We start from the raw sequence: 206,269 nt of genomic DNA, 5'->3' as shown, positions 1-206,269 counted from the left end.
TTTTTCACATTCATCTGCTGAAGGGGAGGGTTTCTCTTCACTAACCTTAAATCTCAGTTTAACATGTGGACATATGAGTAGGATTTTGGGACATCACAAGTGCCAGTTGCGGAGCCAGTCGTGGTCTAATATATAACTTATAAAAGTGTGATTTGGAAACTTGAAGCCTCTAGGTCACAAACACTGAGAATGGACTTTACAGTGACGTAGGAAACAACTCGTGTCCAGTAGCTAAACTTTTGAAATGAACAATATTTGCACATTCATAAAGTCTGAGTTGTACTGAGGGGCAGTACATGTCATTTTAAGAATGTTGAACTAGCCAGTGGAGCGTTTTTGTGGCAAAAACATGTTAGACACAATTTATTTTTTCCAACTGAATATCTTTTTTATATGTCCTAAAACACGTCTGAGGGGGGCCATTAATTACATTTGGAAAAAAAGTGAAATATTGAACGAGGGACCATGTGTATGTTCAGCTTTACTGATGCATGTATTTGTTTTCAGTGGCCAGCAGATCAGACTGGGCAGGTGGAAATGTGTGTAACTGTGTGAATGTGATCAGGGCGTTTCTGTAAAAGAATGGTTGTCGGTCAGTGAAACTACCAGGAATAAATAAAGTTTGAAAAAAAAACAAAAACATTGTTGCCCTGAGGTAATGAAAAATGATGTCGCATGGGGTGATCCATTTTTCATTGATACGTTATCAGAAGACCTAAATCTTCCAAAGAATAGGGTGAAGTATACAGCTTATCAGTGCTCATGTTACTGATAAACTTAAAAGGGACAGACAGAAAGAAGCACATGCACACACCGTTCGGGTAGAATGTTTATTAGAATTTGCAATTAGCGATGTCACATTCACCTACATGGCGCAAAGGAAGTCATAATTATGCTAATATGCAAATATGCACGCCTTTACTGAAATGAGCTCATCTCATCAGGGGATGATATATCCAAGGAAATTCAGTGATACTCCTCCACGTGGCTGAACAGAGTGGGATGAACAGAGGCCTGTGGCTCTGATGGCGGTAAATAAAATAGAAAATCAGCAACAGAGTTTATATCAAATATTTAGATACAAATGGAAAAGAAATTACAAAAAAGTCAGAAGAGCACTGGATATAAGATAGTGAAAGAAAAAGTAAAAGAAACAAAAAAATAGCTTTGTAATGCACTGCACCCGTAATAGTTGTGTGTGTCTTTTTTATTCACATGGAGCTACAGTACAAGGTTGGCAGAAAAAGGTGCATGGCTTTTGTATTCAAATGAATCACTTTTTTCATCTGAAACGGTACAGGAAGATGATCAGTTGTGGATGCACTTTGGCATTGCATTTATCTTACTAGTCCTTATGAATCAATGAATAAAACAATCAAATGTGGTTAACAGGTCAGTTTGAGAGTAAGACTCAAAACTTGGCAACATTGAGATTTTGTCAGAGGGAAACAAAGAAAAGGAAACATACAAAAAGTAAAGAAATTAAGGAAAAGAAAGCGGTGATAACATTGTATCCCTGTACCAAAGTGGTGTTGTGATCATTAACCGCATGTCATGCTCCATTAGTGAAGTCCTTTACTAGGGGACTGAGCTTCCCACTTGTTTAAGCATTAAGATGTTGGCCATTTTGTGGTCTGGCCTGAACCTAATGTGCAGGAAGGGAGAAGGTGAGCTCAGCAAAAGGCAGTAGTCATAGTTGAGGTGAATACGATAATGTCGATGGCGAGGATCCACGGTTGATAATGGTAAAAGAGGGGAGGTCATGCAGCTTGGGCCAGATGCGAGGATTGTTGGAAAGGCCCTCAGGGGAAGAACTCTCCATCACACTGTGACCCCAGGCATGCCAGTGCTTTAGGTAGGACACAAAACTAGAGAGGAAAAACCGTGGAGAATAATGTGACTGAATAACTGAATTTACTAGACAGTATTCCAGTCAGAGAACATAACCTAGACTGTTGTGATTGTGTTTGTTTAATCCTCATCTTCCCCTGTTCTGTATAGTAATCTCTACATGTCAACAGAAGAACTGTGCCTTGTTCAGTTAACTAAAAGAACTTAAACCTGTTTGGTTGTTGAACCACTGACTTTTTCTTCACCAGTCACTTTTTAGAAGTAATAAAACTTGTTGTGTTGTTGTGTTTACCTTTCAATATGTAGTCAGTTAGCAGTGTTGGCACCTTCTCACTGTCCTCCTTCATGGCATAAAGAACTGGGTGGAAGAAATGCAACATGTGTCATCTCTGGATAGACACTTTTTCCTAGCCAGTAATAATTATTTGATCTGGACTGGACACTTACTTTTTGTGAGCATCTGCAGGTCCTCAACAGAAGGAGGGGTGCCTTTCTTCTCATACGGAATAACTGTGTTTAGATACTGGAAATAAAGTCAAGTTCAGAAGGTTTAAGAGAAAACTAGGATATTTAACAGTGAAGTTAACATGCAATGGTCTGGTGTTTTTTGTGTGGTAACTAATTATTCTAAAGCAGCTTTTCTATCATTGGTGATCACGCAGCACTGACACAAAGGACTGAAAGCGATATTTCAGCATTTTGGGAAATAGTATGAATCAAACAAACAAGCTATAACACTTAATATACACAGCTGACAGGTGTGTGGATTTTTTGGTTTTTGTGGATTTTATTTTCATATGGACAGAGCCAGGCTAGCTGTTTCCCCCTGTTTCCAGTTTATAAACTAAGCTAAGCTCATCAGCTGCTTGCTTTAACTACATATGTACTGTAGCGTACAGACATGAGAGTGGTATTGATCTTCTCATCTAACTCTCAGCAAGAAAGCGAATAAGCATGTTTCCCAAAAAGGTGAAACAGTTCCTTTAAAATCAATGGTCTGTCTATTCATTGCAAACATTAAGCCATTATCACTGAGTAGGAAATAAAGTCAATAAAGTCTGCGATCAAATGTAAACACAAGGGTAACCCCACCATCAAAATTCAAAACACAGTCCTGGAACCCACCACCACTCCCAAACCTATTGACAGATCTGTTCCATTAATACACAGACTAATTTCTAAATCTAAATTATTAAGGTTTTTCTGATGCTGTAAAGAATCAGAAAACCATTTACTTGGATTCATCCGGTAATACCTGCAAAACTGGAGTAAAACAGACCTACATTTTCAACTATGATCAGTTCAGAAACTCAAAATGCTCAAACCTGTCATTTACTGTATATATGCATCTGCCTGTGAGATATATGGAAAAAAAACAGTTTTCTTGCAGTGTATCATAGCATATCGCTTACACTATCAACAGAGATCAAATTACATACAGTGGGCCGAACATTCCTGTGTATGACCTCAACTGTGCTTTGGACTGGGGCAGTGGCGTGAACATAAGCAGTGCAACCGCTGCAACCGCACTGGGGCCCATGGCCTGATAGGGCCTGTGCATGAGCCGCCTCAGCACGGCTGGTATGGGCCCCTTCGCGCTGCAAATAAGCTAAGCCACGGCTGTAAGGCACATGAAAAGCACCATGAGTAATGACCTCGCCATAATCAATGATTACTACCTTAGCACTGTCTATACCTTCAGTAACTCATGTCTGGCATGGTTGCTATTACATTTCTAAGTAAGTGTCCCTAGGAAACTGCAACCACATTTCCTGACGTCTAAATCTTGAATGTATAGATATTGTGGCTATATATTATGAAGAAGTGAACCATGTAAGTTATTCAATTAAGTAATTTGTGGACGCTGTTTTTTGTTATTTACTGCTGTTTAATATCTAGTGTCATCTCGTGACAGTTATGTTTGTATTTGACCAGCAAACACTTTCCACAAAGTGCAACAAGCAGCGCAGTGCCAAAAACACCTTTCAGACACGAGAGCGGATTTCAGAAGAGAGAGGAGAAAAAGGAGCTGGAGCTACGCAACTTGCCGTGAGCAGGGCCTGTTAAAAAATCTGGCACCTGTGCTGATGCCACTGGGCTGAGGGTTCATTCAACAATGCAAGGTCTGCTCTTTCTACTGTGTCAAAATATATTTGTACATTTAGATCACATCTGTTTTGAAAGTACATTATTTTGACCTTTGACCTTACCTGTTTCTCATTCCCTGTGCTTCCAAACGTTTGTCTGATGCCTGTCTGCAGGATGCTGGACAGTCCCTCCATGCTGAAACGCTGCAGGTCACAACACATACCCACACACACACACACACACACACACACACACACACACACACACACACACACACACACACACACACACACACACACACACACACACACACACACACACACACCATTATTATAACTTATTGATCATCTAACAAAGTAGTTCCTTGATTAAAATGATAGACTGTTTGAAATCTGATGAAGAGTCATTTATTTAGTTCAAATACGATACAGACATTTCAGCATCTCACACAAACATTTTAGTCACTGTGAGATACATTTAGTCTTATTGTTACATTGCTTCTGCATATTAATGTCATCTGTACATTCACATTACTTTAGTAATGCAGCCTCAAGTAGACATCAACACTGCTGCTGTGATTTACATGGAGGGAAAATCCATTAGGTAGTTTCTCTGTCACTAGACTGGGTTGTTACTGTATGAAGACAATGGGTCACCTCCACTTAAGGATCTTTCCTGGAAGATACGTGAGAGGCTAATGGACCTGAGATCCGTTATGCTAACAGTCTGAAGGAGGGAAGAGGGAGAGCTGTCACTGGAAGGATTACATGTGGACGTGCACATTCATGAGCTAACTTAATGGAGGTGGACATATACATTTTGACACTGGTGAGATCACAAGGTTGTGAAACTCTTGTATGAAAGGGCCTAAGTTTATGGCACACACATGCACGCACACACACACACACACACACACACACACACACAGATACACAAACACACACACAAACACACACACACACACACATGCACATACACACGTACAAACACACACACACACACACACACACACACACACACACACACACACACACACACACACACACACACACACACACACACACACACACACACACTCATGTTATGTAAATAATTAAAAACGTGTTTAAAGCATACAAGGCCATCCTTTCCTCAGTCCCTCTCACCTTGACAGGCATGCTCCCTGTCTTCTCTGTGCGTCCCGTTGAGCCTGTATTCCCTCCGCTCACAGATTGCGTCCCTCCCCCCTGCAGGCTCAGGGCCTTGTCCCGGCGTCTGCGTTTGCTGCAGTCTCGCTGCTCCTTCTGCCTGTTCTGCACCTCCATCAGGGCTGTGATGAACGTGTTCTTCACCTCTTTCTCGAACTCCAGCTCATCGCGCCGAGCCAGCTGGCTGACTAGCTCCTCCGAATACTCGCGGATGGCGGCCTCCACCCGGTGCAGCAGTTCAACTAGTGCTGAGCTGGGCATCAGGCTCAGGCCTGCAAAAGTATTGCAAAATAATTTTTTCTTACCCATAGGTTTAGACGGAATGCTAAACACATACACTGTACTAATACATGAAAAATCAATAGAGCTTATACGTATTTAGTGTGGGTTCTTTAGCTTGAGCAAAAGAGCAAAAGTGAGAATCAGTCAGACTCAAGCAGGACTCGATCAACAAACTCAAAAACTGTGTCCAGAATCAGACTTTAATGTAACACTGTCTGGTTTCTGTGACACTGTGTGTGGCAATATCATTAATTTACAAACAAAGATCAAGAAAGATATTAAGCAAAAAAACTGGCTCCTTTTGACTGTCTCACATTATCAGTGGTTCCCGCCTCTTTGTTGCTTGTGACCATTACAGAAAGTGTTGTCTTTGAATGTTCATAAATTATGGACAGTACAATTATAGAATCATCGTCAGGCATTTTCACAAATCATTTTTGTTTCATCTGAATAATTTGAATCATCAAAAATTCGAGAAAGGCCTGGTTGTAACTGTGCATATTATTTTTTTTATCAGGGAACCACTGAAGATGATAATGTACTGAGTGAAAATTTGAAGCCAGATATGCATTAGAATGAAAACCATAGATGATGGTATACACATTAACATTGGACAAATCAATGTATATAAACAGCAATGCTCAGCCATGTTAGCTCCCATCCCTGCAGCGGCCAGGGCAAATGAATGCTCAGAAGAACCACATGGATCTCCAATCTGTTCAGCCAACGGGTGCCTTATGGCAGAGAACACTGTGTCATCTTGAACTCTCACCTATGGACCTGCCAAAACGAAATGAGTAATCTAACCATGTGGATTACTAAATCAAGACCTGACGTGTGTGTGTGTGTGTGTGTGTGTGTGTGTGTGTGTGTGTGTGTGTGTGTGTGTGTGTGTGTGTGTGTGTGTGTGTGTGTGTGTGTGTGTGTGTATCTTTGGTGGGGGTGGGGCATACTGGTGGCTCAGTTGGCTTAAATGAACATGGCTACTGATGCATATCTGTCCCACTTCTCCAAGTAAACAACTTGTTGCATAAGATGCATATTTATGCTGATGTGCATGTTTGTAATTGACCAGGGTGTCCATGCACTCATCCTAACTAGCCTTCATGTTAGTTCCTCTATAAAGAGGGAAGATGACATTTTTTTAATGTCCAGCTTACGGTAAGGTCTTATTTGAGGATGGTCTCACCTTTGGTATTTGGTATTTTTTTGGTGTTTAGTGACATGCTTAATTGTGACTTAAAGGGTACTGCCATTGGAAGGACTGACCATCCTACTGACAAATCAAGGATTTTCTTTTGCCAGAAAAGATTCACTTTTACATAAGAAAGTCTACAAGGAACAGTATAATGACAAGAATGTTGCCTGTTCACATCCCAGACCAGAAAATCCTAAACAGTAGAAGTGAAAAAATTACTCTTAACAGCTGCTGCCCAAGTCTCAGTCGGGAATTATGCATTAATTTAAAAAAAAAACAAAAAAAAAAACAAGAAAACAAACAGTAACATGGGCTATTTCCCAGTTTTACCTTCATAGGAGCAGTTGTTGTTGGAGGCCTGTGACAGCTGCCTGATCTCCTCCAACAGGGAGGGGCTGGTTCGGGAGGAGCAGTGGCTGCTCTCCTCCTCATCTTCCTCCTCAGTTTCACCAGGATCCGGAGAGTTCTCCATCATCTCAACTATCTCCTCAATGACCTTCAAGAGAGAAAGAAAGAGAGAGAGAAAGAGAGAGAGAGAGAAAGAGAGTTAAATGGAAGGATATTGCGAGACAGGTAGATGGACAGGAAATTGATCGGGAGATGGGTAAGAACACACACATCCATAACCATCCATTTGACAGTAGAGTGTAGCTGGTAAAATGCCAAAAGCCTCCTCTATAAGTGTACATATCATACTTAAATCCATTATTTGGGTCTACACAGGCTGCAGTAGTGGAGTTGGCAGGCATTTGGTTAAACTATTATACCTGCAGTCCAACACTGCACATTGTCATAAACGACATGAATAGTTTTGTTGGACATGATATAGGCAACAAGTCCTCCAAACCTACCAGCAAAATACATCATTGGTCCTCTAGAACGACACATAGAAATGGTTTCTGATCTGATGCGTCTATCAGCAGGACAGCATCATTTGACTGTGCCTTCCGAAACTGTTACAAATCACAGTTGGAAAAATAAATCAGTTTTATGATCTGACAATGTTATGGTTAACATTTGGTTAGGTTTAGGCACAAAAAACACTTGGTTAGTTTTAGGGAAAGATCGTGGTGAGGGTTAGTTAGTTAGTGAGGGAAGTAAATACTTTGTTAAGGTAATGGAAACATTGTAGTTTGGGTTCAAAGTAGAGTGCTACTTTGTTGAAGTAAGGACCTTTGTTGTCATGGTTACGATAGTGAACACACGGTTAAGGTTAGGGAATGATTATTGTCATGGCTAAAAGAAACCAACTCACAGTAGGAAAAAACAAATGAACCCAATTAAAGTCAGATTCTTCATTCACCCATCCACCCCTATCCTCTCCCTCTGCGGACTTTGTGGGTCCATAATAATGTCACTTGACTTTCCCTTCCACAGACAGACTATAGTCATTATTCCTTTGGCCACTAGAGGGCTTTGTCACTTGAACATAAACATATGAAGTTTTGAGGCATTTGCTGAAACAACAGATACAGTCATTCTTCTTGGGAGGACAGTCTCAATAAAGAGCCTCTCCTAAACCAGCTTGTATGCAACAAAGACTGCAAAAATACAGTAGTTTGGAACAGGCAAATGAATCCACATTGTTAGTCCATGTAAAGATTACCTGAGTGTAAGACTATGAACTATGAAAAGGAAATGGCCACCAACAATGCAGAGATTGTCTGTAGGGGCTCCACAGGGGTCAATTCTTGGTCCTTTACTGTTTTCAATTTACTGTACAGATATACTCATAAAACCTGTCTTGAGGACAAAAAGTCTTGGATGCCTTGTAACTTACAGTAAAAACTGAAGTGATGGCGATCTTAAAGCAAACGGGCAATCTGAGCGTATTTCCCCATTCTGGCCTCCCTGCACTAGTTGCCAGTGTCATTTGGAGTTGATTTTAAAATTTCACTGTTTGTCTTGAAGACACTGCAAGGCTCTGACCCTTACTATATTATTGACGTTTTCATTCCCTGCTGACTAACAAACATTGAAGAAATTGAATGCAAAGGACAGATTTATACACTTCACAAATGCCTATAATATTATTAAATATTATGGTAAATCTACCAAACAAAATGATTGTGAACAAAAATGTATAAATGTGTGTACAGTGACAGGCCTCATGTTACTGCTTTTATTTTTCTCATTATCAAAAACAGGACACAGACAAACTGCTGTTTGATCTTAAATACACACACACACACACACACACATACAAACACACACACCTGATCAGCTGTGATGAGAGGCTCTTCATTCAGGCATTTGGTGTTGTCATTCTTCTCGTTCATCTCTTCCTCCTCTTTCTCATGGATCTGCAGAATGTGGGAAGAAATATGAGAAGCAAACAACAAAGAAATGGCTACTACAGTATCTTACTAAGAAAATGAGGCTAACAAGAGTCAAAAACTGCCTCTCTGCTTTGGAATAATAAAGTAAATCCATGATAATTTTCAGATCAGTGTCCCACATCAGTGTCTGGAAAGGAGAGAGGTCAGTCTGGGATTGCATTTATTTGGAAGTCTCATGCTTGAATATTTGAAAGATTTTACATTATTTAGTGTCACTTTCTCTCCATGTTTAAGATTAGGCTTAAAACGTTCCTGTTTGATAAAGCTTATACTGTAGTTAGGGCTGGCTGAGGTGAGCCCTGAACTAAGCACTTCTTCTCTCTTCTCTCTCTCTCTCTCTCCCCATGCATTTATATCAAACTACTGCATGTCATTAACTTTGTATCTTCTCTCTCCCGTAGTTTGTGCTTTTCCTCTCTGTCCTCTCTCTCCTATCCTCATTCTGCAGGTATCTCTGACTCTGGAGCTGCAGCATCCGGATCTGCCACCACTACTGAACACTTATTCTATTATTCTATTATTATTATTATTATTATTATTATTATTATTATTATTATTATCATTATGCTCATAGTGGGAGCTGTAGCATTTCTCTCTAGAATATTGTAATACTCTGTAAAGTTCCTTGAGATAATGTATGATATGTTTTGGTGCTATATAAACAAAACTGAGTTGAAATCAATCCTACTGAATTCGCTGAATCCTTGACTTTTCCTCTAGTGCCACCATGAGGTTGACTTTTGTGATTTTGTGTCAATTGTGTCTTTAAATGTCTATAATTCCTCTCAGGATGTATTAAAATCACTTTGATGATCCTCTGACATTATTCTAGCACCTTCATCAGGTCAAAAGTTCAGTTTCTCCAGTACTTTGCTTTCTGACCAAATACCTGCAAAACTAATGTCTGAAGGTGGTGCAGAATGTGGCTGCTAGACTTTTACGTACAAGGAGACTTGAACACATCAATCCGAGTTTAGCTGCATTTCAATGTCTGCCAGTCAAATTAAGAATTGATTTGAAGATCTTATTGTTAACTTTTCATGGCCTGCCATCTCATAACCTGAGGTCCAATGACATAGCTCTTCTGGTTGTTCTGAAGTCTAGGTTGGTGACCAAGGGTGATTGCACCTTTGCTATCAAAGCCTGAAGACTTTGGAACGGCCTGCCTGTGGACCAGGTTAGCTAGCTCAATCACAACTTTTAAATCTCTCTTAAAAATTCGTTTTTATAAAAAGGCTTTTTTAATGTCTTAAGGCTGCAGCTTGGTGCACTTGTATGTATGTTTTTTGTGCAGTTCAGTCCTTTTATGCTTATTGTTTCTTTTGTTTTCTCTTTTTGCGTTGTGTATTTTCATTATGTTGTTTTAAATGTTTTTAAATTCACTGTAATTTGTGATTTATTTTACTTTACTAAAAGCTCATTGTAACCTTGTTAAGAAAGGAACTGTACAAATTAATTTTGTTATCATTATAATTATTATTACCATCAGCCTGAGCTCTACTGTGTTTAGTGCTAATTTGTAAATGTTAGCATACTAATTTGCTAAACTAAGATGATGAACATGGCTAACTTTAAACATCAGCATGTTATTTTTATCACTGTGAGCATGTTAGAATGGTGATGTTAGCATTTAACTCATAGGATCTTTATGCCAAATTACAGCCTCAAAGAGCTGCTAGCATGGCTGTAGATTCCTAGTCTTATCATATCAATGTCCAAAGGGCTTGTCTCTGCTGCTAATCACCGATACAGAACGATAGTGAGACAGTTCATGAAAGATTTGCCGTTTACTATTTGCTGCAAAATCCACAGCTCACAGCAAGCAGACATATTTGTGGTTCTGGCATCTTTGAAATAAATAGAAGAACCTTGGTAGAAGAGGCAGTTAAGGGCAATGTGGCAGATGAAAAATTGTGTGCACAATATTGCTTCTTTTGACTTTGAAATATTTACTTTTATATTCGGTAAAAATTCCAACAACTAGAATTAAACTGGAGTTAAAATATGAGTACCAAATATGAGTACTTCAGTGCATTCTGACAACAACCCTCACCCTCTGGGGTGAAAATGTCTGCTCTCGCCTTGACCAGCCCAAACGTGGCACAGACTGCTAAGTGCCTGCTGTCCAGTTGTATGTGGCAGCCAATTAAGGGAGGGGAGAGGGAGACCTCTGCTGAATGGCAGACCAGTCAAGGTTAGTCAAGCATGTCTTGAAGTGTCAGCATGGAATAAGCCTCAGAAAGAATGAACCAATTAGCTACTCAGTTGGCCACCTCAACAGGAAAAACAATGACACATTGTTTTGGTCCTTTTATTTACAGATATCTAAAACTCCACCATAACTGGTGGAACAGACATTAGTGAACATTTATTCAAACATTTGTAGCCTGTGGAATAACAAATAAGTAATAAAATGCCTCCCTATCTGCAAAAAAAGGAAAAAATATTGAAGAAGTGACTGGGAGAATTTCTGGGGTTGTGAGCCTGCTTTCTGGGTCAGAGCTGGTATTAGTTTTAATAAAACCATGCTCATTTCAGCATAAAATTGGTAAATAAACATTACAGTAGATCTCAGAATCCGTTGTCCCTTCAGGGTTAATGCTTTTGAGGCACAGTTTCATGCCAACTAAATCATACCAAATTGTAGTGAATGTAGATTCAACATTCATATGGTTTTTATAGAAATGGTACTAAACGAGTGAGGACACAATAACTGAATGCAGACAAAATATAAGATAAGCGAGTTGGAACAAGGAATAAACAGGAATAGGGAAATACATCTCAATAAGAGAGACATTTACGTGTATGTTACCTTTTGTTAGATAGAGAAAATCATGTTTACCATACATGTAGCTGAAGATTAAAGGAAACCAATTAAATTCACTTTTCCAAAATCAGACTGGAAGTTTACTTATTGTTAATTGATTTGTATTACAGGCCTAACAGTATATTCCCAGATATAAACCGCATGGAAAGATGTGGATGACATTTACCTCCTGGTCAGAAAGATTGCCGTTGAGTCCCTCTGAGTCAGGGCCGTCCCAGGTGGAGATGTAGTTGTCAGTTAGAGCATCCCACACACTGTAAAATTACACACAAACATATACATGCACAAGTGAGGCAACTTTCAGGTACCACAAACAAATGGGGGAAAAAAAGGAAAAAACCCCCCACTATTTTTGGCCTTAACTTTAAAGGCTGTCAACTATTTTAAGCTGATGTATCCACACATGATGTAGTTAGACGGTTATATAACAGCATTAGACTAGAGATTGGTGGGTTGTTTTATCTCTCTACTTATAAAGGCGGTCTACTCAGCCGAGTTTTCAGCTGCCTGCAACTCAGTCAATATTTCAATGTGACAAGTCAAAGACGGTGGTGAACATGCAGAGCTGGAGGCTGCAGAGGAACAATGCACAATAGAAAAAAAGCACAGCTTACTACTCGTTAAAAGGTATCCTTAGCAGATTTAGATAAAGCTTCTCACATCATTGTGCCAGTGGTCTCTGACTGCAACCGGAGCAAGTGTCTGTCTGAGCAGGAATGACATAAAACTGGAAGAGAAGTCTCCTTTGTCTCAGGGCCTTTGTGTTTTTTCCTCCTCCACTCAGAGGTTGGTTCAGGCCTGCTGCCCTGCTCCCAGTGGCACTGCCCACACCCTGTCAAACAGTGGATACCATTGAGCTCATAGCTTACCTCACCAGTCATGTCTGCATGCCATGGATGCAAGAACCATCACATAAGCAGTGTCAAAGTTTCAATACACTTAACCCTCAGATGAAAACTACACAGTAAAAAAAAGTAGTCATTCACCAAAATGACTAAAATGGACTTTCTAAAAAATGAACTACATGAAATATTTCCCCTCTTTTATGTGTGAGGTAACAGAGGTAATAATGATTTTTTTTTTCCCCCCTTGGTAGACTAGATGACTACATCTTGTAAACAGACGATTTTTTGGCCACCATGTTCTCAGAGGAGGTTGCCTATGCCACTGTCATTTGCACATTGAAAAAAGTTGGCAGATAATACTAATATTATTGAGAGGTACAGTAGCTGGTCTAAATTGATTGGACTTAAATTCAGAATGCTGCTGAGTTTGAATTTGTATACATTTAGCAACATTTAACCAACTTCGCATTAGTCAAGAATGTATCGAAAAATTATTGTATGTAATAAACAGTACAGCTGATAATACAAAATAGCTGTATTAAACTTCTATCATTACATCTTTAAGGGCCTGCATAGCTGTGTGTTTTCACTTATTCTAGCTAATTAGACCTCTGATCAGGTTAAAGACAGCCAGAGCTGTGCTGGGCATAATGTGAGGCCAGCTTAGAGGTGCTGGAAGGTGGATTTTCTTACCTTTGGGTAGAGTCTAGGCTAGCTGTTTCCCCTTGTTTCCAGTCTTTATGCTAAGCTAACTGGCGGCTGGCTGTATATGTAGCTTCAAATGTAAAAGACAGGCAACAGTCCTCTCATAACTCAATAACTGTTGCCAAAAAATAAGTGTATTTCTGAAAATTTAAAAACTTTTTCTCAAATGAAACTGAAATATGACATAAAACTAAAACACCCAAAAAAAAGGTGTGGACGTCTGGCCAGTAGGGCCTGGGACTCCATGTTACAAAGCTGCCCTGCTGTGTTTGTTGGCCTGCAGCCACCGAGGAGAAATCATTCTGTTTAATATTCTAGCTCTCCATCAGCTTGTCGACTCACTCATATCTGGGTTTCTAATCATGCAACTGCAGGGATTAGGCCAAAATGTGTGACAGACTGTTTTCCACCAAACAGCAGATTTAGTGTTGAGAGTGTTCTGTCGGTCTGTGTCTTTCTTGTTTTAAATGAGTCACTTTGAGTCAGACTCAATCCTTCTCTGAAAAGAGATATTTTCCTTTTTCCCATAACAAAAAATAAGGTCCTCAGTATTATGAACATCAGTACTGCCTTATTTCCATTAATAGCCGCTTCTATTCTGTGTCTGAGTGGCGCTGAGGTAAATTCAAATTTTGTGAATGAGACTCGCTTCATTTGAAATTACAGCATGGATTGTTGACGCAAGAAATGTTATGAAAAAGGAGGAACAATGAGACATTGTTAATGGGACAAAGCCTCCAGAGGAGATTGGAACAGTTGGTATGTTTGACTGGAATATATCTGTACTGGTTTTCTATATCTGTACCGATTTGTGTGCCACAACAAATCAGTGTAAGGCATTAGGTTTATGTCTTGGTCATAACATGCAGATTAGTGTAATACTGTCAAACTCTATCCTCCCACAATCCTGTGTCCGCTGCTCAATGATCAGTCAAAGCATGAATACAGACTCATTTTTACCAGTAATTTAATAAAGTCTGAAAAATCATGCAATTCCTTTCCAAAAGCTCTCCTCTTACACCTACAGTCAGGCTATTTTTAGCCTGATTCATATCCACACAGTGTGAGGACGTCTGTGTTTCCACCTCAGAGCCTGCGAGCAAAAGGAGGAGAATCTGGCAGTCAGCTGGTGGAGAGGCAGAGACAGAGACAGAGTCACAGAATCAAAGCTAACTGAGGCATACAACACTGTGCATTGAATAATTCAGTATCCAGCTGGACTGTTGGAGCTGGGGAAGAGTGGGGTCATGCAGATGACTGACTGGTTGTTTGGGATGCTGCGGTCTGTGCATGGAAATATTTTGGCTTTTGTCATGTGTGTGTCACACTGGGCTGCTGAGCCACTGTTTTGGCCTTAAGTGTGTGTTGTAAATGGCAAGAATGGCAGCATAATGAGTATGCTAATGTGTGATTAGCATAAAGGGTTGGAGGAATAGGTTCTATTTTATGTTTGCTGAGCTTATGGCTGTAGTATTTCATTATATCAATATATTTGTGTTCCTTTTCATCAGTTTATTATTATTTTGATTGCCTAGTAGAATGCATCATTAAGCCTGAATGCTAAAAAATTTGGCATTTTGCTAAAGAGTCCAAATAGTCAAAGAGAGATCTGTCCATCCATTAGCTATACTGCTTATCCTTTTTGGGGGTCGTGGGGGGGCTACAGCCAATCCCAGTTGAAAATTGGGCAACAGATGGGGTACACCCTGGACTGGTCGCCAGTCTATCACAGGGCTGACACTTAGAGACTACTGACATTCACGCTCACATACACAATTACGGCCAATTTAGAGTCGCGAGTTAACCTAACCAGCATGTCTTTGGACTGTTGGAGGAAGCTGGAGTACCTGGAGGAAACCACCGCAGGCCCGAAGAAAACATTCAAACTCCACACAGATGTGAGGTGACTAACCACTGTTCCAGCATGCCACCCCAAATAGAAATACAGTAAACAAAAATTATTAGTACAGTTTCATGTAGTCTATAAATCAATGGAGCTGAAAAATATAAAATTCTTTCAGATAATTTCTGTTAATTAACAATGCAGTAACATACAAAACTGCTTATTGTTATCTCTAACTTTGCAGCTTTCCTTGCATTTTTATTAATTTTTTAATTTATTTCTCTCTTTATCTCTTTATTTGATTTTTTTTCTTGTTGGCTATTGTTGTTGTATCTTTCTATTTTACTAATACTAACATCCCTCCACCTCCTCCCTCACCTTCCTTGGATTAATGGTGGCCTGGAAGTTGTGGAGAAGCACTGATGTCCACAGAAATCACTTCAATTCGGCCTCATTTTAACACATCTGCAAATCTCTAAAACAGGCTCTCTCTCCTTGAGTGTGCCTCTGACAGGACCTGCGATGGGCCAGCACCCTCCTGAGGGCCCGGGGGCAGCCAAAAGCTAATTTAACATCAGAGGCTAAATGTAAACATGAAGATGATATTGGTAATAAAAGAATTTATCAAAAGTAACTGGCCCAACCAATTCGAGCTGTTTCGTTAAGACCATGGGCCTGTTTGGTCCTCTCTTTTTCTCTGTCCAGTACACACACTATACTAACCCAGACACGAGTGTAACGACCACTCATTCACACATCTGTGCAAGTGCACAAAAAAGAACATTCAGTGTCACCCTTACCTACAATCTGTAATCAGGTACCACAAAAAGACATTTTGTAAGAACACTGGAATTGTTGATAGATATGTTAAAAGCAAGTTTTAGTTGTTGTTGTCTGTCTTTTGTCTATGATGTAATTGTATGTTCATTTTGTTTCTTGCCTGCTCTGTACATCTGTTTGTCTTGTCTCCATTAAAATCTCTAGTACTAAAAATAAATAAATAGAAATCCCAAAACACTGATGCAAATGCTTTCTGATGGATTTTAAGTGCTGTAAGTACCACTTCATAATAATTCAGCCCCTTAGAAGGCTGAACTATCCATGTCAGATCCATTACGACCTCAGTTTTGCACATTGCAGGCTTGAAAATACATATTGATAGATGGCTGAAAGCCCCAGAAAACTGGACCTTGTGGTAACAATTTAGTGTGACACAGTATTAATAGTGGTCACTCACTCTTCATCCTGCAGCTGCTCCTCATCCTCCTTGTTGTGTGACTGGTTGCGTATGGGTGCGAGGCCCTCCGTCTTGGTGTTGTAATTGTGGAAGCAGACGTTGAGCTTCTCGTCAAACTCGTTGACCAGGTCCTCCATCGACTTGAAGCTCATCATCTCAGAGAAGTTCTCCAGCTCAGAGAAGTCCTCCCGGGTGATGGAGGCCAGTGGAATGGTGGAGGTGGTGCTGACGGGGGCGGTGGAGTAAGAGGAGTGATCCAGGGCTTGATGGTCCAGCTCATCCATTCGACAGGGCCGGAGATCCTCAAACTCCTCATCCAAACACACGAGAGGGGCTTCCATGGTGTGCCCTGTCAGGTTAATGTCCGAGCCCTGCATAAAAAAGAGTGGTGGTGAAGTTTTAATGCATCCAGTTTGCTATATCAGCATGGCTTATAAAACTGATGCTTTAAGTTTCATAAGCATTCTCTCAATTAGACAAGGCCTTTTGCAGCAAATGTGTTTAAAGGAAAGACCAGATCAGTCAAAGCACAAAAGTCTCTCATGATTTTTATCTGTCCCCATCTGCTACATATACTAGTATCCCAAAAGGATTTATCTGGCGTCTCCTAAATCATGCCTGCCTCACCTCATGTGGAATGGCACCATATTGTCTAGACAAAGAGGAGATGGAGGTAGATGTGCCAGAAGGGGACCATGTCCCAAAGGGAGCCCAACCAGTTGGCTTTACTAGTAAACCACAGTTAATTAAGTACCTCTACTGGGATTTAAATGAGGAGTTTTCCAAGATTCTGGGACATGAAAGTATAGGAAGATTTGTCAAAGTACATCATGTGTTAAAGTAAGGCTATTTTATAGTGCTTTTCCAGGGTTTCGTTAGGGGTTTTGATGCTAAATATCTGTGTAGAAATATGTATTTAACATCACTAAATGGTGTCATAAATTGTGTGATAATTATAATGTTGCTCTGAGAACAATTTCTTCTGATTTAGAGACATAGACTCAACTTTCAATGTCAATGCAAGCATGTATATAAATTTTAAACATGGATACATTTTGCAACACAATCATACCCATTTCACCACCTTTGTGGTTCTGAGACCGACTTCAGAATATGACTTCAAAATATCTTTGGAAAGGTAAAAAATCTTAGATTTAATATAGCACCTTACAAAGAGACTGGGAATCAAGAGGCAATGGGAGTTCCCTTGCTGTATTTCGGGTCTTTTATTTTTATTTTATTACGTCCCTTGTGTATTTATATTAGCCTGTCAAATAAGGCAGCCTGGCACACCATTTAGGAGAATACATTGTACATACAGTTTACAGATAGATTTATGTACTTGAAACACTTCCCCAGTGCTCATGAGGGCCAAACTGAAAAACGAAATCTAATTTCATAAAACAGTAGAAAGTAAAGGGTGTTGTCCTGCAAAAAGAAACATCATTCATTCTTGTGCTGGACCTAATGCTGCAGTCAGACTTTTAAGAGAAGTTGTGCCACGGTCAGGCTGTCTGACGCAGTGTAATTACAGTAGTGAGGCCTAAATTTCATCCTTTGTGCTTTGCTGGACCGTGCCCTGGCATAAGTGGGTGAGTACAGAGGAGTCCATTTAAAAACAAGCTTGTGCAAGCCTCTTCCTCCTCACCACACCACTCAGCAAAGTGCTGCTTCGTCTATAGCTGGATAGTGTTTTTCACAATCTCATCCTTTCTCTTCTCCATGTGTGTCCCTCTGGTGTGTTTTTCATTGATTGGGCTTTTTAACTGCTTTCATTGTTGGCTTAACATACACAGTAATTCTAATTTGGTAGCAGAAAAATGAATTTCCTCCTGCCTCATTCAATTTCTTAATAGCACTTTCCAGTCAAGCTCTAGCCTTTCTATTTACCGCCAGGTCCGTTTTGCAAAAACGGACGTGGAAAATGCTGGAACATTTTATTCTAACAGAAGTGAGATATGAAATCACAGCCTCCACATTAGAGCTGACAGCAGTAAGGATGGTGTGGTGGCGTTTGAGATGTAAAGGTGTATGTATTGAATGTCTGCATAGTGTGTGTTTGGGATGCGTGCCAGGCTTTTTTGTATGTGACCTTCGCAGAGAGTGGTGGTGGTTTTAGGTGCATATCACCTCTCCACAAGGATACAAGTATGAAAGAGAGAGCCAGTAACATCAGTCATTCAATGCAAAGGAGCCAAACCTCTGTGGGGAGGGATGACCACAACTGTCAGATCGAACAACAAATTGAACAGCGACTTCATTGTAGATTTTTATAGCACATTTTTCTAGCTTTTCTCGGACACAATCACGCTTGTCACGTGTGCAAACTGTCAGCTTCTTGGTTTATTCAATATTTTGGATAAGGACAATGTCTTCTATTATGGCCTTTGGCTGACTCAGAGTCACATTGCAGGTATTTATTCATATTTATATCAAAAATACCTGTTCACTCATTCAGTTTTTGTCCCACATAAATATAAGTGAAGTACATTTAACTCAAATCAATATTCAGTCAGCCATGGCAGAAATAGAATTCATTCAATCAGCAAGTCCATGTCATCAGCTCATCAGAAGAAGAAAAAAGAGGAGAGTGGGGGAGGGAGAGAAGAGCAGTGAGGAGAGAGGAAGGAGAGATGGAGGAAACCATGGTTACAAGGCAAGGATGGAAGGAAGATGATGCACAGCTAGGACCTTAGAGAGGTCAGGAATGAGCGCAGGCATGGAAGAATGAACAGCAGGATGATAGGTACAGTAAGAAGACAAATTACCTTCCTGTTTGTTATGGCTTGGTGTGCAGACAGGACCTTCTTAGTCAAGGAGAATCAGTGCCTAAGCCTTCCTTCGCAGCGACCGATGAACAGCAGCAGTTCAGCAGCATTCATTCCAGGGTGAAAGAGAGAAAAAAAAAGATCAGGGAAGTAAAGATGGCAGCGTGGTCTGAGCTTTGGTCTGTATCCCTTCCCTCACCCGTTAGCCCACAGCCACCCTTATCTGTCCTCCCACAGCCCGTTGTTTTCCAATCAATAGGCATCCAGCCCAGCTCACACAGAGCCTGCGCACTGCCAGGACTCTGACGATAACAGCTCACCCCTCCCTCCCTTCGTCCTTTCTTCCCTCACTACCCTCTCTTTCTCCCTTTGTCCCTGCCTCATTCCTCCCTCCCTCCCTGCCTCACTGCACACATTAATTCCCCAATATTCATGAGGAGAGAATGAGGAGGAGGAGGAGCAGGAGGTTTGGGGGAAGGAGATGGTTCTGTGGCAAGGTAGCACATTGTATATCTGCGTACATCTTACTATGTCACCAGCTTTTCCCCTATTGTCTGCATAATCATTCTGCCTTACACCTGAATGAAGTAAGACGATAATTTATTATTTTGCACCTGTATATTTTCACACACACACAGAAAGAGAAAATTCTTTGTGTGTAATAGTCACATATATCTGGTGAGGGAGAACCTTCTCACACAAACTCATCTAAGATTCCGTGCGATACACTGTACAATCTCTCTTGCAAAAAAAATTGAAAGAAATTTTTACATCACACTGATAAAGTAAAAGGATATACATCAAGCTAAAAATGCAAGATTGAAAGGAGTGCAGCATACAACACGAAACTGAGTAATATAAGACAGGAATCTAATACCAAAAATATATTGTTTTGGACCCGCTAATATTCTAATATCCAAGACATTTCTCAATCTCGGTTTGAACAGAGGACCAGAATAAGTGCCAAGTTGTTTTGGCGCATTACAAAATCTAAATTTTTACTATGTATTTAATGACTTATTGTACGTGCAAATTATAATCTTATATTGTGATTTATCTGATGTAGTGATTTATATAGTATTAAACAGAGTTTAACAGCAAGTCTGGTCATCTCTGTGAACACCAACATCCCCTTCAAATCTATGTTCAATGTTCATTTTAGGCTTTAACATTCATTAGCCGTTGATTATAAGAAGTATGTAGATCTTCAGAACCTTACCAAAGGTCGAGGCATTCATAATAATATTATTAAGAATATCCAACTTTCTGCCACTATTGTTATGCAGAGGTGAGCTCAAGTAACTCCTGATTGGTAGTGTTAAAAATGTGTTCATGGAATATGAAACTCTTTCTGTGAATGCTAAAAAGATCTAATGTATGACCTGCTGTAGACACATTTCATGAATTTTGTCATAATAACATCCTTCCAGCTCCTGAATAACATATCTGTACAAGTATATTCAAAATCAGGATTTTTAGCATTAGGCACTAAGAGTCAATGTCGATTTGAGAAATGTAATGAAAATATAAATTACAGTCAACATTGAAAACTATAAACCACATCAAAATTAGGAAAGTCTTTGTGATCTTTAAAAAGAATTAGAAATGAATTCAAGTGTTAACATCAGACAATATTTGAAAATAAAATAATAAATAATAATAAATTTATCATGAATTTGACACTGACTAAAATCTGCATAATCTCTAGTTTCATTCTGTGCTCGGGGGTTAGACCTCCTATCTAAAAGCCTCCGCTGTGCCAGCTTGAAACCATGCACTCACGTAACAGTCCGCACGTTATAATTACACCCAGAGTGCACTCAAACTGGGAAATATTATAATATGGCTATCTTTCAGGCCTGGATCATCCACTTCTCAGATATGAGCAGATTTGACAGATTTAGTTTTTTACAGCCTGATGTTTTGGTTTGAGAGAACTGTGAAAATCAGCAGTGAGAGAGGACTTCACGTTGCACAGTTATTTAAACATATATCAAACAGTGATAGCATGATGTACTTTGGACCATTTCCTGCAGCCCAACAACTCTACTAATAAAGATGCTATATTTCATGTACACCCCAAACTGGTGATTAGCATATAACTGTAAATTATCAATGAAAAAAATGTTTTTGTCTTCCAAAATAGGTACCATCATTTTAGAAATTGGCAGGAAGATACAACCAGGCAAAGGCAGACCGCTGTAGACTGAAGACGCCAGTACACAGGAGGCTGCGCCTACCTGCTTAGTCGAACATACTGAACATACTGTACTTACTACACCTGCATATGTAACTAAAACTGAGCACACACACAAGCATACACTATGTGTCACACAATATGCAGTACATGCCTTAGATGACAGAAATGTCATCATCAGTGTGAAACACATCGTGGAAGCATCATGGCCAACCAACAAACACCGACTTCACTGGTCTCTGTGAGCAGCTGCCTCTTCCCCACACAACAAGAGAAAGAAAAGAAGAGAGACAGAAGAAAGGAGATCTGGCCTGTCAGAGGCCTCCCTTTACAACAGCACCATAGCTCACACAGCCCGGCATTGCATAGATGCTGGTTGTCATGGTTATTCTGTAACTGAACTGGCAAAGGAATTACTCCACAAGCAACAGGGGGAATAAGAAGGAGAGAACTCTCTCTTTCCAGCCCTTTTCAACTACTGTATACACACTGGAGTCGGCTGCTAACGTATTGGCTTTATTTGAGGAGGTGTGATGTTTCAGCTCAATAAGAGCAAGGTATACACAGGCACTGTAAATACGTAGAGGGTTTTTGATTTGTTATTTGTAGCAGCATGTTTGATATGGAAATATCCATATTGTACTTTTATAGAAAGAAAGTAGCTGCACATTCCTCCAGTGACAATTTTGATATTAGTGTGGTGAATAATAATCACGCAGTCTAACCAGTATGCACATCCATAATTTGGATGGAAACAGATCAAGTGTGTGTTCAGGAGTTATTCCACTCAAACACTTCTTTATCTGATTTCACTGATTTGCACACCTTCAACCTGCTAACAAGCTTAAACAAGCTGTTGCCGTGTTGGCCAAAACAATGGCTCAGTAGATGGGATCCTGTTTACCATGCATTAAGCCTTCAAAAAGTTGTTGCCCTGCATATAAATCCCACATTTGTAAAGATTAGAAGAGAACACCAGCTATGGCTTTACCATGCCGTGCGCCCCAGCTGAGAGAAATAAAATCCCTTCTTCTGTTCTGAAGCAATAGTGTTACAGAAGTGACAGTGGCCTAGGTTTATGTGTGTTTGCCTACTTGACAAAGGGAGACAAAAAGAGAGGAACTAAACTTCTACAGATTAAAGAACATTCACACTTATAGCAGCATCCTTCATCTGGTGATCTCCTGGGATTCCTTTAATATGGGTTTACCATGCTGAAAATACTACTACAGTGGATTTGAAAAGAAGCCATCAAGATGTGATTGAAGTGTAAACTTCAGCTTTATCTTAAGGGGTTCAAAAAAATTGTATTATGGAATTACAGCCATTTTTATAATAATTAGAAATTGGACAATTGACAATTACTGTGCTTCATGGCCAGCTGTGGCCTGTTCCCGCATTATTTCATGACAAATGAATCCGATAAAAAGGTCTTGAGTTGATTCCAAGTGTTGAATTTGCATTTGGTAGCTGTTCAGGGGAACTCTCAATATGCGGCCCAAAGAGATGTCGATGCAAAAGAAGGAGGCCATCATTAGTCTGAGAAAACAAAAACAAACCCATCAGACAGATGGCAGAAACTTTAGGAGTGGCCAAATAAACAATTTGGTACATTTTTAAAAACAATAAATTCACTGGTGAGCTCAGCAACACCAAAAGGCCTGGAAGACCACAGAAGACAAATAAAGTGGATGATCACAGAATTCTTTCCTTGGGGAGGAAAAACCCCTCGCAACATCTAGCCAGATCCAAAACACTCTTGAGAAGGAAGGTGTATCATTGTCAGGGTCTACAATCTAGAGATGCCTTCATGGATGTAAATACAGAGGGTTTACCACCAAGATGCAAACGACTGGTAGCACTCAAGAACAGAAAGGCCAGATTAGCCTTTGCCAGAAAACATCTAAAAAAAAACCTGCCCAGTTCTGTAAGAAGATTCTTTGAACAGATTAAACCAAGATTAACTTGTGCCAAAATGATGGTAAGAGAAGAGTATGGAGAAGGAAAGAACGGCTCATGAACCAAAGCCACCACATCATCAGTCAAACATGGTGGAGGCAGTGTTATGGCATGGGCTTGTATGGCTGCCAGGGGAACTGGGTCACTGGTGCTTATTGATGATGCGCCTGTTGATAGAAGTAGCAGGATGAATTCTGAAGTGTAAAGGGCTATACTTTCTGCTCAGCATCAGCCAAATGCTGCAACAATGATATGACGATGCTTCACAGTACAGATGGATAATGACCCAAAACATACTGCAAAAGCAACACAAGAGCTTCTCAAGGCAAAGAAATGGAATATTCTTCAATGACCAAGTCAGTCACCTGACCTCAACCCAACTGCGCATTCTTTTCACTTACTGAAGACAAAACTGAGGGCAGAAAGACCCACAAACAAGCAGCCACTGATAGCGGCTGCAGTAAAGGCCCGACAAAGCATCTGAAAGGAGGACACTCAGCATTTGGTGATGTTCATGGGTTCCAGACTTCAGGCAATCATTGACTGCAAAGGATTTTCATCCAAATATTAAAAACAATCCTTTGTTTGTTCAATTACTTTTGAGCCTCTGAAAATGAGAGACTATGTATAAAAATGGCTGTAATTCCTAAACGGTTACTTCAATATTTTTCTCAAACCCTTTGAATTAAAGCTGAATGTCTACACTTCAATCACGTTTCAATGGCTTCATTTCAAATCCATTTTGTTGGTGTACAGAGGCAAATTACAAAAATTGTGTTACTGTCCAAATACTTATGTACCTAACTGTATAATGCATTGCTATACAATTAAAGAATATTTCTTATATATGCTTTAACATATATACAAAATAAAAATGTAAATATAAACACACAAATTTCCATCCATGTATTTCAAAGGTATACTAGTAGATGAGAAGTATTTTTGTCTTGTCTATTCAGTTTGTGTTCTGCTGACATCTAGTGGTAATTACAGGGATATAATGTCTATAAACTGCTAAACAGGCAAATTCGGTTATTAAAATTTTTCCGAATAGTATCTCTTTTTATAACCAAATGGTAATATGATCTTATTATCAGAAGTGTCACAGAAAATGAAGCAATAACCAGTGACCCCTGGGTGCTCTTACTATGGACCTGACTGAATTTACATTAATGATGGCTCAACAATAGAGGGCATCAATGCAGTGTGATAATGACTGTACGTCTTAATCCTTTTAAGACAATTTGATTCTAATACTAATTTTTCTAACTTCTTTCAAAGCATCCTGCAGATAGACTCAGTATTTCCATAATGATCATATTAAAGTCCTTAACTAAGTCAGAGAGCTAATCACTTCCCTTTAATGCCATCTATAGATCTGGGTTTCGCGACATTAGTTCAAAAAAAAATTATTAATTAAGAAAATGTTCATTTGTGTGCTATTTAATGGATTTTTTTCATGTTAACAGGTGACATTTCAGTATGATCTTTTGCTGACAATGGATGACATGAGCTGAATTCTGATCCATGAGAAATTAAAGGAAAAACCAACATAAAGTGTCTTAGTACGGTGCTGGGTCGACATGAGCTGCCAGAGCAGCTTCAGTGCACTTTGGCATAGATTATACAAGTCTCAGGCTCCCTACTGGAAGGATGGAAAACCATTCTTCCAAAAGATATTCACTCTTTTTGATGATGGTGGTGCAGAGCGCCGTCCAACACAAAATCTCCCATAGGTTTTCAACTGGGTTGAGATCTGGTGACTGTGAAGGCCACAGCATGTGATTCACATCATTTTGACACTCATACTCATCAAACCATTCAGTGACCCCTTGTGGCCTATGGATGGGGGCATTGTCATCCTGTTTCTCCACTCGTTCTTCAGGTATTTTTATTAATTCATCATGATGATGTCTGTACATCAATATCTTAAATCTCAAGCAATGCACTTGTTTAAAAAAAGGAAATGGAATCTGCTCAAAGTGCTTTACACGTCAATAAAAACATAATGCTCACCAATCAAATGTTTAAAGTAGAGATGTTTGAAGGGACAACAGCAAGCCCCATCAGATGACCCTAGAGTCCTGCCTTTATAGTATGGCGCCATAAATTAATATATGTAAGCTTCAGCCTTTGTACTGTTTTCCTAAGAGAGTGATGAGTCAAATACAGTGATCTAACAATGGTAGAGCCCAGGAGGAATCTGCAGCAGTCTCTTTAAAAGTGAAGATTTTTGAGCTGAGACTACTTAGTAGTCTGTTGAATGGTCAAATGAAGAACCAACAAAACCCTGACAGAGTTGCATTTCTGTGCTATGAGAAAAGACAAGGTGTATGTGCTTCGCTTGGTGACTCCTTGCATTTGAAAAATATTTGTTTTGATATTGAAAGTCCTATGGACTTTGCTGGGAAGGAACCTGTCCATATTTTTATGTTACCTTATACCATTAAGTATTTGTACAGCACAATGCGCTCAATTATTTTTTGCTATATGAAAGCAACTGCATTTGCTTGAGGTTCTTGAAGACGTTTCACCTCTTATCCGAAAGGCTTCTTCAATGACTATTTAGCACTTAGAAATACCATGACATGGATAGCTGAGAATCTTCACAGACGTGCTGACTTATGTTCTTCTTACTGTTTAAAAAAGTCCCTTCCAATCCGACAATGCCTTTTTTTTAGCCTCAAGGAATAAGATGGCTTTTTGAACTGTATTTTACATAAAATTTGGCTGGATAAGCCTCCCTACCCCCCATTTAGAGCCTATCATATGCTTGAGAGGGCTATTTATACTCTCTGTTTTTAGTGTTGAAGAAGCAGTGTGTCAAATGTTGGCATCTGTACCTAATAAAAAGTGAAAGAAAAAGGTGTCCAGTAACCCTCTGTTATTTACCACATATGAATTGTGATCTAGAGTAACAGGATTCTACTCAGGATGAGACAAAGGCATGAATAACTGATTACTAAACACATGTGAGACAACAGACTTTAATATTGTATACTTTTTAGGATGGAAAGAAGAAGAACATGATAGGGACTCAAGGTGTTGCTCAAGTTTTTTGTTTTTTTTCAAATCTATTTTGTAAATCTTTTTCAGAAAGGCCTTGGTTACTTCATAGAAAAGCATAGTGTTATATGGTAATATATATTTTTCATTTCAAATGATTTAAAAAGGTGCTAAACAGATGAATACAAAATATTCTTTAATAATGACCATTATCTTCTCACAGGGTTGTCGATCCTGAAGCCTCCTCCAATGAATTGAGGTTTGCTGCTCAGCTGAGGCAGTGGTTCCAACTGCTCCACTTTGGTCTTGGTCCTCTGCTCACTGAGGAGACAGACAGAGCCTCTTCATAATATAAATTGTTACTACTACCCAGTGTTATTGCAGAGACAAAATGTAAACAAACCATTACATTGACTTTCACCTGTGGAGCTTTTTCTGACTGAGGTACTTCTTCTTGATGTTTGCAAGTTCATTGGCCAATCTTTGATTCTCACTTTTGTACTCATTCATCTTTGAGTCAAGCATTCTCAGCTCTGCTATCAACACCTGTAAAATCAGAGAAAAAAACATGTACTTTAACAAATGTAAGTATGTATAGTTTAATAGTTTATAGTTGAATTTGTTGAAGTCAGTTGACTTTGAAAAACATGTATTTTGTATTATTTGCATGTATTTAGGCAACTTGTGCCACATGATTAAAATCCTTGCACTGACATTTCATGAAAATTCTTCATCCGATCAGGAGCATATTATGGCTTACATTCTAATGAAAGCCTTCACTGGTTAAGACTTTTATAGAATGATTTTGAATTACTGTACATTTACTCTGTGAGAAAGAATCTGCCAATTTGATAAGATTTAATGGACACAGAGGATTGTGAGGGACAGAAACAGACATACAGTGGCAAGAAAAAGAAAGTGAACCCTTTGGAATTACCTCCTTTGAAGTATAAATTTGTCTTAAAACATGATCTTCACCTAAGTTACTATTATGAACAAGCACAATCATCATCATTCAAACATTCACAGTGTAGGTTAGAAAAAGTATGTGAACCCCTCGGCTAATGACATCAACAAAACATAACTGGAGTGATGAGTTATGAAACCTGGAGTCCAATCAATGAAACATTTAAAATACATTTAGGTTTGCTACTCACAGGAAGCATCTGCTGATGTGACCCATGCCTCACATAAGAGAGATCACAGTGGACGTAGGATCAAGAATTGTTGATTTGTATAAAGCTGGAAAGAGTAAAAAAAGAAATTTCTATCTCCACAGTTAGACAAAGGGTCTAACAATTTAGATAGATGATTTAGATTAGATTGAGACAAATTAGTGCTGTGACGACTCCCCCTAGAAGCTGGTACCAAACTAAGATGATTCCAAACACAAAACAATAAATGTTCAATAAGGTAAAAAAAAAAGCCAAGAGTAACAGTTAAAGGCTTCAAGGAATCATTGTAGTTGGTTAACACCCCTGTTCATGAGTCTACCATGCGCAAATAATGGAGCATTGTGTCCGTAGTAGGAAAGCACAGAGGAAGCCGCTGCTCTCCAAAAAAAACATCACTGTACACCTGAGGTTTGCCAAAGAGCACCTTGACACTCCACAAGGCTACTAAGAAAATGTTTTGTGGACTGATGAACTAAAGTTGAAATGATTGGGAAGAATACGCAGCACTACCTATGGCATAAAAAAGGCATTGCATACCAACATGAAAACATCATCCCATCCCATCCTCATGATCTGGGGCTCCTTTGCTGCCTCTGGGCCTGGACAGCTCGCCATCATTGAGGGGAAATTGAATTCTCATGTTTTTCCAGGTATCTTATGGGATAATGTCAGGGTGGCTGTCCACAATGTGAAGCTCAGTAGAAGTTGGGTGATGCAGAAGGACAATGAACCTTAAAACTGAAGTAAATCTACCACAGAAAGACTTCATTCAAAGAAAATCCACCTTTTGGAGTGGCCCGGTAGGAACCCAGACCTTAACCCAATAGAGATGCTGTAGAATGACCTCAGAGAGGCATTCACATATTCTGTGTCTGTGAGGGGTCGAACCTCATTTGCTGCTAAATGAGGTTCGACCTGTTATTAAATCCAGAGGTTCACTTACTTTTAAACCAGTACTTTGAAGGTTTAACGGGTGTGTTCAATAAAGACACAAAAGATAATAATTGTTTGTTTTTTAGCTTAACTTTTAGCTTTTTGGTTATTAGCTTATCAACATTGTGTTGTCTCCACTGGTGATTTACATAAAGATCAGATCATATTTTATGATCAATTGATGCAGAAAACCAGGTCATTCCAAAGGGTTCACATAGTTTTTGTGCCACTGTAGGTGACTTGGGAAAACCAGAATCTGATGGACTCAAATACAAAAATGAGAAAACATGCAGTAGAAATAAGAAACAAGAATTAAAAATATGAAACAAGAAAACAAAAAATTAAGACAGAGATACTTGGACTGTGAGATGAAAGTTACTAAACACCTTGAGCTTTTTCGTTCTCTCTCTGATGGTCCACCGGCACTGCTGGAGCTGCTCAGCTGCCTCTGGACCAGGCTGACAGGCCAGAATGTGCTTCAGCTCCACATACAGCTTCTCCTTTTCCTTGGTGGGGAAACAGGAAGAAAGAAAATGTTATAGATAAGAGAGAGGGTTGTAGCGAACAAGAGAGAGAGAATGACTGTGTGAGCTTTCACGCTGCATATCTATTCTGATTATTATAGTGAGGAAGGAAAAAGTACCACACCATATACTTTGCATGTCCCTGTGTCTCCATTCTATACTAGCTTTGTTATCTGCTTCTGCCAACCTAAAGCCACTATATGTTTGTGGAAAAATCAAACAATCCTTAGTAATAGTGGTCACAGTCTACATGCTGATATGAGCCCATTCATTTTCAGTATCCTGGGGTCAGATCCATGCTGTCTGCTACAGTCAATCATAAAATAAATCAACTCTATTTGTATAACACCTTTCATAAAGATTATTGCAATTCAAAATGCTTTATGTGTGAACAGTAAAACAACTAATGAATAGGAAAAATAGAAATAAAATTTAAGTAATGGCCATAAAACATTATAATCAAAAGATAAGAAGCTAAAGAGGTAGGTTTTTAAGTTTGTTTAAAGGTGCTATATGTAAGTATTTTAATTTAAACATTCAAAAATTAACTAAGATTATCAACAGAATGTGAAGAAATTACAGTTTTGACGTTATGTCAAAGACGTCTATATATTGTGTTGCAGAGATATCTACTGGAGTTAGCATGCTAACCAGTGAGCCCCGGTCTGTCCCATCTTGTAATACCACTTTGTACCTCAAGAGTGAATCACTGTAGCGTCTAGTCTGCCCTGAGTCCAAAATGAGAGAATGAATAAGTACTGCTGCCCAGAGGGTGAATTCTAACTTCTTGTCAGTCCTGTTGAACCCTGAACAGTAAACGCAACGATCGCTGAAGCTCTTGACAAGGGACCATGGTTACCACCACCACCGGCACCCGGCAAGAAACAACGTTCGGCAGCAAATAAAAGAAGTGATGAATTAGAAGCAAAACAAGAGTTAACATTGCCGTTGCTTTCCATGGCTGGAAACAGCTCTTGGCGAGTAAAGGAATAAAGTTTTATGCTGAACTCACAACGCTTCTTCTAGACGGGTAAGTAGACAGCTGTTAATGCTAACATTGACTATATAGCGATACTAAAAACTTACATATAGCACTGTTAAAGATATCAACACTTTGAAATGCTCTCGGATCCTCAGGGAGGCTTGTTGTCTTTCCTAATACTACCACCATATAGTGCCAAAGTAAGACATTTTCAAATCCTAGACACAGTGGTTTTAAAAAGCATGTATCCTCCTAATAAGTATTGTGTGTGTGTCCAAAGCCTGATTACCTTATTCCTCTGAGATATATTATTAACCACAAACTATTAAAAACACATCAGTTCAGCACACTGTACTGGGTGACATGTGACATGTTCTTTCATTACATGAACACACACACTAGTTGTTTTGACTCAATTCCACATATACCTTCCTGCTGCCCAAAATACTCATGAAAACCCTAAATGTATTTTAATCTGCCGCTGAAAAGAATCGCAAACAAATGCAATATGTCCTGTTTGAGAAATGTTTGTAAAAAACTACAGTGCCCAGCTTTTTTAGGAAATTAATGCACTTTTTTTATTTTTATTTTATTTTATTCATGACCTTTAATATATACTTTCACAGACAAATGCATTGTTGTTTTCGGTCTTTTCATGAGATTTTTGTGACAGTAATAAAATTAAATATCAAAGGCTTTATCATTTAAGCCCTAAAGACAACGTTGATAAAAAAAAAAAACTGATGAAGATAATCTCTTATTATTATTCCCTTATTGTTCTACAAGACACATTGAGGGTCTGCCTTTTAACTTGGCTGCCATTGTCTCTCAGTTTGAGCATCTGAGCAGTTGCACTATAACGCACTGGCAACAATCACTTTACCTCTTGAATACAGTGACAGAAAATTGGATACATATAGTAGTTTACACACCAGCTCCTTTTTGGAGAAGTCAAATCGCTACTTCATCAGGTTAAGACTAATTAATCCAAAGAGGCGTGTACAGAGAGTGTCTGTGCTTGTGTGTACACATTGATGAGGGAGTGTTAAGTGTTTACCTGTAGTAGGAATTCATGTTCCTCAAGCTTTTGGGTCTTAGCAATAAGTCGCTTCTGTAAGGACTGAATCTTCTGGATGAGTTCATATTTGCCAGGGTCACTGCCCTGCAAGGGAGAATCATTTACAAGACTTTAATGGCCTGAGCATTTCCTCTTTGAATATGAGGTTTACTCTACTCAAAAATTTTGAGTGGTCTTTTACGTAAACCAGATTTTAAAAAATGTTCACATTACTGCGAGGCAAAGAGCAACAAACGTAACAAGCTAAGGGCGTTATGGCTTTAAGCTAACCCACACAGACACTAAACAAATCCTTCACCTCCAGTCGTCGCCATCGGTGAATATTTATGGGCTTCAGCTGTTCCTCAAGGACACTGTTTCTCATCCTTTCTCTGAGCAGCTCCCTCTGTAGGTGGAACAGTTCTCGCCTGCAACGACACAGCTCAGTGGTATTTCACACAGCGTTTATATACAGCTACATACAGTACAATAAGTACCTGTAATTTCAGGAAACAACCACCACAAGACATTTTTAGTCATAGGAAATATGAATAACAGATCATAATGCAAAATGATAAGCCTTTTTGAAATATAAGTTCAAATGTAAGGTAATGAATGAAGTAGATAGAGTTTGACTCCAATCTTTAAGGTTATGCAGGAAAGCTTTACCACAGAAAATTCTTTTTAGTTTTAATAGAAAAGAGTTCACTATGGTTTTGGAAGCTAGAGATTGAAAGGAGGTTATTCCTAGCTCTTAGTTGGATCTCTCTCCAACTTGCTCCATCTTTCTTTGAATTGTGCACTTCGATTCTAAATATCACGCTTTGTAGTTCACCTAATTCATTCTCTATCCTGCGCTCTTTGCTCAGTGCCTGTGTCCTGCCTCTCCCTGTCTATTCCAAATTCTTCTCTTTTCTCTCTATTCTGCTCAGCCCCTTTTCTCTTTTTTACCTCAGGTCCTCAGTGTTTGGTACAGTCTTGTCCAGGATGCTCTTCTTGCGCCGTAGTCTCTTGATCTCCAGTTTAAGCAGACGGATGTCTTCCATCCGCTGGTCATAGTGGAAGTCACCCTTGCTCAGGATTGACTGCTGGATCCTGATCTTCTCATACAGCAGGGCACGCTCATCGTTGCGGCGTAGCAGCTGTTTCCCCAGGTTGTCCCTCTCTCTGATCACCTTGAGTGAAGTTTCACCAACAAACAATCAGACACTAGTCTCTGTTCTTGATTTTTCTCTACCTCTTCTTGTGTACCTCCTTTTCCTTCTGTACCTGCTCCAGTTGTTTCTTCTGTTGGATCTGCTCAGCATCAGCATCAGCTATAATATTCTGCAGTTTCTGCTGTTCTGCTTTTTGACTGTCAACACGCTGCTTTGTTTCCTCCAGCTGCAGCTTAATCAACTGTAGCTCCCCCTGTAGCAGGACACAAAGATGGGATGGGTACACACGTGCATACAAATTAGGCGTAACAGGTATTGGCAATATACGAGGAAGGTAGACATAAAAAAAAATTAAAGCCCACTCTGAATTGTAATCTTTTAGGGTTTTACCACTAGCCCAGGTTGGTTTATTTTATCTAAGTTATAAGACATGCAATGCATTTGTCACAAAGTTAGTGAAGCTTCATTAGCAGTACAGGTAAAGTACAAGATTTACATGAACATTTATTCATTTTGCAAAGGCTTTCCTACAAGAGTGAATTTACTAAAAGGGCTAAATATTAAATATCTAAATGAGGATGAGACGCTCAGAACCACAACCCACTAAGAACCACTGAGGCAGAATGCAATACCTTGAGGGACTCGTTATCCTTCTCTAAGCGCTTGTGCACCTGCTGATCTTTGGCAAGGGCCAGCTCCTTCCCAGTGATCTCATCTCTCAGCCGGGTGACCTGGTTGTTCATAGTCTTCATCTTCCTCTTGATCTCTGCAATCTCTTCCTGAAGCAGAGGGGGACACACTTTTCAAACTAGCAAATAATGAATATAAACACAAGAAACTACTGAAATGAATGAAAAAACATAAACTTAATCCAAACCTTTAATGCAATATATCATTTTCAGGACATCAAAGAATCTAACGGCCATAACTTTTCAATTTCCCAGTAACTGACAGTTTGTAGCTGAATTACTATCTGGCTGACTGACTCTTTAACTGGCTGATTAGTTTACAAATTTGAAGATCAGCTGTGGCTAACAGGAACACATTACTCTTACCTGAGCCTCAATGAGGTTTTTACTGTAGAGGTTCCTTTCAGACACAACAGACTCTAGCAAGTTCTCTTGCTGTTTGAGCTTGCATTCTGCCTCTGTGACCTTCTTCCTCCAATCAAATATCTCCATCTCTCTTACTTCAATGTCATTCATTTTTTGTTGCACCTGCGGAAGGGAGGAAAGTTTCACTAAAACAGGCTAAAATACATTAATCTAGCTCTTAAGCTAGCTCTTCTGTATAACCTACCTTCTGCATAAGGCTGCTGGTCTCATTGATGTAGCGGTCACGTTCCTTTTCCAGCTGTTGGATGATCTTGCGCTGCTTCTGGGCCTCCTGGCAGTATCCACTGATCTCATGTTCCAATGTCTTTTTGTCCTGGTCAAGCAGCTTTACAAGGTTCTGCTGTTTCTCTGTTGACTGTGCAGCTTTGATCATGTTCTATTGATGGGGAAACAAGCATAAGCACAAGTTGTGGAACATAAGTAAATACTAAGCAAGTAAGTAAATAAATGCTAATTCTGGTTTTGAATGTGTATTGAAAAGCATTAACACAAAGTCTAGTTTGTTGAGAGGCATGAACTGTAGTTTACATCATATTCATTTTACACTACTGTTTAACAGACAAGAGATAAATTAGAGCTGAAGAGGACTAAAAGACAAGATAAATACCCTGTGGGCCAAGGTGTAGTGCATACCTTACTTAAGATGTCTCTCTCTCGGATCAGCTCGTCTATGGCTTTCTTGTCAGCTTCAACTTGCTTTTGGGAAGATTCAAGATCTGCGGGGAGAAAGATGGAGACATTTTGTATTGATGGTCAAAGCCAGTTGTGTTGGATATTTTTATATGAACTAGTTCTCTTCCATGAGTTTGCCACTATGGCATTTAAGTCATTTAGCAGATCGAAAGTCTTTAGTGAAGTCTGAATAACATATTAGACTCAAGAAAAGAAGCTTAATTTTTATATCACAATACACACATATACATACAAACACAATATAGAATGTCATAAAGTACACTTTGTACAAGGATTGTAAAGGAGAGACAAGAAAATGCCAAGAAATATCTGCGAGTAGAATGGCAGTGAGAGAAACCATAAATATGAGAGAAATAAAATGGTAAAAGAGAGAGCTAAAATGAGAGATGGACAGAACGAAAAAGGCAATCTGAAAAATACATAACAGTGTCAATGTACACAGCGTGTCTGGGATTAGAAATGGCCATTTCTTGTTCTCCTCTCAGTTACCACATAAAGCTGTTGCTGATAGTTGAGCTGATAGCTCCAGGACTCTACCCATTACCTCTATGACCTCTGTTTATGTAATAGTGCATTTTTAGCTCCCAACTTCCACTCTGATGATAGTATTTAGAGAACTGGATGTTAGTGATATATGCACAGTCTATTTGCACAGTTTCCACTGAGAAAGACTGATACTTTTTCCAGACTGATTCTCTGGATTTTTATTACAGGCTAAATGCTGACTAATGATAGTAATAATAAACAACTATGATAATATTATGAAAATACAAATAAAAGTTTTTCTGTTATATATAAATATATATATATATATATATATACAGACACTATATATCTATAGATGTATATTGTGTTTAAATGTGTCTGCATGCATACACATGCGTATTTAGGATTGTCTGTAAATGAATCTTGTTGCTTGAAGCATGTTTGCCATGGTTGGAGAGGGAGGTAGGAGAAATGATCTGCATCTCTATTTACTGCATGTTATACAGTCCGCCAAGCTTATGTGGTATATTCAAGTTAACAGATAGGCCTTCATTATTCAAGACTGTCTTAAAACTCTGCTCACATGCTTATACTGTGTCTACATTTAGTTATTGTTGATCGAGTTATTGGTCGCTGTATTCTTCCCCTTGTACATACTGGCTGTGAAGAGATCCCTTCTTTCAGCAATTTCAGCGTGAGTAACAATCTACAGTCATTGGTCTGGTTGAAGATGTCTTCCTAAATTGAGGCTTCATATTGGCTTCAGCTGAACTTTGGAACTCACTTTTGCACAGAAAGAGAAGCCTTCCCTTCCCAGTGTGTTGGAGACACAGCTAGTATGAAGAGTAGGAATGATAACAGCTAATAACTATAATATGTGACATGTGACTTGCATCACATGTCAGTCATTTAAGTGTGAGACTGGTGAACTCACCGGGACCAAGACAGGGCAGCAGTGAAGGAGAAACAGATTGGGAACCAAGAAGGTCATCATTTATGTCAGTCTTAAAGTGCACCTGCATATCTATGATACATAAGGCAAGCTCTGTTACCTTTCTCCAGACCAGCTATCTGAGCTTTCAGTGTCTCCCTCTGCACATCCACATCAGCTTTCTGATCCTCCATCTGGTGGAACTTCTTCTGGATGGCTTCTCTCATCTTTGTTTGTTTGGCAATCTCCTGACGCATCTGAGTCACCTCCTCTTCTCTCATCTGACAGGTGGGGTTGTATGAAGCATTACACAGAAGTAAAGGGGAGGTGAAAGAGTTTTGAAAAAGGAGAGTGGATAACATATGCTACTGTGCACCCAGGGTAATAATTCAAGTTTGTTCTGTCTCTCTGACCACAGCCCTCAGATAACTGATTGAAAGCACTCAAGACAAAACTAATATCCCAGTTTTTGCTTACTTTGTTTTCTTGGAGTAGGATACAGTTCAAAACTCAGTAGACCTGTTTCTGACTAGCTCATTACATTTTGGAGCAGTGCCCCCTTCTGGTTCAATGGGACAGATAGCCATCACCTATTGTCAGGTATCATCCACTACTGTAGATTTGAGGAAAATGTCAAATCTTATTCCTTCTTGCCTTAAAAAAATAAAAATAATTATTAATAGAATATTTTTTCCAAATAAGTTACTAACCACACTGACCTGCCTACCTAACGATGAGTAGAAAAACAGCTCTGAAGGAACAATTGCACTCTCACATCTCCATGTTGTGTGATTTAGTAATCAGGGTTTCAGGTACTATATCTCTCATCAAGAGTGTGAACTCACTATCAGTTCTTTTACTTTACCACTCTCTACATCTCATTCACATTCAATATCTTTCATGCACAGGCAAACACAAACACTGCTAAGCGTACACAAACAATCATGTATATAGTAATCATGTATATACTGTATATTGGCTATCTTGAGAGGCAGAAGTGTGTCTCTGTTGCTCAGGTGTGAATGTGTGTGTTAGTGGACAAATGTGTACCTTGAGCTCATTTGCGTTCTGCTGATTTTCCAAGGACAGATGTTCTTTGACTGATAAGAGCTGCTCACACTCCTCTTGCAACTTGGTGTTCTTCACCTGCATCTGCTCCAGCTCTTTGGTGGATCGCTCATTCAGGATCTGTCATAGTCAGGGGAAGGATTGAGGTGTAGAAAGAAACTGTTTATTTTATACCGCATAACAGCCACCATATGTTACTAACCACACAATTACATTTACATTGGTTTTGTTATGTTATGGTTAATCATCCTAAATAAAAAAATGATGCACTGACATGACTTATATCAGGTGTACTAAGGCTGTTGGAGGCTTGTGGTGGCCTAACTCCTTACTATGATAAATTTAAGTTTGCTTTATGGTTCATTTGTCACTCTTCTGTATATTACTTCATTTGAATATACAGTAAGGATTTATACAAGGAGTACACAAAATACTGGACAGAACTTACAATATATGCAATTCAGTCCATATCTAATCCAATTTTTTTGCCCACCTCAGGGGTAGGGGCATACAAAATCTATATACGTATACATAAATACATATGTACAAATAAACCCTTTACGAATTTTGGTTAAAGAAAACAATTAAAAACAATAGTAAAAAATTGCATAATTGTCTATATTTTAACTAAGATGATAAGTATTATAGTAGGTGGTTTCCCAAACAGTAAACCATAAAGAGTATGCATCCCACTCCATTGTTCACCTTTAGCTCTTTCAGCTGCTGCTCCTGTCTCTGCTGCTCCTCTTTGGCCCTTTGGCCATGCAGATTCAGAGCTTTGATGTCCCCCATCTTTGCCTCCATGTCGATGTGCAGCTGCTTCACCTCCTTGTCCAGCTTTTCCTTCAGCCTCATCTCCCGGGAAATCTCATTCTGTTGTACCTGGAGCTCCTGCTGCAGCTAGGTTTAGACACACCGAGAAGCAGCAAGTTGGCATCAGAGCTGTATTTAATATCATTTTATTTGTGGGGATCTCACCTTCTTCAGCAAAGCAGCAAGTATTTCTCCTAGGGTTCATTGTTGGAACCCAACATCTGGAGCTACGTAATTTTGTTAGCATTAGTGCTGCCTGAAAGAACTAAGACCCCATTGTACTCAAATGAAAATATCCTTTAAATCATATACAGTATAAGTAAAGATTTACCTTCCCAGTTTGGTAAAAAGGCTAGTGGAACCCTTAATCAGCTAATGTAGTGTCTATGCTGAAGTGCATATAACAACAAATAATTGTTGTAGGCACAATGCCTCATGTAAATACATACATTAGGCCATCTGCAGACTCAATGATGTGGTATAATATTGCAAAGCAGTGCTTTCTAAGTATATGCTAAAATCAGATTTCATTCTACTTTTCTAAATGAACACTTTTTTTTTTTACAAAATCTGGTATAGCAGAGTTTTAAGTCATAAACACTGCTTGTGTTTCTACCAATGATTTAAACATGTGAGATCTCAGTCATTTTTCTGTATGAGAATTTGCCCCATACTTACCTGAGAAATATTCTCTAAGGCACTCTGTCTTTGGGCCTCTATCTCCTGCTGGGTTGTAGTGGCCTTGTTTAGTTTTTCTCTCAGAACCTCGACAGTTGCCAGCAGCTGATTCCGCTCCTTTGTCAACTCCTCGTTCATTTTCAGTAGATCACTGAAAAAACAGATTACAGTTGGTTCCATTCACTTTACCCACAGGATCCACACAATAAATTATTAAGAGTGTGAGAAGGAGGACACACAGCTCACCTCTGCTCTTTGTCCATAGAGAAGCTGGTTTGTTGTTCAGCAATTTTCATTAGGTTGGCAACTTCTTCTTTTAAATTCCTGATGGTCTCATTGTCCCTCTTCTCTTTATCATGAGCAGCATCAACCATTTTCCAAGCTTTATCCAGCTCCTACAGTGTAGGCAAAGGAACATTTTAGCAAAATCTTGTGCAAATAACACAATCTGAGGGGTCCAGAAGGGAAAAAAATTATAAAACATCACTTGTATGAATTAATAAAACACTTTCTATAGCAAACACTACATACTCCATCAACTGGCTTTTCTGGACCTTCAATTTTACACAATCCACATGTAACATAACCTCCATGTGTGAAATTATGCAGAATTTGAGCCATAAACAAACAAATGATAAATAAGACATTCTACAATGTACTGTAGCCTCTCATGTTCTGGCAGTGTACCCTCTTAAGTGAAGCTATTGTTGTCTCATCGTCTTGGGACAGTTTCAGGGCAGCTGCGACTTTAGTTGAGGTGGACACAATCTCTGCATTCAGCTCCTTGCATTTGGACATTAGCCTCTTCTCATTCTCTCGGGACTTCTTCAGAGCATGGATGAGCTTCTCGTACTCCACCCGGATCTTGTCCATGCTCTTGTCCCCAACCAGCTCACTGAGCACCATTTGGAACTCCTCGAAAGACCCGACAGAGTCTTCTCCTACTTGTCCCGTCTCCTGGAAGTACAGCAGAGCCACAGACTGCGACTGAAAATGTGCATTTGACCCTTTAACCTACCGTGGGTTGAAGTTCATACAGATAGCAGAGGAATGAAATTAACATTAGCAAGCATGCTAATTAATAGTTAATTTCCTTTAAGCTTATTTTGCTGACAATAACGTTATAATAAATGTATGATGCTCAATTAACATAACGTTAAGTCGCCATGTAAACCTTTTGAGACCAAGTCTGAGGAAGAGCGCTTACCTCCATTATCTAAATTGAAAAGTCAATATATAATTCGTTAGTCCTCCCAGGTAGCGTAGCCCTGGTGTATTTCCAATCGACCTGTTGATGTCGGTTGCTTGGCAACCGTTGATCTCGCGAGAGAAGGGGCAAGTTGGAGCTCGCCACAGAACAATACACTGTACGGCGTAAATACACTGCCGCAAAGTAAAGCAACAATGTAGGCTACACTCGGCTGTTACTGAGGGGAACACAATCTGACAAATTCCTTCCACCAAGGATAAATGATAATTTAATGAATACTCTCCGAACTGTATTCTAAGTATCAAATCTAATGATAGCACGAGGATTCACAAACAGTGTCCGTGTGTGCATGCAGAAATGGGCAAAAGGCCCACTATGTGATTGAAGTCGATTATATTTCAGATGAGTCTAAGAATAAAAAATTAACACAATACCATCATAAAAGACAAGTGTTGTACATGCTATATGCAAGTTTGGCTCTTAACCCTATGGTCTTATCACACTCACCTGAAGGAAGTGAGACGTTTAATGGGTTTTTAAAAACATGTTCCATGCACTGTCCCCACTTGGCAGGATTTCAATATGCACCATTAATAGGCAGGGAAGACTCTGAAAGTATTCAACCAACTTGAATAAGCACACATCTTCATGTTACAAAGTTTATAATTGCAGACCTCCGATACACCTTTACAACTCACACTTTTTTCATTGCAAGTAAACCACTGGTGTAATTAATATTAATTAATGATGCCTCTGGTTTAATAGGAGTGCCAGTAAGCATGCACAATGATGGAGCGCTGGAACTTGAAAGCCTAATTAATGTTACTGGTTACACCTGTCTGACCAGCCAAATGTTGTTTTTGTTGTCTTAGAGGATAAAATATACGTATAACAAAAACCCAGTTACACCTTACAGTTACCAGTAACACACAGTTGGCCTGTCACTGAAATGAAGACAAGTGTGCCAGTTCACAGCTATAACAGTAATAAGCTCATGTGACATAGAATGTCATTATAAAGTGACTTACCCTCTCTCTCTTCACTTAGGCTCCTGACTTTGCAGACTAGTGTTCAGCCACATCATGCAATACTTTATAATAACATACCGTAGGAGTGTGAGGACTCTTCTGTTCCAAATGTTACGATGCTTCAGCTCAACCTGAAACACTGCATCATGTACGGCACTAATCGTACCTTTACTTCAAACAGATTTGAACTTAAATGATGTGCTAACTGATGCCCAAAGGTAACCCACTCCACCGAGAAATACAGAGAGATGAGATTCAGCTACAGGCCGCTAATGCTGGATTACATCAATTGCTCAAGGACAGGAAAGATACTTGTGGACATAATGGCCTAAAGAGAGATATTTGCTGTTTATTCCACTCCCTGTTGTCGAAGGACATTTCTGTCTTCTCTGCATGCAGTGCCATCATTAACATGGTTTAAGGAGATGCTAATCCAAAGAGCCACAGTTGCCCCAGCAGATACTGCAGTAGGATTATTTTAGTAGATATGGAGAGGCTACCACGATTTTTTTGTAGGAGGTTCCAATTCCCTAGTTTTGTTTTTTTGTATGGACTCTGTGAAAGCCTATTGTACTGTACAACATATATAGAATACATACCATAAAAACATCAGGTTAATTTAATTATACATGATTATATGGCTGAATGTATGGCTTTCCTCTTACCACTGGCACAATACCACTCCAAACAAAATAAAAACAAGAGTGGAGGGCCCTGCTACAGGCTCTGAGAGGCTGTTTGTCACAGTAACATTATTTCTACGAGGCAACACAGTCTGCTAATTTATTTTATATGTACAGAAATGAGATTAAAGAAGAACAATAGCTGCCAGGAAAATAGCTCTACACCTATTTTGCACCAAAGGATGAGAACCATTTTGCTCAAAAACATGAAAAGCCATCTTAGAAAATTTAAACATTTTAATAAATAAAAACTGATGTAATATACACCATTATGAATATACAACTACAACAAGCATACCAAGACATTTGAAATACAAAAAACTGACAGTTCAATTTACTTGCTTTAAAAGCTTCAATTTATAGGAAGAGTGGGGGTGAGCAGGGATTACAATAGCCATACATTCTTGTTTGAGATTGTGCCAACAAATATAAAAAGCATCATGAGTACTGACTTCTCAGAGATGGTCAACATAAAAAAACTTAAGAGTTACATATCTGGACTAAAGATTTCCATGAAGAGACATTTTGAGGTACTGAGTTGTCTACGCCTGTAACTAACAGTGAACACACGTTTGTTGTTTTGGTCATAATAAAAAAAAAACATTAAAAATTAAATCTGTAACTCAAACCAGTTTTACATATCTCAGGAAGACCGAACAATTAAGAGGAGAGAGTGAGTTCACTTTGTTCTTCTTCCACTTGTATTGCATTTTGTGATTTTAAGAAAAGAGATAACCAGCTTCATGTAGCTCGTACATAGTTTTCATGTATAGAGGCTCAAAAAAGTTGAGTTGAGTGTTTGCAGCAAACATTTTTTACTAGTTTAAGACAGCATCTTTACGAGACAACATCTAGATGCTTTTTCTGGTCTTCAAACATAGTCACACTACAGGTCCCTTATAAACAACAACCTCCATGGGTTTTGGAGTAGCTTGGTTGTAGTAGAACCAGAAACAGTCCTATTGACTCGAAGATGAGTGGAAGTCTTCATTTCATTCCCTACAATACAAGGATAACTGCAGGTGGAGTATGTATGTTTACTTGACCTGATAGAAAGACTATAGAAGGATTTAAATGTCTGAGATGAATACCGTATCAAAGGTCATGGTGATTATATCTGATCACTCAGCACCAAACACAATGTGTGCATACTATTTGCAACCGCCAATACATTAGACTTTGAAGCACTTTGAACTTCAACCAAAATTAGCAAGAAAATTGTAAACTCAATCCCAGGAAAATCATTATGATGCGTATTCAAATTAATGTACTATCAAGTTTCCTTGCTTTAAAATTTGCCGCTCAAAATGTAAGTCTTATCTGATCTGTGTATTCCCTGAAACAACAGCAGTCAAAGAAAACCGTCTGAAACACATGACTGAACCAGGTCAAATGATGACCCACTGGCCAAACAGCAAACTACAGTACAGTACAGGATTGTGTAGCTACATTTTGTCTGAAGCAAGGAAATAACTAACTTAAAAAAAAAGCACCACAGATGTTATTAAATAGCACCAGTTGTTAGAATGTATATGATGTGTTTTTGGCAATGTACAGCACTGAATTAAATATCACCAATGTCAGGAGTAACTTTTAGCAGCTGCTGCAATGCTCAACCTCCACTTTTAAGCAAAAGGCAAGAGAACGTTGATCACATTAACTTGCACGTGCTTCTGTTTATAACCGAAAACATACCAAAACTAAACATTTGGATCCCCTTACGTGAGATCAAAGCAGCATCATGAAGCACTGTGTCTGTTACATACATACTGTAAATATACGCTGTCAAACAATTCTATCTGCACAGTTTGTAAATTAGTTGAATATACATTTATATTTCTGTGCTCTGCTATGATACAGATTGCAAGGGAGCACCATAGTAGGGAAAAAGATTCTCACCATTCTTTCATGCAAAAACATATTTAAAAAGAGGAATGTGTGACTGCAGAAGCGATCCTGGTGATTGACCAGAACAAGTCAAATAATAAACTAGCGAGGAGCTAAATCCCTGTCCCCTACAGGACGAAAATGATCAGTGTGATAAGATGATGGCCCACATATAATTCAAAAATTACATTTGCTATTCTCACCAAATGGACATCGCTATAAAAACTAGTTTGCTGTATTCTTCTCTGAGAGTTTGTATGTAAAAGACAGTGAGATATACAGTACAGTAACAGCAATTTTGGTGCACCATTCTCTTGTTTTGTACACAGCTGAAAACCTCAGACAGATGTTATATTTCTCTACTTTGTGTAAGATTCTGCATTGCTACAGTATAAAGCAACAAATGGATAAAAAAATAATAGAATATAGACTTATGCATTCTTTAAAACAAGTACTGTTCAAATATAGATACTCATATAATCATTTTAGTTCTATATATATATGTTTGTGTGTGTGTGTGTGTGTGTGTGTGTGTGTGTTTGCGTATTTTTTTCTCTATATTTATTAAATTCTTAAACTAATTTCTAGCATGTTGAAGATTTCCATTACTCACATACAGTATACACATTGGTCTGTAACGCCATGTTATAATGTGTCACTGAAGCAGACCCTATGCTACTCAGTTCCCACTCAATCTTCAATATAGATGATGTGCATCATATTTTCTTCAACAAAAAATATTTATGAAAAGGTATGCTTATTTAATATATTATTTACACAGTGTAACTAAACTTTTTTTTCAAATCTCAAATCTGTAATGCCTTTTTGTACACTCAAGTTTGGACAAAAGTTGGTAATATCTCAATACTTTTCTCCATGTTTCTGTAACGATAGTATATCGATGGCAAGTATCATTAAGACTGATTTCAGATGAGCTTGGCTAGGTCTCAGGTTTAGTTTAGATTAAGGTCTCTGCCTGAATGTATCCTTCTGCTGTGGTCCTTTCGTTAAAGATAATATTTCTGCAATTAGCTCTTGTTTTTGTTTGTTGTGTAGCTTTTCTAAAGTACAGCCCATAGTTCCTTTTAGGTGTATCTATTATAATACCACCTCTTCTTTTAAAGGATGTTCTTGGCAATGAATTTAAAGTCTGACAGGTTTTAGTATTGTGTAATATATCCATGGGCTTCTACTCATTGTAAAGAAAGCTGATGTGCAACATCTCACTGGCCTCTGAGCTATTATTTCATTGGAAAGACAGAGTAGTGATTTGTATGCATTGCACTGCACTAAGTCACCTTATCACATTGCAGTTCGTGGCCAAAATGTCAGGATACTATTGTGAGTAGTACCATGAGTGACCATAAGTCAAAATACTAATATGTCTATTTATTTACAGGAATCTCACTGATCTCAACAATATGATTAAACTCTATACCTCAATATGTGTAAGTTGCTCATTCTGGCTCAAATTTGCCAAAAAAAAAAAAAAAAGTTGTTGTTTTTTTTTCTATTTTTTGAGGAAACAGACCAAAAATCATATGGCAGTTTTACTGTAAGTGTCAGACATTGTGAGCTCAGAGTGCAGAGAGATGCATTTCAAGAGCAACTCAATATGGTCCATTAAGTAAAGAAAAAGAAGCGTTTTACTTGTGTGGCATGTGCTAGCACCAGAGATTCTCCACTCTTAGCAGATGGGATAAAAGCCTGTTCAACGTGTCAAAAATGTTCGACGAAAATCTTCGACGATAAAATATGTACAGCCAGAGTAGAATGACACCAAAGCCAAACTCTAGTTCTTCTCAGCTCAAGAGCCAAGTGTGATACAGTACTGAGATTTTCTATACAATTTGTCTTTTAATAAGTGATAAAAATGTGTGATGCTTTCTCTTCAGACACCACAAACACAGCTAGTTATACGCTATTTCAGGGTCTTGTACAGTAACATTACCTGCAAATCATCACTGTTATCTCAAAATGTGTAGTACTACTGGGGGCTCATATGACAAAGTTACAGTATACTGTATATGCAAATCATATGCAGAGTTACCCTCGTCAAGTTATATAATCCATCATAATTCTGAGCTGGGGTCTTTCACAAAGAATCCATCATTTTCTGAGGTTACATCTATGTAATGGACTTAACACAAGTCAGACTGCAATTTGACAAATAGAGCATCAAAACCGACTTGTTTCTTTTTATTCCAGACAACTGTTCTGTAATGTTCACCCTAACATGTACTATAAAAATATCAATTGATAGACATCACAGACAAATCTACCAGCAAATCATCTCGAGACAACTCTGGGTGTTGTGACAGTTTCAAGTCCACTGAACGTATCTCATCACATGGCATGTGCTTTTATTGCATCTCAACACTAATGTAGCAGAATTGCCTTTAGTGTCAAACAATTTAAAAATTTGAACCTATAAGTCTTGTTGTAATTCAGGCAGAATAAGTGTACAGCAGTGTTAGTTGTTCAGAGCAACATTAGGATTGCATCTTCAAGTACAGTGGGTGGTTTTTCTGAATTGGATGTCCATTTTTTTTTCTCTAATGCACCTCTGGAAAATTAGTGTTTTATAGTCAGTTAAATATCCTCCAACCTACTTTGACCTTTCAGGTAAGCAAAGCTTTTTCATTGGCTTTTGCTTCAAAGTCTGGGACTGAACAGAACATTGCTGTCAAGCTTTTCTTGCACATAACAGCTGTAGAATGTTTGCTCTGTTAGTGGTGATTCCCCATTTTTGTCAATAGCATTCAAATGTTCATACCATGCAAATAATATCTTTCACTATACACTATGTACATGGACGCATTTTTCTGTGGCACATTAAGAGGTATACAGTACTTCTTTGTTGAGGCAGATCTGACCTCACCCTCAGCCTTGTTAAGGTGTCTAACCCATCCAGCTCACACTTTCCTCACTTCACATAAGTCTCATTAAAGCCCTTGTGATGAAATAACTGCACAGCCACACAAAGCTACAACTCCCCACCACCGCTGGTTTGAAGAGCTTTCTTGTGACTTTGAATTTTCAGCGTAATCTCTAGGTTGGTGTACAGAAGTTTTCATGTAATTCTCTCTACATTCAGCCAAGTGTACATCGTTCGTACATTTCAGTGCTTTAGTTCAGTTAGTTTATCATGTAGGTTGTGGTTTTTCCCAACGCATTTTGGAAGTGATGTAGAGGCTCACCCTGTTTATTTCCACTGACTTTGACCTCCACTGTGCTCTGAAGGAGACTTCACTCTCAAAGCTGAACTTATATATATATATATATATATATATATAGATATATGTATACTGGCTTTGTGAAAACAGTCACATTAGCATCTACATAAAAAAGTATTTCCATACTGAAATAAAAAAGGGAATATATTTTATATTAATTTCTGTAACTGCATGCATATTATTGACCAATTTTAATAAAATATGCAATTTCTTATTTTACATTTTACAATATATAGACTTATTATATCTACAAATTTCAATAAAGAATCTTCTATATAATTTAGGTATTTTTCCACATCTGTCAGCTCTAGGTTCTTTTAAATGTGGGATAATTACAACATGAAACAGTATGTTCAGTGTTAAACTGGCAAAAGTGCATCAGTTATGATTTTGCAGATACAATATATGTAAATTGATTGTAAAATGAATTCCTCAACAAAAACATTATAATAGGTATGCATATTGGGACAATGTGTTGGTACAGTATGTACATTAGAAGCTATCATTTTTAAACAATAATTTTTGTTTTAAATTCTTGATTTAAACTATTTAAAGGAAGTTCCAGGACTGAAATGCCTGTTCTACTGCTCTAATATTGATTCCATTCCATATCCTTATATCATTGGTAGAAAATAGTGATTGTTTTGAAAGAATGTGTTAGAAATGCTCTGCCAGTATCGAGAAATGTTGGATTCCCAAATTTACCGAACAGCAATGCCTTGCTAATTTCTTAACAGTGTAAATATAGTCATTAAAGTCCTTGTCTTTTCATACACAGTGAAATATGCAATGAATTCGGTCCCCTCTATCATGCAGGCCTAGAAAGTAAATTGCCAAAGTCTTTCAACAAAACAAACCCAGTGCCATCATTCATTCAGTTAATTCCTTCCAGAGCTCTGCTAAAAGGACCCACAGCAACACAAACATCAGAAGCTCTGCAGTGAAACATTCAATAAACCAAAATACCATCTGAAAGGAAACTATGGCACTCTTCCTCTTATATCTAATATTAATACCTTCCTAAGACGGCATAAAAACAATGATATTCAACAGCAACAAGACACAATTATACATTTGACTTCTAGAACATTTTGCATCAGAGTGCCTGCAGTTGTTTTTTAAACATCGCTGTTGGTATGCCATAATAAAGGCTTTATAGAAGAAGAGGTCCTGGTTTCTCTTTCAGCATGATTTTTAATCCAACCACCACTCCAACAATTGCCTTCTAAGCACAGATTCTTGTAAACAGGCAGCAGCACAGCCTCTTCTCATTGCTTTATATAAAAGATCGTGATTGTGAAAATGGAAGTGGCATTTGTGATCATTTATGGAGGAATCACTCATCAGTATAGCATTACTTCATGGTTTGCTTAGCACCTTAGGCTGCAAGAACAGCCTCAGTTGGACACCACTGCTAAAGCACCTATGATGAGATGGCTTCTTCAATGATATGTTTTAGTCCTTACATCAGTTAGTGCCTGACAAAGAATGTAAAAACAATGTTGGTGTTACATGGTAGTTCCTCCCTTTCTCTTGCAACTAGGCAACTATTTTGTGCGCAGCCCTTCAAACACCATGGGGATGACAGAGGTGGGCAGTAGCTCTCATTACTAAAATGCTGCAGTTGGTCAGGTAGTGGATTTTTTCAGTTATGATCAGTGATCTGGGTGTTCTACTTGCATTTTCATGCCACTTCATTTTCACTGAAATTATTCATGCTGACTTTGTTATCTTTGGAAGCAGAGACTGTGGCTTCACTTTAGTTACAGATGTTAATATTAGTTTTTATAAATTGTATTTTAAAGTTATTTCCACAATAAGTGCATTATGTTGACACAGACTCAATACTTAACTGTTAGCCGCCAAATGTTCCAACCTTTCCATCATAAATAAAGGCACTAACTTCTTTACTAAAATTGCTGTTTGTTTTTTTAGGACAGCAACCCTAATGCATCTGTATGATGCATTAGGGTTGCTGTCGTAGGGTTGCTATTCTGAAAATGGTCACGAGTCAGGACACTTTAAAAAAAAATCTTTGTAAGTATAAATTGCGCTCAGGGGACTTAGGATTCTCTATTTTATAAATAGATGTAAATGGAAAAAAATGTACGTCTCCTCTTCACTCCTGCACTTTAAAACTCAAAATACGAGAGGAGAGGTCAGTTGTCCGAGCAGAAACCTTTGCAACCATAATACTGTCCCTTTTGTAAGCATTCATTGCGGAAATATCTTCAAGCAACCAAATTTAGTCACTAACAAATGTGACTAATTTTAGAAGACTATGTTGGAGTTGCAGCTGTGTCAGAATCTGCTCAAAATCATAATAAAAATTGCACAAATAAATCAATAAATACATAAAAATTGCACATCACCACTGAACATACCTATGAGCAATACAACTCCAAACACACTCCAGCAGAGCATGGACACTGCTTTCTCGTCGTATCAGGAGCCCAAGATATGTTACTGCAACATCTACTAGTGAATACACTCTGACAAATTGAGCACCTTTTGAGCAGAACTGAAAAAAAAGAAAATAAAAGAAACAGCAACAAAAGCTTGAACTTCTACAATACACACTCATCCATATGACTAAGCTACAGCATGTGAAATGTGTGATATAGCCAAGTTTCTGATGTTTTGGCACTTCCATTACTTATCCGATAGAAAATTAGTTTTTAGCCCATTAGTATCCACGTCTGTGTCAGTTACACGATCAAATTTAATCATCTTCTTTTGGAATCTTTCAAAAATAAAGTGATCAGCAAGTAAACAAAACTGCTTTTACCAGAAGGAGAAAACTTTTGGCTCACTTTGTAATGCCTTCAGTGCCACGTACTGTTTTCTTAAAGACAGAATGTACTCTCAGTATTTCCATTTTAAATGACAAGCACGAAAAGAAACAAAATGCAAAAGGCCATGAATAGAAAATGGCCAAAAGAGGCATGTACTTAGATTAATGCTCACAAACACACAAATAAAACATTTAAATAGAAATAAAAATTAGACACAAGTGAAGCAGGCATCCAACCAGAAGCTCCATTAAGGCCAAACCATTGTTTTTTATACCCTCTAATATGTACGAAAATCATATACTATGGCACAAAATCCTGTCATTCAGTATGTATGGTTTGTTCTTAACTTTAACTGGATTATTTTTGGCATGACTAAAGTTCTTTCTGAAGAGGATTTGGAGCCCTCTAAATAACCTAAAGTAGAAGAACTAGAGAAGGAGATGTAAAGGAACAGACACATATCTATTGAAATGGACAACATTTTGCTCCAGTGCAAACCGTTCTGAGATATGAGAAGCTAGAGACAGAGCTGAAGAGTGGTTAATTGGAGCAAATAACTTTATACTGTATCAAATGGTTTTCTCCATGTTTCTCAGTAATGTCATCTAACTACCACTCTTCATTGTGCATGTTAATGTTTTGTTATATGAGTGCGTGAAATGCAAATGTAAGCCCCTGGTGAAACCCTTTGTGATTCACTGCTGAACGACATCTATTCAATAGGAAATTACATCTAGTGAGAATCAATAGAATTCCTTCTGTAGGCCAAGTAAAGCAGTTCCGGGATATATTTCTGTTTTTTAGACACTCCTCAAACAACATGCCCTTGTCCTGATCATTTACCACAGACCAGATAAGATGAGTAATGGTGAATTTCTTTACTTTTGTGATGAAATGATTCTTCTGCAAGATAAATAAACTAAATTAATATGTAAATCTAACATACTAGAAGAAGCACATACATGAATGGGAATGTAGAAAATGTTTTTATAAGAAAAGCAAATAAAGACTAAAGAGATGAAAAAAGCTAGTTTGTTTTGCTGGCTGATCCTGATGGTTGTGTGGTCTTGTGTCCTGTGCTCTGAGGTATACTTGGTAGGAAGTGAGAACAACCATATTTGTGAGGCGAGTTTCTCGGCAGATAAGAGACGTTGCTGGCGGAGAGGATCCGGTGCGAGGTGCTGTAAACAGAGACCTGCAGGGTTTTTTGAGGGGATTCGCTCAGTGCAAGAAATATGACCCAAGCCTGGAGAAATATGTCAAATTAAAAACGGTAACACTGGAGATTTAAATAAAAATGGGAACATCGGGATTTGGTAATCAAGTATTGCCTCTTTTTGAATTAATCCTTTGCACTGGAGTAAAACTTTGGAAAACTGTGGCAGCTATCATTTTGATTTGAATCGCTAGTAGTCTTAACACATTTTAAAAAGGGAATACTACTTGATTTAAGCATAAACGGAACATTCTTGTGCCTTTGGGCATGCCAATCAGTAAATATAATCCAAACTTTTTCAGAGGGAAAGCCTTTGAACCAGGACTTCAATCTGTGACGTCTTTAAAGTTTGTCACTGTTGCTGTTTCAATGACAATAAGTTGAAACCAGTATTTTCGTCAGAATCATCTCTTCTGTAAAAACAATGAGTTTGGTTCCTGAAAAGAATTCTTGTGGGTTCTGGATCTGATTTCTGATTCTTCCAAGTACATTTGGAGTCATCGTAGATTAGCTCATGAACATTGGAGAATGCTTACTATGCAGACTGAATTGACCAAGGGCGTAGAATATACCAAATCTGAATGCTGAAATTTAGTGCTATTCCCCTTTATAGATAATAAACTGCAAACATCTTTAACTGATAACGTTGGGTTTTTTTCAAACTGGGATGTAGCTATTGTTAGCTAGTGTTATTTTAGAATGGGGGTGTATTGCATGGTTGTGACCTTGTCCTCACGGACTTTCAGAGGAGAGTGGAATGGTCTAGGTCTATGTTGTCCATGCTAGCCAAAATAGCCTTCTGGTCCTCCCGAGTTGGGCGGCGGTACAGCAGAGCAGAAAAGCGAGTATATGGGTCATGGAGGATGGGCCGTTTCCTCTTCTTGCGGAGGTAGAGAGCTTCTTCGGGTTCGAGTACCTGAGAGGTGTAGGCCTGCTGGGTCTGAGAGGTGGAGACACCTGGAGGAGGGGAAATGAACGGCAGGTCACTGCCACCAGAACTCATGGAGGCAATGTTTATAGGCAATTCTACACAATAATCCCACTGACATCACTATAGTATTCCCTTTACCGTCCTACCACTATCTAATTATAGAATTTCATGTGAAATCATGTGTCTGCTCTACCTCATCATGGAGTCCACATCAATATCTATGAGGAAAAAATGTAATTGATACAGTACAGTGTTTACAGTACATTGTTTTACATTGTGAAGTAATGCTGTTACTTCTGGATGAGGCTACGGGAGTCCAGTGTACAATTTATGTTTTATGTACCTAGAAGTTCAGAGTGTCTTTAAGCAGTTTTTTTTCTAATGGTAAACTACTCATTTTGGAAAAAGACTTATTTCCTTTCTTGCAGAAAATTAGATGAGAAAACTGATACAACTTTCATGTTTGTACATTATATACAGTATGAAACTAGAGCCAGCAGGCGGTTAGTTTAGCTTAGCATAAAGACTGGAAGCTGTGCGCTGATTAGCATCATCTATATAAATAGCGGTCGATGTATGTCAGACTGTTGTAGGTTATAGTGAATAATTTTCTCCCAGCTCTGTTAGCCCTTTGCAATGTACATGGTAATTTAAAACTGATCAGATATTTGCTAAAATCTAATTGCAAGGTGATCAGAAGTAGCGGATGTCAATTTGGACAATGCAATACATCCCCACATCCGGTGTAGACAGAAAGTTAAAAGATAAAATTACAAAACTGGAGCACTACCTTGTTAACAAGCATAAAGGCAATAAACCTATCATATGAAAAGTGAAGTGTATTCGAATGTTGATGCAATGGCTTAGCTTAAAAAAAAGTGAACAAACTACATAATCAGTGAGTAAAAATCTTTTAACTGAACGAGACCAAACGATTCAAACCAGTAAAGTGATTTTTATAATTTACACCACTGGTGCATGCCTATCCATGGGTTCCCTTTGGCAGATCCTGTGCACTATAGTACAGGTTTTTTTTTTTTGCTTTTGTTTGGACATCTCAATGTCAATGTAGAACCAAAACAAGTTTAAAGAAAAGTGCACAGTGGTTATGTGTGAGTTAGTTTTAAGTCTTTATCTATCATTCTTAACCTTTCATCTCTGAAAAATTGGCCACTATAGCAACAAAATAATTTAACATTCACTACTTTGCCAAGTCAAGGTAAAGTCATGATCAGTTTTGCTGTTTACATTTTAAATGCTTCTGATTTATTAATCATGCAATTATCTTGTGATAGTTTAGGCAAAAGAAAAATGTTATTAAAAAATAAGAACACATAAATCCGGATTTTGAGGGATTAGAAGCAGCAACGTTTCTTGTGACTTTAAACTTAATGTGGCAGAGCTGAAACTTTTGGGTCTTAAAAATCATAAAAGTCAATATATGCATTTTGTAACCATGAAATTAATTACCTAAAATGTGATGTGACATTTGCTTGCTCAATTTAATGGAGCACTCCATAAATTTTACACATTAAGTTCCGTTTATCTGTTATCTGTTTAACAGAGTTGCATTATGGTCAATGTAGGATGCAGTGCTTTTGGAGCTTGAACAATACTAGTGAAGGACAGCCTGGGCACTGCTGCTTTGATTTTGACCATTGTTTTCTTAATCTGTCTCTCATGAGCCCCCCAGCTTTGTAAAGGTCCAATGCTAAATCACAGCAGTACTCCTTTAAATCGTCTTTTTAGAAATGTAAACTAATTTTTACAATATGATGTGCAAAATCAGCGATGACCCCATTCGTTTACTTGAGTCAACACTGGAGAGAACAAGGGAGTTTTGCTTCACAAAACTTTGTGAAATTACAATACGTAATGTAATGTGTTACAATATTTTAGTTTGGAAACTGCTTTGTCCACCTCTGGTAAATGACTGTGAAAGAAAATGTAGTTCTAACCCTTCTGCCAAATGTTTTGTACAAATTCATTTCACAGCTTTTGAGATATCTGGCTTACAGGTACACAGACAGACAGCTATGTCACTCTGTTAGTGGGAGTATTGATAATGTCACAAATAAATCTGATGCATCAATTGTAGTTAACAAAAAATGTAAGAATAAAACTTTAAGAAGCAAAGAAAAAAACATTTTTTTTTCATGTCATCATGATGTAGAAATTTTTTAAAAATATCACTGCTTAATAAGTGAGAACGGGGAGAACATGGTTCACACCTGCTTTCTTTCTGCTCTTGGAGTTATTGTTGTTCATTGTCATCTTCTTGGCCTTTTTAATACGTTGGTATCTCAGTGCATCAATCCTCTCAGACCCTGAAAGGGCACTCGGCGCACCTCGACGTTTTCTGGATAAAGAAGAGAGAGAAGGGAAAACGGGTAACTCCAGGTCAAAAATAGTGAGAGGACTGTTTCTGCACTACGGAGTGCAACAGAACCAGAGACCCGCACAATCTCAAAACAGCACGTGCTCGTGCTAAGCCAGAGGTGCAGCACATTGCCAAAGGATCAATGTGAGACACCTAAAGAGCTGTAGTCTGAAATTCAGCAAAAGTTAATTTTTTTTTCAAAGGTTTGAGGAACAATGTGATTAGTTCTACTACTGCCATAACCTTGTACATCATCTGGATTTACTAACATTTATGTTTAGATAATGATGATTATGTTATGTTCTACAGAATATGTTCATAAATCCAGATGGTATATTACATTGCACACCTTGAAATTTCATTGCCCGTCAGAGATAACTAAGATATTTTTGCTCAGATTGATCCAAACAATCGTTATCCAAGAAAATAAAGTATTACACAATCTCTGAAACCATCTATTTCCTTAATGGTGTAGATTAGGACAGTGAGTAGTTTTTGAGAAGATACAACATCAAAAAAAAATTGCACTGTTGGTTTCAGAGGAAAATTCTGCAAAATTGAACAATATTTTCAACAAAATGTAGTAAGACTTTTCAATTGTTGTCGTGTTTGCAGATTGGATATTTATTCTAAAAATGAATCTGTCCCACTCTGAAAATAACAGATGCAAATGTTTCCTTGGTGTGGCGTGAATATTTCTCAGCTGCTCATGATTGCATCTACAGACCTCCCTCCTATTCATGGAGGCAATTATGTCTTGGCAGCCCACCGATTTCTGCCACAAACAGACACTTGGTTCTCTCAAGGCACAGAAAACAATTAGCATTACAGAGAGGCCATCTTCCCACCGTGGCTGCAGAGAGAAACCGAAGTTCATTAGTAGAGGGGAAGAATCACAGCTGAGCAACAAAGCATCATCAATATGTATTCATAGACATGGATACTGTCTACAATGGGCTTCACCATGCTGACAGGGGGAGAGATGGCGGGAGGGGAAAATGACTACTCGGGAACAGTCACATAATGAAAAATAAGCCAAAGAAAAGCGAAGCACTAGGACAACAAATGTAACAAGAATTTATCCATATAATTGTTTCTTTTTTTGAAACGGAAGAGCAATATTTAGCGATGGCATGCATGGCAGTTTGCACATGGAACACGACTTTAAAGGGGAATACATTCAAAAGCACTTCATTGGGCATTTCACTCAAACATAAGGGGGTTCTCAACCCCCACCACAATCCCCACCCCCACCTCCACCCCTACCCCGTGTGCCCCCGCCTCTGCAAACCCTAGGCAAAATTTTGTTCCTTACGATAAAAAGAAGTGCATAAGCTTTTTGTGGCAGGACACTTGCTTCAAATGGCAGTAAGAACTGTTCTGCAGTCCAAACTTGCAAGTGCAATTGTATAATTACAGTAGATGGTTTGAGTCATGCTACAAATGCTTTATACAGGAGATTAAGGCCATGTGTCCACCAGGAATCTTTTAAGTTATTCGGCCAAAGAGATGTTTGCAGGAAGCGCTGGACATGGCTCCTGCTATTGCTTTGTGGCTATTTAAAACCTGCGAGGAATCTGGTGCATTTCTGTTAAAAGCTGGATTTTTTTTTTTTTTTTTTTTACTGTGCTGAGACCTTTATACTTGCTAAACTTTCATCATTGCCAGGAACATGCATAAGTATTTCAGCTGAACTGTTACTGCAAAAAAAGAGCTGTGAATGACAGCTCCCAGTGGACAAACAGCTTGAGGTAACATAATAACGCCAATCTTATAAAATATTTCTTGGAGAATAGGGTCCAAAATATTTTAAGTTGGTGTCATACATCATAAGCATCTGTAAAATATAAATGGCAGAATGTGTCACGCTTGAGGAGAATGCTAAGAGTGCTTTTACAAAGTGATCATCTGAGAGTAAAAATGTCTATGTGGAAGGAAGTTCACATAGACAACCGTTTCATAAATACACTGTATGCCACACCTTGTGATAATCTATATAGTACAAAAAGACACAAGAGAATTAAGTGATCATCATCATCATCCTTAGAGAAGCCTATTTGCTTTTTATGATGAAAAATTAACATCACCCGGATGTATGACTACAGTTCTATGACTACATGTGTGGCCATCTAATGGACTTCACTATTGGTTATTTTTTGATAAAGAAAGTAGAAGGATTTTTTGCTGGCTCTGGCCATGGGTCAAAGAGCAGGTGAGGCTGGTCTTCCAAACCCGTACTAATCACATCTTCAGACTGAGTGGGAGGAGGAGGCCAAGAGTCTCTGGAGTAGCTGGATATCAGTTTAACATCTTGCAAGATGTTGGGTCCAAATAATGAGTGGGAAGAATGGCATGTTGAGGAGTGCTCACCACTCATCCTCCTGTAGCATCAGAAGCATCACCCAAAAGTGCCTGGTTCCGACCTACTGTATGCAGCCCACATTCTCTCATGGTTGACCAGAGGCACCCTGATTAATACTGTCCCCTTATTGTGGGCCTAACTGTGAGCCTTGACAAACTCTTTGGCAATTTCTTCAGTCTTTGTTGGTTGACAGGCAAGGGAGCTTGCCGAGAAGGCTAGGCTAGTGCTGAACCCCGAGAAGGCATTAACATATGTATATGGAATTGGTTGGGGTTGAGTAGCAATAGATTCCACCCTGGGGATGATGGACGAATAGGAGAGATAGCTTACTCACTCCACTTGTATTCTTGACATGTGCGATTCCTTAGTCTGACTGTCGGGCCTTGACCAGTGAGTCACCTTGGGCTTGACTTGCATGTGAAGTTGGTGGTAAAGTCATCCACTAGCATTTCAAAAGCGGAGGAGGAAGAGGGATGACTATTCAACAGCGGCTAATGGAGCAGATAGCTGAGTGAGTAGTGGTGGGTCAAAGAAGGTGAGTGGGTCTTCCTCAAACCATTGTGAGCTGGTGTGGTGGGAGGAGGCAGAGTTAGTGAACTGCAGCAGAAACAAGTGGACTGGGGATCTTGAGCAAAAATGAGAGTGGAGAAGATGGAACAGGTCTTGTCCATGATGATATCTTGAATGTGACAGTCATTTTTGCTGAAAAGTGCTTTGCATTGATTCAAGGTGAAATGAGGGAGATAAACACAAATGGCATACTACTACCTAACTGTGTGACGGGTTCATTGAGCTGCCTCAAGGTGCTGACGCACAGCCTCATTAGGGTAAATCAATAGAGAAGTCCTTAGAGGGCTGAACTCATACAAAATACCATCAACCTATAGTGCATTGTCAAAAAAATGATGGGAGGCTTTTGTAGGGGCTTTCTTCTGCATTGACAATCATTTAACTTCTCGCTGATATCAAACCCATGGCATATAGGACAAAACTGAAGTGTGGTTTTATCTCTAGACAAAAGGTGTTGGTGTGTAGAAACATGTCTGATTCTCATAACCATTTAGCTGGAGAATAGTCCAGATGTGAACTTTGGCTTTTGCAGCACTATCCTGAAATGAATTAAATACCAATGGATGACCTTTGCTAACTTAATTTTCAGAGCGCTGATCCAAGTAACCAAAAAAATACTTGAATAAATAAATATTTGAAGTGGTTTGAGGCTGATGAGATAGATTTACCTTTTGGTGCGGTATTAAAAAGTTGCATGTGAATGTGGTCAGTTAGCAAACCACTCAAGCATGAAATCATGTTGGTGATACATCTCTTACCTAATCTATTAGCTAATAGATGGCATATGCATATCAGTCAGAATGCATAATGTTCTAAAGACTGCAGAACTTAAAATGCATAGCCACTTTGGCAAAAAGGCAAAAGGAAAGAACTGAAATTAACTACACATGTTGACTGAAAGGAGGAACAAATCAAACAAAGACTCAAAGTCTTGTATTCCCCTTTAAAGGACGAGGTGATCAAAAAAGTCCCACCTGCTAACCCCCCCCTTTCAGACATGGATCCAACCCTTACCTATTGCGGTGTAGAGGACCTGGTCACAACAACGCTGCCCAGATAGCTGAGATCAATCAAAAACAAAGCAGGTAAGACTCCAGGAGCCATCAAGAACCACCATACTGCCTCTAATTTGTAATGATGGAAACATTGCAGTACATGAGAAGCGGACAGGCCCTGTGACACACTTTGCCCAACAAACTTTCCTTGGTAGTCGGACCTGGGGGAGTCCTTGGGGCAATTAAAGGGTTTGGGGAGAGGAGGGTTACTGAAGGGGAAGGGGAAGTAGGGCAGGCAAAAATCTGAAGATAAGGGAGAATTGGTCATGCAGTCAGGTTACTAAGGCCGAGGATGGGCCGCAGGGCCTGCCAAGATGAACTCTTCTTAAAGCATCCGTCTGCATGAAAAAGGCATCTTCAAAGGCTTGGAGCTAGACATAACAATGGGTGTTTGTTTTGTCCGGGGAATCAATTGGATGAATATTATGGGATTCCTCCTGTTAGGTGAAAGCAGGGTAACGCATGATACAGATGGAAAAAAAGGGACCTTGTGGTGTTGTCTGCAGATTCCCAGGCTTTTAGGGGCTTGTGCAAAACAAATTACATACTGCACAATCAATAGTATTTCTCATCTGGATTGACTGCAGCCCCAAAAGGTCGGAAATGTAATCTGTGAAGCAAATGCATTTTCTTGTCCAGTCAACAAATAATTTGTTTCATTATTTATACTTTTTGGTCTTTTCACTGGAAAAAGTTGGTTTTTTTTTTAAATGATAATTTTGGAACAATGCTTCACAGATGCAGTGGGTGAATACCTCTAACTTGATGTTTGACATGAAAAGCAGCATTGACCAAACTCAAACTGAATTGAAATCCTCAAGTTTATCAAATGAATTATCACAACACAATGGGTTTCCTTCAACCATAAAGTTCTCAATTTTCATATAAAAGTGTTAACAAATGAAAAAAGCATAAACTAAACTATCAAACTAATTTGCCACAGAGATGATTTAAAAAACTGATGGATATTAGACAGCACTCCAGTAACCAAAATGTCAGAGCAAATTCACACATCAAAGCATTATGGGTTGGTGCAGATGACTCAAATGGTATCCCTATCTGCATGCCTATTGCACCTACCCTGAAGCTGACAACTGGGGTGGAGAGGGTTCAGATGGAAGGATCTCCTCCTCAGTCCTCCTCTGAGATGGCATCTGCCCAAATATGTTGCTGCTTTCCATGGGGGGTGATGGGGACTGGGAAGCTGGGTAGCTGGTTGCAGAGGTGGCAAAGGCCATGTGGGAACGGTAGCTGGGACTTGTCCTCCTGCTATCCTGGCCTTGGGCAGGTGAGGAGGAAGGGGAAGATCTCCTTGAGAAGCTGGCTGTGGAAGGAGGGAGGAGGGTAATCTCAGACATCTCTGGGGGTATGGGAGGTTGGACAAAGCTGGGACGTGGCCTGGGACGTACTACAATCTCTGGGGAGCCATTGTGAGAGCTAAGGGGGCTCTGGGTAAGGGGTGACAGTCGAGAGGGCTGGAGAACCACCTGATGCATGCCAGAATCCATCCTACGAGCCTGTCTGGGACTGAAACGAGGGGTGGTTTCAAACCATCGTGTGTCCAGGCTACTGAATGTGCTAGGGACAATAGGGGCCATTGGATCGGTGTAAGGCAAAACCGGCACACCAATACTGTGGCTTGTGTGTCTTAGCTGCCCTAAATGTGCCTCTTGCATAGCTAAATGCTTGGCTGGGGAGCCATGAGGCTTGGCCTTGCTGGGAGACTTGCTTTTGTGGCTCTTTGGGGCCTCCAGTGGCAGGACAGCTGGGTAAGTGGGCATTGGCAGGGAGGAGGGCTGGAAAGCACTAAGGGGAAGAACATGAGGTGGAGGAGGGTAGGGGGAGTCGTGGCGGAGATGCAAAGGGTGATGTGGTGGAAAAATGAATTGGGGCCCCTCCAAACTTGCAAAGGTGAAATCCAGTCCCTGCCAAATCTCCGGTGAACGAGAGGAAGGGGTGAGTGTCAGAGGAAGTGGGAAACCAGAGACAGCATATTGTGGGAAATCACTCTCCCCCATTTCTTCAGGAATCATGGGGTGACCAAAAGGACCTTCAGCAAGATATGGAGGGGAGGACATGACAGAGCTGAGAGGGCTGGTATCAGGCATGTAAAAAGGCGGCGGGGGATCATGATCCCCAGGGGGGCCTAGATAGCCATAGAAAGCCCTGTGGTGGAGAGAGCCTCGGATCTGCCCTGTGGCCTGGAGCCGACTGCTCTCCATGATGGTCATACCTTCGAAGGGCCTGTGGAAACGAGGGCTGTAGGCTGGAGGTTGAAGATAGGATTCCTGACTGGAGATGGGGGAAAACTGGTGAGGCCGAAGGGGGGCCATAACTGGTGGCAGAGGCCTGGGATCATCATTCTCTTCATCTGACTGCCGGAATTCAGGATAGAGGTCTGATTCTTCCACAAAGGGGAAGCCCTCAATTCGCCGGGGCTTAACAGACATTTCTGCATCAGTGGGATCAATGACAAAGCGTCCATCTGGGCCTCGGCTGATGAGTTCAATGGGTGTTGTTGCTTCAGCTTCATGCTTGGAGATACTGTACTTCTTGCTTGTTATTGCTCTTTTGGTCTTCTTGTATAAAGACAATTCCTCCTTCTTCCCTGGACTTGGGGGTGGTTTCTTCCCACGCTGGTCATGACTATCTTCAGATGATTCTGACAGGGATGCCTTTGAACGAACGCTCTCTGGGCTCACCTTTCCTGAAGATGACCTAAGAAAAACAATATATAAGAAGTGAATAGTCAGAAAATTAAAAAAAATCAAGTGCTCTGCCAAGCAAAGCATCACTGATCCTCCTCCTGCACGCAAGGAGGGAATATCACACACTAAATGACACTATATTGAACAGTGTGAATCTCAAACATATATTAAAATTCATGCATAATTCCATTTGATTTGACATTAAACAAATCAATATTTTTCTATAACACTTAATATTCATTACTAAATTTCTTTAACAAATAATTTGACAGTGAACAAACAACACACCAATTGTTATGTGACTGTGATTCAGTTGCTATATCCTCAGTGGTGCTCTGAAATACATGACATCACATTTTTCTAACTGAGCCCTGGCCATTTCAAAGCAGTGAGAGGAGCACAGAAAAAAATCATCTCAGTGAGATACCTAAAACTATTTCAACTAGAAAGCAAATAGTGGGTCAATGTAGAACACCCCCAAATTGAAGTAAAAAGTGAGCAATACTCTTTCTTTTTTCTTTTTTAACAAAGCCTATAAAATGGACATCTCTGTGTGTGGCACACGTTTCAGTAAATATCTAAAAATGTCTACTCTGTGCTGTGTTAGAATAGACAAGCTCAGACACTGTGTTACATGGGACGAAAGCCTCTGTTAGTTCAATGGGCACTATTTTATGCTCTAGGTGAATATGTTGTGATGGTGAGGATGTAAATGTAAATGTCTGGAGTAGGACTTGGAGTCGGGCTTGGGATAAGCAAAGCTTGCTAAACCATGTCAGGGCTTAAAAGTAATTGTCCATGACAACGTCAAAAGATGAACAGAGTTTTGTACTAGATTTGAGCAACACTGTAGAAATAGGGTTGAGGTAGGTGGCATCGACAGCAATGTAATGCTCTGGTATAGCAGACGTGTAACTGGCAGGTGGAGAAGAAGAGCCTCTGATCAAAGACATATACAGATAAGTAAGAGTATTACCAATCATTACTTGAAGTGGTACATACTGTTTTATCAAAACCTCTCAAAACCATCTCAAAAGTCCGTCTAATCATGAAAGCTATTTGAAATGATCCACCTTGGGCAACTACCTTTTCCCTGTAGGCAGCTTTGGGTTTGAGAGTTCTGGGTGGTGTCTATCCCTTATTTTAACTGAAGCATCCTACCCAGAATTGTCGCTATCAAAGACTTTACAAGTTCAGGAGTTATATAACTTATATTTGATAAATACGATCAGTACATAACACACTTTAACACTTTAACATACATGGTATGAAGCTCAGTACCGATTTGTATTTGATATTCTTGTTAAACAAAACAAGTGTTTTACAGTTTTTCTTGATCACTTATACATTATAACTGGGCATATTAACTCAACATCCCAAACCATGATGCCATCTACCAAAAACGTTGATACGTTAAAAAAAATACATCAATTAACAACATACACTGGGAAGAAAAACTATGTGAACCCTTTGGAATTACGTAGTTTTCTGTGTTAATTGTTCGTGGAATGCGATCTTCGTCATAGTCACAAGTATAGACAAAGATATCATCACGTGATCATACACGGGAGGACTATGACAGAAGCTGGACAGCTAGTGCAAACCAACCTTAGCTGTTACACGGTGGCAACCAAAGGAAAAACTGGTAATTTGCCTTGTTGCTACTGTGATACTTTTTAGTGCATATAGACCGAATCTCCACTAAGTTCTAAATGTACTTTTTTACTGTACCATAGTAATGGATGACCATAGGTCAGTAAGGGTCAAATTTCTTTCTGCAGAACTGAGAGGCAGCCATGTATTGGAGGTAGGCGGAGAGTTCTCACAGCTGAGCAGGAGACTGCCCTGGTGAATATGGTGACTGCCAATAATGCCATCTGTTTGAAAGAAATTCAACCCAAATAATTGAAGACCAGGTAGACTTCCAAGGAACTGACAACATCAGCATTTCCACCATTGACCCGATTGCTCAGATGAACCGCATTAGGACAAACCAGCTGTACCATGTGCCTTTTGAGGGGAATTCAAACAGAATTAAGGAGCAATGATTCCAATATGTGCAGGTAATTGCTGTACTGTACATACGTTTTGAAAGTATGTAAAGTATGGCCGATCTCTCCAGCATATCAGTACACTGTATTTTACTGTAATTTGTTACAGTAACTGCAGTACACACATCTTTCATTCCAGGACAGTAGTATACCAAAGTGTTTTCTATTTACTTTTGTAGAGAGTCTTAGAGCTGGACGACACAGCTGACCCACATGAGTACATCTTTTTTCGACAAGGCAATGTTCAAGCTAAAAAAAAGGCACAAAATGGAGTGTAACATCATTGGTCACCATGCCATCATACATGTTCATCATGTTCCTGGCCAGAGGGGAAATGTTACCGTAATACAACATGAAACAACTCCTTCCATTTCTAGATCAGCTGTACTATAATGTACTATAATATTCTTCAATAGGGGGCCAAGCCAGTGCAACCAGAGCAAGCCCTATATGTTGTCATTTAGGATAACATGAGTTTCCATCGGGCTGCTCTGGTTCGCGCCTGATTCATTGACCACTCCAGGATCACTGTTGTCAGAAATGTTCCCCATTTCTGAATCTAATGGAGGAATGTTTCTCAGCATGGCGGTGGAAAGTGTATGACCGCAACCCCTATGCACAGCAAAACCTCCTTTAGGCAATGGTGGACACATGTGGTCATGCGTCTGTGGAGTCTATCCAGGGTTTGATAACGCATACAAGGGGTTTTTTCCCACACTGGCTAGCGACAGCAAACATAATGTGTGATGATGATGAGATATTATGGCCTGACCCAGACTGGTGACAAGATGATGAGAACGCTGATGATGATGCTGATGCTGAGTAACCTGTACATCTGCTGCATTTGGTGTTCCTGAAAGGGTTATCTGGATAGTGAGGGCTGTGATTTTTCCAAATAATAAGTTCCAAATAAAACCTATTATAAACATTTTGGTAGAAGTGAATTAATCCTTCCATTGTGTAACAAACAGTGATGTAGTTTTTGTTTTCTGACAGTTTGTTTGTGTTGTCTGAGGGCAAAGTTTGAATTGGGACCCGGAAGTTAGATTTCTGTATCGTTGGGTGTGAGTTTTTAAAATTGTGTGAGAAGATGTGAGAAAATAGAGAGTTGTTCCAGGAATTGTGTCCAAGCAATTGAGAAAACCAATTTTACAGCACAATTTTACAGTATATTTTTAAAATGTATGTATCTGTTGTGTCTTTATATTGTGTTCATCAAATAAACTGGTTGTTCTGGGGGAAAGTGCCATCCAGGTTTTTATGGTAGTGTTTTTAACTGATCTCACCAGTGTGTAATGGCTATTTTGTGGTGTATGTGTATTTGATGGCTTTTGTGTGATTTCAGAAGGCAAAGTTTGGTTTATATGTAAGGTTACATGGTTTTGAGTGGAGTGGAGTGGAGTTTGTGAAGATGAGTGTGCAGTTATGCATTTGTGTTAAGAGTTTTTAAAAATACAGCATGATATCAAGAAATGTGTCTTGGCAATCAAAAACAAACTGTAATATGAAGGAGGAAATGAAACCACGATTTGCTTTGAAGCCACAATCACTTTATTTCGTGGTAAGATGAAACATATAGCCAATCCTCAATGGAATCATTAAGGCTTGTGCTGGTAATGACTAAGTTATGAATAGTGTCTATGAGGCAGCTGCCAATGAAAACCACTTTTACATATGACATATATTCAGATTGTTTCCAGGGTGCAGTGCCTTTTCGATGTGTTTTCTTTGAAAAGTCAGATCTGCTTTATGAGGCCACAAAGACTGCTCATACAACATGATTAATTTAATCATTCATTGTTTGTTATTTTTGTAGATTTGACCATCATTCCTACTGGTTACAATAAGATTTTAATCAATCTGTTTAGACAACAGGCTAAAACTGGACTTGTTTTAAAGCTTTCCGATTGGTTTTATTTCATTTAAAACATTTAAAATATGTGGCAAAAGCTGTTTCTGATCAAGCTATTGTGTTGACATTTCTCTAAAAAATGGGGACTACAACCATAAGGAATAGTGGCCAAAATGATAAAATACAGAATTTATAATTCAGAACCTGCCCATTATGTTCTTAGCACACACACAGTAAAAAATACAGCTGATACTCTTCAAACTGGCTGTATCATTTCACAACACAAATTAAGGCATCGCAGCAATTATTGCCTCATTAAATGGTCACTGAATGAAGATTCAGTGATCACTACTGATGCCATAAAAATAGAGGTCTTTTAAATATACTCTATCATTATACAGTTATATAAAATTCTGATTTTTCACAATGTTTTCCATAAGCTTACACATTTTGTCATAAGGAGCCTTAGGCACTGATGCTGCTTTTGATACAAGCTAAAACTGCAGAACAGTTAAAACACTTGGTTTTCAATCAATGTAACAAGGTAGATTAACAGAGTAAGGAACAAGAGTAGCTGTGACAGCTTCTGGGATGGGAAAGGAATAGTGGTGAAGTCTATCAGCTCAGGAGTGCCAAAAAAAGTGTTCCAGGTCACTTGGAGGTGGAATAGTGATTTAAAGGAGTTAGTTGGGACGCAGTCACATACAGCTCAAACCACAAAAATAGTCACAAAGCATAAGCAGAGTGCTGTGCAGAAAACAAGGATTATGTTAAAGTTATACGTATTTGCTTTATTGCCGACAGTTAGATGAGAAGGTTGAGATCACTGTCATATGTGTATGGTAAACATAAGGCTATGGCCAGCAGCCAGTTGAATTACTGTAATGAACTGGAAACGAGGGACAACAGCTAGCCTAGCTCCATCCATCTGTGACAAAATACGCCAACCAGCACCTCTACACATTACTAACACGAAAGCTGAAGTGTAATGACAATGACTCACCATTTTACAGGCACTAGTAGGGAGATTTTGTTAATTTTGAATACAGCCAGGCTAGCTTCTTTCCCCCTATTTCCAGTCTATGTGCTAAGCTAAGCTAACTGGCTACTGGCTGTAGATTCCATCTTCTCATTTAACGCTCTGTCAGAAAGAAATTAAGTACATTTCCCAGAATGTTTAACTATTCTTTTAACAAATAACGTAAAGTACTTTCATTGAACGCACATCTCAAGAATGATTTCATTGTTCTGGAAACATGCGTCTCAAGATTTAGATATTAACTTCAGACAAAATCAGCAATATATGCCTTCATCTAAAATAGCAAGAATGTTTCTCGTGGGGAGTACGATGTTATTCACATTCATATTCATAAAACTTGTTTCATCATCCGCCTTGGACTCATTGATGTTTCAATTGATTAATCATCATTACCAATACAGTGAATTATCATTATACTGTATAAAGCTGATCAACTCAGATCTCAGTATCTGAAATCTTTTTTATTTAAATGAATAGTTCAAATTTTTTGGAAATACACTTATTCTCTTTCTAGCCAAGAGTTGGATGAGAAGACTCACACAAATCTTACTCTATCTCTGTACACTAAATATGAAGCTAGGGCCAAGGGACAGTTAGCTATGTTTAGCATTAATACTGGAAGCAGGGTGAAACAGCTAGCCTGGCTCACTCAAAAGGCTATACGCTCACTAATTAATTTATTATATCTCATTTGTTTAATCCACACAAAAACTTGAAGTGCAAAAACAATTTGTAGTTCTATGGGTAGTTATGTGCCAGACTGTGCTATACCAGACGAGACCCAGGATACCTGTTTCCCTCTGCTTCCAGCATTATGCTTAGCTAAGCTAACTGTCCGCTTACCTAATTTCACATTTAGTTTTACAGACATGTGAGTATTATCAATTCTGATTTAACTAAATTGAATGAGAATAAGCGTATTTCCCAAAAGGTTAAACTATGAAATGAAAGCGAACATTATATGACCCATTATCTACATGTGTCCTGTGTGTCCTACCTGTGTCTTTTAATCTTGTTTCACATGGCAAGATGGATTATTTATTTAAAAATTCCCTAATCTTCTGATGACGAAGATCCTTCATCTTTCATGTATGAAAGACCATGTACCAGTATTGTTGTCACCTGGTGGGGACATTTGGCCAGAAGCATGCAGCCAGGTCAGGAGTCTGAGGGGCTGGGACTGAACCCAAGTGCAAAGGGGTCTATACAGTGTGCAAGAACGGGGGGACAATAGTTGGCACACTCACTGAGGACTGGAAGGTTGGGGCCTGTACCTGCTTGCGTCCAGCCCCTCCCAGTAGGGCTCAATGCTGGGAATGAAGCTAAGTGGACTCCTGTAGAAGTGGGGAGATCAGACAATAAGAAGTGGGGAGAATATGCAGGTAAACAGGAAGCCTGTTAATGAGAGGTATGTTTATTTAAAAAGCAAAAGAAAATGAGAGAAAATTGCTTGATATTATTGTTAACAGGGCTGAAAAAGACAAAAATGGGATGAAATTGTAGTGACTCAGAAGATCTGAGAGAGAGAAGTATCAGAAGAGAGAAAGAGCCTGGAGACAAGAGAGGCTATCATGGAGCAACAAGACATAGGTAAAGGGCAAGAGAGAGGAAAGAAATATCAGTTAAGATGTGACCACTGCACTTTCAGATACTTCCCTATTTATTGACTCTAAGGGTATATGGCCAAAATCCCACACACTCAGACCCAGAACACTAGTCATATGATGCAGCTCAGATTCCTTGTCTTGTTTTCTTGGTTTGTCTTGTGTATTTTGTTTTTGACTTTTTGTTTTGTTTAGTTTTTTTTTAAATTTCCACCCACTTAAGATAGGGAGATGTAAGAGGGTCGCATTTCGTGAAATGAGACGTCCTTCCCAGTCATGTGCCATCTGAGGTGACATCACTTGCTGATGACAGCCACACAGCTGTTGCAGCGCTCTGTAGCACCTCGGTAGCCTTGAATTTTGAAATATTAGCCTATGCATGTCACACAATCAATACTTTAGCAAGCGTCCACACATGCACAGCAAACCTGTATTTGGACTTTACAGATCAGCCAAACCAGGTTGATATCTTAAGTGTTTAGTTCAAACCCCTATGTGTAGAAATTTTAAGTGATAATAGCATCTTTTAAATTATTCTGCTTTTGTATTTTTATAAAAATTAGATAATCCAGATGAAACCTGATACTGTTTGTGTTTCATTCAGCCCACTAATCACTATTTCCACAGATCATGTAGTAAGCAGCCAGATTTACTGTCCTGTAGACAGTTTTTGTTTTTGTTTTTTAAATACTACCACTGCAAGTTGCCAAAGTCAGAAATTGTAAACATGTGAGCTTTAATCAATAGATAAAGGTTTTTTTTGGGTTTCTTTGCCAGTCAGACCTACTCTTCAAATATAAAGCCCTTTATTTTCTAGCTCTCAAAAAATGCCATAAAAAGACCAAAACCAAAAAGATCAATAAACCATGTCTGTCTCTCAGTTGTTACAAATCCCCTGCCCTGTGTGTGGCTCTCAGCCGCAAGCCAATTGGTTCCTACTGAATGAAACATTTTATATCCTCGTTTTTTTAAAAAGGCTACATAATTTCCTCAACTAGTCCATTTGTTAAGGACTATTTTCAGCCATGGATTTCAGCTAACGGTTCAGCTAATTGATGTGTTTTTAATAGTTTTTGGACAACAATGGAGCTCTATGGCTCAGAGGAAGATATATCATACTTTGATACACACAGACGATATTTACATTCATTGTTGGTTTTGGTCTTTACATGGGATTTGTTGACAAGAAACTAGACTTATCCTTTAATTACAGTGGCTTCAAAAAATACTCAGATTCTTTCCCGTGTTGCACACTTTGTGTCGTAGATTTTATTTTAAATGGATAAAATTGCCATTTTTGCCCATTAATCTACACTCAGTAACCCATAATGACACAGTTTTTAGAAATGTTTGCAAATATACAAAAAAAAAATTGAACAAAAAACTGAAATCTCTCATTTACAAAAATATTCAGACCCTCAATTCAGTACTTTGTAGAAGCCCCTTTGGCAGCAATTACCAGCTTTGCACACCTGGATTTGGGCAGTTTATCCCATTCTTCTTGGCAGATCCTCTCAAGCTCATCAAGATTGGATGAGAATCATCTGTGAACTGCCATCTTCAGGTCTTTCCAAAGATATTCTATATTGAAGTATATTTAAGTTTAGAGATTAGGTTTTACATTTAAGTCTCTTTCTTGGCTGTATGTACAGTAACTACAGTCTCAGGCTGGCCGGCCAACTCTCCACCAGGAAGAGTCCTGCTGGTTCCGAACTTCTTCCATTTCATAATTATTGAGTCCACTGTGCTCCTGGGAACACTCAAGAAACGTATTTATACCCTTACCCGGATCTGTACCTCACCACAGTTTTATCACAGAGGTCTACAGAGAGCTCCTTGGAGTTCATGGCTTGATTTTTATCCTCACATGCTGTGTGAGTTGTGGATCCTTACATACAAAGGTATGTGCCTTTCTAAACTATGTCCAAACTATTCAAGCCACAGGTGGACTCCACTCAAGTTCCAGACACATCTCAAGGATGACTAAAGTAAAGATGTACCTGACTTGGAGTGCCAAAGCAGAGGGCCTGAAAACCTTTGTAAATGAGAGATTTCAGTTTTTGATTTTTTTATATTTTCAAAAAATTCCAAAAATGTGTCTCCACTTTTTCATGTGTTATTGTGTGTAGACTGACGGGCAAAAATGGCAATTCTATGCCTCAAAAATGAAAGCTATAACACATTAAGTTTCCAAAAAGTGAAGGGGTTTGAATACTTTATGGATCTGCAGTAGTTTAACAAGTTGATGAATCAGAAAACAAATAAAGAAAATGAAATTAATGTTGTTGTTATTTGTCCATGCCAGCAGTTGATAAAACTGCATTCTTTGTAGTACCGTCATTACAAAACAGCATTCCAGTATGCATTCATTTAAAAATAATCAGTAGAGGTGTGTCTCCTGAAAAACTTCCACCTAGGATAATCATATTTTTTTTTACTCAGAACAGTCCTCTCTCATGGCAAACATATTGACTTGTGTAATACAGGTGCAACATAATGATGGATACATTCTATTTAGATGCATCAGTGCCAAGGCTCTAGTCTGTTCATGCTAGCTCACCAGCATGGCTTACTTGAGCCATGATTAATGTTATTAGTTCCATCTGTCCTCTTCCTGCTATAACATGTATAAATGTCAGCTGTGAAAAGGGTCTATTAAGGGACCTAGAATGTCCTTTATGATGGCAAACTCGATCAATTTCAGGGTCACATAAGGACAGAACAATGAAAATAATGGGGTGGAACTTTTGTCATCGGCAGACCTACTGTCATTAAATTCACAGTGTTGTCCAGTAACATCTGATTGATACAGTAAATACTGTATATGACTGGAATCACAAATAAAAAATCCAACTTCAGACAAATGTCTCAATTCCTCTGTTACACAAAGCTATCTAATTTTTATTATTATTTTTCGTAATCTTAAACAGGAGCAATTTCCACTATATTCTAGTTAGATCACTGTTTTAAAACGGAAATAATCGTGAGTGAGCCAAGGTAATGTTTCAAGCTGCTAAGCTCTGTTTACTAATGCACACACGTTTGTATGTTCTGGAAGTGTTTCACATTTAAAGAATATTTTACAGTGAAAATTTCCAGTTTCGACTCGATTTTTAAATAGGAGATGTCCATTATCTTGTTTTCCTGTAAGCAAGTGTCATTTAATGTAAAATTGGAAGCACAGCTCCTAGCTCTGAGAAACTCTTGTTGCAAGGTGGCCAAACTTATAGGCAAAATGTAATTTATTTGCTACTGTCTAGCTTGCATTAGAGCAATCTAAGAGAATTTTGTGAGGTTCTAAGAGGTACATTTGGAATGAAATGAGCAACATGAGGTGAAATAACTCAAAAGTGATTTCTGTTTTTATACCCCTTTCTTAGAATTAGTGATAGTATAAATGATAATTCTGAAGTGAGGCCACAGGGCATCCAAGAGCAAGAAATGAGCAATATGTTCTAGTTATTCTTAGTTCAGTGACGACTATTTGTCATACATACTAAATGAATATCATATCAAAACTGAACAGATTGCTTTTCCATTGGACGCGAGTCTTCTCTTATCAACGAGGGGGACAACCAGTTCATAGGTCCACTTAAATTCAACATGTTTTCTTCATGATTCCAGCATTCACCTTCATAAACTAGCTGTTAAATACACTTCTCTAACTTATGGTGAGCAGCTTGTAATTGAGAATGTCAAAATCCATAGAAGCAACTTCTCCAAGCTGCTTGGAACAACATTACATATGCATATGCATCTGTATATATATGTATATATATATATACATATGTATACATACACACACACACACACACACACACACACACACACACACACACACACACACACACTCACACAAACACATACACACGCACACATATATATATATCTATATATATATAGATAATCATTTTTATACATAGACCCTTGTTTTCAGAGGCTCAAAAGTAATTGGACAGTCGATAATTATCAGTTTCATGGCCAACTGTGGCCTGTTCCCTTGTTATTTAATGACAAATGAAACGGATAAAAATTCTAGAGTTGATTCCAAGTGTTGAATTTCTATTTGGTAGCTGTTCATGGGAAATCTCAATTTGCAGCCCAAAGAGGTGTCCATGCAAATGAAGGAGGCCATTACTAGGCTGAAAAATAATAATAATGCAAACTCATCAGACAGATCAGACTTTAGGAGTGGAAAAATCAACAAATTGATAAATTCTTAAAAAGAAGAAATGCACTGGTGAGCTCAGCACCACCAAAAGGCCTGAAAGACCACGGAAGACAACTCCACTGGATGATCACAGAATTCTTTCCTTGGAGAAGAAAAAACCTTCACAACATCTCGTCAGGTCGAGAACACTCTTGAGGAGGAAGGTGTATCATTGTCAAAGTCAAGAGACGCCTTCATGGATGTAAATACAGAGGGTTTACAAGGTGCAAACCACTGGTAGCACTCAAGAACAGAAAGGCCAGATTAGCCTTTGCCAGAAAACATCTAAAAAAACATGTCCAGTTCTGGAAAAAGATTCTCTGGACAGATGAAACCAAGATGAACTTGTACCAGAATGATGGGAAGAGAAGAGTATGGAGAGGGAAAAGAACAGTTCATGAACCAAAGCCACCACAACATCTGTCAAACATGGTGGAGGCAGTGTTATGTAATGGGCATGTATGGCTGCCAGTGGAACTGGGTCACTGGTGTTTATTGATGATGTGCCTGTTGATAGAAGTAGCAGGATGAACTCTGAAGTGTAAAGGGCTATACTGTCTGCTCAGATTCAGCCAAATGCTGCAACACTGAAGACAAAACTGAGGGCAGAAAGACCCGGAAACAAGCAGCAACTTAACGCGGCTGCAGTAAAGGCCTGGCAAAGCATCTCAAGGGAGGAAACTCAGTATTTGGTGATGTCCATGGGTTCCAGACTTCAGGCAATCATTAACTGCAAAGTATCTCATCAAGGTATTAAAAATAATCCATGTATTTATAAATATATTGGTTTTATCCAATTACTATTGCTCAAAAAGTTACTTTTGAGGCAAAACTATGAAAATTCCATCACTGTCCAAATACTTGTGGACCTAACTATATAGATATATGTATACATATATATATATATAAATGTAGAGACACAAGAAACATTCAGGAATGACAGCACATCCAAAAGTAATGTCAAATTATCATTTAGGTATCAGGAAGATACATTAATCTCTGTTAAAAAATTTTATTGCTATATACTTTAGGAATATATAATCAGTTAATGTTATTACATACATTTTGCTTTATGTTAGCAGTAATGGTCATAAATAATGTGAATCATGTTACTGTTCAGATTCTATGGTTCAGAAGTACTGTATACAATAATCTTACTATTTGATTTGCTTTTCTGAATGCAATTCTATATGGATGACTGAAAAATTATGATTATTTATGAAGGTCTGATAGCTGACCAGTGAGAAAAATAAATCCTAGCTGGTGTGCTCTTTGATTATGGTTTTGTTTAGAGTACTGTGCATTGTTGCCTTGGGAAAAAGTAACAGTGAACTTTGTTATGTGTTATAAGCAGTGGGGGTTACTTACGGAGTTTCCATGCTTTTTCTGCAGTGGGTTATGGAGAGAGGGGGGTCTAGGAGATGAAAAAGGAAAAAAACAGACCATTATTGCCATTAAAGCAAATGTTTAGTCATCAGTATACATTAAAGTTTGAAGTATGTATGCATGATAATCACTGCAAAGTTGTCTATCATTCATTCCAGAGCTATGCATCTAAATAAAGGTGTTCGTTATACATGCTACATCCTCTGTCCTGGCATTCGGAGAGATTGCAACCACTAAAGTAAGAGGCAGTGTAAATGCATGTCAAGTCAATAAAAGGAAGCTAATTAAATTTCATTTTCAAGCAGACCTTAAAATCCCTGCACCTCATTATTTACAATAAGGGAAATCTTTTTGGTATTCATGGTAAACAACACTGATCCAAGACATTTACATGAAAGGTTCATAAGAACTTGATTTCGCAAAGACAACAGTGTTGCTGCCTAGGACAGGACTTAAAACCCAGCGATAGAATAACAGTAAAATGCAAAAGTCACTTTAACAAAAACTATAAAATTGAATGACTTTGACAGTGCTGCCTGAGGTGTCATAAACCACTTTTATGTTATATTCTGTAGTCAAACAACACACAGTTAGGTCCGAAGTTAAGAGGAAATGGCTCACATAAAACAGCATGTTTGGAGTTCAAGTACATGAATGAAGTACAAGCGTGGTAAATGTGTCACAGTTAAATTTTTCCATTAATGTATTCAAAACTAATATAGTGATAAAACACCCAACGAATGGTAAGACACCATGAAATACCTGAAGTACCAAATACAACAACATTGAAGAAAATTCCCTGAAAATGTGTTTCGCGATTGTGGAGACTGGACTCTCCCCTCACCTCTTTTCCTCTTGAGCTTCCGCCGGCGTTGTTTGTTGACAAAGCAGGCAGCCATTGTACTGAACAGGACAGCTGCTGCCAGGAAACAGATGGTGGCCACAATGCCAGCCACCACAGGCCGTGCCAGTCCACGGTCCTCCACCATCTCTGGAGGAGGGAAGAAGTGTGTGATTTGAGGAGGGAACAGTCAGGGACGTAAAAAGGCAGTTGCTGTAAATGTGTAACAGCAAAATACTGATGTGGTTATGGAGATAAAAGGGTGTAAAAAAGGGGGAAATAACGGTTTGCAATCGGACATATGTAGGCACAGAGGTGGCTTACCCAGAGGTGAGGGAAATTAATGATTATGCAGCAATAAAGAACATTTGTTAAATGACGCAAACAGTAAACAAACAAATGTAAAACTTCAGTTTGCCCACTAGACTTCTGCTATGGCACTCTTTAAGATTAATGCTAATGTCAACATTCATTTTCTGGCTCTGAAATGGGGGGTGATATTTACTATGTGATGTGGGTCCACTGAAAAAGAGCAGACTGTCCCCTGCAAGAAAACACTGTACTCTGATCAGCAGCTTTTTAATGATGTGAGTTCACAAACTGAATCAGGATTTTCTGATGTTTTCTTGGGAGTATGCATGTATACCCCTTTGCTATTTCCTCACTTGGCTTATGCTGCTTGCCACACTCCCTAACCAAAAAGAGAAGCCCAATCCAATCATTTGTATGTTCCTGCAGAAGACCCTTTGGGCCTATGAAAGCAAAAATTCCTGCCATATCCAATGAGATTCAAATATGCAAGAGCTGACCTTTACTACTGCAAATGTCTTTGAAACTGGCATTTCTACAGGGTATATGCCATGGTCACTTAGTAGAATGTAAACTTTTTTCTAAAAGTATGTGCATTCAAAACTTACTGTGCAGAAAAAAAAGCAGAGGCAAATCATGTTCTACTCCCAACAAAAGCTCTGCTGAGATTATGGAAATTAAGCTACATGTGCACTATACTGAATGGTTGCAAGTCTCCACATCACATTGGTGTAAACTGTATACCAACTTTCCACGATTTCCCTCCTAAGTAACTGTGAAGTCACACAATCATCTTGTACTACACATATTGAACTGAGATTTGAGGTTAGCACAGAGAAATATTCTTCCTTCAGCAGATAAATGTGAAAACAGCTTCCAGTGTCAAACTCTGCATATACAGTACATCATTCTGCACGGTGAAGCTCAAATATTACAGTCAACACATTTTTGACTTTAAGGGAAAACACTACTATTTAAGAAAACCACTATAGTAGGAAACCTATAGTAGAAAATCAGCTGTAACCTCAAACCATCACTCCTGCCTGACCCAGTGACAAACATAGGGGTGCTCGTAGATATGCCCTGTGGTAGCAGCAACAATGTATAATTACAGTTATTGTTTAATCACCATCTGAGCCATAACGCAGTGCTCTTATAATGACTGATGAATATCCTCTGTCTAAACATTATTTCAAACAACACCGGAGGACAAGAGCAGATAAAATGGTTGTCCCCCTCAGTAGAGCGAAATCTTGTACAGTCTGAAGGTGACGTGAAGTGTCAGTTATAAAGCTGAAGCAGCGGGCACCTCAGACAGGAAGAAAACCTGGATGTTCATATTCATATTTAGATACTCTGTCAAGGTCGTATATAAAAAACAGCCATGAAAACTTGTTTCTGTTTATTACTAATTATTAACAGAAATACTTGGTTTTCCTTTTTTTGGTTGCTTTAGTGCTGTGTCAGCACTAACTCTAAGGAGAGAGGAGGGAGAAACTCTTCATAGAAGACAATGGGTGGGAATTGTAAATTAATTAGTCTCTTACACTGCTCTCCTTAATTTTGGACCATAGTTTGTCAGCTTGGGCATGACTTTGAATTAGAATTCCAACCTATACTCCAAGTAAGTTTTTTTTCCATTGGTGAACATTCATAACATACGCTAACACTGTTTGCAGAACTGTCATAGATTGTCAGAGTAAACACAGCACTGGGCTATATTCTAATGCTGCATTTATTTCTGATGCTCTGTTCAACATGGCTGCAATCTTCAGCTTGTTACAGTCAGGGATGCAACACAGCCAGAATTTATGCATCCGGAACAGTTGTGCATTAACAAGATCATCATTATGATAATGAAAGCAGAGCCAGTGTACTAGCTCTGCTGTGCAGCTACTTTAACTCCTGCTATAGAGTTGTTTTAGCGGCCTACATGCTAATGAATCACTCAGCGAGGACTGGGGGGTACAATATGTCAACATTTGTTATGAACTAGTTAGAGTGGTTTATGTGCTGCAGGGGAGCATGATACAGCAAAATGCAAAGTGTTGTACCTCCAACAACTACTGGTATCTGAAGTAACTACTGATCAGCCAAAAAACCCCGTTATCATCTCTGAAAGGACAGGGTGTATCAAAATCAAGTGTTTAGCACGATATTCACTGACAAAATGCAAAGAGAAAGCAGGCAAACTAATACCACTTAACAGAGAAATGAGCAGGAGTATTTGATCAGCACATTTCACAGCTCTCCAGCTCTACCAGCAGGCGGCAGCAGAGTACTTCCAGAGATCTAGAGGTTCCTGAGCAAATCTCCTCTATAAATGCTGTTACCAACAGCTGCTCTTACCAAAGGATGCGTACTCAAAGATCTCTGCAAGGGGAGAAACATCACATTTTGAGGTGTTTAATTTCAGACTCTAAACAGACTTAAAGTATTGTGACCAAAAAAGACTGGTTTTAATGAAATTAATCTTTTTTAGCGCAGAGCAGCCCAATGCAATCTTTGGGAGACAGGCAGAATGATGATGTCATACTTTTCATGACGCTTCAAAGGAGTGTGCATGTAAAGCAAGCTTAAATTTAATAGTGCTGAGTTTGCAAAATGTAAAGTTGGAGGCTGCGTGTGCAATACATCTACAGCCCCTCCTCAGCTCAGAAGTGTTAGCCTGATGATAGCCTGAGGTTATAGATGCAGGTTACAGCCAGAGGTTGCCAGGTTGAATCCCAGCATTGACATGAAACGCTCCTCTGAATTCAAGGCAAAAAGCACGGTTTCAACCAGAAGATCTGTCCTGTATTTATATCGAAAAATGTAGCGTTTATACATTAGATATTTGTACTTTTTGTTAATCATGACCACAAGTGAAATTATTGTACTGCATACAATTTTCAGCATGTGATGTAATGGCTTACCTGTGCTAGTCACTCCTACTACATTACTGGGCTCGCTGATCATGTCATCCATGACAGCCATGACGCGGAACTCATACCACGCCTCCTGGTCGCAAGAGAACAGAGATATCAACATTCAGAAGGTAAACCATCAGGATCGCATGTCTGGTGTCAGAAAGGTTGGATCAGGCTGTAGGATTCTCCAGTGATCAGCCAGCTAAGCCTCCAAGGCTTTGGAAATAAACATAAACTAAATGGCAGTCTGACAGTTGCCATTTAGTTTTAGTACCACAATGTATTAGATATGAAAGGCTTAACAGCTCAAAAAGGAAGCAAAATATGGATCACTCCTACATGAAAGGCACAGTGGAATCAGTTGCTATTTTAAAGTGACTCATCAATAGCCGTAATATGGGCATTTTAAAATTAAAAATAAAAAAAAACCCTGATTATGTCATAGTGATGTCATCAGAGTTATCTTGGATTAGAAATCCTGCGTTACCAACTAGGGTGTACAGTTTGAAAGACCTGGGCATTTACCAGACAGTAAGGTCTTACAGAAGATTCTAACAATTTCCATTATGGGAAATTTAGGATCCAATATTTTCCAGAGTTTTCCCCAGACTAGGGACAGAGAGTCAAGATATCTTAATCCCTGCTGCTTCAATTTGGACCATTGTTTTTCATTTTTTATCAGTCTCTTGTAAATCTCAGAACTCTGAGAGTTATGGAGTTGTAGCGCTAAATTGCAGGAGTTCCCCCTTTAATGAAAATTCCACTAATTTTACACATCGGCATCTGTCTGAAAAAGTTGTGTTAAGCCTTTTGTATCTCACACAAACCAAAGGCTTAACAGCTGTGTGAAATGTAATAAATGTCCTCAACTGATGTCACTTGAATCAGCATCACCTAGGCCTGGAAACTGCAACTTTGAAAAAAATCTGGGGGTGTGTAGTTAAAAAGAAGTGAGCTTACCAGACCTCTATAGACCACCCCTCATCTCCGCTAGAGGCGCCTGGCTGCATTTGCCGCTACTAGCATAACCCACTCGCATCTGAACTGTCAGCGATTGGGGATTGCAATGCGCATTGCATGAGTAAGAAGAATGTGTGGGATAAAAAAGATGACTCTGGTTCTGCTGCATTGATCTTGATCTTTTTTTAAAACTGCAAAATGACTATTACAATGTTATAGAAGAGCAATGATAGATTAGCAGAGTACTCTTTTAAAGGAAAAGGGATAGAACAGTTTACTGATGTAAAATAAAATAATGTTATTTATTTATTCAAGCAGCAGAAGGATTTAAATTTTAATAAATGGAAGCAAGTAAGCTTAATGAATATCATGTCCTCATATCAATAGGTTGTGTGATGATGAGAACAATATGTATAAGAGGGAACAAGAAATAGTCTTTTAACAAGACTTGGTCAAAAGCTAGACTTTATCTATTTGTTTCTCACCTATTCCCTGTGCTCACATATAGAGTCATTTAATACAGCAGAATTTCCAATAAAGCTGTTCTCATTTATATGCTTCTCTGTTTCTGTTATGAGACAACGGAACAAATAATAGTGACTGAAACTCAGCCCATTAAGACTCCATATTAAGCAGCAGTCACTTCCAACCCATTTCGAAGCTGCTGCTCTGCACTGGTGAAATCCTGATGTTATAACCGTGACGATGTCTGACAGAATCACCATAAACATAAGTTAGAGAGAATGTCTGTGCTGTGATATAAGACATATTTGCTTGTAAAGTGATCACTTGGCAGAAAGTTATAAAGCTGATTCACGTCCATGTCAGCTGCCGTCCGGTGAATTACATGAAACCAGAGAGAGATGTGCCTGCGGAGGAAAAGCCTGACATTGTGCTCGCAGGGCAATACTGGTGACTCTCTTCTACAGAAAGTAGCAAAGGTTTTCAAAAAATTTGCTGGATTTGTCGCTAGGTGCTTTTTACTAAAAAAGTGGCTAAAGGGTGTGAAAGGTCAGTAAATCTAGTGACAAAGGCGCTAAGATGGGAACACTGCCTGTAAACAACCTCCTGATGAAGCAATAGATCCTGTTCGCACCTATTCATTTTGAAAGCGCAACGGCCAATGGGGAAACTCCACCACTCGGCGGCCAACCAGTGGAGTAACTTTACAGTCAGTCAGTCAGAGAAAAGTTATAAAAGCTAGGTATAGCATATATGTGGTGTGAAAGCTGGAGAGAAGTGTGTGTGGGTGTTTGCTGTGCAATGGAAGGAGAGATAAAAGCATCTGCATGCAGCTGAAATCGGTGGTTAGATTAAAGCTCAAACATGTCATGGCAGGCAAATTAGTCGACATGAGCAAGATGTGAAATGCTGAAAAAGAAGCATTGTGTCAGAACTCATACATCAGTAAATATATATTGATTTTCCTTTGCTGTAGTGAAAATAGCTCTAGGAAATGTATTGTCCTCTAAAAGGCACACTGTATTCATAATTTATATTGAGACAGTGGATCTAATTTCATGTTTCAGCTGGGGGTCCAGTACATGCGCCTTGCAGGCCTGCAGAGGTAAAAGCTTATGTGTGTTATGCACGGTAGATATGAAATAAAATAAATAGTAAAAACAAGAAGAGTTTTATTGCTACACAGTAAAACTCACAGAGATGGTCAGAAAGTGAGCCTATTCAGCGTTTGAACGCCTGCACTGTTACTATGACAACCAAGGTGGAAATGGCAGTACTTTACTAAACATGTGCAGAATCTGATATGGGTACCTGTAATTTGGAGCATTAACAGCCAAATTTGGAAAACAAATCAACTGCCTGCAGTGTGAACATAGCCTCAATGTTTGGCCTGTTTTGGCCTGTTCATTAAACAAATCAAATAAAATTAAGTATTGCAGCATGGTGGTGCAGTGTTCAGCACTGTCGCATCACAGCAAGTGGGTTCTTGGTTTGACCCCTGGTTCAACTGGGGCCATTCTCTGTGAAGTTTGCATGTTCTCCTTGTGCCTGCCCGGGTTTCCTCTGGACACTCTAATTGCACATGGGTGTGAATGTGAGCGTGAATGGTTGTTTGTCTCTGTATGTCGGCCCTGTGATAGACTGGCGACCTGTCCAGGGTGTACCCCACCTCTTGCCTCCCGCCTCCTCAACTGGGATTGGACCCTCAAAGATGAACACTATAGCTAATAAATGGATGATTTAGTTGTCATGTTCATGTGCAGTCTGATAAAAAACAGATGTTAGATCTGCTAAGTAGTGACATAACTGATGTCAGTCATTACGTATTGTTATTAAATTAAAACTGAAAGGCATAGTAAACCAGATTTACTGCCTTACTGTAATGTTTCTGTTCTTACACCTTCTGTAGCATACAATGGGAAACTGTACTACAGAAATCAAAACACATTGGAAAGAGCAAACAGGAAGAAACTAAATTCAGTCACATTAACAACACCAAATGATTTCTGAAGACTCAGTCTGATAACAACTAGATAAGCAGACAAGATGGAATACTTACTTTGAATTGAATACTTTTTGCATTGATTGCATGAATATCTTTAAGTGCTAGAGAAAACTACGCTTGACCTTTTGGCAGTCACCTTTCATCTGCATGTACTTTCTGGTATTATTTCTGGTATTATAGGAAAATTCTGGTATTATGCATCCTGGCTTTTATTCCATAGTTGTGTTCAGTTTGACAATAATTCTGCAGTCACCACCTCTGTTGCAAAATCTGATTTTTGGCAAAACAAGGTATAGCCAGGCAAGCAGCACGAGCCTCATAAAGCTTTCCAAATTTACGTAAATTTAACATGGATCATTTCAAACACTTGTCTTTGAGTCCAAATTAAAGTAAGCAGAGAGGTTAGGCCCCTGAATTAGCTATTGTAGTAAACTGCAAACGGGTCTACTTCAAGGCCAACCAGCTGCCTGTTCATCTACACACGCTGCTTTGTTTATACGTGTCATGATGTGGGTTGTTGTCGAGTTAACATGTGTAGATGGAGGGAAAATACGAAGAAACAAGAGAAGGATTGTTTACTTAATTGTCCTCTAAGGAGACTTTGCACATAGATGGACTTCGACTTTTTATTTCAAACAGAGTACACAGACGAGGAGCTTAGTCAAATAAAAGAGCAAAGACAAAGGATGGAGACAGAATGGCAGCAGAGGGCCATCCCTCGAGACACCGCACCTCAGCAAACTGGTCTTCCTGCCGTCACTGGACTCCACAGTTGACTGAGAAGAAAAACCTTCCTGTATAGGGGGGACTTGTTGACAGATGTGAAAATCTAGACTTGTCCACAGATGAAAGGGATTCTGTCTGTGTTACAGCAGAATTTACTCAAAATCATCCAGATAGGACGCTTTCATAATATCTGTTTACCTAATTTGAAGTAGAATCATTGAATATATGAAAGGATAAGTGATACATGTTTGTTACTACTGCAGTTGAATAGACAGACCTGGCTAACCAAACAGCAAGCTTGGCTAGCCAGGTCTGTCTATTCAACTGCAGTAGTATATCACTTCACATTAAGCTTCAACAGCTAATTCAGGGCTCTACTTTCTGTGTTTAGACTCAGAAACAAGCATTTGAAGAGATTTATGTAAATATAAGTTTATTTGGAAAACCTAAGGACGCTTGTGCTGCATGTCCCATGCATGCATGCTGGGATGTTGGAGTTGTGCTTCCCAAATCTCTATGGTGAAGGTGATGAGTGCACAGATCCAGAGTCAGAATGGACAAAACTACAAGATTAAGACCTACGCTGGAGAAAACAATGGGATTTTCCTTTCATCATGTATATTAGTCTTTTTCAGCTTGCCTTTAATCAAATATGAATAACCTCAAATACCCTCACACTGCTGATATATGCTGATGATGGGATTGGATGGGATGGCGACTCTTCTGATAAATAATGTACTGTAACACCTAGACAAACAAAAAATGTGATTTATTCTTGAAAACTCTCCACAGTAACAGTCACACTACAATAAGGGACCGCAGAATGATAGAAATACCTGGTACTCTAACGCATTTAAAATTGACATAAGGTAATAGTTAGCGATAGCTACTGGGAGCTAATTGCCTAATGCTGTATACAGAATTTCTAACATTAAGATTTCTGTCTATGTTTTCAGTGGAGTATAACTTATTTTCTCCAAATTGAAAGGTGTGTTTAACCCACCACTATGTCCCAGATCTCTGTAGCTTCTCTGGGCTGGAACTGGCAGATTTTGTGTTATACCGTGTGTCTACAGTCCCCGTCTTGTCTTTTACCTGGATCAAGTCTCGGGCAAGCATCTCCGTCTCCCCAGCAGGAATGCTGTCATCCAAGACCTCCCATCGTTCCCCCAGGCGAAACTCCATGATATAATGCTGGATAGGTGCTGTGTGATTGGCAGGTGGGATCCAGGTGAGCAGGACTCCCTGCTGCGTGCGATTAGCTGTGAGGCACCGTGGTGGGGTAAGCAGCACCAATGGTTCAGGGGTACTTACAGGAAATACTGAAAGAGCACATTAGGGTTGAGAAGACGTGTGAGTTACATATTTAGTGAGTAGCCCACCAGCATGATGAAAGTGAATCAGCGCTCCTTTCCACTTTGACACTGACATGGACAAGTATCTTCAATGAGACTGTGACTAGATGTGATTAAGCTTTTATACCAAATGCATCTCTAACATGCATAAAAATCCCACTTCCTGTCACTATATCTCTAAATACTTTACCTTTAAGACCATTTTATAAACATTTCATCTTGCTAGCTCGTATCCCAGTTTCGACTATCCTGACAGTCAAATTCCGGCTATCTAATCTGGTCATCTTCCTGGTTGGATATGTACACTAAACTTTATTCCCACTTTTATAATTGCCTATATACGTAACGCACTCTGCATTCTCTGACCAAATATTAGCAACTATTCCTTTTTTTTTTTTTCAAATAAGATTAAGCCTGAAAAGATGTGTCGGGAAATCTGATTTGCAAATGAAAGGTGGAAGACTGTGTTAAAAGGCTTTTTAAAGGAGAAAAAGAAAACAAAGAGTGAATGGTTTGTCTCCTTCGTTTCTGCTCCTTGGCTAACACTGAAGGTGATGCAGCGTCAACAGTTATCCCAATTTTCAGCATGTCACTTATCTTTAAGTAATAGTCTGTGACAACTTCATTTACACTTAATAAAGGTCCCTTTCTTCTCTGCTGTAAGGAATGATATAATGCATAATGATTTAACCAAAGCCAAGTAAAAGCTTTTACAAGATAGCTCTTACATTGCTTATCTGTGATACTTTATAATAGGCTGAACAATAAACTGTTGTGTCTTGACAAACTCTAGCAAGTGAACTACTGAGCTAGCGACTGTTGATTTCATGCCCTATAATGAAAGTGGTAAACGTTTGAAAAAGAGTTGGGAGCAGTGTGTTTTTGTAATACATAAAATAGAGTTTGTTGTACATAAATGACCTAGAGGATGGCCTCACATTTTTTTCAGCAGTTAAATGTCCAACAACCATAGCTGGCCAATAATGAAGCTATAATCAATAAATATAATGCCACTTTTGAATCTCATGATTATGTCATAACATTATTGAGTAATGTCATGTATACTGCTAATGTAATATCTAAATAAACGGGAGCTAAACTTGTCAATTCGTCTTTATAGAACAGTGGTCAAGTTTACATAGAATGTGTCTTTTCTCACTGCCTGGATTTAACAAAAGGAGTCATATTTTATCTGATTTTATCACTGCAGAGTCAAGGTTTGTGATCATGTTTGGTACAGCCATGTCTTGTTTGAAGTAGAAGATAGATACAGGTCTGTCACTTTAAATAGAGAACAATTTCAAACACAATATTGGTCAGAAAAAAACTACTTCAGCCTGACAATTTAAGAATGTTTAGTAATCCATTCAGTCATTAATCACTGACTCTGTTACATAGTGACTAGTAGGAGGGTTAACAATGTGTTAGAACGTTCACTGAACCAGAATCATTCACGGCCTCCTCTCTGAATACGCCTCAGCTATGGAGTATGTTTTGCATTTCTGTTTCTGCTTTGATATTTTCTGACTAAACACCTGTAGACATGAAGGTAATATGAAAATGAAAAATTATGAAACATCTGCATGATCCTCTACAGCCGAGGTGCAGCTGAATTCTTTAGTCTGTGAAACATCACACCACCAGCAGTCACACAGAGGGTGTTGTATGGATTATTTCAGAACTGAGGGCATGAACTGTGAACTTGTTAGACTTTCTAAATGTACTGCTCTGCCACGGTAGCACTAATCCCATCTGGAACGTCAAGATCAACAAAAGAAGAGGAAATTTTTAATGAACTGGTCTATTATTTAAATTATTGATATGAAAAATGCTATAATTCAAATTAGAATTAAGAGAACTTGACACGGTTCACTATCTTTCTAAAACTGAACATGGTGATTCAAGAAATTTAATTTAACACAAAAAACACTGATATGAAAAAGATGCTGGCAGAAGCAAAAATGATTCTTATGTGGTTTTTTTGTTCCAAGTAACAGCCTTTCTGGTCATCCTAGTTGTGGGCCTGCCAAAGCCATTTTATTAATGGATCCCTTTCTCCTGGTAGAGCAGTACTGAGTATACTTACCTAGTGTGTTCACAGTGACAACCTCGCTGAAGGGGCCTGTGCCAAGCTTGTTTTGGGCCAAGACGCTGAACTGGTATATTGTCTCTGGCTCCAAACCAGGCACCAGCATCCAGTCGTGGCCTCCAGGCACAGGTATGGAAAGCCAGTCATGTGGACCTAAATGCTCCCTCTTCAGCCTGTACAGGGGTCAGGATGAGAAGTGAGCAGACAGAGAGGAAAGATTTAGATAAATACATTAAGATGCAGAAAGGAAGATAACAGGAGTGCCTTGCTTTCTTTGTTTTAGATTCAGGTAAAAGCTGACTTCATGTTGATGATATAAAAAAAGTTTAAGTCTGTACAAAGGTAGAATCTAGATTTCAGTCTCAGTATCATTTTCCTCACACAGTTTAGCACACTCTGCAACAGCTGCCGTTCCATCACTGATCTGACATTACATCGCGATGAAATTAATATTTCTTTCATGTATTTTGACTGCTCACTACACGACTCTCACTTGATGGTAATAAGCCCATGCTGCGCACAGCTTCGCAATGTGCTTTTTGCCCATGCCATACATTCAGCATCAACTGCACCTGACCACCAAATAAAGCAGAAAACACATGCAACAGCTGCAACAATCCTACTGTAAATGCAAAGAGTAGTACTGAAATTTAGTTGTTTCTTTATGCTCAGATATTATTTATGATGCAGCAATTTGAGATAACCTCATCATTTAATTTTAAAGTAATGTGAACGGGGATATTAGAAGCATTTGGATACCTCATGCCACGGAATTAAAGAGGTGGTGGCCTCCAATGAAATTAGCTATACAAATACAATTTACGTATGTTTGACAGTTGAATGGCTCTGCATTAAGACAATTTAGCCCGTGTGTACAGTTTAAAAGTCCTGTAAAATATTTGGCAGGCATAGTATTTTTTAGTCTTTTATATAATAATATCCAACAGGGTCAGTCTGTTTCTGTGGTGGTAGGAAGGTTTAGACAGCATTTGGCCAGCAAGAACAAAATACCGAAGCTGAAATGCACTTTTAGATAACAGCAGGACTGTAGAGGGACGGCCCACCTGAGGAATGTCACTGAGATAGATGCAAACCCAAAGCTGCTCTGCTCGCATCACTCGCAGACATTTGCCATCAGTATGAATATCGTTAATTAAAGCTTGCTCTCTGCTTTTTTTTATATTTGTTCTGCTCTGTGGTTCCCTCACTGGTTCAATAAAGCGTGATGGTTACAATAAGCAGAGTCGGGCTTATTGTGCTTTACCTTGATCCTGTGGATTAGTTCAGGACATACTAGTATATACTGTACCTTTACATTAAATTATGACAGAAGTCTTCACCTCCCACCTGCAGTACTGTTAGAGTTATACAGCGTTAAGACCATGTTTCTGGTAAATCCTGTCGCCATCTGTGCTACAAAACAATACACACAAGTAAGACTTCCCTTGAAATCGGAGATGGCAACACACAAAATAAAATGTAACACAGAGCTCAGCAGGTTAGTTTCTTGTTGACTGTCTCATTTGTTTATAATGACTATACTAACAGCTTATACAAAACTGACGTGCAATGACTGTAAATTTGCTTGAAAATTATTGTTCAAAACTGTGTGTGGAGTGATACAACCTACTACACTACTTTAACAGTGTTTACTTTGTATATGAACAGCAGGGCAAAATGTTATAGCTCCTTTTCTTTTTTATTTATTTATTTATTTATTAACATTTTTTATTGTGTACGTTATCATGAGCATGTGTACTGCTTGTCAGGGATCCTAAGGAAGAGACTAGAAGGCTGAACTGGGATTAAACTCAACTGTAGTCTACACTGTATTCCTCTAGCAGGAACCAGTTGAGCCGCCATTACAATGACAAGCCTGCTAAAAATGCTCTATTTGATTGAATACTGGTGAAATACACAGATAGAGATGGGGAAGATGCTCTTTCTGAAAAAAGAAAGAATGCATCCAACCCTTGAATTCAAGAACGGTCAGAAAAACACATTAGTGGAAGCAGTTACCACTATCAAAATGACATGTACCTAACATTGTCTGCTTCATGCCTGATTATGAGCTTATTTTCTGCATCTTCAACTGAGTCAAAACTCTTGTAGAGGAGTTTGTTAGTGTAAAATCAAAGAAAACATCCCCACAGAAAATGCATACAAGTTGGCAGCAATATAAAGGGCCACAAACCTTTAATGAGCACTTGGCTACATACCGTCACAGCATCTTTCAAACTTGTTTAACTGTTTGAATTATGGGTGTGATAGTAGGAATGTTTTCACTGCCCTGTTCTTGATCTTGTGTCATAAGAAACTCTGCTTAAATCCACCAAACTTTTCTATTTTTTTGACATCTAGTTGCTTCACACACACAGCCAAAATGCATTTGGGTTATGTTGGCGAGTGAAAAATCACCTCCGTGTGATTAAAATTATACTGTGCTGGTCACGGATAAACCTCAAGTAATCAAATAAATGAAACATTTCAACCCAGGCCTTTTCCCCAGTCAAGCATCAGCAAAGCAGAAGCAGCAGCAGCAGCAGCAGGACAGAGAACTTTGGGTCATGTTCAGTTTAGTTGCAACTGTTGCTCCAGGAATTCCAAGATTAGAGATGAACAATCACTCACGCTGGATCGCCATGTATTTCCATCTCTACATTTTCACAACTGTTCTGAACACAACCCTGGAAAAGACATTTTCAGAAATAACAGAGAAAGTACTGGAAGAAGAAAAAGCAGGAAGCAAAGCATGCTGAGATGACTCACACATGGCCATACCAGACTGAGAATGTCTGTTGGAAACCTCCGTCATAGCCTGCCTCCCAGGACAGATTGGCCCAGGTGGAGGACGCCACCACATGGACACTGGTGGGGGCGTGGGGGCTTGTGCCTGCAGGGAGGGAAAGCAGTGAGAAAGGTGTTGTTAAAAGGCCACATTAGTCACTGAGTGGCCCTGCTGTGATACATTACATTCATTTTATTTGTTAAAGAAATTTACTGAGCTGGACCCAGTAACGTGTTTTACAGCAACCCAATGCAACGTTTAACTAAAAATAAGGAGGATATATATTTGCATGATGTAATCGTAAAAAATGTAGTCCAAAGTTTTTTTTTTAGTTTTTTTTTTTAGGATTTACCTGCCATGTTAATAATGTAAGTAAAAGGGCTAAGAATATTTTTTACCAGCAAAAATTGGATATGGATTTTTATAGAAAAAAAACCCTACTCATTTCCAGTTCCATTGTTTAGGAACTGTACTTGAGCCACTGCAACAGGAAACCAATTAGAAGCCAGTACAATACAATCATTCAATTGCTCTAATTTGAGTGGTTCACATCCAGAGAGGAAGTGCAGTGGTCAGCATGGACAAAGATTGAAAACAGGGCAGACAAGGCCAATGACTGCATTTACCGGAGGCATTCCAATATTTAAGCAATTAAAAATTTCATAACTCATTCATGCTAAATTGTTTTCCTTTAGGACAGCTTGTAGTGTGTAGTTATTGTGTTTGCTTTGCAGGATGCAAGAGTAATAAAGATGGTAGTAGAGTTATCTACCAACACTGCTAACCCTGTCCTTTATCTGTTCCAAAAAGATTTCCTTTGGGAAAAGCTACTTTCGGTCCGAAAGTATCCACCACAAAGCAGTTTCATGCTTCATGTAATTTCATAGATTTATTCTCTTTTGGGAAAGAGAATAAATCATGAAATCACCGCAGTTCCAGCAGAGTGTCTAATACATGTTCAGGTCACAAGTGGTGTCGCATCCAAAGCGACATATTTTTATCAAAATCACTCATAGCTCTCTTTCTGGAGAGCCTCTCCAAACCGGGGGGCGATTCACAAACAAGCGAGAGGCTTAAGAAGGAAGAGTTGGACCGGGGCACTGTTCCATTATTTTCTCTGTAACCCCACCTACTGATTCAGAGTGTCCTTGAATGAGTTCTTAGTTGAAGTAGTGGGGTCAAGGAGTTGTAGTGGGACAGGGTGAGTGTCTTACAGACTCTCCACTGTCTCCATAATTCGCTTCAGAAGAGGTTCACCATGAGACAAGAGTCCTACTCAAAGGCAACTCATTTGTTTCCTGCTGGCTCTGATTCCAAACCAGCATCTGACCTTCCTCTTCTTCCTGTGCCCTGATCGCCAAGTGTGTCTTGTGTTTCACAGATGACCTACCTTTGCATTTACAAGCTCCCTCAGAACCACCCCTGCTGGTTCTGTCATATAATCATCATGCAGTGTGCATCATTCACACACACCACACCATATTTTACACATTATGAACTATTGTTTGCCTTGTGTTCATGACTCAGCACTGGGCAAAGTCTGTATGTAGTCACAGTCAACTTGGATATTCAATATCCTTTACAAGTCTAAGGTCATTACTTTGTGGCTCTTCTTTGTGTTGAAAGTATATGTGCATAGTTACATGTATAATATTATTATCAATCCTCTTATCCCACCATACAGCAGGTATCAGCATCTACTGTCCTACAATCTGTCAGATTCGTCTGTAATTGACTGTTCACTCACTGAATAGTTATTGTCCAATCACAGCTTAGCAATTGTAACTAGGCAAAACAGACTCGTCAGCCTCTGAATTTCTCCACATGTTGAAGTGGTGGACATTGGGCTGTAGTAAGAGAGATACTCCACCTACCAAGAGTTGTGGAGGGTGGCGCCTTTTTTTAGCTTTTGCAAAACGAAAAGCACAATAGCAAAAGTGTATGGAATGGATTGAATAGTGTGTTTATCTGCTATAACGTTAGCTGCAAATGTCTGGCTAGCTAGTTTAGTGCCTACACTGGTAAACGAGCATTATAACCAAGACTAAGGAGCATTTCATACTTCACAATAGCACAGCGGAGATGGTGTTACACCACAACACATTGGTTATTTCTCCTTCTAAAGACTTTTTCTTTTGCAATGTTAAAAGTGATACATATTATTTTAAAGAACAACAATAAAGCATGAATTTAATCTTGATTGTCCAAGTATGTAAGCTAAGGCTTATGTTAGAATGAAATATGAGTCTGATCTTACATTTTTCCTCACCATACTTAATTTATATAACACCGGGACTAACTAGCTCTACACTGCAATACAGGAAAGAAGATGCTGACCTGTTAGGTTGATCCTCAGTCTTTTAGCACATAATCATGTGCTACTGATTTACCCATCAAGTGCATTAAGATGCTTTTACAGGGTTCTCGTTTAAAATGAGTCAATATTAAAAAGTAACTCAGAGACGCCGTTTTTTTAAAAATTCATGAAATGAATGTTGAGGCAATTAGCTAGGTAGCTATAGCTGATGAAATCAGCCGGTAACAACTGTAATTTCAGCAGACAAATTGACTGTTGCGAGCGAGAAATGAAAAGCCTACTTTTGTTTACCTCTGTCTGAAATCAAGGACCGATTGTTTAAACTGCCCCGGTTAAAGTATGTGCTGTGCGAGAGTGGAAGGTTAGACAGCCGTGGCAACAGCAACCAGGGGGCATGTAGATTAGTCAATGGCCAATTACTGCACTTGCTAAATAAATAGAATCTCATGTAATGTAAAGCATGTATTTATGTTATTTTCTATATGTATGTGTGTGCATTCATGAACATGTTGGGTACCTATGACTTGGATGTGCGTGCTGGCAGTGATGCTCGTGGCAACGTTGGTGGCGACACACTCCCACTCCCCGTGGTCCTCCTTAGTGAGTGACTTGAACTGTAAGCTGCCTCGGGGCAGAACATTGTGCTTGCTTTTACTGGGCTTCCCTACCTGCAGTCCACCCAGGCATGAAAAAACAGAGTCAGCCAATGAAAGAGAGACAGAGAGAGGTGTGCAATATGTTGGCACATGCAATGAAAAATTCACAACTTTAAAGAAACGCAAAGGGCCACACATACAAAGAGTTTACTAGCCACTAAAAAATAACAGTCTCCAATCTCAAATTTACTACGACAGTATCGCTTTCAATCTAACTCATTTCATAAATGGGAGACACAAACAATAGCTTGTCACATAGTAGTCAATGAACAAGGTAAAACATGCCTCATAATCAAGCAAAAATCTAGTATCTTCTCTTAATGGCATATTTTATAGACATCCTTAAAATGTGATTAAATACAGAAGTTTGAGTAATTAAAATCTGAGCACCCAGTACAGGCACATGTTTCAGAAATTAATGTTTTTTAATGGAAGACACTGAATGTAACATAACGTAACAATATGAGGCACTGATTAGTAAACGACTGTATTGAGAAAATTCACTGGCCAAATTATACACAGCAGAGCAGGAGTTTAGAATGTTGCGTGTGGAGGGTGTCTTACCTTCCTCCATGTGATGTTGGGAAAGGGGTCTCCCTCCGCCTCACAGGGGATGACCAGTTCTCTCCCAGCCTCCTGCCTGTACTCCCCTCCAGGAACCACTGAGAATTTGGGAGGGTCCTACCCAGAGTGAAACAGCCACAATCGGGTTAGGGTTAGTTAAGTAAAAACTGATGAGCTGCATAATTGAACTTGCACTTTCTCCTGGATGCATCAAAGTTGTATTGCTAATTTGGGATCATTTAAATGCACAATGACTATCCACATACCTTTAGCACCAGGGGAGCGGGAGGGGACCATCCCATGGAACCCAGGACATTGTAAGGCATGCAGGTATAGGTGCCGAGAGAGTCCTCTGTCACCTCTGCCACACGGATGCTCCCATCCTCCATCTGGCTCCAACCAGGGTACTGTGGATGGAAAGGTCATTGACAGTGTGTAAGGACGTGTACTGCTTTGTTACAGGCCAATAATAACAAATTGCTATAGTCAATAACTCAGGGGAACTCACATCTGGAAATTAATAAAAAGAAGTCCAGGAGTTTTCACTCAATAAGAGAGAGATAAACACAGAAATGAAGGGATGAACCAAAGAAATGCCCCACTCGTTTCCAGTCGGAGGTGGGGTAAAGTGAGCAGAACCAATGCTGCAGCACTGCACCAGCTCACCTTATCTATCCGGAGAGGGAGGCCATCTTTCTTCCACTTTACCAGAGTTACAGGGGGGTTGGCATCTACAGGACAGCGGATGAAGCCAGGCAGACCAATGGCCACGTAGATGACAGATGGCATGTTTACTACACGGGCAGGATCTGGTGAAATACAGAGAGAAAACCAAGTGGTAAAACATGTCACTGCAGCTTGGGAAGTCTGCCGCCTGGTGATTGCAATAGCTGTGTAGAGAAGATTGGCAAATCACACTTTATGGGAAAGGAAATGATAAATGAATTTATGTGGAGCACAGCTGGTCTCAGAGCAGCATTTTTGTGTGTTTATAGAAACACAAACAAACTCCCAGCTCATCAGGTTTATTCATCGACTGAAATTAAATGAGCAGCATAGTGTAAATGATGACACATACTCTATTTGGTTATAAATCAAAGTCTTGAACAATGTAAAATTTTGAACTGATGATGGTGCTACAGGAAAGGATACAGGATCACCAACGTTATTACATAGCGTCATATTTAACAAACAGCTACGAGAGTGGCGCCGATCCTCTCTTTTCATTCTCAAACAGTGAATTTTCCAAAATGTTCCCAAACCTATTCCCATAATATATTTCCACAATTCCATAGGGAACTTGTCATAAATATGTCTGTATATCCTGTTGATAAAATGTTAATATTTTATTCAAATGTAACTACTGTCATCTTTAGTTATAGAGAGTGTGAAAATGCACATTACATCATACCTGAACCTACTCACCTCATCCAATCAGATCAGCTCTGATTTTTTTGAGTTTTATTAGTATATTTGCTCCACATTACTGGCTATCCTTTCACATTTTTCCGTCTGTATCTTAAGTCTTAAATAATTGGGATTTGATATGGTCGAGCTAGACCCTTTGGGCAAATACAGGCACCAAAGAGAAAGCCCATCTATCCATCTGATAGAGGAAAGAGGCTAAGAGGAGGAAAAGGAGGAGAAGTTAAAACTTCTCCTTCTTAAATTCTGAGCAGGGGCGAGAACAGCGTGTTGCCTAAATCAGGTCAAGGAGGAGAGCTTCAAAGCAGGCACTGAGTGATAAGGAGGAGAAATGGTGTGAGTGAGAGGAGGAGGGGTGAGTGCTATCAGTGGAGCGATGGAGGAAGGAAGAGTGAGGCTGAGCATAAGCGTGGGAAAGAGGACAGGTGAGAGAGAGAGAAATGTGACTGGATGACGTAAGGTAGAGAGGAGCTTGTGGAAGACCGTGGAGGATGAGTTGATGTGACCGTGAATGCAATAAAACAGACAAAAGGTCATTCATTTGGCGAGAATGAGTGAATGACTGAGTGACATGCAGATGTAAGATGGAAGGACTGAAACACGGAGAGAGATCGATTGACCGCACTGTTGCCAGAACAGCTACTACAACTGCTGTCCGGAGGACAGCTAACCACCGGCCTGGCAGCGCTTCTGCCGCAAAGAGCCCAGAGGAGCACTGCCACCAGCACCACAGACAAGAGTACCAGCCAAGTTTCTAAATATAGCCCTCAGACAGCGCTATCGCTCACGACACGCTGGTTCCCACTGCAAGATGCTTTAGGGAAGTTATTCACTGGCAAGCACTTCAGGGAGAAAGACAGAGAGAGGAGAGAGAGAAAAAGAGAGTGTGGGAGAGAGATTTAAGCAGGATGAGAGAAGTGACAAAAAGGGCATGAAAGAAATGGAGAAGAGCAGATGTTGAGGACTGAGAAAAAGGGATAAAAAGAGGAAAAGGGAACAAAAGGAAAAGATGAAAATAGGAGGAAAGAATAGGGCAGAAAGACAGAGAGAGCCCTCTGCAGTCTGACAGAGAAAAGTCTCTGGTCTTACGGCAATGATGTAATCCCTTCACTCTCATTTCTCCCTCCCTCTCACTTCTGGTGTTGCCTGCCTCACACACACACACGCACGCACACACACACACACACACACACAATCTAATGTACAGCCATCGAAGAGGCAGGAGAGCGAGGGAATGCAAAACGTCTGTTGCCTTGACTACTGCCAGTTGCCGGCGACCGGTTGACGAGGCTCGATTCTCAAAGCTGGTCCTGCTTCTGCCTATCTGCTCCAAACAACAACCAGATGCCTTTCTGAACTAACAAATTCAACAAGCCTCATGTTTCTACAGCCGGGAGTGACTGATGGAGTGAACAAGTGTTTAATGAGAGGAAAGAGTAAGGAGGGAGCAACCCATGATGAAGACAGAGGGAGAGACAGAGATGTGTTGGTGTGCATATGAATATATACACATGAATGAGTATATATGGGAAATGAAGATAGGGAGAGGGAGAGTCCGAAAGCAAACGTGAAAAAAAGAGAAGTGAGAAAGCAAATATGTTTGGGTGGGTTTAGGTGTTTGGCTGAGAGGCAGAACAGAGTTAGCCTGGAGACTGGTAGAGAGACTGAATCAGTTCCGCAAAGCAGAGGATGCACCAAGCACATTTTCATCCCAAATAAGACTGGACATGCAGTGCCACAGCAGTGTCAGATTTAACAGGAAACCATGCTGCTGCTGACCAAATGCACAGAAACTCCCATTTATGGTTAAGCCTTTGGTTAGAACTGGGGTCCCTTCTTAACAATGTGTAGAGATAAAGACTGGTCACTACTACTGGTTACTACTCCAACAAAGCTGGAGCAATTTGTCAAGATAGTCATGTTTGATCTCCTTTCATTGCAAGAGCTTATACACCAATACAACCTGATAAGAAGCCTTAAATGCTACAGGATGTCCTACTTTCTTGAATAGAAGCATCTTGATTATGCAGCCGAGCTATTATTGGACCTGTCTATGCTTATTTTGAAGTCTAACAACTTTGTGTTTGTAGGAACAAGCATGGCAGCCAAGCTGCACCAAATCTTCTTGATGTTTTTACAGGGCAGTTGGAACTGCATATTGAAAATCATGTCAGCACCCTTTTTTTAAACATGACTGTGAGCAGGTAGATTATATTGTTATTTGTTTTAAAGCCCCTGAAAACTTTAAATGTTCAGTGTTTCTCTACATCAGTCAATATTCATGACTAAATAAGCAACAATCAAAGTTAAAGTTGAAAAAACCCATCCATGTGTATGACTTATTAAGAGTAGAACTGTCATCACAATTTAATTGAAATGTTGCTCAATTCTGATTGATACGTGGGAATGCCTGACATCCCTTTTCCCTCCCAATTCAAGAAGTGAGACTAGCAGAAAAGTTTTTGTTCATTTTAGACCACACTGTTCACAGTGAGAATCTCATTGAGAAAATAGGTTAACAGGGCCCTAAAAGAATGTGGGATGAGCTATTTCAAAAAGTAGAAATAACACACAATAACCTACGACTTTCTTGACTGGAACATAGCACAACTGAAATATAATTTCTTGACCTGTTGATTAAAATGTAACCCCACAGGGTTCTTGACACAGCTGCAGTGTTTTTTATAATCCACACACACAGGAAAGATTAATTTACAGTAAGTCCACATGCTCTGCCCAGTTTCTTTCCTGTTGAACCCCAAGCATGATTAGATTAAGGTATAAATGATAGCAGAGGTCAGGTGGCCTTGGCTTTGACAAATAAAAGGGCATAAAGAGGAACACTTACAATGTACCGGAACAGCATTTAAAGTTTAGCACTCACATTGCACTGTTAGGTAGGCAGAGGCAGTCGGTGGTCGGCCCAGGCTGTTGCTAGGAGCACAAGTGTATTTCCCAGCATCCTCTGGCTTGACTTGGGCGATGATGAGGGAACCGTCGATGAGAATACTGACTCTGCGCTTTAGGTCACTGTGATAATGAAGACAAGAGCAACGTCAATATTAGGATCGGTACACCAGGTGTGTTTGATCTGACATCATGTCACTGGGAAGAAATCAGTGTGTAGAAAAGAAGACTGAAATTAAGCGACCGTCTAGCTGTGTTTCAAAATAAGATTCAAACAGTGTGTGAAACATTTTGCAGCAGCTATCTTTCAGGCTGAAGCTTCAGTTTTGAGTAACAAGTCTTTCTTAAGATGAACCTTTTTCTTTGAAAATATTTCAACACATTCTTTCAGTCATCTACTAGCGAATATTTACGATAAGTGTACATGTATGCTTTCACTGCTGTATGATGCAACACCGTAGCCAGTGCCACATTTTCTTGCTCTTTTTCGCTCACATCCCAGTGGATATGTAGCTCTGAATTTTATATAAGTTAGTGATGTTAGGCACAAAGCTTGATTCATGATTCAGAGCAGAACAGTTGGTTGCAGAGTCTGCAGGCTTGAAAGGTCGCTGAAAATCACAAGAGAATATATTCCCCTGCTTATTAGTTACTGCCATATAGCACAAAATCATAGAATATGGCAGTGTGTGCTTGACAGATTTATCGATACCAATACCAATGATAAGATTGCCTGGTGCAGAGATTTCAGCCTGTTAAAAACTCTGTAACCCATCCAGCTTGTAGACTCTGTGCTAGCATAGTAGAAATGGGATCACAGAGATCCTGGTTTATGTTTGACTTAGCGTTACGCACAGTGACTGCAGATTTTTCAGCAGCACATTCATCCTACAAAAATCCTATTTTTCCCATCTCAAAGCTGTGCCACTGTTATGAGATGTGGGGTGTGAAGGCCTCTGGAGAACTAAACAAAAGTCACCGTCATGTTTCTGGAACTAGCTTCAAGGGCAACATTTAAATATCCATTTAAATATGGTTATAAACTGTCACTTTACTTTTTGACTGCCATTTTTACTGATTCTGACTAATGATATCAAATACACTTATTTAAGCACTGTACTTAAGCACATTTTTGAGGTACTTTTACTTTACTTGAGTATTCCCATTTGTTGCTACAATGCCTTATACTTTCACTCCTCTACATTTCAAAGACAAAAATTGGATTTATACTCCACTACAATAATTTGACAGCTGGAGTTACTGGGCAGGCTACTTTGTAGATTGTGGTTTTTCAGAAAAACATATGATGAACTTATTAAATATAATACTATACATTGTTAAAGATTAAACCAGTAGTTCTTTGTAGCCAAAGCATTTTCATTTTTCTGCAACTACCTCCAGAGCCACAGAAGACATTATACAACTCTTTTCACAGGCTGAATAGTACTGCTTGTAGTAAAATAAAATAGCATTTGGATGTATGTGTGCAAACAGTGGATAGCCCCTTTAAAATCTAACATAACAGATTTAAACAAAAGGGCACACTGTGCACACTGATATTCAACACTGTAAATCTCCCGTTTTGCAGAGCACGTATGTAGTCTAGCTCTCTCTATAGTTTCAGGGGAGATTTAACTGCTCAACAATACACAACGGCATTTCTATCCTTTGCATACTTCAGACATTTGTTTTTATTGGAGAGAGGGAGCTGGAATGAGTTTTAAAGCCAGCCCTGAGATTTGGGTTCTGCTGACTGGTGACTGGCAACAAATACTTTGCATTCCTTCACTTCGCTTCCTCTACTGCCCATTCCAGATCAGACTGTGTGCTATGAAAAATGACATCATCCATGATGAGGATAATACATTTGGTGACCACTGTATCTGTGTCACTTTCAAAGGAGACTTTTTGCAAAGCAGTATTTCTGCTGAATGAACATACTGCAGAATATGAGGGCCTCAAGAGCTGGAGAATCTAAGCAGAGCGCATTTGCAAGATTGATCATGATCGCTGCTTCTCAACCAAACTAACAAGAAGATTGTGAAAAAAGATTTTGTAAAGAATCGTCCATTAAAATGACAAAAACCATACATTTCAGAGCTGTTAATGCCACTCTGAATGAAACATAAGGAGAAAAAAGATTTACGGGATTTTTTTGGCAGAGGCAATCTTCTATCAAATTACACCATTTAGTCCTCAGACACTACAATCATTCACAAAATGAAAACTGCCACTGTTCACCAAGTTAAATCAAAGACTTTTTAGGACCTTTTTAAGAATGAATGAGATTCAACAGCTTTTTCATGGTCAAACGGATCAAACAATGTTGGAAAACAAGTAGGGACAATAAGGCCTACAATTAAGAACATGAATTTACTGACATTTATGTCATTTTTTCTGTACTTTCTAGCAGTATGTACTTCCCTATTCTGAGCAGATCTGATCTTCCTAACTTTTGCAGCTAGCAGTAGCGACAGTGTTTGCTGCAGGTCTTATGGTGCTGAATGAAACCTCACAATCGATTACACAGCCTAATGCAGAATAATTCACTGTCACAAAAACCCTGCCTATAGTTTATAGGTATAATGCCTCCAGAAAAATAAATTTAAGATTTTTTAATAACCTGTGAGGCCTACTTGAGGAGACTAATTTGAATGCTTTTTCAGACTTTTCAAGACCTGCAGGAGCAACTGGGTCTGCATCACCAACCCCGTCTGGAAACACTGAGACAAAAAGGTTTAGCTTGGAAACCTTTATTTGTATAACCCATTCTCTTAAAAATAGCAGTGACTGATATACAAACTGATGAGCATTAAGAATGAATTGCTCAGCTGCCTTCCAGAGAACATGAGCTCTACAGTTTCAGTGGGCAACTTGGTCAGGAAACTTGAATGCGTTTATTTAATCCTTAGCTTTACTTACGGTGCCACTCTCTACTGATCTTTTCCATCTAGCTTTATTAAATCTCTTCCATTGCTTTTCGGCTATCCTGCTTTTATGTTTTCTTTTTCCTGTGGTTGACGTATAACTGTTTTTTCTCCTGATCTTGGCAAATGTATTCGCATATATATCTGCCGCCCATCATGTTAAAGTAAGAACTTCTGTGATTTTCGATAACCTGAGCGGGTGTGTTGAGAGCTCCAACTCACCATACTCTGTGACATATTAGATTCTGTGACCTGTAGCAGTTCAACAAGTTCTCCTTCGGCGAACGTTAAGTAGATTGTGCATGCAGCAAAATCTGCCATTTATTTACAGTAGTTGTTGACGGATAAAGGAGAATTAATATTATTTCTTTTTACTTCTGCAATTTTATCGTAGCCCCTCAGAGAAGAGCAAAAGGTTAATGAATGTGACTAAATATGTGGTGAAAGCCCGACACCCTTTCAGCACATCAGAATCTCTGTGGTTTAGGTACAATACTCAGTGAATAAAAACAGTACTTATTTTTTTTACTAAGACATGTTTTCATTCTCCATCAAACAAACTACCTAAAAAGATTCAATAAGAATTTTAAAAGGATTCACATTTGATAAGCACGTTTAGAACCAGATTTAGAGTTGATATAATGCTATCGAACCCCATCCCTAGTGTTGATGATATAGCAGGCCTGAGAGGTGACTAAGTTGCCTCCAGATGTTTTTCTGCCTGTCTATTCAGACTTAGGGATGAAACTTTCCAATATCTGAATGTCTGCTCTCAGTAAATATATCCTTTTTTTCATTAAAAAAAAAATCCATGTGATCTTTTTAGGTACAACACCAGTACTATGTCCTAAATAACTTTGAGGACAAGCAGGGAAATGTGTTTTCCTGTTTAGCCTTATTCCCAGGTTACCTCTTTGTATAGCAAAAATGAAACTAATAAAAGCTGTGAAACAAACTAACACATCAGGAAACAAGTCCAACGGGAAATAAATTCCGTACTCAAATGTTCATTTTAAGGGTGTTATTTTAAACTTTTAAACTATATATCAGTTCTAGAAAATAAAATATCAATTTTACCTTCATGTCCTTATTTTACCTTTTTCAAACCATAGACTTCCCATTTCTGAATGGACCTTATACTGTGAAGACTATTTGTTATTTTCAACTAATATAATTATATGATAATTTGGCTGGCTTGAAATGGCAATACCTGTAAAAAGGAGAAAAGCTACACTTTTTTAAGCATATGCAGTATAGCTGGGGTCATCTCTGTGCTACTCTATCTTCCTCAGGAATAGTGTACTGAAGCAGACATTGATTAAATGTGATGTATTGTGAATGTGCACCATAAACCTCGGTCAACTTCAAGTTCTGGTGGCTGTAGGACACTTTATGGTTAAGCAGAATGGACAAGTGCATTGTCTCTGTCTGAACAGCTTCCAAGCATCAACAGCGGAAATATCATGACTTGTGGCAACAGAGGCAGACGTGCCTACTGACTAACGTTTCTGGAGATCCGTCGTACAAGAGGAGCGATATGCTTTCCATTATTACGATATTTACTTGAAATCCCATGGATCTTCAACCATGGAGATGTCTGCCTGTGAAAACTCATCATACTGAACAGGCTCAGCATCATCAAGCTCTGTCTACTGTCTACTTAACAGAATTTTCTAAAAAGATATAAACACGTGCTTGCGAATGCATGTACAGACACAAACACAGGCTGCATACATATGTATATACATTACACAGTCTAATGTTAAGCCCGTTTCCGGCAGGAAATACTTAATATCAAGCAGTGAAAAGCATGTTTTTTTTTTTCTCACTCAGATATAGATGACTTTAACAGCTCGACTCTGACACGGCAGGACTGTTACAGAAAGAGCTACATGCTTGGGTGATATCTGGAACCTGGGGCACCAGATCAAGCAGTACCACTGGTGGAAACCAATAATGACATGCAGGAAGAAGGCCGTTTTCAGTTTTTCTGAGGGAGTGGTGGTTTGATTATTACTGTATTACTGTACAACGTTTTTTTTTTAACCTCTTTTAATCCGCACTGTGAAGGTAAAACTGACTGTTATAGACTGATCTGATTTGGAAAGAATCTCCCTAACAACCTAAAATATGTTCATTTATAGTGTTTCAAAGTTTTATTGTCTTAAAGCTATGGTGACATTTATCACAGTGATCTTTATTAGGCAAACAAGATGTGGATTTAATCTCACTCTGTCCTCATCTAACCTTGTGATGCTGCAGCTTTTTGTGATAGTATTCAGTTCAGAATTGTGTCATGTGTAATGTTTTACAGAAATATTACAAGTTGAACCTGTTAGATTGCTGTTGAGACTTTTACGTTAAAGTGACTTGGCATCTAATCAGACATTACACCAACATATTAAACTGCCAGAACATTTTCTGAAGGGGGGGAATGTCTGAAAGGGCCTTTACTGTATAGTGTCTTGGGTGGCCTCTCATAACTGCTGGAAAGCTTAACATTCAATGTAGACTTCACAGGACCATAATCAAGGAACATGACCTAGGACAAACATGCTAACTTTGATTTAAACAATTACATGATTATCCAGCAAACACAAGTTTGCTGAGTTTCACCTCTCAGGCTAAATACAGTTTGCCCTACCTTGTTAGTAGGATTGGTTAGGGCTGAAAGAGAAAGAGAGAAAGTTTGAGCTATACTTCTATTTACAGTTAATATTTTTGTTAGGTACCTTGATAGAGTCTTTTGATGTGTTTACAATGCAGATACTAAAATTTTGAAGTGGTTAAGCCATTTTGATAGATGCTTTTTTTTGGTTACATAAAAGTTATGTAATTTCTGTCTAGTGCGTACCCACCACAAAACAGCAAGACAACACAGGACTCTTGACAGTGGCTTGTGAACGGTAGGAACAGACAGGGGACGTGATATGGCAGACAATAATGAACCCGATCATAACTTTACTTCTTGAAGAAGACGTTTTCCTCCTTCCAGTACCAAGTGTAGGTCAGGTTGCGAGGGTAGGCCTCCGCCTGGCAGGTGAAAAAGGCATCCTGCGAGATGTTCACTGTAATGTTCTCCGGTGGTGATACAATGAACGGAGGGCCTGGTGGAGAAAAACACAGAAATGGGATTAAATGCATGATGCCAAATGTATTTTTTGTCAAAGAGGGATTTAGAAAAATTCAAATCAAATATAATATTTCACTTCATGGGAAATCCATTTTTGCTAAGATGGAACCTGAAATTTTAAAAAATAAAACATTTATGAATAGGGCTGTCACTTTTTATTTGAAACTTCTATTTAAACATGGATAAAAAAGTATATTTATATGGATGTCATAGTGCTCGACTGGCAAGAGTTTCAATATAAACAGTGACTAAAGAGACATCTGCATTTAGATCAATGGGAAAGACGTAAGAATATAGGGTCGGAAACTGTTCGACAGCGCACATTTGATGACATTAGTCATGCATTAGTGCGATATGTAAGGAAAGACAGATGAGCAACTCTTCGTCAGGTGACTGAGAAAGTCAAAGTAGGACATGATCAGACTCTGGCAGCAACAGTCTGTCAACAGTTCCACAGAGAGGGATATTATAGCAGGGTTGCAGGGCGTAAACCCTCATTACAAAGATGACTGCACATTTGAGAGTTCAATGGTGTGAAAACCATAGACACTGGTCTACAGAGATGTGGAAAAAAGAGATATGGTCAGATGTCATCCTTCAACCTATTCTCAACAACTGGACAAGTGCATGTTTGGTGTACACCAAGAGAACGGTACAGGCCTGAATACTTGACCCCTACAGTGAGGGGATCCTGTGGTTCTGTTACGCTGTGGGGGGCATTTTGCTGGCATGCTTTGTGTCCACTTGTCCCCTTAGAGGGAAGGGTCACTGCAAATCAATAAAAAACTGTTCTGAGTGATAGCATTTATCCTATGATGAAACATTTCTATCCTGATGGGAGTTGTCTCCTCCAGGGTGACAATGCCTCAGCTCTATGGTACAAGGGGTCGCTGAATGGTTTGATGAGTATGAGAATGATGTGAATCATATGCTGTGGCCTTAACAGTCGCCAGATCTCAACCCAACTGAATACCTATGGGAGATTTTGGATCGACGTGTTAGACAGCGCTCTCCACCACCATCATCAAAACATCAAATGCTAAAATGCTCTCTACAAATATCTGATAATTTTGTAAAAAGCTAAATTTACTTGAGTGCTGAGACAAAAAGCAGATGGGATGGTAAGGATTATATGCCTAAACTGCATGAGCTAGTGTGGCTAACAGGCTAAAAACAGTATTCCACAAATTGACAATGGAAAACCCCCTGATTTTGTATGTCAGGGTTTAATCTGAGTCAACTTTGCCCAAAAGGAACTAGACAGGATCAACTGGCAACCAACAGCAGTAGATCTCGACCCATTCCTCACAGAAATTGATGGGCAGCAAAATCTCGTCTAAACACAACCACAATGGATAGGAAATGTTTTAAGTCTTTGAACAAATTATATGTTAGTCTGAATTCATTTGAAATTGATTTTCTGAGAAACGCTGACGGCAGCACTGTTCAAGTAAACTGTATATTCAGCTCAGTCTGTTTTCTTTTCCCGTTTGCAAGTTGAAAAAAATTCACTTGCAATGTGAACAGGGAAAAGAAGAAACATAATCAGTGCATGCATTCTCTAAGGGGTCACCCTTGCAAAGGCTAGGAATCGAAATACCAATACTGTATAAGTAATAGGTAATGGAGACTGAGCTTGGATTTTTTGACTGTGTTTATTGACAGCATGATTGTGGCTCAGGAGGTAGTGTGAGTTGTCCACTAATTATAGGATTGGTGGTTTGATCCCCAGATCCTCCTGTTATAAAAGCATTTCTGTCCGCCTTAGGGCAGTTTGTTTTTAAACCAGCACTATTTGAAAACACAAAACATATACAGAACAAATATTGATCCTTTCACTGTCTATAGAACGAAACTAATTTTTGAAGTTTGTTTGAAGTTATACTAACCTGAAACCTAAATGACCATATTGTTCACAAGGGGAAAATGGTTCAGTGTGACATCCCACAGATACAGTATCTCCTCTGTCAGTGGGAGACCCAATTAGTTAGTATACTGAACAAGGGTTGTGTACTATTTATGTCCATGTACACATACTGTTTAGACACAGGGCTTAACACTGGTGCAGCCACTCTAAATTCTTTTGCAGAATCGTCACAGATCTTAAAGTCATCACATACTTATTTTGCACTCAGTAAAGGATTATGGGAATTTATTGAGTGATCCTTGCTGTGCCAGATGGATAATCTTCCTTGCACGCATGGATATATTTATACCATGATCCTTGATTTTCAGTCATTTCCTACCTCTGGCCATAATCATATCTATAACAATGTGAGTTTGGTCTGGAAGCTAAACACAGCCTTTTCTACCTTAATCTGCTTTCAGCTACTTACCACACACTAGATGCTAGAATTATTTGAGAGCACCACTCAACACATAAGTGTGAGAATCTGCAGGTATACCACCCAAAATAGGACATACTACACATAAGTAGCACCTACAGTATAAAGGCTGGGCATTTGTGCATGGAAGACCTCATATAAACGTGTCTGGTCCTGCATGACAAGATAAAGACTTTCTAATGCATGGACTTAATTCTTTTAAAATGTATATCAAATTTTCTACAAAGCAGGAAAAGTGGTATAATTAAAAAGCTCCAATGAGAAGACTGCAACAAGCAAATCTCAGTGAGACTCTGCTGGAAAGGGAGCACGTATCAACAGACCTGAATGCCAAAGACATCTTTCTCTGAGCTCCGCAACTGACTGGAAAAGTACAAAGAGGTTGCTGAGGATTAAAATAGAATGAAAAGACTCAAAAGCTTGTACGCAGGACCTGGAAAGGGTCATATAAGACAAGCTGCGCCACTAGACCCTAAATGCCCATGCTGAGAAGAGAACTGGTGATGAAAAGAGTGATCAAATGAGAACATGGCTGAGGTGGCCACTAAGTTCAAGGCTGAGCAGATAGTGGTTAAACCTAGCTGATCCAGGAGCAGCAGAAGGTGCATTTAGTTGAGAGAAGCTAAGACCTAAACATGAAAGAGGGGGAAAGAACTGATGTTCAGGAACTGCTGAGCTGTATTTTTTCTGTTCATTGGGTTAAATCAAGTTAAAAAAAAAAAAAAAACTAAACTCGGTACTGTGTTCAGTCTATGACAAATTGGGCCCCATGCTAGAACTTGATGAACTTGGTGAATGAGTAGATATGCACTTATGAGAACTGATTTTTAGCATAATCAGTCCTCTTTAAATAGTCTGGTTACATGTTCTGCTCATTTGTGGGTATCTTTCATTCACAAAAATGTCAGCCAAAAGTAACAAGACTTTATGCTGCTACATGTCCATCATTAAGATAGTGGGGGTCTAGGGGATGTAAGGGTCATGGGCGATTATACAGTGTGTGATTTCAAACTGTGGGGTGCAAGGGAGGGCATTTCCCTGAACAGGGACCTAAATAAAGACCCTGAGGCAGCTGCTGGAGTGACAACACTTTCCAGCACTACTGAACTCTTTCAGGTGCCATGCCACAGTAAGCCAATAAAATTTAAATTTAAAAAAATTAAGAAGAAAAGAAAATTGTTGAAACTCTCTGTAAATTGCCAAGCCATGATGATGATACAGTATGGTGAGCATTTATTTTGCATTGCGTTTACATTTTTATTTTAGTGTTGATACCATATTTGAACTTGAGAAATTAACTCAGATTGAGGTATAATCATTCTTAAGTCCAACAAGTTCTCCCTGTGAAGGAAGGCAGACTTTCTCTTCATGACCTGAACAACTGGTCTGGACCACTCATAGAAAACTTATTTATACTTAGAATATTCAAAGTACAAGAAGACTGGTAAACACCAAGTTTTCATAAATCATTTGTATGTGCCACTTAATAACACATCTGTTCATATGAGTTGATTCTGCATGAGTCCCAATGGCCGTTTTAGTGTACATGCCAACACCAAATACCATCTAACGATTTTGAAAAGTAAAACTTCATTCTGCAGAGCTCTAGCAGCACAGAGGTTAAGGCTCCGACCATAAACCACAACATCCCCAGTTCAAGATCTGCTGGGGACCTTTGTGGAACGTCATTCCCTGTCTCTCTCTCCCTTCATTTTCTGTTATCTGTCTGCTGTTGATTTTATAATAAAGGCATGACATGAATCTTTAAAAAAAAAAAAGTTAGGTATCCTTCATCAAACATAATTACAATATTTTTTTGTTTCAAGAAAAAAAAATCATTGGCAGATTTATTCTGATTTTCGGTCATAGCATTACATATCACTGTCAGGAATTTCAGGCCAACAATTAATTCACCTCTGTAGTAGTTAAAAATTCCAGCAATATGAGTTATCTCTTGATGAAAGTTTGGTCTGAGTACTTTGAATCAGTGATTGAACTTGATATTCAATCAAGTACAAATTTGTGGTACTTCTACTTTAATTGAGTATTTCCATTTTATGATACTTCATACTTCTACTCCACTACATTTCGGAGAGAAACAGTACCTTTACTCCACTACAGCTACCTGACAACTGTAGTCACTAGCTAGTTTACAAATTAAGATATTTGCAAACAAAACATATGCTTAGCTTGTAAAAATGCCCAATATTTCATGGTTCCAGCTTCTGAAATGTGAGGATTTGTCACATCAAACTTACTTACGCTGCTTACGCTTTTGCATCCTATTTTGGTACAAATTTTTCACATTAGTATAATCTATAACCAAAGAAAGTTCTCTTGGAGGTTTTATCCCTAATGTACAGTATAGTTCCAACTGAGGACACAAACAGCAGTGCCTCGTCCAATTAGGATGACTGCAAGTAACTGTAGAAACAGAACATTAACCTGTCATTAACTTAGCCTTTCTTCTTGGCATTCCTGACATCTGAACCCTCTCAGCACCAATCTTTGAATAATACCCAGACTGTCATAATCGACCCTGCATTAACATCCAGCTTTGGGACAGCAGTTACAAGAGGCCGGTACTTAATAACCTTTGAATTTAACACTTTCTCCTGGCAATGGAGGTACACAGACACACACACACGCAGACACACGCAGACACACACACACACACACACACACACACACACACACACGCACAGACACACACACACCGTGCATTCAGCTTCATTTTTTCCACAAACAGATCAACTTAAAATAACATATACTCATACACAGAAACACACACTCAGATACACACATAAAGCTGCGCTGAGCAAGTGTTGCAACTATAAACTGTTAGTCCCATATGTTAGTCCTGATATGTAGCCCATGGTCTGATCCTTTAATAGGCAGAGCATATCCATCTGCCAGCCCCTTTACAGGACAACCAAGAACAGGCTTGTGTTGATGACTGTGTTGTCGGTGTTTGAGTGGGTGTGTGTAAGTGTCTGTGTGTTTTTGTGTGTGTGCCAACCCGCCCTATTTGGGACCAGCTGAGTGCTGGGGATTTGTTGGCACTGTAGTTGCTTAGCCGATCTGCTGCTCAGGGGCTTTCCAGGAGGGCCTCTATTAATCCATCTCACCCATAAATTATACAGGATGGGTCAAGCAACCACTCTGGCTCAGTCCTGGCTTTGTATTCAGTTGCAAAAAGAAATACGTTTGTGATCTCTGCAAACATATTCGCTTTTCTATGATGAATGAAAGCAACTGACAAGTAACAGCTACACCAGAGAAACTTCTTTTATCCATTAAAGAAAACTGGCAAAAGTCATATTAATGCTTAGGGATAAGTTAGGGAAATCATTCACACCAAACTAGTAGGCAGTTGTGTATTAGTCTATAATTTTCGTTTTGCAAAGCTACACACACATGCAATAGTTCTGATTTTTTTCTATCACATTCAAAGAAGTTTTAGTAGAATTTTCAAATGTCCTGCTGAATCAAAATAAACCAAAGAAGGCATGGCACTTATCATCCTAAGTGATCATCAATCCAGCCAGCTATAGCTAGGATAAGTAAGAAAACTGTCTCTACTGCGGCTGTGCAGTGACTGCTTATAGGCCATTTTCTTAAAACCCATATTTCCTTACAATGTAATGATTTGGTTATAGTCTTGATTAAATAGTAGATCCAGTGACTAGCGGATTCTTTGGCAGAGTATTAAATTAATGATAATTACAATTAATTCCGAAAGGGACGCTGATATCTGTACCAGAGTTTGTGGCGATCCATCCAGTGGTTGTCAAGACATTTCACTCCAGTCCTTAAATGTCAACGTCATGGTGGCACTAGATGAAAGGTTGTCTCGGTACCATGAATGTGAATTCATCTGGTAGACACTGAGATATTTTACAGGTTAAATGTAAACATTAATCTGCTGTTGCATCGCTCAGCGGACCCTGTGGTCACTCATCTCAGTCAAGACTCTCCTCTGTTCTGGCTCCACAATGGTGGAATGAGCTCCCCACTGAAATCAGGACAGCAGAGTCACTGCCCATCTTTTGCCGCAGGCTAAATCCCCACCTTTTCAGACTATATTTCAATAACCCTTGCTTGCATATACAGTAATTATGTCTCATTACAAAACAAAAATTGTCATGTGTTAAAAAGGGATACAATCACAATTTTTGGATGATATCTAGCTCTTGCCCCTACGTGGTTTGAGTGCACTCTCTGTAAATCGCGTTTGGCAAAAAGCCTCTGCCAAACAAATGTAATGTAAATGTAATGCAAGCTGCTGGCTCTAGATGAAAATGTAAGAGGGTCACCAAAGTCAGTAGTATTCAGCCTCTGGGGACCATTAATGTCTGTACAAAAATTGAATGATCAAACACAGTAGTCATTCAGTGTAAATATCTGGCTGTCAGGTAGCTTTAAGTAGGATAGTTGAGTCTTGATTAGTACTTTTTCTGGTATCAAAGTTATTCTAGATACACAACTGGCATTTATAGAGAACCTAAGTGAAACCAGATCATGTGGGTTCTGTCCCAGAAGTAAGAAAACCTCATTCAAAATCCCACTGACATCTGTGACTATGCTAATAACAATCCAAAAATAGAGCCTTGGAACTGAATCTTTCTGAGCAATATGTCACGTGGCCTGCTTTATATGTTTAGATAAGGACATTAGTTTTTCAAAAACTAATTTCGATCTTATATTATTGTTTATTTAATGCTCCAGTTTATTAGCTACCTTTACTGACCACCATTTTCCATAATCCCTAGACTTTCATGAGCTAAATGTCATGGCTTGACAGAATAGGTGAGTCCACCAGCAAGTCGAGTTGAAGTTGAACTCATCATATTTTTTTCTGCTTTGCGGTTGTGCTTTCTGCTTTGCCATTGTGTTTTGTGATTTCTTGTTGTGTTTTGTTATTATCCTTTGTGTATTGTGAGTTGTCAATGTGATTTCCTATATGCCATTGTGTTTTTTGATGTGTTGTTGTGTTTTCCCATTTGTCATTGTGATTTGCACTTCACTGCCAATATAGTAGCAGCTACTTCAGACGTGTCAGTATTAACAGCAGGACAGAGAGGACTGAACACTCTAGATTGTTTATAGACAGCCAAGATTACAACTAGAAAGTTGAAAAAACGACTTTAGAGGACAAGGTTGGTGAGTTTTATGGATATATACAAAACCAAGTTACAATGACATAAGTCCCAACACTGCTGTAAATATAGTTTTCATGGGAGCTGTAGTTTTTTCTGCACCCATAAAGTAACAACAGGAGTTTGGCATTATATAATGAACTATATAGTGAATTATATAGTGAACCTGCCTTTGCTACTTTGTTGACTTTCGACGATAATGATAGGAATCAATCAGGTGAAAACTCAGTGAAAACTCAGTGAAAATGTTTCAGTTAGAGATTGAGCCTTAACTCCCTCAGTTTAGATGAGGTCATGACCACTCAGCTGTGTTCATCTGGGGCAGCAATCTTTAAATTACATGACCTGGAATACCATGTTTGCTGCTTTATCATTTATCCTCTTCGGTGAGGCATATCAAATCTAATGTTGCTGCACGGACACACATTTGATACTGTGTTTACTTTCAATTTGTGAAAAAAACTACTGACTTTGAGCACTGATGTGTGCAAGGTCTGGCACATCGTAGACAATAAATTAGCATAATCTAGTCCCACTTCCAAACATGCTGCTGCATCATACACTGTTTACATTCTATTCAACCTGTTATGTTCAAATGGATGCGATGGCAAGCTTGAGGGATCAGCCGGCTGATACTAGTGGCTGTTTTGCACCAGCAGGGACAACATACATTTAGTTTTAACACATTTTCAATTATGAGAAACCTTTACTGTTTCACATAATACTATTTAGTATATTTTTAGCCAGAATAGCAGCATGGCCCAAGGGCTGGCAATTTTGGTATGTCTGTCGGGTGGTTTACCACTTTGATCCAGACTTAAATATCTTTAGCAATTATTGGATGGATTACCATGAAACTTAACATTAACAGACATTCATGCTCCCCAGAGGATGGAGCCTTTGTGATCCCATGACTTTTCCTCTAGCGCCACTACGAGGATTACTTTTGTATTTTGGAGCAAAATGTCTCAAAAACTACTGGGTGGATGGACTGGCACAAAGTTTGGTAGAGGCATTCATGTTTCCCTCAGGATGAATTTTAATAACTTGGGTGATCCCCTAACGTTTCATTTACCACCATCATTAGGTAAACCTTTTAATTTGATTCCAGTCAACCTCAACAGTGTTTTGTGTTTTGTGCTAAATAGCAAATGTTACCATGTGAACACACCAAACTAGGTGCTTGCTAAATATCAACATGTTAACACTCATTGTGATCAGATTACCACGCTGATGTTAGCATTTAGCTCGAAGCACCGATGTGCAGTGTTACCAGCTGTTCTCAATGGAAAGTAGCTGAAGCCAGCTCACGAAATCGCTAGATGTTGCTAGATTACCACACATGCTAATCTGCATTTCAGCGACTTCAGTATTTACAGATAAAGTGTACAAGATTTTAAAAGATGAGGTCAAACTAAACTTTATCATAAGCTATTTTTTAAGCTACTGCCATCTAGAATTTATTCATCTAAATTGTCCTCTAATTTCAAAACCTTTTTATATAGTCTGTTGTATAGACTGTGGAACTCGAGTGTCATGAATAGAAGATCCAGACATTGGAAAAAAACTCACTTTTGTAAACCCTACGTACTTTTGGATAAAAAAAACTTAAATAACCAAATTAAATCACAAGTTCTGACATTTCCATATACTAAGACAAATCACCACTATAGCCATTGGAATTAGATTTTGAAACTTTCCCTTTGATTATTTTGTGAGCATAGAAATAACTACAGCTCCCATGAAAAAAACTACAAGCAATGCAGCCCAGGTACTTGCATCATCATAACTTGGTTTTGTTCATATCCAGAAAACTCACCAACTTCCCTTCATTTTTTAATTTTTCTAGTTATAATCTCTGCTGTCTTAACTCTTCTACAGCAGGTTTATGGGAAATTGTGTTTGTTAGACTGCTAAAATGTTGCATAAACAATGATATTAGATAATTTTTCAAATACTAATGTTGTTATCTAGACATATGAAGCCATCCACATTACACTCAGCTGAGAAAGGCTCTGTTCTAAGGCTGTTTTTCAGAAAAGTCTCTATATTTGTTGCCAAAGGAGTCTTAAAAGTCAGCAAAATCTACCAAAAAAGTGCTGCTGCTGTGCCTAAGTACAGCCTCACAGCCACTAGAGTGAATTGTAGAGTCTTAGTCTTGTAACATTTCTATTTTTACATGCATTAAACATCCATCCATCCATCAATTTTCTGCCACTTATCCAAAGTAGGGTCGTGGTGGCAGCAGGTTAAGCAAGCCAGCCCAGAAATCCCTCTCCCCAAGAACGTCTTCCAACTATCCCTTGGGGATCCAGAGGCATTCCCAGGCCAGATGAGATATATAATCTCTCTAGCGTGTTCTGGGTCTACCCCAGGGTCTCCTACCGCCCGGAGGCATCCTAATCAGATGCCCGAACCACCTCAATTGACTCCTTTTCGACGAGAAGGAGCAGCGGCTCTACTCCGAGCTAGATCGACTGCTAAATCGAAAGCTTTGCCCTCCCTTTGTCGCTGAACTTGTGGCCTTCCCCCGGAAACAAACCGAACGAAAAGAAAAACAGTGACAACTCTTAGCGGTGGCTCACTCGGGTCGTGCATCGATGAAGAACGCAGCTAGCTGCGAGAACTAACGTGAAATGCAGGACACATTGATCATCGACACTTCGAACGCACCTTGCAGCCCCGGGTTCCTCCCGGGGCTACGCCTGTCTGAGGGTTGCTTTGCCATCAACCGGAAACGTTCCGCATTTCCGCGGCTGGGGCAGTCGCAGGCAGCCTTCCCGCCGCCTTCGTCCCCCTAAGTGCAGACTTCTTAATAAATATTAGCATTTATTCCCTGAACTGAGTCTGGAAGGTAAACTTAAGTGTTTTCCAGATCTGCCTGAGAAGGCAAGTTGTAGGGAAACAAGTCCCCCAACCACTGTTCAAAGGAAGACTGTTAGTGGTAAAAGAGGCTAGATTTTTACTAGACCCTGGCTTATTAAACATGGTTTAGATTTGATTACTTTTATCAAAAGGCATTGTACCGGACCATTGTGTTGAAGAGGTAGCTGAGCCGAAAGGCAAAGCAAAAACCCGACCATGAAGATCACATGCAGTACCGGTGAAAAGGAACAACCTTGGCGGAGGCCAACACCCACCGAAAACGTGTTCAACTTCCTGCCAAGAACTCTCACTCCGGTTATATAGGGACCGAATAGCACCCCCCACATGATCCCCTGAGGATCATGTCGTAGGCCTTCTCCTAGTTCCACAAAGCAACATGTAGACTGGATGGGCAAACTCCCATGACCCCTCAAGTAGCCTTACAAGGGTAAAGAGATGGTCCACTATTCCACAGCCAGGAAGGAATCTGCATTGCTCCTCCTGAATCTGAGGTTCCGAAGACTTTTGATGTAGCTAGACTAGCAGTTTCCCCGTGCTTCCAGTCTTTCGACTATTCTAACCTAAAACATGGAACTATCTTTATATTAGCCACAAAAATAGCTACAGTACTTTTTAAGGACTTTTAAAACCACCATCACGTCTTATTTTTACATTTTTAATTCTACATTAATTAAACAAGAAACAAGTTGTACATATTGTATCGTTATAGTAAACATTAAACCTGCTAAACATCACTGTGTTAGCATTATGATTGTCAGCCATTGTCATGATTTTTTTTGTTCCTATAATTTTTTGTACTTGGTTAAGTACAAAAAAGGAAAAAAATGGTATGGGGGTTCACATAGTTTCTGTTGCTGTAGATCAATTAGATCAATATAATGTAGATCACCTTTTATGTGTTTGCTGGTAGCTGGTAGCCTGCCTTGTATTTTATTGATTTGTTTGAAACAACATTTCCAGTGGTAAATAGCACATGAAGAAATTTGCACCCTTCTTCTTGATTATAGATACAATTGCTCTGTTTTCTCTCTCTTTACTGGTTCTCTTCCAAACCACTCTCTATCTTATAACAATCCTCCTCTTGCTCTTTCCTTAGTTGCTGCTCTTTCCAATAGTACTTGCAGTAGTTTAATTATGCTGCACGTGTATAGGTAATACATCCAACTGAATGCAAACTTACAGTAAGCACTACCGACAGTAAAAATGGAAATATGTTTTACTCTACAAGTGACTTTAGTGGCCTAAATGCACATACCCTATTATTGTCATTTAAATTTGCTTCACATCAATAATAACAGACTGGTATTAGTGCCACCTTAAAAACAAATTCAGCATTGTCTGCCCCCAAAATCATATTTTGCATATTACAGTGTATTTAATGTTTGGTGTGCTGTGTATTTGTCCTGTGATTCTGCACCTCTGGGAGAGGAACAGAAGTCTTCAGCAAAGTTGTCCTGGACTCTCCTCCTGGCTCATTAAACTGTCTGCTGCCTTTCAAAGGGGATGAGAGGACCTGACGTGATTGGCCATTATTGAAGCCTGTCCCTTCCTCCCACATACGCACAACAATGTATTCATCCTGCTTCATCTATCAAAGGTGATGCAGTACATTGTGGGATTTTTAGCTATAGATGGGTTAAACCTATTGTGCAGCAGCACCTATCAGTCCTATGTTATTCAGTGCTGAATTCTGCACCCTTGTGAAAGAGAAAACAGCTGTGAGATAGTCTTCTATGTACTGTAGATGTTCACCTCAGTTTATAACATAAGAAACAGTTATACCAGGTCAAGTTATTCAACCAGATCATTCTTGCAGAGAATATAAATTGCTCTTTCATAAGAAGCTGATACCAAAAAACAACATTGTGACAAACTGTCAACACAAAAAAATCTAAAAACTACATGGAACAAAGAAAGAACAAAAGCAGCGGATCATAGCCTGATAAAGGGAAAGTCACATAAAAGAAATACCAAAATAAAAATTTCCTAAATAGACACATTGCATTATTCACCTAAAATATGAATTCATCTCACAGCGCACTATTCCTTTGTATCACATTAATACTCATTGGAATGTTACAGGTTGCTGTATTTTATTGCAACCTGTGTGTAGATGTATTATGACAACCACTGTTTGCTGTGTGCATCAAGTGAATAGCAGGCAAACTTCTAAAATATGGCAAAAAATAAAACTGAGTTAAATCTCTTTCCAACAGGTGGGCAAATAAAACTTTCCTAAGTGCAGAGTGGAGCTACAACTAAAAACCTGACAGAATACATTTAAAACTCTAACAACTATAGGCCAAGTTGGTGCTCATTGTCAGTTAATGTCAGCTATATTTCATGCTGTCTAGAATGTGCTGGCGGAAAGCTCAACTTGAATAGAAATTGAAAACCTCTCACACACTGTCACACTTTCTGCTGCATTATTTATTCATTTAGAGTTTCAGTCTGTTAGACCTCCATCCAGGATCTGGGGAAGTATCACAACACTCCCACATACATATATACACAGAGGTTGCCCCAGTTATCAAACGACCACAGAAATCAAACCGGTGACTGAAGTGACTTGAAGCGACACACACAACATCACATTCAATTCAATCTCAAGTTGTTATCATCTATTCAACATCACATCAAAATCCATTTTGCACCAGATCATCCAAGGTTCAAAAGTAGGAAATAGCTAAATAAGGGCACTAGTGCCAGTTCATTATAAATCTTACAATATCATCAGGCATTTACCATAAAAACAGCCATATAATTTAGAAGACATGGAAATATTCAAACATTAGATAAACATCACCAAAAAAATAGTTTAAAGAGGACCCCTTACTCTTAACATCGCACATGCATTTACTTAGTTAGAAAGAAGAAACCACAGGGTCAGATTTTGTACCAAATTTTCATGAGGACTGACTTTACACAATTACTCAGAGGAGAATAGTTATATATGTGACAGAAACATTGCTCTCTTGCTTTTGATTTCATATCAACTGCTTTCTCCACATAATCTTGCCAACCTTGCCTACCTACCTTGTACTAGCAACCTTGTCGTGTGAATGGCCTCTCCCTGGGGACTGAAGGCTCGACATGTGTAGGCCCCACGATCCTCCCGGGTGATGGATAGCACCGTCAAACTCCCATCAGACACCTGAATACACACATACAAATTTCATATTTGAAGCCTACCTCTACTTAGGTTTAAGGTGGACTTTTGGAGGAATGGTGGTCCTCGAACCAAAGAAGGGTGTTTTGATGTCTTGAATAAATAAAAATTTTGTGGCAGATACAAAACAGAAAAAAAATTGTAAACCAGTGAAGTGAAGTACAGTCACAATTATCTTGTCTGTTATGCATTTTTTTGTTCTTCAGGTTCTGTGCTTAAGCACATTCAACTTGAAATAAAATCATAGATACTACTGCGTCAAGTCTCAGCTTTAATTTTAACAGGTTTACATCAAATATAGAAAGAACTGTATGGGAAATATAGCCCTTTAAATACATAGTGCCCAAACTGCAAGGGTTCAGAAGTAATTGGACATTTGACTTCTAAATGTTCCTTAGGTAGCTGTGTGTTGTTTCAACGTTATTTCATGCACAGAGAGCTCACACATGACTCTGAGTTGAATGAGAGTTGAGAGTTGTCATTTAGATTGAGGTGGAGTTGTTTGTCAATATGCGGAGTGAAGAGGTGACAATGTAAGTGAAGAAGATAATAATGAGGCTAAAAAAAGCAAAAATCTATCAGAGATATCAAAGGTAGATGGTTTACCAAAATCAGAAGTTGAGTATATTCTGAAATACCCCTTTATGACTGCACAGCAAGTCAAAAACACTCTCTAGGATGTACACTGACACGTTTCGTCATCAAAGATCAAGAGGAGAATTCATGACCATAACCTCAGAGGATTCACCACAAGATGCAAACCCCTGGTAAACCTCAAAAACAGAAAGGCCAGGCTGCAGTTCATAAAAATGATGAACGTCTCAGCTCATGACCCAAAGCCACCGCTGCATCTGTCAAACATGGCAGTGGTTCTGTTACGGCTTGGGCCTTTATGGCTTCCAATAGAACTGGCACACTGTCATTTACTGATAATTTTAATGCTGACGGAAGTAACAGGATGAAAACACAGGTATACAGGACCATCCCGTGCTCAGATTCAGTTAAATGCATTAGAACTCATTGGATGACATTTCATCAATCAGCAGGACAATAATCCTAAAAATATGGCCAAAGCAAGTACAGAGCCTTTCAGAGTGAAGGAATACCCTTGACTGGCCTAGTCAGTCACCTGATGTCAGTCTGACTGGGCAGCATTCCACCTGCTCAAGACCAGACTAAAGACAGAGAGACCCCACAGCAAGCTGAAGAGCTGAAGGAGGCTGCAGTGAAGCTCTGGGAGAGCATCACCAGGGAAGATACAAAGTGTCTTCTGATGTCTATGGGTCCAAGACCTCAGGAAGTCTTTGACTCCAAAGGACTTTCCACTGAGTATTAAATATGATTATTGGACTTCATGTGTATCTGTCCAATTACTTTTGAACACCTAAAATTTGAGCACTATGTATTTAAAGAACTTTATTTCCCACACAGATCTCTCTTTATTGAAGTATTACTGCTCGAATTAAAGCTGAGACTTGGCACTTTGACCTTTTGTATCCATGATTTTATTTCAAATTGAATGTGTAGCTTTCCAAGTTCTTGCAGTCTGGACAGTTAATTTACAATTATTGTAATAATAATTATTAGATTTTCATAACTGTCTCAAACAATACTTACAAATATGCAGTGAAACTGTTTTTCCATCCTAACATTCTTACAGTTGAATTTTCTACTAAAAAGACTGCAACTGTCAAAGATATCTCCTTAACAGGTCTAACTCAGACTGCTGAAGCCTCATACTAGCTTTTGCTGAACTTTGGAAAGCATTTTAGCACAAAACCGAGACTGTGGATTTGGTCCACCATCACTTACATTAAAAGTGCATTAAGAAAGGATCTCTTAATGTCCAGTATATTGGCTTCCCTTCCCATAAGATTTCTAGATCAAATTAATAGGTGTCCTGTATGTGAAAGGTACTGTGCACAAAGACAAACTGACAGATAGTTATTATTCTTTCCAGCTGCAGCAGACAGCTGTTTACAGGGAAAATACTGCAAAAACCCACTGTACATTTAACTACTCATAACCAAACACCAGACAGATAAAGTTAGAGACTAGTTGGTGAACACAGTGGAGCATTTAGCAGCCAGATATTTTTCTCAAGAGTTAGTGGAGACCAAAGACAGAGCTTAAAGAGAGTGAATATTGAGCTTTCATTCATCGTGGCACTCAGGTGGCCAGAAACACGATTCCAACTGAATGATCTTGTGGCTCCATTTTTAATGGATGTTTAAAGAAGCAATTGTTTTCTTCAAGTTGGCCTCTTCATGGAGCCCAGTTGAATTGTGGCATTGTGCAAGGATCACAAGAACAAGCGGTGCACTGGAGTGAGATTTGCAGATCATTGTAAATTTACCAAGAGCTGCACTGCTACTGCAAGCCTGTGAGAGAACCACGGCAGACAGTCAAAAACCTGTCCATTTCAGCTTGGTTTGGGAGGCAATGGTAGACGAGGGGGTGAAAGACTAAACCTTCTAGCCATATGTGCAAGAAAGAATCGTGACCTCGTGCAGAATCTTGAGCCTGAATTCTGCATACGGGTTACTGCTGTGCTGGCTCTTATTTGTAACATTTGTTTAGATAACTAAGTCAACTTTACCAAATCTAAAGATAACCGATGTATGTGTCATTGTGGGCTTGGCACACAGAAACGTTATCAGGGGCGTCCCCCAGTGCTTTTGCTGCAGCTCCAGCCAAAACACCTTCCACTGACCCACTCCTGGTGCCTGCACAGGAGTAAAGAGGGTGATAAAGGACCAGTACCCTTGTCATCCAGCCGCCAAATGTAAAATAAAACAGCGGATAAGTGTCTGAGCAAAAGTTATGTAAAAGTTACCTGATGCTATACTGAATTTCTGTTTTATTATATGATTCAAAGTGAATTACTTTTTAATCATTATACACATTTTTAGTAACCCTGTGCAATCTTTTTTGTAACAGTAACATTTTAGTATACTATGGTCTATTTCAATATAATTTGTATATAAATGATTCCCCTTTTATTCATAAAGAAAATGTGTAATCCTTGTGTTTTGTTAGCCTCACCTATCTTTTGTTGTCTTTTTAAAAGACCACCTCATGTCATGAACAAACAAATACAGATACTGTATGCCATCAGTCCATATTGTCTGAAGGCTGTAAATACCAACACATTAGTATTTAAACACATGACAGTAAGAGCATAAAAGGGATGGAGCTACGGTGAGTTTCTGATGTAGAGACATTGCCTCCATTGGTGTGCATCAGCGGCAAAGACATCCCACCAGACATTGCTGCAGAGCGATTCACACCGGCTGCAGGGCCTCACACTTGGCTGTCACAAAACTGTTCCAAAACACCAATCAGCCACATCAACAAAACCATTTACCGGTTCTAGTGTTGTGGCGGATCATTATATATTCCACTATGTAACAGCAGCGCCACATATCTGATTCAAACATTATACTGGGAAGCTAGTTTTCTTCCAATTGCGTCTGTATATTAATTTTATTTTTTTGTCCATACAGGATCAAAACTTTGTGCTGTGCTCCTTTATTACTTCATCCCAAAAATAAATAAATAAATAAGAAAGACGCTGACCACAGTGAAGTTCATTGTAGCTAGGCAGTTTCAGTTCTCTCCATGGGCGTGCATCTGCCACACAGACGTTACACCAGTCATCACAGGGCACTGGCAATTGCAGCTAACTCAACCACCACGACTGCAGGGCCTCTCTTTCGGCTGCAGTTGTAACAATATTCCAGCAGCTGCCTCCTCGTCCATACACTGTGTTTTCTGATTCCACAGTTCAATATTCAGCCTCATAAGACTAGTTGCTTTTTGTTTTTTCAACTTACCTTTTGCCTGCTCCCTTTTTGCCTTGTCCATCTGGAGTTCTTGCCTTTCGCTTTGTGACCTCTACCTGCCTGCTGCCTTCGCCCCTCGCCATTCCCCCTTCCCAACTATGTTGCCTGTATTACCTTTCTAATAAAGGTGAACTGTTTGAACTTTTACACAGTGTCTCTGAGTCGTATGTTTGAGTCTGGCTTTTCTGAGTCGTGACAAATGGTGGGGTCAAGTTGCCTCAGATACTGGTGAGCAGATGATACCCTATCCAGGAAGTGTAGTTTGAAGGCATATCAGACTCCAGAACAATGTACCAGGGTTTACATTAGCAACTCAAGCAAATTATTACAGTGACATTCAAGTTTTCCTCTGTCTTGACAATCATAAAGTAAACAGTAAAAGTAAGCCATTCATTTAAATCTACGGAGAATTTGTGCTTGCACATTGCGCGATGCAGTGCCTTGCTGGATGACCTTGCATTGTGTTGAAAAGTTAACCTAATTAGCTGAGGTATTCCTTCTGAAGACTACATAGGTGTATTTTTGCTTTATTTCAATTATGTGCTATAATTATTATTATTATTATCTTTATTATCATCATAGCGTACCTTATACTTGACATTGCTGACCATGAGATTGCCTTCCCGCAGCCAGCTGACTGAGGGCTTGGGGTTGCCGAAGGCCGTGCAGGTCAAAGTGATGCTTCCCCCCTCCTTGGCCTCCACATACTGAGGTGGTGTATCTGTGAATGTGGGGGGGGCTAAGAGTCAGAGGATAGGGAGAAATTTGGAGAGAAAAAGAACAAATAAGGATTTGTTAATATTTCAAAAGGATCAAGCACAGTTAGAACAAGGAACAAAGTCAATAAGCTTTTTCTGTAGACTTCTTGTTTTGACCCAATATAAACTGTTGACAGTGACAAATTCAAATTTCATCTGACAATCACAACTACTAACACAATGCAGTTCTGATTACACAGATTCCTTTGACGTACACATATTTAATAATAAGGTTTGACCAGTCACTGCAGATACCAGATTACCTAATATTCACTGAGTGCCAGGGGAAGATCTAACATGGCATGTTAGATCTTCCAATGCCTTGCGACCCCAGTTTTGGACAATTATAATTGAAAAAAATATATATGAAAAGTTGTGGCTGGTTGGAAATTTACAAGAGTTAAACTTCGATGTCTAGGTGCAAATGAATGCATGGAAGAGATGGCGCTCCCTGCCCCTTCCCTAACAGGAGCTGTTCTCTACTTTGCGTGCTTTCAACAGCAGTCAGTGGACCATAAGTTGAAGGAATGAGGTAATACTTACTGTTCATCTATGATTTCCCTCCCATCCTCACAACTTCTCACTTTCTGAGGATGGTAGGGAGATGCAGGATAGACAGAATGTCAAAAACAGATTTTATCCCCATAAAATAAGATACACAGAGCCTTGCCACAGTGTGGTGCCAGGAGCTGCCAGAGTACAAGAGGTTGGTAACAGACCGATTTCACCCAGCTGCTGCTATCTGTCCCTGCAGCGGAGAGCAGCTCCCACTGGTTTCTCCCGGCCCCAGCAGCTTTCTGTGCAGTCTTTGCAGCTTTCCGTGCAGTTGTTGCTGCTTTCTGTGCAGTTGTTGTGTCGTCGTGTGTGGCCGACACAACCATTGCTGATGGCTTTTTTTCCTGCTAAATGTGTGTAGGGTTGCCAACATCCACTAGTTAAAATTCAATTCAGCCACAGATGGATAATGACGGGGGGGTTTTTTTAAGTGTGTTTTGTTTAGTAATAGTAATTCATGTTTGATTTTGCGAGAATGGATTAAACCTGACAAAACCCAAATTGCCTGCAGCTACCAACATCTCTGAAACTAACAAACATGTCCAAATTTCAGATCAGTCATGCAAGTGTAACATAAAAAGCAAAAGCCATTTCAAAACGCACTGAAATCACTCCCTCCAAGCCCCAAACAAAAAGCTCCATTAGTCAGCAATTCAGTGACAGTTCATTCAAAGCTCAGTACCTGAGAGTGGGAACTTTCGCCACATCTTCAAATTGAAGCTCAGAGAAAAGGACTTTTGCCTTTTAATCAGCATTACGGGATAATTGGATGTATTACTGGATCATTGGCAACACTAAATGTGTGACACACTTGGTGAGTATGTTTTTTCATGCAAGTCTCTACCTAGGGGCTAATTTAAGCCTTTAAAGAAAGCTTGCTTTGACATAATTACCACCCACAAACCAATACACACACACACACACACACACACACACACACACACACACATATATACACACACACACACACACACACACACACACACACACACACACACACACACAAACACACATATTTATATGCACAAATATAGAACACATTAATTTAGATTAATTTTAAAAACTAGAAGGGCACTCAGAGAGCACCAGGGCCAATGTCAAACAACTTACACCAGACTTCAGAGAAAAAAAATTCTTATTCATAGTAAATGATCCGGATCTGACCCAAAATATAATGGGTTCTTCCCTGGCCCATGCCCCATCCCTCCACCAAATTCAGTGCAAATCAGTTCAGTACTTTCTGCTGAATCCTGCTGACCAATCCACCAACAAACAAATAGACACTGGTGAAAGGTGGAGGTAATAACACGTTAAAAAATGTAAATCAAAGCATATAATTTAATGATCAGTTATGGCCAGATTTTAGGCAAAGTGATGGACTTATGTTCTACGAAACAAGCCTGTAGATTGATTTAAACTAGATCAAAACCTGGTATATGGCTGGACCGCCCTTTATCCGTTTCCTTGTCTCCTACTCTCTGTGCTCACATACACAGTAACTTATTACAGCTGAATTCCCAATAAAGTTGCTCTCATTTACATGTTTTTCTGTTTCTGTTATCAAACAATGGAACAAGGATGAATTATTGACTGAAATACAGCACATTAAGACTACATGGTAACCAACATAATCACGATAGACACAAGTTAAAGTGAACGGCTGTGCTGTGATTTCAGCTATATTTACTTGTAAAATGATCACTCAGGGAGAAAGGAAAGCCCAACCTTATGCTCACGGGACAATACCGGCGACTCTCTACCATGAAAAGTAGCAAAGGTTTCACCAAAAAGTCGCAACATTTGTCGCTAGGTGCTTTTGTGAAGTAAAGTCGCTAAATAGATCTAGAGACAAAAGCGCTAATTTGGCAACAGTACCTGTAAACACCCCCCTGATGATGCAATAGAAACTGCACTTATTCATTATGAAAGAACACAGCCGATGGGGAAACTCCAGCACTCGCCCGGCTGACCAATGGTGTAACGTCAGCACTCAGTCACATGGCATTTGGCTGACCCGTGGTGTAACTTCATCACTCACTCACTCTCTCTCTCTCTCAGTCAGGCAGTCAGTACGTCACTCAGTCAGTCAGCGACATTCGCTTTTGTAGCGCTGGCCCCATTGTTGCAATCCAACCAACAAGACATGTATTTAATAAAAAAATGTCTGAAGAGCTTGAAGTAAAACAACTGATTGATTTCTAATGCCACCTTTAGATATTTCTGTTCCATGCTTTAGTCATGTGCCAATGTAATGTTTTTGAATTAAAATATCTTTATTGCGGCGCTTTTCCAAGCAAACATTGACATGTGATTTTTTCCATTTGAATCAGCATATATATAATCCGCCACCCCTTAAAATGTCCATGCCACCTTTTTGCCACCCCATGATATTTCTTTCAATCAGCCCCTGCTGATTCCATATACAATATACCCTCAATATATTTTTCTCAAAATATGATAATTATAGTATATTGGCTATAAAAATTAAACCAATACTTAACTAGTTCAGGTATTTTTTCTGTGTTGTTCCGTGTATGATGACCCTGGTACCCACAGGTGTGCAGGTATGACCCACAGCAAAAAGGAAGAGAACAAAATGGGAGGAAACTGCTTATTACACTATGAGGTAAGCAAACACAAACAGAGACCAGTCCATGACAGCTACATGACTGCTGCTGTAACTCTCACTGAAACACTGTACATTTCAACAACACTTACAGTCACTAAGAAGTAAAGACACTATTATGTTTAGAAAAATATAGCTATATTCTAACAGGTCAGCTGTATTAATTAAGAAAAATTCTTTGGTCATAATTGGGCAAATTATTGAATTATATACCTGCTTTGCTGCCTCAGTCTAGTTGTAAGTGCAATGCTTTTTTGCACTCTACTGTTTATTTTTAAGCATTGATTAGTGACTGCCACTGCAACAACTCTGCACAGTGAGAGAGCATTACTCAGTACTTTCAAAGCCCTGGGCAAGATTCCACAAAAGACAACAAAACTGCAATGGCAGCTTAGTGTAGCTGCATTAACATACATAACAATATGCGGTAACGAAATATTTATTTATATTATATCACATACTGGTGTATTGTGGTTGCCAGGAAACTGTGAAGGAAAATGAGACTGTGAGAGAGCTGACTTATCAACTGTCCTAAGTTTGGTACCCGATTAACATGCACGGCAGTGTGGGAAAAAACTTTCTTCCTTGAAGTTCATCACATTTCCATTAATAGGTTTTCACTGCATTTTCATGTACTGTCTCCCAAATACATACAGTATTCTTAGCACAGTATCTTTTTCTCAAAAGGGGACAAGAGAGTGGTGATGTGTGTTTGCAGAGAGCGTTCATAAAATTCATCAGGTTTTAAATTGTAATGGTAGCAACTGACCTGACTGACTGTCTTATTATAGAGATTATGATCTTTCAGTATTCCATTATTTATAGAATCATTTTTTGAACAGATGTGTATTATATTCTTATAGGCCATGGTATTTAATATCATAATAATATCATATAATGGGGCTCTGGGATATCACCCTTTAAAAGCTATTTCTATCAACAAAAAGCTGAAAACACTTCTTTCTTGCCATTTTCACCAAACTTCTAAGTCAACAATCATGGCCTGTTTTCTGATCATAGAGAAGTCTGCACTGTTCTGATGATAAACCCCAAAATGTCAAATCTTCACCCTTCACATGTAATAATGAAGTGGAGAAATGAATTTCACTGAGGAGAGCAATTTAGAGAAGTGGATTGAGACTACGCTGTACTGTCAACTGAAGTGTATCCAGCAAACCAAGAAATACAGATAAATAAATAAAGCCAGTGAAACATCTAAATTATTTCATGAAGTATTAAAGTACTATTTCTAGGAGAAGACATTTAAATCTTTAAAGGTATGTTCTTACTCAGTAGAATAAAATCTTCTCATTCCTCCTTTAAGGGACCAGCCAAGTGTACATAATACCGAGAGACTGGCCAATCAAACAAGTTACCAAGAGAATACTCAGTACTGCATGTGCATAAACCTTTACCCGGCTTTGCCTTTGCTATGTGGTTGGTTGAAAACATCTCACAATTTTAGATGTGTAAAAATACAGAAAGTAAAAGTGCTTGTCACAACAGGAGGAAGAGCTGAAGAACAAACATGAATGGATTTTACTGCTGATGCTGTAAGTGCACGAAGACCGACACAACACGATCAAGCATTTATATGCTTAACAGACACTTGCAATCTTGAAAGACTGTTTGCAATCTTAAACCCCTATGTACAGGCACATCTGTCCCTATCTCCCAAAGAGAAAGACAGGTTTGACATTTTCTGCAGCAAAAGCATTGTTTAAATAAAGAGGAGAACTTGTTGTTGTCCTTTTTCAAAGACGTGACTTCCTTGAAGTTGGAGTTGCAAAGTTGTTTATGTGATTCTCAAGTTATGATCCGACCTCAAATTAAATATATATGGTAAAGGCTGATTAATTAATATGCCTTAATATCTGATCACTAATCCATCTGAACAAAATAAATTGCAAAAAATGTTTTTTACCTTGCCTTTCAGGGCTATTACACTTTTATCGAGTATGAAGATAGAGAGTTATGTGCCAGGCATGCTGCATTTTGTAAAACCATTTTCAAAATCCGCTTTAGGTCAGTGGCTGTCTGGATTATGGGGAGGGATGATCATACAAGACAATTGGCACATCTTCCTACCAAAACCTGCTTAAACTGTGTTTTCTAACTTCCCCACCCCCATTTAACCCCAAGCAACTAAGGTTCTATCCACACACATGCCGATATTGTCAGTGATTCAATACAGATTTTGTTCAGTCATAATTCCTGTTTTGATATTCTCAGTCTAATCACTTTAGGACTGAAGCTGATCTGCTTACATGTGTAATCCTGTAGCCTCTCAATTGCTAACATGTCATTCCATCTGCAGCCATAAGCCAGGCCATAGTGCTAATTCTACACCACACGCTTTGCCACACCACAGAGACTGTAACAATTAAAGTGCTCCAACCATGCAGCTTCTTGCATTTATCTCTATTAATTCATTTAATATTTAGAGTGAAAGTAAGAAAACAGCGAATGTGTTGTAATTCCCTGCTTCCCAGCTGCGTGCCAGTCAAAATGGCATTGTGTCTAAAAAAAAACCCCGGGTTCTTTATGTCTATTATTCTCTTACCAGCTGACTTCCTGCTCCACTGGTCAGAAGCAATGACCATGATCATCTTATGACATGGCAGAAGAAGAGTATTAGGCCACTCTAAGCTGTTCTCTTTTGATTACTTTTCATTCTGTGCTACACTACCTAAAGTGCATCTTATTTCTGGATTATCTGCAGTTGCTGAAGGATTGGGGATTTGAAAGTCTGACATCTAAAGATATGCAACATTGCATATGAAAATATCAATATCTTTGTTATTACTATTTAAAATGTTATTGGACTGTAGAAAGGAGATATGACATTGATATGTTATAATATATATTACCACATGAGAATACAGTAGATACAGTATTTTCTGGGATTATTTTTATCGTAATATTATGATATAGTTTAAACTGTGTTTTTTCCTTGTTTTCAGTGGTGATGGTTTTTCATATTTAAATCCATTAACTACAACCAGCATATACTCAACAATATTTCAGACTATTGTCCACAGCACACTAGAAGTTTCGATACTGAAACTTGCTCACCTTGACCTTTTGCTAAAATTACATTATTTTCATGTGAAATGCAGTTGTGAGCAGGTACTATTTTTTATAGTTCTCCTCTGTGCTTTTCCCAAGAAGGGATAGAAAGCTTGAAAGAGCTGGCACTGCACTCACAAGCTCTGTTGGTGGTTCATTAAATTTAATTAAAAAAAACAAAGAATAAGCCAAAACAGATGTTGTGAAAGCTATAGTGTAAATTTAAAGGGATGGGTTTTTGATTGTGCTTGGCTCCACAGGCCGCTATGTGGGGACAGCTCAAGGCTCACAGTGTCAAAGCCCCAAATAGTAAAACAACAGTAAGCGTGCCCAGAGTTTTTGGCAACAAAAGTTTGAGACCAAACAGGTCTGGCTGCCCGTTGCCCCACTACAATTTGATTGCCTATTTGCCAAGTAAAGTCATCGTCGTAGAACTTAATATTTTGGAAATCAGTATAGTTGGCAGAACGTAGTATATCTTTGAAAGGGGAGAGCAAGTGTGGTCAGCATGAGCAAAGTTGATTATCCTCTGCAGCATAAATTTGAAAGTCTAACTTTTGGAAAAAAAAAAATATTGAGACTTAACTCCTTGGTGCCCACCGGCTGCTTTAAACTAAACCACTGGTAAAAAATAATCACAGATTTAAAGTGAAGTGGTTCAGCAGGAAAAAATGGCTAACTGCTAACTTGTCAAAGAGGTTGCTTTTTCGCTTCCTGCGTGTGTTATCCAGGGGGGACGGTACCTGGTCAAGAACGGCCTTTCAGGAGCTCAAGCATCTTCCAAAGAGCATTACCACACATGAAAGCAGCAGGAGTCATCCAGACAATGTAGTAAAATTTGACAGAGCTACTAAACTTAGCTAGCCCCACTGACAGCACATAAAAACATGGAAGGGAGCAGCATAACCAGCAAGCTATGCACGTAACCACAGTGACTGTGTGTCGGGCTCTGAGCGCTTCAGAAATGCGGATGACCTACAACTCAGTACTGCTCCTGAACGCCTCCTATGTAGACACACAAGGAAAACTGGAGCTGCAGCTGCTGCTCTGCTAAGCTGCTCATGCTTTGCTCTCAGTTTAATAATGCCAGACACAAGATGTGACCCACGTGGTTTGTTTAATCATATACTGTGCATTTCTACTGACTTGGGTTTCCTTGATAAGAAACTGTGAGGGGACAGTAGTTTTGGTTGGGTCTTTACAGGCTTACTGTCATGATTTGTCTCTGGGCTCTCTTGTTCCCTCCAGTACAGTCATCTGTCGTACTCCATTCGCCCACCAGATGTCCCCGGACTTTCTTCCTGTCTCCATATCCACCTGCTCACGTGTTTTCTATTTGCAGTCTCACTCACACACCCGTTCCCAGTTTCCTTATCACCCCAGCAAGTATATAAACCTGCCATCACCACCAGAGCTTGTCGGATCGTCTGTTTATGTCTCTCTGTGTTTGCCCATTTGCCTGCTGCCTGTGTGTAGTAACCTGTTGTCTATACCTGCCTGCCTACCTGCCAGCTAAACACTGAGAGCAAAACAGAGCTTTCACTCTGGTCTCCAGCACAAACACACCTGTTCAGTTTAGTGCAGAGGTTTCAAAATTTTGAGTGGGGGCGCAGAGAGTTGAAGGGGGGTGTGGATGGAGAGACATGAGGCAAAACATGAGGCTTAAACAAGTTAGTTAGTTATTGTAGTTTGACCCACAGGTTTGGCCCATTTCTGAATAAAATTCCATGTGCTTAGAAGTCATGGTACCACTTACTGATGAGCCACAATTCATAAAGGGTTTATAAACTTTATTACTGGTTAATAAACCGTTTACTAACGCTTTAGAGATCCATTAAAAGCCAATATTAAGAACAACTTTTGGGTTGCCAGGTTGCAGAAAATCCTCCTCCAGCATGACATTTTTTGTCTTCAAAGCTAGCTCTGTAATTCATTACGAATACCTCTCCAGTGGACTGTTTGACCACCTGTGTTCTGGAAAACAGCTGCAAGACATTTGGACCAAAATTAATTTAAAAACTGCTTATTAACATTTACAACTGCAGACTTTATTATTATTATAACAATTCATGATGATAACATGTCATTTGACTAGCTGTTGATCTGCGTGCAAAACTTATATATAATACAATTGCACAAATGTAGAGAGAACAATACATAAAATGTAACATGTTGGTGGTTAGAGCTATTCTTACTTCAAAGTCTTATTTAAATCAAATAGCAGTAATAAATAGGCTAATGCACTGTTTCTGGAGCATCTGTTTCACTACGCTGATACAGCATCATACAGTACCTCTCCCTGTCACCAAAGTCAGCACCAGCCATTAAAATCAGGCCACACAAATACCAAACCAAAAAGTGCAGGTGTTCCATAATATCTTAGTCTAACTGGGTTCATTGTACTCTAAAAGTCCAAAATAATGCTACAGGTCAAATGTTCTTATAGTTGGGAAAAGTTGGGGAAATAGGTTTATAAGCTTTTTAGATTTTAAGAGGATGATGTTTTTCTAATGCAGTATTTTATCTTATTGGTTTGGACACTCCATACAGTTAATCCTGTGTGGGATAAGCATTGGCCAGTGGTCATGTGTAAATCTGTTTTTAGACCATGTTGGGGAGGGGGCATGTGACATTTTTATCCCCTTTTCCTCAAAGACCTCAAAGACCTGTGCTGAGGTAAAGCGGGTGTGTATGTGTGTGTGTCTACATGTCTTTCTATGGTTGTGTGGACCAACTTTGATTTGAAACCATTGTTGTGAGGACATTTTGGCCAGTCCTCATATCTTCAAAGGGCTGTTTGAGGGTTAAGACTTAGGTTTAGGGTTCAGGTTAGAATTAGGTTTAGGTTAGGGTTAGGGTAAGCATTGGGGTCAGGCATTTATTTGTGATTTGCATCCCCACAACCAATGCAAGACAAGTATGTTGTGTGTGTGTGTGTGTGTGTGTGTGTGTGTGTGTGTGTGTGTGTGTGTGTGTGTGTGTGTGTGTGTGTGTGTGTGTGTCTGTGTGTGTGTCTGTGTGTGTGTGTCTGTGTGTGTGTTTGCAAGTGCCAAACTGCTCATAAGAGAGGGGAAAAAAGATGAGGGAAGGGTAAGGGAGAGATAGAGAGGCAGAGGTAAAAGGGGGAAGAATGGGAAACAAAGCTACCAAGAGAGAAGAAAAAAAAAGAGTGGGGCTGTTGTGCAGCACGCAAGCACTGCAGAGTTCTGCTGCTGAATACAGGGATGGCAAGCGGGAGGGTGTGTTGAAGCTATTTTAGGGGGATCAGCTGAAGACTAACCCTGGGAGATATTAACCTTGCTTCTTTGGCATCACCTCATAATAGACTGAAGCCTGTACTGTGAGGGAGAATGGGGTAACAGTGGGACTCTAAATCATCTTAGGGGGAAAAAAGTGGACAGTAATGTCCCAAGAAGCTAGAAACTGGGATACTTCCCACTGGACTGTATGAAGTGATCCTCTCCATCTATCCATACATGTATATCCATTTTCTAAACTCTTGTATTTCTTTCACCTAAAATTTCACAATTCATCAAGCAAATGGCTTGCACAATATTTACATCACTCTAACAAACACATCCTGTCTTCCTGCTCTCCACTCAGACTCTGTCTGGAAGCAGTTTCAGGGTGATATAAGTTCACAGGAATGAAACAGGGGTGTCAGTTTGTAGAGGAAAAGCATGAGTGCGATATAGCATTCTCTCCCACAGTCTATATGCATCTTGCCCGGCATCTATATGCATCACTTACGTCTTTAGTTCTTCAGTGCCAACAAGGCTGACAGCTAAAATGCTCCGAGTAACCACTGAAAACCACTGATGTTTGACAATGATAAGAAGAGGTGGATTGCAAAATGGGGACTATAAATAAAGGACTGCACTGTTGAAGCTTCATCCAGCATGAGTATGTAACAGGGCCCTGAACCTTAAAGATTCTGTGACTGTAATTCCTTAAAGTATCAGCCTCACTAATGCCCAGATGATGAGAGCTGAGCTACTTTAAGTTTCATTGACATGATGGGAGACACAGCTGTAACACTGAAGGATCCACACCAATGTTGTATGGTACTTACTGGTTCACTGTGATTACAAAATATGTACAGCCTGCCAGTACTTTATTATTCACCATATTGACAGAAACTTGGATGTGTGGATGTGAAGCTTGGGTGATTCATCTACTGTAGATGAAGAAGAAAAAAAAGTAAGCAAAAAGATTTATTTTTTTTCAAAATTTCAATTTTTCAATTTCAGCTGTATTTCACACAGGCTTCTGTGATGGGAAAATGTTTATTTCTCATTTGATTATGTTCCATTTTTCCTTTAGTGTGTGTTTCCCCTTCCTGTGTAAACGGTTGAGCCATGTCCTGTCAACTGAGGCCAAGGTTCTGTCTTTTGAGCTAAGGTTGTTTGAATGAACTGTATGAACTGATTCTAACAAACAGATGCAGGCCTGAACTTGCTGATTATTGAAATGTTTGTCTAACTTATGCATTGCCTACGTGACCACAACTGTGTATAAAGACAGAATTCTCCTATTGACAGCGTCCAGTCTCTGAAACCTCTGTGGTGGAGAAAGACTGCACCCTATTTGGCCAAATAGTACTGAAGAGCTCGTCTCTGTCTTTGTTTGATGATCATTGCTGATTATTGCTGGTTGTTCATTTTAATTCATTTAATATTCTGTAATAAATTCTTAGAATCGCAGTTGACTCATTGCTGTCTTTACTTCCTCACCATAGAGGAGATTTTTGCCTCTACAGCTTCACCACCTAATGAAGCTTGGCCTTGAAGGCTTGACCACTCATCTTCTGAATTCTATGATCAGAAAATCTGCATGTACATGCTCAGTCAACCACAGAGGAGCTGGCCCTGTATTCATCAAAACACTAAAAGCAAAATCTTGGAGTTAAATGAAAGACACAATTAAAATGATTAATTTTAGCTCTTACTCAGAAACTTCCTTGGAAAGAATACAAGGTATTCCATTTTTTTAGGGCTTAAAATTACTTTTTTTTACAGAAAGTTACAAAGGTCTTTTCTTTTAAGACTAAATCCTAGATGACTTCTACAGACACTGATGGGCCCTGTTATTCTGTCCATACATATGTCCATGTTCCTCCAGCATGATTCTCTTACAGACACGCATCCAACTTATAACAGTACATCTTCCATGGTGCAGAACACACCACTGCTGCCATCAAAGACTGGACATCCTGCCTGGACTGCTTCTTCCTGCCCGACGAGCAGAGGTGGGAGTTTTTTCCTGTGGAGCTGTATCTGTATGTCTCAACAATCAGTAAAGCAGCAGGGACTCCCCAGAGCCCTGGTCCCCTTTCACGTTTATTTCTCCAAGCAAGCCTCATTGGCTTCACCAACCTCACCTTCCCTGACAGTGAATCACGTGATTGCTCAGCTCAGTGGCTGTCAAGCCGGGTGCTCCCGTGCCACCTCCTGCCCCATCTCCTCAAAAAGCCTGACTGTTGAGTGATCACCAACCAGCTCCCACCATCTACTTGTGTACATGCAAAAAATCAGTGTACCACTCAGTAAAGCTGAGTCTTCCCCTGTCTTCACTCGGCAATTCCACAATTCATACCATCTTCTAGCCACTATTTTTGAACCAAACTCGCTCTCACTTTTACTGTTAAGAGTTTTTACTCATATTGACCCCATCACTGGCACATCACTGACCTCAGTTCACCTCATCACTGACCTCAGTTCACCTCAACATTTTTGTAGAACCAGCAACTCAGTCAGTTATGATAAACTGATAAAAGCGCTGCGGCTCATGTTTAACGTGGCAACAAGGCAGTAAAGCACAGTGGAGGAGTGATGGACATGAAGACAGAAACAGAAAAGAGGAAGCCTGAGGCTTTTAAACAATCCTGGTAGAGAGAGGAGAGGTAAGCCGAAGTCAAACAGAACAAGGGCAACTCTGATGAAACTGATCTAAAATGCCGTGACCATGAGGAGGAGGTGGGGTCTGTGGTGTGTCTGTTACCACAGCAACAACCGTCATCATATACTGTCTGATTAAGTGACTTGATAAATGCTTGAGCTACTGTACCAAGTGATGGCAAGATTTATTTGTTTCTGTGAAAGAGTCCTGTGAGTGTTTACACTTCTGTGGGGTACTTATTTTATAATCAGGTGTTTGTATAGTGCTCTTCTCCAGAGCCACTATCAGTGACATAGCATGTAAGGGCTTCAGTGTTTTCCTCAGGGACAACTTTGTCCTTTGTCCGAAGGTACTTTGGACTTCTTACTATGAGGACTGAACCTTTGTCTATTAACCTTTTACTGGACAGTATCTCTGCCCAGCTCTCCACTGTATGAAAACTTGACCCTCAAGCCCAAAAAAAAAGAATTTAGAGTTATATTCGAATGCTATGATAACTGCTGATTTTTGGTCATTTTAGCAAAGCAATCCCAATCCCATTGCTGGTTCCAGCTTTTCAAAGGTGAGGCTTTGCAGCTTTTTTCTGTTTAATATCACTGTAATATTAACATATTTGGGTTTTGGAAAGGCATTATCTTCGATATTTTTTGACATTTTATAGCAGGAAAACTTTTAAGCATTTTTTGGCCAATTTAAGCCTTTATTGTTGACAATAGAGATATGACAGGAACTTAGGGAGAAAAAGGTGTAACAAAGGAGTCGACCAAGGGACGTTGTGATTTATTGTCGGCTACTTAACCTTTAAACTACAAGTGGACCCCTTATAGCAGTTAATTAGGATACTGGAGAAATAATTAACAGATTAATCGGTAATAGCAGTATTTGTTGGTTGCAGCCCAAACTGTGAAAGTAGTGTAGCAGTACTACTAAGGAGTGGAAGAAATAAAGCCAGTGCAGCTGCACTAGGACTCATGGGTCTGTGAGGGCACACTCATCTCTCAGAATTCTGCATTATCCCTTCAAATAAGTTAACTCATGTCTATTATAACTACTATTACACTTCTAATCCAGGTGTGAATAATACTGTATGTGAGTATTCTTCTTCCTGTTCAGTTAATGTCTATAACTGAATTGATTAAATTAAAACTCTGTAATAGTCTGATCTGAACCTTCATCACACACTGAGACACATCTTTACAACAAACAAAAACATCTAATGCTTTACAGCTTCAAACTTTTTCTACACTATTACAGTAGTTTTTATAAGTTTATATAATTTTATGTTCTTGTGAATAGGAAGTGGTATTGTGAAAGCCTGACCTTTAAAATCCCAGTTATCTGTAATACTGTTTGTGCACATGCAAGTGTTTTTGTTTACACTGGATGTTTGCGCATCTCAAGGTGAACAGGGCCCTTAATAAATCTTTACTAGTCACTGCTACTAATAGTAATAATACTAATAATCATCATTATCATCCTCACGCCTATAGAATCAGACACTAAAATATTGCATAATACATTTGATAAATCAAGTGTATCATTTCAAAGCCTTGATACTCTATGACTTGTACTAAAAGTCAACATACCAGTGTAAGAAGATATCAGTCCACACATGTACAACACATATATCTGTTATTCCACCACTGTCTTTCTATTTTATAAGTCTGATATTTATATTGAACAGTTTGAATAATATAGGATGATGGTCCTTACCATTGACGGTTAGATGAACCCAGGTACCGTTGTGGAAGGTGTCATACTGCTGTCCCAGCAACAGCACCTTACACTCATACCAGCCCTGGTCGTCTGAACGCACATTCTCTATCCGCAGGGAGGACTTTCCATGCAGACTGGCCCGGCCTGGCCGAGAGACATTGAGATGTGGTATCAGCAGGAAGGGACAAAGAGGTGAGAGGGACAGGTGGATTGAATTTGATGAAGGAAATGAAGGGAGGAAGAAACAGGTGAGAGGCGAATGAACAAAGAGAAGAGAGAAGAGAAACACCAGATGAATGTTAAAGAGAGAATCAACCTTTGAACAGTTCAGACATAAATATGCAGGGATCACAGAGTACACTGTGGTGTGTTAGTGTGGGTGTCTCAGGGTAACATCACAGTACATAAGACCTGTTTCTCAACAGAGACGCTGCAGCACTGTTAATATGCAACACAACATCAAAGTAGGATACCAACTGCAGTTGTATATGCACAGTGAAATCTGTCACTTAAATCTCAGTGCGGCTGATATGTCCTCATCTCCATGTGTGGAGATGCACTGAGGCAAGTAGAGGTCATTACTCCCTTTGAGGAGTGGGAAGTGGCCAATATGACAACATGACAACAGAGAATCCTCAGGGTTACACCAGAGTCACAATCCATCATAACAGATATCTGCTTTTGACTTGGTGAGTACAGAGTCAGGAAGGAGCTGCGTTTTAGTTTTACAGATCAAAAGCCAAAAGAGGAGGATTGATGATGTTGCTCTGGGCAATCTGGCAACTAGATCATAACAGATGGCGACTGGCAATAAGGGCTAAACAAAGTGCTTTCAGGGAGCACACGCTGGCTCAAAACGTCAGCATTATCAAAGCCTGACTATCCCTCATTAATCCCCTCACTCCCTCCTATCCTCTCCACTTTGTGAGTATTCCTGACTAATTTTTGTTTGCCTTCCTAAATCTCCTCTTTAGAATGACACACCAGGTAAATATAGGAGCTGTACTGACAGCTGTCTCAGTGAGTAAAGATAGACAGTCAAAGTGATGTTTGTTCCCTAGCCTGTGTGTGTATGTGTTTGTGTGAGGTGTGTGAGTATCTGGGTGTCCTGGGTAGGCTATTTATATATCAGATTATATTTGTCCAGCTTCCAACAATGTCTGTCTCCTCTCTTAGCTAACTGGAAGGAACTGTGAAAGAAAGTCCACATTGCTTATTGAGTGTGAACTATGTATAATACATATACAGTATACAATATCTGTGGATCCTTTATGATCCATTTGTTCAAACACCATCTGTTCTTTGATTCCACTTACATTTCTGCTTATCTGAGAGTAAACAATCTGTCCTGACAATTTACTGGATATGCTTTTTCGGATTTGATGCAGTCAAGTATTAAAGTTAATGAACAAGAAATCATGCATGAGTGTTTCTGTATAAACACTGGTTAGCATTCTGACCTTAGCATAGTGGTGCTTAATTTTCACATTCCCCTTGTTTTAACCACTGCAATCTCGGATATACCCTGTGTGAATGTTTATGTATATTACAATATGTTTAACCAAAAGTACAGAAAAGTGCATTTCAAATTTAACTGAAGACAGTTTAAATCTATTATGACTGGCTATTTAAGTGGAATAGTTTGAAGAAGGGTGTCATGCAAAGTTACTATCTACAGTGGCTTCAGAAAGTATTCAGACCCCTTCATGTTTATTCCAGTTTATTGTGTTGATGGTTTAATAGTAAATGGATAAAATTGCCATTTTTTCCCATCAATATACACTCAATAGCCCATAATGACATAGTGAAACCATGTTTTTAGAATTTTTTTGCAAATTAATTAAAAATAAAAAACTGAATCTGAAAGATATTCTGTGGGTTTTAAGTCTGGGCTTTGGCGGGGCAGCTCATGGACAGTCAAGAGACTTGTCCTGAAGCCACTCCAGCATTGTCTTCACTGTGGGCTTTAGGTCATTGTTGTGCTGATGGGTTAACCACCAAACCAATCTCAGGTTGCATGCAGCCTTGAGCAGGTTGCAATTATCCTCCTCTCAATTCTGACCAGTCTCCCTGTCCCTGCTGCTGAAGCATCCCATAGCATGAGTCTCCCACCACCATGCTTCACTGTAGAGATGGTATTAGCAAGGTGATGAGCAGTGCCTGGTGTTCATCAGACATAGGATTTGGAGTTCTGCCCAAAGGGTTAAATTTTTGTTTAATCAGATTAGAGAATCTTTTTCCTCACGCACTCAGAGGTCTGTTTGGGAAACTCACAGCAGGCTGTCATATGCCTTTTACTCAAATGGGCTTCCAAGTAGCCACTCTACCATAGAGGCCTGATTGATGGAGTACTGTTGAGATGGTCGTCCTTCTGGCAGTTTTCCCATCTCTGCAGACGACTTTTGAAGCTGTGTTAGAGTGACCAGCGTTCAGTTACTCAGTTTGGCCAGATGGCCAACTCTAGGAAAAGTCCTGCTGCTTCCAAACTTCTTCCATTTCATGATTATTTAGGCCACTAGGCTCCTGGGAACACACAAAGCTTTAGAAATGGTTTTATACCCTTGTCCAGATCTATACCTCACCACAAGTTTATTGTGGAGGTCTACAGAGAGTTCCTTGGATTTCATGGCTTGGTTTTTGTTCTGACATGCAGTGTGAATTATGGGACCTTATATACACGTGTGTGCCTTTTAAACAATGTCTAATCAATTAAATTTGCTATATGTGGACTCCACTCAAGTTCTAGACATATCTCAAGGATGAATAAGGGCGGCTGTTTCTGCGCCAGCAGCCTCTACTTTCTATACAAATCCTATGAAGTTCAGTGTTGACACCGCTCAACATCCTTGGAGCAAAGCCACCTCATCGTACAGCGCTCACAGTGCTTTCAGTTGATAGTAGTTCAACATTTGGAACACCGCCTTATGTTATCAAAATTCTCAACAATGTCAATGGCGGAGGAAAAACTGATCCTGACTGTCAATGACAACCAAGTTTTTTACGATCTAAAACTGAAGGGCTACCATGATCAATACTAGAAATTAAGAGTTTGGAGGGATGTTTCCACATCTTTAGGGATGTCTTTTGAGAGTCTTTTGTTACAATCATATTTCTAATCAGTTAGCTACAGTTTTGGTTAGCTAACAAGTTAGTTTTTGTAACCTAGCAACAATAAACACTTGAGAGAAGCGTTCTGAAAACAAGGTTATGGGCGCTGTCAGCGCAAAAACAGCTGCCTGTGGATACAGTCCCTAAAGCAAACAGGATGCACTTGATCACAATTTGGAGTACCACAGCAAAGGGTCTGAATACTTTTGTAAATGAGAGATTGCAGTTTTTGAATTTTTAATACATTTGTAAAAAATTTATAAAAATGTTATCCAATTAAATCTACAACACAATAACGAATGCAAAAAGTGAAGGGTCATAATGCTTTCTGAAGCCATGGCATATCTGTGTCTGTAGCTAATTATTTTACAAAAACATCTGTATTTAGATTCATACACCTTCACTGGAAGTTCTGGACAGCTTCATTTTTAGTGTTAATTTGTTTATACTCCTTATATATACTGTATATGTGTAAGTTTAGCTGCTGACGAAATATTCAAAATAATGTAGTATCTATAGAAGTTTTTAAGACAGTCCCTAACTTATTTCTAAACAGATTTGTGGACATTCCACCACTGTAAAGAGTGAGTTCTCATGATTGTAATAGTGTGTTCGATGTCTGTGTGTTTCAATCTAACAAAGTTATGACTCTGAGAAGAAGTGATAGGACGTCTGTGGTAAATTGTGTCAATCCAACCCAGTTTCATGGCAGTTTGTGAAATAGTCACAAAATTGAATTTATTGATTTGTGAACATGGACACAAATTTTCCATTTTTTTGTGACACTCAAATGTATTTCAATTGGTCTCCAGGAGGTGTGTAGGGTGGACCAAAAAACCGATTAATAATGCTGGAGTCACTACAACTCGATATTTTACTGTCACCATAAAAAAAAAAAAAAAAAAAAATGTAAATCAATACATTCAATTTCATGACTATTTCACAAACTGCTGTGAGACTGGGTTGTAAATGCAATTACAATTGTTTGAAAGTTGTGCTGAGTGTCACAGAAAAAAATCGAAAATTTATGTCCATGTACACAAAATCAATAGATTACATCTTGTAAACTGCTGTGAGAGTGGGTTGGTCAATCTTGTAATAGGTAAGTGGGGAAAAAAAATATATAACCAAAAAAATTCAGATGTTGTTTGTATCTGTTTACAGCACATTATCTGGTCATACCCAAATAATGTATTTCCCTAACATTCTCTAGTTTGAAGTAATGTTAAATGAATTCTTGCTCTTATGTGTACAATTTTCTGCACTTTACGCAGTGTATAATTATTAATGATAGGTCATCATTTCATATCGTCCACCAGAGATAACTTGGAAGTGGGTTATAGCACTTGTACTTGCATTACTTAATTTATGTACAAAACGGAGATTCATCCTGCCAGTTGGACGATTGACAGACTGTCCCTGTAAGGGCAGGCGTGTGTGGATCCAAGTGCAAGAGAGAGAGAGTCAGGCAGAAGTGCAATGTCCAAAATCCAAATCTTTAATCCGAGAGACGTAGCAGAGGTCAAAATACCAGGAGTCAGTTAAACCAGGCAACAAGGCAGATCAGGAACAGGCAGAATCGAGGGTCACGAAAATACCGAAAAAACAGATCATACACAGGGAATCAATCAGGACTAAATGCGAGAGAGCTTGAACACAAGGGTAACAAAGATAATCTGGCAAGGCATGAGAAATGAGTCGGGGTTTAAATACACAGAAAACAAGACACAGGTGAAAGACATTAAGGTGGAGACAGTAATCAAAACAGGCGGGAAAAACCAGGAAGTAAAACAAACAGTAACACAACAGAACCAAGACTTCAAAATAAGACAGGAAATGCCAAAAAAATGAATACAGATCCTGACAGTCCCTTTGAGTAATAAATGGAAACAAATGCTTGACAGTGTGGGGATAAATTAAATTCTGTATGAGCTAGTAGTGTCAGAGGTACCTTTTACCAATATTTATGTTTAGATGGATCAAAATAATCCACCACATGATTTTTGGAATCAACAGCTAAAATTGAGGATCTTTTAATGCGCATTTAAGATAGAAATGAGGCAAATGGGCAAGATCGATGGTATTTTAAATTCTGTCTTCTCTTTCTATGTATATACAGGAAACAAAAATGCATACTGCAATGCCAAACATCACCATATACCAAAACAATGATAATGATCTATACTATATTTACTACCAGTGGCTGACGTGACCTCCATGCTTTGTGACTTCTAAGATCACATCCTAGTCAATTAGCACAGAAAGCCTCTGGTGTTGAGTCAAACAACAGTGCTATGATGCTTTCTGTTTGCTTTCTGCAGTGTTCATTATAGCTGAATACATTTTTTCACTAGCTAGAAAGTATCAGTCTATTTTGGATTTGATAAATATCATTTATCATTTACCTTACAACCTGTGCTTGTGCGAGAAGTTTTAAGGTAAGTAAACAAAGGTTAGAGAAAAAAGAGTCATGGTCAATCTAATGGTACTTGCATTGTGACACATCAGTTAATTGCATAGTAGGTACACCGAGGTGCCCAAAATATTTTGTGGTTCAATAATTTCAACTTTTCAACAGCAAGCAATTTTAGAACTGACATATAATGCTACAAAAATGCATTGTCTACCAGATTAACTTAAAGGCTGACAATATCCTTCATTGTTCTTTTTGTCAACGAATCCCATTAAAAGACCAAAACCAACCGTCTCTCAATATCCTCTGACTTCTGTACGCTGTACATGGCACTCAGGCCCACTGGTTCTTACTGAAGACGTAAATCATCAAAGACTTCTCACAAATATATAGTTTCAACATCATACACCCAGGGTTTTCCCTGGATTTCTGGAGGGCTTAGGCACTGTGATGGTTTCAGGGGTGGTGGGGTTTGGTCAGTTTGTTTGGGTATTAGGCATTGTTAAAATATGCATTTTCACATTATTTTGGACCATTATCATTATCATAATAATGTTTTTGTGAGTATAAATAAAATTGGTAAACAAGACTTACAGTGAATGGATTTGGACTGCAACTTTCTCATCCTCCCATTGCCAACTGACGATGTAACAGCATTTGGTTGCTATAGGTTGGAATTCTGTAGACAGCTCACTTTCCCAGTGGCCATTGTCAGCTGACTGAGTTACTTTAGTCGATTCCTCTCTCACGCTCATTCCTCTGACAGTTAACATTTTTCAGACTTCAATCTTTTAGAGCTCATCATTTGTGACAGACTTAATTCTCGTGGGCCGCCATATCCGTGGGCCAGTGAACCGTAAAAATATCCATAAAGTTTTTATCGGCCCTGTCAGTGACTTTACTAGTAGTAATAGAACCAGAGATATTGACTTTTTCATTCCATGCATTCTTCTTCCTTGTCAAAATCTGGTGCCTACAGTTACCCATAATCCTTTTGGATTTTGGGTAATTAACCTTTGTTACCTGTACCATGTGAATCCACAAGCAGTCCCGGTGTTCAGAAACATATCTAAGGGTCACCAGGATATCATTTGACAGAGGGAAAACAAAGGGACGTTCACCCTCAAAAAATGTATAAATGCTTCATCTAAGACTTCTAACTTTTCCACTGGGCTTTATCCTCAGTCTTACTATTCCTCATCTACTGTAATGTGATTTCTAATTCAACTCAAGACGATCCACCAAATTTTTATTTGATCTGCAGTTTAAGCAGACCTGGTTATTAGCACATCAGTACAGATATGAACACTTCTGAGAATGAAGACTAACAGAAAAATGAGCAGAAATGTCATATTACACACGTGTCACAAATCTTCAATTATTTCCTTTGTTAGAATTCTGTATAATGACACAGGATTTGCTTCTCACAAAGTTTAAAAGCCACAAATGCACAGGACATCAGAGCAGGTTGACTACATTATGGCAGCAGTCCACTGTAAAACATTTAGTACTTTTAGAAGAGAATAAACCTGTGAAAGACATGGCTTTACTGTGGTTGAACAGTGTATCTTCTAATCAAAACCATCTTTGTGCCAGACTTTTAGATTTGAAGCATGGATGATGCCATCACCATGCAATCCAGCCCTGGCAGATTTAGTAACTATAGCAAGGAAGCCTAATTCAAAGCTATGGTACGTGTAGTTTTTATTTATTTAAGGAAAACTAAACCATGCAGAGACGTTTTATTGACAATCTCTTGATAAAATTGGTCAATTAAGTCCATTCTTTCACTGCTGTACCCTGTGGAGCCATGACAGTGTGTCAATACGTTGTTATTAAGCCTTGCGAAGGAATTTTCCTGTTAAAGGTTTTAATGCACTCAATTCATTAGCAGGGTTATTTCGCAGGCACACATAAATCTCTGGGGAGGAGCCCCAATTTTTCAGGAGCCAAGAATCCTCTGTAACCTCTCACTGTACATCACAAGTCACAACCCCCAAGCTTTCAGTAGTAACTAGGGATGGGAATTGATAAGATTTTATTGGTTAGAATGCCATTATCAATTCTGCTTATCAGTCTGATTCTTTATTGATTCCCTTCACGATATCTGATAAATTTTCTGTGTGGAAAAAAATTAGGACTACACAGGTTTTCATCATCAATAGAACTGTTTTATTATCTCCGCGTCTGAACACAGTGTAGAAACAGAGTAGGAAAAAGGCATGCATGTAACTTAGGTGGGCAAAAGCTCTGCTGTTTAACCGCTGTTTTCATTTACAGTGTCCCCCACAGGTTGAAAATTTACTTGTGGAGGTGTTTCCTAAACGCCTTACATGCAGGCTATCAGTAGACGCTAGCAGGGCGACTGTACACAGAGAAGCCTCTAGTCCCCACTTAGTTACTGCAGCGCACGCAACTTAGACAGGTGTGGGTCCAAAAATGTGTTAGCTTGAAAAGAGTGAAAGGCATTCTATTGTAACATAACCAAGTGATTTGATCTATTTAATTGGGTCTTAATCTATCTGGGAGTGCCGCCCAAATAGAGACTATGTATGGGAAACATTGATTTAGGTTTTCTTAGACAAAGAAATAATCTGCCAAGCCTTGTGCGTAGAGTGTCATATACATGGAATTCCTGGAATTTAAGCCCATGTTGCATAGAAAGATGCTTCTGCATATTGCTGGTGTTTCCATCCTTACTTGAAATGACCATTTTACAGACATTCCATTGGGGTGGCTTGATCTCAAACAGAAAGGCAAACTGGCAATAGGAATTACCTGCCAATCAACAAGCAGTGTTTGGATGAACGTTTGTGTGATTGGTGTGAGACAGATGCTCTCTCAACCCAAATGGTCAAGGCAGATGGCATCCCACCATGAGCTAGGTTGTGTTCAACCTTTCTACCTGTTTTTTTCCCTGCCACTGTTGCCAAGTGCTTGCTCATGGAGGAATGTTGGGTCTCTTTAAATAATATTATAAAGAGTACAGTGCCCTGAGATAATCTCTGTTATGATTTGTTCTATATAAATAAAATTGAATTGACTTGACTTGACTCATCGCGAAGATAATCAAACAGCTGATTGGATACTTCTCTGTACCGTAAACTTGGAATGGTAGTTACAACCATAGACTCAGGTAAGCAAATTGCAAACCATTGATAAGATAAACCTCAACAGTGAATTAATGAAGTATAAAGTTTTTTTGTTATGGAGTAACTCTTGTGGATGTTGATAATAGCAATAGCAGATAGAGAAAAGACATAACTAATGTAACTTAATTTACAACTAAAAAAAATTCTAACCTGGCTAATGTACATAGATATTCATGTACTGAATTAAGTTACTTTAGTAAGTGAAGATAGTTAGTTGACATGACATAAAGATACCTTAACTGAACTAACATCAGTATCTAATGTGGCTTGGTAGCTAAACAAAGTTAGGCTGTTCTCACACGTAATGTCTTTTTCTGATGAAAACCACTGGTCAAAGCGTTTGCTGTTCCAAAATGCAGTTAAGAATGTCCTTTGTTACCATAACTTATACTAACCAAGAGTTAACGTGAGGCTAGGTTAGGCTAGGTTTCCTAGTGAGTGAAATAAACATATATCACCAACAAGAACCTTAGCCTTTCGGTTTTACTCAACAAATGAATATTGATGATACAGTTTAACTGTCATGTTATATATTTCACTGTGCTCTTATTTGAACCTAGTTTCTCCACTGCTACCTCTTCCAATTTTGACATTGCTCTGGGACACGACAGGTCTCGCTACCCCTCTTGTGATTGGTCAGCTGTCAAAAAACTGCTTGATGTAGGACATTTTTTCCTGAGAATTTCAACTTCTTTCAACCAAGAATAATGACGTAAGTATTTCAATGTTTATTCTTCCTATGTGTTCAAGCTAAGGTAATCCACATATATTTTCATTAAATCTCAAACATGATATTTCGTGAAATGAATAGACTTTTGATTAAAAGTACAAAAAGTGTTGCCAGCTTTCTTTAACAAATATAGTAAGGATAATGGTTGAAAACAATCTGAAAAACTTTAAAAAAAAAAAAATTTATTGAGACACTTTTTGCTGTAATTTCTGGTTGCGCTGCTTCTGTTCTCTCGTCTGCTCTTTGTGTTGGGGTTTCACCATGGGCCGGGCTCAGGCAGCTCCTCCACGCACACACACACAGTGATAGCAACAATGAACCAGGTGAAGGGAAGATAATGTGTTACTTGAGGCTAATAGGTGTTTTTTCCCGTCGACTGCATAATTCCAGCCAGAGGTTTTGGAAGAATAAGTCCAAATGGACTTGGTTTCAAAGCTGCACTCCACAGCTTTGGTATGGGAACACTTCTGATTTAAGCTGAATGAGAGAGGAGAGCCCATTGACGCAAGCGAGCTGGTATGATGACTTTGTTTAAAAACAGTGGAAATAAAAAGTGGCAATACAACTAACCTAAAAGCTCATCTAAAACATAACCATCCCATCCAGTTTTCTGAACTGGGAACAAAAACCACAGTCAGACATGGAGAGGGACCTTCCTGACAGTTGGCTATGCCTTTGCCCAACAGTGCAAGTATAAACATGACAGCATGAAATGGGTCACGCTCCAAGATAGCGTAACTCGCTATATAGCCAAAGAGATGCAGCCATTCAACACGGTCGAAAAAACAGCATTTAAAGAAAAGTTGCAAACTTTTCACAGGCAGTACGAATTGCCGAAGAAAACATACATCTCCCAAACTGCTATTCCAGCCTTGTACAACAAAGTGAAAGACATTCTGAAGGAGATAAAAGACGTCTCCTTTTACTCTGCCACTACAGATGTGTGGTCAAGCTCAAATGGCCAACCTCCATTTGGTTGTGTCTCAGGTTTTGGACAGTAAGAAGGATCACAAAGTGCGTGCCATGGCACTACAGTATGTATGAATGTAATTCCCGTAACGTAATGTACAAAACACTCAGATAGCATTTCCTGGGTTTGAGATGCCAATGACCAGCTGAAGTTAAAATGGTAAACAACAGACAGCAGATCATACCAACTATCACAAATTAAAATTAATTCTGTGAATAACTTGATGAAAGGCCAAAATTAAACTTGTCTGTTGTCTGGTTAATGTGCATTCTGCAGCCAATGTCTGTACATATTCAATCAACATTTAGGTAGATAATAATATCAGATTGGACTCAGCACTGAATGATACCCAGTATTAAAGAACGTGGATCAGGATCAGTGCCAAAAGACATCCCAATTTAGGCATCCCTAACTACTATCTTTACACAAAAGCTCTTGGACAGTTCCCGACCTTAAGTCCTTTGCGCTGGCAGTTCTAAGAAAATTTATGGTGCACTGCACGATTCAAATTATATGCCATCATCTCTGAGTTTGGTTTCCTCATAGTTATCACAGTGTTACACAAAGGTCTGCAACTGTGAGCAAAAACTATATTTTTTCAAAAGTGGTGATAGTGTATAGAAGCTGAATGTCACAGACCTTCAACTGTTAAAAAAAAGTAAGTACATTCTCACCACAGCAGGCACACCATTTACTATTGCAGTAGTTCTATTCAAACATTCCTGCAAGTAGAAATACGACACAAGGAACTCTTGTGTGATTTTGAAGTTTAAGAAAGATGAACTGCATTGTGAAGTCACCAAAGGACTTTGGTGGCATTTAAAGAACAACCCACACTCTCTCTGGCCTTGTTTTGTATCCATTCTTCATTAACTAATTTCAGCAGCAATTATGTCATTATCACACACCAAACCCAGTGTGGGCAAACTCCATGAAAGTCATAAGCAATCTTGTCCAATGTAAATTAAGTAGAGCAAAACCCCTACAACAGTAACTGATAATTTCAAAAAGCATCAGGTTATTTCTTGTAGTGAGGAACATGTACCTACAGTGGCTTCAGAAAGTATTCAGACCTCTTCCCTTTTTGCACACTTTATTGTGTTGTATATTTTATTTTGAATGGATAAAATTGCCATTTTGCCCTCTGCACATAATAACAATATACAAAGTGAAAAAATGTTTGTAGACATTTTTTGCAAAAATATTTAATATCTTTTCATCTCTTGTTTACCAAAGTATTCAGACACTTCGCTGTGGCAATCCAAACTGTGCTCAGGTGCATCCTGTTTGCTTTAATTATCATTGAGATGAGTCCGGAACTTGAGTGGAGTCCACCTGCGGCAAGTTGAATTGATTAGACATATGATGGCTTGCTTGGAGTTTGCAAAACAACATTTGCCGACTCTCTGGTCCAGTGAGACAAAAATTGAGCTCTCTGAGCAGAACTCTAAAAACTATATCTGGTAAACAGACTGGTAAACTGCTCATCACATTGCAAATACCATCCCTATGGTGTAGCATGGTTGTGACGGCATCATGTCGTGGGGGGGCTCAGCAGCAAGGACAGGGAGTCTGGCCAGAATTGAGAGAAGGGTGAATGCAGCCAAATGCAGGTCCTTGAAGAAAACCTGCTCCAGAGTGCATGCAACCTGAAACTGGTGTGGCGGTTCCCCTTTCAGAACAACAATGACCCGAAGAATACAGCCAAGACAATGCTGGAGTGGCTTCAGGACAAGTCTCTGACTGTCGTTGAGTCGCCCCGCCAAAGCCCAGACTTAAACCTCATAAAACATCTATGGAGAGACCTGAAGATGGCATTTCACAGATGCCTCCCATCTGGTCTGGTGGATCTACCGAGAAGAATGGAATAAACTGCCCAAATCCAGGTGTGCAAAGCTTGTAGAGATTTAGCCAAGAAGACTCGAAACTGTAATTGCTGCCAAAGGGGCTTCTACAAAGTACTGAAGTGACGGTCTGAATACTACATTTTGGTTGTTGTTTTTTTTTTTATAAATTTACAAACATTTCTAAAAACATGTTTTCACTTTGTCATTATGGATTATTGTGTAGATTAGTATGTAAAATGGCAATTTTATCAATTTAAAATGAAATCTACAACATAATAAAGTGTGCAAAAAGTGAAAGGGTCTGAATACTTTCTGAAGCCAATGTGACCAAACCAACATGACACTAACAAGCTTTAAAGAAAAGTGATTCACTGAAGGACTATGGATCAAATAATTGTAGAACTGAATCAAGAAATTGAATTTCTGAAAATCAATTTGCAACTTTCTGAGTGATGAATCAACTCTGAAAAGGTGTCACAGGTCTCACAACTAGGTCAAGTCTCACAGCTATTGTAATGTTGCAACTAACCTTAGCATGTATTAACATTTTTTGACCACACATTTTTCTGTGAAAAACACAAGGATGTCCCTCACGCTGACCTCTGCCTTGCTCTATGCATTGCCCACATACAGTATGTAACAGGCCTGACACACTTGGCCAATTCATGAAAGGAATACAAACCAACAAAAATTAAAATGTTTCTATTCCCTGTAGGCACTTGGTAAAATAAGTATTTGGTGTTTTTCTGCTTTTATTCATGTAAGTCACATTGTTACAGCTGTAAATAACAGCGATAAGCCAATGAAAGCCAGAAGAAAAGTGAATACAAGCAAATAGTAAATTAACTATCAATTACTATGTCAAAAACTGCACTGATGCAAAACTGATACAAACATTTTTTTATGTATATGCAACAAAAGAATTCTAGCTGGAGGAAATTCCGAATCAGATCTTATTCAAAACTATCTTCTTTAATTAAAGAAATAATGACGCTATAAAAAAAGGAAAAAAAGGGTTGGAAAGAAAACAGCTTTTAAGTATAAATCTCCCCCAGCATGTAGTGAAAGTGTCACTGATCAATGAGTTGAAGTAAATACAAATATGTTATATATTAAAGTGATTAAATGCAGTGGCATATGCATTGTTAAGTGGGTAAAGTGAATTCATACAAGAACATTATATTAATGGAAGACATTATTGTATTTCAGCTTTCAGATTTAAAAAATCTATTAAATATTCTTTTGATGGGTCTGCAAAATTAGAAATGATAGAATTCATAAAGTAATTAAAATTCTTATTTAAATGCCTGTTCAGTTCACAGTTGGATTATACAATATATAACTGCCCAGCCTGACCTGTGTCCACACAATAATGTTACAAGTAAACAGAACAGTATCCCTAAGGCAGCAGATCAACACTCAGCAGGACTTTTGTTCATTGCAATAATTATAACACAAGTCTAACTGTTCATCCAACCTTGTTCCGTTCAGTCACTGTAGCCCTACTTCTTGTCTCTTCTGTCAGCTTCCTGAAGTCAACACATGGCCGTCTGTCACAGAACTCCACTCCTCATGACTGGCATTAACTGTGATAACATATGAAGACTTTCCTTCTGGCATGAGTTGACTTGCTACTACTGCAATTGTGCTCATCAAAGGCAATGCTACTGATATAATGTAGGCTCCACAGGCTCTCATGGGAACGTTTTATATTTATTTGTCCTTTATAAGTACAGTATGAACCCTAAAGAACAACATCTTTTTGATTGTATTCGTGTTATAAGAAGTTTTCGACGAAGCAAGCTAATTTAAATGCAAGCTCAAAATATTCTTGATAACTTTTACAGAAGAAGGGCAAAGCAGGTTTATTAGCTTCAGATAATGTCTGTTGGGGTAAGTTATTTTCAAACTTCACCATTCTTCTGAACTAGCTAAGAGATCTTCCATGATGACTGGGGACATTCAACAATGTAATCTTGGACTTCCTTCAATTTCTTTATTTTGTTCTCTGTTCCTCCATCTCCAGTTTCATCTCCATCTGCTCTCCGCACTTTCACATGGAAATGTTTTATATTTGGTCTGCCACTTTTACTCTCAAAGATGTTTTCCCCCTCTTCCTCTCTATAAAAAATAAGACAACGGCTTGTTTGAGACCAAAAGCAGATGGGTATCTAGGAAACGGTGCCCCTGTGGTTGGCTCGACTCATTAACCCTCGACATCTACAGCGGGCACAATGTGAGCCTCTATGTATCTCATCAGCTCTGACCATGACCTGTGACTTTATTCCATGATGTAATGTTATGTTAACATTGAGGCACAGTGGGAGGGTGGTGTCAGCATGCATCCGGCTATAGAAAACACATATATTCCAGTACTGCAATTTGAAACAGAGAGATAAATCATCGACTCACTAAAGGCTAAAGCTGAAGATGTGTATAGTAGGACTGGAAAATGGAAAATGTAGCAAGCTATGACTGCAACAAGAGTTTAAGACAGCACAAAGACCGAGCAGAGGTGGAGCACATTGTCCCTCAAGACTGGTCAAATGTTTGTTATTGATCTGTAGTAACTGCAGTAGTAATTGTTTTTCATTGCTTCAAAGCTTTAATACCGTCCAGCAATACATAATTGGCATAAAACATTATTTACTATACAGTGGCTTCAGAAAGTATTCCGAACCCTTTGCACACTTTATTGTTTTGTAGATTTCATTATAAGCCGATAAAATTGCCTTTTTTGCCAATCAATCTAAACTCAATAACCCATAATAACAATGTGAAGACATGTTTTCAGAAATATTTGCAAATGTATTAAAAATCAAAAACTGAAATCTCTCATTTCCAAAATTAAATAGAGGTAGAAGCATCTTTGGCATCAATTACCAGCTTTGCACACCTGCATTTGGGCAGTTTATCCCATTCTTTTTGGATAGACCTCTGATGGACCTCTCAAGGTCTGTCAGACAGGATGGGAAGAATCTGTGAAATGTCATCTTCAGGTCTCACCACAGATGTTCTACAGGGTTAAAGTCTGGGCTTTGGCGGGGCAGCTCAAGAACAGTCAGAGACTTGTCCTGAAGCCACTCCAGCATTGCCTTTTATTGTCATGCTGAAAGATGAACCATCACCCCGGTCTCTGGTTGCATGCACTATGAAGCAGGTTTTCTGACAGGGACCTTGCTGTGTTTGGCTGCATTCATCCTTCCCTCAATTCTGACCAGTCTTCCTGTCCCTGCCGAAGAGAAGCACCCGGTAGCATGATGCTTCCACCACCATGCCTCACCATAGGGATGGTATTAGCCAGGTGATGAGTAGTGCCTGGTGTTGACCAGACATACAGTAGTAGTAGTACAGTAGTTCTGCCCAAAAGGTTCAATTTTTGTCTCATTAGAGAATCTTTCTTTCCCACTCTCCTCACTTGCCACTCACCCATAAAGACCTGATCGATGGAGTGCTGTTGAGATGGTCATCCTTCCGGCATGTTCTTCCATTTCTACAGAGGACTTCTTAAGCTCTAATAGAGTGAATGTTGGGTTCTTGGTAATTTCCCTGACCAAAGCCCTTCTTGCCCAGTTACTCAGTTTTGCCAGATGGCCAAGTCTAGGAAGAGTCCTGGTGGCTCAAAACTTATTCCGTCTTACACTTATTGAGCTCACTGTGCTCCTGGAAACAATTTCTAAAGCTTTGATTGTTCTCAGGAGCAAAGTGAGCTCAATAATTGTAAAACTTATTCCATTTTACAATTATTGAGCTCACTGTGCTCCTGGGAACAATCCAAGCTTTAAAAATTGTTTCATATCCTTACCCTGATTTATATCTCACCACATTTACATCAAGGAGGTCTACAGAGGTCTACAGACATGGACTGTGAATTGTGGGCCCTTACATTCACAGGTGCTTGCCTTTCTATACTATGTCTAATCAATTCAATTTCCCACAGGTTGACTCCAGCCAAGTTCTAGACACATCTCAAGGATAATTAAAGCAAGGTCGGTGTACCTGACCACAATTTGGAGTGCCACAGCAAAGGGTCTGAAAGCTTTTGTAAATGAGAGATTTCAGATTTTGATTATTTTATAAATTTGCAAAAAAAATTCTAAAAACATGTTTTCACTTCATCATTATGGATTATTGAGTGTAGATTGATGGTTAAAAATTGCAATTTTATCCATTTAGAATGAAATTGACAACACAACAAAGTTTGCAAAAAATGAAGGGGTCTGAATACTTTCTGAAGCCACTGTAACTAAAGAATACCTGAGAGATAGCATCTGTGCAGCTTTGAATGTGTTCTTCTCATGAACCTAGAGTGGATTCCAATGGCCAATTAAATTTTGGATCTGGCTCCCAGTTGGCAGATACCTGGATTTGTTAAGCTGTGACGCTAACAAATCTCTTACTGAACATTTTAGCCATGCTAGCGTTATGACTGTAGATATGGCAAGTCAGTTTGCTATATGACTTAGTCTGGCTCCTACAGACTTTGGTGATCTGACTATTCCTCAAGTGCTTCTGTAAGGTTGACATTTGTCATTTTGAGTGAAATGTCTCAACAGCTATTGGACTGACTATCATGACATTTGGTACACATATTCATGTTTCCCTCAGGATGAATTGTAACAACTTGTGATTGGTGACTTTTCCTATAGCACCATTAAGAGTTCAAAATTTAAATTTTTCTAATTTGGTTTCATACTTTCTGTTTAGTGCTAATTAGTGAATGTTCTCATGCTAAATGGTTAACTTAAGAACGTGAACACTGAAACTATCAGCATGCTAGACATCAGCATGTTAGCATTGTCATTGTGAGCTTGTTGGCATAGCGCTCAAAGCAACACTGTGCCTAAGTACAACCTCATAGAACCATGGCTGTAGTCTTGTTTATCATATTATATCAGCTGTCACTAATTGAGGCTAATTCCATAAAGGATAAAATGAAAATTTTGGCTGTTGTCATGCTCAGAGAAAGCTGCTGTCAGTACTCTGGAAAAACAATATTACTCTATGAATGTGAGTGGACTGTGTTTTTCTATAGTTGAACAAGACTAACAGAATGGAGAGTCTTCTCCAGAGAAATTACCTGGCTCTGTGATGTCAAATTACAGGACAATCTCCCAGTTAAATTTCCATGTCAATATTTTAAACTCAGTTTAAATAGTTTTGCACAGGGGCCTCTAATTTGGAGAAAGTGGAAAAATAAGATGTAAAAGTAGTAGCTACAGTTGTTAATTCAATCTGTCAGATACATGTTGGTTCAACATTTCATAATTTATGTTGTGATGTTATGATGTTCATCTCATTTACTTGTTGTACTGTAGCTACAGGTTGTGCACATTATTTGGGCTTACAGTACACTCAAAACAGTACACATTCTGGCTTGTCAGCTGACAAAAGTTGATTACACATATTTAAAATGAATTTTTCAGGTTTACATATGTATAACTATAATTACATGAAAATGTTGAAAGCTGTACGTAATGAGATTCCATAAGGGATTCAAAAAGAATTCAGATCATATAGGAGAAGGTAATATTGGACTAAATAAAATGCTACTGAATCCCAATCCTATTTGAGTCTAGCCTATGTATGCTAATTTGAGAAAGATTTGCTGAAGCTGAGTGGAGAGTTAGTAATTAAAATGAAAAAATCATGACATGAACAGTCTGTTATCTCAGTCCTCAGTTTCCATTTCTACTATACACTTTGGCTCATAACCACTTAATGATCTAACACTTAATGATGTAATTGTCGCCTTCTACAGGGACCTTGGATTACATTCATATCCTATGTTCTTTTTATTGTAGTCAGGACTCTGTAACCATAGCTTCTGAAATTCAGCAGTCTTTCCTGTCAGGTATTTCTGCTCAGTGATCTTGTCAATGAAGACAAAGTGTGTGAGGATGCAGAAAGATTATAAAAAGGTTCTGTTTTTTTGTCACCATCTTCTAGTCTGTCAGACTATTCATCTTCCTGCTGTATGAGGCAGGTGGGATAAGAAGTGTAAGGGACACTTAAGAAGGCAACCTTCCTTCAATCAGCTGGCTTTCAAACAGATCTAGAGATGAGTTTTTTCCAATGTCAATGGCAGAAAGTTTCTAATTAGGGTAAACCTATTTTTCTACCACATTTGAATATTTGCAACTTGTTATACATTGTTAATACAAAAGGTCGGCATGTATATATATTACATAAACATATAATTACAGACTAAATGTGGATATCATATTGTATTTGAGACAATGGGACATAACATCCCAAATCAAATTTAAATTTTTTTCTTTAATTACACAAAAAACTTGAAAGAGACTACCTTCTCTTGTTCTGAGCGTTTGGTGATATTAATCTTAACGACAGCTAAATGATTACCACATAATATCTTCTGATCTACTAACTACAAATTAAAGTGTTCCAATTCCAATTCTAAAATCCTGCAAAGCCATGCTGATCGGATAATCACAACACCAAAGCATCTGAGAAGCAGTGTGTGGAAGTATTTATTAATTACCAACAAAGATATGGTCAACTTTATATAACAAAAAAAACAAGTGCCTTTATCTACATCAACAAATCTGAGGATTTAGCCATTAGCTTGCCACGCAAGGGACAGCAGAGCCACCAAGAAAAGGTGGAGCAAACGTCAACCGTACAACCTGATCTGACTACCTTCTGACGACACATAGTGCAGATGTATGACACCACACAGAAAACTATAAGCTCAATTTTTTAGTGTGGTAGAGACAACAAGGAAGATTATGGAAACACCTTACACCTTACACCCAAAGACATCTAAGGGGGGGCGTACTATTCAGCAGGCCACCACGATTCCATTTGAGCATTCTCATGTGTTGAACTCTCGATGATGTGCTAATAATTTCTGAAAGGAGGTACAGGGTCCCCTTTTGTAAGAACAATCGTTAAAAACATTTATTTGTCCTTCTACCAGTTAAACTTGGGCAACTCCTGGAGCACAGACAGAAAGATAGAGACACTCAGATAACTTCAAGTTTTCACTGATCATGTGTTTGTTTGCTTATAATTTATTTACTAAAGTGTGTGTGTTTTGAGATGTATGCCAAGAATTCTTGTTGTATTTAATGTAGCGAATGGTTTTGTTATTTTACGCTAGTGTTTGCACGTGTTCTCATTTAATGTTCTTATTCAGTGTGTTTTGTTGTGATGCTTGGTGTTTACACAGCAATTCCCTTAATGCGGGAAAATTTTCTGATATGGAAGACAATAACAGTAACCTTGACCTTGACCTTGACCTTGACCTATACTGATTGGTAAGACAACCTCTCTGACCGCCAACGGAAAGACATCGCTGGCCACACATGATGTGACAGTAAACGCTCAGTGTATCTCAGACTCAGGTATTACGCTATATGCGTAGCATTCAAATTGATTCTAAAAAATTACATGTGAGTGTGAATTTGTTCGAACTCACCTTTTTGAAAAAGTGATGGTCCTATTGAGAATAAATTTTATGATTCAGGATGACTACATTTTTATTTCACAACCTTAGACAGGGATCCCAATGATGATCAGTCAAATTATGTAAAACAATATATTTGTCTCAGCTAACATGATGAATCCATTGTTCAATCCTGTTTTCTGCATCAAAAAAATACATTAAAGATTAGACTGTATCTTTCTACCAGGAACCTGAAAACTGTTATTCTTCATCACCTGTTGACTGGACCTTTGTAACTTTCTGCTCTCTGACATTTTAAAGAAATCTCAAGGTTTTAACTGGAACAAAGAAACAAGACCATATTACACCAATTCTGGTATCCCCGCAATGGCTAATTGTTGCTTATCAAATTGATTACAAAATCTTACTAGTCTACTAAAGCCCTGATGGAGTTAGTCAGATCCTCAGAAGCTTCTATTTTTGTTATTTCAAGATCTAGACTCAAACATAAAGATGAGAGAGCTTTTGCTGGACACCAGGGCACTCTATCTTCTTTTAAATCAATAGCTCTTCTTTCAGTTTGGTGTGGTAGCTCAGTGATTTATTTCTAAGTTTATTGTTTATTGTTCAAAAGTGCCATATGAATAAAGTTTGGCATTATAGGTTTTAGTTGTTAGTAGGTAATTAGTCAACATCTGTGTTGAGTTTTGTTTTTCATTATATTTTATTGGCCATTTTAATTTGAAGTGAATGCATGCAAGTCTGTCTGAACATATAATTGGGTGATGGCTATCATTGCTAATTTTTTAAAGCCTATATGGATCAAGGAATAAGATTAAAACAAAATAGCATCTTCTCTAATGATCATTAAATTGTTATAATCATATAACACTCAGAAGGGTATTGCAGTTTAACTTTTACATTATCCAAAATGTGTGTGGATGCTAGTGGCATTGACTCGTCCTCAAACCGGGGAAACTCACATTTAATTTGTCATGACATGAATGAATGCATGATAGAAGCTCTTTGAGTCAAACACATACCAGAAGGGGGGGATTAGCTCTGAAATTCAGTGATCAGAGGAAAGGAAATCAAAAGCAGGCAAGAGGTGCCTCCCCAGCAAACTTCACATTGAAAACAACAGATAAATAATCTGAGGTGGAAAGAGCTCCAGCCTCCAAAGGTAAAGTCATCTCATTAAAGCTGCTTACATTTGTTAGTAAATATATTTATTTTAGTCTACATTGGTAAGCACACCATTGATCAAAGAAAGCACTGTCAAGAAGGTGGTGATGAAGATGGGAACTATAAGTGGGCAAAAATCTGATTCTATGAATAAAGATGTATGGACAGCAAAAGACTCAGTTTGATCCCCTGCTATAGTATCACTGGTTTTACTCAGACAAATATGAATAAAATAAATCTAATTTTGGAAAATGTTATAATTGTAATAGATGCAACAATTGGACAAATTGTAGAATTAAATAGCTCTACTTGTCATGAAATGTTCTTGTGCTCATCACAATTCTAAATGAATCCAAGTAGCTGCTGAGAGGTCCTATGAGGAGTATAATATAACCACTACATGCTGTGTAGCACAAAAACAGAGCCAAGTAGACACATATTACTGAGATAAGGCATGCACATTATGCAAAAGGCAAAAGAAGCCATTATGATGTTTGGTTAATAAGAAAGCAAAACAGGTGGGTGCCGGGGTTGTGGAAGGAGAAATCGGCACAAGCAGTACCAGCAACAGAAGCATGAACAATCAGAAAACTGAAGCCTTTACACCGTGTAAATTAAGCAGGGTCACTCCCCATTCTCCACTTTGTTCAGCTGTGGGAGTGACGGGGTAAGAGCCTAAATGCCAAATACCACTCTCAGTACATACTCATAATGTAAAACCAGTGAAAGAAAGGTTTGAGGAAAGAAATATTTAAGACATTAAAATACTATACTAATAATAGTTTGTGTCTGATATGTTTTTTTCAAGAAAAAGTTGAGTTATGTAGAAGAACATCTTAAAATTACATCTCCTCCCCTCTCACTGAAAAAGAACCTATGCATATATATATATAATATTGTTCATTTCCAAATTTTAACTGCTGGACAAAAGATAACCCCTGCTTTACCAGAGAAAAGTCCACTCTCTGTGTAAGTGCACTGTAGACTTCAAGTTTCCACATCACACTTGTGAAGTTGCATACTGGACCATTAAATCATGCTTGTAGGTACACACTTTAATCTCAGATCTTAGGTTCAGATCTCAGACAGAGAAACTTTCCCTGTCAAATGTACTGCCAAACTCTGCACTTACATCATTCTGCACAATGAAAGTCAGTTATCAAAGTAAAGTTACAATGAGCCCATTTTTCAGTGGAGTGCAACTTTAAATAGCAACTTAATGAAGTTAAACCATTTCTTTTGTTTATCTTCACACGTCACTGCAGTGATGTACAAGTGTCCTAAAGGGGTTCGCAGTATACTGTGGCATCATTGTTGGGTGTTGTAACAGGTGCAACAGAACACACTTCTGACCAGACCAAACCAGACCAACAGACCCAAAAACATTTTCAACCAGAGATTGCTTTTCAGCCTGGTATCAAGGTCACTATCTTACCAGCATATTCTGGATCCACGTGAGGAGGGTAGAAGCGAAAATTGATGAAGAAGGGGATGGGCATTCCATACTTGAACCACTCCACCACATAGGGCTGCCCGTTCAGGGGGTGGGACACGTCGCATCCCAGGATGACGTTCTCTCCTGCACGTGCCGTCACAAACTGGGGCTCCTCTCGCACTCCGTGGGCACCTGGGGAAACAGTATGCACAGGTCAGCCTGGTCAACAATCCCATGTGATCTACAGTCTATGGATCACAGTCCATTTTAACCCTAGACATATGAGCTACAGATGATAATGTATAGGAAAACAATGCTTCAATATTTAATGTTAAAATTAAATATTTAAGAGTGCAACTGCTTTTGTATATTTCACATGATTACATTTAAATTTCAATCTTTTCACATTTTGCTGACACTCACATTAATGCCTGTACAATATCCCTGTAAAAACAACACAAACAGTATGAAAGAAAAATATGTAAAGGCAGACAAATGTGATTTTCTATTCTCATATAGTGTGTCAATAAGCAGTAAAAATATCAAATTACTGTTATTTTTAGAGCGTTTGAGAATTTCTAATCCTAATTCCAAGTGGTGACCAAAAAACCTACACAAGTTTTCTAATATTGTCAAGTCCATATCAACAACAGTTAGCAAATTAGTGTTTTGCTTAAATGAATAGATGGGAAATGTGCTTATTCGCTTTTTGGCAATTTGTGGTAATTACAGATCTTAAGAGCCACTGGTAGGTGGATTATGTTACCTTTGGAGAGCCTGGCTAGCTATTTCCCCTGCTTGCAGTCTCACATTTAATAGACATATAGTGAGATATCTTCTCATCTAACTCTCCATCATAAATATTTCCCAAAATGTCAAACTATTCCTTTAAGGACACTTGACAATGGTCTAGTATTTTTAGCATCAGGAAAAGCCATCTGTTCACCTCCAAGTTTCCATTAGATTAACAGAAATGCCAGCGTGCATTTCAGAAATGGTCGGAAAGAAATATAGAGAGAGGGTCTTTAGAAAGCAACAGAAATTCACCTAGGAAGTGAGTGTGTGTGATAACACAAACATGCTGAGCAACAAGTTCCATCAGGATGGCAAAGAGTGCTAGTGACAAATCCAATACAGAGCCAAGGCCAATGGGTTGGGAAAAGCATGTTTAACGGTACTTGTAGACACATGCATGTGATCTACTCGTATCTCAACAGAAGCTTTTCAGCTCATTCATTTGACAGACTGTGGGAAGACAAAAACACGTGACAGTAATGCACCTGATGTTCAATAACATCTGGACCTTTGACCTTTTTCTAAAAGAATTCACTCTGTTAGCTCAGTGATGGGGCAAGCCCAATGGAACTGTGTATCTATGGGCTAACTACTGGACATCAACATCGATCCCAGGCTAATTACTATGTAGCCTGGCTTTATGAGCAGAAACCTGGTGCAGTAGCATTTTACCAGTCGATACAGCTAATCAGATGTACTCAATGCTCATCCCTCTGAGGCCTGAAAGGAAGCCAGGCAAGCAGATAGGTTCTCCTGCACACAGATGACAGCCTACTGCCTGCCTTGTCTCTCATTAGTGAAAGCAAACAGTGTAAGGCAATGTATCAAGTTGTGTTCATCTATTACATCTTCAAATAACTAAGACGAGGACAAATAACTCACAACTTGAGTCAGTAAGAGCATATTCAGAGACTGACCAAAAGGACTGGAATAATTTATTACACTGGAGGTCAGAAATAATGAGCCGAAAGATTAGCTAAAACTGTTCTTACACCCAAGTGCAGATGTTTCCAAACCACTGGCTGCCTAGACAGAAAAAAATATTTAGAAACCTGTGCTATGGAAAATGATTAGCAGTAGTTAGGTTTCATTTATACTTAAGGGGCTACGCCATTCTTACGGTGGCTATGTGTATTGTAAAGCTTGACCAATACTGCATCAATTCTTATATCAATATTTTTGAGCTAAAAAAATTAGATAACCATATACAGTATTGTGCAGAAGTTTGGACACTAACAGCAAAGTGAGGATGTCATCAAATCAATATTTGCTGTGAAACCCCTTTGCCTTTTAAACAGCGCCAGTTCTCCTCAGTACATCTGCACACAGTTTATCAGGTACTTGGCAGGTAGGTTTTTCCAGCATGTTGGAGAACTTGCCCCAGTTCTTCTGTGGCTTTAGGCTGTCTCAGTGTCATCTGTCTCTTCATGTAATCAGGCTGACTCCATGATTTTGAGATCAGCATAAACAATATAGTGTATACAACAACAATCTTGATATGGATCCCTATATGGTGACTGAAGAGATACCACATGGGGAGTGCAAGAACTGTGATTGGTCAGCTTGGGCTGCTTGTGTTTTCTGCCACGACCATCCAATGCTGGTGGAGATTACTGAGAGTGAAGACAACATGAACCAATCTGAGAGAAGGCTCTATTATCCTCTCGTTTTCAGTAACACACATCTAGCAAAGTCCTCTCCAATGTAAACCTGCATGCAGCAACTGCATGGAATACTCCTATATTCAGTGAGGAAACAAAGCAGACCTTTTCACCATCACTTGCATCACAAAAGAAATGAAAAAATGTATACACAATTACTGTGGGAAAAACAATTCAAGCATGATATGGCTTGATCATGGATGATACAGTACATCTGTATAGAGCTGTGGTGGAGTGTTTCTGTCAATTGGTCGGTTGGTTGGTCCCAAACTGCCTGATTAATTTGTATTGCCACAAGAGTCAGCAACTCTTCCTAAACATGTTAAGTAATAAAGGTAAGCATTTTAAATGCAATATAAGCAATATAGGACAAGAGAGCAGACTTTACTGTATTCACATGAAAACGATTACTGTTGTTGGGATTATCAGAGAGAGATACGTCAATATTGTCCTACAAATGTTTCAAAGTGTACAACACTGGGACATAATGGCAGAGAAACAGTATTTTTAATGTCCAACATGACGGGCAACTGTGGCTCAGGAGGTAGAGCGGGTCATCCGCTATCAGGAAGTTCGGTGGTTCGATCTCCAGCTCCTCCAGTCTGCATGAAATGTCCTTGGGCAAGATACTGAACCCCAAATTGCCCCTGATGTATCATCGGTGTATGAGTGTGTGTGTGAGAAAGTGCTGTATAAAAAAAAGCAATGTATGAGTGTGTATGTAAATGGGTGAATGTGGCATGTAGTGAAAACCGCTTTAAATGATTGATAAGACTAGAACCATTTACCACTTACCATGAATAGAAATAATGGAAGAATAACAAAACTGACCCAAAGGACGTTCATTAAATCAGTGTTTTCTTAATGTAGCACAACGTGGGAAACTGAGCTCTGGACAGTGAAACACTGGAAACATTTTTCATTTGAAAATCAGTGCATAAGTTGGATCTAAAAGTTATATTGAGGCTGTGGTATCTGGATAAATTAAAAAAAGGTTGTTATTCAAATTGTTCATCACAATACTCACTGACTCAACTGTTCAATAGAAATGTCTTATTGTCATAATGGGACAGTTACCATACATGAATAAAAAGATGTATTCAGTCAAATCTTTTAAAAACAATATCAAATGCAAAATTCAACCATAATAACCTCCAATATATAAAATATGTTATAATGTCAATTTCTTTTTTTTTTTCTTCATTGAGGAAAAATGGGATGATGCAATAACACAGAAGTTCTTGAAGAAACAGTGGCAGCACAATAAGCACAAGTAATTGATAGCAGAATGGGACAGAGACAGTAACGTTTTGGGCTATCATAGTCTACATTTCCCTTAGCAGAGGTGGTGTGTGTAACCGCAAGAAAAAGGTCAGGAAAAAGATCTTGCTAAAAACACAATTACTCAAAGGATGACATGCTGCTGAGCTTTATTCCCAACACTTGATATTCTCCATTTTGCAATTACCAGAATGTGCTCCTTGTAAAACAGAACAAACAAATTACCATGCTGTAATAATTGAATATCCATTCAAGGCCACCCATAAATTCTCAACGGTGTTAACCCAAATTATCAATCTTGACTTGACAGCTTGAGCTTTCAAATGCATATTAAGGCTGCAGCAAAGCATGAAAAGCCTCCATAGTCACCTTGAACTGAGGTCAATCTGAAAAGCAACAAACTGTCTAGGTTTTTTACTGAACAGAAGATGTTTATCTTACAATTAGCCAGCGCTTAGAAACAGGAGTCACACAGCATCACTTTCATTGATTGAAAATGAAATGTAGGTTAAGCTGAAACGAGCGAATAGTTCAGCAACAACCAGAAAACAACAATGATGCCAGAGAGTTCACAACCCAACTCGGCTGCAGAGAGAGTGATTTCCACTCCAAGCAATCTAAAAAGTCCTGTTTGGAAATACTTCGGATTTTGGTCAGTAGACGGCAAAATTGTGGAACGTCGAGATAAGGTTTTATGCAAGCTATGTATGCACAGTTAACCGCTCTATACCATAAACTTATCATTTTATTTGTTTATTTAGTAATGTGTAGTTATGTATCGCTTTTAAAAGACAGGCCTATGTTGAAATAAATATGCCTATACAAGTAATTATGTCCCACCTTGTATTAGTTTGCCCTCTTATGGACATAATGTGCAAAAATAGATATATTCGAATGGTTCAAACCTATATGTTTTTTTTAGAAGGAATAATCGAAAGTTATTTTTGGCCAATTTTGACAGCGCTACTGGGTGTACCAGAGGAAGTCTGTGGATTTGTCATTTGATGTTCATGTGTGCTCTCATGCTTGCTGGCAGAACCAGATAATAACTGAGCAAGTGTGCTTTTCCCAGTGGTGACCCCCCCACACACACATAGACACACACATTACCTCAAGCAGCACTACGTGTTGATTGGCTGCTGGTGACATCATCGCAGATAGCACAAAAACAGGCCCCTTGGAAGGTATGACTTCACTGTTTATAACTGATGAGATGGAGAGGGAGCAAGAGAGCAGAAGACAGAGAGGAGAAGCAGAGCTGATTTGTTCATCCTCCCCCACCCCTCCATAAGGGTTTAGCTCATTTACAATCAAAGACCCAGGGGAGGGCATCTTTGCAAGGTATAACCACTGAAGTGCACTAAAACACACACACACACACACACACACACACACACACACACACACACACACACACACACACACACACACACACACACACACACACACACACACACACAAACACACACACAAACACATTGTCTTTGTGAGGGCACTCATTGACATAATTCATTCCCTAGCCCTTTACCCTCACCTTAGCCATCACAAATAAATGCCTAAGCCCAACCCTTACCCTAAGCCTAACCTAAACCTAATTCCCACCTGGACCCTAAAACCAAATCTTACCCCTTTGAGGGTGTGTCAGAAAGTGAGGACCAGCTAAAATGTCCTCACTTCCCCAAAATGTCCTCCTTTAGGTATATAGTTTAAGTCAAACTGGTCCTCACAAATATAGAAGTACAAATACACACACAAACCCACAACCAAGAGTGTGACCAAGATGGCAGAGAGGGGGAGGGTACTCTGGATAGGTATTTGTGATTGTTATTAGGAGTATTGCAACACTGTGTGACGTCATGCTAAATTGAACCCACCTCAGATTAAAAGCATAGTGAACCGCAATATGAATTAAATGAAGTCAGGAAAATGTAGATGTTTACTATGAGGGATGGGGAATGAATAATTCCCATAAGATTTACAGATCAAGTCAGTCACATCATTAATAACAGGCTGTCACTATAAATTTGTTCAAATAAGGGGGGGGGGGGGGTAAAATATATCAAATTGTAATGACCTGTTCGAATTCAAAATTTGTGACACCAAGATTTAGACTTGAATCAACATGTGAAATCTAAAACATCTAATCTCAAGATCTTTGGTTTTTTATTGTCACTGAAATAAATTTATAAGTCAACTGTAGCCATTTTAGAGACACAGAGAGGCCTTGACAACATTAGCAATAGGACAATGGTGGAGCAGAGAGGCATATGCTGTAGGGACAGCAAAGAGAAGTATAAGGTGGGGTAGTCTGAATGTCTGTCAGCTAGAATAATGATTGGATGACAAAAAAGGCTCAAATTTATCCAAGCAGATCATTGGATAACACATGAGAGAAGACTGTGAGGAGGAAATTAAAATAATAACTAGCTTCCAGTTTGAATTTACACTTGTAAGCTTTATTTTAAAATAAGCTGCCTTGGGGACTAAAATTCCAACATGGAATATTTAGTTAGCATAAGTATTTACTCTTTTCACTTCTTTTTCTCCTTTTGTTTTTATCATTTTCCAAGAAAAAAGAACAAAATGCGATATTTTGAGTGTTTTGGGTGTACGGTATTCTGCTCAGTAATTGTTTTAGTATAATGCAATTAAAAATCCAGTGTGGTTTATAAGTGATATTTGTTTCCAGGTCCTGGGGTTTCAAAGATAAACTTAGCCTCTCTTATATGACAGTATGATAGATGGTATATACCAGTATAATAGGCCATATATGACAGTATAATATTATGTGACAGTACAAACAGGCTGCATTTTTGTATTTATAAAAGGTGATAAAATTAAACCCTCTATGAAGATTCAGTGAGATGCAATATATAAACAATACACATATGGCACAACACACTCTAGCATACTATTTCATCTGAGACTCATCTATACTCAAGTTTCCCCCGTCCCTATCTCAGCTGGTCTCCTGGCACTGACTAGCAGTGACAACTGGCCCACTCTGCTAAGTGCCAACCAAAATGAAAAATAAATGAGATTTTTACACAATAAAACATAAATTATTGATGACTACAGCAAGAGCAGTGCATTATCATACAGCCTATCATTCTTGCATCTGCACTTAGTCTTCCTGTATCTTATTCCAAAGTTGAACTCATATTGTGGTGGTAATAAAATGACAGCCTCGTGAAATTAATGGAGGCATTAATAATGTTGTCGACCAGCCCACTAAGCCAAGAGGATGTGCAGTGCACTGGGGGCATATAATACACATCACATGGCCACAACATTTTGAACTACGCTTTTCTTTGAGCTTCAATGCTTATTTTACATGTGCTAGTGCATAAAAGTGAAAGACTAACTCACTGAGAATGTCTTGTGTAGCAGAAGATTTCCTTTTCTTTCTGTCACTTGGCGTCTTAACTCCAACGCAATCTGCTAACAAAATCTTGAGGTTTAAATCTTTGGACTCAAAGTTATGCAGTGGCTACAATGACAGCAATTCACAGCACCCAGTAAACTGCAAATGTCAAACAGAAAAACAATAGTACCATTTTAGCGTAAAGGACAAACATGTAAGTTTTTGCTATTGCTGTATAGCCAACGTTACCATTAACAGCTGTTTACTTACTCATAGAGCACCATCAAACTAAGATGGATTTCCTTTGATGGAAATGCAAACGTTTAAATGTGTGTCACCAGAGGACCAAACATTTATTCTGTTTCACCAGATTTTACTCTAGGATTCATCTTAGTACAAGTGATAACACTCAAAGTCTACAACCATGGCAGCAGCTCTGTGAGGTTGTACTTAGGCACAGTGAAGTTTTGAGCTAAATGCTAACATACTCACAATGACAATTCTAACATGCTGTTGTTTAGCGGGTATAATGTTTACCATGTTTGCAATCTTGAAGCTTAGTGTAACATATTAGCATGCTAACATTTGCTAATTCGCACTGACCAATAAAGTACAGCTGAGGTATTGTAAGTTTTGCAGGTATTTGGTCATAAACTAACATATTGGAAAAACTGAAATTTTGACCCGTTGGTGGTTGAGACCCTCCAACAATGCCATCTCTCAAGCAATATAGCTAGCATAACTTACTGGTACAAGTTTGTGTGTAAAAACTGAGTAACTCACAGGCTACTGAAGTAACTCCTCCTCCTCCTCCTTCTTTCTGTCACTTGGCCTCTAAACTCCATCACCACCTGCTACCAAAATCCCAAGACTTAAATCCTGGGGTTCACAGTAACACGGTGGTTACAAAGGTAACCTTTCACATTACACAGTAGGCTGCAAAATGTCAAATAGCAGACAATGAAACTATAATGTATTGGCTTTGTTTGAAATGCTGATGTTTCCATGTGTTCCACTAGATGATAAAACCATTCACTCATTCATTTCACCAGATTTTACTCTCATCTCAGCGCAAGAAAAACTGGCAATTATAAATTCCTGTGCTGATCAGTCACAATACAACACACCCTTATATTATTCATTAAAAAAATAAAATCCTAAAATAAAGAGGTACTAATACAGACAACTAATAATGTGACTGAGCACAACAACAACAAAAAATCTGCATTTATAAGTCCAAAGAAGGAATTAAAAAACAACGGCATCAAAATAGTTTCCTTACCAAAAAGCATTAGAAGAGGCCATTATGAGCTTCTATTCCCCTGCGTGAGATCAAAGACAACTACATTACAGTTTTAGATCAATAAAGCAAAATGTGCAAGCCTTGCAAACTACAGTATATTCACTGTGCAAATTCTTCTTGCCATTTGGACGGAGCGAGTGAGAATATATTGTGAACAGGGGTGTGCTTGAAGTGCAGACTCAGTTCACATGAGGAGAAAAACAGAAAGCAACGTCAAAAAAGTCAAAACATTTTGCCAATAAGCTTAGGGAAATTGCATTGCTCATTTGTGTTTGTCAGCTTGTGCTACAATCCTCAGATATACAAGTATGGCTTAAAACACTAATACTACACTAAAGGGTGGAGGACTTGACCTAATTCTGGTTTGCTTCTCTCAAGCAAGCATCTCTCATCATTTGGAATTCAAAGGATATCTTTCCAGGGTGCAGTATCTGATCCTTCCTGCATCACTTTGACTAAGACAAATAAAGACTGTAAGTTATGATGTTGGTAGCTTTTATATTGCTACACTGCAAAATTTAGTGAGTTGTCTGGGCAACGAGACAATAAAGTTGATTTTTTTGTTTTTCAAAGGCATTTAATCCTGGATGCAATTTCCTATTGTTGTTAGCCCATGCAAACAGCCAAAGCCGCAGGTCAAGATGACTCTCTCTGGTTTCTGTCAGACAACAACTTTTAAAAACAGACTTCAGTTCAGCCAGTTCTATGATGGTGTTGCTGTAAACAAAACTATTTTTTCCAATAATCATGTCTTTCTCTGTGACCCACTTTTACTGGTCCTGACGCTTATCATCAGTGTCCTGGCAAATTCCAGAGTGAAATTCAAATTTTAATGTTCTCTGTCACACAGCAGAACACTCCAAAGATCCTGTAAGTAGCCAAAGAAATAACTGCTGATGAGAAATGACTGTGCATCCCTCAATAGTCCCAACACTTCAATTCAAACAGCTGCTGCTTTTCTAGGTGTGCTGATGATTCCCTTTAACCTGTACAGCATCCAGCAAGCAGTTTTGTCTTACAGATGTTGCTGCTGACAAGTCTTTTACGGGCATCTCCTTGGCCAATTGCCCTCTAGGTTTGACCCATAGATCCCTTTTCCGACTTCGTTTCCCCACCGGAGATGTCTTACAATTGAAATTCATGGCCTGTGACATTCTTTGTGGCCGCAGGAAATTCAGACAGAGCAGATGGTAAAGACAAGAATAGGTGAAAACAGGCAAAGTAAAACTGTAAGGGCCATAATCTCAAAGTTTCCTTGGCCATTTTGTTGATGTGGCAGCCAGGGAGCAAAGTTCAGACAGCTATTCCTTCCTATTGAATTGACTTAATTGTGTAAAAATAGTTTTTTCACAAGTTAGAAATCTGCTAGGATCTTAAAGGGGGTAACATGTTGGAAAAAATTTATGTCAAAATATAGTAATCTATGCACACATTTATTGGCTGGACCACAACAGTGGGGCCAGCCCTATAAACACACTGTCGCTGACTGACACAGTGGAGACACATGCCATCAAAGACAGGCAACACCGCAAACCTGATTCATCGTTTGAAATATCACCACCTGTTAGAGCATGCAAGAGGTGGCCAGTGCGTCTACCCAGCAGCAAACGATTGTATCAGCATTTTCCAGCACTGTGCCTTATCACAAAAAAACAAAAATACACAAAGGAATCACAAATGCAATTGCATATTGCATTGTAAAAGATATGCTTCCCATTAGCACGGTCAAAATTGAGGAATTCAAAAAGCTTCTCATAGTCCTCGTCCCCTGGAACGAGCTACCTGACGGAAAACTTTTTTCACTGACTGCACTTACCAAGCTGTACGCAGAGTATAGAGAGATGGTGGAGCGGCAGCTGCAAACTGTCACATTCTTCACCACTACTTCTTATATGTGGTGTGGTCACACATCTAAGCCTTATATAGGCTACACTTGCCTGAAGACCTTAAAGGCAGAGTTATTGCCCCAGGAATGATTGAAGCACTTCAGTGACGCACTGAGTGAAGATCGACAAGTATGTATCATAACTGATAGCAGGTCAAACATAGTAAAGGCTACTTCACTCAACAAATGGACATGGCTTCACTGTTTTGGAAATTGACCACACTTCTTGAGGGTAGGAGCATCAAATGTCTTCAGAAAGTAACTGCTGCGTAGATGACACTATTCTTGTATTATTAATTCAATGCAATTCAATTAAATTTAGCTTTACTGGCATAGACCCACTATGCGTTGTGGTAACAATGATGATAAAATGAAAAGAATTAAAAAAGAATCAAATCAGTTACTTTCTTTAGTGTTCTAGTCCTTTGTGCTTAAATGTTAAATAATGATTATAAGCATGATGAAGTTATATTTGAAACTGAAATACATGCAATACTTTTTAAAAATATTTATATGTTCATATGTCTGTCTGTTCAGAATGTTCTTTTAACATCTCTATTTCCTTTTATTTTCTTCCTCAGAGAGAGTGGAAAAGAACATGAGGGGGGACTGCGTAAAAAAGTTGTGGCTGCCCTTTCCTTTTCCTGGAAAAAGAAGTGAGATCTGGCAACTGCTGACAAAGAGCTCAACTTACCCCCGCACAAAATGTCACCTACCAGTTGGGGCTCTCTTCAGAAGATGGTGGCAAGTGTGGCGGAGCAGCACAAGGCCATCAGGCACTCACTGCTGACAAGTAAACCAGGCACTTGATGCTCACCTGGCAGGACATGGATGAACAGGTCTTGAAGCCACTTCTGGAGTTCACAGATTAACTCTCCGGTGAATCATACGTGAGTGTGTCCTACCTTAATCCTGTGGCTGCACCCCTTCAGAGAAAAGGTTTTTAAACCCTCTGATGATGACACAGCTCACGAAGGACATAAAGACAATGGTTATGGAATATCTCAAACAGACGTATTATGATCAGGTAACAGATGACCTGCTTGATTTGGCATCCTTGTCAATCCACACTTCAGGCCCAATATATCAAGCAAGACAAGACTGAGGCCATTAAACTGAGAGTGGTGTCTGAGATTCTGTAGGGAGACAAAGGACCATGCCTTTCACAGGCTTCATACTGAACAGATGTATTAGAGTCAGAGGGTGGAGCTGCTGTAGCTCTACCTGCCAAGACGAAGCAGGAAAGGCACTGGGCATTTTTTTAAGAAGCAATGCCCCAGCAACACAGAACTCACTGATATGCTGTCAGTGGAGGGGGAGCTGGAGAAATACCTCAAGGCTCCAGGTGCAGACTGTGACACGGAACCCCTGGAATGGTGTAAGATGCATGAGAGAAACTTTCCGAGAGTGAGCCAACTAGCAAAGCGCTACTTGAACTTCCCTGCCACTAGCTCCCCCTCTGAGAGGATTTTTAGCACAGGGGGGAACATTGTAACCTGTCAAGGGGAAGCTTTAAAACCTGAGTCTGTAGACAGACTTGTCGTTCTTGCCCATAACTTGTAGGGTAATGGCTTTGCTTGTTTAAAACTTGTACAGAAGAAGTGACTGACAATTGAGATTTTTCAGTTGTCTCTTTATTTTGTTACATTGGCAGCTGAAACAAACCGTCTGTACAAAGGGTTTTGCATGCTGACCAGAACTAAGATTTCTTTGTCTATTTATTGTTTTATTTATTGACATTATCCTTTAAAACACTTCTAAACAGTCTGAAGTCTTAGCCATCTCACATGCGTACTGTATCACACTGCAGCACTTAATTTTTCTATTAAGATATTTATTTTGTTGAGAGAAAAAACTGACTGAAAACAGATTTACTTAATTTTACTCATGCATATTTTGATGTTAACAATCACTTTATCATTATAATTGTTGTGAAGGTTCTACCTCAGATTTGTGAAATGTTCCGCTGTTTGGCAAGTGATTGTCATATTCCGACCATAAGGAATAGTGTAAAACCACAATCTGGTTTCTTCGACTTTCACTCAGGACTGAAAAACAGCCTTTAAACTTGAAAGAAAAAATTATTTGACATTTCTTTATTGACTGATATGAAAATTTTTATCATGATAACATTTTTGGCCATTTCAACCAGCTCGAGTTCACATAATAGAGTCAATCAGCTACTCAATTAGACATTGTATACAGTAAATCCTTTGACTGTTGCCACACAATTTATATGTGAGGGTAAAGTAGCAGCTGCATTAACATTTAGAGAGGTGTCTAATTTAAACACAGCTCCATTTATGAAGCATTTACATATAAAAATAATGCATATTAACGTAATTTTACTATTTTTCTTACAACAGATACTTAACTGGGCTTTGATCTAGAGGGTATTTTTGTTTTTCTAGCACATGAACCCTGATGGCCTCTATAATTCTGCTAGGAGTAATTAGAAGAGTTTGAAAAATCCAAGTATTTGGAAATTAAAGACTTATTTTGTATTCAAGAAGGACATATGTATAACCTTTTCAAATACTGTCCCCGGAAATTGTGCTAATAAGAGTGCATTGTAAAAAGGCGGGGTCTTTATAAAAGTGGTGCTTCAACTTTTGAACCTGTTGCAAGCCTCTACCTAAAATCTAAGAGTCTTTGATTTTGCCATGGAGAGTCTGTGAGTGTGTAGTAGTGTGTTTGAGCCTCTTACCACCTGCCGACTGGCTGGAATTAAGGTCAGATGGCTGAGGGTGGATCAGTGGACACTCAAGTTCAAGAATGCTCACAAAGAAACAAAAAAAAAACTCAATGACTGAAAAAAAACCAATATTTGACTCTATACACTGTGAGTATTTGATGAACAAGCCTATATTTCGTTGGTTTGACCATCAGTAATATTTCACAATCAGCAGCAACAAGAAACCAACATAAATTAACTCCCGCATCTGTGAATGTTTTCCCTTATCATTAAAATAAGTTACATTGTTTTGTATTACAGCTACAATGTGCAGCTTTAGTTAAAATTCCATACAGTAGGGGTTCAGATTTGTTGCACTGTCTATGCAAAAAACATGTTTTAACCTGCAGATGGTGGAAGTAAAACACTGCTGTTCCTGTGTCCTCTCTTCACCGACATTCTCTCTGATGTTTGGATGAAGGCTCTTTATTCTTTTCTTGCAGGTGTTTTCACACCTGCCGAGCTGCAACTGAATCAAACTCTGGCACATCCACACCCTCCCTACAATTCATTTGGGAAGGTGACAACACCCTAATCAAACTTTGGGCTGCCACAGAGAGGCAGTCTTGGAGAAGTTCCAAGTGAAGCCTTGAACAAGATGTGAGGGAAAACTAATCGGAATAAATTCTGCACATGATAGGCTGACTATGTGGAGATGCATTCTTGTCAGGAATGGTGTACACACACATTTTGCATCTGTTCAGCTGTCAGCATGCATTACGAGCTTCAGCTTGCCTCACTTGTTTTCCCTCTAAAGAAAATGGAAACAGGTCATGATAACATTAAACCACTTCCAGTATCCCTTTTGCTTGCTGGTGTGTGATAGCAGCCCACCATTTTTTTAGAACATAGGCATAAATACACATGAACATTCACACTTGCGGCATCTACTGGGTGCTCCTAGCCAGAGAGACGAACAATAGGCACGTTTCCTGCGACTGTTTTGGAGCTGATAAACTAGACTAACATAGTGTCGTCAGAAGGTGGCAAGTTATTTGCTATCTGCCAAAAAACGTTGAAGAAGAAGAAGAAGAAACAAAACCAGTCACCTTGGCCATCTACAAGAGAAAAATCAGGAGAGGGCTACAGAATTTTTTTCAATTGGGCAGGCTGTAATTATTCGTTCAAGTCGGAACTTATTCGGAAAAGGTGTGTCCATCTCCCATTAAACGCATCAATTCTTTTTTGAAGAAGTAAAAGGTTTTTGCGCAAGTGAGGAAGTTTTTTTCTAATTTTGCTGTTTCCATTAAAGTTTTCCAATGCAATACTTCTAAATGCGCATAAAAATACGTTGATGGAAACATGGGTAATACTGCGCAGTATTTGTTATTGAGGCAACATGGCCCTTTCAAATGAACAACGAAATCTGGTTAGTAACACATCAACACAGTGATTAGTTGAACTGTTTATGTCACACCACTCAACAACACTCTGTTGGATCTGTGTAAACACAGTGTTTTTCCTCATCTTGACAGCAATGTAAAAAATAAAACATGTTCAAGAATGCCTTTAGCCTCCAATCAAAAGTTGACCGGACAGATATCTCTGTATCCTCCAGCTAATACAGCCGATACCTCGGAAAATAGCTATGGCAGTGGATCTTGTATATAGAGTATGTACCACGGGTTTACTCAAAATGTTTGTGATGAGCAATTATTTGATTCATCAACAGCCAACAGGTGTATGCTCTTAAACAGACATCAGCACAGCTACAGTGACAGTATAGACTAGTCTGCCTGCTGACACCACCATTGTTGCAGTGGTATGGTCGAACCGAACACAGTTTTACTGATACAGATGGTTGGATTGGTAATCGGCTCTTTGAAAGATGGAGGTATCCTATGTGTAACTAGGCAATCATTGTTTTATTCCCATTGAATCTAATGACTCCCTTGAATTTGGTAAGCAACTGAGTATCAACATTACAGTCTGCAGCTCTAAGCTGCGGTCAAGTCACATTATAAATGGGATAGAAAGTAAACACTGAAACCTCTAAAATTACCCAGAAATAGTGCTTACTTTAGGATGTTATACTGCAGTAAAAAGCCAGGGGCATTTTGAATATCATGCTCATAAATGAGGACAGTTTAATCAGGTAGAAATTCTTCAGTTCTCAAAGCTGTTCTGTCCTGTTGTCTTCCATTGCTCCACTGTAGCTAACTTGGAAAGCTGTATTTCATAGTAATTTCATAGTAAAACTATTAATTGACTGTCTAGCATGTTTTGAGTCCAAGCAAGTGATGCGTCGATCAACCAGTTACACACTTGCTTCCAAAAGTGAACTGTTTCACTGGTATAGATGAATCATCTGTCATTTATATCTTGTCTACCAATTGAATTACATTAAACAAATTAAAAACTGTATAACCATTTGTCACTTTGGATTGTTACTATGGTATACCCCTACAACATCTGCTACCTTTACAACATAATGTCTACAAAATAGACAGGTTGCCTATCTTTTAAGGAAAGTGACACTGACATCCTCTAATCATTTTATAGGTACAATAAATGTAAATTTGATCCATTACTAATAAACATACTGCTAAATAATCCTGCTGTTTCTCACCGTCCTCTTATGTGGAGCTTTAAATACATTTCAAGGCATCTTTTCCACTTTATATATATTTTTTTAATATAAGGTATAGTATTACCGTCCAAATGGTCTTCGATACCCAATCTGCCGTATCTTATATTACTCTTCACCCTTATTACTCAAAATAACATATCAGACGTTCCTCTTGTACTGCATAATGTATAATTTTGCACATGTGTTGACTTTAAACTGAGAGTTCCTGCCAATAAAAATATCTTTGATAAATTAAAAAAGAGTAGGTTTGCTCATCAGCACACCTTGGATATAGTTTGTTGTCTGAGAGGGAAATGTGTACAACTGGTGGGGTTTTTTCACAGAGCAGGGACCTGTATCAAAGCAAGATTTGTGTGTTAGCCAGCTATCTTTGGGTTTAACTTAAACCACAGGCTACCAGGGTAGATTACCATGGTAGCCTGTGCTGCATGGCTAACCTGCACTGGAGGAGGTTATGTTCAAAGGATCAGATCCAAATCCTTCAGCACTCCACTTAGACACCAGTCAGATCACTGGAAAAATATGAATTTTATCAGAGATATAAGAATGTTTTTTCTACAAAATGCAGAGTTAACCATGCTAACAGCCTAATGACTGGTGACTATAGCTGCACATTAACTTCTTTTTTCCTTTTCTAAACAGGGTTACTGACAGTGAAGATAACTTCTGTTATTATTCCATCAATACATCTCAACTTAACATCCGCTGACTTTGTGACTATTAATTTAAACTCAATGAGATAATTGTAAATAAAAAGTATACCCACTGTCATCTTTTATTATAAAAAAATGAATTACTTGAAATTATAATAACTATAATAAGGTTTCAGTGAGATTCATTTCTTTTCATCAAGCCTTTTTTGCACAGTTTGGAGTCTCCCTTCTCTGCTTTTGCAGCAGAAACAGCCTGATTTTACTTTGAACTCTGATAGTTTGTTCATCGTGAGACAAAGCGTCATTCATTCTAGATATGTTTAACATGCTAACTGTAATTTAAAATCCTCCAGTAATTCTTTCACTTATTTATAGCCTTATATTATTTTCAGCTATATAACAGAGATTTTCCTTGAAGTCTCCCTTCAAGGAGTTCTTATTTCTATAATTGCCTTACGGTTAGTATTTGGATATTATTCCTACTGTCTCCACAGCATCTTATTAACAGTAAGATTAAACATTTAAGTGATCCAATCATGGTTTTGATGATGTTACTTATAATTAAGGACCCTGCCTCTTTCAAACAATCGTGCTCATAGCTGAATTGGAAACCAGTTGATAACATGTTTCATTATACTAGTATTCAAGAATCAAAAATGTTAGGGTCAGTGAAGCCACGTCACCCATGGAGAGCCAGACTAAGCTCAACTTGCTTCGTGATAAGGGCCCTTGAATTAGAAATTGGAAATTTTTCCGAAAACTGTGGTCAAACTGATTTGGGTATGTTAAAACAAAACCGAATCTTTTCTGACACTAGGCTGGTTGCTTTGTAAACCCTCTGTACCACTTAAAAGTGTTTATCGTTTTATCTTTGCTTATGGCAGTGGAAATGTTTCTAAAAAGCATGTCTTATCAAGCCTTTGTAGAGACAACTTTGCCCAGTGCTGTCTGCAATTTGGACATTTAATGCAGGCATGAAAGTCTGACAGTGACGCTTCTATTTTTAATTGCAAACTGAAAAACAAAAGGCTTTTCTCAGCTTCCCCAAGTACAAATTTGCATATTCTATATAAACCTTTTACAGGTAAAATAAAAGAAATTAATGTGAACCAGAGCGTTCTGAAAATGAACCATACTCCTTAGATTTCTTGCACATTATGTTCAAGAACTCTCCCTGGTGCTCTTAACTATTGTGTCAATGTCAGACAATGACAGACAAATCACCACATCAGAAAACACACTACAGCGGTAGATTCACAATAACTACAGTGGGAGCAGATGACTGTGCATTCTTGCATGCTTTTTAATGTATCTGTGCCATCACATAACTCTTAACTTAGCTAGAATGGATTTTACTTTGGGGGCCAGCTGATGTCTGTGCATTTTCAGTCAAAACCACTGGCTGTTCTTTCTGGCTGCTTCTGAAGATTACTTTAAGGCCTGATATAAGCTTTGATCAAAATCCTCCAGTAAACTGGTTGTAGATGTAGTTACAAATCAATGGTGCTCAGCTTGTGCAACACTTCAGTGTTAGTTCAGTGTATGTAAGCACTTTCTTTTTCATCATTAATATGCCTCATGTCCTCCCAAGATGATGCAAGTTTTCTAATGTAAGCAAATCACTTAGTGTTGGTCTACAGATTAAGGTCAGACCTGAGGCGGGCCTGACTGTCTTTGCTGCTTTGTTCTGATCCATAACCTCATTCTGAAGAAAAAATCATTAGAGTTATGTTTTCTGCAGCACCATAGGGCCATGCAACAACACACACACACACACACACACACAATTAACCTATATCTAATGTTGATGGGAGGTCAACAGTCAACTCTGCACCTATTAACAATGGTAGTTTATATCATATCAAAACAGGGACATAGCTCCTTGTGTAGCCTCATTCGAGACTGTCTCATCCACTGCATGGGAGACAGTAGTGGGAAGTTCAGTATAACACCTCAGGGGAGCGGCTGTGCGCTGCACCTTATCGGAGGTGGGGTGGTTAACCACACGTGCATTTGCTAAACCAACTGGTTAGTTCTTATCTTTGAAGTCTTTTCTCTTGTAAAATCGGAATACACTGATTAGCTGGTGAACAGTAACATACTTTTAAATGTTTAAGTTATAATCCCGAGACTTCTACACTGAGTCTACTGATATGGCTCAGATTTGCGAAAACAGGCCTATGGTTCTGAGCAAGTAATCACAGCTACATGTATATAAGGCTGAAATTATGTATTGAATGAGATCGAGTGATTCCTCCCAACTTCAGTCTGTGCCTGAGGCTTAATATTCCTATCCAATATGGTCCAAACAGTTACACTGACCCACAGGAACCCTGTGGGATCCTATTCCTGCTCAACAAGGTACAGTGGCCTACAAGCATATGCATATATGGTTTAATGATTTAAATGACAGCAGTCATTAGCAAGATGTTTTAAAAAAAACACCTCTCACATTATGTTCTCATACACATCAATGCCTGTGATACAAAACCTATTAATAGTTTTGTCAAAATATTGCTCAGAACAAATAAAAGATAGCTAATCTAAATAACCTGAAATATTGTAATTCTCTTAACAGGCACCCTTCATGTACAGCTGCTAAAATGCCAACATGTCTGCCCTTGAATCTACAATTTACCAGCAGTGGCCTTTAAAAAAGACATTTTGACAATCCAGGGCATTCAGCCTTTGCGTAGTGTAGTTGACATCTGGAAGAAAGCAGAGGGAACACTTGCTTTGAAATAAATCTATCTCTCTCTCTCTCTCTCTAGTTATATGAGCTATCACTCCGATTAGTCACCATCTGTCTCCTCAGACCTGACTTGTGTTTTCCAACCACAATCGATAAACAAATGTCAGATCGAGATTTGACAAAGGAAAAAGCTGAGGAGCCACCCACCATCTTCATGTCTCCGGCTGTTCATTAGTGTAATGAGGCTCACATGGTTACAGCTGGTTATTGGGTGATAATGTGTGGCTGTCATTGCTCAGACAAGGTCATGGCATCAGGTCACACCAGATGAGGGGACACCATGAAACTACAACAGGATGAACCTACAGTATATACTGAAATGGTCAAAAATGAAATAATGACTTAACTCCTCTAATGTATCTTTTTATCAATTCATGGTACAAAGTGAGTTTTTACTCTAATTATGCCTGGATGCCTTATTATTTAACGGAAGACGTCAAGAACAAAAGGAGGAAGTGAAAACATTACAACTGAATTCTTATACTGAATAGCATACTCTGGTGACTTTATAAAATAGGAATAATGGCAGATGCAGGACACAGATCCTGTATTGTTTGCTAAATGCTCTTGTCTATTCTTCACAGTGAGCAAATTTAACCTGGTGGTGGAGGATATACAATGGCAACTCCCCGAATATGTCTCTATTTAAACATGACAGCTATTCCCTGCTCACTTAATGTCCACAGTGCACTCTAGCTGCTCTGAACACAGGTAGTTTTCCTCTCCTTCTTGCCAAAAACTTACTGTTTGTCATTTCTCTCAACCTACTGTACATCTCTTATTAGATATAACACCAGACACTGTCCATTTACATACGGTCTCTCCAAGCTGCTATATGAAATTTACTATGTTTTAGGGAATTATCAGTGCTATTCCTTGATGCCTCATATGTCTGCAATGTTTCTTAGGGGGACAAAAGTGATCTGACTTTTTGATAGAAGGATTTAGAACAGTTCATGTCAGCAATATGGTCAGTAAGTTGTTACTTGACACCTTGAAACCAGCCATAGAGGCTAGCAGGCTGATCCATCAGCCTTACCCTTTAGGGGTGGGGAAGAGTCATCGATACTGCCGTGGGCACATGGGCTGAAACAGCTGCACATACAGCTGTATGATTGGGAGAATACGGCTACTTTAAAGACCCTGAAAACATATTTTCTCGATCAGCTTCTAACTACGAGTACAGAATCCTACATAAATACAGTACTTTTAGCATAAGATAGAACAGTTCTGGTTATTTAACATTAGGGATTTCTGTTTTTGTGTTTTTGTCTGTGTTCATGACAGTGGTTTGAGGTGGTTGGGACTAAGTCAGAAAAAGAAATGTCACATATTTCCATACACAAATCAGGGTTTAACAACATTTAAATAAGAACCTGATGACATTTGGTAGGTTGTTTGTTTATCAGTGAGTTTTGGAGCATTTCACCTATTGATAACTATTACCTAAAGATGTTTTAACTTTGATGGTTGCTTATAAGTATCATGAATATGTGAAGTTTTCAGGGGCTATAATAAAAATACGATGCCTTTTTTAATTACAAAAAGTAAAATCCCTCACTGCTTCACCCAGATACATATAGATGGCATAAAATTCAGAAAGTATTTTTAGGATTGAGTTGGCTGTCTGGTTCTATACTAGCATAGAAAGATACTGCTAGTTAGCTACCAACGAGTCTGCTATAGCAATGAACAAACCAACACAAAGTAGCTGATAATAAAAAGATGACCATAGCAATTATTTTCCACATACAGCATTATGGCTTGTGCCGGTGAACTACAAAATGATTTATTTTGCTTTGTTTTCCATTCAGTGCTATTTATTAGTACATTTGGTGTAAATGTGACATAAAAGGCGATGTCATGGTGGATTTAGTTGTTAGATTTGTTTTGATATGTTCTTTTACACCTCCTCTGCAAGTACAGATAAATGAAAAGGAAACATCCTGGTAATCATTTGCTGCTCTTTTTGGGCCTAATTACAGCTAACCACTACAGTCATTTATCTGTAGCATCCACTGCAAGTTTTATTAATCCATGTACTCCAGCACTGCTGCAATACAGGAGAGAGGGGATCGTGTGTCATACACTGTGGCAAATAAGCCAAACACCAACATAATCAATCAGTTTGTCTATTGCATGTATTTTCTACTGCTTCTCTTACATGCAGCCATGCCTATAGAATCTGTCTCTTGGTTTGCAGTTTCAGGGTTAGGATGTATAGCTAAGATCTTGGGCTGAATTTAGAGTAGCACAGCTGAGGCTATGGTAAAGTATCTTATAGCCCTATCCAATGAATGTTTAATGGGTCTGGAGAAGTCGGTGTGGAGGAAGCTGAATGTGCTGCATCAGTAGGCCAGGCTGTAAAATGAGACAGAGGAGGAAGCCAGCCAGCTCAGGATGGCTGGAGGAGAGGAGAGGCGAGGGGAGTGGAAGGAGGGTAATGGAGTACAGAATTCAGAGAAAGTATACAGAACAGGAGGGCGCAACAAAGATGTATGTTAGCAGGAAGCCATTACCAAAAACTGCACTGCTGCATTAAAACCCTCCAAATGAAAATGGTATGGGTATGAAGCCTATATTTCACAAACACTCTATTGAAAACTTGCCCTGAAATCAGGATTATTTTAGGAAAAACACACAACACACAGCATTAACTTCAACTTCTTTACTCTGCCAAGTGCAAGTGAGCTACACTGCTCTGTACAGCAAAATGAATATACTTTATCCACTCATCCATCTAACTGTTTCCTCTGCCTGACAGTGCAAGTGTATGTGTCCATGTCTGTAACACTGGCAGTGTATGAGCAGAGTAGTAAAGAAGCACTGTACTGTAGACAATGGGATCTCTAAGCATAGGATCAGAAATACAACGTCAACTCATGTGAAGGCTTTCCTTTGAGCACTTTGAATGAATTTGACTGCAGACACAAACTAGAAACAGAATGCATTACAACTGTCTATAAACAATGTCAGAATTACTTCAAAGGTTTATTGCAATGTCATAATTGTAAAGTTAAAAAGCTGAAGGATATGACAAGTCTCGTGAGAGACCCCAGACCCGCCATGCAATGGCTCTATGGCTACAGGATCTCAGGATTGTTGGAGGGTGAAAGGAGAGAACAGGAAAGTTGACAGTTACAGTAACATTGGAGCAGACTCAACTCTTCTCAACTCTACATCATCCAAAGCTATTTTTATGGAACACTAAGATGTGGCCACACCATTACCCCCCCCCCGGGTAATGCATGGAGTTAGGCCTTCAGCCAAGCAAAAAACTTTTTTTCATTAATATTTGTCATGCTTCTGAACTGTGTCCCTTACAGTCCCTCCCTAATCACTGATTAGAATAAAGCTTCCACTGCCCATCAGGGACTGCGTAACTGTGTACATCTGTCTATCCATATGCCGAAATGCAAGCCTCATGCAGCTGTGAAGTGTGCTAATGAGGCCTGTAATCTACAAGAGGGGGAAAATGTATTCCAGCTCATAAAAAAGAACTTCTTATCGCCCTTATCGTTAGCCATTCTGCATACAGCAAGCAAAAATACACAATTCAAAAGAGGAATATCAAGAAACACCACCAATCTAATTTGGACTGGTAGGCCAATTAATCTGGTTTCACACTATTTTGCATTCTGATTGGCTGTTGGAAAATTCAGTTTGACTGGTAGGTGCAAAGTAATATTTTTCACCACTTGCCAATAATAGTGCAAAAATATCTGTACATTTACCTCAGTCCTCACAGTAGGAAGATATCTGAAAAGGTTCAAATCAATCCACTGGAGTGGTTACTGAATGGCTGAGGGGATTTTGCCTTTCGTCTGATTTGCTTCATCATTTCTGCTGTCAGGTGTTGACACCCCAGCATAAACAATAATGATAATAATAATTATAATTATAAATAACTTTATTTATATATAACCAAAACAAGGTTTACAAGGTGCTTTACAGGGTAAAAGCAACAAACATGAACCAATAATGCATGTGTTAATCAGAAAAACAATAGGAACAATAGCACCATCAATAAAAGAAAACCTATACACAGTAATAAAACATAACAAATAAATAATTAAAGCAATGAAACAAATGGTGAGGGAAAAGTAAGATGGAGGATCAAAGGAAGACTAGACTATAAAATTGCGTTTTAGTGAAGAGATAGACTTAGCCATCCTAATCTCCTCTGGGAAATTGTTCCAAAGTCTGGGGGCCCTGATGGCAAATTCTCTGTCACCTTTGTTTTTTATTTTGGATTTAGGAACCACTCAGAGAGCAGCTTTTTAGGACCTCAGGGCCCTTGATGGCACATGGAGAGTTAAAAGGTACATACATACAGCAAATACAGCTTGGAGCCAAACCGTTCCGAGCTTTAAAAGTGATAAGTAAAATTTTAAAATCAACCCTAAAACTAACTGGAGGCCAGTGCAAAGATGAAAGGATAGGTGTAATGTGCTCGCTTTAACTGTAACTGATTAACTGTAGAGAGGAGAGAGAAACGGGAGTTGCAATAATTTAGCCGCAATGAAATACCGTAAAAGCACGAATGACTATTTCAAGGTTTTTGGTCAGTAGAAATGGCTTAGAAATATCGCTGAGATGAAAAAAGCATTACTGTTGCTGTCAATTAAAACACTGAAGTTTCTACACTGAGACGTAATAAAATGGGAGTATGAACCTAGTATGTTGGTGATTTGAGTGTTGGAGGAGTCAGTGCCAAATAAAAGTATCTCAGTCTTTTTTAAGTTGAGCTGAATGAATTTTGAGCCGTCTGTTTATAAGTCCTCTAGAAATTTTATAAGTGAAAAAATTTCAGCCATAACAGCTGAGATAAAAGCTGGGTATCGTCTGCATACAAATTTTAAACTGATGTTGTGCGATCTTAGGAGATGCCCCAATGGCAGCATGTAAATAGTGAACAGACAATCTAGTCTGGAACTCTGGTTAAATAAGGTAGTTTGGAGATAGGTCTATAATTGTTAGGATCATTTAGTTGATGAAGTTTCTTTAACAGGGGCTGAGCAGGAGCATTTTTGAACTGGCAAGGTACAGTACCAGAGGTAAGGGAGCTATATAAAATGTTTAGTATAAAAGGAAAAACAGTGTTAAAAATATTTTTTTTAAAAGGACAGGAGGAGAGGTTCATTTTGTTGATCATTTCTAGTAGTCAAGGCTGAGAGACAGCGTTGAAGAGAGCAAAGCATTAGGCCTATCAGGTACACAAACTGGGGGTATCTACGGCTGAGGTAATACTCTGACGAATGAGAAAGATCCTTTGAATAAAAATGTTTAAAAACTCATTGCAGTTTTCAGTAGTGGCATCTACAGATGGGACAGAGGGAGCATCAGTAGCTCGACTTACAATGTTAATAAGCATCTTGGGGTTTGAAAGATTAGATTCAATGAGATCAGAAAAGTGGTCGTGTCTAGAATTTTTAATCCTCAGCATTGAAGAGCTTCATCATAGTCTTCAGGTCCTCATGGTGGCCAGGGAGCTTCGAGGCCTTCCATCAGCTCTGCTTTGGAACATTTATGTTTTAGAGTGCAAATATTTTCATTTATCCAGGGCTGGGACATATGTTTAACTTTCCCGGTCTTAAATAGTGCAACTTCATCAAGGAATGAATTGTGAATAATGCTGAAATTTGTTAGATGCTCATCCACTGATAATAAGGGCTTTAACTCACAAGGGATAGTGTTAAAAGCTTTCCTAAAATTATTGGCAGAGGTAGAATCAAAAACTCTAGATCATAACGGTATATGAGAGCTGCTAAGAGAGGGAGATAAAACCAAATTATAACATATACAACAGTTGTCAGAAATACTTGTATCAGAACATGTTAAGTCAGATAATGTAAGACCATAAGAGAAAACAAGACCAAGAGTATGGCCCTGACAATAAGTGGGCCCAGGCGGTGAGAGAGATAAATTAAAAGAATCAATTAAGGATAAAAGCTCAGCACTTAGAATGTTGCAGCAGACATGAATATTTAAATCATTTAGAATTAAAAACCTGTCATAACTGTGTAGGATTATTGACATGAGCTCTGAGAATTCATTCATGAAGCCAAAATGAGATTTGGGGGTGTCTATAACCTAGAAGACAAAGAAACTTGGTATTCCATTTAAATACAAATGGATGTTCCTTGAAAGAGGAAAACGACCTTAATCAATACAAGAAAGACTGATATTATTTCTCAAAAAGGCAGCTACCCCTCCTCCCCTTTCCAAAAGTCTTGGTTGGTAAAGAAAAAAAAAATAGAGAAGCCAGGAGGAAAGGCTTTGCTTAGCAGAGTAAAAATCCTCAGGTTTTACCAACAATTCTGTTATCATAAAAATGACAAGGTTCTGAGATTTAAAAAAAAATCTAATACAGCAAAGACCTTATATTAGTGAGATCTTACATTGAATAGCCTTGCCTTGAATATATTCTGCACTTTGGTATGGGGCAGTGGAGGCCATCAGGGAATATGAATAAGATTATATGATATTACTCTACCAGTAGAGAGATGGCTTGCTTAACACCTGATCCTTCTGTCACTGGTCACAACAGGACTAGTATTTTTAAAATCCCAGAACAGGCCAGCCAGACCCTTGCTGTTATTAAACAGGCTTTTCTGAGGAGAAGTGTGGAAAGGATCATGCTGAGGTGTGTGTAAGGGAGAATTGCAAGCTATAAAATGGATAAAATTAGAAACTAGCTAACTGGGTACTTCTTATTTAGTTGGAGGCTGTCCAACTTGTAGAAGTCCTACCTAGTCCAGCTGAAAAGATGAGTAAAACGTTCAATGCTCTTTGAAAGAGGAGTGAGTTTTTTTCCTAGACTCCCAGACTCTCTGTCCTGGTACAGCTTGGCTGATTGTCCAGACATGACGTTATTAGTTCCAGCGTGTATTATTACACTGTGGACTGAGGGGTAAAGGTCGAAGAACGCTAGAGTAAGTTCAATAAAATCCTCCACTTTTCCACCACTGAGAAAGCCAAATCTTATGATGTAGTTGCCCAAGACAAAGAATTCAGGCAAAGAACTACCTCTGGTTGTGTAAACTACAAGGTTGGAAGGGAGTTTGCAGATGACATATGTAGCCGACCTCGGCGAGGCAGGAGGCGGTGGCACTTGATCGGGGCAGTGATTCTTGCAGCTTGAGGCAAAACTGAGAGCAGCTTAGGTGGTCAGCAACTTGGCTACACTGGGTGACAGGTGACGGCGCTTGCTCCAAGGACAAACGGCCTTGGGGGTTGACAACTGATGCCCTGGAGGTAGCTTTTCCAAGAGCATGGGAGGCTTCCGGAATCTGGAGCCCCATCGCCAGACAGATCCAAGGAGGCCAAGCGGTCTTGGAGGAGTCTCCTCAAGTGGCAGTCACTGCCACTGGAGGAGATCATTTATGAGATTTGTAATGGAAGAGAGATAAGACTTAAAACTGGAGATTTCTTCTACTACGGTCTTGTTGATGAGACCTGCAACAAGTCTAGTAGCAGTCTAGACTAAAAAAACACAACTGGATATAGTGAGTAAAGTCTATTTAAATTGCAGACACCTGTCTTATCGTCAATACTCAAGCCATGTCCTTTAAACCAGGGATAGAGGAGTAAAACCCAGAGGTAAAAGATTTGTTAAAATCCTCAGTAAAAGAGATCAGCTAGCTTACCCTCTAGGCCAAAAACATCCTAGTTATGCTAATAGCAGTCAAGGTAGTCCAGTTGAGGAATTAATAGTTAAACAGCATTTATGTATTGGCAGTTATCAACTGAAATACTCTAGAAAAAAATTAAATGTAACCAAAAATGAACGAATGAGGCATGGATCCTCGTTTTGAGAGGAAGCCCAAGCAGAAAGGAGGAAAGGAAGAAACCTAAGGAACCCTACCATAGAGGTGGTAACAGACTGATGGTGGTGGACTTAAATTTAATTTCGATTTTAATTAGACAAAAATGATTTCTGTGTTGAATTGGTGTCCATAAAGTGAGATGCACCACATTCACCAGATGTGTGCTTTACAATGATGATACAAACTGTGCAATGTCACTTATTTGAAAAAAAAAAAAAGGTTCGGTTTTTACACTTTACACATTTTTGCCCATTTTTGAAGCTAAGAACTATCACACATCAGACACAAGATGAAGGCATTAAAACACTTATCCTGAAGTTTAATTTCAAATTTTATGCATGTTATCATGTAACGTGTACCATGTTTGGGGACTCCTTTGGTCTTTGAAAACTGGCAATGGCCAGTCATGAGCCACCTGTCATTGTAATTATTGTGAGGCTATATACAGTACAATGTCATTAGACACCGACACTGCACATGAAAAAGGGCTTTAACAGACAGCTGAAAAATATTTCCCACAATCATATCTGTGATCATTGTGCTGGCATTGTGTGTTTTATTATTTAGTAGCCCAACTTCAACATACAAGCTGCTATTATATGCTTTGATATTTTGATTACAAAGTATTGTTTGAACTATGACGCTAATAAGACCAGTCACCAACACTGCATGCCAGCATTAACAAAACTCAACAAAGCGTCTAATTAGGAGGTTTCTTATTCCACATTAGCCTGTCCATAATATGGAGCAGACATGCAGAATAGTATGGATGGTGTGGTTTATACTGTATATCAAGCCATGCAATCAAGCCAAGGGCATATCAGTGGATAGAAAGAAGTAACTATTGCTTTAACCTTGTGTTTCTACCAATTCGAAGTCTGAGTTGCTATTTATTTTTATCTGTGTTAATTTAGCACAATTAATTTTCTCGTGAGCTACTTGATCCAAATACTGGAGGTCCTGATTCAAAACTATTAAGGATGTACCGGAAATCGTCATGTGCATGTGCAGGTCTTTGTGTCTCCCTACTAGAGGCTCTGTCATGATTTTACTTTTTATCCAGTTTTTATCCAGTTTTAGGCCATATCTTTTTGATTTACTTTTAGATCTTGGTCATTATAACCATATCTTTTAACTAGATGAAGGATTTTAGTCATCGGATGGAGATATTAAGTTGTTTTATGGACATAGGATTTATTCTTGAATTGAATTCCGCTATAATGGCTGTGTGTGTGGACTGCAAATTTCAATACTCACAGTTAAGGGAGGATTTCCACTTTTCCTTAAGTCAGAACTTCAAAAAAAGGAGCAGCTGATTGACAACTTTGTCTCCATAGCTGCTGCCTAGGCAACGTATATTACCTCCATGCAGTCCTCCAGCCTTGTTGCCCTGGTGGCCCAATTGCCCTCCAGCATGGATGTCCCAGCCGTCCTGGTCAGAGGTGATACATCGCAGCCGAAAGAGGGATCCAGTTGAGTGGAGAGCTTCTTCACCCCATCCTCTAACCCTCTCTAACTGCTTCATATCCCTGATGGATGAGGCTCCAATTCATCCTGCTGATGCCCCTGCAGTCCTGCTTTCATCAGAGCCGTCAGACTCCACTCCAGCTATGGCTCCTCCCATCACTGCTGCGTCTCCTCCACCTGTGGCCAGCGCAGATCGGGCAGCTTGTTACTCCACGACCGGGACGAAGCCCTGTAGGATTCTGCAGAAGGCCATCATCTGATGCTCAGGAGGTCTTCCTTGGGCTGAGCTTCCTTGCTCCTGTCCATCTACGCAGTCCCTCCAACCTGAACCACCATCCTCATCGCAGACAGAGCATTTGTTGTTCAGCGCAGGTAGCTCACACACATCTCCTCCTTGTCCTCTCATCTTCATTTGTGGCCTTAAACTGGTTCAGGTCCTACCTATCTAATAGATATTTTCTCTGTGTCAATGGCTGGCTCAGTTTCATCCCCTGCAAACCTTTTCTGTGGTGTCCCCCAGGGTACCATTCGGGTCCCGTTTTATTTTTCATTTATATGGTAGCTCTTAGTGACATCATCCGCAAAGATTATGTCTGGTTTCACTGTTATACCAATGAGACACAGCTCTATGTGCCAATCAGACCCGGTGACTAGTCTAACATAGCAACCTTCTACAAGTGTCTCACTGAAATAAAATACTGGATGTCAGAAAAATTCCTCCAACTAATTCATACAAAATCTGAGGTCATTGTACTTGGTCCCCCCTTAAAAAGAACTCAAATCATGGAAAACTTAGTTGAACTAGTAAATTATGTTAAGCCCTCAGCCAAAGAATTGGTGTAATTTTTGATCAGAACTTGTGTTTTGAACCCCAGGTAAAAAGCATTCTTCGGTATTGTTTTTAGCATTTGAGGTTTATAGCCAAGGTTAAGTATTTTATTTAAGCCACAGATCTGGAGAAACTCATCCATGCTTTTATTTCCTCCCACCTGGACTACTGCAACTCCCTATATACCGTTCTCATTTTAACCAATGAAAGTGACCATCAGGCCCGGCTAAGAATGAGAAACTGCTAGATGAATGGTTTGTAACTGATCTTTGCTAATGAGAGAGTCACAGTGTAGTAAATCCGTGTAAAGTTTTCTTGCCAATCCGGTTGTCTGAACTCAGTCACTTGCACAAGTGCACCCAAATATATTCACACACACTAATTTTTACTTGCATATTAGGTGAGATACCGCACTGTAGAGCCTGACTGTGATAGAGTAGAGCAGCACTACAACACTAGCAGGCTGAAAACACAGTAGAGTACAGTGAAAAAGGAACAGAATATTGTAAGCTTTATTTTAGCCAATCTGATCCATCAAAATATGCCCGATTCCGATTCTCAGGATCAGCCTGGGACATCTCTAGTAAACAGACAACACTACAGATATACAATCTGTAAAAATGACAATATCATCTTCTCTAGATTTAATAGTTAAATATACACTTAAACAGAAATATGTACACTCAAAATGACAGTCACTTTGCTTTGACTTGTGTTCTGGCGCTAATCAAGGAAATTCAAATAAAATAGAATCTTTAACACTACACGATGTATACAATGTACACAAACATCACAGTGGCACTAAAAGACGTCAATACAAATGGACAAAGTTTTGATGATGTGCCCGTTTTATGTACCCTGACTTCAGGACAAGGGTTCCAGCAATTACTAGCTTTAAAATTATTCAGCTACACTGGTACAGTATATTCAGAACAATTACCAGAGAGCAATGCCCTCCTGAAGTGCTGTGCTGCAAGGGCTGCTCCAAGTCAAATAATTCATCGTGATCAGTATACCGTTCACACACTTATCTCTAACTATCACAATCTATTTTAGTCCCTCAAATATCTGAAGAGTAGCTGTGAGGGAGTTAGAAGGTTGTAAGTTTTGGATTAAACAGAGAAGCTGTCTTTATGTGAGCAAAGAGACAACTCGAGAGTGTCTTAACCCTTGCTAAACTACACCAGTGGACCGAAACATTCTCTGCTGGCTCCCTGCGCCCTTCGAGATTGACATACAGTATAACTGAAGTTACACAGGAAGGCACTACTAGATAAGCGACCCCCTTCCTCCCCTGCAAAGAGTGACAAACCCAGGACACTAAGTAATCGTACAGACAAATCCAAATGCACAACACTTTCAGCTACTAACTGAAAGGCTGAGGCAAAATCAGCTATTGGGTTTACAGTTTCTGTTAAAAAAAAAGGCTTATTGCAAGCTTACTAAAGCTACTTAATAAGCTTCAAAGTCAACAGCAATAAATAAAATTACTGGGTTGTAGTATCTAATCTTATCTATCTCAACACTTCTAAAAGCATGTGAATTAGAAACATCTCTCTCAGAAAACCTGAAACTACTGGAAGACAGCAGTGACGGGTAACGCTACTAACAGTCTGTCTGCCTGAAACATAACAGTAATACTAATCATGTTGTAAATATGAAACAGGTGTGCTTCTGGGCTGACTGGACTGGAATAGAAATACACTGACCTTAGTTAAACACCAAACCTCTGTGGAGTGCTCATATATAATTGACAGGTATCTACAACCATTGAAAACTATACATGAAGCATCTCTCTCATCCAGCCAAGCCCCGCCAACAGACTGGTTCACTAAAAAATGGAGGCTGCTGGGAGCTTTGGGGTCTGGTGGCAGCTGCCAGTCACTGTTCCATGGCCCAGATACCAGGTTGATTGACATCTAGAGGTTGGTGACTTTTAATAAGTTTGCCATTTGCCCTGGGCAACAGGGGTGCTACTTTTCATTACGTACAGTGGGAGAGAAGGCTTCCCCTGTACATGGAGCACACAGCAGATTATACTGCAAAACATGAGCCATGGGTAAGGAAATTTGAAAGCCTGCTGTGACTTAATTTTAAATGATTCCACTTCCATTTTTCCATTTGCTTTTAAAAATCTGTTTAAAATGAATGATTTTAGGTGCAGCCCATACAAGGGGTTATATTTTTGCCTATGGTGATTCCTGCTCATATTCTAATCAAGCCTGGAGTTTACTTCCTTGATTCTTGATCAAGGCCAGCAACAAAGGAGGCAATATTAACAATATGTACACTGATCACAATAGAAAAGTTCCTTTATTAGAAAGTTAGAAAGTTTTAATTACTATCAGTGACTTACAGTGCTTGACAACATACTAATAACCCAGTCCCAAAACAAAAACAATGCTATTTTTATCGAATCATATGGTAGTCTTTTAGTATTGCCCATTTCTCAAAATAAGATCTGCACATTGGAGCTGCAATGACTTGTCAACTTAAAATTAATCTGCAATATTTTAATAATTAATTAATTGTTTAAGTCATTTTTTGATTAACCAACTATTTCCTGGTTCCAGATTCTTCAATGGGAGTATTTTCTCCTTTTCTCATTAAGATGTCACCTGAGATGGACATTTTTCACTATTTTCTGACATTTTATAGATCAGAGTATTATTAGAGAAAGTTATTGTCCGAATAATGGATAATGAAAATAATTTATCCCTACTGCCCAGTTGGCTAAGTAAGCTAAACACACCACATGTTATTGTTTCAGTATCAAACAGAGAGGAGAGATGAGTACTCCCTCTGAAGAAATATTTTAGTGTCAGCACAGAAAAGGGTAGCTCAACAGTAACAACAACCTTAACTCTGAAGAGGAGTTGTGGATAAATGATATCAAGAAGATATCAGCAGTGTGGCAATACCGCTTTTGGCCACAAAGTGGATGACACGGTCTCAAAGGCTAATTACAGTCCAACACAAAACAGATGGGAGATATACAGTATACTTTTAAGCCAGAAAGTTGGAGTTTTTCCTCACTAATGCTTATTACGGTTTACCTGCAAAATGGAGAGAAAATGGATGATTATTTTCAAAAAAGCCAAACATTTTAACTGGAGACCAAATAAATAAAAGACATAGGCCACTACTGGGTCTTCCATATACAAATATAAACTAGTTTGGAAATTATCCAACTTCAATGTGAACAATCAAATGCCGCAAATGCCAACAAAATAAAAATGTTGAGGGTCTTTTTTTGGGGCAGGATTGGTTCAGTGTGCTTTAAGATGAGATGCATCCTCTGATTTTCACAGGATAAGTGACCTCAATCCAGGAGGTTGAATGTTGGAATTAGGGAAACACTTTATCTGAAGCCACATGGCTTAGTGTATGCCATTTTACTCTGATTTAAGTTTAAACTCTGGTCTGCAATATGAAGCAATGCACACCTAAATTAGGGAAACACCCTCTCTGAAGCCACATGGCTTAGTGTATGCCATCTTACTCTGATTTAAGTTTAAACTCTCGTCTGCAATATGAAGCAATGCACACCTAAACCCACACACATATGTACACATTCACAGTGAACTTTAAAGAACATGTGCACTGCAGAAAGGAAATTAGCCTTTTGAAGTCCTGAGAGTATGAAAGTAGGCTGATGGAGGCAGTGGTGTAAAGGCACCTTGTTAGGTATACTATAGCTTCAATGGACCTAAGCCCCCTGCTCTCCCTGGTCACCCCTTAACTATATAAATTACATTACATTACCTTACTTTGAAGGTAATGTAATGCAATGTGGAATGTGATGTGGAATCTATGTGCATTTACTTAAGTACGTAAGTATGATTTAAGGGTACTTGTACTTTACTTGAGTGTTTCCGATTTGGCCAGCTTTATACCTCTGCTTCACAACAAGAGAAATATTGTACTTTTTACTTTAAAAATATTTATTTGATAACTTTAGTTACTATTTTATACACAGATTACCATTTTAAAAACAAATGGTGAACTAATAAAATATGATGCACTGCTATTGACTACACTGCCCAACAGTATATGGTGCTCCTCTCTTTTTTCATTTTCTTATGTTGCAGAGGCTCTAATCGCTGCCAAAGGTCCTTCGACTAAGTACTGAGGAAAGGGTCTGATTATTTATGTCAGTGTGATATTTCAGTTTTTCCTTTTTTAATAAATTTGCAAAAATTTCTAAAATTCAGTTTTCTCTTCGTCATTGTGGGGTATTGAGTGATGAGGGAAAAAATGAATCTAAACGAGTTTAGCACAAGGCTGCAACATAAAAAATGTGAAAAAAGGAAGGAGTCTGAATATTTTCTGAATGCACTGTATATGCAGTACTGCAACTTTCAGGATCTAAATACTTCCTCCAGGGCTGATCTACATACTCCTCCCGTGGTACCACGGTATAATGCTCATTGTAAAACAGTTTCCAGTTTTTTGCTCTATATCTGTAATTGTGTGAGCTGTTACAGAATGTCAGATTATGATGTTATTTAGCCATCAACTGCAGTGATCAGCATCAGATCAATAAAAGCCCAGACTGGTGCATTCCTAATGAAAACAGAACACTCAAGACACAGGTCCTTCAGTGAGAAAATGCTGCACACCCACAGGATTTGAATCCATGCTGTGAATGAGACATGAGTCCCCCTTTTCTTGGTCAGCAGCTTCGTTTTTGCCAGGCAGCCACCCACTTACAGAGAGAACACTCATTATGTGATCGTACTGTAGGGATCATCAAAAAACAGGGATACGAGGGAAGTTTCTCGGAATAAAGTTAATTAGCCACCAGCGCTCCTTGCCAGCTCCATTTACAAACACAATTTACCTAAATATACACATGTTCTGACTTGGGAGACAGCATCACTGAATCATAAACACAAGCTGAAAAGCTTTCTGGAGCTTCAGAGTTCCAGATGAATTTAATTTCTCTCTAACAAGCACAGAGCCTTAATGATATACACCCTGGAGGATCAGACTGTAATCAGTCAGATAAAAAACATATCCAGCTGTAAATACAGCCAAGAAACATTCAGGATTCAGTCATTCACCTGCACGGGTGGTCAGAAGTGCAAATGCAATACTTTTCCCATCAGTTCAGAGGATCACCACAAAAAAAAATAACCTTCATCCCATGGATAATACTGATCAGATGTCTGTAACATTCTCCTCAAGAACAGGTTGAAAGGGATTCTCATGTACAAGGAGCATTCTGAAGGAAATAATTACTGTGTTAGAAGAGGAATTACTGTGTGTGGGAAAGGTGAAATCTAAGTTTTAAGTGAAGAACAAAGATGTATTTCAGTGCCGGGCGTAACTACTTAGCAAAATCCTATTTTGCTAAGAAAATGCAGTTATAGCTGCTCTCAGTTAGTAAGAAGTTACCACCATAGCCTCCATTGTTTCCAATGTGAGCACAGTGGCAGCCAAGGCAGCGGCAAGGAGCAAGAGGACAGCTTGTTTACAGTGCATTCAGAAATTATTCAGATTTCTTCACTTTTTTTCACATTTCGTTATGTTGCAGCCTTATGCTGAAATAGCTTATATTCATTTTTTCTCTCATCAGTCTACACTCAATACCCCACAATGACGAAGACAAAACTGAATTTTAGAATTTTTTGTAAATTTATTAAAAAGGAAAAACTGAACTATCACATTGACAGAAGTATTCAAACCCTTTCCTCAGTACTTAGTTAAAGCACCTTTGGCAGCGATTACAGCCTCGAGTCTTCTTGGGTATGATGCAACAAGCTTTGTACACGTGGGTTTGGAGATTTTCTGCACTGCAGATCTTCTCAAGCTCTGTCAGATTGGATGGGGACCGTCAGTGGACAGCCATTTTCAGGTCTCTCCAGAGATGTTCGATTGGGTTCAAGTCGGGGCTCTGACTGAGCCACTCAAGGACATTCAGAGGCACTCCTGTGTTTCCCTCAACCCTGATAAGTCTCCCAGTCCCTGACATGGAGAAACACCCCCACAGCACGATGCTACTACCACCATGCTTCACCGTTGGGATGGTATTAGGCAGGTGATGAGCAGTGCCTGGTTTGCTCTAGACATGATGTTTAGAATTGAGGCCAAAAAGTTCAATCTTGGTTTCATCAAACCAGAGAATCTTGTTTCTGACAGTCTGAGAGTCATTCAGGTGCTTTTTTGCAAACACCAAAGTGGGCCTACATGTGTCTTTCACTGAGGAGAGGATTCCGTCTAGCCACTCTGCCATAAGATGAACAAAGACCAGATTATTGGAGTGCTGCAGTGATGGTTGTTCTTCTGGAAGTTTCTCCCATCTCCACACAGGATCTCTGGAGCTCGGCCAGAGTGACCATTGGGTTCTTGGTCACCTCTCTTACCAAAGCCCTTCTCCTGTGATTGCTGAGTTTGGCCGTGCAGCCAGCTCTAGGAAGAGTCCTGGTTGTTCCAAACCAGTTGTGAGGTAACTAAAAGAACAGTGCATTGAGTCAACTCACAAAATGCTGAGACTGAGTAGTCATACCCATGACTAGTAAACTGAGTTTGTGAGTGGAGTGCCCCTGAAACAGACATGTTCTTAGGGTGCTTTCACACCTTTACTTTGGTTAATTTGGTCCAGACAAAGGCTAAAAATTATCCAATGTTGCCTTTTAATTCTGGTCCGGTTCATGCTCATGCTTAAGCCTAAAAATCCCTGGGTTAAACATTGACCACGTGTGGGTCAATATAGCACTGACACAATAATGGGTTAACTACCTAGTACCAATGCGTACAAAACCACTCAAAACAAAGGGTTGTTTTGATCCAGTAACCCGATAGTAATATAAAATATAACACTACACTGGGTGAAAACAACTCATTGGTACCTTTGTAAAATTAACCCAGTATTGTGTCTGTCATATACTGACCCACACTAGGTCAATGTTTTTACCTCGTGATTTTTCATCAAAACTGCAACTTGACTTTGCATGTCATATATAGGTGGTGACAAATTAATAGAAATGGAACAAAAAAAGGGGGGAAAAGACACAAGAAGCTATTTATGTATCATATTACAGATATAGTTACTGTATGGTCTATTAAAATAATCAGAATAGGACACATACACAACACACTTCTGTTTAACTCCTTTTCACTGTGTTGTATATGGAAAATCCCTACGCACATACCGTATGTGTTACCATTGCTACCAAATAACCTTGCATAAATATGAATTATATACATTTCTTATAGTCTACAGATGAGGAGAACAATCACTTAACAATTGACAATCAGCAGATAGATTTAACAGTAGTTTATTTTATGATCTCATGCTAAAATCACATCTACTCTAATATAAGTTGGTGTGTTTGCTTTTGAATCACAAACAAACCCAGGGGACGGTTTTACAAAAATACTTTAGACTGGTCTGTAGTGTTAAGCCAGTCTTAATTTGCTCTGAGATTAGTCTAATGCACGTTTAACAGTTTAACAAAACCAAAGATGGACTTTTTTAGCCTAAAAATGTAGCCACCCAGCCCCCCAGGCTAACTCTGAACTAAGAGCCATGTTTCCATGGTAACAATCAGTGACACCTGCTGACAAGTTACACTGACAATGTTGTGGAGTGAGTAATGAAAAGGCAGAGATCTTAGAGAGCACAGTAACCTGTTGGAGATATACAGCAGCCATTTTCTTTTGTCTGACCTGACTGATGAGTTAGCAGAAGTACTGCCACAGAGTCCTGCCCCATTAAGAAGAGAGCTAAGGTGTTTGAAGTCGTGGGTGGTCAGACATGTTTTTTAGTTTGAAAAAAAGTCTTAATTTATGGCTACTGAGTCATACTTAAGATAGTCAAAAACTAGACAGGTTTCTGGAAAAAAATAAATCAGACATCTATCTGAATTCTGACTATTAGATATGAGCCATAGTCAAAAGTCTATCTTTGTGAAATCGACCAAAGAGTTTCCTTGAAAGCACACTTGGTCCCAAAATGCTATAAATGTGTAACAAAACAAGAGAAACTAATTTAATGCTAAACAGCTTAGAATAATGTGTAACAATCCCAATTCGGAATGTGACATCATGATGTGCTGCAAAAACACTTTTCTGACCATTATTTAACACCATAACTCAGGGAACAGAAGAGGAGATTGTGACTATATTTCCTGCAACTGGATTGGTTGGCGGAGGCATACAACTGTGAGACAGTCTTAGTTTTACATTGTTTCTATCCACTATATTCCGAACAACATCACAGTGGTATGAAAAGGTTTGGGCAAATTTTCTGTTACTGTAGTAAAAGATGAATTGATTGCCAAAGGCATTAGTTTAAGATGACACATTTCTTTAATATTTCAAGCCAGCGTACTTTATTTCCATCTTATACAGTTTCAAAGTAACAAAAATGAAAAAGGGCCTGAAACAAAAGTTTGGGTGCCCTGCATGGTCAGTACTTAGTAACACCCCTTTTTTTTAGCAGCTAAGAGTCTTTCGGTTCTTGTTTGAGGGTTTTTAGCCCATTCTTTCTTGCAAAAGGCTTCTATTTCTTTGAGAGTCTTGGGCCGTGGTGCATATACTGCCCTTTTGAGGTCTATCCACAGATTTTCAATGATGTTTGAAATCTTCTACTCACTGAACTATTCAATGTAACAGAAATTGTGACCAATGATGCCCAAACTTTTTCATTCCACTGTACACCCCCACCCACCCCCTGCTCCTCTATCCCCATCAGTCCCCAGCCCTCTTGGCATGCTGTGGCATATGTATTTATCAAGCAACCGAGTGGCATTTATCTCACAGCTTAGTCATAATTAGTCCAACTTAGTCTGGGGCTGGAAGCCTGTTAGTGGGCATATGTTCACATCCTGGTTAAAGACATACTGTTCCCTGAGGGGATGGCTGTGTGTTGACATGTGTGTATGTTGTGTGTGTGTGTGTGCGTGTGTACGTGTGTGTGTGTGTGTGTGTGCATGAGTAGGGTAGGGGTGTGTGTGTGTGTGTAAGTGTGGCAATGATGTGTTGCGGTGAGCGTGCCGCCCGCCTCCACAACACACCCACCATGTCCTTTCCTTCCCCCTACCCCCCCCATGCTGAGAGGCTACTTGAAACCTGGAGGGAGGCGAGTTCATCCGAGTGTGCGGAAGAGGAAGACGACAGGACGAAGCGGGAGAGGAGAGATGGGAAGGGGAGGGGAGGGCGACAAAGACCTGAGTCAGATGGGAAAAGAGAGGGAGGAGGGAAGGAGGGAGGGATGATACAAGGTAAGGAAGAGAGGAAACCAGAGAGGAGGGGAGAAGAGACAGAAAGAGAGGCAGTCTGGCTCTGGTCCAGGGTTATCACTGGCAAAAGTCAAGCCATTTGCCAGCTGCCAGCTTGAGACAGCAGCACTCAGCTAGAAGGATGCCGCCCTTTGCAGCCTCTGCTGGCTGATGTGTTCGGCTGCGTTTGTGTGCCTGTGTTCACACACATGAATGCTGCAGAGCACTGAGACTTCCATCGGTGTGTTAAAGCACAGCACAAGGACCATATGAATAACCAGTTAGACTGACTGAAGGTACAGTCTTTACAAAACATAGGCAAGTCCAGTCACAGTCGCTCCCCCTCTGCCTTCCAGAAGCTAGTGCTCATTTCTGCCAAGTTGCCTGCTGTCCCAGCCTTGGAGGAGATGAGAGAAGCTGCTTAGAAACATCTCCCTAAGTCTCCTTCTTTTGCCAGACAATATTTAAGTGTATCCTCTTTACGCTGGACATTACATAACTGTTTGACATGTAGCCTGCTGAGCCCAGTCACATCCCAGAGGGATGTCAACAAAAATAAGTACAAATAAACCTGTGAGATTCTGTGTCAAAACTCTAACACACAGTGACGGGAAACTTTTTTATATCATCAAGAGCTCCTTTCTCCAACATCTAATCGGTGATGCTGTAGTACAGACGCTGTCCCTATCGCCTCAATCGCACCTTTCGCTTGAAGATGAGTGGTAAGAAGGGGGGGGGGCAGGAATTCCGTTTTTTTTTAAGGGTACTCACCACGTCTCTTTGTCTTCATGTATGTGAGACATGCTCACGTGTACACAATACACACATACACACAGTCGGACCGCCAAATTGCATGTGCTGTCACTGTCTAGAGAATGATGTCATTTATAGTTAAAGCTGTAAAATTAGTCGACTCGTGGTCAGAGAAAAGGATGAGTATGACCTTGTCAACTTGGGCTTTGGAAAATTCACTATTTTCTGACATTTTAAAGACCAAATGAATAGTCAATTAATTGATTAATTATTTATGAAAGGTGAGAGGTGATTCTGCCGTATTATGGTGCATTCTGAATGACATCACAGATTTCATATCAGTGTGGCTTTTGATCGGACAGCCCTTAACCCTCGCAGGGAGAGCCTCCATTCGCCTTCACCCCGTCCATAGGGAGGTCAGAGTTTCAACTGCACCGCAAATCCACCCATGAAGCCATCACGTCGCACCGGACAGGCTACAAACCAACATGTTTGTCCAAACCGTTTTAATCTCATGAAGAAAGTTCCATCACATGTGGCTGACTGAAAAGCAGGCTCAGCGCGCCGGGAACCGTTGAAATGCACCTTAACGCAGCGCCGACTCAGGAGGCGCTCCCTCTAGCGGGGAGAGCTGGCAATGACTTGGCTTCAGCCGGAACGGCTCCCTGGGAAGAGGTTAATCCACTCATAGCATTTTAATGACATCTACACCAGCGCACCATACTAATCACATTTGCCCTCAAATTTCGCGAGGTGCTGGCCGACCGGCTGCTGCGGGCCGGCGGCTACCCGCAAAACGTCCTGGCGCTCCAGAACGGCAGACTCACACATCTCGGGAGGAATATGTCAGGCCAGATGGGCTGCAAAATCTATCACTCCGAAAGCCTAACGCGTCACAACTCCGACAGAGCCGTTTACCGCTGAGAACCCTGATGTGTTAGACTGGAATCGGCAGCTTGCCCTCCTCTAAGACCGCCTCAAGCGAACCACTGACTTATTTCCTCTGTGCTAAACCCTCTGTCATGACTGACCGACCGGTGGAGCCGGTCCGCGTCTCTCAGCATCTGCCGGCCCGGCTCCACTCAGGTGCGGTGGTGAGCACACGTATGAACTTCATGACGTAAAGTGGGGCATTTCTGACATACAAGGCGACACGTTCAAAGTTAGCTCACAGACAAGCGGGAAAACGGCTTTTCAAAGAAAAAAACAGTTCATTTGAAACTTGAGCAAAAGGCGCCGGAGGATACACATCCTGCACTTCGACTCACCTTGAGCGGCCGTTCCTCGGGTGCTGAATACACTTGCTATCAAAGTGGCCACATACCAAATCATAGTACTATTGCCGGCCAGAAATAAACCTCATCATATCTCAAAGTGCCCCTTTCGGTGAATCTCTCATCGCCGAGTGGCCCAGGACAAACTGAAGTGGGCCGGTATCCTGTTTTCTTGTTAACCGAACCCTGGACACTTTTCCATCGGTGCTTTCCCCTCTCTCTTCCCCTCTCCTCCGCTCTCCTCTCGCATCCTGAGACGGATCACCTGCGCCAATGGGACGAGAGCAGACGACGCCGTGAAACCAAGTGCAAGCCTTTAGATAACCGCGGTCCCGCCTCTGCACTCGTCTCATTGATGAGCGTGGGAGTCCCCCGGCCGCTGATTGGTTACCTGCACTGTCGATTTCCCATCTGGAGCGATGTGTTCATGACATGTAGTAATACTCGGAGTTTCCCCGCTTCAGTTCAAGGAAGGGATGTCAGTCTAGTTACTCACTGCGGATAGAACGACAGCCTGCTTGCTCATTATTAGTCTTTTTCGCCCTTAACGCACATACATTTACACTAATAGTAATAATGTCAAAGAAAATAATGTTGTCTGATAATGTTATCACTTTTTTGTAATGGAGTTAGACGTAGGGGCCTTTCTAGGACACAGCAAGCCGATGCAAGCTAGACGAAAATACGAATCATAAAACAAAGGGGCAAAAGATCCTCAGCCTACTACATGCATACAAAAAACCCGTTGTGGTGACTGGTAAAACTTTTAAAACTTAATATTGTAAGTTTAAGGATTGGGTAAGAGTTCAACTTCTTCTTATTATCACAATGAATTGAGCCCCCATCACGATTTTTAATCATTGTTCACAGTTGGCTATCGCAATGCCACAATCCCAGCCACAGATAGCAAAATCCAACAGGTGGTCACGCTGTATAATAAATGGGCTGGAGAATCACTCCTGCTTATTTAAAAGACAGTAATACTGCCGGTGCTTAACTACTAGTGTTTATGCGTGACACAAAATCTAGAGTGAATCAGGAGCGATCCACAAAACTGCAAGTTTCCAACTTCTGAGTCGTAAAAGGAATCTTGCATCTTCACGTTTTTCGCGGAGGGCCTGAACGCAGCACTGGGGGGGGTGGCTGGTTCAAGGTGGGTTGGAGTGTGAAACCGTAGCGGAGCTGCAGTATCATCCTGCGCAATAAGATGAGAGGAATCCTCCAACCTGTGCACCACCAGATCCTGCCATCCCCACATGCCATTCTCGTTTGAGATGTGAGGGACTGCGTTTCTGGAACTGCTCGCTGTGAAGAAAGGACGCGGCGGTGGGCATTGGCCATGAAGACGACTGTCATTGAGGAGCACTGACTCAAACAACTTGCACCGTCTGTGTTCAGCACGACTCAGCTTTGTTGATGCAGTGATTAAGTCGATGAGAGATGGAAACCCAACTAACTCACTCTGCCTTGCCAAATCTACACCACCTCCAGGTGTATGGACCTTCAGGAGGAGGGTCCAGTCATAGCCTCTCACAAGATGACAAAGACATCCATTTGACGTTATTTGGGGCCATTCTATTGAAGCCCAGCTTGTGTTCTCCTCATTTGCATTTAGTGCTTAAATCCAGTTTTTCTCAGCTTGTATAGTCTATGTTGCTGTTTCATTCACACAATACCCCTGAAGAAATCATTCAAATTTGGCCTCATGAAAGAGACGTTTATGATGCGACCAAATGATGTCTTCTTTAAATATGGACCCTTTAAGAAACATTGCCCTGCTTGTAAATCTTCTACAGATTCTACACATTATAGGGTATATAAATCATCCCAACTAGCCAAATGATGACAAATATGACAAATGCCATAACTTGTCTTTCAGCCTAAGTCATTTGTTTTCATCTTCCCAACAACTGATGATATATTGGGACTGCTTTTTGAAAACATTCTTCTCTACAGCCCCATCAACTAATTGCAGTTACCATTCATATCAAACCTGTGCTATTACACTAAAATATAAAGAGGCTTAATAGCTTTTACATTTCTCATATCACACTGAAGAATTTTATTTTGTCGGAAACCTCCTATGCCTTTATGCCCCCCAGTTCCTCTCAGTGGCTCGAAGATCTGATTATTTTTCATTAATTTGGAGAAAATCGAATTTTCTTTGTAGGGTAATTAGACACTTTGTTTACAAATGGCAAACTTTAACTTGTTTTATCAATTTACAAACCTTTTAGAGACAGCGCTTTGGCAGATGCGGTTATACCTAGGGCGGCATTTATGACTGTTCCTAGCGCTGATTTTCACATTTGCTCAAAAAACTGTATGGAAGTATTGTAAAGTGCTCTTTACAATTATGAGAGCTGTGCACATGTTTAAGTTGCTTGTTCTGTCCAATCTAAAGTCAAGGACCCAAAGTCATTCATATCATGATCATATGTGACAGCACGTCCTCACACTGAAACAAGGAGATTTTTGGCATTTTCTTCCTTTAGGAGTAGTAGCTTAAATGATTGATCAGTTGATTGGCAGAGTATTATCTGACTGGTTTTCTGTCAGATGGCTATCAATGAATCAACTAATCAACTTAGCTCTAACTATAAATTTTATCCTTGTAGTGTTACTTTGGATTATCACAGGGCAGGTGTTCTGGGATTTACAACAGAGTCCCTTTAAGAGGTCACTTGTGTTATTGATCCTTGTTTTATTTAATTTTTATTATTTTGTCCCTTTTTCTTTTTTTCTTTTACGTTTTTGTTAATTTATATTTGGAAACTTTTATGTTTAGATCAGGACAGGTATTATATATTGGATGGATTGCCATGAATTTTGCTACATACATTCACTCAGGATGAACCATAATAACCTCGGTAAGACTTACACTTTTTCCTCTCATAGCACCATCGGGACAAAATTGTAATGTGTCCGACACTTTGGTTTATGACCAAATACCTAGGCCTACAAACTAAACTAACAGAATTCCCATCAGTATCTGTAGGCTGCGTTGTGTTAACTAAAGTATTAACATTAACAAAACAGAACACAAGAAATTGGTTCTGAAACATCTAACTGGCCAGGGAATAGATTTTAATTGGATTTTGCTGCTCTAAACTTCAGTAATTTACATTACGTAGACGCATGTGAGAAACCTGAGAGGGATTCTTATTTATCCTCATTTCTATTTCATAGCAAGTAAGGGAGATGTTAATATAAAGTAGCATTTTGAGGCAAACATCCAGGTACAAAATATCTGCTCTCACTCTTTGTCATACTGTCTGCCTCTCTTTCCTGGGGCTACCTTGATCTCCATCACTCCTCTGTCTCACAAGGCCTGTGAGGCCTCAGTCACTTGTGTTTGCTCGTCTATAAGCAGCAGCCAGGAGAGTGCGGCATGTCAAGGCCCAGCATGTCAGCATCTCTGACAGAGACTGGCTGCAGATGCAGCTGAAGACCCTTTTCCTGATGCTCAACAGCCATTCCAGCCACTGCGGTGCAGCTGACCGTCACATGGAGCGCTGTACGCTAAAAGAGCTGTGTGAAGTGCAAATAGTCTTTTCAAGTTCAGCTTTTCATCGCGCTCTGTGCTCTACACCACACTCAGCTCCGATCAGGTTTTTCTTCCTCCCTGTTGTTAAATGTGCCAGTCTCAGTAGAAAATGTTTGTTTTATAATCAATTAAACTGCAAAGTTGCAGAAAATTCACTGGTTCCAGTTACTCAAATGTAGATTTTAGTTTTCAGAGAGAGTAAAGTGAATACTCATGGGTTTTGGACTGTTGGATGAACAAAACAAGATAAGTGAATATGTTAACTTAGACTCTGGAAACTTGTACTGTCAAGTATAACTTTTCACTATTTTCTGACATTTCTGACATATAAACAATATAATCAAAAATAATCAATAGTTGCAGTGGATTTATTTAGTGGTTTATGTAGGGACATCAAAATACTCGGTAATACTGTTGAGAGGGGATCACTAGAAAGCAGACTCGCATTTTGAAAAATACAAGAAAATGATTAATACGTGTTGAGTGAAAGGCAGCATTACCCATTCAAATTGCCTCAAGAAAGCCTTTTTAAAACACCTGCGAAATGACAGTGACCCATAACCCAATTTTAACACCACATATGCAGATCATGTCTTTGATAAAGGCTACCTCGCGTTTATTGACGATCCAACAACAGATCAAACAAGACTAATGTTCTACACCTACACTAGTGGTTCTATGAGGCTGTACCAAAGAGCAATTTCTAGCTCATTTTTGGACTATATCCACACCTTCATGTACAGCAGTGCATTGAGCTACATGCTAATATAAGCATGCTAACATGCTCACAAACACAATTCTAACATGCTAATGTTTAACAGGTAATGTTAAACATGTTAAACAGGTAATGTTACCACCTTGTGTTAGGGTATTAGCATGCTAACATTTGCATCGTCCCCGGGACCAAACAAAAGCTCCTACTGCTCTCCTTTTATATATCTTATCTAAGCTCTCTTGCAAATGAATCATTTCTATTTTGTCCTCTTCTATTCAAGTGTCTAGTGATATTCGAGAGAACAAAGAAATATTTGTTAACAGGTTTTGTTCCATTACTTTCCTAATTTTAGCTAGATTACTTCCAAACATCCTGAGGGACTTGTTGACTCAAATTCAAATAACTCCTAATTTAAACAGTTTAGATTTTCCACTTTGGCTTTACTAAAAAAGCTTGATATTAATCACGAGACTTTAGTTTTCACTTCTTCATATTTAAGGAGAAGTTGTTCAATTTCCAATAATTTGCTTTGTTACCACCATTAACTCAAAGGAATAAATTAAGAGAAATGTACACAGCTCTATGTCGCTTAAAGGACTGCAAAGCCTTGTTTTATCTTGGTCACTCCAAGTGAACATGACCACATTTGGTGACTTAACTCTCCATATGTCTATTAAATTAAATCTTTCCATAAAAAGCTTAATATATGCATTTCTGCCATTACTGCAATCAGGCGGTCATCTATCTGTCAGAAGATTTTTTTTAAAAATACGCTAAAATCCCAATTAATATATGGGAATTGGGAAAATGAAATGAATGCCCTTTTGGATCTGTGTCTATGTGTAAAAATATCACCATTAAACCTATGTTTCATGGTTAAAACACTTGCTGATCTTTCCGTGCAGTGAGAAAACCACAAGTAGACACCCCACTGGGTTCTCAAACCATTCATATCATTTGAAATCAAATGACATTCCTGACGAAAACAAAGATTAGTTTTTAGCTGTTTAGTTGCTTAGTAATATTTCTTATATCCCTGGCATTTAAAGAAAGTATCGACAATGAATTACTTTGAAATTTTTGAAATATTGAAAAATAAGTGTTGAAAAATGTCACACTGAGCGTTAACTGCACCTTCAAGGAACAAAAAGTCCTTGGTGGAAAACAGTATACAGGTAAATTACAAATTACTGTACAGTAGAAATCTAAAATACTCTCTAAGATGATACAGTCTTTTAGAATGTTTGTCATCAGACACAGTCTTTATAACACAAAAGACATATCGTCCAAATGGTTCTTAATGGAACAAACAAAATTAACAAATGTAAGATTAGAGGGCGAAAATTATATAATATCAGGCCTCTCAACGACGCAGTGTCGATCACGATAATGCAGATCAATACTAAGGCACCAGAAGACTAAAACTGTTTACCTGACATATGAGGCCTCCAACGTAATATGCAGACTTTCCCTCACCTTGTGCCTTCTTGACCATAGGTTACAGCTTCAGTCTGGCCTCCCTAACACACTGAGATACTGTAGATCTTCAGCAAAGGGGAGCCTTTTTTTGACAGGATGGTTTTTGGCAGACTTCCAAATGACATCTCTGTCAGATCTTAGAGAAAACTGAAGGATTTTAGCTCTGGAGTTAGTTTGTATCTGTTTCGTGAGGCGATGTGCAACATTGACAGCATCAGCAGGTTTGACTGTTGCCTCTGCTAGAATGTTAGAACACAACTCTTTAACTTTTTCATTTTCTGCAATACCATAAAGCTTCACATTCAGCCTTCATCAGTAAGACTTCAGCGATGAGTATCAAAATTCTGCATTTTCTTCTGTGTGTCCTTAATTTCGCGGCTTGCAAAATCCAGCTTTTTTTTTTCAAGAGTTTAGAGAGGGTAGAAATGTCAATTACATTTTGTAATGAGGACCCACTCTCTGTCTCACAGGGCCTTTTTTGCACATGGAGATTTGCACAGATTCACAGGTAGTGGAGGAAACTCTTCTTCTGACATGTACATGGTGCTAGCATAATCATGGCACAAGGGTATCATAGTATAACCCGGAGGAACTTCAGGCCTGTTTTTTTTACAGTTTTGCAGTCTTTTCCTAACTTGACATTAGTTTGTTTTAAGTTGCCACGAAGGCAAATTCCCTTGTTGCGTATGTTTGTCAAATGAGGACTTCTTGTTTCCTCCCGTTTTAAACCAGTTTTGTGCGGGAGCTCAGCAGAATCCACCTTACTCAGTAGGCACCTTAGAACATCAAGTCCCTGTTTGTTCAAGTGTCCCAGTAAGCCATGACAGTGTGACAGTGAGCCATCATGCACCCTGAAACTGGAGAAGTTAAATGGAATTCCACCATATTATTTGATTAGTTACACCTGTGCTTTTCATATTGCAACATGCCAAAATGTCAAAAGTACCTGTTTCTAACTTGGTTCAGTAAAGGGGTAGCATTCAAGACTTGTGCCATTAGCTTTCTGTCACTATACAATATACTGTATAATAAACAGAAAGAGTGCATTCCCTCTGGAGTCCCTTATGTGCAGTGTAACTGTCTGAGAAAAATGGGGAATTCTGACAGGAAAAGCACAGCCTTTATATTCTCACATAAAATATCAGGAGGCTGTGCTATTTTATAGTTTTCCATTAACGGGGAAGACATATACCATACCAGCATCCAAATATCATTATGAATTACTGTGTCGGACAAATATATGTGATTTTGTCAAAAATGTGACAATTTGTTATAGCAGAAATGAATCAGTCAGTGTGTCTGTAGAAACTCAGGAGTGTGTTGCTGTCTAAGACGCCACCCATTCTGTCCCATTCTAAATTAGTTGCTCAGAAACACTAGTACACCTACCAGTTGCCTGGTATGTTGTTTGCGAGCTTTCAACAAGTCTGTGTGTCCTGCTAAGGGAGCTGGCTAATGTGGAAACAGGCTTATCATGTGCCTGGAAGCACTCAGTCTGAAACAGGGAGGGGATCAATGCCCCCCCTTGTAGCAGTTTGTCAATATGGCTCCAAATGGTTACAACCCAGCACAGTGAGACTGCCATTTTTCGTGACCTAAATAGTGCCCCAGTAATAGCTCTGGTACAAGTTTTACTATGGTGGACAATGGTCAGATAGTTAAGCCTTAAAATGATGACTGTGTCTTTGTTGGATTTGCAATTAAGAAGTAATTTAACATTAAAATAACAACTAAACAACAAAAATGGCTTTTTAGCCATGCCAGTGGTATGGTCCTATGGATGGTAATGTCAGTTTGTTGGTCTGTTGGGCTATCTGCCAATCCACCATTTCAGTCCTGGAAGCAATATCTCCATAGATATTGATGGATGGATTGAGTGGATGAAATTTTTTTAAAGACATTCATAGTCCCCAGCGGATGAAGCCTACTGACTTTGGTGATCCCCTGACTTTTCAGCTGGTACCACCAGTAGGTAAAAGTTTCCACTTATCTTGTAAAATATCTATATCTCCAAGATGGTTTGGCATAAATTTTGGTAAAGACCTTCATGGTGAACCCCACTGACTTTGGTGATCCCCTGACTTTTTCTGTAGTGCCACCGTGAGGCTGATATTTCTGTTTTTCTGTGTGTTGAAAGGGCTATGTCTTCCACACAGTTCTTTCTATATTGATGTAAACCTACTAAAGTCAAAGCTGAAAATACTATCTAAAGCAGATTTTTACAATTTAAAGAATTAAGTAGTACAATTCTTCATAGAAAGCAACAGAAATATTGAAAAATATTTGAATGGCTATCTTGGAGAGTCTACAATGCGAGCTTGACAGCAGGTGGCAGGGTGCTGTGTAGAGCCTGATTCAGAGAATGGATGTGGGTCTGTTTACAGGCAGTGAAGATGAGACAGCTCTGGGAGGGGGGCTTGATTTTGCCCCAAACTGCCAGATGATGTGTTTCTACAAAAAAAACATCCTTTTTTGTTTCTGATACATGAGTTTAAAAACCAGCAAAGGGTGGTAAAAACTGAAATGGTCTCAAAGGATTCTATGTGTCACCTCAGAGGCACAGCAGTTTTATAAAAGCAGCAGCAGGTTTGTGTTAGACAGAATGTCAGCTCACCCCCATGATGGAGCTGAGGTGGTGGAGAGAGACAAAACTGGGTCCCGCTTTCTGATAAAGCAGCCGTTATAAAGGGTTTATAAGTTGTTACTAATGACTTCTTAGACAATACGTAAATCATCAGTTCTTTGTAATCAGCCGTTAGTAAGGGCAACTTACCCATTTTGATGGTGTATAACTTCCTTCAGCAGAACTGGCTTTGTCTTTTTAGCTAGCTCACTATTTTTTTAGGGAGACTCCTACAACAGATGACTGTTCAACCACAAACAGTACTTTCTGGAAAGAGCTGAAGACCACTGAGACACAAAATCCATTTATTAACAACTTATTAAGGAGACAACACTGAGTGATAGATCTTTCAAGCATGATCCTGCACCATCTAAGTGAAATGATGCTGTTTTAATCAATATTTTTACATTATTGTAACAATGGATCATATGATTGTGTGTATGTGAAATGTGACGCTTGTAGTGATGAAGGCACATATAATTATCACATTGATCTTTTGGATTATCACATAAAACAAAACCTGAACAGGGCCACAAAAAGTTTATGTACAAACACAATACAACATGTACATGTTCATACAATTGGAAACACCTAGTTTGAATGACAAGATAAAGCATTTAATATGAATAGAAAAGTTAGAAATTATAGTTCTTGTCAGAACAGTAGGAAAAGAATCCTTTTCTGCAATTATTTCTGGTTATGTTCTGCTCGCTAAAAACCACTAAAGAAACCCAATGGCTCAAGCATTGGATTGAAATAGTAGAGTATATGCATCAACCCACCGGGGGCATGACACCAATCAACCTATGGGGTTACCATAGAGGCAGGTCCACTCTGCTGAGACTGAGGAGTAGCAACAGAGAGTGGCTGGGTTTTGGGAAGCCTTGGTTGTGTTTTATGGTACTGGTGGATGTTTTTGGGGTTCCCCTGAGGCACCTGAGAGTATGGACCCATGAGAGCTGTGAGAGGGAAATTGTGGCGTGTGGCAGCTTCAGGAGCAAAACCAACACAGCAGGGTGAGGTTGTGAAAACTAGGAGATGGTACATTTATCTGACGCTTTTAAGCACTATCATCATGTACAGTGGACATTTTAGCATTTTCCTTTTATTATTCTTTTCTAGGAGCTTGTTTTTAACAATTTCATAATTTTGTTAACTAAGTTTAATCACTGTCTTTTCTTGTAATTCCACTATATGCTGCTATGCATGATCTAAAACCTGCTTACAAGAACATAGACAAACACAAAGCTTGGTGGTATGTTGTATTTAAAATTGGTCCTTCCTTAACAGAATAAGAGCACATGATGTGCTTTTATTCAATGGGATGACCATGTGACAAATAAAACCTTTGAATCTCATGGGGGTTGAGTCATACCATTGCTGATGAGCCTGCCTTCAGGAAGATATATTCATACATAGATTGCCTTGGCTATAATAATGACTTCATCATATAAAGCCATACCTTGCACCTGGGTGTGAAAACAAAAACATTAAGGTTGCCTTCAATTGGCAGGGGATTGAGCTTCCCACAATGACTTCAATTAATGTCTTACCATTTTATTACATTGCAGGAATGCTTTGTTAAACGCAGCACAGGTTCAGCTCCATCACCATCTTGGAGATTCATTAGATTTCAGTCATAACCCAGGCAACATTTGGTCACTTTGAATGAATGCGGACAACACATTCCTCAGTTTTTTGTCTTCTGGGGCTGCAGTGCACATGACTGGGACAGATTAGGAATTGTTGCAGAGGGGATCAATTAGGGTTGTCTGCTGGCCCCCAGGAGAGCTGAAGGTCCAGCTGGCATGCAGCCCAGGCCATGCCTCCTCCCCCTCAGACCACCATCAAGGGGAATGAACCAAAAACTACAAACACAATGATATCCAGGTCACCACACAACTGTGGCAAGACACGAAAGAAGCCCACTGATGCACATACTGAAATTGTAATTTTAATCACAAATTGGGACTGTATTTTGATTTATTGAGGGTCTGCTGATACTTGTCATTTAAAATTGTTACTGATTGGAAGCTATAAGGTGGCAAGGATAGTACTAAAATCATCTTTTGTTTAAGTGTGAGTTAAAAACCTGTCCGTAACACTCTGGTAAAGCCTTCAAATTCCAGCAATAATACAAATGTAAGAGTCAGTATTACACAATTCAAAGATGTGATTTATGGAAATACTAGACCAGTGACAGGAAATTTATCACATCCAATAACTCGAGGAGATGCATGTAGATCGAAAAGTGACAAGGACCCAGGATGGATCCTTGAAAAACCCCGTAAGTAAAGTTTGCATCAAAGGGTGCAAAATTACACACAGGCATGCAGAACTGCCAATCAGAGACAAATTAATGGAGTACCACTTTGTGAGTCCCTCTGTATACAGGGATATCTATTCAGGATTTTGTGATCAAAGATGTAAAATTAAAATCATACCAGGCTAAATTAAAAGCTGACATCATCTGTTGCTAAAACCTGCTCCTTTTTCTGACGTTGAGTAAGGTAGTCTATATGCTGCGCTTTGGATAGAAAGCAGACTGTTTTTGATTAGTATTATTGCTTGAATTATCAATCTATTTATATTTAATATCATCTTGAACATAAGCCAAAAAGTCTAAGCCAACTAAAGCATTACGGTGCCATGAACAGAGTAGTCAAAACCAGGCTTTTTCATGAGTGGTCAAGTGGACAAAACATGAGGAA

At 39.2% G+C, this 206,269-nt stretch overlaps 3 protein-coding genes and 1 non-coding gene across 4 annotated transcripts; 1 reads left to right on the top strand and 3 right to left on the bottom strand.

Moving 5' to 3' along the window:
* Positions 1-1,841: 1,841 nt before the first annotated feature.
* fez1 (fasciculation and elongation protein zeta 1 (zygin I)) lies at positions 1,842-16,743 on the bottom strand. Its single transcript, XM_040151046.1, has 9 exons — positions 16,403-16,743; positions 11,939-12,026; positions 8,823-8,909; positions 6,937-7,102; positions 5,085-5,398; positions 4,062-4,142; positions 2,299-2,374; positions 2,144-2,209; positions 1,842-1,868 (listed from the first exon to the last, which is right to left on the bottom strand). Exons 1-9 carry the CDS (start codon positions 16,741-16,743, stop codon positions 1,852-1,854), a joined length of 1,236 nt encoding a protein of 411 aa, XP_040006980.1. The 3' UTR covers positions 1,842-1,851.
* Positions 16,744-26,541: 9,798 nt separating this feature from the next.
* On the bottom strand, positions 26,542-39,217 carry cfap58 (cilia and flagella associated protein 58). Its single transcript, XM_040151057.1, has 18 exons — positions 39,152-39,217; positions 38,632-38,901; positions 38,191-38,339; positions 37,945-38,095; positions 37,159-37,353; positions 36,436-36,573; positions 35,507-35,666; positions 33,909-33,991; positions 33,460-33,651; positions 33,216-33,377; positions 32,793-32,939; positions 32,273-32,413; positions 31,955-32,178; positions 31,323-31,431; positions 31,004-31,108; positions 28,827-28,946; positions 26,754-26,878; positions 26,542-26,653 (listed from the first exon to the last, which is right to left on the bottom strand). The coding sequence occupies exons 1-18, from the start codon at positions 39,155-39,157 to the stop codon at positions 26,542-26,544; spliced, it is 2,589 nt and encodes an 862-aa protein (XP_040006991.1). The 5' UTR covers positions 39,158-39,217.
* An 11,524-nt stretch (positions 39,218-50,741) lies between these two features.
* Positions 50,742-195,413, bottom strand: LOC120802689 (protein turtle homolog B-like). Its single transcript, XM_040150765.1, has 20 exons — positions 195,189-195,413; positions 154,798-154,989; positions 132,544-132,690; positions 118,512-118,663; positions 113,947-114,064; positions 100,353-100,494; positions 94,438-94,583; positions 90,795-90,937; positions 90,395-90,535; positions 90,129-90,245; positions 89,426-89,576; positions 86,585-86,696; positions 83,801-83,976; positions 81,455-81,681; positions 76,213-76,297; positions 72,992-73,156; positions 72,130-72,175; positions 58,378-60,015; positions 53,162-53,289; positions 50,742-50,956 (listed from the first exon to the last, which is right to left on the bottom strand). Exons 1-20 carry the CDS (start codon positions 195,250-195,252, stop codon positions 50,742-50,744), a joined length of 4,305 nt encoding a protein of 1,434 aa, XP_040006699.1. The 5' UTR covers positions 195,253-195,413.
* LOC120803183 lies at positions 110,590-110,743 on the top strand. Its single transcript, XR_005709300.1, has one exon. It is a non-coding gene; the product is annotated as a 5.8S ribosomal RNA (ribosomal RNA).
* Positions 195,414-206,269: the final 10,856 nt, after the last annotated feature.

This window comes from Xiphias gladius, chromosome 17 (assembly GCF_016859285.1).
Source record: "Xiphias gladius isolate SHS-SW01 ecotype Sanya breed wild chromosome 17, ASM1685928v1, whole genome shotgun sequence".
In the NCBI taxonomy this organism is placed as follows: Eukaryota; Metazoa; Chordata; class Actinopteri; order Istiophoriformes; family Xiphiidae; genus Xiphias; species Xiphias gladius.
This window is presented reverse-complemented; position numbering and strand designations above follow the sequence as displayed.

Excerpts from the sequence above, each read along its gene's own strand:
- fez1 (XM_040151046.1), bottom strand. The coding sequence starts at position 16,743 with ATGGAAGCCCCTCTCGTGTGTTTGGATGAGGAGTTTGAGGATCTCCGG. Across the intron at positions 4,143-5,084 it reads CAGGGAGCATGCCTGTCAAG|CGTTTCAGCATGGAGGGACT; the intron begins GTGAGAGGGACT and ends TGTGACCTGCAG. Across the intron at positions 2,210-2,298 it reads CCTGCAGATGCTCACAAAAA|TTCTTTATGCCATGAAGGAG; the intron begins GTAAGTGTCCAG and ends TCTTCCACCCAG.
- cfap58 (XM_040151057.1), bottom strand. Across the intron at positions 38,096-38,190 it reads TCTATGGACAAAGAGCAGAG|TGATCTACTGAAAATGAACG; the intron begins GTGAGCTGTGTG and ends CTGTTTTTTCAG. Across the intron at positions 26,879-28,826 it reads AGAGAACGAAAAAGCTCAAG|GTGTTGATAGCAGAGCTGAG; the intron begins GTGTTTAGTAAC and ends CTGATTTTACAG.
- LOC120802689 (XM_040150765.1), bottom strand. The coding sequence starts at position 195,252 with ATGATTTGGTATGTGGCCACTTTGATAGCAAGTGTATTCAGCACCCGA. Across the intron at positions 90,938-94,437 it reads TGCCTACCTAACAGTGCAAT|ATCCTGCCCGTGTAGTAAAC; the intron begins GTGAGTGCTAAA and ends GTATTTCACCAG. Across the intron at positions 83,977-86,584 it reads CAACAGACATTCTCAGTCTG|GCTGAAGAGGGAGCATTTAG; the intron begins GTATGGCCATGT and ends ACCCCTGTACAG.